This window comes from Nerophis lumbriciformis, linkage group LG10 (genome assembly GCF_033978685.3).
Source record: "Nerophis lumbriciformis linkage group LG10, RoL_Nlum_v2.1, whole genome shotgun sequence".
Taxonomy (NCBI): domain Eukaryota; kingdom Metazoa; phylum Chordata; class Actinopteri; order Syngnathiformes; family Syngnathidae; genus Nerophis; species Nerophis lumbriciformis.
In genome coordinates, this window is record NC_084557.2 from 20,803,549 (window position 1) to 21,027,036 (window position 223,488).

At 39.8% G+C, this 223,488-nt stretch overlaps 7 protein-coding genes across 20 annotated transcripts; 4 read left to right on the plus strand and 3 right to left on the minus strand.

The window, feature by feature from the left end:
• Positions 1-8,889: 8,889 nt before the first annotated feature.
• slc15a5 (solute carrier family 15 member 5) lies at positions 8,890-22,275 on the minus strand. The gene is given in 9 exon segments (XM_072914018.1): positions 8,890-9,031; positions 11,992-12,118; positions 12,185-12,316; positions 17,492-17,680; positions 17,853-18,039; positions 18,102-18,322; positions 20,148-20,317; positions 20,484-20,706; positions 21,900-22,275. Coding segments are annotated over 9 exon segments (1,767 nt in total).
• Positions 22,276-25,826: 3,551 nt separating this feature from the next.
• LOC133612552 (uncharacterized) lies at positions 25,827-39,136 on the plus strand. The gene is made up of 7 exons (XM_061970055.2): positions 25,827-25,988; positions 27,090-27,381; positions 27,456-27,576; positions 27,799-27,906; positions 34,964-35,122; positions 35,192-35,321; positions 38,955-39,136. The coding sequence occupies exons 2-7, from the start codon at positions 27,107-27,109 to the stop codon at positions 39,134-39,136; spliced, it is 975 nt and encodes a 324-aa protein (XP_061826039.1). The 5' UTR covers positions 25,827-25,988; positions 27,090-27,106.
• On the minus strand, positions 39,134-49,692 carry hdhd5 (haloacid dehalogenase like hydrolase domain containing 5). The gene is made up of 8 exons (XM_061970054.1): positions 49,445-49,692; positions 45,193-45,402; positions 45,018-45,130; positions 44,772-44,865; positions 42,716-42,752; positions 42,469-42,643; positions 40,498-40,686; positions 39,134-40,434 (listed from the first exon to the last, which is right to left on the minus strand). The coding sequence occupies exons 1-8, from the start codon at positions 49,553-49,555 to the stop codon at positions 40,029-40,031; spliced, it is 1,335 nt and encodes a 444-aa protein (XP_061826038.1). The 5' UTR covers positions 49,556-49,692; the 3' UTR covers positions 39,134-40,028.
• Positions 49,693-50,267: 575 nt separating this feature from the next.
• On the minus strand, positions 50,268-66,344 carry ccdc77 (coiled-coil domain containing 77). Of its 2 annotated transcripts, none has more exons than XM_061970053.1 (12): positions 66,242-66,344; positions 63,328-63,363; positions 63,078-63,264; positions 62,863-63,005; positions 62,675-62,771; positions 58,978-59,071; positions 58,797-58,888; positions 56,481-56,629; positions 53,471-54,821; positions 52,664-52,789; positions 52,427-52,579; positions 50,268-50,946 (listed from the first exon to the last, which is right to left on the minus strand). In XM_061970053.1, exons 2-12 carry the CDS (start codon positions 63,354-63,356, stop codon positions 50,800-50,802), a joined length of 2,568 nt encoding a protein of 855 aa, XP_061826037.1. In that variant the 5' UTR covers positions 63,357-63,363; positions 66,242-66,344; the 3' UTR covers positions 50,268-50,799. The 2 variants fall into 2 exon arrangements, with proteins under 2 accessions (XP_061826037.1, XP_061826035.1); XM_061970051.1 differs by having other exon boundaries at positions 58,797-58,891.
• Positions 66,345-66,938: 594 nt separating this feature from the next.
• Positions 66,939-94,907, plus strand: ush1c (Usher syndrome 1C). Of its 3 annotated transcripts, XM_061970048.1 has the most exons (20): positions 66,939-67,075; positions 68,500-68,567; positions 69,640-69,783; positions 69,964-70,102; positions 76,483-76,591; positions 76,671-76,695; positions 76,767-76,824; positions 77,092-77,280; positions 77,355-77,414; positions 78,460-78,516; positions 80,422-80,564; positions 82,730-82,795; positions 82,875-83,023; positions 83,181-83,230; positions 91,307-91,348; positions 91,648-91,701; positions 91,822-91,921; positions 92,919-93,028; positions 93,582-93,637; positions 94,523-94,907. In XM_061970048.1, exons 1-20 carry the CDS (start codon positions 67,040-67,042, stop codon positions 94,533-94,535), a joined length of 1,668 nt encoding a protein of 555 aa, XP_061826032.1. In that variant the 5' UTR covers positions 66,939-67,039; the 3' UTR covers positions 94,536-94,907. The 3 variants fall into 3 exon arrangements, 2 of the variants coding, with proteins under 2 accessions (XP_061826032.1, XP_061826033.1); XM_061970049.1 differs by lacking the exon at positions 68,500-68,567 and having other exon boundaries at positions 66,964-67,075; XR_009816130.1 differs by lacking the exons at positions 91,822-91,921; positions 94,523-94,907.
• A 2,497-nt stretch (positions 94,908-97,404) lies between these two features.
• abcc8 (ATP-binding cassette, sub-family C (CFTR/MRP), member 8) lies at positions 97,405-216,991 on the plus strand. Of its 10 annotated transcripts, XM_072913928.1 has the most exons (42): positions 97,405-97,483; positions 97,547-97,756; positions 109,117-109,279; positions 122,697-122,838; positions 133,034-133,161; positions 137,208-137,374; positions 142,250-142,492; positions 150,093-150,281; positions 153,022-153,186; positions 153,262-153,417; positions 156,827-156,961; positions 158,429-158,591; positions 160,158-160,198; positions 160,564-160,709; positions 162,018-162,132; positions 167,094-167,267; positions 167,570-167,642; positions 167,705-167,810; positions 171,790-171,822; positions 175,145-175,183; positions 175,474-175,572; positions 182,147-182,231; positions 182,507-182,587; positions 182,916-183,053; positions 184,080-184,205; positions 187,469-187,564; positions 188,696-188,762; positions 192,985-193,025; positions 193,122-193,232; positions 200,071-200,237; positions 200,553-200,780; positions 202,554-202,646; positions 203,845-203,947; positions 204,188-204,301; positions 204,388-204,508; positions 207,522-207,652; positions 207,712-207,790; positions 207,857-207,965; positions 212,394-212,497; positions 215,038-215,171; positions 216,590-216,652; positions 216,733-216,991. In XM_072913928.1, the coding sequence occupies exons 2-42, from the start codon at positions 97,736-97,738 to the stop codon at positions 216,868-216,870; spliced, it is 4,827 nt and encodes a 1,608-aa protein (XP_072770029.1). In that variant the 5' UTR covers positions 97,405-97,483; positions 97,547-97,735; the 3' UTR covers positions 216,871-216,991. The 10 variants fall into 10 exon arrangements, with proteins under 10 accessions (XP_072770029.1, XP_072770030.1, XP_072770024.1 ...); XM_072913929.1 differs by lacking the exon at positions 188,696-188,762 and having other exon boundaries at positions 187,469-187,565; positions 192,988-193,025; XM_072913923.1 differs by having other exon boundaries at positions 192,985-193,232.
• Positions 216,992-219,644: 2,653 nt separating this feature from the next.
• Positions 219,645-221,911, plus strand: kcnj11 (potassium inwardly rectifying channel subfamily J member 11). Of its 2 annotated transcripts, XM_061970047.2 has the most exons (2): positions 219,805-219,990; positions 220,079-221,911. In XM_061970047.2, the coding sequence occupies exons 1-2, from the start codon at positions 219,956-219,958 to the stop codon at positions 221,043-221,045; spliced, it is 1,002 nt and encodes a 333-aa protein (XP_061826031.1). In that variant the 5' UTR covers positions 219,805-219,955; the 3' UTR covers positions 221,046-221,911. The 2 variants fall into 2 exon arrangements, with proteins under 2 accessions (XP_061826030.1, XP_061826031.1); XM_061970046.1 differs by having other exon boundaries at positions 219,645-221,911.
• The last annotated feature ends 1,577 nt before the right edge of the window (positions 221,912-223,488 follow it).

Consider the following 223,488-nt stretch of genomic DNA (forward strand, 5'->3'; position numbering starts at 1 on the left):
TGGGAGGTGAGGGGAGCAGTGGGCAGCAGCGGTGGCTGCGCCCGGGAATCATTTTTGGTGATTTAACCCCCAATTCCAACCCTTGATGCTGAGTGCCAAGCAGGGAGGTAATGGGTCCCATTTTTATAGTCTTTGGTATGACTCGGCCGGGATTTGAACTCCCAACCTACCGATCTCAGGACGGACACTCTAACCACTAGGCCACTGAGTATGTACACTTAAGTCATACTTGCCAACCCTCCCGGATTTTCCGGGAGACTCCCGAAATTCAGCGCCTCTCCCGAAAACCTCCCGGGACAAATGTTCTCCCGAAAATCTCCCGAAATTCAGGCGGAGCTGGAGGCCACGCCCCCTCCAGCTCCATGCGGACCTGAGTGATGTATTGACAGCCTGTTCACACGTCCGCTTTCCCACAATATAAACAGCTAATGATCGAGGGCGAGTTCTTGGTTTCTTATGTGGGTTTATTGTTAGGCAGTTTCATTAACGTCCTCCCAGCGCGGTAACAACACACAACAACAGCAGTCAAGTTTTCGTCTACCATAAAGAAGTTCGTCTGCCCTACACAGCAATGTTGTGACACTTTTAAACAGGACAATACTGCCATCTACTGTACATGCATATGTGACCCACCCATAATGTATCACATTTTTGTGTTGATGTATTTATTTTATTTTGTGGTTTGAATTCATTTTTGGAGCTGTCATTACACATTTATCAGTATTCACATTGGTCAGTAGGGGGCAGTAGGGCGTTTCTTCCCAATTGAATGCTATCACCTGCAGACCGGAAGTGTCTTGTCATTCTGATGAGCGCGACCAGTCTGTGAACAATTGAAACGTCCTGTGTGCTTTTTCCTCCTGTATAACAGGTTAGTTTTGGTGAATCAACTCACTGAATAATATCCATGTGATCTTTATAAGTTTAAGTACACATTCTGATGTTGGAGCCTAACTCTAAAGTGTTTGTGAGTTGTAGTTTGTATTTGTGAATGAATCCAGTGCACAGCTGCAGTAATGAATACAAAAAGGCGACGTGAGTGCGCAATGTTTATATAGGAACTTCTGATCCTAATTCAGACTCCCAAATTAGAGCTCCCGTTTTCTTATTGATTTTATAATGTATATTTGTATAATGTGTGTGTTCTGAAATAGTGACAGAGAATAGAACAAGGATGGACAATTCAACCCTTAACTCAACAATGAGTAGATGAGTGTTATGTGTGTGTTTATGTGTAAATAAATGAACACTGAAATTCAAGTATTTCTTTTATTTTTATATATATATATATATATATATATATATATATATATATATAGCTAGAATTCACTGAAAGTCAAGTATTTCTTATATATATATATATATCTTAACCACGCCCCCCGCCCCACCCCCGACCATGCCACCTACCCCCCCACCCCCCACCCCCCACCTTCCGAAATCGGAGGTCTCAAGGTTGGCAAGAATGACTTAAGTGAAAATTTCCGAATAGTACTCATAATCAATATTGTGTGTGGTTATCATCATTTTCAATCACTGCCTGTAGGCCAGTGGTTCTTAACCTGGGTTCGATCGATCTCTAGAGGTTCGGTGAGTCGGCCTCAGGGGTTCGAAGGAGCCTCCGCCGCGGAGGTCAAGACACACCCGACTCATCGTGTAAATAAAAACTTTATGGATACGGCAACAGCATACCTGCCAACTACTCCGGTTTTCCCGTAATTAGTACGGTTTTCATCAACCTATTCCGGGTTACGGTTGCAGTGATAAAAAATACGGTTTTTCATTAATTTAAAAAAAATTTTTTTTTAAATGCGCGAGGCTATTTATAGCACCGCTGCCAAGCACGAGGCCATTGTTTCCAAACGAGCAAACGATCATGGAATCAGCCGGAGAAAAATCGCAAACGAGTCTTAAACCGAAAAGAAAACTGCAGTCATTCCGTGAAGAATATTCAAAAGCCTATCCGGGAATAATTATCCGTTCCAAAAAGGGTGAAAACTACGCGAATTGCACCTTGTGCAGACAAGATTTTTCAATCGGACACGGAGGAAATAGCGATGTAAAAGACCACGTTGGGACAAAAAAACACAAGTCTAATGCCGTTGCTAGCGATACAAGTGGAAAACTTTCAACCTTTTTCGGATTTTAGCCACAAAAAGGTAATGACACCAATGTTATCTATTGGAATTGTTTAGTACTGTTATACTGTTAAAAGTGTTTATACTATTTATGCTTTCAAGTCCAAGTTGAAGAAATCTTGTTAAATGTTGACAGCATAACTACCAAAATACAGAAGTATGTTCTTAATATTTTTGCAGTGCTATTTCTGTTGAAAAGTTAAAATGATTACATTAGAGATGTGATGTGCCACTTTTCAAGTGTCTGATGGCTTAAATTAATTTTCATAAATTTTTCATATTTTGAATTCTTTTGAAAGGCTTACAAAAAAACTACATTTGAATTGTAATTCCATGCTATTGACAGGACTATTAATTTTAATGAAGTTAGCTTACCATGTTTACAGTATGATAATTGTGATAGAAATGTGAATTGTAGGCACAGAATATTTTTTACAATTGAACAAGGTAGTAGATTATACAAGCTTGGACAGAAAGTTAATAATGACACCAATTTTTTTTTAAATGGAATTGTTTAGTACTGTTTTACCATTTGTTAACTGTAAAGTGTTTATGCTGTTTATACTTTCAATTAACAAATTGAAGTCTTGTGAAAGGTTGACAGGATAACTGGCATTTACTGTCAAAATAATTTCAAACTATTGAAGTTAGCTTACAGAATAAACATGTCAATCAACCCATATGATTTTTGCTGTAATATTTTTGTTTTGAAAAGTCACTGTGACTGATAGAAAAGTGATGGTTTTAGCAACATTTTAACCTGTCTGAATGCTAATAATCATTTTGCGTCGGGGGGCGAAGCCTGAACCCCCCACCAGGACTTTGTCCTGGACCTACCGGGGCCTGCGGCCCCTGGACCCTGGGTACTAGGTTTTTCTGATTTCAAAAGTTGGCAGGTATGCAACAGCAGAAGTCAAGACTGATTTGCATGTGTGTAATTTCTTGTGAGTTCATGCACTTTGAAAAAGGTGATGTTGATGCACAGTTCATTTTGTGCACCAGTAAAAAAACATAACTTTGTCTTGAATTTGAAGAAAAAACATTTTATTTTTCACTAAAGAAAGGTTCGGTGAATGCGCATATGAAACTGGTGGGGTTCGGTATCTTCAACAAGGTTAAGAACCACTGCTCTAGGCCTTGTGGTTAGAGTGTCCGCCCTGAGATCGGTAGGTCGTGAGTTCAAACCCCGGCCGAGTCTTACCAAAGACTATAAAAATGGGACCCATTACCTCCCTGCTTGGCACTCAGCATCAAGGGTTGGAATTGGGGGTTAAATCACCAAAATGATTCCCGAGCGCGGCCACCACTGCTGCTCACTGCTCCCCTCACCTCCCAGTGGGTGAAACAAGGGGATGGGTCAAATGCAGAGAGTAATTTCACCACACCTAGTGTGTGTGTGACTATCAGTGGTACTTTAACTTAAAAGCTGGTGTACCTTAGAGACTCAGTAGTGTTTCTGTCTACCGTATTTTTCGGAGTAAAAGTCGCTCCGGAGTATAAGTTACATTTTTGGGGGAAATGTATTTGATAAAACCCAACACCAAGAATAGACATTTGAAAGGCAATTTAAAATAAATAAAGAATAGTGAACAACAGACTGAATAAGTGTACATTCTATGAGGCATAAATAACCAACTGAGAATGTGCCTGGTATGTTAACGTAACATATTATGGTAAGAGTCATTCAAATAACTATAACATAGAACATGCTATACGTTTACCAAACAATCTGTCACTCGTAATCGCTAAATCCCATGAAATCTTATACGTCTAGTCTCTTACGTGAATGAGCTAAATAATATTATTTGATATTTTACGGTAATGTGTTAATAATTTCACACATAAGTCGCTCCTGAGTTTAAGTCGCACCCCCGGCCAAACTATGAAAAAAACTGCGACTTATAGCCCGAAAAATACGGTAGATCAGGGGTTGCAACCTTTTGCATCAAAAGAGCTTTTTGGGCCCGTTTCCACCAAAACAAAACCCACTTGATCACTATATTGAAGTTAATGCTTCTCATACAGTTTCTAGATACGTATTGTCACGTTACGTTGCTGTCTTGTTCTTTTTACTCCCCAAATATTGCATGTTATTTTTTTACTGGTTTCTTTTCTATCCATCCATTTTCTACTGCGTGTCCCTTTCGGAGTCGGAGATGCTGGAACCTATCCCAGCTTCACTCTGAACAAGTCGGCACCCCATTGCAGGGCCATCACAGACAACATTCACACTCACATTCACACACTATGGCCAAATTAGTGTTGGCAATCAACCTATCCCCAGGTGCATGTCTTTGGAGGTGGGAGGAAGCCCATGCAGTCACGGAGAGAACATGCAAACTCCATACAGAAACACCCTTTCCTGGGCTAGTGTGGTTACACGTGGTCTGTGGTTGTGAGGCCGGTTGGATATAATGCCAAATTCTCTGAAACGCCTTTGGAAACGGCTTATGGTAGAGAACTGAACATTCAATTCACGGGCAATAGCTCTGGTGGACATTCCTGCAGTCAGCATGCCAACCGCACCTCCCTTAAAACTTGCGACACCTGTGGCTTTGTGTTGTGTGATCAAATTGCACATTTCAGAGTGGCAGCCTAAAAGGCACACCTGTGCAAAAATCATTCTGTTTAATCAGCATCTTGATATGCCACACCTGTGAGGTCGGATGGATTATTTTGGCAAAAAAGACTAACTAACACAGATTTGTGAACAATATTTGAGAGGAATGGGTCGTTTGTGTATATAGTAAACGTTTTAGATCTTTGAGATCAACTCATGAAAAATGGGAGCAAAAACAATGTGTTGCAATTATATTTTTGTTCAGTGTAAATCGTAACTAATCCCAACTATCCTAATTCTAACAATGGAGTCAATAGGAGCACCTCTATTCTGCCTACAAACCTATCTAAATAAGAATCAGTTAACAATATAGTTTTCCCTTAAGCCATTTGTTAAATGTTATCTCTTTAAAACATGCTGTAGAAATGCAAATCTTCTGGAAATATGCCTTATGATAGCCATAAACCGGATGATACATTTTTTAATCAGGATACAATTTTAACATTTGTTAACTGGAATAATAAATAAACATCCTACTTGGAATGGAAACGATGCATGTGTTCGGAAATGGATGACTGAGTTAAACATTTTAGAAAAAGACACATCGTAGAATGATATTTGCATCCTTTAGATGCATTAAAAATAAGATGACTCGATTTAAAATCTTGAATAAATTGTATTTTACACCCTCTCAGTTGTTTAAAATGGACACAGTAGATAGCAGGTTATGTACGTATATAGCGTTTCATTTACTGTGGGAATGTCAGTTGTGGCCTTGCGAGAATTGTCTTGTTTGTCCATCCTAGGCCACCGTAGGTCAAGTGACGTGCCTCCATCAAGAGAGCTGCTAATGTTATCCGAGTTAGCTCATGTGTGTTAAAGTGGAGACGGCTGAAATGAAGAAGTCGTGTATGAAACAAGCTTAGCTTCTTCATTACCATAACATGGTTTCACTGTTAAGGACTACATGCCTACAGTCACCAAAGAATGGCAAAGTTTGGACCCCCAGAGTCGTTTAATTTTTCCGAATTGAGGCAGCGCTTTTCACGCTTTTGGGACAGACCTCTTGTATCCAGTTTGAAAGCCGCAGCCGTAAAAAAGAAACACAGACAGACAGAGCAATGTGGCGATGACGGAAAAGTTATTGAGTTAATTTTCATTTACTGTTCAATTGATTGACTTACTACTTTCGGCCCAGTCTTACAATTGTATAAATGTTTAATGCCACAGGAGGTCTAATTTAATTCTATTTAAAGCCTTAATTTTCTCAAATTCCATTTAATGAATTGTAGTGCTCTTTAATTCCCCGCGGAAACCCTGAATAAGTATACTTTCTGCCAATTACAGAAGTATCTCAACATACAAGCTTAATTGTTTCTGTGATGGAGCTCTTAACTCAAATCAACCTCTCCTGTTGAAATTAATTGAAATCCATTTAATCGGTGCTCAGTCCCGCCAAATAACAACACAATTGTATCATGTAACATTTCTTTTAAAAAGAAAAAAAAAACTTTTAGATAAGACATATTGTCCATTGTCATCCATTTTCTACTGCTTGTCCCTCTCGGAGTTGCTGGGCGCTGGATTCTATCCCAACTGCACTCGGGCGGAAGACGGGGTACACCCTGTACAAGTCGCCGCCTCATCGCAGGGCCAACACAGATAGACAACAACATTAATAATAATAATAATACATTTTACTTATAAGGCGCCTTTCTGGGCACTCAAGGACACCGTACAAAATCAAAACAATAAAATCAAATTAGATAAAAACAACAACAACAACAACGACGATAAGATAAGATGATTACAATGAATAAGCAGTCAGGAATAGGTGTGTTTTGAGTCTTGATTTGAAGAGGGATATTGAGTCTAAATTACGAAGGTCTGGTGGTAAAGAGTTCCAAAGATGTGGGGCAGAGCGGCTGAAAGCTCGGGCACCCATGGTGGACAGTTTAAATAAGGGGACAGTGAAATGGATGGATGAAGAAGATCTTAGGGAACGTGAGGGCGTGGCGACATGGAGCAGGTCAGAGAGATAAGACGGAGAGAGGTTATTGATAGCTTTGAAAGTGAGGAGAATTATTTTAAAGTGGATACGGTGTTTGATGGGTAGCCAGTGGAGTTGCTGCAGAACAGGGGTGATGCTGGATTTAAGGGGTTCTGGTGATTATCCGGGCTGCAGAGTTCTGGAGAAGCTGAAGTTTGTGAAGTGACTTGTGAGGGAGTCCAAACAGGAGAGAGTTGCAGTAGTCCAGGCGAGAGGTGACAAGGCATGGACTAGTATGGCAGCAGTATGTGGGGTAAGGGATGGGCGAAGACGATTAATGTTTCGTAGATGAAAGTAAGCAGATCGGGTAATGTTGTTTATGTGGGCTTGAAAGGAGAGTGGGCTGTCGAGGATGACATTCACACTCACATTCACACACTAGGGCCAATTTAGTGTTGCCAATCAACCTATCCCCAGGTGCATGTCTTTGGAGGTGGGAGGAAGCCGGAGTACCCGGAGGAAATCCACACAGTCACGTGGAGAACATGCAAACTCCACACAGAAAGACCCCGAGCCTTGGGATCGAACACAGGACCCTCTTATTGTGAGGCACACACACTAACCGCTGTGTCACCTTGCTGTCCCTTTACAAAAAAAAATACAATAGAATTTACTACAGAAAACTATAAGTTTTATGAAGTCATGTAATAATAATGTGATACGATATCTTCTTCCAGTTGTTTTTTTCTGTCAAACACACCATTAACAGCTTTTCCATATTTTCAAGGATAAATGTCTGCCGTTCAGATATTATTATAACATTCTTGGCTGGTGTTTTTTTTAACTGAATATCATCCACTTCTTCTGTCTTTAACACAAACTTTTTTGTTGCAAAAATAAAGTTATGTCGATCTCTTGCTATAAGCTAACGCTAGCGAGTAAGACCGAATGTTTTAGGTAGACCTTACGGCAGGGGTACCTATTACGTCGATTGCGAGCTACCGGTCGATCGCGGAGGTTGTGTCAGTCGATCGCCAGCCAGGCATTAAAAAAATAGACCTAAAAATTTGCGATTATCAATCTTGACTATGACGTTACTTTCGTCACTTGATTGACATTCACGGCACCCGAAGGTCTTGTGAGATGACGCAGGCTGCTGCGAACTCATTAAGAAAAAATTACAGACAAGAAGGCGAGAAACACTTTTTATTTCAACAGACTCTCACGCCGTACCTGCCGTCAAAACTCTAAAGACCGATTGCACAGTTCATATCTTCACAATAAAAGCCTTGCTTCACCCTGCCTGTGCTAACAAAATAAGAGTCTCGAAAGCTGGCTTGCACAGGCTAGCAAGCTACGGAGTTTGCCGCCAATGTATTTCTTGTAAAGTGTATAAAAATGAGTATGGAAGCTGGACAAAGAAGATGCCAAAAACCAACCACTTTCATGTGGTGTTGGACAGAAAGGAGGACTTTTTTTTCTCCTCCATTTGAAAATACGGACGTTATCATCATTACTGTCTGATTCCAATCAATGCAAGTCATCAGAATCAGGTATTACACCAACTTATATTCTTGTCTTCATGAAAGAAATGAATTTATATGTGTTAATCATGCTTGTATTACCATTAAACACCTTTAACTTGTAAACAAAAATGTCTCTTTCATGAATAAATAAATATCAATTATATACATGAGTGAGGTAGATCCCCTCGACTTGGTCAATTGAAAAGTAGCTCGCGTGCAGAAAAAGTGTGGGCACCCCTGCCTTACGGGGTTCTCTGTGGCATTTGCTATGTCAATTAATGGCGGGGATGCTTGTAACTCACATTTTTGCTTGTAACTTGAAGCATAAAAATTAGCCGAGAAACAGCTCTTATCTCAAAACACTCTTAAGTTGAGGTACCACTGTGTAAGATACATTAACTTTTCTTGCAGTAGTTTGAAATGTGCATTGGTTAAAAAAATACATGAACTATATATATTCAGTTTGTGTTTTATAATACTACAGTATCTGTACAGGCAGTTCTTTTCACAGTATTACCACATTTCAAGATACAAAAAAGCTCAATGTTGCACTTGCAGCCCATGTGGCTAAATACATTCACAGTTTCTAAGAAATCACGATGAAAGGCAAACAAAAAGTGTATTATTCAATTAGACACCGTCAGAAGCAGCGCCAGCGCCACAAACATTTAAAGTGAGTCATATGATCGATTCATAGGAGTTGCTTGTGTACGAGGGATCCATGGTGTCATAGTACCGCAGGCGTGCTTTGTACTGTAGCAACTTCTCAGTTAGCGGGCTGACGGTCAAGGCTTTACCCTGCGCACTCAAGTCCATGTATCTGGGAGAGGAAGACCACACAAGTGTGAAAAGTGGGAATACACAATACTGTGCAAAAGTCTTGTACTGTTTTAATGAACAGCAATCACTTTGTAATGGTCAGACAGTAAATAGATGAACAGATACAATCAGCAAGGTTACAATATTTATACAGTATATACCAGACCTTGGCAAATTAAATAATTTATTAGATTTTTAAAATCGAAACAGTAGCTGCCATTATGATGTGCAGTGTATGTATTTCAATGGTCTGAATCTGCATATTTGCATGATATACTAGTTACTATGGTAATCTAAGTCACAGCAGCTCAGACGAGGCACCAAGCAGTGTGGGTGGGGAGCGTTTCCACAGAGTGTTTCCAGAGCGGCCAGCCTGAAATGCGGGTGTCAGCGACAGACGCTGAAGGAGATTTCTACAACAAAGTTCTAAAGCTTAGTGATTTTTTTTATTATATATATTTTTTTGAATCTGCCTCCCGGGACCCTTTTGGCCATGGAGACCAGCTGCTGGGTCTCTGCCACACCAGAGTCAGTTTGGAGAGACTGGAGGACAAACATATTAACAATACATATAAATAACGACAGAAAAACTATTTAATTCCTTTTTAATTTTTCGAATTCCGTTTTTTACCTTTTACACTCGTTTTACCACCATAGCGTGTGTGCTTTTGGTGTCAAAAATGTAATTTAATAAAATGTTCGTTAATTAACACAAAAATCCTCACATTTATTGGTGCAATACATCTTTGGACACTTTTGACCAGTATTTTAAGTCAAAGCATAATCATTTTGTTATTGTATCAACGAAAAAGTGTTTTATTGTAAGTACACTATGCTTGTGTAAGGTACGTTTTAAAACCTTTATTGTGTTAACTGCGTTAACACAGTTCTGTTATTGTGAAGGGTTGAAGTGTGCTGTTGTTTTCACCTTGACCAGTTTTGAGATGTCTCTCAAGTTGCGACTGCTGTCCTGTTTGTACATTGATCTTACATTGATGAGGTCAACACAAGCAGAGGAGATGTGTTGTAGGTGCATTGATTGTTCTTGCTAGCTTTATCTTTGTAGTTTAGTCAGTGTTTCAAGTGGTCGTTTGTATGCTTGTTTGTATTTGTTCATTTCAAATCAAATCAAATCAACTTTATTTGAATGACAATGTGCAGTTACATTAAGAAGATGGCTGCACCAGATTTAGCACCATGCTCATTTCCATCTGTAGTACTTTTATGGTGCATCTAACATTCACAAATAAATTACACGGTTGGTAGAGTGGTCATGCCAGCAACTTGAGGGTTCTAGGTTCGATCCCTGCTTCCGCCATTCTAGTCACTGCCGTTGTGTCCTTGGGCAAGACACTTTACCCACCTGCTTCCAGTGCCACCCACACTGGTTTAAATGTAACTTAGATATTGGGTTTCTCTATGTAAAAGCGCTTCGAGTCACTAGAGAAAAGCGCTATATAAATATAATTCACTTCACAGGATTGAACATACACAACAATATTGAAATTACATAATGATAAACAATTTAAAATACAAGTACAATACATAGAGCAGTGGTTCTTAACCTGGGTTCGATCGAACCCTAGGGGTTCGGTGAGTCGGCCTCAGGGGTTCGACGGAGCCTCCGCCGTGGAGGTCAAGACATACCCGACTCATTGCATAAATAAAAACTTTATGGATACGGCAACAGCAGAAGTCAGACTGATTTGCATGTGTGTAATTTGTTGTGAGTTCATGCACTGTGTTGGTTTTGTTCTTTGAACAAGGTGATGTTGATGCACGGTTCATTTTGTGCACTAGTAAAAAAAAAACATAACTTTGTCTTGAATTTGAAAAAAAAACATTTTATTATTCACTAAAGAAGGGTTCGGTGAATGCGTATATGAAACTGGTGGGGTTCGGTATCTCCAACAAGGTTAAGAACCACTGACATAGAGGGTATGTGAGTTACAAATCAGTGGGCGGTTAAGTTACAGTATTTTAGCAGCTTCATTTGAAGTGCAGAAGTATATAAAGTGCAGCAGTTTTTATCAAAGTCGACATGAAGTGCAGTAGCCATCAGATGCTACCCATAAGGGTATCATTCAATAGCCATATACCCCATTGGTACTGCATACGTAAAAAAGTTTGCGTCTCAACATTGGTTTGTTCAGGAAGGGGATACATGAGTGTTTCGGACATGAACGAGTGGTCCCAGACACTTCATTTCCCCGAACAAATGTTCTTTTTCCTCACAATGACAGCATTTCACTCACATTTTTACCAATTTCCGTGATATTCTGTGTTCAACAACAGATTCCATTTTATTGGCCAATTCTGGGATTCCGTTCTCCCCTGTCACGTGAACGTGGAAATCATATGCCTTACTTTTTTGTTTAGTTTAGTGATTATTGATTAGACAAATAAAAAGTAGCAACCATGCTGAGATCCCAAACTCTTAGAAGACGTGCTCTTTTTTTAACGAGTTCGCTCAAATCACCAAAAATGATTCCCGAGCGCGGCACCGCTGCTGCCCACTGCTCCCCTCACTTCCCAGGGGATGATAAAGGGGATGGGTCAAATGCAGAGGACAAATTTCACCACACCTTGTGTGTGTGTGAAAATCATTGGTACTTTAACTTTAACTTTTTACTCATCTGTTTCACGATCACAAACTTCGGAATTTGCATTCATGTTATGATCGTGTTAAGCCATCATCGAAATCAAAAAACACAATTCAGTTAATTGACCAGCCCTGTGATATACTCCAGCTGCTAAAGTGTTTACACTACCTTCCAAATATCTGCAGAGTATTTTTCAAGTGCTGCTACTTGCCTACAAATAACAATAAACGGTTCAGAGCCAGAGAGAGAGTACATTTAAATGTATACCTTTTCAGGCCATAAAGATTAATGTTTTTATTTCTGGTACTTGTGCAGACCATATTGAGTAATAAATACGTGTTAATGAATAGTACCGTACCTGTGCGATATACTCCAGTACACAAAAGTATTTAGTGACATCAGCGTGGCCATCAGGAAGAAAAATCTCTCCAGGTTCCCATCATGCAGCACATTTGGGTAGAAGTTACCTACCACAAAGCATCATGCTGTAATGAATAATGCACTTTAAATTATATGTGAACATATTGCCTCTCTGGCATTCTTATCCTTACCTCCAGACATGAGGTAGACCAGCTGAATGCAGAGGGCTCCGAGGAAGCAGCCTCCCCCATAGGACAATGTGAGGAAGTGCAAGGAGATTCCTCGGATGTGGCCCGGAGTCAGTTGGAAAGATATGAGGCAACCTGGCATGGCGCGAAAGCCACAGCAGATATATCCATTACATCATATTATAAGTCAAAATATGTCATTGTGTAAAAATAAATGGAACTGGATTTACAAAATAAGGTTTGCACCCAAAATTATTCCACCCTACTAGTAAATTATTGCAAAGTTTATTAACTACTGAAGTATTTTGCATTCACTAACAATTAGAATACCGGGGAGTTCAATTTTCAAAACAAAAACATTTTTTTTAATCTTTGTAAAATAAAATAAAAATTGTTTTACAATGGGGATTTAAGATTTTGAGTAATTGTGTCCACATAAAATATAAATTCATGCTCCTATAACAATATCCAATCAGTATTGTTAAAACATTCAACAATTATTGTCCTATGCCTCAAGTTTATATTCTTCTCTTTGACTGAGCAAAACCTTTACTACAGTATTACTGCCTTTAGAGATTAAATCTAGTAGCTGGCCTCATTTAGTTTATTTAATTTAAAATACAAACAATATTATGAAAACTAATCTCCGCCAAGATAATTTTTAAACAAAATAGCAGTATTCAAAAAAGGAGAGTCATCTAGAAAAATGTGTCCGAAAAGGAGCAATAAGACGCAATTACTTATTGTGTCCTGCTCCATCGGCCAGATTCAGTTTTTCCGAAACCCAAACATGTTTGCAAAATTCTTTATACATACTTGATTCTTGGGATGTCAAATCATTAAATGATTGAATCTTGATTAATCGCATCTTGTCCATAATTATCTCACAATTAATTGCTATACTCGCAAATAGAAATATTTTTAATCTTTGATAAATGTACCTTCATAAAATGTACACCTAACATGGGACTGGTACATTTTTTTGATTCATACAGAGGTTTGTTTATTAAACGTTATGCTTTTGCTAACAGCTCAACACAAAATGTACCACCTGGGGTCTAATCCAGTCCTTTCTCTTTGTCTTATATATATATATATATATATATATATATATATATATATATATATATATATATATATATATATAAAATAATTTGTGTGTCTATGTATATATATATATATATATACATATATATATATATATAATTTGTGTGTGTGTGTTTGGGGGCTTGCCAATTTGACAAGGGGCGTGGTAACCAGGAAACATTGTGTAGAGAAGAACAAAATACCTACGAGTTTAGTCGTATTTTCCTCTAGTGTGAGACAGAAAAGCAAGCCCAAGAAAACAACCACATGTTCAAAAACAACCCCAAATAACAGCAACTGGTGAACTTTGCAAGCGACTTATAAAAAAAACTTTTACTATGCTGGACAACTAGGAACTGTGGTGATAACTGATAACTGACACTGACAGTGGATGGAAATCATTTTAGTGTTATGGAGAGAGTGACCTGCTAGGGCAGAACTGGGCAAAATACGGGCCACATGCAGACCATTAAGATTTTCAATCCGGCCCCCCGGATGTCCTACATAATTTTTTTTAGACCTTTAACATCAAAACTGTCGCCGCCAATATGATGTGCAGTGCTGTTTTTAAATTACCGTAAGTCTTGAACTATAGAAAGTATTTCAATGGTTGAAATCTGCGCCTTTGGGTGTTATACGAGTTATTACAGCAGCTCAGACGAGGAACAAACCAGAGTGGGCGGGGTTTGTTTTCAGAGCAGCCAGCCCAAAACGCATGTGTCAGAAACAGATGCAGAAGCAGATTTTTACAACAAATGTCTGCATAAAAGTGATAATATATCATATTTGTCACACCGCGGTGAGGGATGTCTTGTCTTGGGTTTTTCTGTCTTGTGATTTGCATGTTTTAGTTTGAAAAGTAACTTCCCTCTTGTTTCAGGTCACTTGCCCTTCCTTTTGTGTCATCAGTCTGACGTCATCCCTGTTCCCTGATTGTTTCCACCTGTTCCCTATTACCCTCATGTGTCTTATAAGCCCACTCCTCCCTTTGTACTGTGCCAGATTGTCTCGTTTATTCGTGCTCTCTAGCATCCATGTCCATGTCCTTGCCTTGCCTTACCTTGCCTCATCTCGTGCTTATGTTCCTTGATCCTGAATCCCTTCGTTGCAATTTTGAGTTTTCCTTTCTTCCTCCTCAGCAGAGTGATTTTTTGTTATTTAGTTTATTCAGCCGAAGTGGTGAGTTATCAGTTATTTTTCATTCTTTCCTCTAATTTTTGAGTGACAATTTTTGTTAAACTTTATTAGATTAGATAGTGTAGAATTTTTCATAGCTGTTGTTTCTTCCTCCTGTCGGAGCGTTTTTTGTTAATACATTTTATAGCATATACGGCGCCAATTATAGTTCGTCTTGGCTTTTGTGTTTTCCTCTGTTCGGAGTGATTTTCGGTTGTTCCTATTTTTTGGAACCTTTTTCGCTGATTAGTTTTTTGGTTAATATAGATATTGTAATTCCTTGACTTTGGAGGGGAAATGAAGCTGTCAAAATAAAAGCCTGTCAAAGTTCCCTACTCTGCATCTGAGTCCTATCCTTTTTACCAAGCCTGCCATTATTGTAGGTGTTTATTACACTTTGCATTCATATTTTGCTGTTTGTTACATTTTTGTTGTGTTTTGTTTGATTGTAAAAGATATACAACTATCGAGGAGCTGGTCTGAGAAGTGAAAGAGGAGCGATGTTCATATGTTAATATTCAGTGTTTTATTGTTCATAGTTAACAATGTAATCCTACTTTCTTTATTTTAATGTGCATTTTGGGTGACCCATTCAGTAAAAAACTGTAAAATTCCATTCCGTTTTCTTTAGGTGGTCTGTCATAACGTTTTTAGAACTCTATCGGACATTGTGACTTTTGGTTCCTGAAAAAAAGAGACCCAAACATGCATACTGTACAGCAGGTTTTTACAGCTAAATGTGTACGTATAATTTATACACACGTACACATTGGTCCCCGAGACACATTTTTTCTCTCAATGTGGCCCCCGAGTCAAAATATTTGCCTAACTATGTGCTAGGGCTTTGAAGCTAAACTTGCCATTAAATTTATCTTTTTCCTTGTCCACTTTTACTTACTCGCTATGTGATCCTGTGACTCAACAACAGCTGAAACACTGCTGGTGGTGTAGATAATATGTATTGGATACGCCTTGTTGTAAATTTTCACTTTTATTACATACTTTCTGCGTATGTCTGCAAGATGTTTGTGTATAGAGGGGTTTCCCAGATTGCAAATGTAATCACGCCCCGCCCTCTCCAAAAGTATCATAATTTATCTTTCGAAAATGTACACCATTTGGTACTGGTCCATCTAGACAGAACAGCCCAGTGTAAAATGTTGCAAAGACAAATAAGAACGTAAATATTTTATAGATGTCAGAGCTGATGAAAGAGCATTTGACGAGAAGGAATAACGCGCCACTCTCCAGGCAGTAACAGATGGCTGATAGCATTACTTAATGTCCAAATAAGTACATCTGTCAATCTGTGACATCACAGTGTGCGCACTGTTAAAAAAAAACATTGGAAAACACAGCGTTCAGAGGCGTCCAAATCTGCGTGCAAGTTCACGCCCGAATGAACCTTTTGATTTGTTGAACCTTATGATTTGATGCTATGGCATTGTTTAACACAAGTGTCTACTAAACAAAAGTATTTAACATTGTACCGTATTTTCCGGCGCACTTAAAATTATTTTTTTCCCCTCAAAACTCGACAGTGCGCCTTATAACCCGGAGCGCCTAATGTACGGAATAATTCTGTTTTTTCTTGCCGAACTCAATGCTATTTTATTTGGTACTTTGCGAAATGTTAATTGTGACCAGTAGATGACAGTCAAACATAAGAGATACGTGTAGACTGCACTATGATGGCAGTCACGCAAGAGATGTGTGTAGACTGCAATATGACTCAAGTAAACAACACCAACATTTTATATGTTCCATTGAAAATATAGAACATTACACACGGCGCTCAAAAATATATCAAAATGTTTTAGTACGACTTTGGTAAGCTATGGAGCCGCACCGCTTGATGGATTGTATTGTGCTTCAACATAAGAGTATTATTATGGTATGTGTATAAGGTAAGACATATTATCTGCCGTTTTGTTTCGCAATATTATGCAAAAGTAACTTTTCTTTCCTTCTGGTACCTGCTGATCTGTATTTGGGATCTGCATAAGTCCTAAAGAATTGCGTGCATCCACCTTTGTAGTCCGTGCCGACTCCGTAGTCGATTAGCTTCTTCTTTTTCTCTATTTTCTTGTTATGGGACATTCATCCTCCGCTGTTGCCAGTGGTGATATAAAGTAGTGTAAAGTTCTTACTTATATCTGTCAGTAAACTCGCCATAAAATCGCTAAAACATACCGGTGTAGTGAGTTTACATTATTCAAGGAACTTTTGTTATTAGAGAGTTCTGGTCAGACGTTTTTTCACGGGACACATTTCCAGCATTGTTGTTGTTTCCAGATGAGGAGATGCTGCTCCGTTATTGATTTAAGTAAAGTCTCAATGTCATTAAAACAGTTAACTCCATCTTTTGACACTCCTTCCACCCCCCTCCTTGCACGCTACGCCGCTACAACAAAGATGACAGGGAGAAGACGCTGCCTAAGGTGAGCCAAGTAAATAAGACCGCCCACAAAACGGCGCATCCGGAGGCGACTGTCAGAAAGCGGCTTGAAGATGATCTGTAAAACATAATCTATGCAACATTTTGACCAAAGAACCACCATTACATGTTATGTAGACCACAAGGAAGTGTTTTCAATTTAGAAAAAAAAAAAAAAAAAAGACTCCTTTAATGCACCCTATATGAAAAAAGATCGAAAATAGAGCATTCATCGGCAGTGCGCCTTATGATCCGGCAAATACGGTAATAGCATTTAGAAATGATATAAGTGGAAAAGAATCATAGGTCCCCTTTAAGTTATTTCGGTTTATATGTTTCCTATAGGAAATCTTGTTTTAAACTGGACACCAAGTAGAGTCCTTACTCAACCTTATAGGGTTTTACTGTATTTAGTTTGGTCTATATGTTCTCTCTGACTGATCGGTGATTAGTCCAGCCTCTCACACATAGTCACCCCGGATGGGCTCTAGCTCATCAGTGACACTAAACACCAGTTAGAAAAATCAATTGGAAAAAAAACAATAACAGACTGGCCATGAAAGACTGATCTTAACGACACGATGCATGAGGTTCATCTGATTTTCACTCACATGCTGGAGTGACCAGGGCCTCAGCCAGCCCAAGTAAGATGTACTGCGCAGCCAGCTGGAAACACGGCATGGACGATACTTGCAGAACCTTCCCAGAGAGGGTTTGCTCCACCAGGGGGTAAGCCTTCCTGTGCATCTCAGACAAGCCTGCTACCAGGACAGACAGAGCTGCACACGCATGTCCAAGAGCTGTAAAGGGAGGATAGATAGGGTGGGGTAATGAGATAGGGGGCTGCAGATTGGGCTTTGCAAGACAGTAATTTCCAGAGAGAAGAGGGAGGGCCACAAAAGTAGAACAAAGAGACATATTTAGATGAATGTTGGAGCAATATGTTGCATCACTGGGGATGGAAATACTCACTAATTATTCTTGTAGGTGCAAGTGGAGTTTTTGCCAAGGAGAGAGAGAAGGTCGTAACGCACTCGATCAGTGGGGCCAACACCAGCAAAGGTAAAATGCTGATCACATTCATGGTCCCGATCGGCAACAGGACGTCGTTATGGTGAAGGTTTGAGTTCATGGCCTGAATGTAGTACCCTGATGGGATCTGTATAGGGAATCATGGCGAGTGTAATAAAAATACTCATTATAACATTCTCAATGACTTGCCTGAGTGATACAGGCTCTGTAGAACAACTGAAGTCCATAAAGAGGGAAGAGCTTGGCCAGGACTTTGACGTTCTCTACATGAGTCTCGCTGTATCGGCCGCCATTGTTCTCCTTGGCCCGGTCCAGCCATGATGGCACTTCTCCACTAAGGTGACGATAGTGAAGGCAGCACATCTTGAGAGAGTTTAAGAAAACCCCAAGGGTGGTCAACAGGGATCCGCCTTTGACAAAAACAAGAATACACTGGGACTCATCATCAATAATTATTACGATCACACATCTTCCAGAAAGTGTTTTATTGTATACCTTCATTTACCAACAACTTGGAGCACAGGTGTCAAACTCAAGGCCCTGGGGGTGGGGAGGGGTTTGGGGCTCGGTAGGTGTTATTGGGGGCTATGTATGAAAAACAATAACCTATTTCCTATTAACTTTATGACAGACTTATGCTGTCTTTAAATTGAAGTATTTATTTTTTGGCAACATCTAGTGGCTACAATAGTTCATTACATTAAGCTCATGACTGTACATTGAATGATGCCAACATGTTTGTTACTGGATACTTTCTTTTGTTTCTTTTTTTTTTAAATATTTGTTTATTGGATTTGTTTTTACATATACAGTCCATAAATGCTATTAAACACATGTCAAATGTTTTTTTTTCTTTTACTGGATATTTTTTTTAAATGCTTCTGCCACAGAGACTTTGTATTTGTAAGTAATACGCAACTATAAATATTTGATACCTATTTGTCGTGTTTTACACTGCAATATTATATTATGTTACGGGTCAAATTGACCTGTTCAAAGTTTGAAGATCTATGAAAAATATTTTAAGGAATTGTTTCAGTTTGAAACTTATTCTGCTTGCCTTAATTAGTTTAATCAACGTATAATATGAAAATGGTTCCTCTTACATATTTGCAATTACCCCCTGCATATTTATATCACATAGTTACTGTACGGGTCAATTTGGCCCAGCAGTCAAACTGGAGGTAAAATGTCAGAAACGTCAGACTCTGTCTTTCTTTGCAACTGCTAGACATATTTTACCCCAATCACACACACACACACACACACACACACACACACACACACACACACACACACACACACACACACACACACACACACAGGTACATTTCTTTGGAGATGGGAGAAAGCTGGAGTACCTATGCAGTCAAAGGGTGAACATGCAAACTCAACACAGAAAGACCCCGAGCTCGAGAATCAAACCTAGTACCTTCTCGCTGTGAGGCATGAGCACGAACCAATGGTCACCATGCTGCCCGGATCGGGACACGCTTAACCTAAATATTTGCTTGTCACCTATGATTTCAAAGCAAGTTATCCATCAATAAACAATATAACAGATATTTGTCATGTCTGTGATCTGGTTTTATTTAAGTCATGTTCTGTTTGGTTTTTGGACACTTAGTTCCTGCTTTTTCACTCTCTTGTTTTGTCACCATAGCAACCATTATTTTCACCTGTTTCACACTTTGAGTCACGCACCTGTTTTCACTAATCATGTCACTATTATTTAAACCGATAGTTGCCAGGAAGTCAGCCTGGCGACATTACCTCTGCTCACTTCATGCCATGCTACTTCTGATACTCATGCCTGTTCATAGTTATACTTCTTGCCATGCCACGTAAGTTTTGTTTTTTCATGTCACAGTTAACGAGTTTTGCTTCATGTTCATAGTTTCTGCCTTTGTGCAAGTTTTTGTTTCATTAGCCAAGTTTTTGTACTTCTGCCTTGCGCGCGCTTATTGTTCCTTTTTGATAGTAATAATAAAATATGTCCTTACCTTCACGCCTTGCCCGCTCCAACTTTCCTTTGCATTCCGGGAAAACAAAACACCCCAAAGTCCGTGTATTGACAATATTAGGCAATTGTACATTTACATTTATAAACAGTATACTCATTATTACAAGCGGCCCACCAAGGGCAGCCATAACTGTGACGTGGCCCTCAATGAAAGCGGGTTTGACACCCCTGACCTGAAAGGTTTGATGAAAATAGGGAAAAGAGTGGTCTACCTTTCTTGGGTTTGTAGGTGAGTTTGTTGCGCATCATGTGGATGGCGATGAGTGCCAACAGTGCAGAGGTGAAGGGGATTAGGAAGGCCAGATTTTTGGCCACAGATTGCTGGATGTAAGCAATACCCAGAAACACAACTGTGGAATTCAGGTTAACCAACCAGTAGAACCTAAACATAATGAAAACAAATGTAACACAAGTCATTAGTTAGTACTGCAACTTGTTTCTATGTCAACAGCGAGCCTCAATTACTCTATGAAGCACCAAAAAAAATGTCTCAATTTTAAATAGACTACAAACATTTGTGGTGATTATATAAGAGATATGTTGCCCACCAGTTGAAGAAGCCCAGTAGCTGGTATTGATTGTAGCTTTGCAGGCTGTATGCTCCCATTGGACAAAGAATAGCACGGATACCGCCAATGCCCAACGCAGCAGCCAGGAGGCCGGTGTAGAACAGGGCCTGCTGCTCATGAGGTTCCAATTTATGGCACAAGTGATGCGTGTCAATGTAGAAATCTTCAAAAGGAAATGCCACGACAGGGAGCATGGCCGTACCTATAGATAATACATTTGTGCATACTATAAGTATGAAACTTCAGAAATATACATGTCGATAATTTGGGAGGTCATGATGTCATGCGTCTTTCAAACATTAAAAGAATACTATCCAAAGTTGCAGAGCTATTTTTTTGTTGGCCCAAGAAATATTTATTAACAAAAAACAAACAAACAAAAATATTCTGCATTGTCATTGTAGGGCCACAATGGAAAGAGAACGACTAAAAAGTTATAAGCTTATAAAAATGTATCAAAAAAGATTTGTTATCTTATATTTGTTGTCAAGTCGCTTAAAAAAAATTGGAGATAGACCAACAGGAATGATCATGTTTACACTTTTATTCCTTCAGGTAAATAATTGCAGCTAAACAGTACTGGATAAAAATACTTTTTGCAATGAATGCCATGTTTACAAGACATTTTGCACTAAACGTCTGTCAATTGATTTTTCACTGTGGTTGTATACTTTGTAGAATAAAGTAAACCCACTCATTTCCAGTAGTTCATGTTTATATGGTCCCAATTTAATTTACAATATGTTTTAAAAATGGGTTAAAATCAAATTGTGGTCTTAATAAGAAATTCAGACGTGTAATTTCCCTTGTGGATCAATAAAGTTTGTCTAAGTCTAAGTACAACGGATCATAAGCAATAACAACTCATAACTAATTGAAATAATAATTGCTGACTAGTTGACTATTAAAAAAATCATTAGTTGCAGTCCTATTGCTATGTAAAAAAATCTATGTTGACCTAGATATGGATTTTTGCAATTAATTATATGACTATTGAAAAAATGATAACAGTAACCAGGAATTGTTTTTTAAATGAAATTATGGATCAGAAAACTTTAAAAAAAATCTAGTAATATTTGACTTTGTCAAAAAAATAAAGTACACTTTTAAAACATTTTATATCACAAAAAAGTATTGATATGTATTTAGAATCTGAATAAACAGGAAATTTTATAGTTTTAAATAAAAAAAATTAAAAAATGGTGGTTTCTTGTGTGTACAGTACTGTTTGTGGTCAATTATATTTAACAGCTATATTAAGCGACGATGATTTTCATTAGCACAAGTGTGAAGAATATCAAACTGTTCCCTGCCACTCTTGCATTCAACATTTAGCAAGTTGTGGTTGTAGGGTAAAACAGTGTAATTGATCAACAAACAAAATAAGTTTCTTACCAAAGAAATGGAGGAAAGCACACAGGTAAAGCACTTTGGTTCTTCCTAGACAGGTTTCAGCAAACCAGCCTACCAGCACAGGAGTGAGGGTGCTGGCTCCTATAAAGCACAGGTTGACTGTTGCAGCCAAGTAGTTGTCGTAGCCGAGCTTAACGGTGCAGAAGAGAATCATGTTGCACACAATGCCGAAGAATGTGAATCTTTCGAATAGCTCCACAAGCAGAACACAAATGATAACTTGGAGCTTCTTGCGACTCCTAGGTGATGCTGAATGAGGTGTCTTGGAGAGCCTGCGGAGGTGGCCTTTTCCCTCGGGCGGTTTCTGAACTTGTCCTGCTACCATTCTGCCTGCGAGCTGGCGACTGCTGAGCCTCATGTTGGTGATAGGGCTAAACCGCAGACCCTTAGAGGGGTGCAGCTGAGGCCAGGGCAGGGCTACAACACAACAACACATCAGACGACATTCTGCACGTGCTGGTGGCTGAGTATCCTCACATTTTATTGCCTTTCTAAGGAAGTGTGATTGCATCACAATCAACTGACACATCATGGAAAAGCGTTCTCACGGAATACCGCAGAGCTTTGTGAAAACAGTCCAAACTCATTTTGACACGCACGCTGTATTTAGGCAGATGATGTGAAGTGACGCCATGCAGGCCGCAGCTGCTGGATAACAACAGATTTGCATTAATCAGCAAAAGGTAAAGGTTAAACTCGGTAGAATTTATTGCAAAGATTATCGTAGAAGGTTTATCGTTTATCTATCTGGAAACTCACTCAGCATAATCAGCTCTATATTGACATTCAAGAGTACACACATTTTGATAGTGTAGCTGTGGCAGAGGCAATAAAAACCCTGCTTTTACTGAGAAGGGTTTCTATTAATATTGATTCCATATTTTGATCATTTTGAGCAATGGTGTGAATGATTGTTTGTCGAAGTAGGACCTGTGATTGACTGACAAGCTGTTCAGCAGGGTTTAGACTGCCTTTACCCCCCAAGTCTATTAGTTTATTAAGATCCTGGTTCTATTCTTCCTGAGGTCCAACGTCATATTAATATCCATCCATCCATCCATTTTCTACCGCTTGTCCCTTATGGAGTCGCAGGGGGTGCTATATTTTTTGTCTTTTAAAAAAAAATGTTAATCTATTTTGAATCAATACAGTACACACATTTTGATTGACACTGCCAGTGTAGCTGTGGCAGAGGCAAAACATTGAGGAAGGGTTCTATTAATATAATTTCATAATATTATTTTGATGATTTATACAGCTCAGCAATGATGTGAATGGTAGCAGGGGCCGGGAACCTTTCTGGCTGAGAGAGCCATGAAAGGCAAATATTTTAAAATGTATTTCCGTCAGAGCCATATAATATTTTTTTAACACTGAATACAACTAAATGCTTGCATTTTTAATTAAGACCAACATTTTAGAGTATAATAAGTCTCTTATTCTTTTTAATAACATTGTTATTCTGAAGCTAACCAATAATAAATAAAATACTTCTTACCATTAATGCGACTTCTTGATTAGGTGCGGTAGAAAATGGATGGATGGATTAAAATGCATGAGAATGTTTTATATTTTGAACGTTATTTTTAACACCGTGTTTACCAGCGGAATTATTCATTACTTATTGTGTTAAGCAATGTCAGCTAAGATTTATCTGGGAGCCAGATGCAGTCATCAAAAGAGCCACATCTGGCTCGAGAGCCATAGGTTACCTACCCCTGCTGTAGAGCAACAGCTATTATTTTGGGATCCAACTAATAGGTCATATTAGTACATAGATATACATTTGTATTCATAATTTTTATTTTCAATGTATGGTGGTAATTTGTTTTACATCTTTAGTTGGTGATTTTTATTATCGCAAAACCGTGATTGATTACCACACATAATTTAAAAATAAAGACAACTTCAGATTGTTTTCTTTGTTTAAAAATAGAACAAGCACATTCTGAAATTGTACAAATCAGGGGTGTCCGAGGGCCGGATCAAGCCCGCAAGCAGGTTTTATCCGACCCGCGGTATGAGATTGCTAAGTATAAAAAGTAATCTGAATTTTTTTAATGAAAGAAACAGCTGTTTTAAATGTGTCCACTGGATGTCGCAATCAGTCGAGGAAAATGATGAAACTACATATATAACATGATGTAATTTGATTTTGATATATATTTTTTTCTTTATTGAAAATTAACACCACTGATGAACATTATCACATAATTTATTCAGAAATATAAATAACGACAAATAAAGTGTATGTACTACTAACCGCAACAGGTAATTGTAAAAAAACCAACAAAAAAACAGCAACATTATGATTTGTACAATTTCAGAATGTGTTTGTTATATTTTTTAAACAAAGAAAACAATCTGAAGTTGTCTTTATTTTTAAGTTATCGTGCCGTGATTTTACCAGTCTGGCCCACTTGGGAGTACATTTTTCTCCATGTGGCCCCTGATCTAAAATGAGTTTGACACCCCTGGTACAAGTCATAATGTTGTTGTTGTTGTTGTTTTAATTGTTGCAGTTAATAGTATATATACTTTATTTGTCGTTATTTTTTTAATTTTCTGAATAAATTATGTGATAATGTTCATCAGTCAACTCATTGGTGTTAATTTTCAATCCATCAAGATAAAAAAATAATATCAAAATCAAAATTCAGTATGTTATTTATGTAGTTTGATCATTTTCCTCGACTGATGTACTAACATCATGTGGTTTATTTTGTACATATGTCGCTTCATCTACAACAGTGGTTCTCAAATGGGGGTACGCGTACCCCTGGGGGTACTTGAAGGTATGCCAAGGGGTACATGAGATTTTTTTTTAAATATTCTAAAAATAGCAACAATTCAAAAATTCTTTATAAATATATTTATTGAATTATACTTCAACAAAATATGGATGTAAGTTCATAAACTGAACATCAAATCAAGTAGGCTATTCCATTATTTACCATAAACCCAGAGTTTCCCCCATGCCATGATGGTTTGACCCTCACTAAAATGTCTGTCAAAAAGAACTGTGAAAAGAAATGCAACAATGCAATATTCAGAGTTGACAACTAGATTTTTTGTGGACATGTTCCATAAATATTGATGTTAAAATTTCTTTTTTTGTGAAGAAATGTTTAGAATTAAGTTCATGAATCCAGATGGATCTCTATTACAATCCCCAAAGAGGGCACTTTAAGTTGATGATTACTTCTATGTGTAAAAATCTTTATTTATAATTGAATCACTTGTTTATTTTTCACCACTTTGTTAGTTATTTTATATATTTTTTTCCAAATAGTTCAAGAAAGACCACTACAAATGAGCAATATTTTGCACTGTTATAAAATTTAATAAATCAGAAACTGATGACATAGTGCTGTATTTTACTTCTTTATCTTTTTTTTCAACCAAAAATGCTTTGCTCTGATTAGGGAGTACTTGAATTAAAAAAATGTTCACAGGGGGTACATCACTGAAAAAAGGTTGAGAACCACTGATCTACAAAGTTATTGCGACATCCAGTGGACATATTTAGAACAGCTGTTTCTGTATTTCAAAAATTTCAGGTTCATTTTTATACTTAGCAAACTCATCCCGCGGGCCGGATAAAACCTATTTGCGGGCCTGATCCGGTCCTCGAGCTGTACATTTGACACCCCTGCTTTAAAACAAACGGTGACATCGCTCATTTGCAAGAGAAGCAGCTAGCGCGCTAGCTTAAATGCTAACATAAAAACAAGACACTAACGTTTTAAAAATAAAACTTGGTGAAAATACTTCAGTACTTTTTGAGTACATTCAACAATACTGTGTTGGTAATCACAACTGTGAAAATGATGGTCACAATATTCGCGATATTAGGTAGAAAATGAATGGCTGGAATATCGTTAAATCTCTAATACAGACGAAGTATGACACTTTGGAAAAACAATATGAACATCCGGGTGTCTAGTGTCGTCATGGTTACCAACATGGCGTTGCTTGAGGGTGGTGCATCATGGGAAACGGACCATTCTCGAATTCGAGGAAGAAGCACCCAACTTTCTAGCAACCTCGGACATAAAGGCAGCGTTTACGGTAAGATGATATTTTTTTTATTCGACTTCACGGTTTCATTTATCAACGATGAACACATTGAGGAGAATATTTTCACAGCCACATTCCAACTGAACAACTTAATAGAGAGGCGTTATACATGTTTGTGTTAAACTTAGCCCAGCTAGCTAACACTGAGTAAGTGTTAATGTTTTTATACTTTTTTGTGCCGTGGCTTTAAAGTTATGTACTTCGATAAAAGCGACTTTGATTCGTTATTTTTACTACAATGTGTGACAGTCAGTACTAATAAATGCAATGCTTTGCATTCGACAAATTAAAAGTACAATAGTTAATGACGGATGGATACTGTAAATGAATGGATGTTTCTTGTTTAGCGCGTTTTCACCTTCTACCTCAAAGCACTTTCACACTACGACCACATTCACAGCTTCAGGAGCAACTGAGGGTTAACATCAACAACTGCATGCAATATATGGGAATAATTGCATTAATTTGTTGATTGATACTTACATAGATGCTTTGTTGATCCAGTCACATGTACACACAGTATAGCACACAGAATAACATAATAACACAACATATAAAGTAAAAGACAAGAAACACGTACATACAATACAATAAAAACCAACATGTTCTTCCATTACATTTTGTTGTATCAATATTGTGGAATCAGAGCATAATATGATTTTGTTTATTTCTTCTTTTGCGCTGATTATCATCATCCAAATGAAAGGTAAAAACACAAAATCATTCAAAGAGGCCAAATATTTTCACGTACAAGATTTCGTCATATCAGTAATGCCATCCATCCATCCATCCATTTCCTACCGGGTGTCCCTTTCGGGGTCGCGGGGGCTGCTGCAGCCTATCTCAGATACATTCGGGCGGAAAGCGGGGTACACCATGGACAAATCGCCACCACATCGCAAGGCCAACACAGATAGACAGACAACATTCACACTCACATTCACACACTAGGGCCAATTTAGTGTTGCCAATCAACCTATCTCCAGGTGCATGTTTATGGTTCCCTGTATATATTTTTTTACTCGGTATTGATTGAATCGATACCCACCGCTACTATGAAATCTCTTGTAATCTTGAGTTGTCTTACTGCAGAAAACGACTAGTAAGTAATGTCTGGATGGTGGCAGCCTTCCTGCCCTTCTATTGTGACTAAGGACTTCACCTCAGACTTCACCTCAACTCCTATCAAGGAAAATGAGAGAAAACATGTCCACGCGACCGGAGACCTGGGGGCCAACGACGTCCTATCCGAGGACGACGACACATTTTCCCTCCTGTCCCCCATTTATCATGATAGTTATGAAAGTGATGAAGACGCCGAGCTCAATACAACGCATCAGACATCCCTTAAAGACACACAAGAACGCAGTGTTTCTTCACTCAGGTATTAGCTGGCTCCACACATACAAAAACACTACCAGGTAATTGCATTAAAAGTTTTCTTCTGTGTTTTCTTAGATGTGATTTGCAAAAGTCACCTTCAGAGCCTATGGGACCTGAAGCACTCAGTGCATGGGAATTGTGGCTGGTTAAAAAAATGAAAGAAGACCAACTCAGATTGAAAAAGAAAACCGAAGAGGCAAGTTGACAAGGAGTTTGTGCAACTTTCTTACCTATTTTTTGCTATCAGTAGTGACTGAGGGCTTGGGGGGATTTCCTGCAGGGTAAGAATAGTATGATGGCTCTCTGAATAGCTAAACAACGTAGACCACTTTTTGAGGATATAAAGTATTTTGGTTTTGTTTGTTGTCATTTCTTTGCATTTGTTGTTTGTTCAAATACTTTGTCCCTTTAAAATTAGGAGCGTTTACTGAAGGAACAACGAGAACGGCAAGAAATGGAACGAGAACGAAAAAGGCTCATTGAAGAAAGAAAGATTCTAGACTGGCAACAAATGAAAAGAGAACAGGTAAACCAATGTTTGTCAACCTTCAGTGAGCCAAGGCACATAGTTTACATGAAAATAATCAACAGAAAACACAACAAAACTAAGATACACAGGTTAATTGTGTACCATTGAATTGTTCTACATGTTACTTAGGGGTGGAAAAATATTTCTTAATGCAATACTTTTTTAAATTATATAATATACATTTTTAATGTCAATTAAAAACAAATTTAAGATTGGAACTTTGTGCAGGGTTAGTGGTGAGCAAAGCAGTACAGTGAACAGTTAATAAATGGAGGGCATTTTTTCCACATTTAAGTGGCAAGAGACTTGATCCACTTTCTGTATAATGAAGAACGAATGAAAAAATATTTTCACTCAGTTCGTCCAATTAATTACCGGTAATACTGTCATATAGTGTACAAATATACAACTTGTTTCTTTAAGCTGCATTTTAAATACATGTAGTTAACTATGTAGGATAATCACAATATACCGCCATATCCCAATAGGCAAGGCAAGTTTTTTTAAAGAGCCCTATTTGCACACAAGGTACACATAGTGCTTTACAGAAAATGTATTAAATCAAAATAATTTAATTAAATAATAATAATTCAAATTAAAAACATAAAAATAAATCACCATAAATTGAAATTAAAATCAGCGTAGATTAAATACTTTCAGTTGTCATGTACGCAATTCAGTAAAAGTGTTTTCGGCCTGGATTTAAATGTTGCCAACGTTGAGGCCTGTCTCACATCTCCATGAAGACTATTCCAGATTTTAAGAGCATAAAACTTAAATGTAGCCTCACCATGTTTCGTCCTGTTCTCAGAGCTCGAGATGGTTCATATGTCTCTAACATGTCAGAAATGTACTTTCGCACAAGACCATGAAAATACTTTTACATAAGCAGAGCTGTTTTAAAGTCTATTCTCTGAACAACAGAAAGCCAGTGCAGTGACCTGAGCACTGGACTAATTTGGTCATATTTCCTGGTTCTAATCAGGACTCGAGCAGCAGCAGCATTTTGGATGTACTGCAGCTGCATTACAGCTCGTTTAGAGGGCCCAGTGAGAAGGCCTTTACAGTAGTCCAACATGCTTGAGGCAAAGACATGGATTAGTCTTTTTAAGTCTGATTGAGACATTATTCCCCTTGATTTTGGCAATGTTTTTAGGTGGTAAAACGCTGCTAATGTTATTGACTTAATATGGCTGTTAAAGTACAAGTCTGAGTCCATTACTACCCCCAGATTTCTAACTGAATTATTAGGTGTCAGGGAGAAAGTCTCAAGGTGACTAATAATAGTTTCTCTTTGCGTTTGTGGGCCAAAGACAATGATTTCAGTTGTGTCAGAGTTTAACTGAAGAAAATAGTTTTACATACACACACTGATCTGTTCCATGCAGCGACAAAGTGCATCAACGGGTCGACGTTCACCTGCCTTCAGTGACACATAGATCTGAGTGTCATCGGCACAGTTGTGGTTGGACATATTGTACAAGTTTCACAATAGGGGTCCCACAATCGAGCCCCAAGGAACCCCACAGGTCATAGCCATTTGGGCAGAGACACAGTTACCAATTCCAACAAAGTACGTCCTGTGATCGAGATAGAACTTGAACCAGTTAAGAGCAGAACAGGATATACCCACCCAGTTTTCTAACCTCTGTATTAAGATAGTATGGTCAGCTGTGTCAAAAGCAGCACTCAGGTCCAGAACAACCAAGACTGTGATTTTTCTTGCATTTGTGTTCAGGCAGATACCGTTTGTCACCTTGATCAGAGCTGATTCCGTGCTGTGGTGGGGCCTAAAGCCTGCTTGGAAAGTGTCAAACACATTGTTAAGCAGGAGAAAGTCACTAAGCTGTTGATATACAACTTTTTTAGAACTTTTCCCAAAATGGCAGGTTTCATATGGACTTATAGTACTTCAGTACTGTGGCACCAAGACTACTCTTCTTTGAAGGGGAACTATCGTTCACAATCATTATGAAAGACATGACGACGGATGTATTTTTTAAAATGCATTTAAACTCATAATCAAACGTAAATAAGAGTGGGAGGTCCTTTTATTTTGGCCATAAAACCCAATAAAAAACATCCTAAAAGCGCCACCAAAACTCAATTTACATTTCATGACTTAAATATTAACCAAGTATTAGTGATATTGTTATTAGAAGCGCTAACACAACCAAACTATTTATAGTGATCACGCGACTGTGCCTATGTTTGCATCATCGAGTGGTAAGGTGCTTCTTTGCTTCCTGTGCTCTTGAAACTTTATTGTAGATCATAAATCATGCCTCTCACGGTGGTAGTCGAAGAACAAGGATTTATTCAAATCAAATCAAATCAAATCAACTTTATTTATAGAGCACATTTAAAATTTACCACAGGGGTAGCCAAAGTGCTGTACAATGAACAGGTTAAAAGATAAAACGAGTACCGAGCAAACACAACACAACACAAACAGAACACGATAAAAAAATAAATAATTAAAATAGAATTAATAAAAACATAAAAACATAAAAACAGGATCACAGCAGGTGTATTATGGGGCGCCATTGCAGGATGGATATCACTCAGTGTTAAAAGCCATGGAATAAAAGTATGTTTTTAAGAGAGATTTAAAAACAGGAAGAGAGGAGGCTTGTCTAACACTCAGGGGTAGGTCGTTCCAGAGCTTGGGAGCAGCAACGGCGAAAGCTCTGTCACCTCTAAGCTTCAGCCTTGTGTCAGGTACCGTCAACAGCAGCTGATCGGCTGATCTTAAGGATCGGGTGGGGCAGTAAGGCTGAAGGAGGTCGGAGAGATAGGTTGGCGCGAGGTTGTTTAGACATTTAAAAACAAATAAAAGGAGTTTAAAATGTATTCGGTAACGCACAGGGAGCCAGTGAAGGGACGCTAAAATAGGGGTGATGTGCTCACGTCTGCGGGTCTGTGTTAGCAGACGAGCAGCAGAGTTCTGCACGAGCTGCAGGCGGGCGAGGGAGGCCTGGCTAATGCCAACATACAAGGCATTGCAGTAGTCAAGACGAGTCGAGATAAAAGCGTGGATTAATTTCTCAAGATCATGTCTTGATAGAAGCGGTTTCACTTTCGCTATTTGGCGTAATTGATAAAAGCTTTTTTGAACGACGCTGCTGATTTGTTTTTCGAATTTAAAATCTGAGTCAAACTTTACCCCCAGGTTTGTGACACAGTCGCTGAGATACGGGGTCAGAGTGCCGAGGTCAACGTTGGGGGAGGGAGAGCGACTTGGACCGAACAACATAACTTCTGTTTTATCTTCATTTAGGCTCAGGAAGTTAGCTGAAAGCCAGACTTTGATGTCGTGCAGGCAGTCAATAAGACGTTGAACCGTGTTATTTTGTGCCATGGGAAAATAAATCTGGCAATCATCGGCATAAAAATGAAATGCAATACTGTACTTCCTAAAAATAGAACCAAGGGGGAGAAGGTAAAGCGCAAATAAAATTGGGGCAAGGATTGAGCCCTGGGGGACCCCATGTGGTAAAGGAGCTGTGGACGACATAAAACTGTCTACTTTTACACAAAAACTCCTGTCGGTTAGGTACGACCGGAACCAGTTGAGGGCGGCGCCCTTAATGCCCACACAGTTCTCAAGACGAGTGATTAAGGTGGCGTGGTCGACGGTGTCGAACGCAGCAGACAGATCTAAAAGCACCAGGACAACATATTTAGCAGAATCAGTGGACAGGAGGATATCGTTAAAAACTTTTAGAAGCGCTGACTCTGTGCTGTGGAGGGCTTTAAAACCGGACTGGAACAGCTCAGTGATACCATTATCCTCTAAGAAGGGCAACAACTGACTGTAGACAACCTTCTCTAATATTTTGGAAATGTATGGAAGATTAGAGATAGGTCTGAAGTTAGAGAGGAGAGAGGGGTCGAGGCTGGGTTTTTTAAGTAGAGGTCGTACCACTGCATGTTTAAACTCTACTGGAACTATTCCAGAAGAGAGGCTACTATTGATAATGTTAAGGACACTTGGTCCAATAGTAGCAAGTACCTCCTTAAACAGGCGAGGTGGGAGGGCATCTGCAGGAGAACCAGAGGGCTTCATATGACTAACTGTGTCACTTAAAAAAGAAAAGGACACCGGCTCAAACTGATGGAAAACAGAAGAGAAATGCAGAGGAACAGAAGGGTCATATGAAGGCTGAGATAGACTGGCTCTAGTTGACACAATTTTGTCAGTGAAAAAATGGAGACAATTTTCACAGAATTCAAAAGAAGCATCAAAACCAGCAGATTTGGGAGCATCAATGACAGTGTTAATAGTTTTAAACAGAACTCTGGGGTTGTTACAGTTAGAAGATATAATCTGAGATAGATATATATTCATTTCTGCTTTTACAGTCATCTGAAAGGAAAACAGGCTTTCTTTAAAAATGGCAAAGGACACATGCAGCCTGTCTTTTTTCCATTTTCTCTCTGCTCTTCTACATACGCGCCTGGCAGCCCGAGTGACGTCATTCAACCAGGGCAGAGGCGTGGCTTTAGCGCGGCGGCATTTGAAAGGCGCGATCGTGTCCAGTGTTTGTAAACAGATAGAGTTGAACCCAGAAACCAACTCTTCAGTATTCAGACACACAGATGCTGCAGAATTATCATCACAAAGAGTCGAAAAAATAGAGGAGAACCGAGCAGGAGACGAAGAATTAAACATGCGAGAGCGTTGGGGCGGTGCGCACAATTTAACTGGACACTGCGTGGCAATATCAAACAGGATCGGCATGTGATCAGAGAACACAGCGTCGCAAATGTCCAAATTAAAAACACACAAACTATACGAGAGCACTAAATCGAGTGTATGCCCGCGTTCATGTGTAGAACCACACACAGACTGTACAAAGTTAAATGAGTCGATTATATTCAGGAAGCTCCTGGAAAGCGGCTCATCTGGACAGCAGGTGTGAATATTAAAATCACCCACAATAAGGACACGATCATATTTGGGCAGGATTTCAGCCAGAAATTCAGAAAAGTCAGTTATAAAGTCTTTGTGGTACTTGGGTGGTCGATAGATGACGGCACACAGGACGACATCAGAAAGACCCAGTTCAAACATGCACAGTTCGAAGCTTGAAAAGGAGGATTGTAGGCGGATCTGACGGCATTTAAAGTCATTTTTAAAAACGACTGCTAATCCTCCTCCTTTTCGACCGGACGGCCGTGGGGAATTAAAGTAGGAACACTCCGGAGGCAGAAGTTCATTAAGAGGGGCGGACTCACCGGCTCTCAGCCATGTCTCCGTCACACAGAGGAAGTCCAGTCCGCGGGAAGTGAAGAAATCCTTCAGGATAAAAGTTTTGTTTGTCAAAGATCTTGCGTTCACAAGACCGAACCTGGCGGGGGCCAGCACGTCCAAGGCCGCAATTAATCCGGGTGGGGCCCGACACACAGCCCGCAGGTGGCGGTGATCCACCCCGCGCCTCCGGGGGCGGGGACAGCAGGAGCGACGACGGCAAGCTTCTTCCTCCAAACCAACGATAGGAACTAGCCAGGAGCCGATAGGATCGATCGAGCGTGGGTGCAGGAGGAGACCGGATACCGCACCATTCCTCCTTCGGGGAGCCACGGGAAGCCGGGCCAGGAGTGCCCTAACTTTCACCAGCTGGCCGCCACGTTTACCGCGGCGCCGGAGACGCTTCCGCCGGGGGAGAGGAGCCAGGGGGCGGGAAAGGAAGGCAGGAATCCGGCCAGGTGAAAAAGCTGACTGGGACGTCGAAAAACCAACGTCGAATTTGATCATATCAGTGGGAGAGGGGCAAAGATCCAACAGTGTTTGGTGGTCATACACAAGCAGTGAGCTGACAGAGACGAAAATAGACGCAAAAAACACAAAAACGAACAGAGCTGACAGCGAGAGACGGCAGGCCAAAGCACATACTGGCGCCATCTTGATATATAAACTATCAGACTGCGTTATTCCCATAAGTTGGTACACGTTGACAGTCAATTTAGTCCCTGAAATGGTGAGAACGACACAAAAAGACGCTTGGTTCTACCCCCCTTTTCTTCAAGAGGATTATGAGTCATTTTCATCTAAAACGGGAATATAGCAAGATTCTATCAATCGGCATCCTAATGACAGCAGACATTGCACGGTAAGTGATGTTTTATTATGTTTGTTAGCGCTTATGAAGTTTGCAGTGAGTAGAAATCAGTGATGTTGTTGAAAAAAGCGAACTTCGTAATGCGTTTTTGAATTGAATGTGACGCGTATGCTTAAAATGATCAATATACGTTAATAATAAATGTTGTTATTACATTACATATATACTTACAGCATGTATATAAAACCTTAATGGAGGTGTTGGGAGGCTTTTATAGGCAGAATAGAGTAACTCCCATAGGCTCCATTGTAAGAAGACTTTTGATATAATATTTATAATGCGTTAAAAAAATACATCCATCATGTTTTTCAGAATGATTGTGAATGATAGGCAAAATTCCCCAAAAAATGCAGTTCCACTTTAAGAGGGGCTTAGTGACAGCAGTTTTTAAGGCCTTTGGAAATGTTCCGGTCTGAAGTGAGATGTTAACTCGATGAGTGTATTGTGGTAACAAACTGCTTAGCACACCCTTAAAAAGTCTAATGGGTAACTCATCACGGCAACATGTTGAGCCTGGATTTTTTCAACTGTTTTGTCAGTGACAGGAGTAAAATGTGCTTGCTCTAGTTGTCTAGCTGGCTGAAGAATAGGTATTTGTTTCAGAAAAATATTGCATTTTTAATGCCTTGAACTTTTGCATAAAATACTTTTGCAAACTCTTTGCAGTTTGATGTAGAAATGAGTTGTATTGGAAGTGAAACTGGAGGGTTTATTCATTAGTTTACTGTGGAAAACAGGACAAAAGCGTAATTTGTGACGATTTCATAGAAATATTTTTCTCTTGTTCTACACAAAGTCTGGTTGAATGAACACATTTACATTAAACTTTTCTTTGTAAATCTCATAATGAGCTTGGCGCTTTGATTTGCGCCATTACCGTTCGGACTGCGATTTTAATATAATGCTGGGTTCTGTTCTTGCAATCCAAGGAAAGGCGTGAGCATCTTCTGAAAAGAAGCAAAGAAGAAGCAGAGATGCGACTACAACAGGAAAAACACAAAGAGGCAGAACAGAAAGCTCAACAAAAGTACAAAGATTGGCTTCAGAAGAAGAAGAGGGAGAGGGAGGAAAAGGAAAAGCAAGAGATTGTAAAGTATTTTGGCAAAGTAGCTACTATTATGGGTATGTATTTTTTTAATGAGTCCTTATTATGACAGGAGAGAGCATGTTTGAGGGAGGAGCAGGAGAAGGAGCGACGGAAGAAAGCAGAGGAGAACTTCAATGAATGGCTGGAAAAAGCCAATGAAAAATGCAGAACAACCCTTAAATCACCTCATCATCCAATACGTAAGTTCGATCTGGCAATAGCTGATCTGTACCTTTCCGGATTAATGTACAGTAGTAGTACCTCAACCTATGAGCTCAATTGGTTCCATGACCAAGCTCATAACTCAAAACACTCGTAACTCAAAACAACATCGCCTATTGAAAATCAATCTAAATTAATTTGATTGGGTCTTGACCCACCCAAAACAGCACAATTTTAGCATGTAACATGCCTTTTAAAAAGATCAACACACTTTTAGATAAGAAATGTGGCATATAAACGATACAATAGAATGTACAACAAACAATTACAGTAGTCATTTAATGTACAGCATAAGGACTCTGGTTTTACGTTAGTAGTTGGATCCCGCGTTTTTAGCTACAGCAGAAGTTCACCCTCACTGTGCCCGGGCTGCTCTGACATGGTCCAGGGAGCTCGCATGAGAAATGTTGCTGTAAACGATGGTCTTTTATACTTGGTAGAACAAACTTCAAGCTGTTTCTTTGTCGCACACACAATCAGAAGCTTCTCCATATTTTCATGGATAAATGTCCACCAATTAGATATTATTTTAATGTATATATCTCAAAATACTCGTAAGTTGAGGTACCACTGTACTGTATGTTGTTTTGTTCGGGCTGCTAAAAAATGTTGATCATGAGTTTCTTGGTTAAAATTGAGATTGCAATTCTTTGGGACAATTTTTCATGTGCGCGCACACACACACACACACGGTTAACTTCTTTTTGAAAATATATCACAATATTGTTATAGGACTCATCATTGTCTTGTTCTGCTTCAAATACACTTTCAATGGTCATTGATGTCCTACGTGACGGTCCTGTTGATGATGGATTTCCCTGATCAAAATTAATTGAAGCCAAAAACATGGCATGCTTGCTCACTCTGCAATACATTCACATATAGATAGGGCTGCACAAATAATACCATTTTAATCACGATCACGATTAAATGAGGGTGATTGTCGGCGATATTAACAACTAAATAGCAGACTCCTTCCGGGGTGGCAGAAAAGCAACAGTAAGTTGTCTTGGAGCCCTGTGAAGCGGCCCAGGCCAGAGGCTATTATGTATGCGCACAGAGCTCCATGACCACTACCTCCCGGGCTGACATTAACAAACTTTTCTCGGGCTGCTGCAGCCGGCGCCTTGTTTCACTTCTGTGGAGTATAACTTGCTGTGTGTTAAAGACCGCACCGCTGCCGGTGTGACCGTCTGTACGACACTCTGCTTGTCTCCTTGAAGTCGCACTAGCAAGAGTAATGGCTAGCCATCGTGCTAAATAGAGTCTGGAGACACTTGTTCGTTGAATGCCAACATTAGGCCTGGGCCGATATTCGATAAGCCAATTAATCGATCAATAAATTAACTTGATAACTTTGCCAACCTCAATGATTGCCATGTATTGATACTGTTGAGAAACTAGCATTTCGAAAGAACGATTTATAGACATTTGTCATATTGTCATGTCATGGTGGTGTTCCTCACTCAGAATCTGACAGATTAAAGTTTTTTTGCATATGACCTGTTATTACATCTGTTTGTATTGTAGTGTTTATATTGTTACTTTGCGCTTTTGTTTACAAAGGTCCTAACTTGATTGTCAGTTAAGTAATGTACAACAGTGCCTCTGCCTACAATTTTAATATTATATGGGATTTATGTTTATTGTGGGCAGCTTAAGGCACACCTGTGAAATAATCATGCAGTTTAATCCGCATCTTGATACTCCACACCTGTGAGGTGGGATGGATTATCTTGGCAAAGAAGAAATGCTCACTAACAAAGATTTAGACATATTTGTGAACACTATTTGAGAGGAATAGGTCTGTTGTGTATATAGTAAAAGTTTAAGATCAGCGGTGCCCACACTTTTTCAGCAGGTGATTTACTTTTCAAATGACCAAGTCGAGGTGATCTAGCTAATCTTCATATATTTATACATCCATCCATCCATCCATTTTCTACCGCTTATCCCTTTTGGGGTCGCGGGGGGTGCTGGAGCCTATCTCAGCTGCATTCGGGTGTAAGGCAGGGTACACCCTGGTCAAGTCGCCACCTCATCGCAGGGCCATATAAATATACTGTGTATATATATATATATATATATATATATATATATAATGTATTTGTATATATATTATATTTATATAATGTATTTGTATATATATTATATTTATATTGTATTTGTGTATATATTATATTTGTGTATATATATATATATTTATAATTTGTATTTATTTATGAAACAGACGTATTTTGTTAACATGCTAAAGGTCTTTAATAAAAATACAAGCATGTAACATGTTGTAATTGTATGCATGTTCGAAATAATGTCAAACCATAACCATAACATATAGATTATTTGCTTTCATGAAAACAAGAATATAAATTGGTGTACTATCTGATTCTGATGACTTTCATTGATTGTAATCAGACAGGATTCACAGTTGTGCTGATAACTTCCACATTTTCGAATCGACATTGTGGAGATTAAAAAAAATCCTCCTTTTTGTCAAATACCACATGGAAATGGTTGGTTTTTGGAATCTTATTTGTCCAGCTCCCATACTCGTTTTTAAACACTTTACAAGAAATACATTGACGGAAAACTCCGTAGCTTGCTAGTTTGTGTGCGCTAGTTTTGTGAGACTCTTATTTTGTTAGCGCAGGCAGGATGGAGCAGTACTTTTTATTGTGAAGACAGGAACTATGTTGGTACAGCGCTAGAGTCTGTTGAAATAAAATGTGTTTCTCGCCTTTATGTCAGTCGTTTTTTTCTTAATGCTGAGTTTACAGCAGCCAGCGTCATCTCACAAGATACTCGGGTGCCACGAATGTCAAACAAGTGACGAACGTCACGTCATAGAGAAGATTCATGATCGCTAATTTTCAGGACTATTTTTTAAAATGACAGGTTGGCGATCGACCGGTAGGTCGCAAACGACGTAATGGGCCACTGTTTTAGATCTTTGAGTTCAACGCTTTAAAAATGGGAGCAAAAACAAGTGTTGTGTTTATATTTTTGTTCAGTGTCTATGTATACCGGTATATACATATATAGACACTGAATAGAAATATAAATGCAACATATAAATGTGTTAGTGTAAAGATATGTATATGGGTATATATATAACATATATGTATATATTACATATATATATAAGTGTATGTATGTATACACACGCATTATATATGTATATATATATATAAATGTGTGTATGTGTATATATATGTAGATGTATGTACCGGTATGTATTAGTATATGTATGTATATACATTTATTGCATTTGAAAGGGTATACCTGCATTATATCGATGTATTGTCATTACATCAGTGGTTAATTTGGTCTCAAAATAATGTTGGCAATAATTTGTTGGTCAATATATCGTCAAGCAAAATTTGTTATCGGCCCAGGCCTAGCCAACATTTATTGTCAGTGTTCTGGCAAGACGTGCTTTCCATTGGAATTCTTAAGCTCATGATGATAGTCAGCGAGGGATGTGGTAGAGCAAGGAGGAAGTGTCTGCCGTTGTGTTAATAGTACAACATTAATACTTAAGTAAAATGTGTTAAGATTATTTGTTCATCTCTGGTAGAGTTTAATATTTGTATTGTGTTGTTTTCCTCCAGGTCCTTGGGATTACAATCACCCACCACCCAGCTTTTACAACCCAATCCCATGGAAGCCTATCCACACTCCCCCTCCAGAAACACCTCCTGAAAACACATCTAGAAGAAAGCCTAACAAACAACAAAAAAGAGGACCAAGCTTTGGTGCATCAGGTCATTTCAGAAACATAACACACAGATAAAACAACACTGCCATCTTTAATATGCCAAACATGACTTACTAGCCGATACGACTGATATGTGGAACACAAAGTGGTGTACCTCAAATGTTTTACTTTTGGGGTTTTAAGTGTATTTCACAATGATTCTGACAGTTATTAAAATGTGTTTTTTTATCAGCTAAATCAAGTCAGAATGGGAAAGTCTCAATTTTTTTGATGTTGCATCAGTTAGAAGTGAATACAGCTGCATTTTAAACACATATAGAACGGTGAGTGGTCTATGAAAAAAACTAAACTTTTCCAGTTGGATTTTTTTTCCCTACCACATTGATGTGTCCGGTATTGCTTTCACCATCTTGAGGCAGACATTTTAGAAACAAGTAAGGGCCAAAACTAACTCGTATGAGAGGGATTCTCTCACGTTATGCAGAGACAGTTTTGGTGACCTGAACTATGAAATATTAGCATCTTTCAGCTTGAGCAGCACTGTGTTGAATGTAGTTTGCACTGTTGGCTCACATTCAGGTGGTCCTGTACTCACATGGGGATTAAAGGTGCTCCAAAAAAATGTTCTACATCAGAATCACAATTCTTATCCTTTCCAAATCTAAATTGAGTCATAATTTTCAAAAATCGACAAAAAAATTAATATATATATATATATATATATATATATATATATATATATATATATGTGTGTGTGTGTGTATATATATACTGTATGTATATGTGTAAAAATGTATATGTAAATGTGTGTGTGTATATATATATATATATATATATAAGAAAGGGAAAACCGTGTACAAACAGTGATAAACACCAACTTTATCACACTGTTGAAATTTCATAAAAATGTGTTTAGTGAGAAAAAACTACAGTAAAGAAAGACCCTTAAAAGTAATTAATGTGTCAACTAATTCAGTGGCCATTCCTCCTGCTGGAACACCAGCTCAACAGCATCTTTGACATCCTCCACCAAAAAGGAAGGCTGTGTGAGGCTAGGGTCAAAGCCGAAGTCCCTATGGCCGTGGAAGATGTGCTGTCGGGTCACAGTTTGTGTGGTGTCTGGTGGCAGCTCCTTCTGGTCTTTGCTGTACACTCCCGTGCAAACCAGAATGGAGCGGCACGCCTCGGGGAGATCCACACCTGCCGCGAATACGCCGGGCGCTCCGCCCAATTCGGCTGATGTCATTGCGGGCCCGTCGTCAACAGATTGAGCACTAGCTCCGTTCCGGTTAGCTTTCGTCTGAAAATGCTGAGCAGCCTTGAGGTAGCGGTTGTAGAGGTTGGCGCCGTATATGTCGGCCATAGGGTTATCACTATTAAGAAAAGTTGGGGTCAGCAGATTGTACGGGTAAAGCTGGACAGACAGTGTCACTCACCCGATTGCGTACAGCCTCTTCACAGGCGTGGCCCACCCAAGTCTCTCAGCCTGCTGCCTCACCAGCAACTCAGCGTAATTATAAGTCACCACGCTGGGTTTACCGATCAAAGCCTCATACTTGAGGTCATGACCTGTGACTTTCTTGTACACACTCTCCAAGCACACCAGGAACATGCCATGACCAAACCTGTGAAGAAGGAACCAGTAGTGATGTGCGGATTGATATTGATATCATACCAAATCTTAATGCTCTAATATTGATTCTCAAATCAAAATATCGATACTTTTGACACTTTATTTCAGATAACCTACGTCATTAATAGGGACACAGTGAAAAGCAACTAAATCGTTGCGATCTTGTCTAAATGAAAAGTGATTGGTTGGGAAAACACACACACACACACACACACACACACACACACACATACACACACTATTACACTACGCTAATCTTACATAGGCAAAAAAAGCCTTGATTTACTCAATTCATAATAATTAATTCATAATCTAGGTGACATTAAACTTTACATAGTATTTGGAATCAAACAGCCATTGCAAATTTTATTTGTTTAAAGAAATTACTGCCAACTTAAATGAGTCATTCAGTGTTCTAAAAGAGCAAGTGTATCCTTTTCATTGTAGGCTATTTGGAGACACTACATACACAGTTGAATATAAATAAGATAACGAATTCAGTGCCGTCATAGCTTTCGCCCTGTGATTTTATATTGTTTGAACATGATACCCCAAGAGGAGCAACATTTGATATACACTTCTTTTTAAATTTTACTGACACATTAGATATATTCGCACAAGTATCGTATTGGTATCGCCGCCACGAGCCTAGATTTTACTCGGTATCGCACTTCACTAGGAACCAGGATAGAATGTACAAGTCTGTCTTGCCCTTCAATTTGAAATTCTGTCCATCGTCCACAAGTCTTTCCCTTTTATGTGCATTCTAAATAGCGAAAAACTGCAAGTACGAAGCGGCTAACAATGCAGGTAATAGGATTTATCCACTCCACCTATAAAGTGCTCTAAAAAACCTCCAAAAACTGCCAACATTGATCCATTTACATGCTGCAACCAAGTTATATAGCGTCATCGTTATTGTAAGACCTAAAACTGAGGAACTATTTTTCTGGCGTCGCCTTGCTCACACTGCTCCTTTGACTACTAGCGAGCTTGAGCTGCTATTAACGTTAGTTGTGACCCGCCATAAAATAAAGGAGCTAGAGCTGCTTCTGAGCTGTATTGCATTTGAGTTAGTAAAAGTTAATGCTAGATTATAAATCATGCATCTCACCTGTGTAGTAGAAGGTTGTGGCACCAAGCTAAGAAGTTGCTCAACTTTGAAAATCCACACATTACAAACTTGATACGTCTCTCAACAAATAGAGCAGGAAGCATTTTTTTAACCTGAAGATTGAGGATTATTCTGAATTTATTTGCTCAAGGACAGCCAGCACAAGTGCTGAAAGATACATTCATCCCATCAGTCGGCATCCCAGTGAGAGCGGACAATGTAAGTCATCGTTTTATGTTCTTATTCAAAACGTTTGGCAATAGTGCTACATGATAACACTCCAAGGCGCTCAAGAAGTCGGCTATTAGTAGTGGCAAACAAGAAAGTTGACATTGTTTTCATGTTTGTTGTTATGCGCTCAGGAAATTATTGTATTCTTAGTAATGCTTACAATAAGTAACACTTTAAATATTACATGTTATCATGAATGTGCCTGCTACTGCGTTACATACATACTAACAGCATGTATATAAAACAGTGTTGGAGGTTTTTAGATGATTACCTGCCTCGTTAGCAGCGTCTTACTAGCAGTTTTTCACTATTTGACGCTCAGATAAGGGAAATACAAGTGTGCTCTTGTCTCACATAAGGATTGTGGATGATGGGCAAAACAAAACAAAAAAAGTGCAGTTCCCCTTTAAGAGCACGCTGCCGCGCTACCTAGGATTTTTGGCCTCAGCCATCCAGAGCAGGTCCATGTTACAGGCCAGCACTGGGATGTGAGGGTACTGCACGGAATTCCAATTCCTGCCTGGGTTTCCGTGAGTTAGAAGGACATCAACGAATAGCTGGAGGTTGGTCTCCCATCTGATGGGCTCACCAAATAAAATGACAGCTGGTGAAGAGAAAACATGTATTTATTCTTCAGCAACCACATCAGCAGTGTTGGCTATATGCTTAAACATACCATCTATTGGCCTTTGTAAGCCTTTGGTGGGTGGAATCTGGGAAAAACAGTGATCTTTTTAATGACTGACTCACAATGACATGAGCAGTAATATATTTGACCATTCTTTCGTACATGGACCCATTTTCATCTTTGTGGCTAACATTTAACAATTTTATAATAATCAGGAGCATTTTGTTAGTTGCTGCGGTGGAATCTTGGTTAAATACTGCCATGCTGTTATTTTGAAGCTTACTTTGCACTGAACAGGATGTGACTTCATGTTTTAATGCTGAGTGACTGGACAGTAGTTTTTTATGGATTTAATACATGTGTAAATAAACTAAAAAATTGTATTTAATTTTGTCACTCTGGAGTATTGTGTGTAAAATGTGGGGAAAAAGACTAGGACTGGATGAGTTGATGAACTTAAGACGTGCGCCATTGTACACTATAAAGGTGTCAATCATTATATTAGGTACAAAACTGAAAATTAACGGTGCCCAAAGCCCTACAGCCCATTGACTTGAGCAAAGTTCAACAGCCAGTTAGCCAGACACACGGCAGGCTTACACACACACACACACACACACACACATGCATCCACAAAAATATACGCTACACACACATACCCCAACCCCATCCAACGCCCTTGATGCAAATCCCTTAGGGGTGATGGATGGCAGGGCTGCGCCTGAAGAGGTGCAGCCTGCCACCGTGACCCCACTCCCTCCCCGCTGTTGCTAGTCTCGAGATGTATGTTGTAATATGTATATGTGCTTTGCTATGGAGGTTTTTTCCCACTCCAGACTGGCCCCCCTTAGGAGCCCAGTCTAGATTGTATTTTTTTTACTCATCCTCCCCCAGCGTTGACCTTTTTCCCATCTTTTACGGGGCGCCTTGTGGCGACCCATCAGCGTTCCTGTTCTGTAACCCTATACACTGTTTGTCTAATTCTGAACGGGTTTGTGCTGAAAACAAAGTTTTGTTGTACTTGTGCAATGACAATAAAGACCTACCTACCTACCAGTTAACATCTACATGTCCTCCAATAAGAACACAAAACTGGTATTTTCTTGTATTTTATAAAAAGTAAACATGGTAAGCTACAGGCTACTAGGAGCTAGACCAGGGGTGTCAAACTCATTTTAGCTCAGGGGCCACATGGAGGAAAATCTATTTCTAAGTGGGCTGGACTTGTAAAATCATGGCATGATAACTTGACATTCTGATAATGTACACATTGTAATGTTTTTTTTTTTTTACAATTACATGTTGCGGTTATTAGTATACTATCTTCATTTGTCGTTATTTATACTTTTTGAATAAATTATGTGATAATGTTCGTCAGTCAAATAGGTGGAATTAAGTCTGACAGTTTAAAATGCTCCCATTGGTGTTAATTTTTAACCTATCAGAGGATGAAATGAAGAATAATATCAAAATCAAAGTACAGGATTTTATTAGAATAGGATTCATATTATTAATATATTGTATATATTATATAAAAATATAATATAATAACATAATAGATCAGTATATATTATATACGGTATATATAATATGTAAATATTACACGTTATATTTTATATTGCTACTATGATACATTTTTAGTCTACTTTATACCTGCATTATCCTTTCCATCCTTTGTAACTGAGCTACTGTGTGGAACAAATTCCCTTGTGGATCAATAAAGTTTGTCTAAGTCTAAGTCAATGGGGAAATTACGTTGTTGCAGTGCAGGTTTTTACATACAGTAACAGAAGTTAAATATAATGGAAAAACAAAACAAAAAAATACTACATATTGCGCACTAATATGTATAGATAAAAGATCAAATAAAACCAAAAATACTATTATTATAGTATTGCACACCATGAAAAACGATCACAGTAATCACATAATTTACTCATTTTTCTATATATAGCTCACACAATCATTGATGGCATGTACTTGCCGTCTATCATTGTTATTTTTACTAATTTAAGGCACGTTTTATTTACATTCAGGCCATTTTCTATTGGCACATTTTCACTTCAGCCCACGGAGACAAAAAGTTGTGAAGGTGAGAACTCACTCGGCCTTTGGGTCTCCTGTCGTGATCCACCACATCAAGAAGAGGATACGCCTCTCTGAGATTATCTATGGTGACAACATTCTGGAAGCCCAGTCTGAGGTTTTGTTGGTAAAGGCAAACATGGATGACAGTATTTTCTAAAGGTATTTAAAAAAACCTCTGAAAGACAAACATTCAGAAAAGAGTCCAAAGTGTAAAAAGGGATGGGAGAGTAAACAGAAATTGCACCCAAGTCGATAAGGATACTTGTGAGCCACCTCTTCAACAGGACCTTGTCCTGACACCAGCACGCACTTTTGGTGAAACTGTGTAAACATTCGCAAAGGACTGTGGGACAACATCACCTGGTCTGGCGACACCTGAGGCCGACATAAGAAGGTTAGACGTAATGAATCTGTGAACACACAACTTTTCTTCTCACCTCCACGTCAAGCATATGTGAAAGATGCTCTGCTTTGGTTTGCCTCATGCAGTTTCCAGCATTGGTGACGAACACCACGGGAACTTTGTATTTGCCTCGGCGGTCCACCAGGTTCCGGAAACATTGCTTGGCCGCAGGGATCGGCGTGCCGCCTCGCACCAGCACCCCGTCGATGTCGAAGAGGAGACCAAATGAGGCTTGTGGAGGCAGCTGGACGAGAGACAGCAATGAAGGTTATCGATGCTAAGTAGGAGTGTAATACTGGCATGTAACCTGCAGAGGCACTGTTGATTCAGTCAGAGCAGAGAGTACAGACAACCCGGTTTCAGAGTTGAGTTGAGTTTGAGTTTATTTCGAACATGCATGCATACAACATGATACATCAGTTTCCAGTTTCTCTATTCAACATGTTCAAAAAGGAGTAGGAAGAAGCTGAGCTTATTTAATCCTACCCCTTTTCCTTTACATAACAGTTGCTAAAACTTTTGTTCACTTCCTGTTCTCAATTTATTCACAATCAACTCCATAAGTAATCACAATAACAATAAATAAATACTACTCGGTGAAGTAAGTTACATTTCATATGGTGAGATGAGTAAGATTAGAGTTGGTCCCTAACATGGCACCCTGTGGCCAAGTGAGGGGCTGTGACTGATCATTTAGGAATCGTCTGGCCATACTTTCTCTGATTGGTCAAAAGTCCCTCACGTGACTGCAGGGCGCCACCAACTACGAAACCGAGTTGGCCATACTCTCTGTGGATTCAGTCTCATCTAAAACCTATATCACGTGATACGCAAAAACGATATATAGTACAGGCCAAAGGTTGGGACAGAAGTTCTCATTCATTGCGTTTTCTTTATTTTCATGACTATTTACATTGTAGATTGTCACTGAAGGCATCAAAACTATGAATGAACACATGTGGAGTTATGTACTTAACAAAATAGGTGAAATAACTGAAACATGTTTTATATTACTGCTTTGCACACTCTTGGCATTCTCTCGATGAGCTTCGAGCACACCTGTGAAGTGAAAACCATTTCAGGTGACTACCTCTTGAAGCTCATCGAGAGAATGCCAAGAGTGTGCAAAAAATGTATCAGAGCAAAGGGTGGCTATTTTTAAGAAACTAGAATACAAAACATGTTTTCAGTTATTTCACCTTTTTGTGTTCAGTACATAACTCCACATGTGTTCATTCATAGTTTTGATGCCTTCAGTGACAATCTACAATGTAAATTGTCATGAAAATAAAGAAAACGCATTGAATGAGAAGGTGTGCCCAAAATTTTTGGCCTGTACTGTATATCACCATATTTTATTTGGCATGTAAATGATAACAGAACCATTGCAAAACTGGCTACAAAGGCTCTCAATTTAGCTGCTGTCGTATGCATTAACATATTGCCTCATTTGTTTGTATTATTTTCTCAAAATTATTTTTAATCTACTTGTTAATTTACTGTTAATATGTGGTTACCGTATTTTTCGGACTATAAGTCGCAGTTTTTTTCATAGTTTGGCCGGGGGTGCGACTTATACTCAGAAGCGACTTATGTGTGAAATTATTAACACATTACCGTAAAATATCAAATAATATTATTTAGCTCATTCACGTAAGAGACTAGACGTATAAGATTTCATGGGATTTAGGGATTAGGAGTGACAGATTGTTTGGTAAACGTATACATGTTCTATATGTTATAGTTATTTGAATGACTCTTACCATAATATGTTACGTTAACATACCAGGCACATTCTCAGTTGGTTATTTATGCGTCATATAACGTACACTTATTCAGCCAGTTGTTCACTATTCTTTATTTATTTTAAATTGCCTTTCAAATGTCTATTCTTGGTGTTGGGTTTTATCAAATACATTTTCACAAAAAATGCGACTTATACTCCAGTGCGACTTATATATGTTTTTTTCCTTCTTTAATATGCATTTTCGGCAGGTGCGACTTATACTCCGGTGCGACTTATACTCCGAACAATACGGTACTTATGTTTTAACATTGTTACCTCTATACACTCCTGTTAAAATTTAATTATTCTATTATTTGGATACGTTACATTAGTTTTGAGTATGGATCTAATACCAAGTAGTTACAGGGGCACTGTTGGTCATGCCAAGGCTGATAATGTAAATTTTCATAATCATTGACTGATTCAATTTTGTGATCACAATTATAATCAGACAAAAATACAGGATGCCGGTTTAACAGTATAACTTAAATATTTAAATAATTTTCTCATTTTCCTTTTAACACATACACCATTTATAATAAACATGTAAACAAAAGCAAAAACTACTCATGTCTCATTTCCTGAGTTTGTAAACAATAACAAAAACAAGCAAAGCAATTGTGATAATAAAAAAATATTGATCTAATCACTGTAGTATCAACCATTGGCTGATACTACACTTGGTATCATTGCTGTTGATATTTGTATCAATGTGCTCACCCCTGTTTACAGTCAAAAGATCTATCTTAGCAGTGTAGTGTAGCGCGGTTAGCTATTCCTCGTCGCCCCTATTGTTGGGCCGCCAAAAAAAGACCCGTTTCTCAGCTGTAATTTGTATGGGCCGGAGTGGTGATCAGTTGTGTGCACTTTTGCATAATAATAATCTCAAACCAGAGTCGGTTTCAGGCGATCTCCTCATTGGTTGGTCAAAAAGCAACTCACATGACTACAGGGCGCCATGACTGCTACCAACTTTGAGCTTACAATAGGTGTTTGCAGCACTTCCTCGTTAGATTTTCGACGTGTAAAAATGTGTTGTGCAGCATGAGAGAAAAAGAAAAAGAAACCACATTTTGGGTGTAATAATAGATAAGAAAATTAAATGGGAATCTCATTAAAAAAAAAAAGCATTCCATATTCTCTTCTGCTTGCTAGTGTTACCATATCTGAGTTGTTGTGCAGACGGGTAAATGGGTAAATAACTACAAAAGTAGACTTATTCATGTTATTCAGTGTTAATATTCAAATGGGCCCTGGACCACTCTGTAGTGGAAAAGTTGGACCCTGAGGTCAAAAAGGTTAAGAACCGCCGGTGTATTTTATTAGTGTGATGCTGCTTATGCTTTAGCTCTGTCAGAAAACAGTACAGTACATCTATTTTAATTCATTTCGAGTTTGTATTGGTCTCAATAAATTAAAAAAAAAAAATGGTACTGTAATTTTGAACTTAATATTTTTTCCAATTTTAAATCAAATTATACACATGCTGATCTACTCAGAATAAGTAGTGTTTACAGTGATTCTCAAACTGTGGTACAGCTCCATATAGTGGTACGCCAAAGGATCACTTAATTAAATATTCAAACACAGCGTTACTGTTCAAACTGTGTGTAATGTAATGTTAGTGGCCAAAAATATTAAACAAACCTGTTTAATAAAACTTCAGCCTTGTTTTTATAACTACTTAGGCCTGCTATGCTACTGTATTTTCATGCTAGTCGTTACCTACTCAGTGGCCTAGTGGTTAGAGTGTCCGCCCTGAGATCGGTAGGTTGTGAGTTCAAACCCTGGCCGAGTCATACCAAAGACTATAAAAATGGGACCCATTACATCCCTGCTTGTCACTCAGCATCAAGGGTTGGAATTGGGGGTTAAATCACCAAAAATGATTCCCGGGCGCGGCCACCGCTGCTGCTCACTGCTCCCCTCACCTTCCAGGGGGTGATCAAGGGTGATGGGTCAAATGCAGAAAATAATTTCGCCACACCTAGTGTGTGTGTGACAATCATTGGTACTTTAACTTTAACTTTATAATGGTACTTGGAGAGCCAAGTGTTTTCTAGGGTGGTACTTAAGGTGAAAAAAGTTTGGGAACCACATGTTAAGTTAAAGTACCAATGATTGTCACACACACACTAGGTGTGGCGAAATTATTCTCTGCATTTGACCCATCAGCCTTGATCACCCCCTGAGAGGTGAGGGGAGCAGTGAGCAGCAGCGGCGGCCGCGCCAGGGAATCATTTTTGGTTATTTAACCCCCAAGCCAGCATGTTGACAGTTGACACAGAGCACATTAACACGATTTAACAACATGTATTGTAAAAATAAAGACTTATGTGACAGTAAAGCATAGGGTGACCAAGACTTTGATCACACAGCACAGAAAAGTACACACAGATATTGTGTAAGTGCAGATAGCACTGATGACAACATTTCTTCACTTTCATTGACCTTCTAAATGTTTATTACAGTAAATAAAATGTGTGTATTTGGGACTTACCTGGCTGTAATTCCTGGAAGTATAACGCAATGTTTTAAGTGGTTGTCCTGCACTCTCGCAGCTCCAATTCATCAACTTCCAGGTGCTTTTAAAACACTTTATTCTCTGCATTGTTGCTCCGATAAAACCATCAGCTGAGCAAACTGTCGCTAAAACAAACCCTAAAGCTTGCGTAGGAATCTAGCGGCTAGAAAGTTGAAGTTTGAATCAATAATAAAGTGTGCGTTTATTCTGCCCTTGTGTTTGCATGGGCCGGTTATTAAGTGCGCATGCGCGGTGCGTGTCACGCTGGGAGCCGGAAATGGTCTTCAGTTCCGCTTTCCATTTCAGGTAAATGAAACAAAACACTCCTTCTCTCTTCTGGGCTTACAAAAAACATTTAAAAAGACATACTACTGCTTGCATTTTATGTTGAATCCTTATTTTGTTGGACTAATGTACACGGAAACAAAAGTGTAATTCCACCGAATGAGTGTAATTTGCGTACTCTCTCAATACTTCTCAATGCATTTGTCTTTTTGACCTGCTTAAAAATGTGTAATGTCTCATTCCAGACTTTTATTTCGTTTGTTTCAATGATGGCTCATTTGAATAACAAAAGTGAGTTTTCAGCATATAATTAGCAAACACAAAATATTGCCACCTGCCATTCATGCTAATAGCATATTGACACATAGCACATTACAGCGATTCGACTTTTTTTTAATAGTATTTATTTATTCATTTGATAGGGAAATCATAATACCGGTACTGAGAAAACAGACACTCTTTTTTTAATAAATTAAATATTCAAACACAGTCTTACTGTTCAAACTGTGTCCACTCGGCATGCTTTGCACCAGTCTGCGGTCCCTTCCAAGGTTTCTCATTGCTCCCATTGGGTTGAGTTTGTTCTTGCCCTGATGTGGGATCTGAGTTGTGATTTGTGCAGCCCTTTGAGGCATTTTGTGATTATGGGCTATATAAATAAACTTTGGTTGATTGATTATGTTACAGTGGCGAAAAATATTAAATATACTTGTTAAATAAAACCTCTATCTTGATTAATAATTAATATTTGGGCCTACTATGCTACTTTATTTTAATGTTGGTCATTCTAGTGATACTTGGAGAGCAAAGTGTTTTCTGAGTTGGTACTTGGTGAACAAAGTTTGAGAACCACTGCTCTACACGAATATAATCAAAGTGTCAGACCATACAAGTCAGTTTTCTTACCTTAAAAATACATTTATTAGCACAAAAGTATTGCATATAGTACGAATAAAACAATAGTACAACTATACTGTAAACTTGATTGGAGTAAAGCTCACAAAGCTTATTCAAGTCTGTAACAAAAAACATTGTTGATCTAATCCTCAGCAAAATCGCAGTTCATTTTCCAGTCCATAAATCTTTGCCTTTAACACCGTCAGCCCATTCTGGACCTTCTTTGTCCTGTTGTTGCTCTCCCTGACCTCTTGGAGAATAGCTAGGTCCTGGTTCGGCCCAATATTATGGGTTACCTGAAGAATAGACATAGAAAACACGTTTAAATTGTACGTTGAATATGAAATCATATTCAACTTCATATATTTTAAAACAAAATGGGATAAGGAAGGAGGGATAACTATATCTGAGGAAGAATGGACAATAATATGGAAATATCAATGGACTTGTACCAGCTCACCCAAGTGGAGGGAGTTTGGCTGGAAAAGTTTGATCAGATTTTTTATTACACCTTCTCAGAAGTCTCACTATGATAACAACTCCCCTGCCTGCTGGAGAAATTGTGGGAATTCAAATGCAAATCACTACCATGTTTTCTGGGACTGCTCCACCATAAAGGACTATTGGAAAGAGATACACCAAGCTCTACAGGATATTTTCAAACGTGAAATACCCCTCGAAAGTAAAACTTTGTTCTTTGGACATGTACCTCAGGACTGGCTGAAGAAAGATAAACACTTAATGAATATCCTACTGGTGGCTTGTAAAAAGACCATTACTAGGAAATGGATATCCCAGGAGAGCCCAACTTTGAAGCAATGGATGGAAACAACAATGGACATATATAAAATGGAGAAGATAACTGCTTTTATTAATTATAAATTGGAGAAATTTACTTCATACTGGGAAAATTGGGTCAACTATGTCACGCCCCATAAACCTGACTTTAATTTTTCGAATTAGTGATTGTACTTTAAAAAAAAAAAAGGGATTACTCCCTGTATGTGTATATGTATATATATAAATAAAATAAATGGGTTATACTTATATAGCGCTTTTCTACCTTAAAGGTACTCAAAGCGCTTTGACAGTATTTCCACATCTACCCATTCACACACATATTCACACACTGATGGCGAGAGCTGCCATGCAAGGCGCTAACCAGCAGCCGTCAGGAGCAAGGGGTGAAGTGTCTTGCCCAAGGACACAACGGACGTGATTAGGATGGTAGAAGGTGGGGATTGAACCCCAGTAACCAGCAACCCTCCGATTGCTGGCACGGCCACTCTACCAACTTCGCCACGCCGTCATATATGTATGTATGTATGTATGTATGTATGTATGTATGTATGTATGTATGTATGTATGTATGTATGTATGTGTATATATATATATATATATATATATATATATATATATATATATATATCTGTTTATATTTTATTTCTGATTATTATTATTATTAATGTATTATTATTTCCTTTTTTTATTTTTTTGTATTATTTATTTTTCTGTTTATTTAATCGATGTATTTGTAGATATTACTTTGTTTTTTTGTTGTTTCTTTTTTGGGGGATGGGGGGCGGGGGGTGGTATGGATGGGATATAAACAAAAATATTTTGACATTTAGGGCAGACAATAGATATATGATTTATGTGAATATGATGTAATGGATATGATTGTCTGATGCTGGATGTCAATAAAAATAAAATGGAAAAAAAAAAGAAAACACTTTTACAAATGTATTTTACATGTATGTGTTGTGACAGTTTTACCTGTAAAAGCTGTTTTTCTACATCCTTCAGTTTATGTCTGAGTTGCTTCAGGTCTGTTTTGAAGCCCTCCACCTCCAGGTTCCTCCTCTTCTCTAGTGCCTCATAACGCTGAGTCATGGCCTGGAGACGCTTAGCCGTTTTACTGACACGCTCCTGTGCGCATCAAACATTAATAACTAAAAAAGTAGTAAGTCACCGAGAAATAATAATTAGTACGAGTCAAAGAAGTGAGAGTACCTTATATATTTCCCTGCCTGCGTCCCCCTGCTCCCTGGCTTGGGCCAGTTCCGTTTCCAAGGCGATGCACTGTTCTCTGTACATCTCTGCCATACGTTGGGCTTCCTTGAAATGATCTTGCCCGGACTGAAAAGATCAAATGATCCTCATTTAGGGATGTAACGATATGGACATTTCATATCACAGTTATTGTTATTATCACGGTATTGTTGAATGTGTGCAAAAAGTACTTATACATACACTGAACTAAAGAGCCATATTTTTATTTGAGTTTGTAAATATGATTAACTTCGTCTGTTTTAATTTGTAAAGGCTTAAGTGGGTTTTTTTTAGTGATACAGAAAAAACGGCAGTTGGGTGCATCACTTCCAGTTTATGTGACGTCATCTGAGCCCACTTCCTGTTGTCATTATTCCTTCCAGTATAAATCAATCACTCAGTGCACAACCTGTAGGTTCAATGTGCACAATTGTATAGCTTAGTTGTTCAGACAGCAATGTGTTTGTACAAGTTTATATTGGAGTATGTCTTTCTTAATGGGGAACGACACTAATGTCTCTTGTATTCATGTCAGCACTTGATTAGCCAGTAAATGAGCAAAGTCACGGGTCTGTGAGTTTATAAGTGTTATCAATCACGGCAATAATTTGAATAAAAAAAGTGATGTTTGGGAGTTTCACCGCGGTTTACCATTACATCGATTATCGTTACAACCCTACGACTCGAGCTCAAAATTAAGACTTTGATTTTTACAGTAGCCTATGTAAAATACCGTTACATGTTTTTGCTTTATAAAGACATATGTACCTTGATCTCTTCCTTGTGTCTCTGACTTAAGTCAGGCTGAGGCTGCATGTGGAACCGAGTGGAACTGATCCCAGTAGAAGTAGGAGCCCGACTCGAGCTGATCCTGCTAGTAGTAGCAGCAACGCGACTTTGGCTGACCCCAGTAGTGGCAGAAGTAAGAGGAGCAGCCGCCGCATCACCTTGACTGGGGCTGACCCCGATAGGAGCAGCATTCCAAAGTGGGGTGACCCGGGTAGGACCTGTAGCACCTCGACTGGGGTTGACACCGCTAGGACCTGCAGCTCCACGACTGGGGTTGACACCGCTAGGACCTGCAGCTCCACGACTGGGGTTGACACCGCTAGGACCTGCAGCTCCACGACTGGGGTTGACACCGCTAGGACCTGCAGCACCACGACTGGGGTTGACACCGCTAGGACCTGCAACACCTAGACTGGGGTTGACACCGCTAGGACCTGCAGCACCACGACTGGGGTTGACACCGCTAGGACCTGCAGCAACACGACTGGGGTTGACACTAGGATCTGCAGCACCTAGACTGGGGTTGACACTGCTAGGACCTGCAGCAACACGACTGGGGTTGACACCACAAGGACCTGCAGCACCACGACTGGGGTTGACACCACTAGGGCCTGCAGCACCTAGACTGGGGTTGACACCGCTAGGACCTGCAGCAACACGACTGGGGTTGACACTGCTAGGACCTGCAGCAACACGACTGAGGTTGACACCGCTAGGACCTGCAGCACCATGACTGGGGTTGACACCGCTAGGACCTGCAGCACCACGACTAGGGTTGACCCCGGTAGGACCTGCAGTCCAACTTGGGGTGACCCCGGTAGGACCTGCAGTCCAACTTTGGGTGACCCCGGTAGGACCTGCAGGCCAACTTGGGGTGACCCCGGTAGGATCTGCAGGCCAACTTGGGGTGACCCCGGTAGGATCTGCAGGCCAACTTGGGGTGACCCCGGTAGGACCTGCAGCACCTCGACTGGGGGTGACGCCGATAGGAGCTGCAGTCCAACTTTGGGTGACGTCGATAGGAGCTGCAGTCCAACTTGAGGTGCCCCTGGCAGGAGCAGCAGTCCAATTTGGGATGACCCCGTTAGAAGTAGCAGCAGTACCAAAAGGGGTCAGGCTGACCTGAGTCGGGCTCCTTCTGGTTGGCTGTAGGTGCTCAACTTCAAAATCACCGAATCCGGCTTTCCTTAGACGCTCGTGACACGCGTCCAGCTCCCCGAAGAGATGGTCCTTCTCCGCCATCCATATCTTCTCCTGAGCCCTTGTGTCAAATTTGAGCTGTAGGAAATCTTTGGTGCTTTCGTACAGTAGGTTCTGTGTTTGCTGGAGCCTATGGTAACAAACAAACAACACCATCACATTAAATCAGCTGGAGGTCAAACATAAACCGTGTTTCTTACAGGACTGCAATGCGTTTGTGGTGCTGGGTGGACGGGTAAATGGGGTCATCGTTAATTTGCATAATTGGCCATGAGATAGATAGGTCGATAGATATTAACTTTATTAATCCCTTGGGAAGGTTCCACCGGGGAAATTTAAATTGCAGCAGCAGGTAGCACCAACAATACAAGACAAAAACACTCAGAGAAAGATACATAGAAATAGAATATAATAAAATAGAGTAACACACAAGTTACATAAAGTGTACATTACATTGCATGTAATTTTCTAAATGTTGTACAAGCTCTGGGTGATTATATGATAATGATACATTTCAGCTCGATCATAGTGATCAGCTGTGAATATATTAACTTAATCAAACATGGCGGAACTGTGCCTGACGACAGCCAATCAGAGTCAACCTCGTCCCGCTCCAATTCAGGTTACTTAAGAAGTAAACAGAATCATAAATATGTACAGAATGACAACTCTTGGAGATAAACGCACAGAATAGGGCAGCAAAATAAATGTTAGCCGTGACTTCAAGTTATCAAGGACCATATGATTTCCGCGTTAACGAAATCGGGCAACAAATACGGAATTTCCTATTAAACACTGAATGTCACGGAAATTGACATAATGTAAACTGAAATGCCGTCCTCGTGGGGAAAAGAAACATTTCTCTAGGGAAATCACATTTATGAGGACCATGCGCTTTATAAACATGAGCCACTGTTGCTTCACTGTGACACATATGCCTCGTACCTGAAGACGGGAATAAAGGTATAACTTTGAAACTACCAAAGAATGGAGATCTCAGCCACTGTGGAAACTGAAGAGGGATCACACTGCTCTTAGTCCAAGGGAAGTACTTCGATAGGTGCTATTGCAAAGACTTAAAACAACGCTAGATGAGAGGCTCCGAGATGAACTAGCGGAGTTCCGCCCTGGTCGATCCTAAGGCAACCAAATCTTTGTGCTTCGAAATGCAGTAGAACAATGCCTTGAATTCCACACAGCATTTTCAATAAACTATGTAGACTTTGAAAAAACCTTGGACAGCATACATAGAGACACCCTATGGAGAACACTAAAAACATTCGGCATCCCAAATATTTTTATGGATATCTTCAAAAATCTCTATGAGGGATCCAGATGCCGTGTAAAAAATGAATCAGGAAACACGGACTTCTTCAATATCATCAAAGGCTGCCTTCTATTGCCACTATTGTTGATCACTACCATAGATTATGTTATGAAAAAGGCAATGGACCAACCACAATTTGGTAAACAATGGGGAATAGGAAGACGCCTTACAGACCTGGACTTTGCGGACAACATAGCACTGTTGGCAGAATCAGGACCAACCCTTCAAGAAATGACATCCAATCTTGAGCGAAATGCAGCAATGGTTAGTCTAAAGATCAGCTGCCGAAAGACAAAGACCATGCATATTGGAGACCAACAGCCAACTGACCAGCTAACAATAAATGAAGAGCTGTTGGAAAACGTCTCAAAATTCACATAACTTGGAAGTATATTTACATCGGATAGTGATACATGTGTTTGAATTTGGAAACAAGTAAACAGGTTTCATAAAAAGTCCTACTTGTTTGTCAAACCGGCAATGCGCTGCTCATCTCTCTGCCTTTCAGCCTGGACCTCTTCACTTTTAATCTGTCGGTCATCCTGGAGTGACTGGACCTGCTCTTTGGTTAGTCGGGTTAGTTCCTCTAGTTGAGCCTGGAGAGCCTCCACCTGGAAATTGGACCAAAATAACAGAGTGAATGCATTATGATTAAAGAGCCCCTCTATTTCTGACATTTGCTCTCATTTCTTAGTTGTGGACCAAAAAAATGATCTCGTCAGGTAAAACCCCCCACCCCCCCCTCCAAAAAAAAAAAAAAGACACAGTGGTAATTTAGGTTCTGTAAGAAGTTTCAGCACATTTTGGAATGCATGCTTTTAGCTCCAAAATGTGGGTGGGCCTGCATCGGCCTGCTAACATCACCTACAGAAGACTGGAGGCAATTTTATATTGCCCAGAATGTGTTTTAATAGTATCTTCATCCCATCCATCCATCCATCCATCTTCTTCCGCTTATCCGAGGTCGGGTCGCGGGGGCAGCAGCCTAAGCAGGGAAGCCCAGACTTCCCTCTCCACAGCCACTTCGTCCAGCTCCTCCCGGGGGATCCCGAGGCGTTCCCAGGCCAGCCGGGAGACATAGTCTTCCCAACGTGTCCTGGGTCTTCCCCGTGGCCCCCTACCGGTCGGACGTGCCCTAAACACCTCCCGAGGGAGGCGATCGGGTGGCATCCTGACCAGATGCCCGAACCACCTCATCTGGCTCCTCTCGATGTGGAGGAGCAGCGGCTTTACTTTGAGCTCCCCCCGGATGACAGAGCTTCTCACCCTATCTCTAAGGGAGAGCCCTGCCACCCGGCGGAGGAAACTCATTTCGGCCGCTTGTACCCGTGATCTTGTCCTTTCGGTCATAACCCAAAGCTCATGACCATAGGTGAGGATGGGAACGTAGATCGACCGGTAAATTGAGAGCTTTGCCTTCCGGCTCAGCTCCTTCTTCACCACAACGGATCGATACAGCGTCCGCATTACTGAAGATGCCGCACCGATCCGCCTGTCGATCTCACGATCCACTCTTCCCTCACTCGTGAACAAGACTCCGAGGTACTTGAACTCCTCCACTTGGGGCAGGGTCTCCTCCCCAACCCGAAGATGGCATTCCACCCTTTTCCGGGCGAGAACCATGGACTCGGACTTGGAGGTGCTGATTCTCATCCCAGTCGCTTCACACTCGGCTGTGAACCGATCCAGCGAGAGCTGAAGATCCTGGCCAGATGAAGCCATCGGGACCACATCATCTGCAAAAAGCAGAGACCTAATCCTGCAGCCACCAAACCAGATCCCCTCAACGCCTTGACTGCGCCTAGAAATTCTGTCCATAAAAGTTATGAACAGAATTGGTGACAAAGGGCAGCCTTGGCGGAGTCCAACCCTCACTGGAAACGTGTCCGACTTACTGCCGGCAATGCGGGCCAAGCTCTGACACTGATCATACAGGGAGCGGACCGCCAAAATCAGACAGTCCGATACCCCATACTCTCTGAGCACTCCCCACAGGACTTCCCGAGGGACACGGTCGAATGCCTTCTCCAAGTCCACAAAACACATGTAGACTGGTTGGGCAAACTCCCATGCACCCTCAAGGACCCTGCCGAGAGTATAGAGCTGGTCCACAGTTCCACGACCAGGACGAAAACCACACTGTTCCTCCTGAATCCGAGGTTCGACTATCCGGCGTAGCCTCCTCTCCAGTACACCTGAATAGACCTTACCGGGAAGGCTGAGGAGTGTGATCCCACGATAGTTAGAACACACCCTCCGGTTCCCCTTCTTAAAGAGAGGAACCACCACCCCGGTCTGCCAATCCAGAGGTACCGCCCCCGATGTCCACGCGATGCTGCAGAGTCTTGTCAACCAAGACAGCCCCACAGCATCCAGAGCCTTAAGGAACTCCGGGCGGATCTCATCCACCCCCGGGGCCTTGTCACCGAGGAGCTTTTTAACTACCTCAGCAATCTTCATCCCTAATCATGTTATTTTCGCTCAGAATTTGAAGGATTATGTCTGCCGGATACATTGTTGCAGGTTGCAGCAATACAACTAAAGAAGGAGTCAGCCTGCATACATTTCCAAATTAATCTTAACAGTTATCCACCGATACTCAAAATGCTTTGATATTATAGAAAATGACTGCCAGATTCATTTTCAGGAGCTAACAATACATAGAAAACTTGTAAGTGAAATTTCGCTCATCTGGACTCTATGGGTCCTGAGACAATAAGAGATAGATAAATAAGAATCACAAAAATAAAAGTCAAACCAATCACTTGTTGCTCTTACCTGAAGCATCAAAGTTTGGTTCTCATTCTTATATTTTTCCAAAGTATCGCAAGCACCTGGATCAGCAAATTTTGCTCTCTTAAACCTCATCTCTGCTAAGAAAAGAAAAAAACACATTTGCAACAACATAACAAAATGTTCTTATTGTGATATATTATGAGGAAATGCCTTTTTTTTTTACCTCTCGCTTTACCGGTCACAGCAGGTCTCAACTTTGTTGGCCTGAGATTAAGATTCTCCTCCGTCGACTCAAGGTGCTTCTGTTTGACAGTGACCTGAGGCATCACATTCAACAGAATTAGTTTTCCTAACAAATAGTGGAAAATGATTGACAGGTTGGGTAGTCCACCTGCCCAGTCTAATGAGATCCAACCGAAGTCTCAAAAGGACGTCAACTGGAACGGCTGGCCAAGAAAACAGGTCTCACTGTTCATTCGGAAATGTACAAGCAACATCGAAAGCAATACTAAGACACCTTCAACACCACCTGCTCCTCCTACTACTCAGGACTTACCGATAACTCTGGCAATGGCAACCCAAGAATGCTATTTTCCACCATCAGCAGACTCCTCAAACCCATGACCACCATCTCCCCCTACTTCATTGTTGGTAAGTGCAGACACTTTCTATCCTTTTTTAATGGTATAATCGGCACAATCCATGACCAGCTGGTATGTGCAGAACTTTGCTGCCCGCCTTTTCACGTCGCGCCAGTCCACTTTGTCCTTCACTGGCTACCAATCCATTACAGAATCAACTTAAAAATTCTACTCACCACCTACAAGGCCCTCAACAACCTAGCTCCCCTTAACATCTTCAACCTCCTCCACCACTATGTGCCCTCCCTACCCCTCAGTTCTCGTCCTGCAAATCCCCAAAATAGGGCTTTTTCGGTTGCTGCCCCCTCCTTTTGGAACCCCCACTCTTTCCTCTTTTAAAACTGCCCTCAAAACCCATTTTTTTCCCGACTTGCCCTCCCCAGCTAAATTCCCGCTGAGCCCCCCGATTCTCACTGTTTTTACTTTTTCTTAAACTGTCGGGGCCAAGGCCTGTTTTATTTCAGTATGGGTGTGTTTCTTAAATTATTAAGTAGTCCGCCTTAGCAATTGTTACCTACTCAATTTTAGAGGTGTTGTGGAGTTTGTTTGCTTTTTTTTTTACCCAAGATGGAACTGCTGTATTGGCTGCCGGTTGTAGGAGCTCCGTGGTCTTGTGTATCCTCCTTATGTGTTCATAAAGTTTCCCTCCTGTTTTCATCCGTTTTTTGCCTTTTGGTTTGGGCCCAATCGGAACTGCGTAACAAGGGGTGGCACTTTTGTGATTTCTGCGGTACTTTTTGGTGTTTTTTTTGTGAACTTTTGGATCTGACTGGGGAGAGCCTTTGGCCTTGGCCATGTTTGCACCAGAGGCCAGGTGCTGGCTCTTTTCCCCACAGGAGTCTGCGCAGAGTGACTAGAGGAGAAGCTGAAGAAGAGACAGGGCTGCGGAGCTAGCGTTGAACATTAGGATAGACCAGCTTCATAGAACCCTGGCTGAAATGAACATGTATCGGACACTTCGGTCTCCTTGGATGGATTCTTGCTCATCTGTGCTAGAGCTGTGCGTTATGGCAAAAAAAAACGATCACAATTAATTTTTTCATATCATCCGATCTCGATTATTATCACTATTCTTTGTTTTTCATTAAAGTCCTGTTGCATCCTTACTCCTGCAGTATCTTGTAACAGAGATGTCCGCCATGTTTGATTGAGGTAATATATGTCAACAGCTGACAACAGTCATTTTGTTCATATATATGATTGTGTTTACGACAGGTGCAACGGTACAGGTAACACACGCTAGGGTCCGTAACTGGTTTTAGGGCTACAGTTTCGCTTCTTTTTCGGTACGTTTAGTGGGGGTAAAGAAATCAACTGTTTTCCTCTCAAAGTTCTTTTGTCATTTTGCTTGTCATCACAAACTTCATTCTGCAGTACACAAAGTATCAGTGATGCGCTGAATACTACAATACTTTTATTTCAAGGTAAACAAAACAACAACACTTAAAAACTTAAATTATTTGTGTTTTTTGATTGCTTGTATGCATCAATGGTACTCACCAGTGCTTTGGCAAACGGTGACCCAGATTGTCGAGTTGTTTTAAACTCAGTACTGTAGCTTATATTTAATGAAAGTACATTAAAGTGCAGTTTGAAGTTGAGGTACTGTAAAATAATGTGTTCCAACACATAAAACAAGTTTAATGATTATTTTAGGAACAACATGTTTTATCCACAAACTCAATAACTGATTTGAACAAAAAATGTCTGAAGTTTTTTCTGTACATGTTATATCAGAAGAGTTGAATCAGAGCAAACACAAGAGTCTGATTAAAAAATATTTAGATATAAAAATATATATTTCTGATTACCTTGGTAGGTTTGTTTATTCCATCAGTCAAGACCAATACAGTAGTTCAGTCACAGAGACATTCTGTGCCTGAGTGCAAGTCCATATGCGGATTTCCGCACACAACGTGAGCTGCAGCAGTCAGCGAGACTAAAGTCTGTCACTAAAGTTGCTGCTCCTTCTCAATTTGTTTAACTTCTATGCTAGTGTTGGCCACTTTTCTTGAATTTATTCTTTTGGGTTACACTTCTGCGTGGCACAGTTGGTAGAGCGGCCGTGCCAGCAACTTGATGGTTCCAGGTTCGATTCCAGCTTCCGCCATAAGACACTTCACTCTTGCTCCCAGGTTTAAATGTAGATAATGGGTTTCACCATGTAAAACGTTTTGAGTTTTGGGAGAAAAAAGCGCTACATAAAAATGATTCACTGTACTTCACTTCCAGCAGTGTAATGGGGAAAAAGCACAACGCTGATTGGACTTTAATTAAATCATGAGTAACCTGACTTTTGCAACGGGGAATAGGGATGGTCGCGTGCACACAATTGAACAAATAAACGTTCACACGAATACACATTCATAGACACAAACAGGACCACAATCAATAAAGGCAGATAGTTCCGTGCAGGATTATACCGAGCACTCTTGCATCACTACTGCAGTACCTTCTAACAGACATTTCTGCCATGTTTAATCGAGGTAACATATGCTAAAACTGATCAAGGGGATCAAACTAAAATTAATCACGATCATATAATCGCCTAGCCCTAATCCGCGCGGACCGGACATTGGCCGACAGCTACTGGGCAGCCTTGGACGGAGTCGGCTCACTTGGTTGCTTTGGGTCTGTTCCTGTCTCTGGCTGTGGTGCCCCCCCATTCCAGCAGACGATGGCGTGGAGCACTGCAGAAGCCACCGCGGTGTACAGTATGTGGGTGTTGAAATTGTGTTTTTGTTTTGTTTTGTGTCTGTCTATGCATGGTGCAATCGTATGTGCACAATATGTATTATTTATTGCTAATATTTTGATTTTTTGTTGTTTTACTTTTGAAGCAGTATGTAAAATGGCCCCGCCGAAGTGGCAGCTGGTTGTATCAGCTTCAAACTGTTTTAGTGTCTTATATATCTTCAAATGTTTCCCTCTTTGTTTTCACTTTATTTTTGTGGACTTTTTGAATCTGCACTGCAACCACATAATTTCCCCATTGGGGGATAAATAACGTCTATCCTATCCTGTATGTGTCATGTAGTTGTAGTTTGCGCAACAATTCCATGAGATGAGTCACCCCTCTTGTATACAGTAACCATGATATGCAATACCAATAACGCAAACTTTTACCACCACAACAGACATATAGTTAAAGTAGCCCTCCCTAAAGTGTCAAATCAAAACTGAGCAGTTATTTTGGACCAAAGTCATACATTCGGTATTTTTTTTAATTTTTTTTTTTACAAGTCAATGTAATGATGTGACTGCCACGTGCAACTCTACCTGATGAGGAGGCTCCCGTAGGAAGTATGTGATCTCTCCATCATCATGATCCACCAGTGAAAGAAGGTGTTGGATTTTTTTCCTGTCCTCCAGCTCTCTGGAATAAGAAATACATATAGACATCATCTAAAAACTAATGGTAACTCTACGTTTGGACAATAACGTTTGTGGCACTGCTGCTTCTAAACCTGATCTTTAGTCGGTCGTTTTCTGCATGAAGCCTCAGAGACTGTTCTCTTTCTTGGTAAAGGTACACCTGCATGTCACTCAGAGCATTCTGCAGCTCTGCAATCTCTCCTTCACGTTGCCGCAATTCACTCTCTAGCTTGTGCTGCAAGCAGATATTCAAGTGAGAGAGAGATCGGTTTAACTTGGCAGTACATCGCCATGGATCGCACCTCACCTGGTTCTCAATGATGCTCTTGTACTTCTCCAACATCTTAAGCAGCTGCTCCTGTTCGCCGTCAAACTGGGAAATCTTATCCCTGTAGAATTCTAAAAGTTCCCTGGAGGGACGAAGGTACCCCAGGCGTTCATTGACGGGGGGAATTAGGGGTTCCATTTCCGTACCAGGAGAATGCAGACTGGCTCTGCAGGTAAAGAATAGTCAGTCCGTTTATGCAAAACAATACTTAATGTCTAACAAATGATACCTGTGTGCCTTTTTTTTGGGTGACCCCATCTCGAAGCTGAAATAAATAAAAAATGACAACACAAGAATCAGCTTCTTTTATGACACATCTCACAACAAACACTGATAAACATTGCAAATTGAGCCATTCGTGAAAAAGGTAAATATTGAATTTTAACACGGGATCTTCACGTGCAGGGCACAGTATAATTCACAAGCACAGAAATATTTTCATTAGTGCCGTGAAATGATTATTATTGATTATATTTTTTCAATCAGATTAATCACACTTTTGAATTATGATTAATCACAAATAATTGCGGTTAATAACTTGCGAGCATTATTAATTTAAAAAAAAGACGCCCATAGTTTGACACAAATGTAATTTTATTGTCAGCATGTTGTTCATTTTTAAAAATAGTTTCATTGTATTACTGTGAAGCCCTTAGAGACACTTGTGATTAATGGCTATATGAATAAACTTTGATTGCAGTTGTTTGCTCAAATCTTGGTAACAGTTTTGTCTAAAGTCCCAACTGGGTATATTTTGACCATAACCTTTTCCATACACCTCTAAAGGGGACCTATGATGATTTCTGTCTTTTCTAACCTATAAATGTTGTTACAATGTTAGAATTTTGTGTTAAAGTGTCAACAAACATATAGGTAGATGCGTGAGCTGCTTGCACGCAGTTTTGGATGCCTATGACCGCTGTGTTTTGCAATCTTTTTTTAAACAATGTGACGTCACAGAGACGTTGACGTACTTATTTAGGCATTTAGTATATGTTTTTTGTCAGAGGGGGTAGGAGCTCTTCCATCAATGCTTCAGGCTTTGAGAATGTTATGGCTGCTGCCTGCAGCCTCCCATGTTATTCCTTCTTCTTGTCTAATGCCCTCCCACCTGCACTGATGTCTATGTAATAAATACATATATCTGTATTTGTACTTTGTCAAGATTAACACACGCTTGTGCGTAACCGCTAAACTTGACGGAAAGAGATGGCAACATTACAACTTGGTTTGAGGAAAGAAATGCGCATAATAACACCATAGTGTGACATGCAGAGACATAAATGCTGGTAAAAGCAGATTTTTTCAAGCAGCTCTATATTGATTTGAGTGTTGAGTTGAGTTGAGTTTGAGTTTATTTCGAACATGCAACATGATACATCACAATTTCCAGTTTCTCTATTCAACATGTTCGAAAAGGAGTAGGAAGAAGCAGAGCTTATTTAATCCTACCCCTTTTCCTTTACATAGCAGTTGCTAAAACTTTTGTTCACTTCCTGTTCTCAATTTATTCACAATATACTCCATAAGTCATAACAATAAAAATAAATAAATAATAATTGGTGAAGTAAGTTATACTTCATATGGTGAGATGAGTAAGATTATCTAGAAAATGAATGGATGGATTAAATACATTCAGAATGTTTATCATGGTTCTTCTTCTTTGTATTGTGTGAACACTTTAAGTTTGAAGAGTTTCTTGAAGTGGATCATATTAGTACATTGTTTGATTTCTTTGTTTAATCCATTCCATAATTTAATTCCACATACTGACATACTGAAGGTCTTAAGTGTTGTACGTGCGTACAAATGTTTTAAATTACATTTTTCTCTAAGATTATATTTCTCCTCTTTTGTTGAGAATAATTGTTGTATATTCTTGGGTTGCAGGTTATAGTTTGCTTTGTGTATAATTTTAGCTGTTTGCAAATTCACTATGTCGTGGAATTTCAGTATTTTCGATTCAATGAAAGAAAGGTTTGAATGTTCTATATATCCGACATTATGTATTATTTTAACTAATCTTTTTTTTAAACACAGTTAATGAATTAAGTGTACTTTTGTAGTTATTTCCCCATATTTCTACACGGTGTGCAAGTGTACTTAATGTTGTGACCGGGTGATTCTATATAATTTTCATGAAGTTTTTTTTCTCACCGTGTTTGGGAAAAAACAAAACTAAATGGTGACGTTTGTCTTCAAGATATATATTTAACAGTGTAAGTTTTCAAAAGATAGCTTTGGATACTTTTTCACAGGGCGGGGCGTGGAGGGTTTCACTCGCAATCTAAAGGGAAGGCCTCAACAAACGAACATCTTGCAGACACGCAGACAGTATAAATGTTATAGGGGAGCAACATTTACACCAAAGCATACCCAATACATACAGTACACCACAAGCAAAATATATTGTGTGATTAATCTGCGTTTATACATGATTAATGCGATATTTTTGTGATGAATTAAATACCATTATTGTGTTAACTTTGACAGCTCTATTTTAAAAAAACAATATTTTATGTATAAGACTATATTAAACTAAACATATTTTCTATCCATCCATCCATCTATTTTCTACCGCTTGTCCCTTTTGGGGTGGCGGGGGGTGCTGGAGCCTGTCTCAACTGCATTCGGGCGGAAGGCGGGGTACACCCTGGACAAGTCGCCACCTCATTGCAGCATATTTTCTATAAATATGTATATATGTATGTAATCAATCAATCAATAAATCATATACTGTATGTGATTAAAAAGGATTGTTTCAAAATGATAAATCCAAAAAAATCCTAGGGTGGAGATGTTTCTGTTGCCAAGGAGAGGGCGCCAGGAGAAGCGCGACTTTTAAAATGGAATTTAATTATTATATTTGACATTTTAAATGGCTAACGTCTAATACATCCATCCATCCATTTTTCTACCGCTTGTCCCTTTTGGGGAACTCACCGGCACATTGACTAGTCGTTTAAATATTCCCCTTCACACGGGAATAAAGCGCACGTTCATTATGCCTAAAAAAGCGCACGCCTCATTATCGCTACAAGACTACTAGTGTTCAGTCGTACGTCGTGAATTAAACTACGGTGACAAAAATCATTTTGGTAGTTAAGAGGCATAATAACACATTGCTTAAACATTTTCATTACCGGATGTTGTTTAGTCTCCTTCTAGTGCTGATGATTACGGTTGCAACGAAGATTTTTGAAACCCGGAAGCTCACGCCTCCTGTTCTTCTTCGTCGTGTTCTTCGTGACGAAAATGGAGAGATGGTGTATATGTTGCCATCTCCTGGTAAACTAATTTACTGACAACAACAACGCGAACAACGAAGGTTAACTGCAGTGTAATAATAACAACAAAAGTAATAATACAAATATTAAGAGTAATGTAATAATAACAATAGTCATAATAGTAATAATACTGAATTTACCAACCATACCATATTACCCTTAATATTGCTATTATTATTCAAAAAGTTCCTTTCTATTTTTATATAATGCATTTATTCATTCATTCATGTATTAATTTACCTCGTCACAATTGTTTCCATACGTTGTTTTTAACTGCAAGATTATTAAAAATGTTAAATTAGCTGTTGACCCCTCGTTAAGAATTTTGTCAAGCTTTCTACTGTACGTAGTTTAAAATGTTGGTAAAATAAAACAAACATTTATTATTGTGCTCTTTTAGGCAAATACAGTCTTGATAATTAGCAAATATTTCATATAAGTTAAGGTAGAATTTAATAAATTAAATGTAGCTTTATTCAGTACCAAATCGAAAACTTAACCGTCCAAATCTATTTTTTTATTGTGAAATGCTTAGGCGGAAGTAAAACTGTGTACTCATTGTAGCTTTACAGACCTGCCTCGGCTGATTTGTGCCAAACACCATTCATAGTTCATCTCACGACACCGTGTTGGCTAAAACTTGTTTTTTTTGCTATGGAGCGCAAAGTTGCTCGAGAGTTCCGCCATAAGGTAAGTCAGGAAACATCTTTGAATATTTTTATTCAGGTATTTAAAGCCAGCGTATCCTACTATACAAGTTGGCAAAGCAGGTGTTTCTTCGGCACAGGCCTGTCCGATAACCTCTTATGAAGTAAACTATATTGTCCCCTCAGAATCTCAGTTTTTATTGTCAATTTGATTCCCCAACAGTATTTAATGCATTAATTTTTTGGGTGAAAGTGTTTGTATTCAAAGAACAAGATACTTTTACACAATCCAACATGTCTGAAAAGGAGTAGGAAGAAGCAGAGTTTTTAAATGCAACCTATAGTTTGTTCACCTCCTCTGTTTAAATGTTCATACAGTATTTTGCCATTTTATAACAGTGAAAGAAAGGGATAACATAGTCCATAGTAAAGGTCCTGTCATGTTGAATTAGCAAATGCTGTTTTACATTCTATAAGTAATATAGAAATTGTTGTTGAAAAGGTAACTCTGACAACAGCTAACAGAGGAAGGGAAGGTGATATGGTGAGGGTGTTTTCACGTCTAGAACATGTTGGGATCACCATACATACAACCATCTGTGCTACACACACACACACACACACACACACATTGAGGCTCAGATACAGTATATTGTAAACCCAGCATTAAAAGTAAGTCAGAATTCAATTAGATGCTGAGAAAGGGCACAATCAGGCATTGTTCATATAGTGTATGTGGGTGCTGACTCTTGTGTTTACGTTGGTTTCAGTGTAGTCACATGGCATTTGTTATTGTTGGAATATTACAATCTAAATGTCAGACCTAGTCGAGCACATTTAACGGCATGAAGAAGAATAAGAATCCACTAACTACATATGGTACAATTCAAGAGTGGGGTGTGTCTAACCGGTGATCCATTATATTATTGCTTTATGGTGCCAAAGTCTGTTTGCTGTCACAAGGTTTATGGCAGCCATAAATAGAATGTAAATGCAGTGATGGGCAACAGTTGCCATAATGAGTCTACATTAATTGATATTCAAGTCTCTGAATGAATTTGTGCTCTTTTTCGCTGTGTATGTTTGGGTTCAGAGCATGAACGTTTAACTTTGTGCTTGAGATGTAAGCTGACACTCTTGGCCATACTTCAGCCCCCTCTGTTGTCCTGTCATTATTCCATAGCCGTGGTTTGATGCGAAGGCACTAGTTGCCCGAAGAAGCATCGTGTCGCCTTAAAGCGCAGACAAACTAAAAGTGTTAGTGCAGGCTAAATCCCACAGAAGAGTTTAGATTCAGATTAGACTGAGGTGTGAAGAGGAAATATGTGTTACATCAGTGAGTGGCCAAAGCGTTTCTTGAAAACCATCCTGCGGCAGCTCAGCCGCCATCGGGTTTGTATGACTCCTGCTTTAACGTGGCTCTCATTTTGCATTGTTTGGGTTTGAGTGTTTGTTTTTGGCATGCAGGTGGAGTTGCTGATTGAAAATGAAGCAGAAAAAGACTACCTTTACGATGTCCTTCGCTTGTATCACCAGTGAGTACCATATGTACTGTAACTGCTTACTGTGCGCTTGTATGTGTGTGAATACCAAGGTCTTTGGGAATGGCATCGGTCGATTTTCATTCAGAGCAGTGGAGTCATTGCCTTTGTAAATTGATTGAGTTTGACTTGAACAGTGACTACATACTTCACTTTCAATACATAATGTATGCAAAAACACAAGAAAAAGTGTGTATCTCATAATTCTCAGCAAATATTTCTATGTCAATGGGAATAATGAAACCAAAGCTCCTTTCCAACTATTTACCTGTTTAGTTTCCAATAGCTCAGAAGTTTTCCTAAATCATGTATGATATAATGAGTGAGGATTATTGGAGGGTTTCAGTGTTATGGGTATGGTTTGCTGTAGGTCTACGGTAGTTTTCAATCATGGTACGGAACCCTATGTTCTCATGGCGTAAGCTGCTTATCAGTTTCCACTGTGCCCTGACAAGCATGGGCAGTTTTTAACAAAAGCTCTTTTTATCTTCCTCCTCCAAACAGTTAGAACATGCAATTAATTATTTAAGGTAGAGGATTTTGTACAGCAGTGTTTACTTAGGTGCTCTCCTCATTGTGTTTCTTGCCTTGACTTTGACAAATATAAGTTTCAGTAAGTTTTTTTCCATCAGTATTTGAATTTGACTTTATATTTTGGGGCTGTAAAAGTCTCTATTGCATCAGAATCGCTTGTTTTTGATAGCAAAGAATTTAGCAAGATGGGAAACACCACACATACACCTACCGATAACACCTTCATTAAATTATTTGAATGCCACATTTTATTCCCCAAAGACTTGAATCCATCTCCAAATGGGATGGCCTAATGATATTATGACTGGCTAACAATCGAAAGAAAGTTGGTTTGACACCAAAATTACTTTTAATCTCACTTAAAAATTGTGGCAATCAGTGAATGTCCGCGGATTAATGTTAGATGTATCTCAATAGTAACAAAACTATGCTGAGGGCCAAACGAGTCCTGGCCAAAAATGACTCCACATACTGTATTGTCATCAAACATCAAGCTTACATCATATATATCCACCCCCTTGTTGTTTATTAGGTCCATGGAATTGCCAGTGCTTGTTGGTGACCTGAAGCTGGTAATCAATGAACCAAAGCGTTTGCCTCTGTTTGATGCCATCCGGCCTCTCATCCCACTCAAACACCAAGTGGAGTATGACCTGCTAACCCCCAAGAGGTCCAGGTGTGTAGAATGATACACATTTCTTTCCTGTCGGTTGTATTTTATCAAATTTACAACCACATTAAGTGCATTGGTAATAGACAGTATTTGTTCTTGGCCATATTATTTCTTACCATTTTTCATACATTCTGCTCTTACCCTATTGACTGTATATCCTCAACTTTGTCTTTATTTGTTTAGGAAGCTGAAAGAGGTGCGTTTAGATCGGACACATCGTGATGGGCTGGGACTGAGTGTTCGAGGAGGGCTGGAGTTTGGATGCGGTCTTTACATATCACAGATTGTCAAAGATGGCCAGGCTGGGAATGTTGGCCTTCAGGTATGTGTATTATACGTGTATCATTTGGCTGTTTCATCTTAAGTATTAAAATCTAGGAGATAAAATTCACACCATAAACTTTTAACCTTTAAACGTTTAATATTGTACAGTGTTATCAAAATCCAATAAGTACAATCTTTGGTGGTAAATGTGTGTTGTAGTAGTAGAAGTAGTATTAAGCATTATGCACATATATTCAGTTTAGTTAGTATTAAACATACACTAGTACCTCAACTTACGAGTGCCCCAGCTTATGAGTATTTTGAGATACGAGCAGTCTTCCAAAGAGGTTCATTAGGTCTTAAAAAAATTATGCAATTTTGTTATTCTTATAGCCAGACATGTGTGTTTATTTCTTTACCTGACGGTTTCGGCCACAACTGACCAGACACGTCACAGCAACATCACATGACAGCCTCTGAGGAAGGCAACAGTTGTAGCTGAAATCGCCAGGTACAGAAATAAACACTCACAGGTCTGTCTATAAGAATAACAAAATTACAAGCTGCGAGCATACATTTGAGTTACGAGTCACTTTGCGGCTCGATGTCATAGTGAATGCCACAGTAAACCCCTTAAAATCTGCCCAAAAAATCTTCCATCCATCCATCCATCTTCTTCCGCTTATCCAAGGTCGGGTCGCGGGGGCAGCAGCCTAAGCAGGGAAGCCCAGACTTCCCTCTCCCCAGCCACTTCGTCCAGCTCTTCCTGTGGGACCCCGAGGCGTTCCCAGGCCAGCCGGGAGACATAGTCTTCCCAACGTGTCCTGGGTCTTCCCCGCGACCTCCTACCGGTCGGACGTGCCCTAAACTCCTCCCTAGGGAGGCGTTCGGGTGGCATCCTGACCAGATGCCCGAACCACCTCATCTGGCTCCTCTTGATGTGGAGGAGCAGCGGCTTTACTTTGAGCTCCTCCCGGATGGCAGAGCTTCTCACCCTATCTCTAAGGGAGAGCCCCGCCACCCGGCGGAGGAAACTCATTTCGGCCGCTTGTACCCGTGATCTTGTCCTTTCGGTCATAACCCAATGCTCATGACCATAGGTGAGGATGGGAACGTAGATCGACCGGTAAATTGAGAGCTTTGCCTTCCGGCTCAGCTCCTTCTTCACCACAACGGATCGATACAGCGTCCGCATTACTGAAGACGCCGCACCGATCCGCCTGTCGATCTCACGATTCACTCTTCCCTCACTCGTGAACAAGACTCCGAGGTACTTGAACTCCTCCACTTGGGGCAAGATCTCCTCCCCAACCCGGAGATGACACTCCACCCTTTTCCGGGCGAGAACCATGGACTCGGACTTGGAGGTGCTGATTCTCATCCCAGTCGCTTCACACTCAGCTGCGAACCGATCCAGTGAGAGCTGAAGATCCTGGCCAGATGAAGCCATCAGGACCACATCATCTGCAAAAAGCAGAGACCTAATCCTGCAGCCACCAAACCAGATCCCCTCAACGCCTTGACTGCGCCTAGAAATTCTGTCCATAAAAGTTATGAACAGAATCGGTGACAAAGGGCAGCCTTGGCGGAGTCCAACCCTCACTGGAAACGTGTCCGACTTACTACCGGCAATGCGGACCAAGCTCTGGCACTGATCATACAGGGAGCGGACTGCCACAATCAGACAGTCCGATACCCCGTACTCTCTGAGCACTCCCCACAGGACTTCCCGAGGGACACGGTCGAATGCCTTCTCCAAGTCCACAAAACACATGTAGACTGGTTGGGCAAACTCCCATGCACCCTCAAGGACCCTGCCGAGAGTATAGAGCTGGTCCACAGTTCCACGACCAGGACGAAAACCACACTGTTCCTCCTGAATTCGAGGTTCGACTATCCGGCGTAGCCTCCTCTCCAGTACACCTGAATAGACCTTACCGGGAAGGCTGAGGAGTGTGATCCCACGATAGTTAGAACACACCCTCCGGTTCCCCTTCTTAAAGAGAGGAACCACCACCCCGGTCTGCCAATCCAGTGGTACCGCCCCCGATGTCCACGCGATGCTGCAAAAAATCTTACGAAACAAAAACAACCCAAAGCTTATAGCACAGGGGTGGGCAAACTTTTTGGCTCAGGGACCATGCTGGCTTTTCAAATTTGACATGATGCATTTCAAAGCATATTATATCTGTTGGAACTAAGAGTAGACTTTGCAAACATGGGCTTATTAGCTATAATGCAACTATTTTCAACAATAAAACATCAAAGCAACATTAAAGGTGTATTACAGAGTTAATACTTGAATTGTCTTTTAGTGGGAGCAGTGTTGTTTATCACCCTTTTTTGCCAGTGCGTCAAAGTCAGGTGTCAGTTTTGTTGTGGCAATTCTCAAAACAGATCTGAGTTGTACATCACTCAACTGGGACCTGTGGGGTGCTTTGTTGGTGTTCATCACTCTAATAGTCTGTACACACACATAAGTAGATCCAAACAGGACCAGCATCCTCTGTGCCATCTTTTGGATGTTTGGAAATTTGGCTGGGCATAATGAAGCATAAAACCCATTCAGTTTAAGCGAGTGGAACTTCTCCCTCAAGATGGCGTCACTCTGGTTCCAACTGCAGCTCCTCTAGCACCACTAAGGATCTTGTGTAAAGGGACAGAAGACCAGCTGGAGTGACTTGTCAATTTTTCAAAAATCAGAGAAGCAACTGCAGATTTCTCCATGCAGGTCATCCAGGGATTTTTTTAATTTATTTTACATGTTGAGGGGCATCTTTTAGTGTAGCCAGTGTGGGAAAACAAGTGAATGACTTGCTTGATATTTGTTTTGAAAATGAAGTTAGCTTGGTTTTGAAGGCTTTGACATTTGTCTACATTTCATGTACAAACGGGTCCTTGCTTCACATTTAGCTAATTCATGTGTGCCAGTATGTCCACAGCAAAGGCAAAACCACAAAGCCAATTGGTGTCACTCAGCTCAGTGTGTCAGCTTGTTTGTGTTGTTCCAAAATTTTTGCTCCCACATCCGTTGACATACTTTACCCAAACTTGCCAGTGAACATTGGAATGTTAAAGCAAGTGGTAGTCGCCATCAGTCTCTTCAAGAAATTTAATAAACTGACAATGGTTAAGTGCAGTCGCCCGAATAAAGTTAACACGCTTCATAACTGGCTTCACTATGTGTTCAAGCTTCAATACAGGTTTGCACAGTGTTTCCTGGTTGATAATGCAGTGTAAAAAGTGTACCTCATGTTGGGGGTTGACCTACTTTACACTCTCCTGGATTCTTTTTAGTAACCCGATGTTTTTTCCTACCAATTTTGGCGACCCATCCGTGGTAACATTAGCTAGCTTACTCCAAGGCAGTTTGTGCCTCATGATGACTCCCCCCACGCTGTTAAATAAGTCCTCTCCTCACGTTTTTCCTTTTAGGGATTCCATGGGCTAAAACTCTTTTGTTATCTCAAAATTGTCATTAATCCCTCTGATGAAAATCAAAAGCCAAGCGGTGTCCCCAATGTCATTACTTTCCGAGGAATATTATGTACATTGCTCTGTTTTTTTGTTTAGCTTGCTAGCTATGTCTTTTTCAAATAGCTCCACACGATGAGTCACTCTCCTGCGTGGTAAGCCATTTTTTTCAAATTTGCTCTTGCTCTCTGGACACAAAACACCTTCTGTCTCCACCATGCACTCTTTAATACATTGTCCTTTGGAAAAAGGCTTACTAGCCTTGGCTAACTTGAATGCCAGTAGATAACTTGCTTTCGTGCTTGATTCTTGGATAGTAGTTTGTCGGATGTAGATGTTTTGCTGAGCCTGCAAATTAGCTTCCAACTTTTGAGCAGTAGCGCTCTGTTCTTGCATTGACTGGTTGTTCGTGTAATTAGCGTGCTTGGTGGAGAATTGACGGTTTACGTTGTATTCCTTCAAAACCGCCTCGGTTTCTTGGCAAATAAAACATACAGCCTTTGACTGGACTTCAGTGAAAAAGTATTTAGTTGTCCATTCCTTATCAAACACCCGGAATTCGCTGTCAACTTTTCTTTTCTGTGGCCCACTCATTGTTGCAAATTGGTTCTGCTGTCAGAGCAGTAGCAGCAGTGGTGTGTCGTCAGGGCCAGCAAGGCTTTCTCTGCTGGCCTAACGTAACCAGAAATCATGATCATAATTAAAGATAAGATTTTTTAATTTACTTCTCTAAATATCTAAAATTATTCATATTCTTTTCATGTCTAATTATGAACGTTCCAGTGCTGTTGTTTTTAGTTTTAGTTTGTATCCAATCAGAATTCAGCTACCTTTGATGCCATGCAGTACGAAATCTGCCAGACGCCCTCAGAATCAACAATGCTGGCGTCAGTGCACTGTAAGCGAACGGGCACATACAGTGATAGACAGTTGCGATAGCCAATCAGATCACGAGTTGTTGTCAGTAAGGCCTTCTAGATGGCCTCACGTTGAATGTGACATTTACGCGTCCTGTGATTGGATACTCATCGGGACCATTAGCGGATGAATTTGAGAACACATAGAGTTGAGAGATAGTTCACGAGTTGTTGACAGTAGCTGTTCTGTTAAAACTAAAAGTTGTAAAGTCTTGTTGTTAAAGTGTGTCATGCTTCTCATTTAATTAACATTGTAACATGTGTATTTGTCGCCATCATCTGGTCAGGGCAGTTAATATATCTTTGATAATTGTGTGCTTTGAATCAAACTTTATTGACCGGAAGTTCCATAAGCCAAGCAGATACATTTACGGTATATGTTTTAATTGCTGATGCGTTATCATTTATTTTTAAATGCGCCAGAAAATAACCCGTTTTGTTTACTGTTGATGTGCTTCAATGCCGAGTAGGGTGTAAATGTGTTTCTGTATAGTATTTCTCCAGCAATGATCATGTGGTGACATCAATTATGGTATTTTGTGAGGTAATCATTGAAGTCGGACATCACTGAAGGCCTGGGTGGGAAACGCACGGCCCGCCACTGAGCAGCAGAGTAGAAAGTGTACCTGGGCTGTGCAATCAATCAATCGTATTGCTGGCCTTATAGCCACTTTATTGAATTACTTGGTATTACAGGACAATGAATGTGGTCATAATTATTACAAAATTTGCTAAATTCTGTTCTAATTTTTGGCAGGCCGGATCAGAAAGACCAACGGGCTGGTTGTAGCCCACAGGCCAAAGTTTGAACCTACCTTTTTATAGCAAGATATCGAAATAACTTGGTTTTCCAGCCATTGGAAATCATTACAGTGGTTCAGCTTCCAGAGCCTACTACCGTCCACCGTTGGCTGCTAAAGCTTGCTTCTCAACATACGGCTCGTCATCCCTAAAACTACTCTGGGATGTCCAGGCAGTCTGTTGCTCCGCTACGCTCCGAACCGGCAGTGCAGTCCTGCTGCTGCCCAGTTTATAGTGTGATAATGACCATAACAGCACACTACCTGAAAACCTTACACTCTTCTCCCCACTACCTTAATTGTAAGAAATTGCATAACTAGAAATATGAATTCAACGCCATTACTCGCAGCTATCGCATCCTATTGACCTGCCTCCCCTCTTCAGTAATTTTTGTTGACGATCGAGATACAGGACATGTTCGGCAACTTGCTCAAATCTCGTCTATTGGACGTGTTCATATGGGTCAATTCTACCAATTTTACTTATTTTTTTAAGTGGCAAGCCTTTGGAACAAGATCCAGTTTGTGTCGGTACAGTCCCTTGATTTTTTTCATTTGTACGATTAATTTTAAGGGATAAGCGGTAGAAAACGGATGGATGGATGGATGGATGGATTTTAATCCAGTTTGTTGCTCTCTCTCACAATACTGCGGGTTGATTACAGCCATGTAAACCAAAACTTTGTCCAGCAAAAAGGACTACCCAGCCCCCACAATGCATTGCAGAATCACGTGCCCTTTGGAGCCCTGCTCCAGTTCATGCAACTTTTGTCCACTAGAGAGCTGTAGATATTAAATTCAATGAATGAAAACATCACAAACTGACATTTTTTTGCAAAGAAAAACACAAAATAAAAACCTCTTCTATCCTGAAATGTATGTATTTTCATTATTCTGGCCTATGTCTGCTTTGTTATCAGGCCTAAGAGTCCCTTTTGTCATCCTAATCAGTTAATTCATTATCCGGCCCATATAGCATGGAACTTTATTGTCATTGCCCTCCATAGAACAGGAAGGCTGACGGGTTGCCACAAAGGCAGCGCTGGCCCTGGTATGATATCTAAGAAAGTAACGGTGGGATAACAGATAAGTGGTATAAAATGGATAGATTTCATATATTGGAAACACAAATACAGTTTTAAATTATACAGGTAATATTTTAGGTAACATCATCACATTCTTGGAGTGTAAAAATAATTAAACAATACTATGTCATCAAACTGTTTAACCCTGTATTGACATTCAAGGTTGGTGATGAGATTGTGCGTATCAATGGATACTCCATCTCCTCTTGTATCCACGAGGAGGTCATAAGTCTTATCAAGACGAAGAAAATCGTATCACTCAAAGTCAGACGTACGTCAAAATACACAACTCGATTTAATTTAAGTCTTATTTAATTGTTGTCATTGGTATAATGTGTTTTTCTCTGCAGATGTGGGGATGATTCCTGTAAAAAGGTAAACTCTTATTTTTTTCTATGTCCAATCATTTTAATAGCGAGGTCATAATCAATATCTGGTGTCTATAGCTCATCTGATGAACCCCTCAAGTGGCAGTTCGTGGACCAGTTTGTGTCTGATTCTGGGGTAAGCAAGCATCAATTAGATAAAGAATATTTTTTTATAGAGTGAATATTCTTATAAAACTCCTGTAATTGTTTCCGACGAGTTGGCATTGGCTGAGGTCTGCTCTAGGTGTACAGTATACTGTCATTATATCATTACAAAAAAACAGATTTAGGAGCTAATACTTTTCAATAGTTTGTACTTAAACCTTGTGAAAAAGCCACATCAATATTAGATAACACTTTCATTGAAGTACAGCAGTCAGGTAACTGCTGTTTCTGCTCCCAGGAGAATAAAAGCAGTGTTGCTGGTTTGGTATCGATTGGAGGGAAGGAGATCAAGGAGAAGAAGGTCTTTCTCAGCCTGGTGGGCACCAAGGGCATGGGTATCAGTATCTCCAGTGGTCCCACACAGAAACCTGGCATCTACATCAGTAATGTCAAAGCAGGCTCACTTTCCGCGGAGGTTGGACTTCAAGTGAGTGAATGTGAAAGTCTGTTATCTCTGCCACCCTCAGATGTGAACTGCATGTGTCTCATTCTAAAATGTAGGTTGGAGACCAGATTGTGGAGGTGAATGGAATAGACTTCACCAATGTGGACCACAAAGAGGTAAGAAAAGTACACAAAGTTTTATATAATCAGATAGGGGTGCCACCAAGCGCATGTAAAATGTCTATTAATTATTGACAGGGCGCCTTATGTGAAATTCTACCATAAACGTATTCCTATCCCCTTCCGGCTCCATTATTGAAAATACTATGAAGGAAAATGTCCCCAAATATATCCCCATCGATTCCAGTGGTGCAAAGTGTTAGTGCTGGACTTGTTAACAGATGTCCCGGGACCGAATCCTGGAACATATACAGGTGAAACTCAAAAAAATTTAATATTGTGCAAAAGTTCATTCATGTCAGCAATTCAATTTCAAATGTGAAACTAATATTTAGTATAAACTAATTACATGCAAAGTTAGATATGTCAAATATTATTTGTTATATTTTTGATGATCAAGGCATAGACTTTTTGAAAACCTCAAATTTAGATTTTCGATTTGAGGTTATCATATTTTATATATTACATTTTTTCTAGTTTCACCTGTAGTTGCATTTGTTTTAATCATGTTAAATTTGTTATTTTAAACTAAAAAAGTAATCTAGAGAACATTTTTCTAATGAATTATTTTTTGTAAAAAACATTAATCAAAATAAATTAAAGTTTGATTTTAAAAAAATGAAGTATAAAAATCTTGTCATATAAATAAAAAAGTGTGACACATTTTTGTAATGTGAGGGACGTAAAAATAAATTTATGCTTAAGGCCCCAATTTATTGTATATCATTTTGCACAACATTAAGTAATCTAGCCAGCTATAAATGCTGCTTAGGTGTTTCTGTGACCTTCTACCGTTTTATTGTTTTATGGTACAATTGAAACTTAATGTTGAACACTTTTTTGTTCATGGATCAGTAAAGTTAGTCGTAAAGTAATCTAAGCTGAATTGGCTAATGAGGTGTTTATTTTTTTTAAATTAAAAATGTGTCCATTCATGCATTTGGGGAATGATGGTGAAGATCCCATCTGCATTATTTACCAATATTGTATTATCATATTTGCAAAATTAATGGAATTGGGCCTTCTGTTCTTACTTCTCTAGGCTGTGAGAGTCCTGAAAAGCAGCAGGAGTCTGACTATTACTGTTCTGACAGGAGCTGTAAGTAAAATCAGTTTTAGTAATTAGATGTGATTTTTGTAGCTACTTTTGTGTAATTGTATTTACTCCCTTACAACATGTCTTGTTATGTAGACCTCTAAAACAGAAGGTGGGTATGGAAATCATGTGCTTGATTTATATTTGAAGCTGAAATGAGGAAATGGTATCCCCTCAGGCAATGACAAATGTGGACACAAATGTGTTTTCTTCCTTTATGCATCCCTGTGCAGCATTGATACATGTGCCTGGGCTTTTATGGCTATATCGTTACCTTCCGCCTTCGGCTCGGCCTCTCAACGTTTACAATCAATCAAGTGTCTCATTAGGTTGTTTATGTCATAGCCGTGGACAGATGGTGAATGCGTTACAGAAGACAAGCAGCGGCGTCTTATTTACTCTGCTCCTCTAATTCATTTGTGCCTATATTTTCCTGTTTTGCATACAGCAAGCAGAATGTATAATCTTGCCTCTTGCCTCATATTCAGTATATTTTTATTAAGATACTGTTACCTTGATGTAAACATATAGGGTTTTAAGTAGGGGTGTCAAACGATTGAAATATTGTGATTACCTAATCACATTTTGTTTATAGTTAACTAAAAATGATTGCGATTAATCGCGGATAGATATGTTTTCATCATATGTTTTCATCATAAATAAGTGTACTCTAGACAGATTATTTTCAGGTTTTTAATACCATGACTGGAGAATTAATTTGCTTTAATAAAATATTATTTAAACATTATGCTTTTTGAAACAGCTCAACACAAAATGTACATAGAAGCACTTTTAAATAAATTTTATTGGTCTCCTGCCAGATTTTGCATTTTGTAGGAATACAGAATTAGTATTTCTGCCGTAGGTGCACTTGCATTGCGAGGACAAGCTGCACTTATGTGTTTAGATACAAGTCTTGCGCAAAAATAATACAAAATGTGGATTGTTACGATCATTGTTTGATTGTCAAATATGTACCTTAATACATCCTTTTGATATTCTGTACATTATGTGTAGTACAAGTTAATCATATTCGTATTGCTGCATGACAGTGTCTCAACCTTCTCTATTTATAAATAAAGTCTAAAATGCAGCCTGCTAAACATTCTGTAATTGAGCACTATCAACCAAAACATGTATAAAAAAAGAATATACACTTTTTTTAGCCTGCCAGAAAATATCCCACTCTATATTCCTCAATTAAGTGTTTTATTTATTTTTTGTTCATTTATTTAGATAGAAATATCACAGATTACATTGCGAAACATCTTTAGCAAAGCATGATCGTTATGTAAGGCATTTTTCATTTTGTTAGTTTAGGTAGACCGGATGTGATGTTTGGCGCTATTATTGTGAAGCTAGAAGTATGTGATTGGTTTGAGAAGAGGTGTCTTGACATGATTTGACGTGAAAGTCTCTAGACTTCTTGCCTATCGTCTTTTTTTTCCTACTGAGATTTCCCCCCATTTTACTAAAGCAGTTACAGTAACAACCTACGTCAATCAATCAATGCAGTAAACTGTAATCTAAACACAGAAGTGAAGCACCACCCCTGTGATTGGAAGCGCTCCAGCAAGCATTTGCTGCAGTGATGACTGCTCACTGCAATCATGGATTAAAAGAACACATTTCCATGGCTTTGGGCCTGGGCTTGTCCATTTTTTACCTGCTTGTGGCTGAACAGTAAGTAGACGCAAGTACATTTTCCCACGCTACAAAACAAACCGAGAATCAGACAGGACGCGTGCACGTTAGAAGCGCGTCAAAAAAAATGTTCACCGATAAAGGAAATTATAGTTAACTCGTTATTATTGCATTAACTTTGACAGCCCTAGTTTTAAGTCGTGTAGTGACTTCACAATCCAAGTGGTTACACGGAGTCTTGTCCATCTGTTGCTGCTCTCACAGGGCAGTGAGCTGTTTATGACAGATGAGGAGCGGCTGGCAGTGGAGGCTCGCAGGGAGCTGGAGAGGCAGGAGCTGATGCATCAGAAGAGGGTGGCTCTGGAGACTAACAAGATCCTTAAAGAGCAACAGGAGATGGAGAGGCAGTGAGTGACTCGATGTTACTGAGATTACGAGAGGATGTTTTTTTCTGTGAACAACTGATCATTTGCCACAATTATAGCAAGCACAGTACAGTTCTACCTTGTAGACAGTCGGACATTATTCACTAAGCAATCAATTAATCTATTAAATCAATTAATCGGACGATAAATGAAAATGAACTCGATAACTTTGCCATCATCGATAATGCCATATCTTCGTCTCTAGCTTTCAAACGGGGTACAAGAGCGGTCACTGTGTGCATCGCTCTCAACACCTGAGCACGGTTATTCAATAGCAGAATTAGTGAATCTTCTTGTCAGTCATTATAATCTTTGTCTCTGTGGGCAAAGGCAAGACTGCCAGCTTACACACAAAATGCACTGACAGAGAGCCTCGCTATTCATGACTCGCTAGTGAGGATCACCGCAAAGTAAAAAATATTTGGAGGAAAAATTATGGTTGCAAAGCTAAATGTCCCGTATGGGAATATTTCGGCTTCAAATGAGTGAACAACATGACCCCATTAACACCAATGATGTATGTTGAATTTGTTGGAAAGTGATGGCAACAAAAAAATAACAATCTAACAAACCACCCGACCCACTTCAAGATGTTCAATATTTATATAGGTAAATTTTTTGCTAACAGAGATTGAGAGTCTATTTTATTTTTTATTGTTTGTTTATTTATTTATTTAGGATATTAAAAACTTTCCAATTACAATGGTTAAAAAAAACCCCAAAGACAAATCCAAGTTTATTGCATTTGAAAGCAATACTTAAATTATTATTATTATTATGATTAGTGCTCTATTTGGGCTTAACATAATGCTGGCAGTAATATTGTTTATCAGCAATAGTTCATAGGACAATATCGTCCAGCCAAATGGGATTTCGGCCAAGGTCTATTGTCCACATGAACACAAATATTTTCAAAAATACACATTCCCCCAACATTTTCACATATTTTGTCCAATCAGAAAAAAGCCTGAATAAGCATGGAGGAATCTGGCAAACACCAGATTTAGGCAGTTTTGCAATGTTCAATATTGTTAACAGATATGTAAGTGTACTAAATTTACTCACTGAAAACATGCTCCATAATGACTATCTGCTGCATTAAACCATGTAGACATATCATTCAATAAGAGCTAACGGTGAAATTATGTTTGATTTAAATCCAAATTGATGCACTCCACGCGTACATCCAGAAATGTCCTGCGCACAGCTATAAGGAAAACATACAATTATTTAGGGATGTCGTGACTAGTGGCCTATTACTCCTTCATTCCGCACTCCATCCAGCTGTATAATCACTCGCCATACAGCTATAGATGATATATGTCTATTACCTGACCACTTCTACATTAGCTACCTCTCTTTGTTTATAATGTATATTTTCTGTTGGGTCTACTCTCTATTTTATGCTGCCCTATTTTTTGCTGCAGCTGTTACATATATTGTAGTACTGTACATGGTAATTGTTATATATTTTATATACTATATAAAATATAATATAATATATCAGTATATATTATATACTGTAAATATTACATACTGGTTATATTTTATATTGCTACTATGGTACATTTTTATGGCAGCACGGTGGAACAGGTGTTAGTACATGTGCCTCACAATATGAAGGTCCTGAGTAGTCCTGGGTTCAATCCTGGGCTCGGGATCTTTCTGTGTGGAGTTTGCATGTTCTCCCCGTGACTGCGTGGGTTCCCTCCGGGTACTCCGGCTTCCTCCCACCGCCAAAAACATGCACCTGAGGATAGGTTGATTGGCAACACTAAATTGGCCCTAGGTGTGTATGTTGTCAGTCTATCTGTGTTGGCCCTGCGATGAGGTGGCTACTTGTCCGGGGTGTACACTGCCTTCCGCCCGAATGCAGCTGAGATAGGCTCCAGCACCCCCCGCGACCCCAAAAAAGAGACAAGCGGTAGAAAATGGATGGATGGATGGTACATTTTTAGTCTACTTTATATCTGCATCATCCTTTCCATCTTTACACTTTCCATCCTTTGTAACTGAGCTACTATGTGGAACAATTTCCCTTGTGGATAAATGAAGTTTGTCTAAGTCTAAGTCTGAGTCTATTGTACTCTATCATAAGATATGTTATTTAAACATTTGCACATTTAATACTGTAAATATATCAACAGGAGAATGATGGAAATCTCACAGAAGACTGCAGAGGAAGAGCAGCGCTACAAGAAGGAGATGGAGAAGTAAGCTATGAGTAGATTCAGGTGTTTAGTTCAATGGTTGTAAGTTTAAATGTTTTCTTGCTTTGCTGGGATGTTTTAGGATTGAGGCAGTAGAGAGGAAACACCACAGAGATTGGGAGGAGGATTATGGAACTGAAGAGCAGCCCCATAGTCGTCAGATTCAGAGGAGCCCTTCACCTGCCCCACCTGAGATCAAAACCTCCCAGTCTCCGAAGGCCAAAAGTTCTCGTAAGAACTCTAAAGATCAACATTTTCTTCTATTGCATGAACATTTTCGCTTCTTTTTTCTCTTATTGGAATGCACAGTTACAGTAGATGTGATTGAGCATGCTTTCTTTGTGTCACTGCTGTGTGCTGTGCTGCTTCTTATCAACCGTCCTGTAAGATGATGAAGGCAGCTCAGAGGAGGTCACGGAAGATAAGGAGGACAGACAAGTGAGTCTGCTGAAGTCGTATTAAGAATTCCACATTTGTAAAAAGCTTAGTGCTACATTTCCTATGACAACCAAGTGTAACATTTTATTCCTGACCGTATGGCGAATATGATTGACACATCAACACCTTTTCTCATCTGCCAAATCAAAATAAGCAAAATCGGGCTTCATTTAACTAGGTGTCTTTCATTTTTATACTGTGCTTTTAAGGTCAGTCGCATCCTTATTAACATGGACGTCATGTAACCGTCACGGTTGTGCATGGCGGCTGTTGGTGTAACCCCAGGATGCAGCGACAGGTATAGTGACATGCAGGTAAAACTTATTTTATCAGGAACAAGGCAGGCAAAATAAATAAAGCAAAGTAGGGTGTAGTGGAAAGCACCTATAACAGTAGTAACTGGCTAACGTGTACTGTAAACAAAGTAAGTTGAGATAAGAGTGCAAACAAGAAATGAAACAAAGCAAAGGAAAATAATGAACAACGTCCAAAACTGTCATGAGGGATCATGAAAATATAGTGAAACCTCAATTTACAAACTTAATAGGTTCTTGAGTAGGGTTACATCGAAAAGTTTGTCTTGTGAAGCAAATATCTCTAACAGAAAGAATGTGAATACGAATAATTGGTTCCAGCCCCGACAAAAGTGCTGAACTGTGCCAACACAAGCACACACAAGTCCCTTTGGCCCTTTCACAAATGATCAGAAATCACAAAAACCCTTAACTTAACAACCATATTGCTACAATAACAAACATTTCAAAAAGTACAATCCACTTACAGTACATCAACATTGGCAAAGGAGCAGCTCACTAAAGGAGAGAAAAGAGCAGACAGATGGGGAGAGGGAAAGGAGCTCAGGGGATAGGCCTTGTGTGTGTGCTCTTGGAAGAGGCCCTGCCAAATGAGAGATAGTCTTCTCTGCTGTGAAATAAATCTGCTTTGGCATATTTTTACAGAAAAGTCAGTTATCATCACAACTAAACACTTGCTGTGGTACGAAGACGACTTCCTCAATTTATTCAATACGAGCAGGTACAAAATGGCTGCCTGCGGAACACAAAATGAATGAATGAAACGTTCGTACACAGAGACATGGTTCGCACGCAGAGGCATATTTAGAGCAATCGAAAAGTTTGTAAACCGAGAAATTTGCAAATAGAAGAGTTCGTAAATCGAGGTTCTACTGTATATTTCTTTCTTACTCATTTTGTTACAAAGAATACATTTTTAAATAAGTAGTTTTTCATCAAGAAGACAAACCTGTGGAACATACGTGTCAGGGGTGTCCAAATTACGGCCCACACCCAAGTGTGACCGTCTTCAATTTGGCCCGTGAGATGTCATTAGTTTATTTATTAATCTGGCCCACAGACTAATTTCTATTCTCTATACAAATCTGTCAATCTTGATGCTGCAACTTTGCCACCAACTTGTGGACACTGTGAGTAATTCAGGTCAATGACCATGAATTGTACGCTAAGGTAAAACAGCACAGCATTCACTTATATGACCCAATCCAAACAACCTTACCTCGTCATGGCGCAAAAACACAAAATGTCCCAAAAATTTAAATAATTTTATGTATGCTAGCAGCAAAAGGATGGAAAGTGATATCTTCAATGGCATCGCAACATATCTCAGTACAGAAAATGAGTAAAAAACATGACACATAGGATATTATTCCTAAATAACATTAGTTCAACTTTGCTTGAGTGAGCTTCCTTTGTTTCTAAGTCCATGGCTCTGTTTGTGTGGTGCTATAGAAACAGGTCAACTTCTCTTGTAGTGATGATGTACTTTTAACGTTATCTGATAAATAACTGACTCATTCAAATTTGGTTTTAATAGTGTGATAAAATAACATTATTGCTTTTATGTCCTTAGCATTTGGCTGGTTTTATCGGTATGAAGGGAAGCTCCCGTCATTCCGCAAGGTATTGTGACTTGCCTGTGTTGATTGTGGTGATGCAAAAGAAGGCATACAAATAATTTAAAGTGAAATGAGATATTTTTACATTTTTAATGATCACAATTGGCTTTCCTAGATTGGAGTTGTAGCTATTTCTGCATGGTTTGCTGTGGGACAGTTAATGTTTTGTACTGACAAAGTATTAACACTGCAGAAAGGAGAGAAGAAGAAGAAAAAGAAAAAAGTGTCCAACACAGACACGCTGCAGGAGCAGAGAAAAAACAAAAAGGAGATGGAGTTTGAGCTAAAACTGGCCAAGGAGAAAGAAGAGATGTACGAACGAGAAAAGCAGTTGAAAATCAATAGGCTGGTTCAGGAGGTACAGTACGATAGTTTGGGCAGCAAAGTAAATGCCATCCAATGAAACAGCTGTATTGTCCATAATAATACATGTTTATCATTAGGTGGATTTGTTTATGCTGCTTATGTAAATTTGCCTTAACATGCTTGAATTCGGAGAGTGTCAAAGTTATTACAGAATCAACAATTTGATTTACAGAAGTACCTCATCTTACGAGCTTAACTGGTTTTGTGATGGCGCACTTAACTCAAAACACTAGTATCTCAAATCAACGTCTCCTACTGAAATGGATTAAAATCAATTAAATTGGTGATTGGACCTCCGTCCCCCCCAAAAAAGCATAATTTTAACATGTAGGGGCGGCGTGGCGCAGTGGAAGAGTGGCCGTGCGCGACCCGAGGGTCCCTGGTTCAATCCCCACCTAGTACCAACCTCGTCATGTCCGTTGTGTCCTGAGCAAGACACTTCACCCTTGCTCCTGATGGGTGCTGGTTAGCGCCTTGCATGGCAGCTCCCTCCATCAGTGTGTGAATGTGTGTGTGAATGGGTAAATGTGGAAGTAGTGTCAAAGCGCTTTGAGTACCTTGAAGGTAGAAAAGCGCTATACAAGTATAACCCAACCCATGTAACATGCCTTTTAAAAAGAAAAACAAATTTAAAGGTAAGAAATATTATACAATAGAACATACAATAAACAACTGCAGTAGTTATATGGAGTACTGTTATGATAATTTACTGCATTTACCTTTTTAGAGTAGACTGCTTCGCCGTCAAAAACACCATCAGCAGCTTTTCCAAATTTTCAAGGATAAATGTCCACCATTTAGATAATATTTTTATATATGAGGCTGATGTTATATTCATTCTGCTTCAGTATGGTGCAGAAAACTAGCCGAGAGACAACTCATATCTCAAAACACTCTTAAGCTGGGGAACTCTTAAGTTGAGGTACAACCGTATCGCTAATATTAGTCTAATTGGAATAGCATTGATGTGTATGTGTAGGACTGATTGACATTGTGTGGTGCTGAATTACAATGCCTCTGCGCCAGGTTTCAGAGACAGAAAGAGAAGACCTAGAAGAGTCTGAGAAAGTTCAACACTGGGTTGAGAGTCTTTGTCAGACTCGGTTGGAACAAATCTCTTGTGTGGAGAACGAGTCACCAGAGGTACACTGTGAGATCTCCTTTGTTATAAGCTCTCTGTGTGCTGTGGTCTTGCCTTATGTGTTCCAAAAGATGTATATTGATTCTGGCAAAGAGTTAAATATTGTTAATTTTCTTCGTTAAGGACTTTGACGTAAGTAATTGGAACGTACAACTGCATTACTCTCAATTTCGAGCAGTGGCCGTTTTTAGTTGGGGATGGATATTTATACAGCCATTAATTTTCTATATCTTGGAGGTGGGGGTGTGGATGAGCCTATCACAGCTGCGTTCGGGTGTAAGTCGCCACCTCACTGAATTATAACTACCATAATAGGATGAGTAGTTGCAGCGTAAGAAGACAAAAGAACGCCATTTTATATCCATTTGTCCTTGTTAATTTACAGTACAGCGATGCACGAGATGCTTTTCCCCTTTTATTTTGAAAATTTTTAATCAAAAGGACATTTGAAACTAGACTACAAACAATTTCTTAAATATTCAACCTTGATTTAATTTTGTTTCATTTTGACTCTTAAGCTGTCACCTCCACTCTCCCCTAATGCGGAGACCATGGTGAAGCGTTTCCCAGGAGGTCTGCACCTGGCCACCACTGACCTCGATGACTTTAACTTGGATGAGGTTGATCAAAGCTTGAAGGGGCCGCTTAAGAGACTAGCCCCCACCCAACCAATTATGAGCCAGCCTCCCCCTCCCTTGCCTCTTCCACCGCCCTCGCCTAAACTAAACCCCACCATTCCCAACTATTCTTCCAAAGCATCTCCCCAGCGTCATCCACTGCCCCCACCCAACTCTGACAAACCTGCCTCTTCTAAATTGACCAACAAAGGGCGTAGGCTTCACCCTTCCCAAGCCCCTCATCCGCCTCTGTCTACCCATCCCCCATCATTTCCTCAACCTACACCAAGACCTCCACCGCCGCCCCCTCCTCCACCACCGCCTCCCCCACCTCCACTTCCCCCACTCCCGCAACAATCGGAAGAAAGAGTTGCCGCCCTCAGTGGATACCGCCGCCATCATCACCTCCCTCACCCCGCCAGTCCACCTGGAGGCAGGAGTGAGTGGGAGACAGGTGGCTACCTGCCCAGAGGAGGCATCTACTCGTCCAACACAAGTGAAATGTCATACCCTTCTAGTCCTAAGGTTAGAGGTGTTCATGTTAGAGATGCTGTGTTGGACCAGCAGGAAACCCTGCTTTTCCATGAGTGTACTTGTGAATGCATGTTGGTGCTTTACTCGGGTGTTAAGTCATGGCATGACATACACGTCATGGTCATGGTTATGGATTTCCCTTTAGCCCACCCCAGGAAATCCTTTGATGATGTAGTTTGCTGTTATTGATTGGTTGGTTGTAGGTTTGTTTTGATGATCCAGTGTGTGTGCTGTGCAGTGATTGGACTGAAGTCTGTTGAATATTACATAATGGTTTTATCCATGCTGCGATATTGAACAACATTTTGAGTGTGGCTGCAAAGGCATTCTTTCAGTTTTGTATTGTATTTCGTTGTGGTCCAGGTCATGAGAAATACATCCCATGCCAGTCGCATATCCACTCCTTCCTTGGTGAGTTTTTCTTTCACAAGACAACATTGAGGTGTGTTGTAAAGTAACTTTGGATTGAAATACAACGACAATATCCTAATAGCAACTAGCACCAAGTCCTCCCAACCAGCGGCGTCCTACAGTCCCTGTCATGTCAAAGCCTGTAATGCTGCCTCAGTCGCAGAGCCTGCGACCAGATTCACACAGACCTGCTGTCCGTTCTGACGGCCTGGTATGCAATGACACGCTGCAGTCACGTGATTCACATTAACAGGGTTATAAAACATGCATGTGACACAGCTAATGGCTGAAAAGTTCAGCTCTGGTACTTAATTAAAATGTTCCAACACTGCAGCTGCTTCATGGAAAATACATCTATGGTTGTTAAATTAGTCAGGAGACCAATCTATTCTTGTGTTGGTATTAAATTGCTTCCTTATAAGGCACTTACTTAAATGTGTCTCAGCAACGCCAGTCATCAACAGGGTCAGTAATGTAAAATTACTGTTGAGTAATAGTAGGTTCACCAACTTCAGGAAAATAATATACAGTCAAACCTGTCTATAGCAGCCATCTGTATATTATTAGCCAATTATTTTACATTCTGGAATAGTTTTTATTTTACTAAGAATAGTGGTCACTAATATCAACATTTGCTGCAATGATTATGGATGGGGACTGACACAAGGTGCCATAATGGCACTGGTACCAACATAAACAGTAGTAGCCAGACCGAAAAAAGAAAAAGCTATCAGTGTTTAATATCGGTGCTAAATTAATGCAGACTCAACCACCTGCAGCAAGTGTCTGGCAGTGATATTGTACAAGTGACGTCTTGTAAGTAACTGCTGATGCTGTTTTTTAAATTTTATTTTCACCTTAACATGCTAACAACAACCCTCATAACACCACTAGCCAGTAGCAACATTAACAACACAGCACTTCCTCATTATGCACCAATGACGGTAGGTGAGCGGAATTATGAATATCAATGTTACAACACATAATTTGTTTTTCACACATTATCTTATGTTCTGTATTGCTGCCGTAATTTGTAGTGGATTTTATATATTTTTGAATGTATTACTTTTATATACTTTAAGTGTTTAAATTACTGGTCTGTTCAGCTGTAATATTGCAAAATTTTATAACAATATAACTTTTTTTATTATTTTTTTTGCATAAACATGTATGATTTTTTTCCATGTTTTAGTACCGTTTAAGCACTGGCACCGCTTTTCAAGTACCAATTTTTTACTAATATAGGTTACAATGTAAACAATACCCATTTCCAGCAATGATGTATGCTGTTGATAGGTGGAGTCTAAGCTGTTATTTATTTGTTTACTCTTTGTAGGATACATTTGCTACAATATGAATTGACTTTTGGTAATTAATTGCTTTCTTCCATAGTGTTTAAATCAAATGATTTAATGAATAATTGCAATTAACAATGACGCTCGTTTGCGGCTTTAGCGAAAACCTACCTATTACGGACATTCACAAATGGGATGTGATGTGCCATACATACTACACTTAGGACCGTACATATGTCATTTTATCCCATGCTAATGGCGCTCCCTCTCATTTGTTCTCAAACTGTCAACCAGTCAGCAAGCAGCAGCTACTTACCGTTGCCATGTGAACGAATCATCGCTATTACCAACGTCTCGTCCCTTGTGTTTACTAATCCAACGTGTAAGTACGTCATGACTCCAACCATCGCAAAGCCTGGCTCAAAATATATAGTGGCTGCTATAGACAGCTTTAAATGTACTGCTTTTTTGTTGAAGGCTGCAGCGTTGACGCAAATTTGACAGAATTTTTTAAATAGCTGCCTGTAGCTCGTACTGTGATTGACTTTCAAGCTGTTTCTGTCCCTGTAGTGCACACACCCAGTTTTATGACTGTCAACAAAAATTTAACATTTGCCAAGCATATTTACGTTTTTCAATTTAGACGATAATATGATCTTGTGTTTCAGCCTCCGGAAATGTTGAAGCGGATGGTGCCTTTCAACTCGTCTTTTAAATCGAACACCAAACCACAAGTAATCCAACCCTTCGTGATAAACCTTCCCTTCATTTTGTAGACCTTTGCCCTGCTGTGTCTGTCAAAGCTTTGACGTCTATTGTTGTTGGGTATGAGCTTTGATTCTTTGCCATAGGGAATTACTCAAGACTATTAAAAGGAAGCGTGGCCATATGGCAGGGATATTAAACAAAATTATTTTGAGGGCCACATTTCCTAAAAGCTAAAAACCAGGGGACTGAACTTCTCCTTTTACGATTAGTCTTATTTTTGATGACGTCATCGCTCCCATTGGCTCCATTGTAAGCAAACTTTTATACACGTTTATTTATGATTTAGATTGCATTAAAAAATACATATGTTCTAGTCTATCTTAAGGATTGTAAATTATAAGCAAAATTCCAAAAAAGTGCAGTTCCCTTTTAACTTGTCAGGAGATGTGATTGATTGTTTATACGCTGCCGTTTGCTTTGTTTCATTTCCAGTTCCTCTGTGTTGCCGTATTTTATAAGTAAAATCACCTTATTAGTATGCACCTCTCATTGGAAGCAAACACTGAGTCCTGGTAATAGCGTGCCACTCATTGATGATTACGAGTGGTTGCAATCAGTTACTAAAGTGGTGCTCGTTTCTGCATCTCTACAAGAACGAATATTCTTTTCAGCCTTAGTTCTAACCTTTCATGTCTAATATCTACACACGGGTGAGAGTATAACCTTTGCATTATTGATAGGCAGTTGGGGGAGAAGAATGGTTGATTTAGCCCATCACAGAGGGGCTTTTCAGACCTTCAGTGGAATAATGGGCTGAATAGGAATAGGAATTATTCTTTGTGTGTGTGCGTGCGTGCGTGTGTACATCTCTGCATTTTTTTCTGGCATTTATTGGATTTAGGAAAAAAAACCTTTTTGTCTGCACTGGAGGTTCTGAAACATTGACACACGAGTTGTCAAAGGAAATGTGCCCACAAAACATTTACACATGTATCGTTGCTTTGTGTCCTCTTTGTGTATTTCTTTATTGACATATTGATGTGTTAAAGGAACTGCATATTGATTTTTTAGGGCTTTCAGAAATACTTGGAGGACTTCGATCCCCACTCAATGGTATTGTATACTTTGTTTGCATAACACATTGCAATGATTGTATTCATACTCTTGGTATAATATGCAACGATTGCAAACTTTGCTTACTCGCTGGCTGCAGAGTCATACAGTTATAATGTTCATTATGATTAATAATAATGTGCTTTTACCACAGTCTTTTTTTATACTATTATAATTTCTGTTAAAAGCTTGATAAATCATTGCTGAATGCGAATAAACAGACATTACAAATTAAGCAATTATGTATCTTGGCACCTGTAAGCTTATCATTCTTATCGTTTTATTCTCTGTGATCTAAGTTTTCATCAGACCAGATAGCAGGACGCGACGTGAGATTACTCAGGATCAGAAAGGTATTCATTCACTGTATTTTTAATAGTTCACTTTTTTTAATTCAATTTGTTTTATTGCCTGAAACTTAAATGGTGGATGAGCGTGACTGATGCTTTTTATGTTTCTTTTTTGTTCTTGAGGTGGGACAGCTGGACTTGGCTCTGGAGGGGGGTGCAGACTCACCTTTGGGGAAGTTAGTGATATCGTCTGTGTATGAGGGAGGGGCTGCAGACAAGCACGGTCAGTACACAACACACATGTGGAATATGCTGTTTGGGCCTGATCTTCTAAGATCCAAACAACAAGTGCTAAGTAGCATGCACAAACCATAAAATTGTGTGTACTGATAGTGGGAGTGTTATTACACGTACAATTGATAACAAGAGCAAAAGTGGGGCCGACCGCCATATTTAAATGAGGTTTTTGCATGTACTATACCAGCTGTCACCAAGGAGACACTAATTTCCCTCCACATTTATGTTATGCTCTCTAACCTGTGCTGTTTTGCAATGTTGTTGAACATGCAGAACACATCTGTACCACCCTTCTCTGAAAATGCATGATGCAAGAATAGTTTTTTTCATATACTGTATAGGAGATATGTTAATAAAATAAAAAATAAAATAAAAAATCCTATGAATGAAAAACGAACACCATTAAAAAAATGCCAGCAGACATCATTTTGGTGTTTGTTTGTCTCCAAAAACAGCCCTTAAGTCATTCAACAGCTCATAAATGATGTCTAATATTTATTATTTCTGGCAGAAATATGTCGATCACGGCAGATTTTGCCTCTCCATCGTCTGCCATATTGCAACGATCGCCTCCTTCTCATGCAGCAAGGCCATTTGGGTGTTACTGTGACAGTTTGCATGCAAATTGCAGACGTGCTAAATCTATAGATATATAGACGCAAGGGAGGAAGACGCAAAGCAGCAACCCAAAAACAGTTTCAGGCTTGATGAATCAAATTGCGAGTGCTAAATGTTTATATTTGCATTTCCTCCTACCGGTGTTGTGAACTTTCTGATAATCCCCATATATTCTGCATATTCATAAAGACAAACACGCTAAATAATAAATAGTAGATCTTTGCGTGCGCTATCAAGTCTGCACCTGTTTTATTACACACAAATTTTATTAGATCAGGCCCTTTGTGCATTCTCATGCAGGCTGCATTGGTCTCTGTGTGCATCACTACTTGTTTGTTAGCTAAATATGTTCTGTGTGTTTGTAGGTGGTATTGTAAATGGAGATGAACTCATGGCTGTTAATGGGAAGATCTTGATCGACGCAACACTGACTGAAGGGCAAAATTCTCTGGCCCGAGCCTGGAATAGTGGAGGGGTAATTTTTTGTAAAAATGTTTTAACATATTGTTTTTTTTCTCATGCACGGTCAATCAGTTTGTTTTAAAGGTCATTTGTTGATTGGTTGTTTAGTTTGTTTGTGTGTTAGTTAGGCAATCAATTAGTTAAGTATTTTTTTTACAATGGTTCAATTCAGCCATATTTAATGACAATTTACCAAAAAACAGCATCAATAAAAAGACTGTAGTGTTTGAGTGCCTTCTAATTAAAGTACAAATGTTCATGTCGCCAAACACAAACACCGTTCTTTATGTCAGTAACTGAAATGGTGTTTAAAAAAATCCTGCACTAGAAAGAATAGCACGCTAATATACAAGATGCACATTTTTTGTTGTTGATTTTTTTCATACGAATTGTGGATGGCAACATTTTGTTAAAAATACAAACAAGCGTATTCCCTTTGTTTGGGTTGAAATAAGCTATGAAAATAAAAAATTACAAACGTGTATCTTTTTTCTTTTGTAAAAGTAGCTCTCAGAAGAAAAAAATGTTGGAGACCCTTATCTAAATTGTTTTGTCCTCACTTTCAGGACTGGATTGATGTTGTCATTGCAGTGTCGCCCCCAAAAGAATATGAGGATGAAGTGTAAGCATTCATTTTCCTTTCCTTCAGTGACAATTGTTATGTAATATCTGTGTTGGTCTTTCTGTCAATAATCTACTGTATGTGATCCAGGCGTAGAATTTGACTGCAGTTTGTGTGTTTGCACGTGTGTGTGCAGCCCTAAATCAGCATCAGTCAGTCCCACTGTGAACAGAAAGGTGCTTGAAGGCAGTGCCACGCTGTACAGGCACGGCTACCTGCTTCAACCCTAACTCTGCACTCGGTAACTGGATCCCTTTTCAAACTTCCTCGTCTGCACGGCAGAGTGGATGTTTGCTGTGACATTTTTTTTTGTTTGTTTTTTTTCCCCACATAAGCACATGTGACTGTCAGTCATGAGGAACAAAACGAGAGTATGTTTAGTACAAACTGGCAGTGTTATTTATTCCTGCTGCAGTGAGTACACAGAATAGTCTTTTTCTGTGTAAGAAAGACAGCCTGAAGGCGATGTCCTGAGATAGAAACACGCTATTCAGACATGTACAGCTAATGTGATCATTGACCCTTTCCGTCATATATCTGCCAACTAGTGTATATAAACACACACGTGGCCTGTGTGCTATTGTCCTGTGTCATCAGGTCACGGACGCTCATAAAGCAGCGCAGGACTCCTGCCAGACTTCAGCAGTTGTTCTGATTGATGTTGTTCCTCGGGACTGTGACATGTTCTAGCATGTGTTGCCACTAAGTGGCACTGCAGGGCGAAGTTCTGCACAAGGAGTCTTGCGTGAAGAATGATCAACTCTGGACTGAAGTTTCTGTCTTAAAGTGTTGTGCTTGAACTCGTATGCTTGTGATTGTTGTGTGGTTGTCTACATGCTTACCTTATATTCCTTACCAGTAAAAACTGTCTTTTCTCTCCAACAGAACATTCTTCTAATTCCACCAACCAGTCTGATTAAGAAGAAGGAGCTTTAAAATCTTGAAGATTCCCTCAGGACACCAAATCACACTTTCCTGATGTTTTTCAGCTGCATCGGTCTCTCTGTGGTTCTTACTTTGCATGGCAAATTTAAGAAAAAAGATCTTGTCAATAGACTGCATTCTTTGTCTTTATCTGTGAAGGATGCTTTGATCAATATTTCATTTTACTCCAGTAATCCCTTCCACTGCTGTGAGGCATGGTCATGAAGCCTTCTGCGTTATATGGAAACAGGATCAAGGGTATGTGTTTCATTGGTCTGTGGGAAAAAGACGTGACCAATTTTAAGTCAAGTCCACTCTCTCAATTGTAATAAAGGAATTATCAATGGATATATACTGCTTTGCTTTGGCCATTCCTCAACGTTATAGTTGCAAGCTACAATGAATCTAAAACAGGAGTGTCAAAACTTTTACCTGCAGTGTATCTAAGGTTCAATTCTAAATACCCAATAGTCCAAACGCGAAGTAAACAAGGTAGAAGATGAACGTTCACATACTTTTAGGATTCAATGTTTTATTGTTTATACTTCATATATCTAATGTGGGAGACATGGGGGTTCAGTTAGTTATGTTGTTGTTTAGTCTGTTGGTTATATCTTGCTTAAAGCAATGCAAACTGAAGTATCTGTTAATTTCCTCATCATGTAAATCCTCTATTCTTTTTTTTGGTACAAGTTATTCTTTTTACGTTACAACCAACGCTCTGGTGTGTGGCAAAAGAAGGTCGTAAATTGTGTATTTGTAAATGCGTTTCTACGTGTGTGCGCGCGCGCATCCATATGAAAGATATTGGCTATTACCCGCAAAAATTGGGCCTAATGGCAGGTTGTGCTGTATTTTTACATGTTTGGCAAACTTCCCTCTTCAATTTGGTAAGAAATTAGTATGCAGACGTAAATAATTGCGATCGTCGATTACGTTTAAAAACAACTTTGTAAACCTGAGCACACAAGCACTCTAAATGAGACTGTACATAGAGATGCTATAAATAACAATAAAAAAACGTGATTTCGGTAACATTTATTTAGATACTCTTTTATTCACATATTTAATATATTTATCACTACACTTATTTCAGAATTGTATAAATAAATATGTATTGTATGATGTGTGTGTGTATATATACACATGTATATGTGTATATACAGTAAATGTATGTATTGTAATGGGTTTACGTAATTCAGCCACAGAACTTTTCTTAGGGTTAGAGAGTTCCGGTGGGACAGTTTTTGCTGAGGGACAGATATCCTGTGTTGTGGTTGTGGTACTAAGAGGCCACTGCGATATACTGCTCTGTTACTGATTAAAAAGACTAAGTGTTAATGTCCCACAGGTTGTGCTACTTCAACGCATGGTGCCGCTCTCCCTGCAGCTACAAGGCGTAGCGGCAGTGAGTGCGGACACAAAGAGCTGGCTGCTGTTCGCCATAGACACCCTTTCTGGAGCGTCCTGAAACAGGAACAGGAACAGGCCTCTGATCGTGATATTCAGGCCCTCAGGGGTTCAGACACTGGACTGCACCTGGAAGAAGTCACGGTTGATGACTCAGGGGTTAGGTTGTGGTGCGATCTCTCAACTGGCCAGCGTAGGCCCCTGGTTCCTGTTGGTTGGCGGTGTGCTGTTTTTGAAGCGATCCACAGCCTCTCCCATCCTGGCAGAAAAGCTTCTACAAGGTTGGCGGCCCAGAAGTTTATCTGGAGGGGGCAAAAGAAGGACGTGCAGCCCTGGCCCGACTCATGTGTGACCTGTGGCGTAAAAGTGCGCCGCCACACCGTTGGAGCAGTTTGCTGTTCCCGAGAGAAGGTTCGACCATGTCAACATCGACTTGATGGTCCCACTCCCCCCTTTGCATGGTTTCACCTACCTCCTTACCATGGTGAGGGAGGTCAGGGAGAAAAAAGGCAACCTCTCTGTGTTGTGGTTTGACCTGGCGAATGCATTCCACTCACTTTTTACATAAGCTAGTTCAACTTGTGCAATGCAGAAACCTCATTGCTGATTGATACAACAATTTCAGTAGGAGGGTTTCATCTGGAGCAGCTACATCGAGTTGGCACAAGGTGGAGATGGGCATCATCACAGGGTGTACTATTATTTTATTTTATTTTTTTAGACAAAGATTATTTATGTATTTATTATTTGTATGCTTACTGTGGTATATTATTTATTATTTATTTGTTCACTGTTCTGTTACAGGGAACAAGGAAATCGGATAAAATTGCTATGGTATGAAAAGGGGTAGGATTAAATAAGCTCAGCTTCTTCCTACTCCTTTTTGGACGTGCTGTAATGAAACAACTGGAATGGTGTGATGCATTACATTGTATCGTATGCATGTTTGACATAAACTGAAACTGAACTGAACCCTTGGTATCAATACTGTCGATATTAGGGTAAAACATTGATTTAAAGTTAATGAAGATATTATTTATTGTTGATGTAAATGACACATTCAGAGATGTGTTTGAAAGTAGCCTAGTTTTCATTGAATTTGGTCCCCACAGTAGTTTTGTAATGTGTTCTTCTGCTGTGCCTATCAGTTCTAATCAGGGTATTAAAGTTGTGCAGAAGAATGTCCACAGGGGGCAACCGCGCTCCTTTTTTAAATGCCTGCTTGAATACAAATCCTTCATATTTACTGCAGCTAGCAAGTCTCACACGTCTTGCATTTATTTTATTTTGCTTGTAATGTAGTCATATAAGCATTTGCATTTCAAAAAAGTAGGTTAAACAGTCCCCTGTGTAATAATGTGTGCATCATCAACCCACTTTCCAGTTACATAATCCACAGTGGAACCATCTCCACGCTTGCTGCATACGTGACTTGTGTCTGGCTGCCATTTGCACATTTGCATCGACCTGCTGTGCTGCTTTTGTTGGCCAGTTCATGAGCGGGATCAAAAGGTGAGCCTGGGTTGAATACCTCCCCCCATGCCCCTTCTGACTCCTTGTCATCCTTCACTCCAGCGTATGACCCAGCTTCAGCACCACGGACAGCTCCGTGCATCCCAGCCGTCCGGCGCCGCTCGTGTCCCGGGGAATCACCGCCAACGTTCGGCCGGCCCTCCGAGCTCATGACAGAGTGCACTTTGGTGAGACTATTCCTCTTCTCTCTCTCGGAAGTGACGGATGTGTCAGCGTTGAGGAGCTCCCGCCATGATCTCACGATACAAACCGGTAAGTGCAAGACCACCTGCTGCCTAATCCGCACTGCATTGGTGTGTGTTGTTATCATTAGTGGGCATTATACTCAAAATGTGCTTTTTATGCAAGCATACAAACAAGTTGTATGCAGATTAAGGCGGATTTGATGACGATGAAGATACTTTTCTGTCATTTTGGCCTAAATGCTAGAGTGTGCAAAGGCACTATACTACAGAACAGTGGTTCTCAACCTTTTTTCAGTGATGTACCCCCTATGAAATTTTTTTTTATTCAAGTACCCCCTAATCAGAGCAAAGCATTTTTGGTTGAAAAAAATAGATAAAGAAGTAAAATACAGCACTATGTCATCAGTTTCTGATTTATTAAATTGTATAACAGTGCAAAATATTGCTCATTTGTTGTGGTCTTCTTTAACTATTTGGGAAAAAAAGATATACAAATAACTAAAAACTTGTTGAAAAATAAACAAGTGATTCAATTATAAATAAAGATTTCTACACATACAAGTAATCATCAACTTAAAGTGCCCTCTTTGGGGATTGTAATAGAGATCCATCTGGATTCATGAACTTAATTCTAAACATTTCTTCACAAAAAAAGAAATCTTTAACATCAATATTTATAGAACATGTGCACAAAAAAATCTAGCTGTCAACACTGAATATTGCATTGTTGCATTTCTTTTCACAGTTCTTTTTGACAGACATTTAAAAAAAATCTCAAGTACCCCTTGGGATACCTTCAAGTACCCCCAGGGGTACGCGTACCCCCATTTGAGAACCACTGCTATAGAAGACACTTGGAAATATGTGCTGAGTAGTGTTGTCCCGATACCAATATTTTGGTACCGGTATCAAAATTATTTCTGTACGTTCCGGTACTTTTCTAAATAAAGGGGACCACAAATAATGGCATTATTGTCTTTATTTTAACAAAAAATCGTAGGGTACATTAAGCATATGTTTCTTATTGCAAGTTTTTCCTTAAATAAAATAGTGAACATATACTAGACAACTTGTCTTTTAATAGTAAGTAAACAAACAAAGGCTGCTAATTAGTCTGCTGACGTATGCAGTAACATATTGTGTCATGTATCATTCTATTATTTTGTCAAAATTATTAAGGACAAGCTGTAAAAAATTGATTATGAATCCACTTGTTCATTTACTGTTAATATCTGCTTACTTTCTATTTTAACACATATTTTATCTACACTTCTGTTAAAATGTAAGAATCACTTGTTCTTCTGTTGTTTGGACACTTTATTTTCGTTTTGGATGATACCACAAATTTAGGTATGGATCCGATACCAAGTAGTTACAGGATCATACGTTGGTCATATTTCCTGAGTTTATAAACATAATATGGATTTTTTTTTTTAAAAAGGAGAAAAGATTTTGTGACGATAAAAAATATTGATGTAATCATAGTAGTATCAACTAGATACGTTTCTGTACTTGGTATCATTACAGTGGATGTCAGGTGTAGACCCACCAATGGCATTTGTTAAAAATGTTTTCATGACGCCGGTGACCTACGGTGTGTAGTGAAGCATGTTTAGCTATTCCTCGTCCTGCAGGGATGATACTTGTAAGAAACTATATTTTTCTTAAAAGAAGGGGGGTGTAATATTCTTAGGTTATACGATCTCCGATCAGTCCCTGAAGTGTACATAAATGTGATTGGCACATTTGACATGGGACTTCCTGTTTATCGTTGCCAGAGATGTGAACAGTTATTCCCAAGAGTCGTGAATAAAAGTATAGTTAGCAGCACGTCGTATGTTGGCTCAACTTATTTTCCACAGTACGGAACAAGACAATTTGTCGCCATGGAGGCGAGGATTAGTAACTTAGAAGTAGCTAAAACACTGCCGATTGCTGCTGGACTTTAGCCACTAGTTAGCTAGCCATGTCTTAAAGCACCTCTTCCTGAGGGCGTTTCAGTGTTATAGCTTCACCTTTATTGTTAGTTTTTAAGCCAAAATGCGTCCATTCTCCCTTTTCTGTCTACACACTGTGTCTGCTTGTAAGTACTCTGTGATTGTGCGCTGTCACAACGTGACGACGGGGGGGCGAGGGGGTGAGGGGATGGGCGATCAGTACTTTTCAGAGGCGGTATAGTACCGAATATGATTCATTACTATACTAATACCGGTATACCATACAACCCTAGTGCTTAGTGAGTGAAACTTGTCACAAAGATGGAGATAATTTCTCCCAAATGAAGTTTGAGCGAATGTTTTCACCTCTCACATTTGTTGGGCAACTTCACCATCCAGTATACGCTATTATTTACTTAGTTGTGTGTTTGCGTGTGTGTGCACGCGTTTGTTTGTGTATTTCAGTTAGTGTTTCTGCCCCTTTGTCTATTCCCCTGCACCGTTTCCATGCATTTTTCAAAGCAGATTATTGCTTATCTGTGATGAAGGCCACCAGCATAATTAGATTCAAATTACCTCTATCTGCACTTTAATTGAATCCAAAATGAGATAACTTATATTACAAGTCAGATGAGAGCTGCACTTGCTCTCATCTTAATTAAGAATGTTTTTCATGTCATTGCCCTCCCAAAAAGATGTGTTGTGTTAATCCCTTTATAAGATGTCAAACTGGTGATTTTGTTGCGTTAGGAAGAGATAATGCATCCTTAAAATACATACTTTTTGTATTGAAAAACACATCAATACACATTGTGGAAGTATGTATGCATTGGAATTGTTGCAAGAACAATGTTTTAAAGTAGAAGACAAATACTACACAAGTACACAAACTATTGTATTTGTACCCCTTAGTCTCTGAGTCAAGTTAGTTATTTAATTAAATATACTTAATGGCTTTCGTTGCACCCCTAAACCTGTCACTACATGTCAAGGATGCAACAGCCACTTAGATATCTTTGATTTTGTAAAACGCCCTGAAAAGAAAAGCAGTATAGTGGTTTTCGTATGATTTGGTTATCGACATAAATTTTTGTGTAACATTTTGCTCCAGTTTCCGTGTACAATCTTGGTTATCATGCGGCCAAGCTATAGTCCATTTGTCCCCTTATTTTGTGGAATAGCATGGGGGCAAAGGAAGGTTAAAATACTTGCAAATACAAACACAAATCGCATTTGTTGTGAGTTTTGCAATGGTATTATTGCTGAAAGATGTCGTGTTGTGGTCTAAAGTTGTTGTGTTATGGCAGTGGTTATCAAACTTTTTTCACCAAGTACCACATCAGAAAGTTATTTGGCGTACCACTGGATGGAGCCCGCTGTACCACTAATGGTACACGTGCCATAGTTTGAGAATCACTGTGTTATGGCGTTCATATTTGTTGTGACTCTTCTCAGCCACAGTAGATTGTGGAGTGCCCATGCAGTCACTGTGCTTATTTTTATTGAGTACGACCACCAAAAATACAACAACAAGGGGCATAAAGAAAGTTGCGAGTTACAGCACTTTGATAAAGAAAGTAAAAAACATTATTGAATTCAAGAAAGAACTTGTTGCAAAGTATAAAGTTGCTGTCTATCCTCTCCACTCTCTCCATGCATCACCGTTTTTGCTCACAAGAGTTATTATCATATAGGTAAAATGTGAATTTATCCATTTCATTTCGCATTTACATGTATTTCCCGTCATAAAATAGAAATTATTTTCCATAATGTGTGTTTTATGACAATGTGTTTGGGGGTCTAAAATGGATTAATTGGTTTCACAATAGAAAAATATCTTTGGTTTCCTGCGACTCTTCATCTGACCCGGGGGTCGGCAACCCGCGGCTCTAGAGCCGCATGCGGCTCTTTAGTGCTGCCCGAGTGGCTCCCTGGACCTCTTTCAGAGATGTGTGGAAATGGAAAAAATATTTTTGGTTTTAATATGGTTTCTTTAGGAGGACAAACATCACACAAACCTCCCTAATTGTTACAAATCCCACTGTTTATATTAAACATGCTTCACTGATGAGAGTATTTGGCAAGCACTGTTTTTTCCTACTAATTTCATCGATCCTTGAACTCATCGTAATTTGTTTACTTGTACAACTTTCTCCGATGCTGCCACAGAAAGACGCGTTTTATGCCACTCCTTATTTGTCTAATTTTGTCCACCAAACGTTTTATGCTGTGCGTGAATGCACAAAGGTGAGCTTTGTTGATGTTAGTGACTTGTTGGAGTACTAATCAGGCATATTTGGTCAGTGTATGACTGCAAGCTAATCGATGCTAACATGCTATTTAGGCTAGCTGTATGCACATATTGCATCATTATGCCTCCTTCGTAGGTATGTTTGACCTCATTTAATTTCCTTTACTTATTACCTCTGTGTATTTAATTTATATTCGCATGTCTCATGACACATTATCTGTATATTGGCTGCATTTCTCATAGTTGTTTGTGTGCCATGTTGTTTCAGACAACAGCAAACGTTACCCAGCTTGCATAGATTGTTATAAATCCATTAGAAGAAGACAGTCTGCCGTTTCCTTTAACTTGGACACACACATCTATACATTTGGCCATTCTGAGCCAGTATTTTCCAGAAGTTATCTAATCCTGTGAGAAGCCTTCATTTTACTAATGATTTCCAATGTTGCAAACATTTGTAGAATAAAAATTAAAATGCAACATTTCTGTCAACGAAGATTTGAGTCAGCCTTTCATAGAAGGCTAGTGTAGCTAATATGGGTTGTACTTGTATAGCGCTTTTCTACCTTCAAGGTACTCAAAGCGCTTTGACACTACTTCCACATTTACCCATTCACACACACATTCACACACTGATGGAGGGAGCTGCCATGCAAGGCGCTAACCAGCACCCATCAGGAGCAAGGGTGAAGTGTCTTGCTCAGGACACAACGGACATGACGAGGTTGGTACTAGGTGGGGATTGAACCAGGGACCCTTGGGTTGCGCACGGCGACTCTCCCACTGCGCCACGCCGTCCCTATATAATATAGACACTTAAATCATGTGTTGCCTTCATTATAACACTAATTCAGGGCTTTTAATTTTTTGCGGCTCCAGACAGATGTTTATTTTGTATTTTTGGTTCAATATGACTCTTCCAACATTTTGGGTTGTCGACCCCTGATCTGACCGAATGAAAATTAAAGTACCCCATACTGTATATATATATTTATAGACAAGGCTTTGAGTTATTATTAGTGAGTAAGTGTCAGTATGTTGGCCTTTTCTCGTTACATTGTGCCGTTTTTGATAAGGAGTTAACTTATATGGTTAATCACAATAATTACCATATTTATCATGTATATATACTTGTTAATTATGCCATTTATTTTGTGTCCTTTACCTTAACCACGGATGGTTACCTGAGAGGTGGAGCAGGTTGTTATACGGTCAGTGGTAGGGTCATAGCATACGCAAAGATGAGTGAGGAGACTCCGAGAGTTGTGCTCACTGGCAAATTTCACTTCAAAATAAACCCAAAAGTACATTAGATAAAACTGTCAGCAAGTTTTGATGACCTGTATTCAAGTAAAACATTGAAAAATGTTCCTCAATGACATTCTGATAATAACATTACATTTGTGTCGAAATATTGAGCTCTTTTTAAATTAATTCAAATTAAGTAATAACCTCAAATTAAGTAATAACCTCTGCTTAATCCTGATTAATCCAAATTCAAAAGTGTGAATAATATGACTAAAAACACTAGTTTTTAAAATGCATTTTTATTGTACAAATGTCATGTGGGCCACCTTGTGTACATCTTTGCTTAGGCGAATTACATTACTGGAAATGGGCTTAATGTTGGAAAATAACCAATTTAGTGAAATAATCGTAATAATAATAGTATATTTTATAAACGATTTCACAAAGATGAACAACCATGCCTTTTCATTGCTAGTGAATATCTTTATTTCCAAAGAAAAATAAAGTAATATTAAAACATTGAAGTTAAAGTAGAAAGCTGCAGAGTGTCATGTCTGTGTAATCATGTTTTGTCTTAGTCATGTTTTGTTTAGTTTCTGGCTTTTTCACTCCCTTGTCTTGTCACCATAGTTACCCATTAGTTTCACCTGTCATGTCACGCACCTGTTTTGAGTCACGCACCTGTTGTTAATCATGTCTGTGTTATTTAAGCTTTTCATTTTCTGTTGTTCGTCCTGGAGTCATAGCCTTTCTCACCCTGCTATCCTCGCGTTTCAAGCCCTGTTCACAATCCCATGCCACAGTAAGTTTGTTTATTAAGCCACAGTTAGTATTTTGTTTAATTGTTCATAGTTTCTGCCGATGTGCAAGTTTTGTGTTTTATAGTCTAGTTTTGTACCTCCGCCCCTGTGCGCGCTTTTTGTTTGATCCTTTCTTTGTAATTATAGTGTTAAATAAATCATGTACCAACCTTCAAGCCATGTCCGATCCAAATTCTCTTGCATCTTGGGAAAACAAAAACTCCACAGTCCAAGTCATGACATTTTGACTCCAGCTAATCGCTTTCCCGCAAAGAATTTGGTCGAAGAAGGAAGTTGGGAGTCGTTAGGAGCCATGGCGGAGCGAGACCTGACGTGGGGGCCAAATGGGAAGCTTATTCCTATTAGCTCCATTTGGTCCGAGGACGAGGCTGCGTCACCGCAATCCCGGAAGCGCCGCTCCAGACCGAGGACGTCAGGGAAGGCGAGCAGACCGCACGCAGCGCTCCCGCAGGCTCCTCCCACTCCGGGCGGAAGCAGGCTGCTGCCAGCTCCGCAGCTCCAAAATGACGTCACAGACCAGGATTTTTTTTTCAACTCTTTTTCTTTTGATCACTCACCTCCAGCAAAAGACTCCAATCCCATGACCATGATTCAACACTACCAAAATATGATTTTGAACATTAGATCCTGTCAAGACAAGCCACCCAAATTTCATGCCCCGCCCCCCAGGACTCAAGTCACGCCCAAGTCACAAAAAAAAATTTTTTCACCCACAAAAACACAGGTACAAAAAAGACAATTTGGACAATTTAATGGGGAAGTTTCTGCCCTCCTTCGCCCACCCCTACAGAGAGTTCCAGACCGCAGGGAGCGCGTCTGGTATCCGCCCCTTGAGGGGGGGGGCTGGGGTCGGAGGCTGTGTTGGTGGGGTGGCTCGGCATCACCAATGCCAAGCCACAGCCTCCAGCACGGCCGCCACCACCAGTCTTCCGACCCGTCAAGCCACAGCCTCCAGCACGACCGCCCTCACCAGTCTTCCGACCCGTCAAGCCACAGCCTCCAGCACGACCGCCCTCACCAGTCTTCCGACCTGCCAAGCCGCAACCCCCAGCTAGGCCACCTCCACCTGCTCCACGGCTAGCACCACGGCTAGCTGCTCCAAGGCTAGCACCACGGCTAGCTGCTCCAAGGCTAGCACCTGCCGCTGCTCCAAGGCTAGCACCTGCCGCTGCTCCAAGGCTAGCACCTGCCGCTGCTCCAAGGCTAGCACCTGCCGCTGCTCCACGGCTAGCACCTGTCGCTGCACCTCGGCTAGCACCTGTCGCTGCACCTCGGCTAGCACCTGTCGCCGCACCAAGGCTAGCACCTGTCGCCGCACCAAGGCTAGCACCAGCTCCACCACGCCAAGTTCCACGGCAGACTCCAGTACCCGCACCACGCCTAGCCGCATCATGCCAAGCTCCGGTACCAGCTTCACGCCGCCAAGCACTGCCAAGCCAAGACCAAGACCCTCCACGCCAAGACCAAGACCCTCCACGCCAAGTCCAAGACCAAGACCCTCCACGCAAAGTCCAAGACCAAGACCCTCCACGCCAAGTCCAAGACCAAGACCCTCCACGCCAAGTCCAAGACCAAGACCCTCCACGCCAAGACCAAGACCCTCCACGCCAAGACCAAGACCCTCCACACAAAGTCCAAGACCAAGACCCTCCACGCCAAGTCCAAGACCAAGACCCTCCACGCCAAGTTCAAGACCAAGACCCTCCATGCCAAGACCAAGACCCGCCATGCCAAGACCAAGACCCACACCAAGACCAAGACCAAGACCCACACCAAGACCAAGACAAAGACCCACACCAAGACCAAGACCAAGACAAAGACCCACACCAAGACCAAGACAAAGACCCACACCAAGACCAAGACAAAGACCCACACCAAGACCAAGACAAAGACCCACACCAAGACCAAGACAAAGACCCACGCCTAGACCAAGACCAAGACCCACGCCGAGCTTCGCCGCCGGACGCGCCACGCCGAGCTTCGCCGCCGGACGCGCCACGCCGAGCTGCCACGCCTGACTTGCCACGCCGAGCTGCCACGCCTGCCAAGTTGTCGACGCGCCTGTCTCCTCGTCGGCCACGGATATGGCCGCTACCTGGTCGCCCGCCACGCCAAGTGCGCCCACCTCCCAGTCGGCCACGCATGTGGCCTGTCCCGGGTCGCCCACCTCGCCTGCTGCAGCGGCGTTCCACTCGCCGCCGCCACATGACTATGCCTCGATGGATTCGGGGCCACTTGGGCTGGCGACCCACCGCCATGTCCCCCTCCCGCCCTCCCATGACTCTTGTTAAGTTTTTTCTTGGACATCTGGGATCTGTCCGTAAGGGGGGAGTTCTGTCATGTCTGTGTAATCATGTTTTGTTTTAGTCATGTTTTGTTTAGTTTCTGGCTTTTTCACTCCCTTGTCTTGTCACCATAGTTACCCATTAGTTTCACCTGTCATGTCACGCACCTGTTTTGAGTCACGCACCTGTTGTTAATCATGTCTGTGTTATTTAAGCTTTTCATTTTCTGTTGTTCGTCCTGGAGTCATAGCCTTTCTCACCCTGCTATCCTCGCGTTTCAAGCCCTGTTCACGATCCCATGCCACAGTAAGTTTGTTTATTAAGCCACAGTTAGTATTTTGTTTAATTGTTCATAGTTTCTGCCGATGTGCAAGTTTTGTGTTTTATAGTCTAGTTTTGTACCTCCGCCCCTGTGCGCGCTTTTTGTTTGATCCTTTCTTTGTAATTATAGTGTTAAATAAATCATGTACCCACCTTCAAGCCATGTCCGATCCAAATTCTCTTGCATCTTGGGAAAACAAAAACTCCACAGTCCAAGTCATGACACAGAGAAGAAACTATAACAAAATATGTCACAGATTTGAGGACAATGTATCCTTTATTGTTGATATTAATAAATACAGTACAGGCCAAAAGTTTGGACACACCTTCTCATTTCAATGCGTTTTCTTTATTTTCATGACTACCGGTATTTACATTGTAGATTGTCCCTGAAGGCATCAAAACTATGACACCTGGGAAGTGAAAACCATTTCAGGTAACTACCTCTTGAAGCTCATCGAGAGAATGCCAAGAGTGTGCAAAACAGTAATCAGAGCAAAGGGTGGCTATTTTGAATAAACTAGAATATAAAACATGTTCAGTTATTTAAAGTTAAAATTAAAGCCCCAACGATAGTCACACACACTAGGTGTGGTGAAATTATCCTCTGCATTTGACACATCCCCATGTTCACCCCCAGGGAGGTGAGGGGAGCAGTGAGCAGGAGCGGTAGCCGCGCTCGGGAATCATTTGGTGATTCAACCCCCAATTCCAACCCTTGATGCTGAGTGCTAAGCAGGGAGGTAATGGATCCCATTTTTTATAGTCTTTGGTATGACTTTGTGAACTCATGACCTTCCAGTCTCAGGGCGGACTCTCTAACCAATAGGCCACTGAACACCTTTTGTTGTTAAGTACATAACTTCACATGTTTTGATGCATTCAGTGACAATCTACAATGTAAACCAGGGGTGTCAAACGAACGGCCTGCTGGCCGGATCAGGCCCGCGGGATGAGTTTACCAAGTATGAAAATGAGTCAAAATTTTTGAATGAAAGAAACTGCTGTTCTAAATGTGTTCACTCGATGTCACAATAGCAATTATTTGTATCTTTGTAGATGATGCTACATATTTAAAAAAAACAACAAAAAAAACACATGATGTTAGCGCACCAGTCGAGGAAAATGAGCAAACTACATAAATAACATCCTGTAATTTGATTTTGATATTATTTTTTTATTTTGATAGATTGAACATTAACACCAATGAGTTGACTGATGAACATTATCACATAATTTATTCAGAAAGTATAAATAACGACAAATACAGATAGAATACTATTACCGGTAACCGCAACATGTAAGTGTAAAAAAACCCAACAACATTATGATTTGTACATTTTCAGAATGTGCTTGTTGTATTTGTAAACAAAGAAAACAATCTGAAGTTGTCTTTATTTTTAAGTTATCGTGCCGTGATTTTACCAGTCCGGCCCACTTGGGAGTAGATTTTTCTCCATGTGGCCCTCGATCTAAAATGAGTTTGACACCTCTGATGTAAACAGTCATGAAAATAAAGAAAACCCATTGAATGAGAAGGTGTGTCCAAATATTTGGCATGTACTGTATGTGAAAGGTTTAGCATTTTATTTCAGTCGAATACACAAATCAATTTAAAAGTTTATGTTACAAAGCACTCATGTCAGCTGCTTATTATCTCACCTTATACTTGCGTTATAAAAACACATTAGTGTGAGTAAAAAAAAAAAAAAAGCCAGCAGTCTGTATGTCCTGTTTGGATTATTGCTGACCCGGCAAAACAGGAGCTCAGCCATTGGCTGAACATTTATGCCATTCATGTTGAACATTTTACTGACTGCTGATCTTTAGTGTAAATGTGAGACAGTGAATGAATGAATGGTGGGTGCAGTTATGTAAATCCTAAAATTGGGGTGAGATTTATATTTCAGGATTTTCTTGCGTTTGCTCGTTTGCTCAACCCCCCCCCCCCCCCCCCCCACTCCCACGCCGCCATCCCTATTTTCTCTCTCCATACTCCCTCCCCCTCATTCTCACCCTCCTATACCTTTTCCCAGCTCGCTCGTCCAGCCCCTTCTGCCGCCGTCTCTCCCAAGGTCGCAGTGCACGGTCTGCAAAGAGACAGGAATAGCAGGTGCACTGCAGAATGCTGCCGCCGCGCTCCATGTGTGTGTGAGAGAGAGAGAGAGTGTGTGTGTGTGTGTGTTTGTTTTTTAGTGTGTGAGCCATGTGAGAGTGTCAACGCATTCCAGTGAAGCGAAGACTGAAGGCTGACTTTTACAAAGGATGTGTGCAGTCCCATGTAGACAGGATGCGGATGTTCCTCGCCATCATGACCCCTTAGACTGGAGAGGAGGACTAGGATCTACTGGATTACATTGGACCCCCCCCCCACTTTGTCACTGGTTCTACATTTATGCGAGCTGGATTTGAGAGGGAGGGAATAGTCAGGATCCGCTGAAGAGGCTGTCAGTGTTTCCTTCACAGACACCATGCTGCTTTTTTCAAATCTGTCCGTCTCTTGTCTCTGATACTCCCCCATCTTCCTCCCCCTCCTCCCCCTTCCTCGCGCTGGGTCCCTGCAGAGTTCCAGTTCCACCATGTCCTTGGCGTTCTGTGGGAGCGAGAATAACTCAGCCGCCTACAACGTGGACGGGGGCGTCCTGAACAATGGCTGCTTCCTGGATGCACTCAACGTGGGGCCGCACGTCTTCCTCCTCTTCATCACGTTCCCCATCCTCTTCATCGGTAAGTGTTGGCCCCTAAATACACAAACATATGTTCTCATGACGACGAGTCAGCCCTGCATGTGGGTCTCAAACAGTGCCGTCCCAGGCTACATTTTATTTGGTGCCCCCATTAAAAAAAATCCTGACACTTTTTTTGTGTGAAATGGTTATTATACTTTATTAAATCAAACTTGAATTTTACTTGATGCCTGTTTTGTATCAATTCATGGTAAAAAAATTGTTCAATAAATACTTTTGTTTGTGCAAATTAACTATTATAACACAATTAAAACAGACATTTTTTTCGGGCAGCACAGTGGAACAGGGGTTAGTGCATGTGCCTCACAATACAAAGGTCCTATAGGTCTTTCTGTGTGGAGTTTGCATGTTCTCCCCGTGACTGTGTGGGTTCCCTCCGGGTACTGCGGCTTCCTCCCACCCTTTAAAAACATGCACCTGGGGATAGGTTGATTGGCAACACTAAATGGTCCCTAGTGTGTGAATGTGAGTGTGAATGTTGTCTGTCTATCTGTGTTGGCCCTGCGATGGGGTGGCGACTTGTCCAGGGTGTACCTCTCTTCCGCCCGCGTGCAGATGAGATAGGCTCCAGCACCCACCGCAACCCCGAAAGGGACAAGCGGTAGAAAATCGATGGAAGGAAAACATAAATTTATAAAACAATCTAATTCAACTTTTAGTGTGATTTTGAACACAGACGGGAGGACTCAACTGGTTTATGTACGGGGGATTAGATCACACGTATCACTGGGGATGGGTACCGTTCACATTTAAACCGATACGGTTACCATTCCCGGTACCTGGGAATCGATACCGTATTCAATGTGTGTGTTTATAAATATTTTCATGTTTTTGATAATAAAATATAACTTTTTTGCAAAATTTTAAATGAGCTGATTATGATAACTGCTGTCCAGTTGTTATATCTTGTTTTATTGTTACATTATCTGAGTCTCATTTCAAGTATGACATTAAGTTGCAATTACAGTTGCAAGTCCAAGGCGTTAGATGGCAGTAGTGTGTAGTTTATGGTGTGTTGGCTGGTCAGTTTAGTCTCTGCTGAATCTAGTCTTTTGTTGCACCCTAAAAAGTGTTAATACTGTAAGTATTGTACTAGATATGCACCAGCTGTTTGATTGTAACATGCATCTTAGTTGTAGTTTTCATTAACAAATTTGGAGGTGTTGAAATCCCCGATTAAAATCCGCTAATGCAAATCAGTAGCAGGTTAATAGCAAAGCCAATGTATATTACCATCAAACTAGCTCATTTTTGGAAAAGTGGAGCCATACTTTACTAACGTTGGAGCATTTTTGGGTCAATTGCCTAGAGATAGTTTAGCTGGGTCCACTCTCAGTGCTGCTGGAGTGATCGCCAAGTACCGAAGTGTGACATCACGCGCAACCCAGATACTGTTACATGGCATTGTTGAATTTTACGTGACTGCGTGCCCGGTAGGACCGGTGGGATTTGGTCGGTGTCAAAAAAAAGTACTGGATTTGGTACCCATTCTTAGGTATCACTCAAGGCCCGAGGGCCAGATCCGGGCTGACAAATCATTTATTTGAACCACTATGGCATTATATGTAGCCCACCACATCATTCTTGTGGTCCGTCATGTCATTTATGTGGCCCGCCAATTAATTTTATGTGGTCAACCACATTATTTTATGTGGCCTGTGAAAAGCTTGAAATACGGTAATAAAACACTTTCTGGCTAAATGTATTTGTTGTGTGACTACCACAAGGCATTCCCACTAATGTTGTTCCGTATGTTGTTATACAAGTCCAAAACAGGTCACAGATGAAAATAAAAGCGTTGGTCTTATTCGTTCTTCCTATAGTCCATGAAATAAAAATCCATCTGGTTCAGATAAACACATTGTCAAGCGAGTCTTCCAAAGAAGGGGCATGTCCAAGGAATAACAGTCCAGGTGGCTTGGCACAACATGGCCATCAAGAGGTGCCTTGGTGGAGCCATCGGTTGATAAGAGGAAGTTAACACTATAGGACGTGTACTTATTTATTAATATTACTTTTGAGCTTAGGAGACAGAGAGTAAAGTCCTGTGCATTGATTAGAGATATCCATAACAGTTTTCTGATGTTTTCACAAGAAGAAGAACCTTGCTGGAGGTTCAGCTTGACAGTTCAGGTGTCCCATTAACACAGGCAGCTTAATACAGTTTCAAGTTGAAACTGTATAGTGTATTTAAATGTATATTTGCAACAATATCCTAGCAATGTACTGCATGCAACTGTTTATGTTCTACACTTTAATATCATCCGAATCATACAACAGGATAATCTGTCCATAGCACATATAGCAAAATGAAACTCTATAAGCACTAGCTTGAAGTAAATACTCACCACAAAGGACATATGAAAGACTAATCAGACAACTGTATAGACCTGGACTTGACACAAGAGGAAGGCGACAGTTGATTGGAGGAAACAACACAGGTGCAACCCAGGACACAACCGATCACACCGGAAACAAAAACCAAGCTGACAACCACAAACAGAGCATGACAGTACAATTGCCTCCCATGATGCGAAGAAATTTGCCATTTATTTCTTATATCAGAGCAGGAAGGGGCTAGGAATACGTTTGTGGTCAAATTTAATATGAAGCACTAATTGATATTTTACGTGCGCTTCTTTACGCCTAACGACCTACACACAGCATGTGGTCTGCGTTTAAGGAGCGGCGGCTCTGGTCTCAAATTAGCAGCTTGTCCTTTGTGAGAACTCCAGTATTCACTACTGGGCATGTGGGGAAGTGATTATGCACCTGCTTCAAAGCCACGTAGTCGTTAGTCACTTGGATTTTCATGCATGAGATTGCACGAGGATGTCAGACATCCTAAAATTAAAAGAAGCGACATTTGCGGTCAGCAATGCAAAGTGATTTGCTTTTTCTTTGGCTTTTCGTGTGTTTTTGTTTACAATGTCAGCCCAGAAGGATGTGGTCTACCAGTGAGGGCAAAGAGGAAACACATGATCCAACTTTTGAATTTATGATGTTGTATAGGCTAGTGGTACGCTCTGCGTCCTGGCTGATCAGCACAATTGTGTTTTGCTGAAAATTACAAGAGGTCAACATTACTTACCTCACCTCGTGTAATTTCCTACCATGTCACTTTTTGTCAAAGCTATATTACTGGTACATTATTGGTTCAGTTATACTGTGACTTAGAATACACATACTGTTCCGTTCTGTGTTGATTGTTGTTGGTCAGAACTACAGAATGCGGAGACAACAAGCCAAGTGCAGGTAAAAAAACCAAACACCTTTTATTAGGAAAATTACAACACAGTAACTGTCATATGAGATTATGACACATGCATCATCATAAATGTTGAACTCTACTCAAAGTGCCAGTACAGTTACTAAAGGTTTTATGGTAGTGACAATTTGACTATATTTGAATTACTTTTGGTCTGAATACAAAAATGTAGAAATTAGAATTCAAGTAGCATCTTGGAAAGAACAGATGTGTGCACTTTGAACTACCACTACTATTCATTTATTGAGCACTGTTTATGGTACAGAAAGATGCTTTACATCAAATCATACAATCATAATCACCAACCAAAAAAGTATCCGTACGTTTGAAGTAGTGTCTTGTTTGTCCTGACAAATCATTACAAACGAACTTCATTTGTAATGAAAGATATTTTCTTTTTACACAGGCACATCAATAAACTCACACGGTAATGATGCTCTCATGATGCTTTATGACACACCTTGTCCATGGAAACAACTTAGTATGATGCAAAAGAAGAACAATTCACCATGGATGATAAGGGGACTGAAAAATCATTGTAACAAGAAGAATACATTTATAGAACATTTATACCACAAAGATCTACAGAGGCAGAACATAAGTACAAAATGTACAAGAATAAGCTAACCAGCATATTACGAACATGTAGGAAAGAATATATTACAGTAAATTATTTGACAGAAACAACATGAGCGCAACATGGCGCATCCTAAATAGCAATAATAAAAATGGTGCTAAGAAGGTACAAAGATACTTATCAGACGGACTCGTAAAAAAGGAGAATATGAACAAAGTAGTTGAAAGCTTTAGTAACTAATCCGTAAATATTGGACCAAATTTAGAGGAAAGGATTCCAGATCCCGGGTCAGTTGAGGACTTGAATGATATGACAGACATAAATAAACATTTGATATTCCTCACAAATGTGACAGAAGAGGAAATAATCAAAATTGTGAATAAATGTAAATCCAAGACCTCAACTGATTGTAACGAAATTGACATGGAAACAATAGAAAAGGTTATTGAAGACGTTTCAGAACTTTTAACATATATCAGTGACCTATCATTTTAAACAGGAAAATTCCCAAACAAAATGAAAATAGCAAAAGTTGTACAGATTTATAAGACTGGAAACAGACACCAGTTTACAAAATATAAACCTGTTTCCTTGCTTCCACAATTTTCTAAAATTTAACAACAGGTTGGACAAATTCATGAATAAAAAATAAACACTTACAGACAGCCAATACAGGTACAGAGCCAACATTTCAACATCAATGCCCTTAATCGAAATGACGGAAGAGATTGCCAATGCAATAGATGGTAAACAGTGCGCAGCGGCAGTGTTTATGGATTTAACAAAAGCATTTGACACAATTAATCATAATATCTTAATAAACAAAGTAGAATGGTATAGAATCAGAGGGTTGGTCTTGAACTGGGTAAGAAGCTACTTAACCAACAGGAAGCAATATGTAAAGCTCGGTGAACACGCGACTACGGTGCTAAATTTATCTTGCAGCATACCTCAGGGATCAATACTGGGACGAAATGTGTTCAACCTCTATATGAATGACATTTGTAAAGTTACAAAGAAGTTAAAGACAGTATTATTTGCAGACGACACGACTGCATTTTGTTCAGGAGAGAACACACAGAAGCTAATACAAATAATAATAAATGAATACATTCAATAAATGGTTTGACAAAAACAGACTATCTTTGAATCTCAGTAAAACTAAAATAATGCTAATAGGTAACAGAAGCAGAGAATCTAAAACACAAATACAAATTAATTGAAAGAGTAAAAAAAAAAAATTGGGGGTGTACTAAAAGATGATAAACTGAACTGAAAATCTCACATAAAAATATACAACATAAAGTGGCAAGAAATATGTCAATAATGAATAAAGCTAAATATGTTCTGGACCAAAAATCACTCCAAATTCTCTACTGCTCGCTAGTGTTACCATATCTGAGTTAATGTGCAGTAATATGGGGAAATAACTACAAAAGTACACTTCATATACTAATCATGTTGCAAAAAAGATCAGTCAGAATAATACATAATGTTGGAAATAGAGTACATACAAACTATTTATTTATTGAACAAAAATTATTGAAATTCAACGATTTGATGCATTAGAAAACAGCTAAAATTACGCACAAAGCAAACTATAACCTGCTACCCAAGAATGTACAACAATTCTTCTCAACGAAAAAGGAGAAATATAACCTTAGACAAAAATCTAATTTAAAACATCAGAATGCACGTACAACACTTAAAACCTTTGGCATATCAGTATGTGGAATTAAATTAATGGATGGAATGGATTAAGCAAAGAAGTCAAACCATATACTAATATGGTCCAGTTTAAGAAACTGTTCAAACTCAAAGCGTTTACAAATTAAAATAATCCTGATAAACAAATTGAACCTTATTTGAAAAGGAGAAAATCTTATTAATCTAATAATGTGAACCATAAATTACTTAGCTTTTTATTTATGCAAAATGTATTGATTCTTTTTTATGTATTTAATAATTAATTACTTACTCATTTGTTTATCTATTTAATTATTTAGTTATTTATTCATTGTTTAGGGTTAAATTGTTACAGCATGAGAAGTCACAAATGTGTTAGTAATTGCTATGATACAAAAAGGGTAGGATTAAATAAGTTTTGCTTCTTCTTACTCCTTTTCGGACCAGCTGTAATGAGAAACTGTAATTATGTGATGTATCATATTGTAATTGTATGCATGTTCGGAATAATCTAACACCATAACCATAACCACAACAGTTACATAACATGCACTCACAACACATTTGTATAGTTATTTCTCATTTGCAGCCTCCGGATCCTATAAGTCATCATTTAGCAGGAAATTTGTCCTCCAATTCAAGCAAGCAAGCAGACCGAAGTGGAAGACAAACTATCGCTGAAAGAAACACATTATTCCTCTTTTATTTATTTTCCTGAAATATGTTCTTACTCATACTTTACTGACCTCCGGGGGCTACAACGGGGGTGTTTACCTTGAGTGCGCTGACAGATATCCTTGAAACAGGAGTCTTATTTGTACACTTTGTTTTCCAGCAGTGTTCCTCAACCTGAATTGAGCAAAGGACAGTGGCGGCTCTAGCCTCAATGGGGCCCTGGGCGAGACCCCCTTGTCACAGTTTATTTAGTTTGTGTCTTTCTTACACCTTATTTGTCTGTCCTTGAACGCACCATAGGTACGTGTTATGAGACAAAGCCAAAGTTATGTATACCTTTATGATGCAAAAATTTAGTAATTCGGTCTCAGCTAACGGTCCCTCAGCAGCTTGGAAAAGCCTGTGAGAGGTCACTAACCACAAAAACCCCACACCCCACTCTGCAAGTAACAATAGACTAGCTAAGGACCTGAACAGCTAATATTGCAGGTTTTCACATCCATTGCCTGGCCCTAGCCCATCAGCATCACCCCAACACTTAGACTGCACCCTACCTGCTCCCCCAGCAACCCCCTCTACATTCTTCTCTGACCCCCCCACCTGCAATGTCTATGAAAAGGATGTGTGCTCTTCCAGAAACAAAAGATCAGAAAGGGTCCAGGAACTCTCCTGCCTAAGAGCTTATGCTGTGGAAACTTGCCCCCATCTTTACGCAGATCTTCAACTCATCACTGGAGCTGTGTGAAGTGCCCTCTGGCTTCAAAAGCTCCATCAATGACTACAGACATGTAGTCCTGACGTCTGTGGTCATGAAGTCTTTTAAGAGACTGGTGTTAAGCTACCTGAATGACACCACAGATCCCCTTCTGGATCTCCTGCAAACCTCCGGGCCAAGAGGTCGGTAGAGGATGCAGTCAATATGGGACTAAACCACATCCTTTATCACCTCGACTCCCCAGGGACTTACACTAGGATCCTGTTTGTGGTCTTCAGCTATGCATTCAACACCATCATCCCAGATATCCTGCACTGTAAACTCACCTGGCTCCGAGTGCCGACCTCCACCTGTTAGTGGAACACCAACTTCCTGACTGACAGGAGGCAGCAGGTAATGCTGGAGAGCATCACACTCAGCACCCGGACAATCAGCACCGGCGCCCCCTCTACACTAATGACTGCACCTCAGGGGACCCTTCTGTGAAGATCTTCAAGTTCGCAGACGACACCACTGTCATCAGTCTCATCCAGGACGGCTACGAGTCTGCCTACAGACGGGATGTGGAAAAGTTGGCTCTATAGTGCAGTCAGAACCATCTGGACCTGAACCCGCTAAAGACTATGGAGATGACAGTGGACTTCAGACGAAGCACTTCCTCCAACAGCACAGTGTGGCCTCTTTTAGGTTCCTGGGATCAACAATCTCACGGGACCTGAAGTGGACTTTCCACGTAGACACAATCAGGAAAAAGGCGCAACAAAGGATGTACTTCCTGTGTCAGCCTAAAAATTTCAACCTGCCCCAGGAGCTGCTGATCTTGTTTTCCCTTTCCATCATTCAGTCAATCCTGTGCATCTCCATCTCTTTGGTTTGGATCTGCAACCAAGCTGGAAAGACACAAACTGCAACGGACAATCAGGACTGCAGATAAGATAATTGGTGTCAACCTTCCCCCCAACCAGGACTTATACCAGTCCATGGTTAGGAAACGGGCAGGTAGCATCACTGCAAACACATCACAACCTGGTCAGAAACTGTGCCAGCTCCTCCCCTCCGGCACACGTTACAAATTACTGTACGCCAAAACAATTCGTGATAAGAAGATTTCTTCCCCAGGCTTTTACTCTGATGAACGCTAAACAGTCACAGAGTGTCAGACCTGTTGCTGTGAAATAACCCTGGAACTAATCTGTCACTGTGAATGTACTAACTCATGTTCACATCATCATCCTTTTGCTCTTTTAACCACTGCACTATTATCTCATTAACCTTGCACACCTTTGTTATTTAAGTGCTTGTTTGTATTTAGGTATTTTTAATATCCATTGAGAGGGACTAGGGGTAGAAAATGGATGGATGGATGGAAGGATGGATGGATATTGTTTATATTTTACAATGAAAGCACAGTCTACCAAGTCAAAATCCCTTTGTTATTATAACTGGTCAATTCTGATTCTGAAATGTGTCCTCACTTCCTTGTTCACTTTGATGTCCACTTTGAATGATAATCTCTAATTTTCTCTCATTGGTTTGGTTTCATCCACTTATGAACACAAATGAATATAAAAACAGAGAATTTCTGCCAGTTGACCCATGTGACCCATATCTGAAACTGCCACTGGTCAAGGCACACATTTTAAATTAGAATAATCACCAATAATTTTGGCAAGAGGGGAATACAAATAATAATGGACAACAGGGTTAGCTCTCACATAGCTTGGTTGTCACCAAATTTACAGAATTTAGATCAGAGTTCACTTAAATGGAGTAAAACAGCTAAAATTGTTCCCCTTAAAAAGTGTGAAGGAAGAGCTTGTTTAGATTATTAGTCTGCTGACTAATTTGACACAGTTGTTAACCTTGATGCTAGCAAAAAAATCCATTTGGAGTTGGTCATCATTTTCTTTTTGGAGCTGGTTGTCACATATATTCATATATTTATAAACATGGGCGTTAAAGTAGAGGGATAAGTGGGGATGCCTCCAAGCACAATAAGGCCCTTGGGATTTTGTAAAGTTTGAAGTCTTTCATTCAAATATGTAAGTCATAAAAAGTGAAATAAAAAATGTTAAGATAAAATAAATATACCTATCAAAGTTAAATAATAAGGTTGCTTGAACCAAATTGGACATGTTTAACTACTTAAATACACCCTATTAAAAATGCAAAATAGTTGGTACCCCTTGATGTGGCAAACCTAGCATAGAACACTTCACTCAACACAATATCAATCAATCAATCAATCAATGTTTACTTATATAGCCCTAAATCACAAGTGTCTCAAAGGGCTGCACAAGCCACAACGACATCCTTGGCTCAGATCCCACATCAGGGCAAGAAAAAACTTAACCCATTGGGATGACAATGAGAAACCTTGGAGGGGACTGCAGATGTGGGAACCCCCCCTCCAAATAACGTCACTAAAGCTCATCTTTAAGCATTCACACACAGCACCAACATTTTGGAACGACGATAAAGTGATGCAATAAAAAAAAATGTAATGAATGGATCTGTGACAGAATAGGAGTATAGGAGTATGTTATATACATCACTTTGCATCTCATAACGGTGTTGCCTTCAAGGACCCTTCATTAAAGTTAAAAACAGAGGTTACAGGAGAGACTTAACCCCCAATAATAATACGATCATATTAATAACAAAAATAATATTGATTCTTATTAAGATTTATATTACCCACTGAGTTATGACTCTATGAGTATCAGTGAATACACACTGAAGTAAAAGAAAACGTGACAGATTTAAGCGATTAATGAGGTTCTATGATTATTTAAATGAATATTCTGGCCACTTTTAATTTGTTGGCACTTTATTTTTATTTTTTTATTTTTATTTTTTTATTTTTTATTTTTTTTTGTGTCCTGTCCAGCTTCTCAGGCAAATCATATAGTTGATGTAGATGCCCATGTCGGCTGTTCAGATTTACTTTACAAAAGAGAAGTGTAGGATACTTCTCTTGTTGCCTTATTTGTATTTGACTTTATTAAATGTATTTATATTATCATTTAGTGCAGCCGGGCCGGAGCAGGAGGGGATAGAAAGAGAAAAAAAAAGAAGACAGAGGGGGAAATTGTGGGGACAAGAGGGGAATTAGACAGAGAGACAAAAACAACAACAGCAAACAACAACAACAACAACAATAGAGCAACATCAGCAAATATGACATGTACAAATATGATGGTAAAAGTAATAGCAAATAAGCAGTTAGCGAAAAATAAAAAATAATACAGAAATGACAATGAGCATTATTACACTACAAATGGATCAATACAAATACCAATAGAAATAGCGCTATTGATAATGAACAATACCAATAATTTACCTTTATTATCAACAATACAGTTGTTTAAATGCAACAATACATATACGTAATGATAACTTGAGATACGAAAGAATGCAGAAAAATGGAGGGGGAGAAAGAGAAGCAACCTACATTAACCTTGTAGATTGTTATAGTCACAATAGGTTAAGCTTTGTCAGTGTGCCATGTGTTACACCCAGTTTACCCTAGGGCAACAACGTTAATATATGTTTGATGAAACGTGATTATGTGCATGAGTGTAAGTATGCATATGTACTTGTATATGTACAGAATGTGTATATGTGTTTGTACAATGAATGTATATGTACAGAATGTGTATATGTGTTTGTACAGTGAATGTATATGTACAGTATGTGTATGTGTATGTTTGTATATTGAATGTGCGTGTGGATGTACGAACATTAGGTAGGTAAATATGTACTGTATTTGTGTATGTATGTGGGAGCGTAGGTACCTATGTACGTATGTGAGCATATGTGAATTTGCATGTACAATACATTCGACTCCCAGAGTGCGTGGGAGCCAGAGCACGGCCCCATCACCCCCGAGAGCCCAACCCACAAACAGGAGGCGTGGTGCCCAGGGAACCAGGGACCACCGCCCCCACGCAGCCAAGCCGGCCAGCGACAGGAACCCCAGAGCCCGACCCACCGTACCGCCCACAAGGGCCAGCAGCAGGCCGCAGACAGACGCACCCGGCAGAGGACAGGGCACGAGAAAAGCAGGGGACAGCCAGACCCCAAGCCAGCGAGAGACCACACCCCACACGGGCAGAAAGGCGAGACGCCCCGCCCGAGGGACCCAGAGACTCCCCGCAACCGGACGGGAAGACCGCCCCCGCCCCACCGGCAACCGGGCCCCCACGAGCCCACCCCCCACCCCCGGAGAGCGCGGCGAGGCCAGCCCCCGGCCACCCCACCCAAACCGGCCGCCGCAGGACCACCCAGGCACAGGGCCACGGGAACCACCCACCCCACCCGCAGGGACCCCAACGATGGAGATGGAACAACCAGCAACCGCCCCGCCGAGCCCCCCCCCTGAGGGAGGGGAAAAATAAAAAATAATATTAATAAAATATATTAAAAAATAAATAAATTAATTAATTAATTAATTTTAAAAAAAAGAATTAAAAGAAGACCACAGACATGCTGACAAACAAGGTCACTACCCCAGCAACTGGCCGACTCGCAGCACCTCGGAATACCTTGCAGCACCAAGCTACCACAATAGACGCAGGGACTAGGCCCAACAGGCCCCAACCAAGACGGGCACCCGGAAGGGATGGACAGCGGGACCCAGGAGCTCCAGACACGCAGTTCGGATGCATTAGCCTGAGGCGTCGACCCCCGTCTGACAGGCAGGCCCAGAGCGTACCCCCAGAAATATACATACATACATACATATATACATACACATACACACATACATGTATACATACCCACACATACACATATATACATATACATACACATATGTACACATACACATATATAAACATACATACATACACACACATATACATACATATACACAGTTCGTCAGCCCCGACAGCCATCACGCGCGCGCGCTGCCACCAGTCACAACATCAGCCACACCCCTGCACCAGACCCAGCAGCCACGGGCGCCCACACCACAAACAAACGGCAGCAGAAACAGCAGCCGCAATAACCCCAGACAGCCAGCACCAGCCAATCAAATCAAAGCGATCAAAAAAAAAACTGCGACCAGCAACCACACGCCACCAGGACCACGGAGACCAGCCGGCGCCAGCCCGCCAGTCAGCCCGAACGCCAACACGCAAACAAGAGACACCAACAACCCGCCCAACCAAAAGGCCCCCCACCCCAACCCAAACCCGCACAAACACACCACCGCCCAAACAACCGAGACACAGCATCCAGACCAGACACGGGGGCTGCGCCGCCACCACACCAAGTCACCAACAGGGACCCCACCCAACAGGAAGTGAGACCCGCGCGACGCCACACACAAATAAATAATAAGATTAAAAAAATAAAAAATAAAAAAATAAAATAAAATAAAAAATAAAATTTAAAAAATAAAATAAAATAAAAATAAGTAAATAATAAAAATAAAAATAATAAATACATTAAAAATTTGTTGGCACTTTATATTGACTTGTTCTAGAAATTGTGATCCCATCTTTCAAAAGTCAAAAACCTAAGTTTTTTTTTTACATATGTTGTAGACAGCTGGTTTCAACCAAATCCATGCAATTATTTGTTTTTTTTAATTCATGTAAAGATGCCAAGTTTGTGTTTATGTGGCGGCAATGTCGGGTTTAGGGTGGGATGGGGGGCCCTTTAGGAGTCTTTTGTATGGGGTCCCAGAATCTGGTGCTAAGACCCTGTTCATACATATCACATAAATCAGTAGGCTGGCCTGAAGATGTTTTTCCTGTTTAAGTTCCTTGCGCAGCATGTGATAAAATGTACCAAGTTATTCATTTGTCAATTTGTTGATGCTATTCAGCTTTCCAAATTTAGTTTTGCTTTTATGGTTGTGTGTATATTTTAAAGTATTTTCCCATAAAATAACATTGTGACAAGCATCCCCGTTGTCCCCAACCTTGTGGAAGCACATTTATTGTTCTGCCTCGATACAATATATGTCGTCAATAAAAAACAATTATGCAGCCAATCAAGTGAAATTGGATAATTATGATTTCCTGTGACACAGTGGTTGGGGATCATTGCTTTATAGACTCTAAAGAGCTTACTCGTGGTTTTACAACCACTATTTCCATACAAAGTACTTTAAATGAGTATTAAAATGTCTACTCTGCCGGATATATTAATGTCAGCATGAGCCTACATTAATGAGATCGCACGTTGATGTTCCTTCCTCCTTGATAATATGGTAGGAGCTGAGACGCCTCACAGTTGGGCTCCTTGTGACGAAGGACACATAAGTCAGGGGGAAAATAAAGGAGTCAAGGATCTTCCTGCTTGGTCACTGTAATGAGCGTGGTTACAAAACCAGCTTCCTAAGTAAAATGATAAGAAGCTAGCTAGTCTTTTAAAAGTCTTTTCAGGTGCAAACGTCCAGCAAGTGAGCTAAGAAAAAGTGATGCTTTATGTGACCTTGCCTGTTCTGTTTTATGTGTTTTAAGGCTGGGGCAGTCAGAGTTCCAAGGTGCACATCCACCACAGCACCTGGCTACACTTCCCTGGTCACAACCTGCGATGGCTGCTCACCTTCGTGCTGCTCTTCGTCCTCGTCTGTGAGATTGCAGAGGGCGTCGTCTCCGACGGGTAAGTCTTCTCCTATAATCGTGTCTCAGCTTGATGTGCTCACTTGGTGTGTGTTGAAAAACATGCGTGGTTACTTCGTAGACTGCATGCAGATTAGAGTGACGTTGACTTAAGTGAGCAAGAAGGCTCTTCACCTGTTTTTATGAGCCTTGGCCTACATTAGGAACGTCTTACACTCGTAGTATGTATACGTTTGAGATGTTGTACTGATGGTGATGTGGAAGTGCCATGTACAATATACAAGAACTTTACAACATTTTGTTAGTTTCTCGCGCCAGAACTTTAGGAAGTTCATGTATAGCAACTTGCCAGGTGTCCAGTGGTATTCAGTTGCTTTTTCTTGAAAATCATACCCAAAAATAATTTTTTTCAAATGTTATTGTGTACCTCATCCAGAGTGACACAGCAATGGATAGATCAGGGGTGTCAAACTCATTTTAGATTGGGGGCCACATGGAGAAAAATCTACTCCAAAATGGGTTGGACTGGTAAAATCACGGCACGATAACTTAAAAATAAAGACAACTTCAGATTGTTTTCTTTGTTTAAAAGTAAAACAAGCACATTCTGAAAATGTACAAATCATAATGTTGTTGGGGTTTTTTTTACACTTGCATGTTGCGGTTATTAGTATTCTATCTTTATTTGTTGTTATTTATATTTTCTGAATAAATTATGTGATAATGTTCTTTAGTCAATTCCATCCATCCATCCATTTTCTACCGCTTGTCCCTTTTGGGGTCGTGGGGGGGTCGCTGGAGCTTATCCCAGCTGCACACGGGCGAAAGGCGGGGTACACCCTGGACAAGTCGCCACCTCACCGCAGGGCCAACACAGATAGACGGACAACATTCACACTCACATTTACACACTAGGGCCAATTTGTGTTAATTTTCAATCTATGAAGATACTTTTTTTTTTATTATCAAAATCAAATTACAGTTTGTTATTTATGTAGTTTGCTCATTTTCCTCGACTGATGTATTGACATCATGTGGTTTATTTTGTACATATGTAGCATCATCTACATAGATACTAAGAATTGCTATTGTGACATCCAGTGGACACATTTAGAACAGCAGTTTATTTCATTCAAAAATTTCAGGTTAATTTTTATACTTAGCAAACTCATCCTGCAGGCCGGATAAAACCTGTTCGCGGGCCTGACATGGCCCTCGGGCCGTACATTTGACTCCTCTGGGATAGATGTTTCGTTTTTCAGAGAGCTAAATACCTCACACAAAAATAGAGGTACGAGACTAGAATGTTTCTGTACCAGTACAAGGTACATTTTTTAAGAATTCCGGGCCAGAAGTATACTTTTATACTACTAAAAAGGGTACAAGGTGATATAAAGTACAAATGTGTACCCTAAGGGTACTTGCTTGATGAAGAAGGACAAGCAGGAAAGTGGTAGGAGCAGTGTGCTATTTTAATTCTTCCAGGCAGCTCAAAAAATACAAAAACTCAGAAACAAGTATAGCTTGGAGCCAATAAGCAAAAACCTCGCCAAGGGCGAACAGCGTGACAGTCTTAGGCAATGAAAAAACAGTCAATCAGGGATCTAATAAGATCACCATGCTAAATAGCGTGTGCAAATTACAAAATTGTATTTACTATTCGTGGTTATGTTGCAAGACTGTGTGTACAATTGATATGCAAAAGTGCTCCAGACCACCCTATTTTTGAGATTTCACCGTGGAAGACATGCATTTCCCTCCACATTGAAATGATCATGCAACCTGTGGTGTTCTGTTATGTTGCAGCACACAACTATGATATCTACCATATTTTCTGCCATATAGAAGTGCAATCAAAACAACAGATCCTCGCTTTTAGCACGCCAAAAGTGCACTCTAGGAGAAAACACGACCAGGGTTTTTGGCACAACACCAGCAAGAACTGCGGTGGTGCACTAAAATTATCCAGACGCAAGAAAATGCAATTTGCAAGAAAGAACATGATATCAGAAATAAAGCTATTAAAAAAATAGTGTCTGTTGAGTCCAAATTCTCTGGATCAGGGGTTCCCAAACGTTTTGACTCGGGGGCCGCATTGGGTTAAAAAAAATTGTCCGTCTTTATAATCCGTTTTGTCATTTAACATCAATTAACATTGATGTTCATCAACATTTAACATTGTCACGTTATCGATGGGAAAATTCATTTTTAGACAATATGATTTGCCTGAGCGTCTAGGAGACACCAAGAGTAACAAGCGGTAGAAAATGGATTAGAAAGGAAAGATAAAAAAAAAAAATTAATTTAAAAAAAAAAACTTAAAAAAAAAAAAATTACTTGGGACTTCCTGTGGGCCGGATTTTGGATGTTGGGGGGCTGGATCCGACCCGCGGGCTGTAGTTTGGGGACCTCTGCTCTAGATCAACCCATAGGTCATTAATCAGCTCAAAGATAGACAGACAGACCTCCTTCTGACCGCAACGCAGCCAGTTGTGCCCAACTGTGCCAGTTTACACTTTGATTTCTAAATACAAACGCAAAACAGTCCCAGTCTTGATAAATCACATTGCGAGTGATAAATGGTTATATTTGCATCTCTTCCGCTTTCTAACAATTAGCATATATTCTGAAAATACATGAAGACAAACACACTAAAAGGATTGCGCTCTCTATTTTAATCATTTAAGAGAGGCAATCCACTGTGCACAAGTTTAGTAGATCAGCTTTGCGTGCGCTATCAAGTTTGCACATGTTTTAATACCAGCAAACCTTTAGGGGATCCGACCCATTGTGTCAATTCACTGTTGTGGATGTAGTTGTTTTTCACTATTGCTTTGTACATTGGTTCAATTATGCTGCAAAATATAAACTATGGCATTTATTTTGTTTACTTGTGTCGCATATTGTATTGTATCTTAAGATATTCTGAGATTCCCAGTGCGTATAGTATGTTTACCCAATCTACCTAAAATGATTAGATTCCAGATATTTGAAACACAACATATTAATTCAGGTTATGAATAGCATAGGGTAATAATAGATTATAAATAGGATAGAATAAATTGAAAAATAGAATAAATAATAAGCGAGTGATCCACATACAGGGCACCGTAAGTGGCGACCCATCACCGTGTGGTGAAAATGTATTTTTTGTTGAACTTGTGCAATGATAATAAAGAGCATACCGTACCATACCATACCATAACTTGCAAACTATGCTGAACTTGGTTTTTATTTTTTTTTGGTCTACTGTCATTGTTTTTATATTCTATTTGCACAATCTATCCTATTGCATTTATAATCCACGCATATTAACCTATGCTATTCTTAACGTATTCTATATCTATTTGAATTATTATGTACATACTAGGGCAGCACGGTGCAAGAGGGGTTAGTGCATCTGCCTCACAATACGAAGGTCCTGAGTAGTCCTGAGTTCAATCCCGGGCCGAGATCTTTCTGTGTGGAGTTTGCATGTTCTCCCCGTGACTGCGTGGGTTCCCTCCGGGTACTCCGGCTTCCTCCCACCTCCAAAAACATGCACCTGGGGATAGGTTGATTGGCAACACTAAATTGGCCCTAGTGTGTGAATGTGAGTGTGAATGTTGTCTGTCTATTTGTGTTGGCCCTGCGATGAGGTGGCGACTTGTCCAGGGTGTACCCCGCCTTCTGCCCGTGTACAGCTGAGATAGGCTCCAGCGACCCCCCGCGACCCCAAAAGGGACAAGCGGTAGAAAATGGATGGATGGATGGATGTACATACTATAATTCTTGTGGTACTCATTGGGCTAAATTTGCGACCTCGGGTATTACATTTTGTGCCATCTCATTCGTCTCATGTGTATTGATAAGACAATTAAGTTCCTTGAATCAATCTGTAATTGACTCGTACTCTTCCTTTCACTCAAAATCAATTGGGGTAGGCTCTAGCCCTGACCGTGAACAGAATGAGCAGCAGAAAAAGAATGGATCAATTGATGAGTCAATGACTGAATAGTCCCTCTGAAACTCTTTTTAACCTCTTACAGTAACAACATGGTGTTTCTAATAAAAAATGTGTTTGTCAGCCATGTAAAACTTTTAAAACACAAAGGGGAACTGCACTTGTCCTTTTTTGGAATTTTGCCTATCGTTCACAATAGTTCACAATCGTTATGATTGAAGTTTTTTTTTATTTTGCCTTCTGACATATACAAATTGGCTCGTTCTTGGTGGCTAGCAAGGCAGCTAATGGGAGCAATGATCTCTACCTCTAAATCACTGCATTCAAAACTGTCAACAGTACTTCATTTACGTTCCGTAACCTCTATAATAACCACGCTGTAGCGACATTGTTATTGTGAGAGTGAACATTCAGGAACTCCTTTTCTAGCGCAGTAACACATCGCCGTTGTTACGATCCGCTGCACGGATCATAGTTTGTTTATGTTTCTCGTCACATATGTTTTCAGCACCTTGATTTTGTTTGTGTTCAGTTGCCATGTCAACTGATTACTTTCACCTGCCTCTGGTTAGTGTTCGGGACGCGCACCTGTTGCCCGGGCACTAATCAGAGGGCTATTTAGTCTTTGTCCTGGCCTCACTCGGTCTGGCTTCCTAGTTTGTTCCCATACAACTGTTAACGACTACTTAGATTTCATGCTATGCTATTTTTTCCTGCTAGCTCCCACGCTAGTCCTTTTGTTTTGCCTTTTGTGCTACGTGCATGTCTTTTGTTTATTCATCATATGATTTATATTTAAAATAAATCATTTTCCTACCTGCAAGCTGTGTCCGAAGCCGTCTGCATCCTTGGGAGAACCACACCCGCATCACTATGCGACCACGTCGTTTCAGTAGGAAGCCAGCAAATAACAATTCTCCCGCGGCAGCCATTGAGGAGTTTGACGAAGGTACGTGGGAGGTGTTGCGAGCAATGGAAGCGGAAACTCTTCGCTATTCCCCCTGGGAGCGCCAGGACCTGATATGGGGTCCCAACGGAAAGCTGGTCCCGATCCACTCCGTTTGGCCCGAGGACATCGCCACACCCCCGCAGTACGGGACGCGTCAGCGAAGACGGAAGCCGGCCAGAAGGTCTTCCCCTCGCTGTCAAGACGCGCCGCTCCTGCAAACTCCTCCCCCGGACCGAAGCAAGCTACATGCAGCTCAAACTTCCCCTCCTCAGACGCCAAACATTTTTCCGATTGGGCTGTCAGTCACATGGACATTTGCAACAGTGACGTCATTTCATTGGCGCCCCCCGAAGAGGTAACTCCGCCCACTCCCGATGACGTCATTGAGCAAGAATTTTTTTTCCATCATCTGCTTCTTTCTGTCAGCCAATTCAAAATAACTTTTATTCTAAGATAAAACATTATCAGGACATTTTTGTTAAGTTCAAGTCTAGTCAGTCACATTCTGATTTTCAAGCTCCGCCCCCAATTACTTTGGCCTCGCCCCCAGTGACTATTGCTCCGCCCACTGCACATATTTTCTCCCCCTGTTCTCTCACCCAATCTCAAGTGGGGGGTGAGAATAGACAATTTGGACAATTTAAAGAGGAGGAGTATACCCCCCTCCTTACCTCCCCCCACCCACCCTTGAAGACGGTTCCAAACCGCAAAGAGCGCGTCTGGTATCCGCGTCTTGAGGGGGGGGCTAGTACTGGGAACTGTGCTAGTGCGGTGGCACAACTTCGGCGTACTAAGCCGCAACCACCTGCACGGCCACTGCCACCAGTTTTTTGGCGTGCTAAGCGGCAACCTCCTGCACGGCCACCGCCACCAGTCTTTCGGCGTGCTAAACCGCAACCTCCTGCACGGCCACCGCCACCAGTTTTTCGGCGTGCTAAACCGCAACCTCCTGCACGGCCACCGCCACCAGTCTTTCTGCGTGCTAAGCCGCAACCCCCTGCACGGCCACCGCCACCAGTCTTTCGGCGTGCTAAGCCGCAACCCCCTGCACGGCCACCGCCACCAGTCTTTCGGCGTGCTAAGCCGCAACCTCCTGCACGGCCACCGCCACCAGTCTTTCGGCGTGCTAAGCCGCAACCTCCTGCACGGCCACCGCCACCAGTCCTTTGGCCTGCTAAGCCACAACCGCCAGCTAGGCCACCTCCAGCTGCACCTCGGCTAGCACCTGTTCCTGCACCTCGGCTGACACACCAAGCTTCGTCTCCTGTACCTACACCAGCGCCAGCTCCAAGGCTGGTTCCCACACCAGCGCCGGCTCCAAGGCTGGTTCCCACACCAGCGCCGGCTCCAAGGCTGGTTCCCACACCAGCGCCGGCTCCAAGGCTGGTTCCCACACCAGCGCCGGCTCCAAGGCTGGTTCCCACACCAGCGCCGGCTCCAAGGCTGGTTCCCACACCAGCGCCGGCTCCAAGGCTGGTACCCACACCAGCGCCGGCTCCACGGCTGGTACCCACACCAGCCCCGGCTCCACGGCTGGTACCCACACCAGCGCCGGCTCCACGGCTGGTACCCACACCAGCGCCGGCTCCACGGCTGGTACCCACACCAGCGCCGGCTCCACGGCTGGTACCCACACCAGCGCCGGCTCCACGGCTGGTACCAGAACCTGCACCTGCTCCACGGCTGGTACCAGAACCTGCACCTGCCTCCACGGCGACGACGTCTCCTCCTGCCTCCACGGCGACGACGGCTCCTCCTGCCTCCACGGCGACGACGGCTCCTCCTGCCTCCACGGTGACGTCGGCTCCTCCTGCCTCCACGGCGACGTCGGCTCCTCCTGCTTCCACGGCGACGTCGGCTCCTCCTGTTTCCACGGCGACGTCTGCTCTCTCCTCGTCTTCGTCTCAGCGACCTCGAGTGGTCTGGCTGCGCAAGCGGCGCTCTCGGAGGTTTGTTTATGGACGCCAGTGGCGCAAACAGCAGCGACACCCGAGACGTAGTCGTAGAACTCTCCGGCTGCTGAACTTCTGGCGCCACTCACGCCCACCTTCTCGGCAGCCACGAATGTGGCCTTTCCGTGGTCGCCCGCCTCGCCTGCGGCAGCGGCGTTCCACTCGCCACCGCCACCTGACTCTTCCCCGGTGGATTCGGGGACACGTGGCCTGGGGACCCACCACCAAATCCTCCCTCCACCCTCCCTGGTCTCTTGAACTGTTTCTTGTTTTTTGGGTTCTAGTTTTATTTCGTGTCAAGGGACATCTGGAATCTGTCCTTTAAGGGGGGGGGTACTGTTACGATCCGCTGCACGGATCATAGTTTGTTTGTTTCTCGTCACATATGTTTTCAGCACCTTGATTTTGTTTGTGTTCAGTTGCCATGTCAACTGATTACTTTCACCTGCCTCTGGTTAGTGTTCGGGACGCGCACCTGTTGCCCGGGCACTAATCAGAGGGCTATTTAGTCTTTGTCCTGGCCTCACTCGGTCTGGCTTCCTAGTTTGTTCCCATACAACTGTTAACGACTACTTAGATTTCATGCTATGCTATTTTTTCCTGCTAGCTCCCACGCTAGTCCTTTTGTTTTGCCTTTTGTGCTACGTGCATGTCTTTTGTTTATTCATCATATGATTTATATTTAAAATAAATAATTTTCCTACCTGCAAGCTGTGTCCGAAGCCGTCTGCATCCTTGGGAGAACCACACCCGCATCACTATGCGACCACGTCGTTTCAGCCGTGCTTCGGTATTAGCTGTAAAAGCTAACTACATAAAGAGATATGCTAGCTTTTACAACAACACAAAACGTGTTTGAGTTTGTAAATCACAACACTGCGATACGACATCAATTTGTACTGATTGAAAAACATGAACAATCATATTGCAGTATCTGTAAAGTATTAGCCCACATTTCATGTTTTGTTTGTACACAGCTAGCCAGACAGTGTATGTACTGTAGTTGTACTAACACGCATGGCGTGCTGCCTGTATCATAGTTGATATTGAAGTGACTTACCCGATGGACAGTTGTTCGTCTGGTCCATCTCGCTGGGGACGTTCCCTGTTAATTTTGAGTAAGCAATCAATTTATGTTAAAATTGCTTGGCTCTAAGTTCCATATTTAAAGTGTCAAAATCGCTTTCATCCCTCTCTCCTGGCTTCCGTCTGCTCCAACCTCTCACTCTTCCTTTGTGCTCGCTTCTATAAGCACCAGTATATTTAGCTTCAAAATTGTAAATCCTCATTTGTCCAAAAATAGTCTTCTTTGTTGTCTGTTACCAAGTCTGCCATGATTAAAAAACACTCGTGTTTGATTCCGGAAGTAGGAACACACATTGTTGCTGAAAGTCAGACGTGCGCTGCTATGGAAACAGAAATCAATGCGAGGACAAATCAGTCCCGAAAATGATCAAAACACGATAAATATTGAACATATTACATATTGTTATGAACGTGTCTGTTACTATATTATATATATATATTAACTTGCACTGTGTTTATTAAACGTTACTGGAGGGTTTTGAAGTTGTTTTAGAGGGCTTTGAAGATGTGTGTTCTTGTCACGATAGGCAAAATTCCAAAATAAGTGCAGTTCCTTTTTAACAAATCTATAACACAAAGGACCTTACTGGCTGAAGGACAAAACGCTAACATTGCTGAGTGTGTGAGACCCAGACGCACAGCAGGAAATAATAAATATATACAGTCTCTCATTTATCGCGACTAATTGGTACCGGACATGACACATTTCTGTGAGGTGGGATCATTACAAATCGAATATTGTCACATTTAGAGCATAAAACTGTTAACAACTTTATAAATATATAAATTTCTTAACATTATTAAATCCCTCTAAATATGAAACAACACCCATATAGTCACCTTTATACCCAATACAGTAGCCTTGAGTGTGTTTACTGTAGATTACAGTACACATTGGAAGCCCAGAGGATCCTACAAATGTCACTTCTATGGCAGTCAGCTGGCCACTTAAACACGACCTCTACGTGGAAGTACTTTATCATATCCTGGGTAATTCCTCTAAGTTAAAACTGGGCTTTCATGTTCTGAAACCACAGGCATAAATTGTTCTGGTAAAAGTTGGTCAACTTGACAGTTACTCCTATGAACTTTAGCCGTGTTGTTAGCATTCTGTGTTAGCATTTCAGCCATGCCTGTCCTGGGGTTGACATTCCGTATCATTCAAGCTAAAGCTGTGTTATTGATGTCTTAATGATGTGCCAACTCTGTTGCCACGTCCCACTGTGGTCTTTTGATATCACCCGTGTCAAAGTTCCACCAATGTGGAGATGTATTATTGATGAAGCAGCAGTTCAATCAATCAATGAAAGTTTACTTATATAGCCCTTAATAACAAATGTCTCAAAGGGCTGCACAAGCCACAACGACATCCTCAGATCCCACATCAGGGCAAGAAAAAAACTCAACCCAATGGGCACATTGAGAAACCTCGGAGGGGACCGCAGACGTGGAGAGCCCCCCGCTGGGCGACCGGTGCAATGAATGTCGAGTGGATCTAGTTAATAATGTGAGAGTCTAGTTCATAGTGGGACGAGCAGGGGATTATCTTGAATGGAGACAAGTCACCGACTGAGGCACAGAGGAGTGCTCCACCCCGGGTCACGACTTTGAACAGCTCATCTGTGGTCACCTGATAACCTCTCCACGCAGGAAAGGGGGACAGAGCAAAAAAGAGACGGCAGATCAACTGGTCTAAAAGGGGGGTCTATTTATAGGCGAGAGTATACAAATTAGTTTTAAGATGGGACCTAAATGCTGAGGTAGCATCTCTAATTGTTACCGGTAGGGCATTCCAGAGTACTGGAGCCCGAATAGAAAACACTCTATAGCCCGCAGACTTTTTTGGGGCTATTGGAATCAATAATAAGTCGGAGTTCTTAAATTGCAGATTTTTTGCCGGGACATATGGTACAATACAATCAAGATAGGATGGAGCTAGAATGTTTGGTATTTTTAATACGTAAGTAGTAAAACCTAAAAGTTGAAGATTAAGTTCATAAAAACGTTGTTCTGCCAAAGATTAACTTGTCTTCATCGCGGTGAAGATACAGTAGCGCTAAGAATAGCCGCCATGTTGTTGTTAGCAGTGTTCACTCTTAACCCAGTAACAGAAGTCCTGCTTGCTGAATCTTTATCAATCGCCACGACATAAAAATATAAAATAAGACATATATTGCACTGTAATACATACAGGATAAGACCGAAATAAAACTTAAAACATGTAGAATATGCTTTAAAAAAGTTTCCCCCAAAGTCCAAAAAACTAAGTATTGTCTCTTTTTTTCCCTTTAACTTCTACTTGCAGGTTCAGGTTCAGCCAGTCCAACCATCTTCACCTGTACATGCCTGCAGGCCTGGCCTTCTTGGCGGGCATCACCTCGATTGTCTACTATCATAACATTGAGACCTCCAACTTCCCCAAACTACTCCTAGGTAATTACCACTTATAGAATATACTTTCGTACAGTTGTTCTCGAACTGTGGTATGTGTACCATAGTTCGCGATTTCCATCTAGTGCTATGCCAAAGAATCCCTAAAATACATATTGAAACACAGTGTTACTGTTCAAACTGTGTGTAATGTTACAGTGGCCAAAAATATTAAATATACAGTACAGGCCAAAAGTTTGGACACACCTTCTCATTCAATGTGTTTTCTTTATTGTCATGACTATTTACATTGTAGATTGTCACTGAAGGCATCAAAACTATGTATGAACACATGTGGAGTTATGTACTTAACAAAAAAAAGTGAAATAACTAAAAACATGTTATATAGTCTAGTTTCTTCAAAATAGCCACACTTTGCTCTGATTACTTATTCGCACACTCTTGGCATTCTCTTGATGAGCTTCAAGAGGAAATGCCTGAAATGCTTTTCACTTCACAGGTGTGCTTGAAGAATGCCAAGAGTGTGCAAAGCAGTAATCAGAGCAAAGGGTGGCTATTTTGAAGAAACTAGAATATAAAACATGTTTTCAGTTATTTCACCTTTTTTTGTTAAGTACATAACTCCACATGTGTTCATTCATAGTTTTGATGCCTTCAGTGACAATCTACAACGTAAATAGTCATGAAAATAAAGAAAAAATGCATTGAATGAGGAGAAGGTGTGTCCAAACTTTTGGCCTGTACTGTACATGTTAAATAAAACTACTGCCTTGTTTTTTAATGTATGCTTACGCTTACTACGCTACTGTATTTTAATGTTGGTCATTATGGTGGTACTTGGAGAGCCACGTTTTATCAAAGGTGGTACTTGATAAAAAAAAAAAAAAAAAGGTTGATATATAGTACATTCTACTCTGATGTAGGCATGCCCTGCAAAGCTAGCATTAACTACATAATTTGTTGATATTCTGACCTTTTGGTTTCAAATGACCAAAACTCTGTGCAAGCTGTATGAACTTAATGATGACAGGATTGTAAAATAATTAGGCAAGTGGTTAAATGAATCTCCAGCTGAATGCTTGGCTGCCCTGGGATGAGACCGCATCAGGATTGAAAAACACCAATAACCTTTTTTCATTAGGAAAATGAGCATGAACCGATTTTGTCTGATTGTTCTTGTCATCCCCAGGCTGATATTAATGATGATGATTTTAATAACCCCGCAGAAAAGATGCAAGACAAGCTTTATAGAAAGAGAAAAGACAACATGTAAAGTCATTCGTTTTAACTAACCGTGTTAAGCTCTCTCACGTCCCTGAGCCGCCTGGGGGCTTGGAGGTCTTTGGTCAGAGTCGCTCTCTTGGGAGAAGCAGTGTAGTCAAGGCTGGGGTCAGCATAGCATGAATATAGATGGTCGTTCACTGCTGAGGCGTAGCCATTGAATTTATATGTTGCCTTGGTTGTTCTCTATAACAAAGGGAGCAAAGCGCTGCAGCAGCTAGTTGACGATCTTTGGTCTTTCCCTTGAACTTGGCGCAATAGAGTACACAGAGTCATTAAATGTTCTGAAGGTGGCTGCTGTGCATTTGTTGGCCTTAAAACGAGATGTATTAATGGCTAAAACAACAAACGAGAAATGCTCGATTTGGATTTGTTAACGATATGGCGATACTGTCCTGCACTTATTTTATATCTAAAATCTGAAGGCAAAGCTGGGAAATAATTCCACAGCACTTAGCTCACAACGTTGTTCTGCAGAGCACGACACAGTTCGATGAGGTCATCACACACGTGACCACACACACACCAAGCATTAGCCATGCATTTGGGCAACATCCAGGCAATACTCGATGTGATATCAATGTGATCTGATAGCTCGTTTGTATGTCAATATTATCATTGACATCCCTACAACTGAATGATAACGCCATTAAAGCCCATTTTTTACAGCTGGCCTCCGCCATTAATACGTTTTAATAAAGGTATTTAAAATAATATCTACATAAAATGTATTCTTGGCGACATTACAGTTATTTCTGATATATATTGTATACTTAATGCAGAGCAGTACTGAAGAAACAAAAAACTATTTTAAGGGGAATACTTACTGTACCACACTTCGAAAACATTTTGTAACATTTCAAACATCACATTTTATTTCATTTTATAAACTATTTATTTATTAAAACTGTATTTATTCTTTATCTATCTGTTTACTCATTTGTATCCACTGTTTAGGTTACAAATTTTGTACAAAATCATGTGTTAGAAGCTGCTATTAAACAGACAATGGGTAGGATTAAATAAGGTCCGCTTCTTCCTTCTCCTTTTCAGTCATGCCGTGATAAGAAACTGGAAATACAGTAAATTATGTACCATATTGTAACCGTATGCATATCTTAAGTAAACTAATACCGTAACCATTGTAAAAAACACAAGAGAGATTGTTCTTTTGTGTTATGGAGGACCATCAATGTTTTTCTTTAAAAAACTAACAAAAAGGAGAAATGAAAAATAAATTTACCACGGATTATAATGGTAAAAAACACTATCATAAAAACCAGTGAACAATTTGTTTTGAATACAATTATATATCAAATTACAGAGCGAATTCAGATATACTTGAACTGGTTTGTAGTTAATCTACAAACTGGAGATAATTAAAAAAAAATACATTTCAATCATGCTGGGAAATACCCCTATTTGTAAAAAATGGAACATGCCAAAATGTCTCTAGCCACAATTAGATTTGTTGTTTTAACATTTCTTTAATAATAATCTCACTTGGTCGAAGTGCAAACCTTCACCAAGGCTAAACTGTCAAAACAATTTTTAAAAGGATGGGTTTTCTTCCTTTGATGCCACAGTGATTAAAACTAATAATTGCAACGATACATTCCCTTGTATTCAGATCCTCACCAAAATGTCATGGACTCCTACTAGGTCAATTTGACCTGTGTATTTTTGTAAATTCATTTTGTATTTTCAGACGTGCTGTTAAACACTTTAAATCAGATTAATCACACTTTTAAAAGTTGATTAATCATGATTAATCACAGTTGATTATTTAAATTAATATATTTTATATATGCAATTTTACTGTCAGAACATTTTAAAACTTTTACTTTGTGCTGTCAAAGTGTCCCAGCATTAAAAAAAAAATCATTAGTCATGATTAATCACAGTCAATTAATTGTTTGCATAATTGAAATTAATCAAAAAAATATTTTTTTACTTTTGTTTAAAACATGTCAAGGAAAATAAATATTTTAATTGGTTTTTCAAAAATAACTCATGAGATTAGATAGTTGCAGCAAAGGAAGGGGACAGTTGCGGCAATTATCTTTTCAAACATGATAAACATTTATTTTCTTCTTCACTTTTTGATGCCCAAGCAATTTCTTTTTTGCTTGTGTGTTGTTTTCCTTAGCAGGAGAAAGAAACACCTCCTACTTAGTCCTCATTGGGCAGTGCATGGCTACTTTCAATAGGATTTGCGAATTTATACGGGACCTTGGCCTGGGAGTGATCTGAGCGTGCCGAGGCCACACACATCTGCGGTCGATTTCAAGTAGATTGCAATACAACAACAAATGTGCTTGGATTTGTGTTTGCAAACACTTTCAAACATCTGAATTTTTACTAGCGTACACCATTTTCTGGATTTGATCGTGCGTCCATAACTAGTAGGAATGCCATGCAACTCTTTGTACATGAGGCCCCAGGTCAAAGCATAGCAATGCAAAGATGAGTGAAGATGCTCATTCAAAATACATCCGACTGGACCTAAGATAAAACTGCATCCAAATTTTTTGTAAATGAATGACGGGTACTCAAGTAAAAACATTTAAAAAATGTTCTTGAATGACATTCTGACAATGAAATTGCATCGGTGTCCAAATATTTGGCTCTTTTTTAAGTTAATTAAATCATGCAATGCAAGTAAGTAATAACCTGATAATAATTATGATTAATCCAAATTAAAAAATTTAATTAAAATGTTTTATCATTAGAGACCTCTAATGTTATTACTTGGTGATGTTTATGATTGTCTTGTGTGATTTCTTATGCCTGTTTACTCTCCTCAGTGCTCCTCATCTACTGGGTTCTGACCTTCATCATGAAGACCATCAAGTTTGCCAAATACACACAGCACGGTATCGGCCCCAGACAGCTGCGTTATTGCATCACGGGCCTACTGGTGCTGCTCTATGGTCTCCTGTTGGCTGTGGAGATCAATGTGATCTTGGGCAGAGTGAGTGTGTCCCCACTTATGTGTTGTCACATGTTTGTGCAACTGATTGATCGCTGCCTGTTTTTGATGTGATTCACGTCTGCTCTTAGTCTGAAACCCCAAATGGGCCGAGTGGTCAGTTGTTTTGATGCGGTGCCAGACAGAACTGTCACTGCTATGTTCAACTACAAGGAATAGCAAATGGAGTGTTTGGCATTTTCACTTAAATCAACAGGGAGAGTAGATTTTCTAACCTAGTTCCTCATGACGCTTTAAAGCATGTTTGTTCAATTTAACCTCGGAGCTGAGTACACCTCAGCTGCTGAAACTGTGTTCTCTGGGTGCATAGCTGAGGGGATTGGATCTCCCATCAGACCTTGCACGCGCTCTGATGAAACATAACCTAAAAGTCACAAATTACACTTCGTCGTGTGTATTTATTTTTTATTTATTTATTTACAGACAGACATAGTTTTGTATTTCATTATTGTTTCTTTTGTTAATATCAGAGACCGTTCTACAAAAAGGTCATCCCTAGAAGCACACAGCTTATGGACAGGGACCCACAGTTAAAATATACATCATCATATACTATACAAAATACAATAAAATACAATACATTTCAAAATCTACCCACCAAATACTCATTTACAATTTCATTTATAAATAAAAAAGGAATCTTTAAATCCACCAAATCAGTCTCAATATCCTATTATTCAAATTTGATTAAATGTTGCATCTTGAAGATCTGCGATAATCTCATCATATATACAGAGGTCAAGACCAAAATTATGCGACAAATTTAAATTCCTCAACCATAAGGGGTGTGTTAAAAGTACTAAGCATAACGTCGCAATAAATTTAGCTTAAAACGCTTTTTAAAAATGTTTCAAGAATTAGATTTTTTTATAGAGCTATCAATCTCATTCCAGATCATCGGGCCTCTACAGGCTAAAGCTTGTACACTTTAGATGACGATTTTTCCTTCTTAATAAAGGTTTACTTCTAGTGTTATATCTATGAGAAGTAGTGGTCACTGGAATGAGCTGGCAGGGTCTAGAATTTAATCCGTTTACTACGTTATACATAATACAAGCACTGTGGAATCTGTTGCACTCCGTAAACTTCAGAAAATTGTACCCATAAAAAAGGGGATTTGAGGGAGCATTAAAGTTTGCCCATGATATAACACGTATGACTTTCTTCTGAGGAATCTCCAGTTTTTTAAGATAACTGGGATACGTGTTACACCATACGACATTTCAATAGTTTATATGTGGTTCAAATAGAGTCCGATATGAAATTAGGAGAGCGTTAAGAGGAAGAAAGGCAGGCAGAGAAATTCAATTGTACGCAGGTACTCGCAAATCCTAAAAAAAAACATGACAGCGAGCACTCTGACAAGAACGAGGCAGCAGATGTACGATGTTTGTTTGTTTTAAAGTGCTCGGATTGTATGCCACATATCTACAACTTGACTGGAATCAGTTGTGTAGATTTTGTGCTATCAAGGTTAGTATTGTTAAAAGCAGACCAGCATCAACATTATTGGTAGGTCTGCGAATATTTGGGTGTCCCACGATTCGATTTAATATTGATTCTTGGGGTCACGATTCGATTCAAAATAGATTTTTTCTTCGATTCAACGCAATTCTCGATTCAAAAACGATATTTTCCCGATTCAAAACGATTCTCTATTCATTCAATACATAGGATTTCAGCAGGATCTACCCCAGTCTGCTGGCATGCAAGCAGAGTAGTAGATTTTTGTAAAAAGCTTTTATAATTCCATCCATCCACTTCTACCGCTTAGTCCCTTTGGGGTCGCGGGGGGCGCTGGAGCCTATCTCAGCTACAATCGGGCGGAAGGCGGGGTACACACTGGACAAGTCACCACCTCATCGCAGGCTTTTATAATTGTAAAGGACAATGTTTTATCAACTGATTGCAATAATGTCAATTTGTTTTAACTATTAAATGAACCAAAAATATGACTTATTTTATCTTTGTGAAAATATTGGACACAGTGTGTTGTCAAGCTTATGAGATGCGATGCAAGTGTAAGCCACTGTGAAAATATTGTTCTTTTATTTTTATTTTTATAAATGTCTAATGATAATGTCAATGAGGGATTTTTAATCACTGCTATGTTGAAATTGTAACTAATATTGATACTGTTGTTGATAATATTAATTTTTGTTTCACTACTTTTGGTTTGTTCTGTGTCGTGTTTGTGTCTCCTCTCAATTGCTCTGTTTATTGCAGTTCTTTGGGTTTGGTTTTGGAATTGGATTGCATTGTTATGGTGTTGCTGTGTATTGTTTTGTTGGATTGATGAATAAAAAAATATATAAATAAAAAATAAAAAATAAAAAAAATCGATTTTTTAAAATTGAGAATCGATTCTAAATCGCACAACGTGAGAATCGCGATTCAAATTTGAATCGTTTTTTCCCCACACCCCTAATTATTGGCTTCATAGTACTTATGCTGTATGGTGACCTAATGGTTAGCATGTTGGTCTCACAGTCAGGAGATCAAAGGGTTGATCCATGTTACTTTAAATTGTCCATAGGTGTAAATGAGACTGAATGTTTTTATCTATATGTGCACTGATTGGCAACCAGGCTACAGTGTTCTTTGTGGCTGCCATGGTTGTGTTCTCTCGAGTGCAGAGGGACAAGCAGGAGCAGCGGACAGTTTGGAGTCTATTTTATTTATTCAAGGCAGAAAAACAGCGACTTGTGCTGGGTGACTGACAAATACAGAGGGGAGTGATTAACCAAAACAGCTGGTGGGAACACTAATTACTAAAACAAGGGCAGGTGTGGAGAATTAGTGTCCATGGAAACCAAAAGTAAACGAAGGGAAAGAGGTTAGAGCACGGAAACTAACAAAGGAAAAACTCCACAAAACAAATCAAGCCATGACCCGGGGGACCGATCATGACACCTTGTCTCTTAAGCAGAGTCAGCTGGGATAGGCTCCATCTCACCGTGACCCTAACAAGGACACGCAGCATAGTAAATGAAATAATTAATTCTGGTACACCTTAGGACTGATCTTCTAAGGGTTTGTGTCTATTAAAACTAATGCTGAAATTTTTAATCAGATTAATCACACACATTTTGATTAATCATAATTAATCGCATTACTTGTGTGTATCGTTTAAATCAAGTTTACTTGAACAATACAATACAATATTTGTGGTACAATGGAAACATACAAAAATCTACTCTTTGTTGGAAACAAGTCTAAATTTAGTTCACATGTTGTCTAATAAAGAAATAAATACATTTCTATCAAAAGGAAGGTTCCCATCATCCTCTAATGTAGGGGTCGCCAACCCCTCAACCCTGATTTTTGGGACTTTACCCCAAAATATTTAAGAAAAAAAAATGACCAACAGAGCTGCCTACATGCACAGTGTGTCACCTGAATACATTTGTACGCTGCGCTTCCCGTGAGGCACACATTTTGTTGCATTTCACTAGTTTTATTTTCTGCCTAAATAATACCCCTGTTGTGACGTGGCACTGTACGCTACACCGGCTCGCCATTCACACCTGTTGTGATGTGCACGGTGCACCTTTAAACAATCCTTAGTCTGACGCCGACGCAGATCTTTAAGGCTGACTGTTGTAACACATTGATTAGTTCCAGCTGCAATAACTCTTTAAATACCATTGTAATCTAAAGCTAACAGAGGAGCTAACGAGAAAATTAGTCGTGCTGTGTTTGCTCCTAAAAAGCATCCAAAAAAGGGGCTTATGGGACATTTCCTTTTTTATTGGCCTGTGGCACTTTGTATAACTTAGACGACTTAGACTTAGATACAATAAATACAATTAAACAAAATAACTCTTGCATACATAGGTAAAATAGAGCAAAAGGTATGGCGAGAAGATGCTGAAATATGGATAATATAACTAATAATAAGACAAGGCTTCGTCTTTAGATATGTATGACTTTTTCCAAAGCCTTTCTATCCAGGATAGTGACCACTGCTTCGTGATAAGTGTGTCTCAATCCCATATTGATATTGGATATCGGCCCGATATCAGCAAAAAACAAGTATCGAATGATTTGGGCTTGCATCTAAAATTTCCATTACAAGCAGTCATGCAGTGTGTTTACTTGTGCAAAGCTGGACAGCCAGTTAACATGTAAATGTTTTCCAAAGGGCACAGAAGTTTGGTCTTTTCTTGCATTTTAGTGAAGTCATTTACTTACGGTAAACTATGCTGCTAAGAGCTAGAAACTACACAACAGCTAACTAACCACACAATAGCACACAAGCTTGACATATGTAATAAGTTAATTAAACAATTATGCAGTCTAAAACATACCATTTGTCAATATTATTAAGTATCAAATAATGGTGGTTGCTTATGCATACAATTTCAAGGCAGAAGTGGATTACAAAGTATCCAGTAATAAAAGTTGTCACATAATTTAACTTACTGCGTCATGAGCTAACCCTAATGAATCAATATCGCCAAAAACAATTACCACTGCACTTCAATTTAAATACATACCACCCATTGCTCTCTGTTTGAGTAGTTGCACTTGATCAAACCTTTTCTAATATTCTACACTTTAAAATGATAAAATTACATACAATTCCTGCTGATATCGTATCAGATTAGATTCTGTATTGGCCTGTACACCTCCAATTAAAAGCACAACTATTCCTCTCATTTTGTTCTCTTGTCTTTTTGTTCTGCTGCAGAAAATTTATATTTACAAGTGAAACGTCCAAATAATTGCTTGGATCAGACCTTCAAAAGTAATACAATACATAGATAATATGATATACGTTTATTTGCAATGATTAAATCGAAATGTTATTTCAGTGCATGTCAGTCTGCTAACGACTGTTTCATTCTTCTCCAGCGATACATGTGTTTCGCCAACCCGACAGAAGTAAAGCCCCCCGAGGACCTTCAGGACCTGGGTGTTCGTTTCCTGCAGCCCTTTGTCAACCTGTTGTCCAAAGCCACCTACTGGTGGATGAACACCTTCATAACAGCTGCCCACAGACGACCTATTGACCTCAAAGTCATCGGCAAGCTGCCCATAGCAATGAGGGCCCTCACTAACTACATGAAGCTTCGCAGGGCCTTCGAAGACCAGAAGGTCAGTGTGTTCATATTCTATTAATCTGCGTTCATATACGATTGATGAAATACTTTTTTGTGATTATTCACATGTTTTAACACCTTAACTTTAACAGCTTTACTGTCTATACATCTAAAATATTCGTTAAAACGCTACTGCTCTGCTGAGCGGCTATATTCAGCGTGTTCAGGGGTGTACCTCAGTCACCGATCGGCAGGAAAGACAGACCAATGACACAATGACAGTTATTTTCTCCAATTACAGATTGTTTTCTTTATTTTCACGGTTTTAGTAAGGACCAGGACTTTCAATCCAGCATCAGAAATTAAAATGTTTCTTAATCTTCAATTTAGACAATTCATCAGCATCCTCAACATATATAAAAAGTTTTCTATTAGTAATATATATATATATATATATATATATATATATATATATATATATATATATATATATATATATATATATATATATATGAAAAACTTAAAGGTATACTAGAGGATGTTGTGGATCATGTTGACTATTGGTCCTCCCAATTGTCCATCATTCTGGTGATGTTACGTAAGGACATATATATATGTATATATATATATATATATATATATATATATATATATATATATATATATATATATATATATATATATATATGTATATATATATATATAAGAAAAACCCAGTGAAGTTTTGTGCTCGTGCGCTACGTTCGCTCGCATCCTGTGCATCTCCTGGGGGCTAAGCCCCCCTGTCCTTAAAAGCTAGTGACGCCCCTGCTGTCAACAACTCGTGCTCTCGCTGTCTATCAACTGTATGTGTCACTGCAAAGACCGCCACTTTGTTGATTAAGGCTTCGGCAGATTTCTTACCGCGCTGGAACAAACTAGCTGAATTCAAATTGGATAAAAGTTCCAACGTAAAAACAGCAACACTGGAGCCTAAAATGACATGAAGAGAATTTGAAGAATACTTTTGTATATTTAGGAAAAGTCAATTAAAAATAAAATGAAGTTTTACCAATTTATGATCATGATTTATGATATCTCAGCAGAGAAGGCTTTGAAGGCCCTGACGGCCCGCCACTGCTTTGTACACAATAAAGTGCTATACAGTACTGGGGTGATGGATCAACTTTCAATCTAATAACAAAGTCCAAACAACTAGGTGAACTATCCTCATTTGCAACTGCTCTGCCAACATGCACACACATTGTCACTAGCACTGTGGTGTACTCATCGTTTGCAATAACAAAACTTCTTAACTTTAACAACAAGTTTGCTACAATGATTAGGAATAAAAATATAAACCCCTCTTTACCTTGTTGATTAATCTTGATGTTCAGCGGAAGGTAGAGAGAGTCGGGGGAGGGGGGAAGGGGGGCAGAGTCGACAACGCTGTGGATACTTTCTGAATGTTTCAAACCACACATCACTTGTTCATTGCTTTCTTTAGACTAATATTAAGTTGATGGAATTATAAAATAAATCTTGTAAAAAGGCCAAAAAAAACAACAACACTGAAAAGCACACAAAGTAGCACTTAGTATAGTACCTAAGGCCTGTAACACTGAGCTGACAAACAATGAGCACCAGCGATCGATCAGCCTGGATGTGCTGCCGGGCACAAAGTGTTACAAAACTTTTGTACACTAAGATGAGATTCGTACGCAAAGCATATTTTCAAACGGTCTGTGGTTCGTAAATTGAAAAGTTTGTACAAAGAGGGGTTCATAAATCGACCTATTGTTTTGTAATACTCTTAATTAAAACTGAATGTTTACATCTCGTAGTACTGTGGTATTGTTTGTTAAAATTCTGTTTTAAAATAGAACCATTCTGTCTACACACTGTGATGGAAAACAAACAAAATCAGGGCTAATGAGAATTTCTCACCATATTGTAACAACATCAACTCAACAGTACCGATTCTTGGAGATGGTGCTTTTAATTGCCCATGGATTTTTTCAGTGCATTTAGTTTAAAAATGAAAGTTTTTTCTTTGACTTAATTACTTCTATTTGATAGATATGCATGTGTTAAAAGCATAAACAAAGTTCTAACGCAAGCATACAAAGGTTTTAAGAGTTTGTTTAAAATTTGAAAAACAGCTTTAAAGTTTTGATTGATTTGGATGTTAGGGAATGCTGCTTTTTATTGTTATTGTATCCAATTGGTCTCTAGCCAATCATATCTCAACTCTGACTGAGATTTGTGTGTGTGTGCGCGTGTGTGTGAGTGTCTCTGTGTGTGTGTATCATGAACTATGAGCCATCAGGGAAATTATTTCTCAACAGCATCAAAGAAAGTGAAATGTCACTGATTGCACTCAGAGGATTATTGCTTCTGATCCGACATTAAACATGTCAACATTTTCTAGTAGTAGATCTTACAATCTATAAATTAAAGTGCAACCTTTATGTTACATACACACATTTATATAGTTTTACTGTCATGATCCCATATGATAGTTTTCCTAATGTTTTGTATAATTTCTATTTCTGGTGCTCTTATTTTAGTTCTACTTCCTGTTAGGTTTATTGTTTTTCTGCACCTTCACTTGCTGCTCAGTTTCCTGCCAGCACACCTGTTTTCCTTTAGTTAATCCAGCCTATTTAATTACACAGGTTGCTCCTTGGATCATTTTTCTTTGTGCTTTGTACTTAAACAAGTATTTGTCTTCAGTGCACTTTCATGCTGCACTAGATTAATTTTGCACTACTTGTGTTTTCCAACAAATGGATTTCTTGCATGTTCTTTGCTTTCTTTGCTCTGCATTCTGGGGTGCAAACCAACAATGTGAACATAAGAAAGAAACAATCAAATTATTTTATGCTGTTTAAGCCAAAAACTTATATTATACAGTATTGACTTAGTAGTTTATTATAGAAAATTATATTAAAAAATCTTGTAATAACACTTTTGAAGTTGTTTTCTTGCTGACCTGTCCGGTTTGCCCTCATTTGGCTAAAATACTGCAGGAAGAAGCAAAAGTGTTACTGCTCCCTGTTTGAGGAGCATTAAGTTGGACTTGTCCAGTAACGGTCTTCCTGTCTCATTTTAATAGCATGTGTCAAGCCTCGTATAGTCAGCAGGGTCAGAACTTTCCAGTCTTTGAAAGGTCACGTGCGTTCGTCATGGCTGAACGTGCGTCCGGTGTGAACACGATCCCACTTCCTTTTGGTTGTGAAGAGAGATAAAAAGATCCCGGTGGGGCAGGGGGGTTGAAGATGGGAGGAGTCCGGTCAGTGCGGAGGCGTCGGGTCATCGTCGTTCTACTGTGAACAAGGCGACATGATGACCCTTGCGGGTGTCACAGTGCTGCATTTTATGGGAAGATGAATCTGTGTGCGTGTGCGTATGCGTGTGCGTGTGTGTGTGTGTGTGTGTGTGTGTGTGTGTGTGTGTGTGTGTGTGTGTGGACGTGAGACTCAGCCATCCTTTATTTCCTTCAAGTGACCGATCCAAGGTGTGTGTCTGTGTAAACGAGTCTAAAAGAGTGAGAGTGTATTTGGGTTTAAATAAGAAAGTTAGTGACTCATGATAAGTCACATCTGTTGTCAGCGATCTGATCTGATGAGCACACACACAAGCGCACACACTTTGGGGAGAGCTTCTTTCATGTCTTCATAGTGACGATCCACATGTGTTTGACATCACTAATATTCAATAATGAAAATTGTTCATTGAGCCTTTTGTATTTTTCATCATGACTATAATCACAATAAAACACGTGGAGAAAGATTTTAGCTACCGATCAGTATCGGATGATTTTCCTGAAAAAATATGTGATCACCATTGCCGATTAATGCCTTTTAATGTCGATCACAAACGCTGATCCTCTCTGGCTGACACTGTATTTATTTTTAGTCCCTCAGCTGACTAGCGGCTGCTGTCTCCATACACAGTTTGGAGCCGGTCTCCTAAGTAAACAATTATCACCTCCATTGCAGCAATTAAACTGCAATTATTAGTATCTTAGATGTCATTATTACGTACATGATCACTGAGGACAAGGCTAAACATGTTACACACTGAAAGCAAGCCAGCAACAAGCATGCTAATAGCTAATCTAGCTTGAAACAACACCAAGAAATAAGTGCTTAATAAACTTTAAGATTCAAGATTCAAGATTCAAGATTCAAGATTGTTTATTGTCATATGCACAGTTAAACAGACAGTTTGCCGTACAATGAAAATCTTACTTTGCTAGTCCACCCTTCAACAAGTCACACGGTACTTAGCTAAAAATAAAAAATAAAAAGAAGTGTAGATGGAACCATGTTACAGCAAAAAGTAAGCAACTATTAGCAGTATATTAACAAGTATATTAATAAGAGTCTAGAGCATCCATCCATCCATCCATTTTCTAACGCTTATTCCCTTCGGGGTCGCGGGGGCAGTGTTTCTCAATAATTTTATTGTTACGCAACCCCCATAGTGTACTTAAAACATAAAATAGTTATAAGTACACCTCTGCATAACATTGTAACCTTATTAATAATAAATAAAACCAAAAAAGAAAGTTGACAATTGTCATTACCACATTTGGAGGTGTTAAAATAGCCATGTAAAATTGCTAATGCTAATCAGTAGCATGTCTATGGCAAATCTAATATGAATTAGCATCAAGCTTGCCCATTTTGAAAAGTGGAGTTTTACTGTGCATTGGAGTGTTCATATATACTTACTTTGTCGGCGTTGAAAATGGTAACTTTACCTAAAGGCAGTCTCACTGAGTCCGCTCTGAGTGCTCCTTGAGTGATTGTTTGCTCACAAAGTGTTTGAGCCTGCAAACGGACGTGACGTCACGAGCATCAAAGATATTCGAATATGGGGCCCTTTGGTTTTACATGATTCGGTGCCTGGTCGTACCGACGGAATTCGGTCGATGCCTGCAAAAGTATAAGATTTGGTACCTATCTCCACAAGGCTACAATATAAAAACTGAAACTGAAACAAAAAACCTCCCATCTCACACTTACTGAAGTCCTGAGTGAGTAAACTGCTGTGATGAAATAGAGTATGTCATCTCTTAACTGCAGTTCACTTCCTGTTAGATCCCCCTCCATGCACTGCATGGCCGTTATGCTTTGTCGCCTCCAATGGTGCATCCTCCTTGGCTGTCCAGCTTCACTTCTACACCATTAATCAGGGTATCCCATGATGCAGCAGCAGCATATAGAAAGAATGGAAACCCTGACTATGTCCTTGTTTTACAGCTCTCGGCTGAATTGGCTGACTGCTTTTTCTAACGATTCAGCATTTTTATGTTTAAGCTGTTCTTGCTGTGCTGGATGATTTTTTTTTTTTTTTTTTTGGTCCAAGCTAATTTTTTCAACAGTTTTGCTTTCATGTTTCCCTATAGTGAAATAAGATTTCATACACGTCACCAACAAGAGCATCTACAGTTACCTTACGTCATCAATGTACAAACTTTTCCATTGAGGGTCTCTAACAGAATAATGAAAGGAAGCTGGGTCCACTGTGATACATTTTATCCATGTAAGATATGATTTTGATACATTTTGTGCATTAAAATGACTAAATCCAATGTAGGTCAACAAATGCTAAGATATCTAATTAAAAAACATGAATTTCTTATTTTTTATACAGTTTCAACAAACGAGTGCAATAATAATAATCTAATAATATATCTCATTGATAATAATTTCATTTTCAGAATATGGAGAGAGAAAAAATAGTTATGGGCAGGGCCGTAACTCGGATTTAAAAAATACAGAGGTCAAAATTTGGTCCAAGAGGAGCTTTGAAAGGCTAAAATCATGGGTATCCCAGCACCATCTGAATATTACCTTGAGCAACACAATTAACAATCCACTTTTTTATCACTATGTTTAAGTTTAATGTATGACATAATGGTAACATAATCAAAACATAAGTTTAAAAACGTTACTTTATATAGAACTCCGACATGGCTTTGAACCCAAGTCCTTCTACTTAGCGTTGCAAGTACGAGAGATGCACGCCATGCGGTCATTGAAAATTGAGGGGGAGGAATCTGTCCCCATATTCTAATCAGTGACAGAGCTTGACGTGGCCAGGAATACATTTAGGGAAAAAATATATATGAAGCACCTTGTCATTCAATAATTTACACTTGACATGCGCTTCTTCACACAAAACACCCCCTTCCACGGATCACGAAGCCCTTCGCACAGTGCGTGTACGACGTTTAGGGCAGGCATGACTGACATGACAACAGTATTATACCATCAGCGTTTTACATCAATTTCATTCAGGTGAAACAGACATTAGTTATGTCAGTATAATTGAATGTTAATGTTATGTTGGCAGCACTTTTCAAGTCGGATGATGTTTAAAGTAAAAGTGGACTTCATTGCATTACGTTGTACATGACCAAAGATCGTGTATTGAGAGAGGATGATCTACCGCATGGTGATGTACAGCGCTCACAATGTCCTACACAAAGTATACAGTCGTGATCAAAAGTTTACATACACTCGTAAAGAACATAATGTCATGGCTGTCTTGAGTTTCCAATAATTTCTACAAGTCTTATTTTTTTGTGATAGAGTGATTGGAGCACATACTTGTTGGTCACAAAAAACATTCATGAAGTTTGGTTCTTTTATGAATTTATTATGGGTCTACTGAAAATGTGACCAAATCTGCTGGGTCAAAAGTATACATTCAGCAATGTTAATTTTGGCAAGTTTCACTGCAATAAGGCGCTTTTGGTAGCCATCCACAAGCTTCTGGCAAGTTTCTGGTTGATATTTGACCACTCCTCTTGACAAAATTGGTGCAGTTCAGCTACATTTGTTGGTTTTCTGACATGGACTTGTTTCTTCAGCATTGTCCACACGTTTAAGTCAGGACTTTGGGAAGGCCATTCTAAAACCTTAATTCTAGCCTGATTTAGCCATTACTTGACCACTTTTGACGTGTGTTTGGGGTCCTGTTGGAACACCCAACTGCGCCCAAGACCCAACCACCGGGCTGATGATTTTAGGTTCTCCTTAAGAATTTGGAGGTAATCCTCTTTTTTCATTGTCCCATTTACTCTCTGTAAAGCACCAGTTCCATTGGCAGCAAAACAGGCCCAGCGCATAATACTACCACCACCATGCTTGACGGTAGGCATGGTGTTCCTGGGATTAAAGGCCTCACTTTTTCTCCTCCAAACATATTGCTGGTTATTGTGGCCAAACAGCTCACTTTTTGTTTCATCTGACATCACATGGACAAAGATAAGACCTTCTGGAGGAAAGTTCTGTGGTAAGATGAAACAAAAATTGAGCTGTTTGGCCACAATACCCAGCAATATGTTTGGAGGAAAAAAGATGAAACACCATTCCTACCGTCCAATCACTGTATCACAAAAAAATAAGAGTTGTAGAAATTATTGGAAACTCAAGACAGCCATGACATTATGTTCTTTACAAGTGTATGTAAACTTTTGACTACGACTGTATTTACAGTCAGTCATGTCATCATTTGTGACACTTAAGAAATATAGAGGAGAGGACATGACCTTGGTGTCCTCAATAGTAGTTATGGTCATAGTTATGGGTCATAAATGTCCACAATTTGGACACCCCTGCTTTACTTTTTTTTTTTCTGCTCGCCCTCTCTATCAGAGACCTCAAGGCACGGCGCTGCAGGGCCCCAAGTGGATCTGGCAAGCCTTGAGAAAAGCGTTCGGCCGACCTCTCATTCTCAGCATTACATTCCGCTTCCTGGCCGACCTGCTGGGTTTTGCTGGTCCACTCTGCATCTCCGGCATCGTCCACCACATCAGCAAGAACAACAGGACCATCCAGCAACCGGTGAGAGCATCATCAACAACCTTCGTAAGATCCTAATACTAATACAAAAAAAAAAATTCTGTTACACTCATCATGCAGACATACTGCAGTGATCAAAATGAATGTTTTATCCCCAAATTATATATATAAAACGCTTATTTTAAGAATGTTTCTAAGCATGGATATCTAGTGACTATCTAATATGTGTCACAGTGGTCATCAGGCTTTGGCCAGCCCAGGCTCAAACCTGCAACCACACAACCCTTTTGACTGAGAGCGGAGTGCGCAAGCCAGTTGGCTAAAAACCACCGGGTAGTGAGGTCTACGTACCGTTGTAGTGCGCAGCTAAGCTATCTGGGTATCCATTACACTCCTAAACCTCACCTTCATCTGGGTCAAGGTACCAACAGTGATCATTCTGCGCAGTCCAACCCTGCACATGTCAGCAACTTAGTGTATGGAGAGAAATTGTTTTATTTAATGCAACCAAACAGAAAAAAAGGGTTGTAACTAAAACAAGTTTTATATTTGAAATTGAAAAAAATATTTTCAAACAAAAGTTATAATTGCAAATTGTTTTTTGGTTGCAAAACATTTTTAATTTTGGTTACGATTTAACTTCAGTTTTGTGAGCAGGACCTTCTCTGAACAGTATGTTAAAAGTATTTTTATTGGCCAGTCTCAGAGTAATTGCGTGACCATATGGGTGTGAGTACTGACTACTGTAGTACAATTGGACAGAAAATATCAAAGACTAGGACTGACTAAAAAAAGGATTTTAACACATTGTTGAGAGGAGGCCCGCCCACAAGATTGCACATTAAACATACACATTAAAATCAGCTTTGAATAATGACAAATAAGGAAGAAACACCACATAAAAGTTTGTAACACAACAATATTTCCTCCTTAAAAGTTCAGTTTGAAGTGAACGCATTTTACTCACGACGAGTCACGACCCCGCTTTATCAACCGTCCTCCTAGCAATCCATTCATCCACAGGCCAGTATTAATCCACTCAAAGGAGTGAAACAATGAGGTAATATAACAATCCATAAAGTTGCTTTAATGCAAGACAGCATGTGGATTAGTTGAATAGTCGGATAATAAAGTGTACACATATTTAATGGCTCTAATTTTTCCATCGACTTCTAAATGCAGTTAAAGTTTTTTAGACATGTGCTTATGAACAACAAAGATAACTCATTAATTCACAAATATTCATTTATACTGTAACTGTGCTGCTCATTCGGCTGTTCCAAAAATTTAAATGACTAATAAAATGTTGTCCATTAAAAAAAAAAGGAACGGCAAGATGCTAAAAAAAAAAATTGACGTTGTTTATGTATTAAAAAAACAGGTAAAATAGCAGCAATGAAAACAAACAACAAAGCACAAAATCAAACTTCCTCAAAAAGAAAAGCATTTGGTGATGGTTAAAAAGCTGCACACTGGTATAATGACTATTAACTCTTGGCAGTTTTAGCACTCTAACAGACTCAATATGTAGCATTGTATCCTTTATTAATTAATTCTTAAAATGTTGGCTATTTTATAGTTGTATGGAGATAAGCTGATTGGCAACACTAAATTGGCCCTAGTGTGTGAATGTGAGTGTGAATGTTGTCTGTCTATCTGTGCTGGCCCTGTGATGCTGGCGACTTGTCCAGGGTGTACACCGCCTTCCCCCCGATTGCAGCTGAGATAGGCTCCAGCACCCCCCGTGACCCCGAAAGGGACAAGCGGTAGAAAATGGATAGATGGATAGTTCACAGTTTCAGTCATTCGAGATGCCATTTCCCGCACCTGCTTGGATGGTGCACTAATTTAAGACGTGTCAATTATTTATGAGACTGCAGGAGACGTCTCAATTCCTTAGAGTTTATAAAAGACAGACGACCACACCCGAGAGCCAATCAGTGAGAACGTCTCTTGAATTATGAAGTCAGACGTGGACTGCAGCGGTGGAACATCACACGTTTATTTGAAAATATTATGAATGGTTCTGTTATCAGTAGTTTGGACAGTGTCACTTTGAAGACCAAATATAGATAGTTTGGTATGCAGAGTGTCATTTCGGAGACAGCGTGGCTCGGTTGGTTGCAAGTTCAATCCCAGCTTCCGCCATCCTAGTCATGTTGTGTCCTTGGGCAAGACACTTCACCCTTGCTCCTGCATGACAGCTCCCGACATCAGTGTGTGAATGTGTGTGTTAATGGGTAAATGTGGAAATAGTGTCAAAGCGCTTTGAGTGCTTTGAAGGTAGAAAAGCGCTATACAAGTATTTACCATTTGTCGAATTTTAGTGGTATTGGGGTATATTAGTTCACATTGCTGACTTCTGTGTCGCTGACCTTGGATCAGTGCAGACTCAATGCACTCTTTTTACGTTGCAACTGACTGACAATCAATGGTAGTCTGCCTTTTTTCCTACATGGGATATACCCCAGCCCTAGCAATGAATGAACATGATGAGGAACTGGATGGATTGATGATGTAGGTGACAGGGTAAGTGCGACGAAGATTCATGGTTGGTGTGATGTTGAGGCAATAAATCAGTGATGATTGAAATCCATTATAAGACAATGAATCTTTCAGGAAAATATATCCAATATCCATTCCCTGAGGCTTCCTCCATTGCAAACCTTCCATTGAACTTGAATGGATTTGCTGACAGCTACTCAATGATCTGACTTTAAATATCTGCTTAGTTTTTATTAAAACAAAATAGTTCATACTTCCTCAAACTCTGTTCTTCCAGATGAAGTTGTTGGGCATCTACTTCATTTCCTCCAAGGAGTTTCTGGAGAATGCGTATGTGCTGGCCGTGTTGCTCTTCTTCGCACTGCTCCTGCAGCGAACCTTCCTACAGGCCTCCTATTATGTGGCGATTGAGACGGGCATCAAGCTACGTGGCGCCATTCAGGCACGTATCCTCAGATGTTCGCCATCAAAATGAAACAAAGAAATGCATCCATATGTTTTGTTGTTTTCTCCCCAGACCAAAATCTACAACAAGATCATGCGTTTGTGCACGTCCAACATGTCCATGGGCGAGCTAACTGTGGCTCAGATTTGCAACCTGGTTGCCATAGATACCAACCAGCTTATGTGGTTCTTCTTCCTCTGTCCGAACCTGTGGGCGATGCCAGTCCAGGTTAGAAACATGAAGATATTTGTGAAATTGTATTGCTCTTCTGCTACGTTATGTTTTGTTTTATGTGCTTCTCCTCCCATAATGTGCGGTTTATAAATGATTTTGGAAAAAAAAATTATGGTTAAGCATTATTTCGCCCTGCGAATCTACTACACCAATAGATTGATTACTGAAAACGCTATATAATTTCCTACAAAATCATTTAAATCATTCTACACATTTGTTTGCTTTAAATGTTTTTCTAAATTTCTTGCATCTGTTGTGTTAATAAATGAGCATTTAAATAGTTAATAGGGAGGCTGTGGCATATGGGAACAGTTATTTGTTGTGCAAAGTGTCCACAGATAACAGTTTTGTCACAATAACTTTTTAACAACATATTTAAGAACAAATGCATTTATTTATGAATTTTTTCCTGGTGGCCTGGCATGAATACATTTGGACAACCACACACATTCACCCTCGTTCATGAACGCATTACAACGCACCTGCTTTGCCAGAGTATAAGAAGAGGGAGCAAGAGGGCTGATTGGTGTTGTCCACTTAGAGGCTTTATGTCTACTGTATATTTATCTAATCCAATCCAATCCCCTTTATTTATATAGCACTATTAACAGAACTGTTTCCAGAGTGCTTCACATAAAAAGAAACAATAATAAGTAATTAAATTACAATTATTTAAAATACAAGTAAAAAAACAAACCAATAAAATAGAATATAACAATAAAAGACACAGGGGGCAACAAGACTCACGCCGATTTAATTGCGAGTAATTGTAACCCTTCAGATACTCTTTATCAAAAAAGTTAAAAGCAACAAACCTTGTGGTAACTTCTGGAGACTCTGAAATGGAAGCAAATTTCGCTCTTCTTAACAATCACCGGGTGCTGCTGTGGGCTCCTCCCCCATCTAAAAGTAATTTAAATGTTAAGGTTGTGTAGGTCTGGCAACCCCGGGATGCAGAGACAGGTAAATATGCAATTAATTGTAACGACTTGGTCGCATGGTTATGCGGAGGTAGTTCTCCCAACATGCAGACGGAAACTCCGGAGACAGCGTGCAGGTAGGAAATGATTTATTTGCATAAATCATGCAGGAAATGCAGAAAAACAATAGCGTGCCGATAGCACGGGAGGCAAAGCTTAGGAGGAGGCTAGCGCGGGAGCTAGCATATACACAGGAATCACGAATAAAAAACTATAGACGGCGTTAACTGTTGCGTGTAGCAAACAAGGAAGCCAGACTGATTGTGGAGAGAAACGGGAATAAATAGCTCTCTGATTAGTGCCCAGGAGCAGGTGAGCGTCCCGAACACTAATCAGAGGCAGGTGAAACTAATCTGCAGTCATGGCAACTGAAACACAAACCAACGGGTGCAGAAAACAGAACTGTAGTCAAAACTAACAGAACAAAACACGATCCGGGCAATGGATCATAACATTAATGACAAAAACAAGGACGTGCAGCAGGGGAGTGCACAAAGCTCAAACAGGTGTAGGTAGCGCAAAACCCAAAGCAACACATTGAGATACAAAGCAAATCTAAAGGGACAGGGCTGGCATAGGAAACCTCCTGATTAGTGATTGCCAGCAGTAGAGTCTCCTAATTACAAATGGAGGCAGGTGCTCAAGCCAGAAGTAAAGTCGCTGTGAAACAAAGGAAGACAGGAAGTAGAATGAAAAATAAAGGCACCTGTCCGGAAATAATACAAAATACAGGAAGGGAATAATAATTTCCAAACTGAAAAAAGAATTACAAAAAAATCTGGAAGTAAAATGTGTCATTTGATTTTACACTGGTGGCGACTTGTCCAGGGTGTACCCCGCCATTCTCCCGAATACAGCTGGGATAGGCTCCAGCAACCCCGAGAGGGACAAGCGGTAGAAAATGGATTCATGGATGGAAGTTTACACTAGTTTGGGAAAACATGGTTTCTTTGCAAGACGGCGCCGATTGATTGTTTTCCTGTGTGTAGTGTTTTACTTCTTGTCTTGCGCTCCTATTTTGGTGGCTTTTTCTTTTTTTTTTTGGTATTTTCCTGTAGCAGTTTCATGTCTTCCTTAGAGTGATATTTCCCGCATCTACTTTGTTTTTATCCTTCTTCGTGGGGACATTGTCGATTGTCACGTCATGTTCGGATGTACATTGTGTACGCCGTCTTTGCTCCACAGTAAGTCTTTGCTGTTGTCCAGCATTCTGTTTTTGTTGACTTTGAAGCCAGTTCAGTTTTAGTTTCGTTCTGCATAGCCTTCCCTAAGCTTCAATGTCTTTTCTTAGGGGCACTTACCTTTTGTTTGTTTTTTGTTTAAGCATTAAATACGTTTTTACCTGCATGCTGCCTCCCGCTGTTTCCGACATTGACAAAGCAATTAGCTACCGGCCGCCACCTACTAGTATGGAAGAGTATTACACGGTTACTCTGCCGAGCTCTAGACAGCACAGACACTCAACAACAACACATCATTTGCAGACTATAATTACTGGTTTGCAAAAAATATTTTTTACCCCAAATAGGTGAAATTAGATAATCTTGCCACGGCACACCAGATTGTATCTCCCGGCACACTAGTGTGCCGCGGCACAGTGGTTGAAAAACACTGTGCTAGAGACTGTGAACACATTTAAATCTACCTGGACGTTGTAAAGATGACGCAAAGGTGGTCGATCAACATTATCTTTATATGCCAAAACCCACTACTGTTGCTTGCAACCACACCAAAACAACGTCAACAAATTCCCTTTTTCTCCTTGTCAGAAATCACAGAACTATTACAATAACGCCAGGTCTCTACGGCACTCACAGGCGGCTCTGTCTTGTGACGTTTAACAAAATGACAGAAAGAAACAAAAATTGGGTTTTTGTTCTAAACATATCTGTTTTGCTTTTCATGTTTTTTACTGACTTTAAGCAGTCGTGCAAATTTGAGTATTACGTCCTTACCCCATGTGCCACAAATTGCAGTAATGGGGGATACGGTGCATGTAAAAGTATGACAGATAGCGTTAAACAGCATCTCATCAGCTACTAGTAATTTAGAGGTTGGTTATTTTATTACCAGCCATCCACGTGTCTCCAGGAAAGCTGTTAAGAGAATAAATCACATCCTACTGTTCTCTCAAGTGCCTTCTCACCACTCTGATACATTTTCTTGTGAGGGAGAAGGTGTGATGCTGTCACATCTATGAAGATTTGTGCGTGCGTGCGTGTGTGTGTGTTTGTGTGTGTGTGTGTGTGTGTGTGTGTGTGTGTGTGTGTGTGTGTGTGTGTGTGTGTGTGTGTGTGTGTGTGTGTGCGTGTGTGCGTGCGCGTGTGTGTGCGTGTCCTGTAGGTGTCAGAAACGATGCAGAGAGCAACACTGTGCCACAGTAGCATGCTGCTGTTCTCATTCTCATTATCTCCCTCACACAGATTGTAGTGGGAGTGATCCTGCTTTATTACCTCTTGGGAATCAGTGCCTTGATTGGAGCGACTGTCATTGCTGTGTTAGCGCCTGTCCAGTATTTTGTGGCCACAAAGCTGTCACAGACACAAAAGAGCACTCTGGTGAGCGTCCATTGGAAGTCATCCTCTCTGTCATTATGTCAAATGGATATTCATGTCAGAGGGTGGTTTGGTTATTTTTGTTTAAAGTCTGTAATATAAAAAAAACTGAGCTGCAACTCTTGAATGTTTATCTCTACCATTCCAGTTCATTACATCTACCGAGGAGTCTGACTGACTAATAAATGTGACAAATAGTCTTGGTCATTACTGCTGTGCTCACTTCCTTCCAGGTAGTAAAGTGACATGTGAGCAGGTAATGAAGTGGATGTAACTAAGATCCAAATAACAAGAGCTCAGGGGCATGTGCAATCTCTAAAGTTGTGTCTGCTGTTATTAGGCATGTTGCACTTGATCAACTAAGACTCCGTGTACAAATGATAACAAATACAGAAGGCGGCATAGCTTGGTTGGTAGAATGGCCGTGGCCGCAACTTGAGGGCTCCAGGTTCGATCCCCGCTTCCACCATCCTGGTCACTGCCGTTGTGTCCTTGGGCAAGACACTTTACCCCCCTGCTCCCAGTGCCACCCACACTGGTGTAAATGTAACTTAGATATTGGGTTTCTCTATGTAAAGTGCTTTCAGTCACTGGAGAAAAGCGCTATATAAATATAATTAACTTCACTACAAAAGTAGTGCAGACTGCCATATTTAAATTAGGATTTTGCGTGTACTATACCGGTTTTCACCATGGAGACACTCATTTCCCTCCACATTTATGGCATCATTTGGTGCAACCTGTGGTGTTTTGTTATGTTGTTGAACATGCAGCACACAAATATGATAAACCTTTTCTGGGCTATATTGAAGCGCGAGCTCGACAACATAACTTGTTTTAGCATGCCTAAGGTGCACCGTAGGATGATGCATCTTGATCATTCCAGATCTACCATCACAACACTGGCACCTCCTTAGGCGCATCTTAGGCATGCTAAAATAAGTCCTGTTGTGGAGATTGCGCTTCAATATAGAAAGATGCAGAAAAGGCACACTGAATGTATGTGCTGCATGTTCAACAACATAATTTTTTTTAAATATATTTTTCTTAGGGCTGTCAACGTTACTGCGTTAATGCATGTGAATAAAAAACAACTAATATTGCCTTATCATAGATGACAGGAGATTCATCACGGTGTTTGTTTGCACTGGCAGTTATCACGTCACACGGCAGTGTGATGATAGTTAGAGCGGTGTGCTGTGCGCCATTCAAAACAAACTCCGGCAGAACTTTCGATACAACTGAGGTAATTAGACAAACTTTCTCATCATCGGTGCACATCAAGTTACAAATAACATCTTAGAGCGAAACATGAACGTGAGGATGGCGCTGCTTGCATGACTGCAACATGGACTATAAACGGAGGACAATAAACTATGTTGGCTGAGTTTGCCTGCGTTTAGCACAGATACAATAATCAATGCCTTTGTTAAATGGACTGTGAAGACCTAGTTCTATATGTCCCCTCAGGAATACTCCAGTGAGCGCCTCAAAAAGACCAATGAACTTCTACGGGGCATCAAACTGCTGAAGTTGTATGCGTGGGAACGTATTTTCTGTGACAGTGTGGAGGAGACCAGAAGCAAGGAGTTGACCAGCTTGCAAGCATTTGCTCTTTACACATCCATATCTAGTAAGCAGGCTAATGTGTCTGTTGTTGGATATTGTCCTAAAAGTCAAACAAACTATAACTTATAAGTCAATGTTTTAACTCAACAAGTATAGTCATCAGTCAATATTAGATTTCACTATGTATCCTAACAGGAAGGCATGTCCACTGTTTGTTTTCCTCCTTATCTCCTAAAACAACACAGCTTACAGTCTCCACATCTGTGATACACATGCTGGATAATGACAATTTGATACCAAAGATTAAACATTAAATGTCATGGCAGTGATAAAAAAACGAGAGTATCATATGCAAAATTAAAATGTTGTGATCCCCTTTGATGATGCCAACACTGAAAATAATATTTGGATAAGAGAAATACCCTGCCGTATGTATTACTATAAACCAGGGGTGTCAAGCTCGTTTTCATTGAAGGCCACATCGCAGTTATGGTTGCCCTCAGAGGGCCGCTTTTAACAATGAGTATTACATAAATATACACATATACATGTGTATATGTATATATATATATATATATATATATATATATTTATTTATATATATATATATATATATATATATATATATATATATATATGTAATATATACATATATATATATATATATGTATATAATACACTAACGATATATTTTTTACATAAGGTGCAAAAAAAAAATTTAAATTTTACTTTAAAAACTGGCAGCTCAGTCACCTGACTTTTACAGTAAAAGCAGTGGGTTTTTTACAGCATATAAAAACATTTAATAAATGGAATGGAATGGAAAAACAATACCACTGTTTTTCAAGCAACAGAGCTGCCAGTTTGTTTGTTTTACCGTAAAATCTTTTTGTTTCAATGTTTTTTTGTTTGTTTTTAAATGTTTTAGTGTCTTATTGTATCTGGAAAAAACAGTACCAAAGTTGATTGTATCGTAAAAAACTCAGTCGGCGGAATTTAACCGTAAAATCTATTGTCAATTTTACAGTCTACAATTTGATTGGTAATTTGTTTTGAAATCATAAGTCAAGCAGATATTTAAGTACAGTATTTATCTTTATTTTAACAAAAAATATTTTTGAAATACATAATATAATATTTTGACTTTGATAATATTGAATTTTAAAAGAAATGCAATTGCATGCAGTACATGATTTTTAATGTCAAAAGGGAAAGAACAAATATATTTAGTAAGAATAGATTAAGCATTTTTTAACACATATTATTTCCAGGCTTTTGTGGGTCACATGAAATAATGTGGCGGGCCAGATTTGGCCCCCGGGCCTGGAGCCTAAAACAGGAGGGTAATACAAATACATCATTCACTGTACTGTCTTGTACCTTTACCTCAGAATTATTAGTTTGTAGTTGCTTGTATTTGAGAGTATATTTGAATAAATATATCCTCTTAAGAATCAGTGTTTTCTGCACTGGGCATTTATGTTTAACGTAATGGGTCTATTTCTTTTTGAGGGGAATTTGTTACACTGACAAAACAAAATGAAGCAAAACAATTTTCTCAGGAGGATATTTAGTATCTTTTACAACAAAGTTATCCTATGACCAAGTCTTATTTCTCTTTGATTCCCAGTCTTCATGAATGCAGCTATTCCCATTGCAGCTGTGTTGACAGTGAGTATGAAACCGTTTATAATCTGTTCTATTAAAAGTATTAATGTAAGTGCTCTTATTCTCACTTTGTAAAGCAAACAGTCCTCAGACAGTCATACGATTGTCTTTATTGAAATATTGAAGGAACAAGGGAGTGAAACCTAACTCTAACTAAATAAATAATTAATGGTGTGCTTCAAGACATTTGTCCAGATAGTGTATCATGCCAACCTGTTCTTTCTTTGCACATTGAAGCTGTCATGGACCAGGTTTTGTTCATCATCAATGTACTTAACCCACGCCACAAGCATTTAGTAAAATGTTAAAGATCTATGGTCACAGTTGAGAATGTTTTCAGCTGTTCTCTGCACCCTCACTTCCTGCAGACGTTTGTTGTTCATGTGCACATCTCCGAGGACGCTGACCTGTCTCCAGCTGTGGCCTTTGCCTCCCTCTCCCTCTTCCATATCCTGGTCACGCCTCTCTTCTTGCTCTCCAGCGTGGTGCGCTCGACTGTCAAAGCTCTCGTCAGGTAAATAAAGAAATAGAAGACAAAGGACTGGTTCGTCTAGAGAAGCAGCCAGGAGTGGAACAACTCTGCTCTTTGAGAGTGGTCTTATTGCCACTAGTAGCAGAGGTTATGTTACTTGGACAGTACCTCAGATCACTCAAGCGTGAGCGAAGCAATTCTTGCAAAGAATGTCAGCCACTGCAGTCACTTTAGTGGAGGATTTAGGTAGAAACACACATGACAATAGCTAAAGTATTCTTCATGTTCTACTGCTTATCCTGTTTACACGGGTGAGCTGGAGCCTCTCACAGCTATCCCCTATTCCTATCACATTTATAAAAACATCCCAACTCACATTCATGGTGATTAATTGCACTCCATCGACTATTTAATTGAGACGTCTGTAAAAATTACTTTGACTGGGATGTGGCTGTAAAATTTAATGTAATTTGTATAATAATGAGCTAAGTTGTGATTAATTTGCTGTCCTTGCCTGCATATAGCATATTGACTTTCTTTTTTAAACACTGTTTAACCAAGGGCATCAATTTTGGAATAATGTCACTTTAATGGGTATAAACACTGAATAGCTTTTGGCTAACAAAGTGCTTTATGGGCACTTTATTAGCCAAACAGGCTGTTATGCTGTAAAGTAAAGACAGTGAGGACATGTGACTTGCATATTATCACTGTTGATTTCCATGTCTAATGTAAATGTTGCATGATGACTATTTCAACATTAGACTGCACCATGCCGGTCGTCACTTTTTTGGTCTTGACTCCTTTGAAATGTCTATTTTGGGATCATACTAACTGACACACTTTGTGAGACACTGGATTAATGTTCTTTCACTTCACTAAGAGAGAAAAAATCTATCCGATTTGCATCTCAGTGTTGTCGCCTCTCCCACACAGACCGTCTCTATTGACATGCATAATGATTAATGAGATGCATGAATGAATCAAATGATAGCAATGTAAGTCACTGTAACATGATAGTAACATTTTATAATTACAGGCCCTTCTTAAGCCTGCACAAACCAATAAGGCATTTGCATTTGTCAGATTCTGCTAAAACAGCCAAACTGCATTATGTTAAATTCAAAATAAATCATTCAAAATTTTCATGGGAATCATTGGTCTCACTCAAGTGAAGGTGAGCTCAAGTCTATTTTTTGCAACCTGCATGCTCGAGACAAATAACTTGAATATATATCTGGAGTTGAATGTGTACTTAGAGATGTATGAAAGCTGTTACATTGTCTCTTGGTTCATGGTTGAAATATCCTCTGTGGCGATTTAATATTTAATTGGTCTTTGTGTCTGCAGTGTTCAAAAGCTGAGCGAGTTTTTCTCAAGTGATGAGATCGGAGATGAGTTGGAAACCAGACCAACGCTGACCTTGGGATCCAACAATCATAACCAAAATAGGTACCAGGCTGTGGTAAGTAATTGTACCAATGTGTTCTTGTAACATCGAACATTCACAATTTTCTAACAGCGCGAGTGCAGACATCTACAAGGCTGAACTTGTGCAAAAATGAAAATAAAAAGACTTCCTAAATCAACAAAATATTCATTTTAGGGTAGGCTCTTGTTTATTGTATGCATGTTACAATGACTCAAATGGCCAAAAGAACATAAATTCCTCTAAGACTCAATTTATAAAAGCTGGGTAGGCTCTAAATTTCCTAGAGCATTGTATCGATCACAACTGGACTGTTCAAATCAACTTAGAAGATGTTTGGTCTCTAGATAGGACAGCTGTAGTCTGAGGGGATGGTGCAGGATCGTATTTTTAAGGTAGACATGCCACAACAAAAATGGTTTCCCTATATTGTGAGAGCAGCTGCATGTCTCTATTACAGAAGATACATACTCTGGAGACCTGCACCATCCCCTCAGACCAGAGTTTTCTTACATAGTATTTGTTCAGGAACTGATGAAGCTTGCTCAGATGAGAGGCACAACATATTCTAAGACAATGCCTTAAAAGTCCTTGGTTGAAAGAAAATGTTTACTGTAAATACATGCTTTCTTGTTTTATATCATCTATAGTAGCATACTGTAAGTTTAGGTAAAAGTTGTTTATTTCATAATGCATCGTATATTTAGATTTTCATCACAACATTTTTTGAAAAACAACATGCAACAATGAAATACATTTTTTTTTATCTTTCATATTTTTATTAGTGTTTCTATACATGCAAAAACGTCAGTAGATTTTACAGTAAAAAAAAATGGCAGCTCAGTCACAAGAATTATATTGTAAAATAAGTGGTACTGTTTTTCCATTTACAGTATGCACTGTAAAAACAACAATCGTAGATTTTACATTACAAACTGGCAGCTTACACATGACAGCGGTACAGTGGTAACGTTTTTTTAAATTTACAGTGTAAAACTCACCGTAAATTTTACGCTAAAATTTTGGCGACTAAGCTACCATTTTTTTTACTGTAAAATCTACTGATTAAAAAAAATAGCATTAGCATAATATCATCCATATTGCATGAGTGTATATATTCAAACATTTCAATGCACTGGTTATATACATGTCAACAATATGATAATAAAACTGGATTATATTTCAGTAGTGTTTGTAGGGATGTATATTTTTAGGATTTTATCAATATTGATACCAATATTGATACTATATCCATCAGTACGCTTATCAGTACTTATTGTAATCAGTGTAAATAAAGATGTAATATAATACATTCTTTATTACCATTTTTTTGTTGTACACCACCAACATTATGTAACATCTCACAGCAGGGAAGTCTTTTATCAGCACCTGCTTTTTTAAATCTTGAACAAGGCAACTATGTTTGCAGTGCAAGGCGCAATGCAGCTGTTACGTCATCATTTCGTCGAGACCACACAGATCCATCACTCTGGTCTATCACTTACAATTCCACTCATCTGGAAATTATATTTATGTATGGCATTCATGTGCAGAGCACAGACCTTTTACATGATGTATTAAATATATAATATAGATTAATACACTCAATTAGCATGTTAGGTGGGTGTGCATTTAAAAAAGGTGTGTTTTGATGCCACACAAACAGCGACTGGAGAGAGACCTGTCAGTGATTACTATCTTGCTTCAGAGCAACTTTATGGATTATTTTATTATTTAAATGTTTCACTTTTTTGTGTGGATTAATATTGGCCTGTGGATTACTGGCTCGCTAGGAGGACGATTGATGAAGCGCGGTCGCAGCGGCAGAGTTGGGTAGAGTACCCAAAAATTGTATTCAAGTAAGAGTACTGTTACTTTAGAATAAGTAAAAGTAAAAAGTAGCCATCAAAATAATTACTTGAGTAAGCGTAAGTAAGGGCTGAGTAACTTGTGAGTAACTTCTGATTTATTTAGTAGCTACTTTTTGATGGTTCTTGGACTACAATTGTGGTTGATGTGGGTGTGTAAAACATGGAAATCATATATACTTTAGTGCAACACGGGTTCTCTGGTTGGAAGTGGAATTCCTGTAGGCTGAAATGTAAACATTTCTACTGAATGTTCTTTTTACTAGTTTGAAAGTAATCATTGACATTTTTTTGCTGCCTGGTCTGACGTAATGTCACTTTTTTTTTACAGTCAATGCGTTTCAATTCACTAAATTAGTCTGAGCGGTATAGCTCGGTTGGTAGAGTGGCCGTGCCAGCAACTTGAGGGTTGCAGGTTCGATCCCCGCTTCCGCCATCCTAGTCACTGCCGTTGTGTCCTTGGGCAAGACACTTTACCCACCTGCTCCCAGTGCCACCCACACTGGTTTAAATGTAACTTAGATATTGGGTTTCACTATGTAAAGCGCTTTGAGTCACTAGAGAAAAAGCGCTATATAAATATAATTCACTTCACTTCACATTTGTCAAATAATTAAGTTTCTTCTATTTCCACAGCTACATGTAAAGTTCTAGTTTCCATGCTCTTATATCTAATGTGACTGATGGCCATACGCAGTGTGCCTCCCCTACACTAGAGGGCGATTGTGGTCATTTCAGCTTGTTTAGCTAAGTGGGACTGTAAATACAGTGGAAGAATACTGTAGAATGCTACATGCTAATAAGCTAGCACTAGTAACGTTGAAGCTCCGGATCTAACAGATAAGTACTTTCACTGATATTTAATGTTATTAGTAATGATTTAATGTGTTTAAATGACACTTGTGGTTATTAGAATCAGCAGAGACATACAAAAACATTTATTTTTTAGTCAACTTTTTTTAGGGGGTTTCTGTCCACCGGTTGTCTCAAACAGGGATGTACTGACGTCTTGTCACATACTTAAAGTGTCTTCTTTGGGAACATTTCTATTTTACCAAATGAATTAAAGATGCATCCATTTTCTACCTCTTGTCCCTACTGATCTATTTCAGATTATACTGTGTGCTTGTTTGGCGTAAACAGTTTCTCACCACCGGCTTGTTATTCGCCAGGTAGAATGCCAGCTGTGTTTAAATAGTGGGATGAAGTCAAACATCAATTGAGATTAGGTTGGATTGGTCAAAAAAAGTCATGTGACTGCCAGGCTCCGTTTGATTGGTGAAATGGAGTCGAACGTCACCACTGCTTACATTGGATTGGTCAAACAGAGTCATGTGACAGTGCCTGCCGGAACAAATGAATACGTCTTTGCGAGTCTTAATTAAAAGGTTATAAATTATTGTTATATACATAAATGTAACGATAGGAAATGAAACTCAATGTAACGGAGTAAAAGTAGTGTTCCTTTGTCACAAGAATACTCAAGTAAAAATAAAAAGTACATTACATTAAAACTACTCTGACAAGTACAATTTATCCAAAACGTTACTTTAGTAAATGTAATGGAGTAAATGTAACACGTAAATGTAACTTCAAACTGAGCCTAACTCTTATTAACGTGTGTGACTTTTTGAGGAGGAAATATTGTTGTTACAAACTTTTGTGTGGTGTTGCTTTTTTATTTCTATTGGGGCGGTATAGCTCGGTTGATGGAGTGGCCGTGCCAGCAACTTGAGGGTTCCAGGTTTGATCCCCGCTTCCACCATCCTAGTCACTGCTGTCGTGTCCTTGGGCAAGACACTTTACCCACCAGCTCCCAGTGCCACTCACACTGGTTTAAATGTAACTTAGATATTGGGTTTTCACTATGTAAAGTGCTTTGAGTCACTAGAGAAAAGCGCTATATAAATATAATTCACTTCACTTCAACTTCACTTCACTTATTTGTGATTATTCCAAGCTGATTATCAGATCCTACCCGTGTTTAAAAAAAAAAAAAAATTATATATATATATATATATTTATATATATATATACATATATATATATATATATATATATATATATATATATATATATATATATATATATATATAAATTATGCGTAACAGAGACACCTGAAGTGAATAATTACGACGGTTAGCTGGATTAAAGAAAATACTGATAGCCGCATCATTTGTCCAAAATCTTAACCCATTTAGGAACCGGTACCAAAAAATAACGGTATTCTGTATACATCCCTGCTTGCTTGCAATCACATTTTCCACTAAAATCAATACAGTAGGGAAGGGATTCATATGGCCTCATTCCTGGGTGGATCTCCTGTGAGAGTAAGAATTAATTTTGCAATGCAGTCTGCTGAAAATTATGGAAGGCGCCACTCTACATAGCAACTGGCGCTGTGGTCTAAGTTGGAATTGCCACAAAACACATTTTAGGATATTGAACACTCTACTGCCATCTGGCAGCTAAAGTGGATAGTGGACACCCACCACCCCCTCCCAGCCCCCAGTGACGAATGGGGCCATATGAATCCCCTTTTTACAGTACATTTACATTTGATTTATGTTTGATCAATGAAACATCCCAATAGAGTCTTAAAATTAATTCTAATGAAGATGCGATGTTTCATGTTGCTGTTTTTCTAATTAAGGCATCACATTTGATGGTTTATTACATAATGCACCCACATTTGGAATATGTGAAAGTTATTACAAAATGCATCAAAGTTTATTTGGTCAAGAATAATATTACAAAATGCGGTAGATTATTACAAAATGTGGTGTTATTACATAATGAGGTGAAAATGTATTACATTATTACATAATGCGTTGTTAAAAACCCTAAACATGATAAGCAGTAGAAAAGGTAGTTGGAGCTCATCCCAGCCTACTTTATGTTAGAAGTCGGGTACACCTTGGAGTCTGGACTGGTCGCCCTTTAATCACAGGGCATATATGAACAATTATTTACACTCACATTTACACAGTTTCCAATTATCCCAACATGCATATGTATTGGACTGTGACACTGGTGTAAACTCACACAAGCACTATGAGAACCTAACTTTGCATCTATTCTTCCTACTCATCCCTCTCTGTGTGATATGCATTATATAAAACCCTCTAGTCATCCTCGAAAGCGCGCCCTTCCTTAGCTTGTTTGTCTGAACTCCCCCAGCCCCTGAAGGTTGTGAACAGGAAGCGCCCCCCAAGGGACGACTGGAACAACTACGCCTCGTCGCAGGGGGATAACGAGGGCGATGGACCCTCCCTGGTTGTGGACCAAGACATCTGTATCAAGGTGCGAGTGAAACGAAGCGGAAGGGAATCTATTTAATTATTGCCTGTCAGTTAAGGGGATTTTATTGATTGTTTTGTTCAGTTAATTCTCCAAAAAATAATGCTTTATAATAAACTGAAATGCTTGACTTAATTTTTGTTGCATGTTTGTATATTTTTTTTCCATCCCCCCAATTTAATTATTATTTTCCCATATCTACATAAAAGTTTAACAAATATTAAATGATTGACTTGTAGGAATTTATTCCTTATACCAACAAAAAAATACTTAATTGAGCTTCTACTGTGTTTGTCTTTCTTCAGATATGCAGTGGGTTCTTCACCTGGACTGACGGACCACCAACCCTCGTCAATGTGGACATCATGATTCCTTTTGGTAGGTAACTGCTTATCAAGTTCTTGTCTTGTGACTCACAATGTTATTGTGCCGGCTTTTAGGTAAGCTGACCATGATAGTGGGCCAAGTGGGCTGTGGTAAATCCTCCTTGTTGCTGGCAGCGCTGGGCGAGATGCAAAGAATATCAGGAACAGTCACCTGGAACAGGTCAGTAACACGTTTAGAAGTCAATTTGGAGCATATTTACTGCTTTAGACTTGACACAATATTGCTTTCATTTTGAAAGCTATATTGGTCATGGAAACTGATGTACTGAAGTTCATTTCAGTCAAAAGGTGAAATGTTAACAATTCAACCCCCATAATTAATATCTCAGCATGTTGGACTGAATCGTTTTAACCTCTCAGGCGATTAAACTGCCAGGGACACACTGTTGCTTTTTATTTATGTGCCCTTCTGCAGCAATACATTGAGCATCCTTGACAGACTACCGGTAATGCACTTTGAATTATGACCAGTAAGACACAGCAATAAAACATCGCTAGAATTACAGGTCAGTGACTTAGAATATTTGACATTTTACATGCCATTTAGACTTCAGAGTGCTTAATAATGGAACATGGAAGGACGAATCAGACCTGTTTTGAGGTGCTGGTTTGAGCCATACATTTTAATCATTATGATGCAACATGAAATACAGGGAATATATGCTTACCAAACTCGACTTCAATGTAATTATTGCGTAACTGAATCCAATTTAAATTTAGCTCTGCTATTGCATACCTTGCCTCATACTGCCAACCTAAAAACACTTACAAGAGGGATTGAACACATGCCTACAGGGCAGTCTGGAACCTGAACGCAGTGCCTTAGATCGCCCGGCCGTCCTGACCTGTGCACCAACTGCAGGGCTAAATATGTCATGTTACGGTTATATCTGTACGTCCTGATGAATTTCCACCAACTAACTTGCTGCTTTGTGATACTACTTTTGACATCAGGGGTGGCGATACTAAGTCAATGTAGTTGTTTGGAAAAACAGAATCAAACTTTACCATCTCCCTACAAAACTCTGGATGTCATGAGTTTAAATAAACAAAATGTGAATGTGTCACCACTTACCCAGGATAGCAACACTATCAGTTTCCATTTGTCAACAAAGCGTCCGCTACTTGATCGACACACCATCCCCAGAAGACCCCACCTACCATGTCTAGTCGGAATGTGTGTAACCATCATGTGCAGCCATTTATACTCCTTAGAGCAAAAAGTCCCCCATTGTTGTTGTAGTTTGTGAAGTCACAGTAACCAGATATACAGTAAATATACACATTTGGAACACATGAGAAACCAAAGATTATTTTAATTAACGCAATAGCTCCTCTCACAAGTAATAAATGAGAAGTAATCAGAATGACTCAAAAGACTGGAAATAATACACAAAGTCAGTGAAAATTGCACTAAAGCAGCAGAAAATAATGGCCTAGTGTGAGTAAGGAAGGGGAAATGTCTTGAATGGTGGAGTCAAGGGGGAGAGCTGTGATTTACTGACATTATTCTCCCGATGATAGCATTTATGTTCAAGTATCTTCCAAGCACCATCAGGTGATGAGGTATGATGGAGCCATTTTCCAAATGACAGTTTTCACTGCCTGCTCAGTGTGGCCTTTTGAGTCATTTAGGTACTTGCAAAATCAATGTGACACGCTGATACCGTACCTAATATCTGCAGTACCACTGTTTCATGGAACTGGGTTACAGTAATCACTCGTTTATTGCCTCTAATTGGTTCCAGGCCTAGCCATGGTAAATTAGGATCCTTTTTAATAGTTAAAGCATAAAAACAAGTGTATGGCCTTCCAAATAAAGGTTTTCACATAAATAGAGCCCTCGAGATGTAAAATAACATCCATACAGTCAGTCACCTTACACTCGTTTTTCCCAATACCTTAAGTGCGTTTTAATTGTCGGTAGCCAGAGGATCCTCCTCCTCTCTGTTGGAAATGGGCTTTAAATTTGCTGAAACCATGTGTGTTAATTGTTCTGCCAAAAACTTGTCAACTTGATCGTCCATCCATCCATTTTCTACCGCTTGTCCCTTTCGGGCTCGCCTAAAAGAAAATGATGCCGACATTGGCTGTGTCGTAGTAGTGTCGTTTGCAGTAAGTGGTGCTAAACCCACCGCGTTTTTTTTTTAATATTTATTTATTTGAATTAGGACAATGCATATTCATCAACTAAGAGCAACAATGTAAATATACACAATAGCTAATTTTCATCCGTTGTTTTAAGGCAGGTTAAATAGTAAACATTCAACAGGTCATGATACAAAAGAATACATAAATCACAAGACATTACATTTTACCGCTGTTTTGGTTTGATATATCTCACGTCAAAGGCTCACCAATGTGGGGATGTGGTACGGATGAGGAAATTGGTATTCAACGGTACCAATTTCGGTACTTTTGTATGTATTTATGTGGTAATAGGTGTTAATAATATAATATTATTTGTTTTAATGTAATATTTAAAAGTGATCTGATGATAACGTTACTGTTCAAACTGTGTGTAATGTTACAGTGACCAAAACTATTTAATACACATGTTAAATAAAACCTATGCCTTGTTTTTAATTCATTTTAGGCCTACTACACTACTGTATTGTAATGTTTTCTGAGGTGGTACTTGGTGAAAAAAGTTTGAGAACCACTGCTGTATTATATTACAGTGGTACCTCAACTTAAGAGTGCCACAACTTAATAGTGTTTTAAGATTCAACCTGTTGCTTAGCTAATTCTAACGCGTAAAGTTACAAGCAAGACTTTTTGTTACAAGCATCCTGCCATTAGTTGGGATAGCAAATGTCACACTTAACCCCGTAATATATGACCAAAACATCTCGTTTTACTCGATAGCTTTAGCTTATAGCTAGAGGTCGCCATAACGTTGTTTTTTCAAACATTGGGAAAAAGAAGGTTTGTGTGAAGAACAGTGCTGAGAAGAACAAGCAGACGATATTCACTGAATTAAAGAAATCAATTATTAAAAACATGGCTGAGCGTGTTGCCAACTTGTTGAAACAATTTAAACGCATCACTGCTAGTCTGCACCAAACTGAAGAAGAATGAGTTCAACGCCAGCCAAATTAAAATATTATCAAAACGGTGGACATTTATCTATTAAAATATGGAAAAGCTGCTGTTGAAGGCCACTCTCGGAGGTAAATGCTGTACTTTATTATACATTACTTCATAAAACTACTTTAGTTGTTAGTAGTACATTTCGTTGTATTATTTTTATACAATATTTCTGATCTAAAAGTTTGTGTTAGATATTAAATATTGCTGGCTGGGAGAGGGTGGGTGCGTCAAGCACCAATTAAATTGCTTTAAATCAATTTCAGTGGGAGATGTTTATTTGAGATGCAATTGTTTTCAGTTAAGAGCTCCGTCACAGAACCAATTAAACTCGTAAGTTGAGGTACTACTTACTGTACATATAAGACATAAATTACATATGCAATTCACGCAAAAATTACGTAAAATTTGATTAAAAATGCCCCAAACTTAACAAAAAAATTCAACTGCGATATAATGAAGACACAACACTTGAAGCTTGTTATATATTTGGCAATCAAAAACCATATCTCTTGCTTCATGCTTTCATGCTGATGGAAACATGACCACCTAACTGGAGTCTGTCTACTTTCATACACAGTGCTACAGTGTGTTTGTGAAAGTGTGCGTGTGAGCGTGTGTGTGTGTGTGTGTGTGTGTGTGTGTGCGTGTGTGTGTTTGTGTGTGTTTGTAGGTGTGTTGTTGGTCAGCGCTTCTTAAATGGCCGACACCATCTAACTTCCTCACAGCTGTAGTGATTGCCATTTCACAGCTGCCATAAATCATCCTGCGCTGTCTGGCAGCGCTTAGCTACCGTCAGAGTCACCTTCTCTGGAGGAGTGTCAATTGGTCCACCCTAAAAATATGTGCGCGCTTCAACAGAGCCCCAAACAACGCATTAAATATTTTTACTGAACTCTGCATGGAAGTCATTAGATTGATTAAATAGGTATGTGTGACAGACCAAGACATTCCTCTTCGACCATAACAAATATTTTATTGTTTTCTATTTTAACAAAGATAAAATGCGGACTTCTAAAGTATTTTCTCTGACTTTTTTTTTGTTACAGCCTACCCAACCCAGAGTCGGAAGGTGATGAAAGGTGAGTGTTTAAAGCAGAAATATATCTAAAAACATCCTCTTAAATCCACAAACAGATTGGCTCCATATGACATTGGCAACACACTGCAGCATTTAACAGCAGGTGTGTTGGCACTGCTTCCTGTCTCAGTAGACCTTGATGGACCGTGACAGCTAGTCCTCCATGAGTCTATAGATAGACTAACACTTCCACAGGGTGCGCACACTCGCACTCAACAACTGCATTACACTTATGTTTATATATTCAGCAGGCATGGCTGCCTTTCACATTTGAACCGATACGGTACCAATTCCCGATTCCTGGGAATTCAGACTGGTACTCAACGGTACCAATTTCGGTACTTTTGTATGTATTCATGTGGTAATAGGTGTTAATAATATAATATTATTTGTTTTAATGTAATATTTAAAAGTGATCTGATGATGATGATGTTGCTGTCCAGTTTATATATCTTGTTTTCTTACACTTCTGACATTTGTAAGTTTGCATTAATTTCCGTTTGTCCTAAATATGTTGCCGTAGTCAGGAAGTAGTCTTTGCCATTAAGTTGAATGTACCAGTCTTTTCTTTTGTTCAGCCTTAAAAAGTGTTTACAAGATACGATACGGTTACGATTCAGGATCTACTATTTGATTAGAAATGTATTATTGATGCATCTTTAATTCATGTATATTCATGCAGTTATACATTTATTTTCGTTTCATTAAATAAGCGTTTAGCACTTGCAACTTTTAAAAAACAGTGCATTTGTAATAAGAAATTTGCATCACATTTGTTAAATTAATGGAAATGTGTGCAAAACTGGAACGTAAATACCCTAGAACAAAGGAGCTGCTCGGATCTCTCAGTGAGGAGGTTGCTGCAGTCAGAAACATTTTAGAACTGTCTTCATTACTTTATTTACAATGAATAAATCAATTATCGATTTTTGACGTTTACTAATCGATTTTATAATCGTCCATGTCCGAATTGCAATGCATTTTAAAATGTATTATTTCCCCTACCTCTAGTGTTTATACTGTAAGTATTGTGCCTATAACATACCATCCATCCATCCATCTTCTTCAGCTTATCCGAGGTCGGGTCGCAGGGGCAGCAGCCTAAGCAGGGAAGCCCAGACTTCCCTCTCCCCAGCCACTTCGTCCAGCTCCTCCCGGGGGATCCCGAGGCGTTCCCAGGCCAGCCGGGAGACATAGTCTTCCCAACGTGTCCTGGGTCTTCCCCGTGGCCTCCTACCGGTTGGACGTGCCCGAAACACCTCCCTAGGGAGGCGTTCGGGTGTTATCCTGACCAGATGCCCGAACCACCTCATCTGGCTCCTCTCGATGTGGAGGAGCAGCGGCTTTACTTTGAGCTCCTCCCGGATGATAGAGCTTCTCACCCTATCTCTAAGGGAGAGCCCCGCCACCCGGCGGAAGAAGCTAATTTCGGCCGCTTGTACCCGTGATCTTGTCCTTTCGGTCATGACCCAAAGCTCATGACCATAGGTGAGGATCGGAACGTAGATCGACCGGTAAATTGAGAGCTTTGCCTTACGGCTCAGCTCCTTCTTCACCACAACGGATCGATACAGCGTCCGCATTACTGAAGACGCCGCACCGATCCGCCTGTCGATCTCACGATCCACTCTTCCCTCACTCGTGAACAAGACTCCGAGGTACTTGAACTCCTCCACTTGGCGCAAGATCTCCTCCCCAACCCGGAGATGGCACTCCACCCTTATCCGGGCGAGAACCATGGACTCGGACTTGGAGGTGCTGATTCCCATCCCAGTCGCTTCACACTCGGCTGCGAACCGATCCAGTGAGAGCTGAAGATCTTGGCCAGATGAAGCCATCAGGACCACATCATCTGCAAATAGCAGAGACCTAATCCTGCAGCCACCAAACCAGATCCCCTCAACGCCCTGACTGCGCCTACAAATTCTGTCCATAAAAGTTATGAACAGAATCGGTGACAAAGGGCAGCCTTGGCGGAGTCCAACCCTCACTGGAAACGTGTCCGACATACTGCCGGCAATGCGGACCAAGCTCTGACACTGATCATACAGGGAACGGACTGCCACAATCAGACAGTCCGTTACCCCATACTCTCTGAGCACTACCCACAGGACACGGTCGAATGCCTTCTCCAAGTCCACAAAGCACATGTAGACTGGATGGGCAAACTCCCATGCACCCAAAAGGACTCTGCCAAGAGTATAGAGCTGGTCCACAGTTCCACGACCAGGACGAAAACCACACTGTTCCTCCTGAATCCAAGGTTCGACTATCCGGCGTAGCCTCCTCTCCAGTACACCTGAATAGACCTTATTGGGCCTATTACATACCAACTGTTTAAATGGAACATGCATCCATCTAAGCTTTAGTTGTCGTTACCAAATTTGGAGATGTTGAAAAAGCCTTGCAAAATTGCTAATGCTAATCAATAAAGTAGCATGTATACACGATGTAAATCAGCATTGAGCCAGCACATTTTCAACAATGGAGCCTTACTATTGAGTGCTTCCTATTAGGCATGCTTTCTTTGTTGACATGGAAACTTGCAAACTACAAATACCTGTTTGCCCGCCAAGTGCTTGAGCCGGTGTCAAGTCTGCAACCAAACGCGACGCCACGTGCAACAAAGGCATCAAAATTTGGTACCCTTTGATTTTACGTGAAACGGTACCAATTAGTACCGACGGAATTTGGCTGTGACCTATAAAAGCACAGAATCCTACCCATCTCTACATGTGTATATTTTTTTTGTGTATCATTTTTATCAATTCCAAAAATTCAGTGATACATAATTGTGCAATAATTGATAGATGACAAGGAAATAATCTATGAGGCATCTCCATTGTGTAAATAGAAAAAGCACAGCCTTTTTTATCTTCCAAATCATACATTTCACTTGTGGATTGGTGCAATTTAAATTGAGAGTTAAGTCGAGCACCGCTAGCCAATGAGCTAGGAGCCCTGGGCTATCCACTCATTGCCCAGTGGAGAGTGAGGTTCACAAAACATATTATCGCACAACCACACTAGCTGGCATTGGGTTCACATATTTAAAAAGATACATCAATACCAGGCTGTAGTGTATGATCAATTAGAAATAAATTGCTGCTTTTGTAATATTTTTACAAAAAAAGCCTCCTGTATTTGATGTCATTAGATCATGGCAGTGTACCTGAGAGATGTTCTTCAGGTTCTACCCTTTTTAGTGTTTTTAAGGTCAACCATGAAAGGATGGCTGTAAATCATTGACGTAGGCGTGATTGATGAAGAATAACACTTATCTGTGTTTTGACATGTGCATGTGTTTGATATTCCTCCTACAGTCCCACAGACAGAGATGCTGCCAGTGACGGGGATATCAAGTGAGTACTTGATGACACATTAAAGGCAGTCTCCATGGAGACACGTCATCATCAACAGAACACAACAACCATTGTCATGTTTTTATCTAGAAATGCACTGTAGATAATACTGTAGTTACATGTCCGACTGACTGCATGTTGACCTGACAAACACACATTAACAATGCTTAGGTCATTTCTTAATGGACTTGAGCTCTTTTCACACCTAATTAGCCACAGAGATGGATGCCTTCCCAACCGTTTCCCTAACCGTAACCATGACACTGTGTTTTATTTGAACCCTGTGGTAGGAAGAGATGTGCTGTGGCCTACGCTTCCCAGAAGCCCTGGCTGCTGAACGCCACCGTGGTAGAGAACATTACGTTTGAGATGCCAATGATCAAAACCAGGTAAGGCCATGCACACGTTTTTTGGGGGTTGAATTGATTGAACTGGTAGTGTTGTGTATTTGTGCACGCTGCTGCCTTTCAAGCAGCACGTTCATTTCATGGCCAGTACTGGTGGTCTAGAGCAGGTATGTTCAAGTGAAATGTTTTGGGGGCCACATTTCCAGGAAAATTGCATGTACTATTAATGGGCGTGTTGCATGTGATCTACTAAGACTGCTTGTACAATTGATAACTGGTGCTGACCGCCTTATTGAGATGAGGTTTTTGCTTGTACTATGCAGTTTCACCATGGAGACACTCATATACTGCACATCCATGTTATCATGCTCCGCTTCTGCCTTTGAGACAGCGGGATGTTTACACAGAGCAGCAAATATGGCGAGAAGGAAGCAGGATTAGTCGGTTGTCCTAGCAATCTTTCTTGTTAGAAACGTTGAAAGATTGTTGAACACATTGATATTCGAAAGACTAGAAACACTGAGTTGTAAATTGAATAATTACATAAAATGACATATGGCGCCAGAGAGGAGGAAAATTAAACGTGTGGGGCACCAAGGACAAATGAGCTGAGGACGCGGCGTTTGTTTACAACCTACAGTAGACGGAAGTAGTTTCTTCTACTACTATTTCAGGGAGAAAAAGATAACTCTCTGCATGCCCAGGAGGTTAATTGGGATTATATGCTTGTACGCATGCCATGATCGGATTGCATAATTTAGTGTCCATGTAAACAGCCAGTAACTATATTTCTTCATGAATACATACCACATTCAAGCCACTGTCGAAATCTTTTATTACATGAATCATTAATGTCCCCATTAACTGGTTTTAGTCCACTAATGCTTCATGACAGTGTAAGATAGAAGATGGAAGCCAAAAGAGTGATTAATTAGAATGGTTCTGTAAGCCAGTGTTAAGTGGATGTGTGGATCAATGCAGTCAACAGTGATCAATACAACAAGTACAAGAAGATATTCAGGCTATGTCTACACTAAGCCAGATAACCCCTTAAACGAATAATTATTTAGCCTAAGCCCTGTTTCAGCCACACTAAACCATCGTTAAAGGTAACCCTCCTTGGATAATTTTTTACACGAGTAAGTGCGCCGTGTATTTCTTGAATCTCTGGCTCATAGCTTTGTAAGGACTCATTGATCGTTTACAAACTGAGTTCGGAGAGGAAGTGACACCGGAAAGACCGCGCCCCACACAGGAAGTGACGTCAGAAAGAACGCACCACAGCCAGCTTCATAACAACTGGAGCTAACCACTGGAAAGATGGAGGCGAGTCATCCAGACATGTCCGTGTTTGTCATTCTTCTACATGTACAGACGCTTGTGGAAATCACACATGAATACCTTAAGAGAAAGCGATTGCAGCTATTTCGGATACAACACATCTCAGACGGCAAGAGAACTTTCGAATGTCCAGGTCAGCTGTGATTCTACTTACCGAAAAACTTTGTCCATTTGTCGAAGTAGAGACAAAGAGAATGCGGGCTCCCATGGATGTGATAAAAAAGGTAGCGTGCGCTTTGTATTACCTGCCGTTAAGGGAAGACTACGGAAAACGGCGAATGCTTTTGGACTGGCAAAGCAGACTGTATCAGTAAATGTCCGCCATGCATGTAGCGGACTCAACGTCTAGGTCCAGAGTATATCAAGTCACCAAAAACAAATGGACAATGAAGCTGAAGGCAAAAGAGTGAGGAGTGTCCTGACCAGATATCTAGATCCCGAGATTGATTGTTGTAAAATGTTCTTTGTCATATTGTGTACTTTCACGTGTTTATTAAAGACTTGATTAATTTATGACGGCTCAGGTGTGATTCACTACAATAGGGCCCAACAGCACACTGGATTCCAGTTAGCTGAAATACCACAACATTGGATATTGTTTAGATAAGTTAAATTTAAGAACTTGCACACAAAGCAACTATGACGTGCGCATTTTCCGCGCATGCGTATTAGGTCGCGTTGCTCCGGCGGACGGAGGGGGCAGGGGGTCTTAAACGGTGGCATTGTTGTGTGTGGACACGGATAAGGTTAGGTGGAATTTACCCTGGATAACCTTATCCGGCTTAGTGTAAATGGGGCATTGGAGGCATTCAAAGCACATTACACTCCAGATTTACACTTCACCCAAAACATGATATTAGTCATGGTTACTTGCTTAATATACATATTAAAAATGTGACCTTTCTTTTTAGCATGAGTACAATAGTCGCTTGCTTCCTCTACTTTGATGCTTCTGCAAATATTTGATCACATTTGTGGAGTTGAAATGTCCAAAGCACTCGGCTTCTTTTCTCTTCTTTGCACTTCTTGATTTCACAGAGCTGAGATGATTTAGCTACAATGCGCTAATGTAGCACTGCCTCTCTGTTCACGACATGTAACACAACATTGGCATTATGTGTTAATTACTTTTTACAATGTTTAATATTCGATCAATTCAATTGGCCATTATCAGGCCAATACCAACACTGAGTATCACTTGTAACCATCCTTAAAGGGGAACATTATCACAATTTCAGAATGGTTAAAACCATTAAAAATCAGTTCCCAGTGGCTTATTATATTTTTCGAAGTTTTTTTCAAAATTTTACCCATCACGCAATATCCCTAAAAAAAGCTTCAAAGTGCCTGATTTTAACCATCGTTATAAACACCCGTCCATTTTCCTGTGACGTCACATAGTGAAGCCAACACAAACAAACATGGCGGAAAGAACAGCAAACTATAGCGACATTAGCTCGGATTCAGACTCGGATTTCAGCGGCTTAAGCGATTCAACAGATTATGAATGTATTGAAACGGATGGTTGTAGTGTGGAGGCAGGTAGCGAAAACGAAATTGAAGAAGAAACTGAAGCTATTGAGCCATATCGGTTTGAACCGTATGCAAGCGAAACCGACGAAAACGACACGACAGCCAGCGACACGGGAGAAAGCGAGAACGAATTTGGCGATCGCCTTCTAACCAACGATTGGTATGTGTTTGTTTGGCATTAAAGGAAACTAACAACTATGAACTAGGTTTACAGCATATGAAATACATTTGGCAACAACATGCACTTTGAGAGTGCAGACAGCCCAATTTTCATCAATTAATATATTCTATAGACATACCCTCATGTCAGCAGGCCAGGGAAGCTAGGGTCGATATTCTTCTCTTGATCATCTTCGGGACGGTGTGAGCCAAGACATCCAGGGGGGTTTAGCTCGCTTGTCTGCGGGAACAAACTGCTGCCATTGCTTGCCGTGCTACTGAGGTCCTTTGTCCCTGAATTGCTCACACACTCCGGCAGATTCAATGGGGGTCTGGCGGCAGATTTCTTTGACTTTATCGTTGGAAATGCATCTGCTTTGAGTGTCGCAGGATATCCACACATTCTTGCCATCTCTGTCGTGGCATAGCTTTCGTCGGTAAAGTGTGCGGAACAAACGTCCAATTTCTTGCCACTTTCGCATCTTTGGGCCACTGGTGCAACTTGAATCCGTCCCTGTTCGTGTTGTTACACCCTCCGACAACACACCGACGAGGCATGATGTCTCCAAGGTACGGAAAACAGTCGAAAAAAACGGAAAATAACAGAGCTGATTTGGCTCGGTGTTTGAGAAAATGGCGGATTGCTTCCCGATGTGACGCCACGTTGTGACGTCATCGCTCCGAGAGCGAATATTAGAAAGGCGTTTAATTCGCCAAAATTCACCCATTTAGAGTTCGGAAATCGGTTAAAAAAATATATGGTCTTTTTTCTGCAACATCAAGGTATATATTGACGCTTACATAGGTCTGGTGATAATGTTCCCCTTTAATCGAAAATGGATTAATTAATTTTACTTTATTTATTTTTGAGAGCACAAACACAACATGGACAAAACAGTACAGGGATATCTCGGTTTTCATTAGTAACCCGTTCCAAAAAGTCAGAAAATACCCGAATTGTATAAAACTTGTAAGATCATATAATTATAAGAATAATTATATGAAGAATTATTAGTTTTACGTGCAGAAAACAATATGACATACATATACATGCTCAATGAAATAGATGAACACAGTAGATGAAAATGTAATATATTTTTTAGCATTTTTGAGGACTCTTGCATGTGAAGATGTTGATAAAACGAGCAGGAGGAGGGTAGGACAAAACTACATAAATACAACCTTCATAAATGGGGTTTCTCATCTTCTTTATCAAAGTGCAACTTTCTCCGCATGACAGGGTTTGCTTTGTGTGTTGTTCTCCATTAGTTTTGTTTTGTTGTTTGTTGTTATTATGTTACACAGTATACTGTATCTGGTTTCTTTTTACTGAGGAGTAAGGCTGCAGCTATCGATTGTTTTAGTAAATGAGTAAATCTATCAATTTTAAGTTCCGGCCCCTTCATGTGGTCCGGATTTCATCAATTTGTATTAGTTGCACTCCTTAAAACGATTAATCAAAGCAACATTAAAGCTTTTTTTTTTTTTTATTGAATCAATCGATTTGATGGATTATTCGTTGCAGCCCTCCTGAGGAGGCGATAATTAGTAATCACTAATCAAAAAGCTTCAGTTTTCATTACTTTACCATTCCGAATGTAACCTGTATGTTATTTGCATTCCGCTGCATCTCATGTTGCCTTTTTTCCTCATCTTTATTTTTGCACTTTGTGTTTTGCGTGTAGATTCCTTCTGTGTGAGCAGGATTAAAGATACTTTTTTCTGCATGCCACCTCTTCACCCAGGGTTCCAGCCTTAACTGATCATGACATATTTGGCCCTGTGGTGGCTTATTTTGCAGTCGTAGGCAATACAAAAAGCACAGACTGAGTCACTAACTTGTGGCATTCTTTGTCTGGGTACTTGATTTCGAAAAACATGCAGGCACATTACAAGACATTTTCTTCTCATCTGTGCAGATTTTCACATGAATAGACCCAGAGCTGTCCTATCGTCTTCTAGAACAATCAGAACAGTCCAGTTGCGATCGATTTAATGCCCTGAGACAAAGAATCACACTATATTTACCATATTTAAATTGAGAAAGTAAAGTGTGTGTGCCACATCTAATTAATGAACTGTTTCATGACTTTTGTCCATTGAATGTAGAAGCCAATCAATGCTCTGGTCCACTATTAATTACAGTTGTAGTCATAGCAGTTTTTTTTCTGAAATGTTAAAAACAAAAACAAATACAAATAAATTAGAATAATTACAATATATGGAAACACATTATTCACACTGAAAACACATACAAATTGAAAACAATACATAATTATTAGGTTATTCGTATACAAGTGTTTCTTAATACAAAATATATCTCTTTCTCAGCTGTGTAACGTATGGGCCCCAATTGTAATACACTGTTCTGCCAACTGTGGCAGTAAGGACAATCTCTAACTAGAGTTGTGTATAGAGTATGGCTAACTAAACATCAGGCGCCATGACTGCTACCAAGGATGTCTGCGACTTTATTTATTTTAGCACAACATAATTATATGTACATTTTTTTTTATCAGTTACTTATAATTCCCTTCATGGTTGGTAATTATTTTAGCCTGACCTAATCCTAAAGTTTATGTGTTGAATTAATAATCTTAGTGATTAACACATGGTTTCATATCATTTGACAAGGTTGTAAACTGTAAGTAGGTTAGATATCATTATGGAATACAATTTTAATCAAGAGTAAAATTACTAATTAATGTAGTGGAAAACTTGGGGCTTGAGATCAAAATGTTTAGGAACCCATGATCTATACAACGATTAATTTATTGGTATTTAAGAAAATATATTATCAATAATCTTTATCCCACGTATAACCACATTTTTGGGCACAAATATACATACAGTACGTATACCAATGGCGGGCCGTGCGTTTCTCACGTAGTCCTTCAGTGATGTCCTACTTGGTCCAACTCCACCTCTCAAAATACTGTAATTTATGTCACCACATGGACACGGCTGGAGATACGATACAGAAACACACTTGCACACTACTGGGCATTGAAACCCCTTAACAGTGTACATAACTGTCTATTTTTTGGCGCATTTAACATTCAATAAACCCGTTTCAGCAATTAAAACATATCTTACGTGGTACTGTCAAAATTAAAATAATTGTATAAAACAAATGAAACATTAAAAAATTAAGAAATAAAATATTTGAATTTACAATTTGTAGAACCCATTCAACGCCGTATAAGCCAGTGGTACCGTCGTAGTCGGTTGATTCGTGTGAAAGTCGCGGGCAAACCATTTCACCGCCGGGATAGCTTCCGGTGTCGGCCGACCTCGTCTCATAAGATGTAGTTTCTCTTTAAATATCCTTCTTGAAAATGGCCTTGCAAATATATATCTGCCACCTATCATTTCCAGCCAAATTTATATTTATTTTTGCTTTTCATGTAATTTGTGATGTTTGTAGTTCCACACAATCTTTAAATTTTAGCAGTTCTGTGTGCACAATATTGGACAATCGAGGAATTTACAGGTTTGTAGGTGTTTGGTACGGTATTGTTGCAGTTGAGCTTTTGTGTGCTGGTCCTCATCTGTATTCTGTCCGTCTGTTTGTTCCCGCCAGATACAAAGCTGTCATTGAGGCCTGCTCTCTTCAGCCTGACATCGACATCCTGCCACAGGGAGACCAGACAGAGATTGGAGAGAGGGTCAGTAACGATTCATTTGAATTCCTCTGTTGGTCTTTTTATGGCCTGATCTGACAATGGCTTATCCCTCTGTGGCTTGTTACACTGCAACAACATTGGTCATCATTACTGTGCTGCAAGGATGAGATGCTGGTGTGTGCATGGATTTGGACTTTTATGATGGATTGCAGTCCTACACTGGGGATAACAGGACTGCCCGCTTTTATAATGCAGCTATTTGTTCCCTTTTGTGTGATAGCATCTCATCTTGCGTTACACTCCTGCCTTTGTTACAGGGTATCATCCTCTCGGGTGGGCAGAAGCAGCGCATCAGTGTGGCCAGAGCCTTGTATCAGCAGACAAATGTGGTCTTTCTGGTGAGTCACCTGAAGATAATGACATGATGAGCAAATATTAATCTAGCTATGGCTAATAAAAAAATATTTTGACAAACAAATGCACATTTCAAGTTATTTTTGCTGGACATAAATGCAACACATCCTAAATGCAAATGTTGTAGTTAAAGAGCCAAAGCACAAATCCATCCATCCATACAGAAGCAAAAGGTCACGAATAGTTTTGATGAGAAGGAAACTAAGAGCGGCACTGATAATAATAATAGTAATAATAGTAATCCATCCATAGTAATAATAATACTAATACATATGTTCCTTTACGTTACCCCACTTTGGTATCTTTTTACAGGACGACCCATTCTCTGCTCTAGATATTCACTTGAGTGACCATCTGATGCAAGATGGGATCCTCAGGCTCCTGAGAGAGGAGAAGAGGACAGTGGTGCTGGTCACGCACAAACTTCAGTACTTACCACAAGCAGACTGGGTGAGAGTTGTGTGTGTGTGTGTGTGTGTGTGTGTGTGTGTGTGTGTGTGTGTGTGTGTGTGTGTGTGTGTGTGTGTGTGTGTGTGTGTGTGTCTGTGTGCGTTTGTGTTTGTGTGCGTTTACATAACGAGATAACGATATATATCATATTATTTGGCATATAATTATAATATAATCATTTCAAAATGGGTTACAAAGGCTCCTAAATTTAGCTGCTGACTTATACGGTAACATTTTGCGTAACTTCCTGTTGTATTATTTAGTCAAATCAATTATTAATGTACTTGTTAATTTGCTGTTAATATCTAGTTACTTTCTGTTGTAACATGGTTCTCTCTATATTTCTGTTAAAATGTAATGGGCACTTATTCTTCCTTTGTTTGGATATTTTACATTAGTTTTGGGGCATACTGTAAATTTGGGTATCAATCAAATACCACATAGTAATAATCCGTAACAGTGTTAGTCATACCAACGCAGATATTTAAAATTAAAAAAAATCCTTAAATGATTACATTTCTATTGTGCAACTTATTGTCTTGTAATTAATGTACATCAGAGCTATACAAATTGTTGTATTTTTTGTATTTAGTGTATTAGATTCAGCAACTAGTGTTTGGATCCCACTGTACGCAATATCTGAAGAGCATGGAAAAAAGCATTTCACTGTGGTGTATTCTGCATGTGACGAATAAAACCCTTGAACCTTGAACCTTGAACCTATTGGCAATTATAATTAGACAAAACACACAGGATGGTGGTGTTACATATTTGGATAGTTTCTTACTATTGGCTCTGATTTAAATCATTCGGGTTTTGCCCTTAAAGCCCTTCTGTGTCCAAAGACTCATTTCCTGAATTTGTAAACAATAGCAAAAATGCATGCATTATCCCGATATAACGATAGTAATAAAAGCTCTATCGATGGTCATATTTTTATATCGTAAATCTTCTGAATAGCGCAATACTAATACGTATACAATGAATCAGTTACAGATTGTTTCATTCGTTCGTGTGTCTTTTCAGATTATTGCCATGAAAGATGGCACCATCCAGACCGAAGGGACTCTGAAGGACATCCAGAACTGTGAACCTGAGCTCTTTGAGCAGTGGAAAACGCTGATGCACAGACAGGACCAAGAGTTTGAGACGGTAAGTAATGAGCAGCACCATCCAGTGCTATTTAATTCCTTATTGCTTTGAACCACTGTTGCTATTTTTGGCGTGTGATTATTTGTTTGTTTGTTTTGTTTCATTCATTTAAGGTCAAACAAAAAACAATTAACATTATATTTAAAATAAATAATGAACGAAAAGAAGCAGAAAGAAGTCAAACTTATATCTGACCCTATTCATACAGTTACAGTTGTTGTTCAACTCAGAAAACTAGCAATATATATTCGTAACATACATATTTCATAATATACAACAAAATAACTAAACATGGACACAATAATTTACTCCAAATCACATCCTTTCATCATCATGATTTTTTTTTTCATTTCACTGTCAAAATTGTTCCACAAAGTAACACCTTTGATTGAAATGCTTCATTCCTTTATCCCTGTTCTAAACCTCGATTTAGTAAAGAGCTCAATTCCTTTTTTGATTGTAACTACTTTCTTGTTTAACAAATCTGTTTTGATTGTTTTGTTGTGATATTTAGGATATTACACTCTACCAATACTTTAAATTTCAGTAAGTTTAACTGTTTGAATATCATGCTTATCCACTTATGATTCCTACGGCTCTTTTCTGCAGAAGGAAGGTTGGATTTAAATATGTTTTACAGGCACTACCCCACACTTCTACACAGTATGTTAGTTATGGAACAATCAGTGAGTTATACAAAATATACAATGCTTTTAGATTAAGAAATTCCTTCCCTTTGTGTAAAATAGAAATAGTTTTAGATACATTAGCCTTTGTATTATTATGTGATTTCCATGACAAACGTTCATCAATTGTAACACCAAAAAATGATCTTCTTTGTTCTTTGAATCTCAGCTCCTTTGATATATATAATGAGGCATCCACACTTTTCCTACTACTACAAAAATAAATCAATTTTCAACCACCTCTAACACATCCTTAATATTTTGTCCTTAATAAAATAGGGTCGGGTCGTCCGCAAATAAAATACACTTAGACGTTTGGAAATCATGGAAATATCATAGAGGTCCAAGGATTGATCCTTGTGGAACTCCACGACTACAATTATGTAAGGCAAACTTACACAAACTGTTTTCTGTACTTCAGGTAACTTTTAAACCACTCATGAGCCATTCCTCTTATTCCATATTTATACAATTTGTCCAATAATATTACATGATCAAGCATATCAAACGCTTTTTCAAGATCTACAAAAATACATACTAAGAATTGTTTTTTAACTACTGCCGTTGAAATTTCTTCCATCACATCAATTATTGCTGTTGCAGTTGAGTTATTGGGACGGAACCCATATTGACTATTGCTTAAAAAAATTATACTTATTAATAACTTTAAAGAAATACTTAATGGGGAACTGCACTTTTTTGTGAATTTTACTTATCGTTCATTAAATTAAATTAAAGTCCCCTTACAATGGGGCAAATAGGAGGCTCTCTATTCCGCCTATAATACCCAATAAAAAAAACTTCCAAAAACTGCCAATATTACACCATTTACATTTTGTGACTTGAATATTAACAAAGTATTAGTGATATTATTATAAGCGCCAACGCGGACAGGCTATTTTTTGCGGCACCGTGATCACAAGCTTGATAGTAGAAGGACGAGTACGTATTCCGACAAGTTGGTACACTTTGACAGACAATTTAGAACCGCAAATGGCGAGAATGACACAAAAAGACGCTTGGTTCCGCCCCCTTTTCTTAGTGAGGATTATGAGTCATTCTTCATCTGGAATATCGGGAATATAACAAGATTCTATCAGTCGACATTCTAATGACAGCAGACATTGTACAGTAAGTGATGTTTTATTACATTTGTTGGCTCTCATGAAGTTTGCAGTAAGTAATAATCAGTGATGTTATTAAAAAAAAGAAAAAACATTGTGGTTTGTATTTTTAAATTAAAGCGCTGTGTATGCTTAACATGATCAAAATACATAAATATTAAATGTTATTATAAATGTGCCTGTTACTACATTACATATATACTTACAGTGTGCATATAAAACCTTAACGGAGGTGTTTGGATTTGTTTTAATGGCTTTATTGGCAGAGTAGATCAGGCTCCCATAGGCTCCATTGGAAGCAGACTTTTGATCGCATGTATTTACTATTTAGAATGCATAAAATAAAAAATAAGAAAATAAATAAAATAAAATAAAAATAAAATATATATATATATATATATATATATATATATATATATATATATATATATATATATATATATATATATATTAGGGGTGTGGGAAAAAATCAATTCGAATTCAAATCGCCATTCTCACGTTGTACGATTCAGTATCGATTCTCATTTTTCAAAAATCGATTTTATTTTATTTTTTATTTTTTTTAATTAATCATTCCAACAAAACAATACACAGAAATACCATAACAATGCAATCCAATTCCAAAACCAAACCCGACCCAGAAACACTCAGAACAGCAATTGAGAGAAGACACAAACACGTCAATCCAAAAGTAGTGAAACAAAAATGAATATTATCAACAACAGTATAAATATTAGTAACAATTTCAACATAGCAGTGATTAAAAATCCCTCCTTGACATTATCATTAGACATTTATAAAAAAGAAAAAAAAAAAAATTAACAATAGTGTCACAGTGGCTTACACTTGCATCGCATCTCATAAGCTTGACAACACACTGTGTCCAATGTTTTCACAAAGATAAAATAAGTCATATTTTTGGTTCATTTAATAGTTAAAACAAATTGACATTATTGCAATCAGTTGATAAAACATTGTCCTTTACAATTCTAATAGGTTTTTACAAAAATCTACTACTCTGCTTGCCTGTCTGCAGACTGGGGTAGATCCTGCTGACATCCTATTTATTGAATGAATAGAGAATTGTTTTGAATCGGAAAAATATCGTTTTTGAATCGAGAATCGCGTTGAATCAAAATAATCGATTTATAATCGAATTGTGACCCCAAGAATCGATATTGAATCGAATCGTGGGACACCCAAAGATTTGCAGCTCTAATATATATATATATATATATATATATATATATATATATATATATATATATATATATATATATATATATATATATATATATATCCATAGTCATGTCTTTCATACTGTTTGTGAACAATAGGCAAAATTCCAAAAAAGTGCAGTTCCCTTTTAACCATCTAGTGCTTTGTTTACAGAACCTGAGCTTGTTGTTTGAAAATTGCGTCATCACATTTTTAAGACATTCCTATTTTTCAGGAGACCGTAGCATCTGGTATGACAGATATGGAAAGGAAAAATCTGCGGAGAGCTATGTACTCCAGAGAGGCTGCTAAGACTGAGGAGGACGAGGAAGGTGAGAGGTCAAAATACTGCCAGGCCATTGGGGAGTATTCTGTCATGTACAAATATTAATGCATTTAGTCCTTAACTTCATTAAAAGGTACCGTAATTTCCGGGCTATAGAGCACACCTAAATTTAAGCCGCACTCAATTTTTGGACTAATCTTACTTTGTACATATATCGGCCGCACAGGTCTAAAAGACACAGGTGAACACATTGAAACATAAAATTTTTACACAGGCGCTTGTGTTCATTCCCAAATTTAACAAAAGACAGTTCAGGTAACAGGACATATCGCCTACCGGAGAGGTAATCCTTCTCCTCCTCCTGCGTGCTATAACTACAAAGTCGCCTTTTTCGGTATCGGAGTTGAGGTAACTCGGGATTGCGTTTTCACTTTCGTCTTGAGGCAGGTCGCGTCTGGGTTTGTCCTGTCTTCTTTGGCAGTAGTTGTGGTCGATTTCCGTTACCTTATTGAATGACCGGGCCGACCGTCTTTAGCTGACGTGCTGTGTCTTGTTCATTTCTTGGTGTCTTTTCCATAATGAGGGTGAGTCCACAACACACTAAATGGCCTACTGAAGGACTGTGTGAGTGTGTTTGATTTAATACCTTAGATAAAATAATTATTTACCATTTCATTGGTCCACTGTGACCTGTTCGGCAATCTTTTAGTCCTGAAATTACGGTATACCTGTATGTAGTTCTCATAGTTTTGGGAAGTCCTCCACGTCACAGTTTTATACTGTTTCACTTCATCCTGAAAGTAATGCACAAGCATTTGGAAGGCTTTTCCAGCTTATATTTATCTGCAAATTTTCAATGTTGCTGCTAGTTGAACCACTAGACATACACGTTCTGCATCACATTCTTTTCTACTGTGATGTACTATACCCCACTGTCTTTGACACTACTATACTCTCACCATACTCTTCCCGACTTGCCTCCACACTTCGTCACCAATAAGACACACTATTCCACAACCTTTGGTGTTTATCGTACACAACTTCTTGCCTCGTGTTGCTATTGAACCTGCTCTCTAATCCAAATTTCTGTGTGTCTTTGTTGTTTATTTGTGATAGTGTTTTTCCAAGTGTAGCGGCATTACACTTTATCTGTGTTTTTGTTGTTTCTCGCGTGCTGGTGACACCCCCTGGACTTTCGCCATGGCTCCAGCACCAGGTTTTACTCTCATGTTCGATCAAACAGGTGTGACCAGAAAGCATGCTTTGTCAAAGCAAACAAACCCTGAAAAAAAGACAAGAAAGCAATTGTGTGGCTTTCTGACGCTGCTCGAAAATCCTGTCTTTGTATGCTTCTCCCTTCATATTAGAATCATCTATATTTTCATTCTTATTTTGACATTGTTATGTCTTGCCTTCCAAACACTCACCTGCTTGAAGAAGGATAAAACCAATCCTGCTTCTCATCAACGCTCCACACAGCCTTTTGCTCCAACCTGCTGCATGATATGTGGAAATATGCTGTACAGTATTTACAGCAGGTGTCAATACTCGCTCCTCACCCCCACTTGGTGTTCCGTGTGTACGGTTGTTCCCGCTAAATACTGCTTTCATAGGGCTGGGCCTGCAGTAGCACATTTAGAAGGGCACATTGCAGACACCCGCCAAGATTTCATACCTAAAACCATTACTGTACACCTATCTAGTTGAATCTATCACCTAGTAACTCTTTTACTACCCGTTTGTAAAGTTAAGTGATTTGTTCGATTGTTTATCACTATTATCACTACACATTAAAAGGTATCACTATAAAATTAATAAGACAGAACAACCCGCTTATGTCGACTACCTGCCTATTAAGACCATCTCATCAAGTCCTGATTGTGTGCAGAGTTTCCCACAGGCCTGCAATCTATTTGTGGCAGTGGTCAGGGCTAAGGGGTGGCCCTGGGGTTGAGGGGCTTTTGCCTCCCCGGCTCCCCAACTTCAACACACCAATTCCTAGCCCGCCTGAAAATACAGTTAAAAAAAAAAAAAAATCATAATTTGCAGAACAGCAACAATGCAAAAATATCACCCATTTTAAAAATTATTTTGTTCATGAATAGATCTCCTTCGCGACAGGCGCATGCAGGTCTATGCGAGTGTAATTGAAGTCAAGTAAAGTTCCGGTAACTCAATAATAGTACGCTGGTCTCTCACACTGTTTGAGACCCACTCGGAGCAGTAGGAAAAAACAATGCAACAGAGAGAGAGAGAGTACATAATCGCTAGACAAAGCTGAGCTGTTTATGATTAACAGCTATGAACATCAACCATTGCCTTCCGCCGTCAAAATCAGGGTCCCCTGATTGGTTGGGGCCCCTGGACTTCAGCCCAGGCAAGCCCGTACATTAAGGCATCCTTGGCAGCCTTGGTTGGGTATTAAAACTCTGTTCCTCGGAGAGAACACAATAAATAACAGAAGAAATGAACAAATTAAAAAGACGGTTTGACAAAAAAAGACTATCTTTGACTCTCAATAAAACTAGAATAATGATATTCGATAACAGTAGAAGAGAAAGTCAAACACAAATACACATAGACAAAGTAGAAATAGAAAAAGTTAAAAAAAAAAAAAAATGTTTGTAGTGGATGAAAAAATAACCTTGAAATCTCATGTAAAAGTATACGACATAAGGTGGCAAGAAATATTTCAATAATGAATATAGCAAATTATGTGACCAAAAATTACTTCTACTTAAGTAAAGTTGGGAGAAGGTAATGGTCTAATTTGGCACTTGGTACTGCTTGGCACTCAGCATCAAGGGTTGGAATTGGGGGTTAAATCACCAAAATGATTCCTGAGCGCGGCCACCGCTGCTGCTCACTGCTCCCCTCACTTCCCAGGGGGTTGAACAAGGGGATGGGTCAAATGCAGAGGGTAATTTCACCACACCTAGTGTGTGTGTGACTATCAGTGGTACTTTAACTTTAACTTTTAACTTTAATTTTCGATTATGTATTCGTAAAAAGTGAGTAAAAACATGAAAAGGAAATGTCAGTGTCGCCTGAGTGTACATGTTGATGGGGGAGGGGGCCCATAGAAACACTGTACTTTCATGTCAGTCTCTAAAAGTCTTGTCACCAGATTTGCTAGCCACTTCTTTGGAAATTAGTATCTATAGAGGTTTGATTAGTCGCTATATAAAATGAGTGACTAAGGGCCCTATTCTCCCTTGTGCTTAAGTGAAAAATCAGCGTTTTCGCGGGTCATTCAAAAGCAATAAAAGTAATTAAATGGATTTTGTGAAAATTAAGGCCTTAAATCGCATTTGATGTATACATTTTTCATGCCTCTGAACAATTGTAGGCCTGGGCAGATAGTCAATTAACCAGACGATAAATGAAAATGAACTCAATAACTTTGCCTTGATCGATAAACTGCGATGTCCTTGTGTTTCTTTTCTTCGTCTCATGCTTTCAAACTGGCTACAGAGGTGTCACTCTGTGCATGGCTGTTTATTCAACAGTGGAATTTATGTGAACCAAGTGAGCGTCTTGTCAGTCATCCACAATCTTTGTTTTCGGTATGCGGAGACATGACCTACTTGCAATTCTTTTCCACATGTTGTCCTGTGTGCAAGGCTGTAAAATATTGAGGTCAAATATTGGCAGTCCAAGAGGGGCTTTGAAAAGCTGAAATCATGGGTATCCCAGCACCATATAGATGATATTACCTTGAGCAACACAATGAACAATCCACTTTATTAATTACTTTGCTGAAGTTTAGCGTATTATGTGAAACACTGCTTTTCTTCTTATTACTAAACAGTGCCCACTTAAGTTGACGTCTGTAAACGTTGTCAACATACTTTTTGAGACTCAGAGGGGTATTTTCTAAGGAAACGGTCCTGTTTATGCCGACATTTGTTGTAGTATTGTCTTATAGCGAAGCAGCGTGAAATAATAGTATACTTACGCAGCATTGAAACAAAGTGACTTCCTGTTCAGTGCAAATTAGGAAGTGGTCAAGACAGACAATGAAATGATCGCAGCAGCAGTAGATAAATATATAACAATATCATAAAATCTGAATAAACGTTTACAAATAAAGAAAAAAGCCAGAGTATGGTCTAGTTTTGGCTATTTCAACAACCTCCTATGTTGATGTCAATTAGGCCAGCGTTTTTCAACCACTGTGCCCGCGGCACATTAGTGTGAGATATTGTCTGGTGTGCCGTGGGAGATTATGTAATTTCACCTAATTGGGTTAAAAAAAAATTTTTTGCAAACCAGTAATTATAATCTGCAAATAATGTGCCGTTGTTGAGTGTCTGTGTTGTCTACAGCTCGGCAGAGTAACCGTGTAATACTCTTCCATATCAGTAGGTGGCAGCAGGTGGCTAATTGCTTTGTAGATGTCGGGAACATGGTTTGTCGTGATCACAATATGCGGGAGGCAGCGTGCAGGTAAAGAGGTATCTAACGCTTAAACCAAAAATTAACAAAAGGCGAGGGCCGCTAAGAAAAGGCATTGAAGCTTAGGGATGGCTATGCAAAACGATACTAAAACTGAACTGGCTGCAAAGTAAACAAAAACAGAATGCTGGACGACAGCAAAGACTTACAGCGCGTGGAGCAGACGGCGTCCACAAAGTACATCCGTACATGACATGACAATCAACAATGTCCCCACAAAGAAGGATAGCGTCCGCACAATTTAAATAGTCTTGATTGCGAAAACAAAGCAGGTGTGGGGAATAGCGTTCAAGGAAGACATGAAACTGCTACAGGAAAATCCCAACAAAACTGGAAAGGCCACCAAAATAGGAGCTCAAGACAAGAACTAAAACACGACACACAGAAAAACACCAAAAAAACCTCAAAATAAGTCACGGCGTGATGTGACAGGTCGTGACAGTAGACCTACTTTGAGACAAGAGCTATAGAGATGCATGGTTGGTTATGGTTTGAATTCATATCCAACAATAGCGAGAACGACTTTTTATTGTCAATATCGGCTGCTAAGTTTAATTTTTTTATGTTTTTTGCTGGTGGTGTGCCTTGGGATTTTTTCAATGAAGAAAATGTGCCTTGGCTCAGAAAAGGTTGAAAAAACACTGACTTAGGCAGTCCAAGGGGCGTCGACATAAACGGGTTCCATTGTAGTGAATTTGATCGTTCATTAAAAATTCAAAGCAATCTAAATGAAAAGATTAACATATTTTGCTTTTGCCACTATTCTACCTTGTATGTGATGAAAACTGAACAAACACCAATCCCCTTGGCAGAGGAAGATATAAATACTTTACTGTGTTGTCATCCTTTGTATGTTATTTTGGTGAGAGCATTTATTGAAGTGACAGAACAATGAGGAGAATGTGTTGGAAATAGAAAGGAGTATAAAAACAAGTTCGTGCAAGGTAAGAGAGAAGTGTGTCACATGTGGCACGTTTTGCAAGTGACGATCCCTCGTTTGTCTCCAGAAGAATCCCTGGAGAGTGACGATGACGACAGCTTGTCGCAGGTAATGCGTCAACGAGCCACCATTCCCTGGCACTCCTGCGGCACCTACCTGTCCTCGGCCGGCCTCCTCCTTCTCACGCTGCTCCTCCTGTCACAGCTCCTAAAACATTCCTTCATGGTGTCCATTGACTACTGGCTGGCACATTGGACGTCACACGTCATCACGGCCAAGTCGGACGCCACAGCACGCAACTGTACGCTTGTTCAGGTGGGGAACTCTGACTCAATGACGATGAGGATTTTTCTGCTGACATATCAAGATTATATTGCAGGGCTGCAGCTATCGATTATTTTAGTTAGCAAGTCATCTCTAGTTTAATTTGTTTGATTAATTGAGTAATCAAATAAAACACACTTTATAGCTTGAGAGCCTACCCAGTGGCCCTAGTGGTTAGAGTGTCCACCCTGAGATCGGTAGGTTGTGAGTTCAAACCCCGGCCGAGTCATACCAAAGACTATAAAAATGGGACCATTACCTCCCTGCTTGCCACTCAGCATCAAGGGTTGGAATTGGGGGTTAAATCACCAAAAATTATTCCCGGGCGCGGCACCGCTGCTGCCCACTGCTCCCCTCACCTCCCAGAGGGTGAACAAGGGGATGGGTCAAATGCAGAGGACAAATTTCGCCACACCGTGTGTTTGTGTGACAATCATTGGTACTTTAACTTTAACTTCAATGTGTCTTTTACGGAAAATAGTTTAAATAAATAAGGATTCTCTTGAGGCGCCTTTTTCTTACATATGCACACAAAATTGAAATTGCGCTTTTAACATGAGAGCATCACTATACAGTATATTGTTTTTTAAGTTAAAAAGTAAAACACATAAAATAATAATAAATAAAGAGCCAAACTACACAAAAGGCTCTTTGATAAAGTGATAATTGTAAAAATATATATATATATTATAGTATATAATAACAATAAGAGTAAATTAATAAACAGCATACACATATTTTAAATTGCGTGACACCGTATTCTCCAATTCAATACACACACACTTAAATAGAATTAATTGGAGGAATGGTGTTTGATTTTTAGACAACTTGTTAGCATTAACATGCAAACTATAGATGATGTCATGTACTCAAATGTGTTTGAACAAAACATTTGTTATGCATGTCAAACATAAAAGATGGCGCTAGCTGCCAAAATGGACCTTTATTTTGTTTCTGTAAATACTTTCTGGTAATGTGCTACGTCAATAATGTAGTGCTAATGGAAAATGACAGTGCTCACATTTCACCGTCGGTCTTTTTTATTTTAAACCTTTGACAGCTTCTCCCGTTTTCTTTGGGTTCTTTCTTGGCACGTGTACCCTTCACATTTTAGTCAATAGGGTACCAATTCCCGGGGCCGGGAAGTAGTACTCAACGGTACCGATTTTCAGATGTGTTGATAAATGTTGATTGTTTAAAAAAACAAAACTCAATTTTTTACTAAACATTTAACACTAAACTGTGCTGTGCAGTTATCTTGTTTTCTTATACTTCAGAGGCTCATTTGCAAGTATTTGACTGTACTATATTATATAGTATACATACATAATAGTGTTATGTAGACTTTGAATGCAGTTGCAATTTCAAGACATTAGATGGCAGTAATGAATTGACTCCGGCGTGTTATCTTCGCCAGGAAGTAATATTTGCCGTTAAGTTGAATGTGCCAGTCTTTTATTTTGTTGGGCCCTGCAAAGTGTTTATACTGTAAGTATTGTACTTCTTACACACCAGCTGTTTGATTGTAACGTGCATCTTAGTTGTAGTTTTCAATACCAAATTTAAAATCGCTAATGCTAATCAGTAGCATGTATGCGGCAAATCCAATGTAACTTAGCATCGAGCTAGCACATTTTGAACAGTGAAGCCTTACTGTACTTTTGAGCGCCGCCTTCTTGCTTTGTTGGCATGGAAAATTGTAACATTACTTAGAAGCAGTCCGACTGAGTCCGCTCTGAGTGCTTCTTGAGTGCTTTTTTCTAAGTGCTTGCTACGTCTACAACCGTGACATCACGTGCAACAAACGTATTGAAATTAGGCACTGTTTGATTTTACGTGAATTGGTACCCGGTGGTACCGCCAGACTCTTTCCCTCTCGTTATTGTTATTCTTTGAGCCATTTTTCACAATTTTTACCTGTTTTGGCGCCACAAGCTCATGCAGGCCACGCACATTTTGCCGAAACAATGTCTGCTTAAGTTTCTTATATGCATTCTGGTTTTCATACATTTTTATTAATTAAACTCAAATTAATAATCAAAGCAATAAAATACTGACCAAGTTTTGTACTAATCGAATTAATTGATTAATCGCTGCAGGCCTACTAGGGTTTGTGTACATGAATTTGTTTCTGTTTGATTTGCCTGCTATTTATGTATTTTAGAAGTCTAAGCCAAATTACACAACGGCTTTCCCGCTAATCTACTGTGACTCACACTTTAGCTGCACTGACCTAAAACACGAGCGCTGGCTGCCAGCTCCAGATGGATCGTTCCTAAACAAACCATGAAGCTGCAGCAGTCTCTTCATTAGCGTAGCAGAAAAACTCTAATGAATAATACAGTAGAGGAGTTAGTGATACTTGCAGTGTTGACACTTATGGAGCAGGCAAATGCAAAAACATGTTAATGGACTCTGAGGCTCAGTAGTCTAAAACATAACTCAATACGACTCATTGCATGAGTGCAAAAGGTCATCTGTTTTTATCCCGTGTGGAACTTCTAGCAGGCAAGCCATTGAGAGAAAGCAGAGTATTAGTTTCACTGAAGTGGGGAAAAAAAGAGTGAGGTTAGCTCTCATCTCAACCTGATAACAAGTTATCAGGTTGGTTCCAGGTCAACTGAAATATATATGGGGCGGTATTGCTCGGTTGGTAGAGCGGCCGTGCCTGCAACTTGAGGGTTGCAGGTTCGATCCCCGCTTCCGCCATCCTAGTCACTGCCGTTGTGTCCTTGGGCAAGACACTTTACCCACCTGCTCCCAGTGCCACCCACACTGGTTTAAATGTAACTTAGATATTGGGTTTCACAATGTAAAACGCTTTGAGTCACTTGAGAAAAAGCGCTATATAAATATAATTCACTTCACTTCATATATATATATATATATATATATATATATATATATATATATATATATATATATATATATATATATATATATATATATATATATATGTATGTATGTATATGCAGCAGCTAAACATAGCAGCTGACACTTTGTCCTCCTCCCTATTTTGTGTCCCACACAAGCACACTTCTTTTCACTTCAAAGGACACTTTGCTAAGCTTCAATGAACTTTCTACCTAAAGTATCTAATCTGCACCTGGACCGCAAGTTCTTTTGTCAAACACAATCCCTGCCTCATTTTTTTGTGGTGTTGTACAGCTTTCCCTCTGTCACACACATACACACACACACACACAGACACACACACACACACACACACACACACACACACACACACACACACACACACACACACACACACACTTTACTAAAAACAGGATTAACGCAAGGCTACTGTGGATTAATGCAGTAGTTGGTAGTTTTCAACTGTGATGCAAGTCGACTGGCAAGTCCATAAGTGACATTTAAAGTTTTGATTTTTCGCAATTTATTGATCCCAGTAATATTAGATGCAAAAAACTAATTTGCATATTGATTAAAATGTCTCACTGAGCTCTATTGTGTGGATGGTTTTTGCTTTACTGATGCTAAACTGTTGCTTCATACAAAGGTCAGGATGGCCCCAGTCATAGGTCACAGTCTCCTCTGGAGGCATGGCATCAAATCCTACTTCTGTCAGCGAAAATATTTCTATGTATATATTATGTTTTACTCCTTATATATTTGGGGATTTATGGCATATTAACATGGCATTTCAGCCTCGACATAATTCCATATTTTAGTAAAAGTTTGTACACTTTGAACACAATATAAAGCGCTATACAGTACTGTATATTAAACATAAAAAGGGGGTGATGGTTCACCTTTGTATTTAATGACAAAGTCAAAACAACAACAAGCTGAACCGTCCTCATTTGTGCACATATACACTGTCACTAGCCCTGTGGTGCAGTCACAATTGGAAATCACACAACTCTTTAACTTTTTTAGGAATAAAAGATAAAATCCACTTTGCCTTGTTGTTGAATCTTCTTGGCGTGCAGCGAAAGGGAAGGGAAGAGGGAGGAGGCAGTGTTGACAACGCTGTGGATACATCTTGAGTGTTTCAAACCACTTATTGCGTGTCCATTTCTTTCTCGGGGTTAATAATTAGCTAGCAAAACTAGAAACTTGTTTTTCTTAAAAGGCTAAAAAAAGCACTTAAGAAGCACACAGAGTAGCACTTTGCACAGTAGTTAAGTCGTGTAACACCGAGCTGACAAACATTGAGCACCGGAGATCGATCGGCCCGCCCACAATGGCTGTGCTGACGGGCACAAAATGGCTGCCATGTGAGGCACACAGTGAATGGATGAACGTTTATTAAACGGATAAACGATTTGTACACCAAAACATATTTTTATTTAGCCTGTGGGTTGTAAATTGAAAAATGTCTATAATGAGGGGTTCATAAGTTGAGGTTCCACTCTACCTGGCGCACTTCCCATTCTCTGGCATCATTAGAACAGGCTCATTTCCATGCACAAGCCCAGTCTGATGCTATCGCGCCTTGTAAGTTCTTAATGACAATCAACACATTTCCATATAGAAATTTAAATTGAAAGTATAGTTACATTTGCGTGCGTAGGGCCGCCATTCCATATACGCAGATCATGTCCTGCATGTAACATGCAAATTAATATGAAATTTTACAGCTAACTTATTTCTAATTCCTGCTCTGTCACCGTCACTGATAGGAATATAATACCAAGTTTGCCTTGACATTGTCACTAAAACACTGGTCTTAAAAGGCACACATATTTGATTTGAATCGCGGTAGGTGTTGTGGCAGTAAGTAGGGGTGTGGGAAAAAATCGATTCGAATTCAAATCGCGATTCTCACGTTGTACGATTCAGTATCGATTCGATCTTTTCAAAAATCTATTTTATTTTATTTTATTTTTTTTTAAATGAATCAATCCAACAAAACAATACACAGCAATAACATAACAATTCAATCCAGTTCCAAAACCAAACCCGTCCCAGCAACACTCAGCCCTGTACCTGCTACTTAAGTTAAAGTTAAAGTACCAATGATTGTCACACACACACTAGGTGTGGCAAAATTATTCTCTGCATTTGACCCATCACCCTTGATCACCCCCTGGGAGGTGAGGGGAGCAGTGGGCAGCAGCGGTGGGCGCGCCCGGGAATAATTTTTGGTGATTTAAGCCCCAATTCCAACCCTTGATGCTGAGTGCCAAGCAGGGAGGTGATGGGTCCCATTTTTATAGTCTTTGGTATGAACTCACAGCCTACCGATCTCAGGGCGGACACTCTAACCACGAGGCCACTGAGTAGGTTTGATTAGCATGATTTATTTTACATGGCAATATCAACCCCCCCAAATTTGGTAGCGAAAACTACAACTAAGATGCATGTTACAATCAAACAGCAAGTGTGTAATAAGTACAATACTTTGTAGGGCACAGCAAAAAAATACTGCCAAGTTCAGCTTCATGGCAAAGAATACTTCCTGACTAGGTAAAACACCATAGTCTATAGTCTAGACCAGTGGTCCCCAACCTTTTTTGCACAACAGACCAGTTTAATTTAGGCATTATTTTCAGGGACCGGCTTTCCACTTGTGCCACATAAATAATAAAAAATAAGTGCATGAAAAATACAACTCACTGTAATGCTGAATTAGTGGGAGCCCTGGGCCTGTTTCTTTGCAATGAGATGCCCTGCAGGTTACCATCAACATGCTGGGGACTGCAGATAGAAATCAGCCTTTGGCTACAGTCTGTCACATTTATATTTTATATGTTTATTAATGTGCTTTGTATCCTGTCACAAAGTTATAACAAATATAACAAATGGTAACTTCCTATGAAGAGTTTTATTGTACATCTATAAACAAGTTTATTAGTGTGTTTAGTGGGACAGGCGAAAGTTAAGTCGGACAAAATGCAGTCATTTATAAATTATTTAATGTTTCTCTGCGGTAGCAAATGCGTCTTTGACTGGTACCGGTCCCTGGACCGGTGGTTGGGGACCACTGGTCTAGACACTAATACCATCTAATGTCCTGAAGTACTTAATAATAATACTTGCAAATGAGATTCAGAAATGTAATAAAAAATAAGATTTAACAACCGGACAGCACAGTTGTCACAATCAGCTCATTTCTCAATATTACATAAAACAATTTGATTTTATTATTATTGTTATTATAAATAACACACGCAAATATACTGATAATTGGTACCGTTGAGTACCGGTATCAATTACCAGGTACTGGGAATTGATGCATTGAATTGACAACATTTTCAAATGTGAAAAGTACCAATGTCTTCCAAATATATGCAGTATTACCATTCAAATTTTAACACAGAACACATCTTATATAGCGTAATCATAGTATTACGTACAGAATACAATGTGAGATACATATAAATGATGAATGAAAAATAATAAATGAACACTAACTTACTGAAGAGTCATGCTGACTTTTTGTATATATTGTTTGTTTTTTGTATATATTGTTTTTCAAATCACCTGACATGTATACTGTGTATATGTACATAATTTATCAATTTTTTTAACGTAATTTTTTATATACATGTTGCCGGTTATATATCTTTTATTATTGAATGTATCAAATGTGATGAATATTTAATTGACCACAATGAAAACAAGCCTTTTGGCTTTTTGTGCCATCCATTTGCCTTTTTAAAGCATTACATGGATTCAATTATTTAAGATGTGAATAAACTTCTCAATCATTCAATCAATCAATCAGACTCCACCTGCATACTTTTCTACAAGTTGTTTCTCAAATTCGATCATGTTTTGTGTAGTGTAATTAAAGGCTTTAACATTTGTTCTCACTCCAAGCAACAGGACAGTGTGTAACCGCCTTGGTGTGTTCCTGTAGGACTGTGGCTTCAGCCACTCGTGGTATTTGTTCGTGTTCAGCGTGTTGTGCTGCCTGGGCATCATCCTGTGTTTGGCCACTTCTGTTGCTGTGGAGTGGACCGGCCTCAAAGTGGCCAAGAAGCTCCATCAGAACCTCCTCAACAAGATCATCCTAGCCCCCATGAGGTACAACTATGTGTGCATGTGTGTGTCTGTGTGGCAAGGACGGGACGTGTGAAATGGTCAGAGAGACTGACAATGTGTGTTTGTATTAAAAGCAGAACACATATTTAAAAGGGCCTTTTTTCGCCTCATTACTTTGAGCACCATCTGCTTTCTGTACACGAAACTCAGAGACACTGGTTACATAAAGACACACACACACACACCACCTTGCTTTTGTAAACTCCCATACACGTGAATAAACATGTGATACATGCTGAGGAAGTATCACAGCAAGCATCCCGAAGGTTACAATAGTTGTATGTTTTTTATGACCAGGTTGTTTGAGACCACTCCACTTGGCAGCATCCTCAACCGCTTTTCCACCGACACGAACACAATAGACCAACACATCCCGACCACGCTGGAGTGTCTCAGTCGCTCTACCCTGCTGTGTGTGTCCGCCCTGGGGGTCATCTCCTACGTCACCCCCGTCTTCCTCTTCGCCCTCCTGCCGCTGGCTGTCACCTGCTACTTCATCCAGAAATATTTCAGAGTGGCTTCCAGGTGAGGGAAAACTTGGTTTTTGTTAGTGGTGCGTTCCAAAAAGTTTGTCGAAGACTGACTCGTACGAAAACCAGTGCAATTTTTCCGATAAGAAATAATTAGATCATGACACATGGTGGCTTATTTTGCAGTCGTACTCAAATGGAAAAAAAGCTCAGAGACTGAGTCACCAACATGTGGGATTCTTTGTTTGGGCACTCGATTGCGTGGGAAAATGGACACGTTTGTCACACTACAAACAATATTTGACTGTAAGATAACAGAGATGGTGTACAAAAACTGGGGAAAAATTACAATAATAACAATATATTTTATTCATAGTGTCATGATCTCACATGACAGTTATTAGTATCTCGTGTTTTGTGTTATTTCCTGTGTACTTTCATATTTAATTCCACTTCTTGTTTGCCTCCATTTACCACCACTCCCCTGGTCTGAAAGGTGGCTCCCTCACCTGTCCTTGGTTGCCAATCCTGTCACTCACTCTGGTGCATCCTTGTTTTTGGCTTTATTGAATATGTTGTACCTGCATTGGCCTGTCGTCTCTGCATCCTGGGCTTCACATTGTAAGCAATGCTGCAAAAGCGTAAAATATAGAGCTCATTTAAAAAACTCAGACGCTTGCTTTACCGGGTAAAAAAAACAAACAAATACCAGTGTATATAATAGGGAATATAACAGCCAAATAAGCATAGAAAACATAGCAAATGTAGTTTAGAATTGCAGGCAAAACAGTCAGATTAAAAGATTATATTGTGATGTAATTCTAAATGTGGACATTTTGAAGTGTAAGTTAAAAGGGGGTATTAACAGGTATGCTTTTTAGTCAGTCTTGGAGGGGGTAGTGTCAGCAGTGTCATTGATGTGGGGGGTAGGTCCAAAGGAAATGGGCAGAAACTGTGCCCCCCAGGTCTAGTGCTTGGTCCAAAGGAGGACTTCTAAAGGACAGGGCTGATGTGGTCTTAAGAGCTGGTACGGGTGAGGATGCTGGGCAGCAGATTTCTAAATGTAATGGAGTTTGTTAAGGAGATTGGTGCTTGTGCCAAAGAATATTATGTTACATCAGTCCAGTGGTTCTTGAACTTTCTTCACCAAGTACCACCTCAGAAAACACTTAGTTACCACCATAATGACCAACATTAAAATACTCTAGCATAATAGGCCTTAGTATTCATTAAAACAATGGTCAGAGGTTTTATTTAACAATTATAGTTAATATTTTGGCCACTGTAACATTACACACAATTTGAACAGTAACACTGTGTTTGAATATTTAACTGATTCTTTGGCATACCACCCACCATATGGAGTGTGTGTACCCACTCGTGGTACATTTTCGTCTAAAATCAAATCATACAAAAAGTGGGTTGTACAAAAACCGAGGTACCACTGTGTTTGTATTTGGTTTTTACAAGTCAGATGTAGCAACCAAAACTGGAAGATGTGTACAATAGTTTGGGGTCTACACATTAGCCTATCCTATTCAATCAAAGACCCAAAACTGTATTTTGAAATAATTTTTAGAACCAAGACATTTGCAATCAAATTGATTATTTTCTTGAAAGCTAATTTGTGTTAACCTGCAAATTGTACAAATTCAAAAGATCCTCGATTCATCCCAAGTGGAGAGTCACCTGTCACTATTAACATTATAACATTATAAGATAGTTATTGTGGTACCGCACAGGATAATACACAGGTACTAGTACTCAAAGCCTATCTAAAGCCTGTTCCTGTTTTATGGTATTCAGTGTTTGTCACTCTTGTGCACAGGGACCTGCAACAGCTGGAGGATGGCACCCAACTGCCTTTGCTCTCCCACTTCTCCGAGACCGTGGAAGGGCTCCCCACTATCAGGGCCCTCAGGTGTGTGTGGATTTCATTAACTAGTCTTACGAGACGAGAAGTGTGTCCAAACTTCCAGCTCAAAATAACACATTAACAGAACACACACTAAGTAACAGGTCCACATCATAGTTATAGGTGTTTAATAAACATGTTAAGTACATATTCTGTATTTTCCCCCTCTTTCTTGAGTCCTCTTGCTTGTGTAAAATGAAACACTATTAATGTAGACATCAGGTAAATGCAGACCTTTAGTATCTCAGACCATTAATACTGTATTTGCCGGGCTATAGTATTTAAGCCAGTATTTACATACATTACCCACATGGAACTGTAAGCCGCAGACACGTTGTGGAATTAGATATTTGTAAATGTTTACTTCCATACCTTACTTTTTTCCAAACGTTGCCTGTATCATGGCAGTAAAACGGCTGATCAAACAAAACAAAAGTCACCGTCATGAACCGACTAGCTGCGGAAGCTCGCTCTTCAATCCGCTAAAAGGGCTCAATAACGGTACGGTGACGTTTTCGTGAATTTACAAAACTGAAACAAAACATAAAGAATCCATTGTAAGTTAATAGTACTAACACAGACTCTTACAAACTTGTTAGCATATATGCTAATGCTAATGACGCTAGCTTCATTACGATAGCATGTACAAATATACATGAAAACACTCCTACAGATATTACACATGGGAAGGTTTAGTAAGTATGAATTGTTTTAGTTATATTGTAAAACTTACAAACGTTGCTTGGAGTGATGAATGAAGAATCTGTTCGAGCAGAAACGCTACGGAAGGTTATACTTCCGGTTCAAGGCACAAAACAGGAAGTACATTTTCAACCTGCAGCACCTGCAGTGAGTGAACTCATCCAAAAGATAGCACCATAGTACAAACAATAACACTTATTTTAGTGTCCCTGTCAGTGTAACATGAAAAAATATTTGTTGCACATAAAACATTATGGCCATTAGCTAAGAAAAAAGTAGCGGCTTATAGTCCGTAATATACGGTTTATATGCAGTTACATCAACCGTAAGTCCTCAATTTCACTACATTTTTACATTTGAAAGAAGGCTGTGAAATGCCTGTCCTGTACATTTGACAAGCTCTGAAAAGGTTAAGTCCAATAATAAAGATCATGCTATTGTTTGTCCTTGTGGCCTTGAAATACAACAATTATTAACGTGACATGTGTTTTTGTGCCTGCAGGTACGAGCCCAGGTTCAGACAGAGGTTACTTCAGTTCACAGACGCCAACAACATCGCATCGCTCTTCCTCACTGCAGCCAATCGGTGGCTGGAAGTGCGCATGGTAAAAGACTGCTGGATATTTGTGTACTTGTTGTTGTTGTTGTGTAACAATCCTGCTGCTTGAATTATGGATGGTAGAATTTTCCATTTTCCCTCTATCTGGCCCCCTTGGCAGTTTTATAGATTTTTTTCACAAATGTGAGACTTTTATCGGCGTGTTGGCAATAAATAGAGCGCTCATCTTTTTATTGTTATTTTGTGCTCTACTAAACAATGCTGTGATGGTGTCATCTCCCCGCAGGAATATATTGGAGCCTGTGTGGTGTTGGTCGCCGCCGTGGCTTCCATCACAAACTCATTGTACAACCAACTGCCTCCTGGCCTGGTGGGGCTGGGTCTCACCTACGCGCTCATGGTGAGAGCATGTCTGCAGGCACTGCTACTCTTTCACTACATTCAAGTGTCCACTACACAACATGAAGTCCTTTCGTTATCCGCCAGGTGTCCAACTACATGAACTGGATGGTGCGTAACCTGGCAGACATGGAAGTGCAGCTGGGCTCGGTCAAGCGGATTAATTGCCTCCTCAAAACGGCACCCGAGAACTACGAGGGTCTGCTCAGTGAGTGTATAATGCAGTTTTCATTTGTTGGATGCAGTACTGTTACACACCACTGGAAATGTAACAGATGCAAACTACGGTAACTCTGCCTTAAGAGCTGCGCTGGACAATCAATTGTAAACCTATGGATTTTAGCTCATTGCTAGCGCTGCTCGTTTAGACGCTCAGTCAGTGATTTATGGACTGCAAGAGATGACCATTGTTACAAAAAAACTGACAATACGATAAACATCTTAACTACAATCTAGTGTTTAATACCGATTCAAAAGTAGTGCAGTACGGTAGAATAACACATAACCCTATAACTCACAAAATTGCTTACCATATTTTCCGGACTATTGGGCGTCCACTAAATTTCAGAAGAAAATTTTTTTACAAGCTATAAGCCGCAGGTATATACATTGTGAAATGAGCTATTTACACAGAAATAATTTACATTAATTGTTTCCAAACGGTGCCTGTAAACAAAACAGAAGTCATCGTCATGGACCCACTAGGTGCGGGAGTTAGCTCTCATATCAGCTAAAAAGGCTCAATAATTCCCAGTGACATTTTGGAGAATTTACTGAGGAATTTGTGAAACTGAAACAATACCAAGGGAATTCCATTGTAAGTTAATAATACTAACACAGACACTCGTAAAGGTGGTAAATTATTAGCCAATGCTAACATTGTTTGTTTATTCCATTACGATAGCGCATACAAATTTCCTTGAAAACCATACTTGCTAACCCTCCCAAATTTTCCGGGAGACTCCCGAATTTCAGTGCCTCTCCCGAAAATCTCCCGGGACAACCATTCTCCCGAATTTCTCCCGATTTCCAGCCAGACTTAAGGCACGCCTCCTCCAGGTCCGTGTGGACCTGAGTGAGGACAGCCTGTCGTCACGTCCACTTGGCCAACCACAAAGTAACCACAGAACACTAGTGTTCTGTGGTTACTTTTTGGTTGGCCAACGGTTTACGTTGTATTGCGCACCCTGACGGCAAGTGTGGGAGTCGGTTCTGAAGTATGAAGTAAAGAGACGTAACTTCGTCACCTCGCCTGGTTATTGACTCCAACCCAGAATATTACACTGCCCATACCTATGCTCCTTCAAAGGCTGTGCTACTGGCTGCAAAGCATTGCACTTTCAAATACAACAATGAGTAGAGAGGAGTGTTATGTGTGTATACGTGTAAATAAATGAACACTGAAATTCAAGTATTTATTTTATTTATATGTATATATATATATATATATATATATATATATATATAATAAAATACATATATATATATATATATATATATATATATATATATATATATATATAGCTAGAATTCAATGAAAGTCAAGTATTTATTTTATTTTTATATATATATATATATATATATATATATAGCTAGAATTCACTGAAAGCCAAGTATTTATTTTATTTATAAATATATATATATATATATATATATATATATATATATATATATATATATATATAAGAAATACTTGACTTTCAGTGAATTCTAGCTATAAATATACTCCTCCCCCCTTAACCCCGCCTCCCGGCCCCACCCCCCACCCCCGCCCACCTCAAGGCCCCCCCACCCCCACACCCCACACCCCCAATCTCCCGAATTTGGAGGTCTCAAGGTTGGCAAGTATGTTGAAAACACTCCTACAGACATTACACATTGGACGGTTTAGTAAGTATGAATATTTTTAGTTCCATCCATCCATATTCTACCGCTTATTCCCTTAGGGGTCGCGGGGGGTGCTGGAGCCTATCTCAGCTACAATCGGGCGGAAGGCGGGGTACACCCTGGACAAGTCGCCACCTCATCGCAGGGCCAACACAGATAGACTGTAAAACTTACAAAAGTTGCTAAGAGTGATGAATGAAGAATCCATACGAGTAGAAACGCTTTGGACGACCAGAAGACGGAACGACACTTGTACTTCAGAAAAGAAGGAAATTCTGAAGATGTTAAACCCGCAGCACCTGCCGTGAGCAAACTCGTCCAAAAGATGGCGCCATAGCACAAACAATAACACCTTTTCAGTGTCTATGCTTGTGATTGTTGCACATAAAACATAATGACCATTAGCAAAAAATCCACAATCTAATCACATTGTTTATTAAGCTGCAGGGTTTAAAGCGTAGGGAAAAAAAAGTAGTGGTTTATAATCCAGAATGTACAGTAGTATTGGCTCTCTAAGCCAGACCTAGGCAGTTATTTTGACTGGTGGGCCAGATAGAGAGCAAAAAACATGTCTGGGGGCCGGTATGTATGTGTGTATAAAATGTATGTATACTGTAAATGTGTGTGTTTGTTTGTGTGTGCTTGTGTGTGCGCGCGTGTGTGTGTGTAGCTGTAAAACTATGCTGTACAGTATGTGTGCTTGGGTCCCTTTTTTGAAGGAACACTAATACAAAAAAGTCACAGTCTGATAGAATGCTAAAAACTTTATAACAGACCACCTTAAAAAACGTAAAGGAATTTTAACCATTTTGTGGTGTACATGAAAATAAAGAATGTGGGATTTAAAATAGTAACTACCGGTATTAACAATAAAACACAGTATATTACAACATATGAATGTCGCTCTTTTACCCCTCAGACATCGACATCTTTTACAATCAAGCAAAACACAACAAAAATGCAACAAACACGGCGAAATATGAACGCAAAGGGTAAAAAACATCCACAATCTGATATAATACCCCGCCCACTATGTATGGTGCCTGTCTGCTGTGACGTTCATTACCATAATAACACGGATATCACTCAAAAGGACAGATTCAAACCGTTCAAATACTTTCAATAGTTCGAGATTTACAGTAATCTGAAAACAGCACAGCATAATGGTGACTACAGTTTGGATGTTAAAGGTCTAAAGAAATTATTTGGAACTGTCTGGTGGGCCGGATTGAAAATCTAAACCGACCGTATTTTGCCCAAATCTGCTCTATAAGACACTTTTTAAACACCTTTTGAATTGTTGAACTGTGATGTCATCGTGTGTTGCTGTTCAGCTACGTCTCAGGTCCCTGAGGGCTGGCCCCGACATGGAGAGATCCAGATCCAGAATCTAAGTGTCCGTTACGACGCCACGCTGAAGCCTGTGCTCAAAAACGTCCACGCGCACATCAACCCTGGACAGAAGGTAGGGAGTGTATGAAAACACAATGAACAAGGGGGGAAATGTGAACATGTGTTTTCCAGGTGGGGATCTGTGGCAGGACAGGCAGCGGCAAATCTTCTTTCTCTTTGGCCTTCTTCCGCATGGTGGACATGTTTGAAGGTTGGAATTTGCACGTTTGTTCCTGCATTTTGCAAAACAAGTCACGTTGTTTCCTGACCTGCACAGGGAGGATAGTGATCGACGACATCGACATTGCTAAGCTGCCCCTGCACACTCTGAGGTCTCGTCTGTCCATCATTCTGCAAGACCCCATCCTCTTCAGCGGCACCATTAGGTACATCCACACATCAACATATGCTGGTGTCGCCTCACTTGTACAAACTTTCTCCTCGCCAGGGCTACATGCTAAAACAACTGAAGCCCGCTTCGGTCACCAACTTAATGTCAAACAACGAGTAGAGTTCTGGTCTACCGTGATATTATTATTACAAAATTGTTCGGTACATGTCGTCATGTGTTCAACAACTTTATCGTTATTGCTCAGGCACAACACAGCTGCTGTCTAATTACACAACATCATAACGTGCACACAGTGACTTCCTGCTCAGTGCAAACTAAGCTTCCAAATAAAAGCATGACAGTATCAACCTGGATCATTCATCCATTTTTATTTTATTAGATTGCTAGCCACCATAAGAAAGATTTGCGGACGCTTCATTGTTATTGTAATCAAGACATATAGTACAAAAAATAGTCATTCACAAATCAGGCAACTACAAAACAAAACCTTACAGCAAGAAGCTTTCCACACTTTATTGCGGCTAAAGCTAGGGATGGGTGTATCAATCTAAATATTGATAGTTTTGATACCAAGATGGGTATTGCCATCGCCTTGATACTAGCATGATGGGATCAATACTTTCTTTGCGTCCAGAAAACTACTCGATTTCCCTTACAAAGTTTAAACGACTGCAGTGACTCTACTATAGTCTGTCAGCAGTGTTGGGTTAGTTACTGAAAACCAGTAACTAGTTACAGTTACTAGTTACTTTATTTCAAAAGTAACTCAGTTACTAACTCAGTTACTTACACCAAAAAGTAATGCAGTACTGTGAAAAGTAACTATTTAGTTACTTCTTTTTTTGTTCTTTTTTTTTAAGGCTCCCATTAATGCCCTTTTAGCCTTCATTTCAGTACTGTTATTGCACTGGAGAATAATACTGTTCTGTTGATCAACTTGATGTGCATTTGCATCACTGAACTCAGAAAGCAATGTGGTCTACATACAACACACAAAGACAAAGATATGTTTCAAAGGGACAATTTATTTCAGGCCAGAACAAATTGACAACACTATTTTAAATAGCTGCAACATAACATACATAAGTAACAAACAGCATAAGAACAACATAGCTGTAAACCTGGCTTCACCCAAGGAAGGCACACATGACATACACAAAGTCACTGCTGCTGCTCACTGCTCCCCTCACCTCCCAGGGGGTGATCAAGGGTGATGGGTCAAATGCAGAGAATTATTTCGCCACACCTAGTGTGTGTGTGACAATCATTGGCACTTTAACTTTAAGTAGATGCGATCTTTGATCCAAGACACAACTTACATTTAACTAAAATGTTCTTTTCTTTGTGCTCGACAAAAGAAAAGTAGCGAGAATGTCTCCATGTTAGGAAACATTCGACTTCTGGCTTTGCAATGATGTCTTGTTAGTTGTTATGAGAGTAGCGTACGTGTGTGTGTGTGTGTGTGTGTGTGTGTGTGTGTGTGTGTGTGTGTGTGTGTGTGTGTGTGTGTGTGTGTGTGTGTGTGTGTGTGTGTGTGTGTGTGTGTGTGTGTGTGTGTGTGTGGCCCTTTAAGATATGACAGCATGTGAGGTGAGTGATATCAGTGAGTGAGTGGGCGAGAGAAGTGAGGGAGCGGCGTGCAAGACACCAATAAAGTCACAAAGTTGCAACAAACCGCCGGCCTCCTCATTCACCCTCCGCTGTAAAGACCCACTGCCGGGTAAAGTGAAGGTTGTTAGCACCGAAGTACATAGGCCCTGGAGGAATGTCTCCCCTGCGCTCCTCAACCACGGTCTGGGAGCACCCCCTCCCCGCCCCCACCTACACAAAGCACGCCTTTTCTTTTCCTTGTGACACAGAAGGACGACACCGCAGCGCTCCAATAAAACACACTCAGATCTTCTGTTTCTAGCCGATACTACATAAAAAATAAGGTCAAATAACGCAGTAACGCATCATGTAGTAACGGTAACTGAGTTACTGAATATAAAGAAATAACGCGTTAGATTACTAGTTACCGCCAAAACTAACGGCGTTACAGTAACGCGTTAGTCCCAACACTGTCTGTCAGTGCAAATAGTCCACTTCTCTGTCTCTCTCTCTCTCTCTGCTGCTCACTCAAGCCCCGCGCACACCAAATCAGATTTTTTTGCCCTCAAATGACACAGATCAGACTATCTCAGTAAAACTAAAATAATGTTTTTTCAGTAACAGTAGAAGAGAAAGTCAAACACAAATACAAATAAACACACATTAAAGGAGTGAAATAAACCACATTTTGATGATGAAATGCACTGGAAATATTCTAAAAAATATACAACATAAAGTGGTAAGAAATATGTCAATAATGAATAAAGCAAAATATGTTGTGGACCAAAATTCACTCCATATTCTCTACAGCTTGCCAGTGTTAACATATCTGAGTTATTGTGCAGAAATATGGGGAAATAAGTACAAAAGTACATTTCATTCACTTAGCATGTTACAACAAAGAAAGACGAGCTAGAATAAAACGTAAAGACATATTTCACACAAAAGTCATAATTTCCCCGTGTTTGTTGTAAAGAAGATGTTGGCAAAGTGAGAGTAATAACTTCATATTGTTGGTGGTTCTGTGTATTTTTTATGTTTATTGCGCTGTTGGGTGCGTGTTAGAGAGCTTGCTGGTCACGAAGCACTGCAGGCATGTAGCAGCGGCGTGCGTCAAATACGGCTGCAAAATTATTATTCGAAATAACAGCATGTTTTATTATAAGATTATAAACTGGAGTATGTTTAGAACTATATATTGACATATTATTGCACACGTCCTTGGGGCGGAATTCCTGTAGGCTGAAATGTAAACATTTCTACTGAATGTTCTTTTTACTAGTTTGAAAGTAATCATTGACATTTTTTTGCTGCCTGGTCTGACGTAATGTCACTTTTTTTTTTACAGTCAATGCGTTTCAATTCACTAAATTAGTCTGAGCGGTATAGCTCGGTTGGTAGAGCGGCCGTGCCAGCAACTTGAGGGTTGCAGGTTCGATCCCCGCTTCCGCCATCCCAGTCACTGCCGTTGTGTCCTTGGGCAAGACACTTTAACCACCTGCTCCCAGTGCCACCCACACTGGTTTAAATGTAACTTAGATATTGGGTTTCACTATGTAAAGCGCTGTGAGTCACTTGAGAAAAAGCGCTATATAAATGTAATTCACTTCACTTCACTTCACTTCCTTGGTAGCAGTGATGGCGCCTCGTTTAGTTGGTCATTTTATCAATAACTCTGCCAGCAGGCAAACACCACTGCCCCCTATTGCCCAACCCCTGAATCACAGTTCAGAACCATAGCCAATACTCCTGTCACAATATCATACAAAAACAGAATGATCTTAATGAATAAATCCACAAATGGAAGAAAACTATGTCAAAAAACCGCTGTAGGTTGAAAAATCTATAATTATTTCTCAGTCTTCTTGTATCTCATTTTGATTTTGACTACGTGGACAACCGCTTATTTTGACGTCAGCCATTCCGAAGGGTTTCAAGATAAACATATTTTACTGAATATATTTACAGACAAAGCTTTGTGTTATTAGTCATTATTAGTATCAACATTTAAGCGGTTTTTTTTTGCATTGTATTTTATATATATTATTTTATTCACTAACAAATGACCCTGCCTTGCACATTTCAGCTCTGACTTAAGAGCCTTGTTCTGCATTGCTGTAGTTCATGCCATGCACCAGGGGAGCTGAGACAGTCCTAAAAAAGGACTTCTGTTATTTTTAGAGCACCACATCACTGACTATACACGCTTTGAAGAATAGATGAGAGAGGAAGCTGCAAAAATGTAAAAAAAAACCAACCCAAAACATCTTATTTTTTGTACATTATTTTATTATTATCCTCGACCTCATTGTACTGAGCAACATGGACAGAGACTTGTGTAGCACTTTTGTGTTTTTGCTGCGTGACTCCTCACGTGTGTTGAATCCTATGAGTTGCATATGTAGACTGTTGCCTACACATTCTTACCAACTATGATGACATGCTACAGCACAGCCACCATTTGTCTGTTGTTTGTGTGCAAATACTCCTCTGAACGTCTTTCTGTATCACCACTGATTTAAACATTTTAAAAAAACATTTGAAAGATGCATTTGTATGAGGTGAATAGGTAAATTCGAATAAGGGAAAGTTAGATTAAATACGCAGTTAATTTTTTGTATCCATGGAATTAACATTTTAGAATCTACAATGATTTTGCAAGTGAAAATGTGTGTCTCTGCCAAAAATGTACTTATGTGAATGTGTGTGTGTGTGCGTGTGTGTGTGCGTGTGTGTGTGTGTGTGTGCGTGCGTGCGTGCGTGCGTGCGTACGTGTGTGTGTGTGTGTGTGTGTGTGTGTGTGTGTGTGTGTGTGAGTGTGTGTGTGTGTGTGTGTGTGTGTGTGTGTGTGTGTGTGTGTGTGTGTGTGCAGGTTCAACCTGGACCCAGAAATGAAGGCCACAGATGAGATGCTTTGGGAGGCTTTGGAGATTGCTCAGCTGAAGCCTGTTGTTAAATCGCTGCCTGGGGGGCTGGGTGAGTTTATAATAGTTAGATCTATTTTAGTGTGTGTGTGTGTGTGTGTGTGTGTGTGTGTGTGTGTGCTATATTAGGCATATTTGTCCACTTTAGTCGTCCAATAGCATGCAAGAGACCGTTTCCCTGTACAAAGTAGAAGGTGCTTATTACAGTAATCCTCCTGCATGTACAGTACAGTGGGGCCAGCATGGCTCAGGTGGTAGAGTCGAGGTATCCTCGAACAAGATACTGAACCCCAGTTGCTGTGTCATCAGTAGGTGAATGCGGTAATGGTGTCGAAGCGTTTTGGGTACCTTGCCGTTAGAAAAGCGCTATACAAATTATAATCCATTTACCATTTTCCACACTTGCTGTATCACATGACCATCCATTTTTAAAGTGCTTGCAAAAGCCTTTTTTACGCGAGCTAATTGTTCTCCGGTGTCATCTTTGAGTTGTCCTCAGGTGTCGTCTCATATTCAGATGACTCCGCTTCATGTGACTTCCACTACGAGCATGAAGAATGTGATGAATGCTTGCCGTTTGAGCTGCCTTTGTCCTTGTCCTTCATGTTCTCCTCATGTCACGGATGAGAAAATAAAATACGTCTGGGTTTGGTATCGATCCAATACTGGTACATGCTTGAAAATGTTTAAGATTTGAACCAAATTGAAAAATACCAATTATATACTGATACTACCCTTGATATCGACCGATGCTATATACATTTCAAGCAATGCACTCACCCCTAAAAGTGATTACTGAATAGAATATTAATGCTCATCCAATCCAAAGCTACCTTTTGTGCTTCATGTGTCCGAGTGTGCTGTGTGGAGTAAATTACAGTATTGATCGTTCCCTGGATCTAGTCTTCAGTTGCTGAAGGTCACCTTGTTGACCCGCTGGGAGGGATACGCCAAATAAGATTCATAATCACATTTGCTTATTTACTGGACTAATGTAAGATAAAACTGAGCCATAACATAACACATTAACATAACAAATTAGCATAACGTAACACATTAACATAACATAGCAATACATAACTAATCATAATATATTCACATAACACATTAACATAGCACAACGTAACAATACATAATACGTAAACATAAGATAACGTAACGTGAGATAACGTACAATAATCTAAGGCAGGGGTGTCAAAGTCAAGGCCCGCGAGCCAGATCCGGCCCACAAATTAATGATCTATGGCCCCCGGGATGATATTTGATTAGTATAATAACCGGCCCGCAGGCCACAGCCGCCTGCTGCTGTTTTGCACGCACCAATACTCCATCAGTGTTGGCGCAAGGAATTTTCAAAATGGGGTCCCAGGGACCCCATCAAGTCATAAAAATGGGGTCCCACAGTACATTTTTGGGGTCCCACTTTTTTGTAACCGTTTTGAAAACAAATGATAAATGTATGCATTATCCTGTTTTTTGGAAAAAGGTTGTCATAAATGTTACTTAATTCATTAAAAAAAATTATAAAAAAGAAAACAAATTGTTATGCATATATAACCATTCAGTTATGAACATTCATTCACTTTCTTCTTTCCTTCATGGATCTAAACTTTACCGCTGCCGTTATTTTTTTCTATATTTTTATTGTAATATTTTCAGAATGTGTTTGTTCTATTTTTGGCCAAAGTAAGACAAAGAAAACAATCTGAAGTTGTCTTCATTTTTTTAGTTTTAACGCCATGATTGTAATAGTCCGGCCCGCGTGCGCACAGATCTTCCACCATGCGGCCCCTGAGCTAAAATGAGTTTGACACCCCTGATCTAAGGTAAGGTAATGTAACATAAGCTAACGTAAGACAATGCAATGTAAGATAACAAAAGATTATGTAAAGTTACATAATGTAAGATAAGATAATGTAACATAAGATAACTTAATATAAAATGAAGTAACATTACATGACGTAAGATAAGGTAACGTATGATACGATAAGGTTACATAATGTAAGAATACGTGACGTGAGATAATATAATGTTTTGTTATCTTCTGTTACGTAATAAATGACAATGTAACATCAAGAACAGCACAACAGACTGCAACATAAAGTTGTATATAAGTCATGATGTGTTTACTATAAAGTTGTATATAAGAGTCATGATCATGTATTAACTATAAAGTTCTATATAAGAGTCATGATCATGTATTAACTATAAAGTTGTATATGAGTTATGATCATGTATTAACTATAAAGTTGTATATAAGAGTTATGATCATGTATTAACTATAAGGTTGTATATAAGAGGCATGATCATGTATTAACTATAAAGTTGTATATAAGAGTTATGATCATGTATTAACTATAAAGTTGTATATAAGAGTCATGATCATGTATTAACTGAACAAGGAGGTTGTAGTTTGCAGTAGTTTATCATCATGACAAACAGGAAACAGATTTGACTAAAGTAATTTCATGCATTAAATGAGGGTCAATCAAAACTGAGCCCGGGCTATTAATGTATTGATCACATGACATATACACTGGTGTACCTAATGAAGTGGCTTCAATGTAACATTCAGTCCGTGGTTGTTTACAGACGCCAACGTGACGGAAGGCGGAGAGAACTTCAGCCAGGGTCAGCGTCAGCTCTTCTGTCTGGCCAGGGCCTTCGTGAGGAAGAGCAGCATCCTCATCATGGACGAGGCCACGGCCTCCATCGACATGGCGACGGTTAGTGCGCGTTTAGGGCAGGAGGACGCGGCGGTCGCCGGGTCATTTTCAACCGTCGTCGTGGCAACGACAAGGGAAGAAACCCAACAGTGTTGCTGGAAATGGACTAGGAAAAAAGAAAGCTTTGCGATAAGGGAAGAGCCTGTGTGTGTGTGTGTGTGTGTGTGTGCGTGCGTGCGTGCGTGCGTGCGTGCGTGCGTGCGTGCGTGCGTGCGTGCGTGCGTGCGTGCGTGCGTGCGTGCGTGCGTGCGTGCGTGCGTGCGTGCGTGCGTGCGTGCGTGCGTGCGTGCGTGCGTGCGTGCGTGCGTGCGTGCGTGCGTGCTCTTGTATTTTGACCCTTCTTGAGACATCAACAAGGAAAAGTACCTTCCATATGAGGACCGGTGAACAAGTTAGGACATAAGTCATGGTCCCAATATGGAAAACTATAATAGAGAATGTCTCATTTGCACCCCTGGTGGCGAAATCTATCAAAATTAGGGTGGTCCCAAAAAGAAGGGATTTTTCAAATTGACTGTGTCGGTTTTAAAAGTGCTCCCCCTCTGGTCAACATATGTAATAACAAGTGTGTGTAAGGAATTGAAATGTGCCCCCTTTGGCCAAAATTAATTAAAATAAATATGTATATAGAGACATACTGTAATAACTTGAAGTAAATAATGAAGATTAAAAACCAATTACAAACAAAAAATAAAATAAAATAAAAATGTACTAAAATCAGTCTTTTTCTCACAATGTGTCGACTTTTTTATTATAAAATTGGGAACAATTTCTCATATTCTTTCTGTTTCTGTAATATTGCAACATTTTCTCGTAAAATTATCGCTTTTTTAATGTGAAATTATTACTTTTTAATGCAAAATGGTGACATTTGTCATCTAAAATTCAGATTTTTATCACAATAGTGCCAATGTTTTTGTCGTTCTTGTAAAATAGTGACGTTTTTTTGCGAAACTGTGAAATTCCAACTCATTTTTCACAACAAGCTTTTTTATATTTGTATAGTATGTATATAATATTAATGTTGTAAATACAAATCTTTATATATCTAGAAAGGGTGGTCCTAAAGCGAGACATTTTCCGGAGGTCTCAAGAAGGTGACAAATACGAGTGTGCGTGTGTGCGTGTGTGTGTGTGTGTGTGTGTGTGTGTGTGTGTGTGTGTGTGTGTGTGTGTGTGCGACTTATCTCCCGAATGACTAAAACTACATTTTGTGGTGACAATAATGCAGCATGGATGCCCTTAAGCACACAAGGCCAAGCTTTTAGCTCAACAAACCAAATCCACTTTCTTTGCTCCGTCCAGTGGACGCAAAGAAAGAAGGAACAAAAGAAGTAGCGAGCATGTTTGGGCGTAAGATGCACACACGGTCAAACTTCCCACTGTCACTGTGATGACGAGTATTTCTGCTTCCGTAGGAGAGCATCCTGCAGAAAGTGGTGATGACTTCCTTTGCAGACCGAACAGTCGTTACAATAGCAGTGAGTGCAAACACACGCTCGCTCATAAAGTGCCGACAGCAATAATTCGTCATCTAAGCGTGCTTTCCTGTGCCGCACAGCATCGCGTCCACACCATCCTGAATGCCGATATTGTGATTGTGATGAAGCGGGGCATCATCCTGGAGCACGACGAGCCTCAGGCCCTGCTGGACAAGGAAGACAGCGTCTTTGCCTCCTTTGTGAGAGCAGACAAGTAGCACAGTGAAAGAGGCTGAAGGAAGACATTCAAAGTGCAATTGGGATATTTGACCTTGATTTTTTTTTATTCATAGTGTACTATACTTGTATATAGCATACTCAAACGTTTGTTAATAAAGTATATATTATCTCTTAACGGTGTGTTTTCATATTTGAGTGGTGGAAGCGTGGCCTAGATTCATGTCCTCAAGTGGTATCAAAGGCACTGCTGGAGCCAAGACTGACTGTAGAATGCGATACGAGTGCCCAAAATATCCACGGCGCCTTCTTGGAACGTCAACAAGGAGTCACGGAGCAAAGTGGACACGCCACGTTACAGTATGTGCACTGTAAATAATGAATACGGAGAGCAATTGTTTAAAAAGTAAACCGTAAAAACAAAGTTTTATCACAGTAGTAAATGCAGTGGACTCCAAGTAACAGTAGATAACCCAAGTTACCATGGTTACAATGTGTAGGAAACACTTGAAAATAAAGAAAACTTGTACAATGCAAATACTCCAAAATGTACGATATTATTCTGTCTAAATTAAAGATTTTGACGATTGTACATTTAAATTCCTAGCATTAGGGGTTTGTGTTGAAGCATTAGTTAACGTTTGGCTAACAACAGATTTCTTGTATTTTTGTGGCAAATGGTTTCAGACATTGAGAGGTTATGTCTAGACTTAGACTTAGACTTCCTTTTTATTGTCATTCAAATTTGAACTTTACAGAACAGATAAGAACAAAAAGACTATGTGCTGTATTTCAAACTGCATGCAAATGCACCACGCTGTGTGTTGGAACTGCAGCTATTTAACAGATATGAAGCATTTAAGGCTCATTTTTAATAGCTCACTTTAAGGAACATGTTGCTGAAGGCCGTGTTGTGAGTTGTCCAGTGAAAGGTTGTACAAATACGTTCAAGTTAAAATCCTCATGTACCGCTTACAGGCATTTTGCAGATACTATTGGTGACAAGGTGGGACAGTGGTTCCATTCCCAGGCTCAGGTTCTTTCTGTGTGGAGTTTGCATGTTCTGCCGTGACTGCATGGGTTCGTTCCGGGTCCTCCCACCTCCGAAGACATGCACCTAAGAATAGGCTGATTGGCAACACTAAAATTGGCCCTAATGTGTTATATGGTGAATTCCTGGCAACGACAGCTGCCTACATTTTACCTTAAATTCTAAAATGTTAGTAATTTTACATAAGCAAAATCACGTTATCAACTGTAAAACGAACGTGTTCAACATCAACATAGCGTAATGTCCTGTACATCGCGACTGTATTTTCTTACGGTGAATTCCTGGCAACCGCAGCTGCCGCTATTCTACTGTAAATTGTGCATTTCTTTTTACAGTGTTCACACTCACGTTTAATGGCAAGAACGCCTCAAAGATTCTGATTGAGTTCATTAACAAGCTACTGTATTCCTTTTTTGTGTTTGCAGTGGCGTGGAAGTACACTGCATCACACGTTTCTAACTTTGCCGACGTGAATAATCGATTGTTAAATTTACCAGTTTAGATTAATCAAGGTTTATGAAGTTTTGGTTTGTTTCCTGGCATGTAAAATAATGCTACAAATAACCAGAATATAGCAACTTTGGTAAGACTGGGGAACATATTCACCATTAATTAGTTGCTTATTAACATGCAAAAATTGGCTCTTAATTAGTCATTATTAAGTACTTATTCTGCATGGCCTCATTATACTACCAGTAAGCCATTAACAAAGAGTCTTCCCTCAATAACCTCAGAATTATTGCTTATTAGTAACCCTAACTCTTATATGTTCCCCTAGTGCAGGGGTCGGCAACCCATGGCTCTAGAGCGCCGCCCTAGTGGCTCTCTGGAGCTTTTTCAAAAATGTATGAAAAATAGAAAAAGATGAGGGGAAAAAAATATATTTTTTGTTTTAATATGGTTTCTGTAGGAGGACAAACATGACACAAACCTCCCTAATTGTTATAAAGCACACTGTTTGTATTAAACATGCTTCACTGATTCGAGTATTTGGCAAGCGCCGTTTTGTCCTACTAATTTTGGCGGTCCTTGAACTCACCGTAGTTTGTTTACATGTATAACTTTCTCCGACTTTCTAGGACGTGTTTTATGCCACTTCTTTTTCTGTCTCATTTTGTCCACCAATCTTTTAACGTTGTGCATGAATCCACAAAGATGAGTTTTGTTGATGTTATTGACTTGTGTGGAGTGCTAATCAGACATATTTGGTCACTGCATGACTGCAAGCTAATCGATGCTAACATGCTATTTAGGCTAGCTATATGTACATATTGCATCATTATGCCTCATTTGTAGCTATATTTGAGCTCATTTAGTTTCCTTTAAGTCATCTTAATTACATTTATATCTCAGTACACACTATCTGTATGTAATATGGCTTTTAATTTTTTGCGGCTCCAGACAGATTTGTTTTTGTATTTTTGGTCCAATATGGCTCTTTCAACATTTTGGCTTGCCGACCCCTGCCCTAGTGTCTAAATAACTCTAAATTAAGTCTTTGTTACTTGGAATATGTTCCCCAAACTAAAGTGTTACCGCAACTTTTCACCTTAATTGCTATGGTTCTTTTGTTCGAGGGCACCTTGAGCGTTGATGCGCATGCGTGCGCATGCTCAGTAGCGTTGGGTCGCGATTTGGTCGGAACCCAGGCTTGCTGGATGCGTAAAGGTGTTGGAGGGGAGCGGAGGGGAGGGTCTTCCACGCGTCAAAGCGCATGGCATGACGCGTGGACCGTGACGATGATCGCCTTTGTGCGTGGTAAAGCGTGACCCGCGTGGCCGCCTGTGCTGCAAGCTGAGTGACGGCGGCAGCTGAGGGCAGGAATCCCCCTGGTGGGACTCGCCGCCTGACCCAGGGAGAAGGCGGCAGAGCTCGGAGCGGCACTCACACACCCACACACCCACACGGAGAGAGCGTCGGAGCCCTCCGGTGCGTAATGTGGGGGTGACCATGTTGTCCAGGAAAGGACTCATCCCGGAGGACTACTTGCTGACGCGCCTGGCGGAAGATGTCCTGCAGCACCCGAAGTTCAAGGCGAAAAGCCGGAAAGCGCGCTTCGTGGCCAAGAACGGCAGATGCAACGTGGCGCACACCAACATCCGCGAGCAAGGTCGCTTCCTGCAGGACGTGTTCACCACCCTGGTGGATCTGAGATGGCTCCACACGCTCATCATCTTCACCATGTCCTACCTGTGCAGCTGGCTGCTCTTCGGCATGATTTGGTGGCTCATCGCCTTCGCGCACGGCGACCTGGACCCGCGCGGCGGCGACTTGGTGCCGTGCGTCACGCAGATCCACTCCTTCTCGTCCGCCTTCCTCTTCTCCATCGAGGTGCAGGTGACCATCGGCTTCGGCGGGCGCATGGTGACGGAGGAGTGCGTGTCCGCCATCGCCGTGCTGATCGTGCAGAACATCGTGGGGCTCATCATCAACGCCGTCATGCTGGGCTGCATCTTCATGAAGACCGCGCAGGCGCACCGGCGCGCCGAGACGCTCATCTTCAGCAAGCACGCGGTGGTGTCGGTGCGCAACAACCGGCTGTGCTTCATGGTGCGCATCGGGGATCTGCGCAAGAGCATGATCATCAGCGCCACCGTGCGGATGCAGGTGGTGCGGAGGACGAGCACGGAGGAGGGCGAGGTGGTGCCGCTGGACCAGATCGACATCCACATGGACAACCCGGTGGGCAGCAACGGGGTCTTCCTGGTGTCCCCGCTGGTCATCTGCCACGTCATCGACCAGCGCAGCCCCATGTACGACATGTCCGCCGCCGACCTGCAGCACGACGACGTGGAGGTCATCGTGGTGCTGGAGGGGGTGGTGGAGACCACCGGCATCACCACGCAGGCCAGGACCTCCTACGTGTCCGAGGAGATCCTGTGGGGGCAGCGCTTCGTGCCCACCGTGTCCGAGGAGGAGGGCATGTACGCGGTGGACTACTCCAAGTTCGGGAACACGGTGAAGGTGCCCACGCCGGGCTGCAGCGCCAGGAAGCTGGACGAGGTGGGCGGTATCGCGCGCTACAAACTGCTGGAGGGCGTCACCCTGCGGCCGTCCGTCAGGAGGCGGCGGGGGTCCAGCGGGCGTCGTCGCTCCGGGTTGGAGACTATGCATGGATCTCATTCGGATCCACTCAGGTGGTCCACGGAGGTGTCAGAGACATGACGCTAAAAGTTCAACCAGCCTGCAAAAAAGTCACATTTTGAATGTTTATTAATAATTTAAAAAAAAAAAACACACCAAATCCGCGTAGTTATACACGTGTTTGACCACACGGGGGCAGTGTCCACACACACTAATCAGTTGTTCTTAAATGGGGGTACTTGAAGGTATGGCAAGGGGTATGTGAGATTTTTTTTAAATATTCTAAAAATAGCAACAATTCAAAAATCCTTTATAAATATAAATAAAAACCTATCTTTTTTTCCAAATAGTTCAAGAAAGACCACAACAAATGAGCAATATTTTGCACTGTTATACAATTTAATAAATCAAGAAACTGATGACATAGTGCTGTATTTTACTTCTTTATCCTTTTTTTTTTCAACCAAAAATGCTTTGCTCTGATTAGGGGGTACTTAAATTTTAAAAAATTTCACAGGGGGTACATCACTGAAAAAAGGTTGAGAACCACTGCACTAATATAACATGAATGTTGGATTTGACACTCATCCAATGGAACTTTTTACAGACTTTGATTTTTTATATCAGCTTTGCATGTTCTGAAAATGGAATTCACTATAATTAATATATTTTATTAGTAGTGATGTGACACTCCATTCGATTCACATACTTGGGTGACGATTTGATTCTCGATTCAAACCATTTCTCGTAATACATTATTTGGAATAAATGTAATAAAACGTTTTCAAAACAGGTTACGAAAGTTCCTCTTGACTGCTGACATATAACGTAGATGAGCAGCGAGTACATGTGGCGATGACCTTCAACATGTCTTTTAAAAAGTATTCTTAAAAAGGAAAAAAGTACATAAATGGCACAAACAAGGGTGTAATAAGCGTATTTGACCACAGGAGGTGATAATATTCAAATATAAAATGATTATCATCATCTAATGTAGCTTTTTATAAACTGAAAATTTAACATGTTATACACATATATATATACATATAAATATACATACTGTATGTATATACATACGTATATATATATATATATATATATATATATATATATATATATACACACAGGTAAAAGCCAGTAAATTAGAATATTTTGAAAAACTTGATTTATTTCAGTAATTGCATTCAAAAGGTGTAACTTGTACATTATATTTATTCATTGCACACAGACTGATGCATTCAAATGTTTATTTCATTTAATTTTGATGATTTGAAGTGGCAACAAATGAAAATCCAAAATTCCGTGTGTCACAAAATTAGAATATTACTTAAGGCTAATACAAAAAAGGGATTTTTAGAAATGTTGGCCAACTGAAAAGTATGAAAATGAAAAATATGAGCATGTACAATACTTGGTTGGAGCTCCTTTTGCCTCAATTACTGCGTTAATGCGGCGTGGCATGGAGTCGATGAGTTTCTGGCACTGCTCAGGTGTTATGAGAGCCCAGGTTGCTCTGATAGTGGCCTTCAACTCTTCTACGTTTTTGGGTCTGGCATTCTGCATCTTCCTTTTCACAATACCCCACAGATTTTCTATGGGGCTAAGGTCAGGGGAGTTGGCGGGCCAATTTAGAACAGAAATACCATGGTCCGTAAACCAGGCACGGGTAGATTTTGCGCTGTGTGCAGGCGCCAAGTCCTGTTGGAACTTGAAATCTCCATCTCCATAGAGCAGGTCAGCAGCAGGAAGCATGAAGTGCTCTAAAACTTGCTGGTAGACGGCTGCGTTGACCCTGGATCTCAGGAAACAGAGTGGACCGACACCAGCTGGACTGCTGCTGAGTGGTCCAAAGTCATGTTTTCTGACGAAAGCAAATTTTGCATTTCCTTTGGAAATCGAGGTCCCAGAGTCTGGAGGAAGACAGGAGAGGCACAGGATCCACGTTGCCTGAAGTCTAGTGTAAAGTTTCCACCATCAGTGATGGTTTGGGGTGCCATGTCATCTGCTGGTGTCGGTCCACTCTGTTTCCTGAGATCCAGGGTCAACGCAGCCGTCTACCAGCAAGTTTTAGAGCACTTCATGCTTCCTGCTGCTGACCTGCTCTATGGAGATGGAGATTTCAAGTTCCAACAGGACTTGGCGCCTGCACACAGCGCAAAATCTACCCGTGCCTGGTTTACGGACCATGGTATTTCTGTTCTAAATTGGCCCGCCAACTCCCCTGACCTTAGCCCCATAGAAAATCTGTGGGGTATTGTGAAAAGGAAGATGCAGAATGCCAGACCCAAAAACGCAGAAGAGTTGAAGGCCACTATCAGAGCAACCTGGGCTCTCATAACACCTGAGCAGTGCCAGAAACTCATCGACTCCATGCCACGCCGCATTAACGCAGTAATTGAGGCAAAAGGAGCTCCAACCAAGTATTGAGTATTGTACATGCTCATATTTTTCATTTTCATACTTTTCAGTTGGCCAACATTTCTAAAAATCCCTTTTTTGTATTAGCCTTAAGTAATATTCTAAT

Excerpts from the sequence above, each read along its gene's own strand:
- LOC133612552 (XM_061970055.2), top strand. The coding sequence starts at position 27,107 with ATGTCTGGATGGTGGCAGCCTTCCTGCCCTTCTATTGTGACTAAGGAC. Across the intron at positions 27,382-27,455 it reads CGCAGTGTTTCTTCACTCAG|ATGTGATTTGCAAAAGTCAC; the intron begins GTATTAGCTGGC and ends GTGTTTTCTTAG. Across the intron at positions 35,123-35,191 it reads AAAAGGAAAAGCAAGAGATT|GAGAGAGCATGTTTGAGGGA; the intron begins GTAAAGTATTTT and ends TTATTATGACAG.
- hdhd5 (XM_061970054.1), bottom strand. The coding sequence starts at position 49,555 with ATGCAGAGAATAAAGTGTTTTAAAAGCACCTGGAAGTTGATGAATTGG. Across the intron at positions 44,866-45,017 it reads GTTGAAGAGGTGGCTCACAA|ACTGGGCTTCCAGAATGTTG; the intron begins GTATCCTTATCG and ends ACAAAACCTCAG. Across the intron at positions 42,644-42,715 it reads CTTACAAAGGCCAATAGATG|CTGTCATTTTATTTGGTGAG; the intron begins GTATGTTTAAGC and ends TCTCTTCACCAG.
- ccdc77 (XM_061970051.1), bottom strand. The coding sequence starts at position 63,356 with ATGGGGTCACCCAAAAAAAAGGCACACAG. Across the intron at positions 63,006-63,077 it reads AGAGCATCATTGAGAACCAG|CACAAGCTAGAGAGTGAATT; the intron begins GTGAGGTGCGAT and ends ATCTGCTTGCAG. Across the intron at positions 62,772-62,862 it reads AACGACCGACTAAAGATCAG|AGAGCTGGAGGACAGGAAAA; the intron begins GTTTAGAAGCAG and ends TTCTTATTCCAG.
- ush1c (XM_061970048.1), top strand. The coding sequence starts at position 67,040 with ATGGAGCGCAAAGTTGCTCGAGAGTTCCGCCATAAG. Across the intron at positions 77,281-77,354 it reads CCGCGGAGGTTGGACTTCAA|GTTGGAGACCAGATTGTGGA; the intron begins GTGAGTGAATGT and ends TCTAAAATGTAG. Across the intron at positions 91,922-92,918 it reads AGGGGCTGCAGACAAGCACG|GTGGTATTGTAAATGGAGAT; the intron begins GTCAGTACACAA and ends GTGTGTTTGTAG.
- abcc8 (XM_072913923.1), top strand. The coding sequence starts at position 97,736 with ATGATCTCACGATACAAACCG. Across the intron at positions 137,375-142,249 it reads TCAATGTGATCTTGGGCAGA|CGATACATGTGTTTCGCCAA; the intron begins GTGAGTGTGTCC and ends ATTCTTCTCCAG. Across the intron at positions 183,054-184,079 it reads ACTTACCACAAGCAGACTGG|ATTATTGCCATGAAAGATGG; the intron begins GTGAGAGTTGTG and ends GTGTCTTTTCAG.
- kcnj11 (XM_061970046.1), top strand. The coding sequence starts at position 219,831 with ATGTTGTCCAGGAAAGGACTCATCCCGGAGGACTACTTGCTGACGCGC.